This window comes from Pantherophis guttatus, chromosome 1 (genome assembly GCF_059756535.1).
Source record: "Pantherophis guttatus breed Tessera chromosome 1, ASM5975653v1, whole genome shotgun sequence".
In the NCBI taxonomy this organism is placed as follows: domain Eukaryota; kingdom Metazoa; phylum Chordata; class Lepidosauria; order Squamata; family Colubridae; genus Pantherophis; species Pantherophis guttatus.
Window position 1 is genome coordinate 201,804,202 of NC_142063.1, and position 288,358 is coordinate 202,092,559.

At 39.6% G+C, this 288,358-nt stretch overlaps 1 protein-coding gene and 1 long non-coding RNA gene across 3 annotated transcripts; one reads left to right on the top strand and one right to left on the bottom strand.

Moving 5' to 3' along the window:
- Positions 1–4,009: 4,009 nt before the first annotated feature.
- Positions 4,010–137,527, top strand: FGF18 (fibroblast growth factor 18). 2 transcript variants are annotated; one of them, XM_034432303.3, is made up of 5 exons: positions 4,010–5,044; positions 5,370–5,406; positions 71,408–71,588; positions 114,707–114,813; positions 137,215–137,527. In XM_034432303.3, exons 1-5 carry the CDS (start codon positions 5,010–5,012, stop codon positions 137,479–137,481), a joined length of 627 nt encoding a protein of 208 aa, XP_034288194.2. In that variant the 5' UTR covers positions 4,010–5,009; the 3' UTR covers positions 137,482–137,527. The 2 variants fall into 2 exon arrangements, 1 of the variants encoding a protein (XP_034288194.2); XR_015731283.1 differs by lacking the exons at positions 4,010–5,044; positions 5,370–5,406; positions 71,408–71,588; positions 114,707–114,813 and adding an exon at positions 134,073–134,787 and having other exon boundaries at positions 137,215–137,328.
- A 1,660-nt stretch (positions 137,528–139,187) lies between these two features.
- Positions 139,188–143,399, bottom strand: LOC117674333 (uncharacterized). The gene is made up of 3 exons (XR_004593801.2): positions 143,268–143,399; positions 141,138–141,209; positions 139,188–139,308 (listed from the first exon to the last, which is right to left on the bottom strand). It is a non-coding gene; the product is annotated as an uncharacterized LOC117674333 (long non-coding RNA).
- Between the last annotated feature and the right edge of the window lie 144,959 nt (positions 143,400–288,358).

The following is a 288,358-nucleotide window of genomic DNA, read 5'->3' on the forward strand; positions in this document are numbered from 1 at the left end:
ATGGGCATGGCCCAGTATTCAGCAAGGTGTTCAACGAATCCAAGGTATCTTTCGAAGAAATGCAGACTTTGCAGGTTAAAGTTTTTCTGAAACAAGGAAGTCATCCAATGTTTTCTCCTTGGCTTGACTTCTTCTTGAGATTAAAGTCTTTTTTGCTTATAGAGGGAGAGTGTTTCTTACATTGCTTCTCAGAGGTAAGTATGTGGCAGTCTCTGCAACTATTGCTAGATACTCCTTTCTTTCCCTTTCCCTTTCTCACACATTGCATTTGTCAACCTCTCTCTGAATTGTATCATCCAAACTGAGTAAGTTAACTCTCCCTTATTTGTCTATGGAGATTCTCAGTCATCCAGGTCATGGTTGTCCCAAAGGTGCTTTTTCAGGAGGCAACTGGATTTTCTGGGGTTTTTTTTGAAGATGTTTCACTTCTCATCCAAGAAGTTTCTTCAGCTCCTTCTTCTGGTTCTTCCTTACTTGACGTTTGAAGTAGTATTGCTTACACAGGTACAATGGACTTATTGAGACTGGATTGCAATTGCCCTTCAGACAGTCACCATGCCTAATTTTCTTTCCAACAATATTGCCTCTTCCCCCCCACATTATGTTCATATAGTTTTAAGGGAAGGCAGCACTACTGTAGGTCTCCTCCTCCCAGCTTAAGCTATTTCGCCCTATTGGTCATACCAATCTTTCCCAACTTGGTAGCTTTCAGATGTGTAGCATTTCAGTTCCCAGTTGTCCAATACTTAAGGAGCTGGAAGCCCAACACATGTGGAAGTGGTATGAATAGGGCAGCTTGATTTAGGCTATTTCCCTATTATATGTTGGCAGGACCAAACTAAAACTGTGGCACTTTTCATGTGTGCTAAAGGAGTCTAATGAATCTCCATACCTCACTCCATAAACAAAGGACCAGTTTTACAATCTCAGGTACTACCTTAAGCTTCTTACTCTTAACTTTTATTGCTCCTTATTGTGCTCTTCCTTCAACTGTGACCCTAGAGTAGATCATATACATCCTCTTCTTAAGTAGAGACTCAACCATACTTTCTTAACATGCCATGAAAGTTTTAATTCATGCCATAGTCACAACTTTTGAGACACATCCCATCTTTCCTGAGAGTGTTATATAAAAAAGCAGGTGAGCAGGTGTGTACAGCAGCTAGGAACATAACATCTGAAGCTTTATTAGATAAGAAGCTGTCTACCTTGGTTATCTGCTGAGACATCTGTATGTGTTTCCAAAAGATCAGAAATGAGATGCTCAAATGTGCCTAAAAGACACTAATGTATATCCCACACATATATTACACAAAGATATCTATACTTCCAATAGAGGGATGAAATTTGGTTTAAATACAACTAGTATGAGTGGTCAGTCATAGTTTACATTAAGACCTGCAGTGGATGAGAAGCCATGGGGAACTCTGTGTGTGTGTGTGTGTGTGTGTGTGTGTGTGTGTGTGTGTGTGTAGTGAGGATGTGATGGCCACAGTCGGGTTCATTTCTTGTGAAAAAGTGCATGTATTGCTCTAAACAAGCCTGTGTTTCAGTTCCCACTTTTTTTTTTACAAATAAAAATCTGAATTTAGTTCAAAAGACAGCAAGAAGCCCAAATCAGGGATTTGAATCTAGGTTTATCAAAATATTATCCACTCACTGTAAAACACCGAGTGTTAGTTGTATTATCAATTCTACTGGGATGCTTCCAAACAACAGTCATCATTTTGGTATATTGAATTGAATGTTGATTGAAAGTACAATGCACACTTTAAAATCTCCCTAATTTAGCTGAAAAAAAAATTAATAGGCCTTTTAACATTCAGGATGAGGTTGGGGATGGGAGGAGGGGCACAGGAGACAGAGATAAATAAATCTTAATATGCTCCTAAGGAGTTGCTCCCTTAAATAAGGGATGGATAACCTTTCCTGGCTGAGGACTGCACTTAATATTTTTTAGACAGCTGACACCCCCAGAGAATATGGTCACATCATACATAAGAGTGGGGCTTACGATACGCCTGTTAAAGTGTTAGGTACCTCAAAATGCTGCCTAACTCTGTCCTCAGCCATTTCAATGAGGGGATTTCCACAAAGGATTAGGGTCGCAGATTATCCAATGCTGTACAAGAGGCAAAACAACTTGTTTTTAAAATCTGCTGGTAGATGGCTATGCTTCCATAATGGGCAATGCCATTTCTGGTGAGGGGAGGGCAGTAGAGTGAAAAAGGCAGAAGGAAGGAGATTAGATAGAACTGGATTTCATCGGGGACCTGCACTTAAAGATGACCTGATCTGAAACTTTTAATTTCCAGGCCAGCTGAAAAAAAAATATAGGCAAATGTAAAGCTTTCTCTTGTGTTCAGCAAGCAAAAGGAGTTGGGATTGCCATCTGAAGCAGGGCCCCTCAGGATGGAACACCAAGAGTCCCTTCTGCTCAAATCTTCCTTTTTGACTCTGAGATTGTCTCCTCTCCAGTGACATAAACCAATTCTAATGGGCTCTCCATCCAAGAAGGGTTTCTGTTTCAGCCCAGGAGGTTCCCGGCTCTGCAGATTTTGACTTGGGCTCTAACATAGGTGAAGTAAGGAGTCCCTTCACACAGTCATACAACTTTCTTTGATTTAAGTTTCCTCTTAAACAGCGAAGTTGTTTTTTACTGCTCCTAGTTGTCCTTTGGAAAGATGGGTTGATTTCAGGACCCCGCTCAATAAAATGAGACGGTGGAATGTCCTCCCAACATAGCAGGGCTGGCTTACTATACCTAACCCCAGAAAGAACTCTTGTATCATGGTATTTATCAAGCTCTTTTCTTACTCACAATTTATATTCCTACCAGACCACACAGGCAATATCAGTGTTCTTCTCACGCTGGCCCCATCTTGTCTCCATCCTAGGATTTAAACCGGTCAATCCTTCTTGTTCCAGAACAACTAATTGTTCCTGCTTAAACTGATTGGGTCCTGCTAGGCAGAGTGGAACAATCATGGTTCTTTCCTATCCCTCTGGAGAAGGCAAGGCCAGATCCACATTATGTCTTGGGAAAATATTGAGCTTTCTCCCATAGATCACGGGAAGAGTGTGTGTGTACAAGTCACATTGATTGACCATTGGTCTGAAAGCATCAAGAGTAATGGCCAGGCATTTGGTTAGCATGGAGGATCACAGGATGGAAGCCACCACCCAGTCAACCTAATTTACGGTGGCCATTCTTTTTATTGAGTTGGAACCATCTATCCTTATCAAAACTATAGCAGCATGACATCTGCTCTTCTCATTGCTGATCCCTATTTCTGCCTTGACTGCCTCAGTTGTCAGGGCCATTGTAGTCAATTAACTTCCTCCTAAGGAAGTGACAAAGCCTAAGCAACACTGTCTTTGGACAGTGTTGGAATAAAGAAGAAAAAGTTATTTAATACCAGCGTAGCTAAGGACAACTTAAGCCCCTCTCACTTATGGACCAAGAATGAGATGAAGGGGACCACAGGAGACACAGCAAGAAATCTCAATATTGAAGGGCATGTTTGTGCTGTGGTTAGGGACAGGGGAGGACTCAGACGCTTCGATGAATGGTGCTTTAAGCCACTAGTAAGGAAAGATGTTCAAGATACATCAGCAGATTCCAAGAGGGCAGGGTGTAAAGAGGACAGACCTAGTGAGGAAACAACATCCTCTCCTCTCCAAGCCCCTGTTCTTCTCTTTTTGATTCTGGATTCCGAAGTGCGCTGCTACAGCAGACAGGGCCCGGGATAAGGGTAAATCAGACACAGCCAAAGTTTCCAGCTAGTCCAACATCACCTTTTCAGTTGGGCTGGCATATGTCTGGAAGGCTCGTAGGTCGCCACGATGCTAAGGCGCTTCGCCTGCACCGCCCGCCGCCCTCTCTTGCATTTAGAAGGATAGACTGCCTCTGAGCATGGCCGATCGATCCGGGCAAACAGCCCTCCCGGGAGAGCTCTCTCTCTCTCTCTCTTTCCAACCGCCCAGCCTCGGTTTCGCCTGTCAGCCGCCCGCTCCTCCGCATCAGAAGACGGGGCGCCTTGGCTACGCTCGCTTTGTCCCCGAATTGCTGCGGTCGCCGTTGGCTGCCCAGGTGGAGCTCCACACCCGCCACGGGACTGGAGGGAGGCGGGGGCCGGCAGCCAGCTGGCTTCTCGATTGTCCTTCGCCTCCAGCAAGTGCAAGCAGCAGCCAGCACCTCCCTTCACTGGCCGATGATGCGCGCTCTCTCGCGCGGTGGGGAGGATGTTGAGAGAAGACAAGAGGGAGGCTAAGGCGGAGAAGGCGCTGAAGCGGCGGCGGGGCAAGGCCGGTGGCCCCATTCGGGTTGTCCTTGGCCGAGCAAGCTCTCGGCCCTTCCTCTTCGATGCCCTCGTCAGGAACCTGTCCGACGTCGCCGGGAGGAGGGGGCAGTTTTGCGCCGGCCGGAGGCTGCGCTCGATCAAGAGGCGAAAAGGGTAGAAAGGCGGAGAGTCCGCCGGGATCCGAGAGCCATCCTTGAGCGCCAAAGCGCAGGCTGGGTCGCTCTTTTGGTCAGGGCAAGCAGCCGGATCTGAGAAAGAGACGGGAAGAATAGGCTGAGAAGAAGGGCGGGGGAGCGACCGGAGGGCAGGCTTGTTTGCTGACGATCGGAAGTTACTGACAATCAAGCAGGACCTTTGCCGCTCCAGAGATCGAGCACGAGAGAGAGAGAGAGGGAGTGAGACACACGCACACCCGCGCGCACGCACACACACACATCCATCCCCAGACCAGGAGGAGGAGGAGAGAGTGGTGGTGTGGGGGGGGGGGAGAAGAGGAGAGCTGATGTCTAAGGGAGTCACTCGGTGGAGGCAAAGCAGGCAGGCTTTCAACTTCTCCTCACCGCTGCTGAGCGCCAAGCGAGATCGCTGGAAAGCGGCGGAGCTTCCCGGAGCAGGACCCTTCCTATGGCCAGCCTGCGGCGGGGGATTTGACGCCGTTCCCTTGAAGCCACTTGACCAACCCCCGCCGCTCCACCTCACTCAGCGATGTCTTATTCCCCGCTCTCCGCCTGCACTTGCCTGTAAGGATAGTGGCATTCTCTCTGCCCCCCCCCCCCGCTCCCGTCGCGCGCGCTTGCCTGCCTGCCTTTTTTTTTTGCTTTCTCAAAAGTCTCGGTTTGGGTGGTTCGGATCTGTTGCGGCGGCTGGGTGTGTGTGTGGAAAAAAAGGGGGGGGAGCGGCGGTGGTTTTCCCCTGAGGAAAACAAAGCGGTCCGGCTCTGACGGTATTCCTCGCGACCGTTATAAACAAAGCCACCCCGCGTGGGTCGAAGTTTCACCGTTTCATCTCGTCCTCTAATCTTATCTTGTTTTTGTTTCTCTCTCTCTCTGACTCCTTTCTCCCCAGATGGTTACATTACCTGCTGCTCTGCATCCAAGTCCAGGTAAGCGCCTTGTTTCCCCCTCCTCTTCCCTGCTCTAACCAATTTCTCTCCCGCACCCCCCCCACCCCCGCTCTTTCTGTTCCTCTGAAGCGCCGGCGTGGATTTGAGTTATAACCGTGGAGGCACCTTTCATGAGAGAGCTTAACCGCTCCCGTGTTAAAAGGTCCCGGGCGTTTTGCATACTGTAGTCTGAGGTTTATTCTATCCGTTGCTCTGCAGTCAAATCGGCAGATAATCCTCGGCTCTGCAAAACGGCGCCTCTCGCTCCCCGAACTTTTTTTCTCCCCCAGCTGCAGCCGCAAGTGTAAATCAAAGCACCTTTTGCGTTGTTTCCCCCCCACAACCCCAGAGCCACTCCGCCCGGCCGCTCCTTCCCACACGGCTGCCGTCGCCTGGTGGACGGCAGGAGCCTCCTTTAGTAGCGAGTGCTTTTGCGGAGGGCCTGAGAGGCCGGCTAACGAGGTGAGAAGGAAAAGTTAGCCGCCGCAAACGTTGTGGAAAGTGCGGGCAGGAGCTTCTGTTCTGGGAGCCTCGGAGGAGGGAGGGAGGGGGGCAGAGGAGGGAGGGAGAAAGGGAGGCGGTGGGGCTTGTGTGCGGTTGCAGTTTTGGGTCAGGTCAGCGTTGAAAGCGTCGGAGTTTCTTCCTCAAAGCCGGACGGGAGTGGGGTGGGGGGAAGGAGGGCGACCGATCGACAATGGAATCGAATGGGCCAAGTTCCTCTCCGCCCCCCCTCCCCTCCCCACACCTTCGTTTCTTAAGAGAAAACCAGCCCGGATTGCGGGAAGGATTGGGGTGGGGGGGAAAGGAAGATAGATTGGAAAAGGAAGGAATTTAGAAACGCCGCATATACCTGTCGCTCGATGTGTGATACAGGGGAGGGACGTGAGGTGAGGAGAATTACAAAAAAAAAAAAAAGGACGGTGCAGGGTATTGTAGTTCGGTGGATCCTATTCTTTTTCAGGGTATTCCACGATTTCGGCCGTGGTTTTTTTGTTTGTTTTTTTGTTAACCGTGTGTGTGTGTGGGGCGGGGGGGTATCGCCCGAAGAGACTCCTTCTCGGTAGACGGCTGGACACGGAGGTAAATGCAACACGTGCGAGCAGCCCCGCCCCGCTCCGCGATCCAGAGCTTGGCAGAGCAGGTGCTTTGCGCCCCCCGGAGGCCTCCCCTGCAGCCTCGCGGGCGGCGCTGCTTCCCGCGCAAGTTGCTCCGGCGCAGCTCCACCGGCCGCACCTTTTCCAGTTCGCTTCCAGTCCGACCTCCTTCCTTCGCGCCCGGAATGCACCTGTTTGCCAGGCTTTCCTCTCTCTTTGCGGATTTTTTTTTTTTTTCCTTCCCAGCGTTGGGAAGGAGCTCAACCCCCGCGGATGGAGGGGGGGAAATCTTGAGTCATCCGGCGAGCCGGAAAGCGGCGCCGTAGCCTTTTACCTTCCTGGGGGGGGAAAAAAAACCCAAACCAAACAAACGACGATCCAGTTAGAGTAGGGGAAAAAATAAAAACCACCCAACAACCCGGGAACGGGACTCTGAAGGGAAAGTGAGAGCGAGAGAGGGAAAAAAGAAAAAAAGCGGCAGAAAGCGACTCTCCGAGCTTGGCTGGAAACGAGTTTGCGGTTGGAAGGAAAGGCGTTTGCGCGCGGCAAATGGGCGCACTTGGCAGGAGGAAGAAAAAAAAAAAAGGAGCCCCCCCCTTTCCCTCCTTCTCCTCTTTTTAATTTGTGCGGTAACTGAAGTTAATCCTCCCTCCTCCTTCGCCAACTTTTATCGGACCCCTCCCCCCTCTCGTCCACTCGTTGCTTTTAGTGAATCAGAAGGCTTTTGGCTGGTTGCCTGCAAAGCACTTGCTAAAATCTGATCTCTTACTTCAGCAGGAGCCTTAAAAAACTCGGGAAGTTATTGGCATTTATACAGTTGGAGCTCTCAAGCTTTCCAAAGTAATATAAAGTAATGAAGGGGAGGGGGGTGTGTGGAAGGGGGAGGAGGGAGAAACTCTCTGTACTTTCCTACTATTAGAACCATACTTTATTTAGTGCTGATTATGCAACATTCCGTGCACAGGAGATCTGACAGGCGGATTTACTCTGAAGAAATGAAAAGTCAGCCTCCGTGTCTTTTCTTTCTTTCTTTTCCTCAGATGGCAGAGCGCTGAAAGAGGATTGAGGTGGGGGTGGGTGGGGGAAGGCCCAGATTCAAATTCTCATTGGACTTCAATATCTCTCCTGGGTGGGACGGGCGGGCTTTGAACCAATCCCTGCCTCTCAGTTCAATCTACTTCGCAGGGCTACTAGGAAGCTTAAGAAGAAGAACAGAGTTGGAAGGGACTGTGGAGGTCTTCTAGCCCACCCCCCTGCTCAAGCAGGAAACCCTATATATAATTTCAGACAAATGGTTCTCCAGTCTCTTCTTAAAAACCACCAGTGTTGGAGCACCCACAACTTCTGGAGGCAAGCTTACTTTCCTGCCTAAGTAAAGTAAAAGTTACTTTTCTGAACTGCTCAAGTCTATCAAGATTATTCTGAATCTTGAGTCTTTCTTCCAAAGTGTTGGCAATTCTCCCCAGCTTGGTGTCATCTGCAAATTTAATGAGTTCCCTTTTTATACCCTTATGTAGTTCATTTATGAAGATCAATCATAATAGAGTTGGAAGGGACTTTGGAAGTCTTCTAGTCCAATTCCCTGCTCAAACAGGGGACCCTATACAATTTGAGACAAGTGGCTGCCTAATCTCTTCTTAAAAACCTCCAGTGTTGCAGCACTTACATCTTCTGGAGGCAAGTTGTTCCACTGATTAATTGTTCTAACTGTCAGGAAATTTCTCCTTAGTTCTAAATTGCTTCTCTCCTTGATTAGTTTCCATCCATTGCTTCTTGTCCTGCCTTCAGGTGCTTTGGAGAATAAGTTGACTCCCTCTTCTTTGTGGTAGCCCCTCAGATATTGGAACACAGCTATCATGTTACCCCTACTCCTTCATTTCATTAAATTAGACCTACCCAGTTCCTGCAACCATTCTTATATTGTCATTGGGTCCTGCAGAGTAGGTAGGATGTAAATACAGCAGAGAACCAGATGTTTCAAGAAATAAAAATGAAAAGAAAGCTAGGGTCCCAAAGCAGCAATGACAGCGATCAAGGTTCCAGCCTGAGGCTGTTCTGCACTTCAGCCTTAGCTTAAAGAGGTGGGGTGGGGGAGATAAGAGAGGATAAAATCAGGTTCCTTGTACAAAAGTTGAGTGTTGAGGCAGGACCTGGGAGGAACTGTATTGTCAGTCAGTTGATCAACAAAGAAATATGTGAGAAATGGGTTCCCTTCATTCGTTTTCTGATGATCTTGTCTTTCAGTAGAGGCAAAACATTCTATTATTTTGCTCAGAAGCTTTGACAGTGTGGACAGTCTTAGTGAGATGATGAAAGCACAGCCACACGGCTGCTAGTTGTGTTTTGTTTTTTCAGTTACCTGCTTTGCAGTCTGGCCTTTCTGGATTGATTTGAGTTGGATGACTAGATTGGAGGTTGAAGGAGAGATTGGGGTGGATTTTGAATACAAAGATTATCATGGGAAAAGGTTAGCATTTGGTGACCTGACATGAAGTCTATGTTTAGTTTAGATTTATGTCAGGGACATTAAATAATTGCTAAAAGGCCTATGTTGTATTAATACAGACAATTTGAGATTGTTTCCCAAAGTGTCTACATTAGTTTTATACTGGTTCCCATCAAACCATAGGAATTACGTTAGCAAAGCAAAGACGTTTAAGGAAAGGGTTTATATACTGATTGCATGTTACTTGGTAGTTTGCTGATCAGCAGTTAACCTAACTTCTCCAGCTTCTTAAATGCTTTTGCATCCATTATTTGATTCTCTCTTGATTATAGCTAGGATTTTTCTACTTACATCGAAACACAGTTCAGATAACTCCCAACATTTTACAATGGATCTAATCCACGGTAATTTTGTCACTGCCCTCCATCCACGTTGCTTGGAATGAATGAAAAATATAATATAGTGGATCAGCCCTAGTAATTGCTGCCTAAACTACCCAGAAAAAATTGAGAGATTTAGTTAATGGTGATGATGATGATTTTCTGAGTGGAAAATAGTCTTGACTGATATGTTCAAGCATCTGTATACTTAGGAACTAGATGTTGTTGGGAGGAAAGAGAAGAGAACAATTTCCAAAACAGGAAGGGAAAAAAAGGGGAGGTGAGATAGCTAGGCCAAATACAACTATGTCTGCTTGCAAAGAACGGGGATATTGTCCTTCTCACATGAACATTATGGCAGTCTACTATTGTCTTTGTAATAGCACCCAGCCCAATATTTGTAGAAGTTTCCAAAGACAGGCAGGATAGATACTGCCTGTATTCTTATATTACACTAGGCTATCATATGATTCTTTACTTAGAGCTTGATACATTGCATAAAGCCAACTATTTAAGTTTGTAAAGCATGGTTTCGGTTTTGTGAACTCAGCCAGTTGTGGTTTATTTATTGGCTGGCTTATGCAAACAGGTGTGCAAATAGCATAATTTGTGATACCCATCAATAGCTGGCAGCTGTTAAACTATGATGTCATCATGCACTAATCTTTAAGATGCCACCGAGTTTACATTTCCATTATCTGAAATGGCTCTCTGAATGATTTCATGATCAATAACCAGAGATGAGGGAGAATATTGTACATGCTGCACAGAGGCTTTAATTCATCTAGACTTTGGTAAAGCCAAGAAGTTTTAAAGTGTATAATTGTGTATTTTACACGATAAAAAAATAAGTGTGTATTTTAATAAGTGCTTGTCGCTCTCCGAGGAAAAACAAAAAGACCGAGAACCAGACTGTTTCATTGGTTAAGACCATACGATTGAGACTGGAAGTCCTTGGTTCAAAGGTCTTGCTCAGCCATAAAAAATAATTGAGTGATCATCAACTCTCAGTTTAATTTTCCTCCCTGATTCGTTGTCATAATAAAAGATGTGTGCATGTGTATGGGCATAAAACATCCCACAACAGGATGAGACAGGATGAATTTGTGTGGTTTAAGAGCTGGTGGCTCTTCATTGCTTCAAATAAGGGATGGCATTGAGCTAATAGCTTCATGCTGATGAAGATCTAAGGCATACACCTTACAGCATCTTTAGAAGGTCACCTATAAGAATAAGAAAGGCTAATCTTAGCCAAAAGTCTAATAATAAGCTAGGTCTTTTGATTTAGATTAATCTTTCTTATCCTGGTGTCTTTCAGATATTCACAGCATTCCCTGGGTGATGGGAGTCATAATCTTATCTAGCCTGGAAAGGATTGGTTTGACAAGAGCAAATTAAGTTGTGCATAAGAGGCAAAAGGATCTGCCTCTCAGGCATGGTTTTGGTATCTTTTTGTGAGATTTTCACCAGTATCCAATACTATTTTTGGCTCTGCTAATAGTCAGGTGTCAATCAGCTAGGTCTTACTGCAATCCTATGCTAGAAATTCATGATCAGACTTTTCCCTCCCCACATATGGCAGGCCTTTCAGCTTCAAGTGGGTGGGGGGGGGCACTTGTATAGTTTATATTGGAGAGTGGGGAGACATTTTTCTGCTTGCCACCTCGATGGATTGGGTCCAGCAGATCCTATCCAACAAAATGCATACAATCACTGGAATAGAATCCTCTTTATCTCTGAAGACTCTTCTGCATGCTGCCCCCCACCCCCCCACCCCTCAAGGAGAAGGCTGAGGAACCTTTGAAAACAAATTTGAAGGAGTTAGAAATAAGGGGTGTTTGATATACCCTGGTGCTCCTCCTTCTTTGGCATGTTGCAGAGTTGAAGAGTGCTGCAAAGTTTGGTGGTCAAGTGGCCAAGAAATTTAATTTGTTTCTGTTGGCTAAAATTACTCTAACATTTGGTGATCCAGCAGTAAAGCTTATGTTGCCAGTACTATTAATGATCTGCTGGATGGGAAATTTAAGCACCTAGCTTTTTCTTTTCTTCTTTAAATGAATGTTTCCATCAGTCCATGGAAGCTTGGAAGTAAATGCCAAATTTATGGAAATGTCTTTTGGGGCTAGTTTGAGAACAAACAGTAATACTTGACTTGGCAGTAGGGAGGCTCAGCTGAAATAAGGTGATGAGTGGGGTCACCACGTTTTATGAGTGTGGTGGAAAGATTAAAGAAGGCACAGAACCGAAGGAAAAAACAAAGCCTTCAATATGCAAGATAACAGCGAGGATGGAATAGGCATGTGCAGAGAATTATCTTGGAGCTGTTTCCCTTTCTTAATGCTTCGAGCATTAATGTGCTTGTGAGTTCCTATGTCTCTAATCCATAAGGGCACCTGTAGTAATAAGAGAATATAGTGATCCTGCTGCCATGGTTTTATGCAGACCGAGAGAAATTCTCATTTCTATTATGACTGTCTGGTGGACCCACTGTTGCTAAGGGGCAGGTTGTATCTGAACTTGCTGCTTTGCTGTTTGCTGTTTCCAAGAGTCAGGAGGGTTGCAGAATCGTGTGCTGTGTGAAGGCCTTGATTTGTCAATCCTCTGGATGCAGGTCTTGGGAAGGTATCACGAGCAACTTGAGTGTTTGGGCAATGGAGCAATTAAAAATAGTGCCTGCACATCCAAGCCCCTTTAATGACTTTGAACAGCTGCTGCATGCTGGACAGAGCTGAGTATGAGTGAGCACAGATCGGTTTGGCTTCGTGGACCCTTTGGGACTCCAGAATGTCAGGATTGGCCAAAGTTATCTTTTGTGAAGCCATTTGAACTGTTTACAAGAGCAAAGAGCTATTTCCAGATATACACAACAAGAAATTGTTCTGTAGGGAATAAAGTTATGCTGTTGTCCGAAAGAAAAGCAGAGGAACCCCAAATTTTGCAAAATAGGATTTGAGTGATAGGATGTATTGCCTTTGCTGGACATGTTTCTGGCCTAGTTGGATTTGATGCATGCCAAAATTTCCAGCCATTAGCAGCGGGGACTCTGTGGGTGTGCCTGTGTGTGGGCCATGGATGTGTAGCACCTGTGTGCTTATGATCTTGCACCTCATATTAGTACTTCTGAGAGGTTCGGATCCCCATTCAAGTAAATGTGGAGAACCTTCATTGTTTCCTTTGCAGTCACAGCAAGTAGAAGAGCATGAGGGTTCATAGGCACCATTTCATTACATTGGTAAAAAAAAACCACAGTAATTCTTCTGTTGCAGCCTCAGAATACCAGATATATTTCTTACACTTTATTTTGGGCAGCATTCCATTTTTATATCAGGAAAGATTCATTAGGAAGACAATTGAATGTGTTCAGCAGAACTACTTTTCTAGTTTTCCCTTGAGCTTGGAAAAGTAATTACATATTGGCAGAATTTAAAACACTAATGAGGAAATGCAGTGAGACAAACAAAAAGAAACCACAATCCATTACACAAATTAAATACTTTAGGTTACTGCAGTTAAGGTTACTGCAGGGTAATAATTGTTCTTTTTCCCCCTATTATTGCTTATCAGAGATTAACACATATCAGTGGTAACATTTTAGTGTTCTCTTATTATTGGGCATGTATTTAACCAAGGCAGTTCTATGCATGTCTACTTAAGAAGTGAACCTCATTGAATCCTAGACGTGCTATCATTGTTGGTATGGATGAAGTAGGTGCTGCAATAGATGCACAGCTGCTGAACCAGTGTAGGTGCCTGGCCTGATAGAGCTCCATAAGGACCAAGCATTGGAATGGAACAGAGTCTATTAATGTAATCTTAAATCTTCCCCTTGTGTATATCTTTGTACGGTGGCTGGTTTCTGAACATAATTCAAAATATTGCTGTTTACCTTTGAAACCCTTACATAGCTTGAGAACATCTGATTATTTAAAAGAACATCTTCTGGATGGAATTTCCTGAACCCCACTACAAAAAAAGCTCTGTTCTAGTGCCCATCTCAATTACTGTTGGATGAGATCAGAGTCCCTGCTTTGCATGCTCTGTGACTGCGCAAATAGGAATTAAGGTGAAATCAACATCACAGGAAAGAATTATGTAGCCTGTCCTGAGAACAGCAGTGAGTCTCACTCCCACAGGATTGGTCCCTAAATCATGAGAATAATGCTCAAATTGCAAGCTGGAAAATGAAAAAAGCACCAGATCCTAATAGGAATTTTTTTTAAAAAAAATATTTGTTTCTGAGAGTGAGATAAACATGTTATAAACAACAGCCTAAGCAATGGCATTTCATGTTGAATCAGTTGCCATCCACAGATGGATACAAATTCAGACTTGTACTTATTATTTCTTTCCTTTTCTCAATAATAACTTAAATGCTTTCATTTAGAGAATACCACAGCAATTTGGGGGTTTGGAAATGTTTGGAAGTTCAAAGATTTAAGGATTGAGTATTTAATAGGCCAACCATCTAAGAATAATAAGTAATACATCCAAGATAAATGGAATAGGAGCCCACTTCCCATTCATTTCAGTATTTAAAGATATAACAGCTTACTCCTGATCTCCTTCGAAGTACTGTATGTCTTCAGGTTGATTCAGTTCTGAAGGGAGATGATCAGCTGGAAGACATACTGACAAAATATATAAGGTCTTGTTGCATGATGTTCTTTAATAAAAGAAATTGGTTAATTTTTTAAAAAATTCCATTCTATTAGGAATTTTAGCTTGTATCAACAGATTTTGTCATGAGTTTTATATTTGTGCAGTATGTGACTGTAATAAAGAATGATTGGATAGGATTTACATAAACTGAGAGATAGGTGCTTCTGGTAAAGTTTTCAATGGGGATTTTTTATTTTTTATTTTTTGCTTTTTTCATGGAATCTTGTAATGCAATGATCCTCAACCTTTTGAGCACCAAGGACTAGTTCTGTGGACTGGAGGGAGCGTGGTTTCTCGTATGTTGCCTGCATCCCACAGATGGGGTTTGCTTGTTTGTGCAGCCCGGTTTCTGGCATGCTCTGGACTGGTACCGATCCATGGACCGGGGTCGAGATGTCTTCCAGGCGTAATTTTTTTCCTTCCTCACCCCCCCCACCTGTCTCTTTTCTTTTCTTGGTACTGCTGGGAGCCATTCATATGGAAGAACTGAAAGTTGTTTGGAAGCATTTATCCTTTAAGAAGTCCTTCCGAAAAAGGTTCTTAAAAACAATGGTACAGATTCAGTAAATTGTCCTGTTTGGCACAGCATACGATCAGTGCAACTGCATTAATATATTTAGACCAGTACTGAAATTAATGGAAAATAATAGAGATACATCATAGGAATAACTTATGAAATATTTTCCCCAATTTATAGCAAAGGTAAAGGTAGCTTTTCCACAAGTAGCACATAAAATCAGGAGGTTCATAAGCAACTGCTTCATTTCCTAACCGGCCTACAGGTGTTGGTCTTCTAATAATGGCAAATATTTTAGTGGTTCCAAACATCCCAGAAAATAGCCAAGGTAACAACCTTCCCTGGGAGCACCCAAATGCTCAGTAAATGCATGAGGTAAATAGAAAGCTACAAACATGGATAAGTCTGGTGTGGCTATGGGATGGAATCTAGCCCAGAACAAGTTTTGTTAGTAAATGGTCATTACCTTTGAATTGCTGAAAAGAAAAGGCATTGGGGCTGAAGGTTTTAATAACAGCAATTGCAGTAGAAAGGGGGTGCCTTTCAGTTCCTAAGGGTAAGCAGCTGAAGTCTAATGTAGCTGGTGGGATAGTCCTCAGACTTGCTTTGTTCTTGCTGTGTAGCCTGGACATTTCCCCCTCCCAGCCTTGCCCTTGTCTTCAGGAGACTCTGTCCTCTCTTGCCGTGAACTTCTCTTGCCGTGCCGCTCCTAAATCCCAATACCAGACTGCCACCACGTTGATTAGTGGCAGCAGCCATAAAGGCCCATTGTGTGCTCATTTGTTCCACCATAAGCCCATGTGTGATGAATATTGTCCTGGGTTCCTAGTTGGCCAGGTGCAATCACCCAAATTCACGGGGGTTGCTGTAGCCTACCTGATGGGCTCTCTCTCTCTCTCAACAGAGGCAGGAGATTGGACATCTAAAGAAATGGCCGGCTGTCTGAAGCTGCCCAACAATTTCCTTATTGGCATTCAAAGGCATCACCTTAGGATGGAGAGCAACATAAAAGGAAAGAGGAAGGGCCCAGCTTAGGCTGTCATGGTCTGAGTATTTTTCTTTGTGAGAGGGCCTTCCAGTGATCAGAGTCTGGGTGGAGGTGGGAGGTCTGGGAAAAGGCTGCCTACTTTTCTTCCTTGTTCAGGAAGGAGGGTCCCAATTTTCAGGACTCCAGAAGCAAATCCCACTTTGGCTTTTATTATCACAGCGGTTTCCCCCCACTTTCCCACACTTCCTCCCCCCATACATTAAAAATGTTCTTTTGTGGCTGGGCAAGACCTCTCCAGAGTTTTCACAATGAAAATCTCAGACAAGACTCTGTTCAGGAATATCAAACCAAAGGGAGAAAAAATTAGAGATCAAGGAAGTGAAACCAAATTATGGTTTATTGGTTCATTTGTCGAATGAATGAATGAATGAATAGATAAATACATAGACTTTTCACCTCTCAGTTTGGTTCAAAGATTTCAAAAGGAAAGCATTAGAGCTGTGTAAAAAAAAAAACACACACACAGACAAGAAGGAAAGAAAAATCTTTCAGAAGAACGGGATGTATTATCTTACATTAAGATTTCTGATGACTAAAATGAAAATACAAGGAAGCCATAGGATATTCAGTATTCCTTCATCATTCTTAAACAGTTACATTTGCTTCATTTGTTCACAGAAACAATTGATTAGAGAAACTCAAACTTGGCAAAAAAATAACAAACAGCTTTGTAGTTTCCTGAAAACCTAATGTATGGTTATGGCATAATACATTTTCCTGAACTCCAGTCCACTTCATCAAATATACTTAAAACAAATACTTTGACGATTTAGAATAACACAGTTTTGGGGGGGGGAAGGAAAAGAGCATTTGTTAGCATTATGATAAACAGCCTCCTGGCTTATATGGTAGAAAAAGCCAGATTCTGTGCCTACAAATAAACGTGCAGAAAGCAATCTTCTTCATTTATGCCAGTTTATTGGGGTTGAATAGGAATTTGTGAGACAGAGGTGAGGAGATCAGCCATGAAGTGAGCAGATACAAAAAAACGGAGCCAAAATTCCCTGTGTGCAACCGTGCATTCCTACTTGCATACAAAAAAGAGTGGAGGCCATGTCCCTCCCTTTCCCTCCTCCAGCGAGGTAAGACACTACACAAAATTCCCCAATGACCACAAATGGCTGTTCTGATAAAATGACCATGGGAGGAAAAAACCCAAACCCCTGTATGTTTAGAAGTCCCCAATCTCTCCTTTAGGATAAGTCATTGAACCATGGGGCTGCTGCTCCATAGAATCACCAAGGTCATCTTTCCTACTGCACCATTTGCCAATGAAGCAACAAGGTTGGTGTGACACTTCAGCAGGATCCATCCTTATGTACATGGTAAGGAAGGGGCTTCCTAATTAGTTAGAGCCATTGGCCAACCAGAAAAGGTAATCGATGGCTACTCTACTGGAACAGAAAAGTAGGAGTGGGGGTGGGCAGAAGTACAGCTCTTAACATCTCCTGATTCACTTTTTGAAGATTAATCTCACCTTTCTTCATTGTATTGCTGGTGACTTTAACTCTATGAGTTTTGCTTTGCAATTTTCTCTGTCCGCTCTCCGAACGCATTCTTCCCTGGACAATGGTGATGAGCAAGGATTCCCTTTCTAATGCCCAGACCTTGTTACTTTAAGAAAGGAAGGAGGCCTCTGAAAGGCAAGACCATGTCAAACTTGACCTTTACCTGCCATAAAGTAGACTTTGGAAATAAATGTCATGCCCTTTCACCCCGGGTGGGATTCCCAATTCATTTGAATAGAAGGGGACAGCCCTCTTTGGCATAATGAGTGTTATTCTCTGTGGTGGAAGCTGTGATAGTTCTACAAATAAAAAGGATCAGGGGATCTCATTACATCCTAAAATGATTTGTAGCATCTTGAATGAGGTGGGATCCTCCAATCTGTTGGCAGTGTGCTCTAAAGGACAGAAAATTATTTCAGTTAGTGGCACAAGCTGTAACAATATAAAAGTCTAAGATAACTGTTAACACTCATGTTTACAACATGCATTTATTAGATCTATATCCTGATTTTCTTCCAAGAGCTCAAAAGTGGCATAAATAACGTCAGTGCTTATATATTTCTCCAATACAACAACTATGAGGTAGACTGGATTGAGACAGAGTAAGTAACTCTAGTTTATTGTCTAGTAAGCTTCTATGTCTAAGGATGGACTAGAACTTGCCTCCCCGTAGGAATACTCCCAACACCCTAATCCAGTGTTTCTCAACCTTAGCAACTAGTGTGGATTTCAACTTTCAGAAACACTTAGCCAGAGCTTGCTGGTGAATTTTGGGACTGCCCTAATCACTATACCACATTAAGGAAACGATACAATCAACATCATTTAGCCCAGGGGTGTCAAACTCACGTCACGTTGTCACATTATGTATTGCGGCTTTTTCCCCTTTCACTAAACTGGTGGTGGGCTTGGCCAGTGCGTGACGCATCTGGCCCGTGGTGGGCTGTGAGTTTGACACCCCTAATTTAGCCCATAATAAGCCAGATCTCAATGTAGTTACAAAGAAACAAGTGTGGATACTTGGCATTGCAATGGCTAGAGATAGAAGGATTAATGGGAAAAACTAGAAAATGTAGGAAATATAAAGACCTTCAAACAGAGGTCAAGAGAATGTGGAAAAAGAAAGTGGTGCCAAGAGTGGTCGGTGCATTTGGTGTCATACCAAAAAATCTGAAAAACCACTTGGACACAATAGGAATGGACAGAATCTCAATTCAAGTCATCAATTACAAAAAGTTGTATGACTTGGAAGATTTGGAACAACAGGCAAATATTGTAGACTGGTGGTTGGCTAGCTCTAAGTAACTATTTGGAAGAGTTTCCACTTCATATTAACTACTTGGTCTATTTGGGATTTTGTAAATTTGGATGATTTAGGGTAAGCAAATCTGTTCCCTCAAGGAAGGGTTTCGTTAATTGACATGTCCTCCCCTTCATTATTATAGCTCATTGGTTTGGGAAGATTGGAAAAGTTTAGTATAGTTGTTTGTAAGTGAGGCAGCATTTTTAAAGAAGGAGCAGTGAATAGGCTGTGGTCTTCTGTGATCCTATAATCCAGGTGCAAAAGTTGTGGTCTGAACCAACATGTCCTCTTCTCCAGCATCAGTTCTGTACTCCCCTTCTTCTCCCTCCCGGTCTCCAAGTGGATGATGCCAAAGATCCCGCCGCTTTTTTTGCATTTTTGATGATTTCTGGATTGAATTCATGGGTGGGAGGGGGTGGTAGTTAAGAGATAATATCTTCCAAATAATGAAGACGCAGATTTCACCCCTTAAAACTTCTGAAAACCTTCCCCCAATGAACTCTACTTTCTTATTTTTTTGGACCACAGCTCCTCTATATGTTGAACAAAGCCCACCAAAGTAACCAAAATTAGGCACTATTATCCTAGTACCCTGTAGGAATTTCAAAAGAAATTTAATAGAAGCAGATGGATACATTGCTAGGAAAAAAGAAAAAGGGGATACAGGTTTCCATAAAATTTGCAAATGCAAATGTAATTGTACAGATGTATATTTAGAAGTCATGAATATATTTTACAAATGGTAATTTGTGTCAATTTTATTTCTGAATGTGCAGTTCCATGCATATTTATCTGGAAATATGCTTAATTAGACTTAATGGGACTGACTTGGTTTAGCATGAATAGATCAGGCTGTATTTTTCATTGTATTTTGTAGCCCATGATGCTGTGTCAAAATCTGTTAGAATTTTCTCTAGATAATCTTCACCTGTGAGAGAGGCTATTATTATACTTCCAATTCATTCTCAGGATAATTTAGAATTGGAAGAACGTAATTTGAATGTATTCTTCAGCTGACTTTATTATTGTTAGGTGTTGGAAAGTGCTGGTGTTGACTTACATTGTACACAGCTTCCCACTATCCTGAAGAGTTTCTGATCTGAATAAAACAAAAAACAAAGAAAGACTTCCCTCGTGGTCCCCTTGTGGTGTTCAGTGGAAATTTGCGAAGTCAGGGAGGTTGCAGACACCAGGAGAGATTACAGTGAAAGACAAGTCACAACCCCATCCCAACTTCCAACAAATGTCCCAACAATCTTATAACTCGAAGGTGAGAACATGAAAATTCTGAAATCATCTTTGAGATTTTGTTTTAAGAAAAAGAAGAAGTGAAATGATTTCTTTTTCAACAGACTGAATTAGAATAATCAGGCACTTTGGTTGAAGTCAACTTCAGAGGAGTTGTTCATTTATTGTTTTTATTCCTTCTGTTAGATTTTTTAAAACATAATTTATTAGTTTTTTTAATGTAATGTAATGTTATTTTTGTATTTTATACTTCTTACATTTTAAAACTCTTTGTACCTCGCCCTCCTTTTGTTAGTTTTTTGACCACAATAAAGGTGGATTTGATTTGATTTGAAGCTAGCTGCTTTGAAAAAATTTGCACGGTATTCAAACTCCTGTAAGCAAGAGTTTGATGAAATCCCTCAACATATTTCTTTCATGTTGGTCATTCATTTTTATATTTAGTCCATATTCATTTATCACTAATTCATTCTTGACCCTATCTCTTCTCACCTTTACCAAAGATACTTTCTGAGTATCCTAGTTCCACAGCATTGAGTTTACTTTTTATTTCTCCTGATGTATCCCAAACTCATTTTCATAACAAAATGAACATAAGTATGTTATACATAACTATTTTCGGTTCTTGGATGAACAATAATTCCTCATGACACGGCATTCATTTCCTTCCTACTGGTATTTACACAAGTTAACATTTGCCTAATATTCAGACTACTAAAGCAAGTGCTAATTTCTAATAAACTGTAAGTCTGTGAGGATATATTTAAAGTATAAGGTTTGCTGTAGTTGGGAGCAATAAGTGCCTGAAGTAGAATTGCCTTATTTTTCAAAAGCAGGATCTGAATCCGGTATTTGAAATAAACCCCTAACTAAATATTGAGCAATTTGCAGTGCTGCAGAATCTTTAATGTTTGTGTTAGCCTGTCAGTTATACTGTTGGGAAATGTTGCTGAAGACATACATATTTTGGAATAGATGAGGAAAACAGGTGATAATAGGATTCTTAATCAGCAAGGGCCATTCTTCTCAGATCCTTAATTTATGAAAGATCTTCAGCAAAGATATTTTCAATACAAGCTTATCACAATCGCCTGACTATTTAACTATTTATATCTGTTCATTTGCATAGTAAGGCTCACATGCGTAACATCAGTGGCCCGGGTAAGGTTTCCATTAATATCCACATACTATCAACCTGTATTGATTATACATGTATAAGTGCATTTAAACACCATCAATCAGGCATAGGAAGTTTCACAGGTAAAGGGCTTTTTGCACATTAAATTGTGTTTGTGTAAATCTAGTTTAATATGTTGATCTAAAAATGATTCAGTTAGATATCTGTATAAATTCAGCCTCATCAGTGAACTTAAAAGCAATTGGAAGCTGGATATATCTTTTTACTAAAGAAAAGTAATTTTTTCTAATGAATTAGAATAAAAAAGAAGGATTTTGTCTAATGATTCAAAGTTCTATTACTGTTCCCCTTTATAAAATAATATATGTCTCTGAGTATTTGTCCAAGTTTGCCTTTTAACTTAAATACTAAGTCACAACTTAAAAATACTCATCACGTAAACAATTGTATTCATTGAGAATTCTCATTGGTATTTCTAAAGTAAACACTGTATGAAAAGAATTCACGTAAAAAAAAAAGTATGCATCAAGTATTAACTCTGGTGCGATTTGAATTAACATCACTTTTTCTGTACTGTAAGTTATGAAGTTAGAACATAGCAATTATTTTTCCTTGATTACATTACAACTTCAAGTTCTGTCAACTGTTTAATAGGCTCATCAAATGCTGACTGGGCCTACAGCCATATCTGGTGAAATTGCTTGAGCTGTAATGCAGAAAACTTAGATCTTAAATCACTGGTGCAATCAAAGAGATAACAATATATGGAATTCCATTAGATCCAGTATCCCTCCTGTCAGCTGTCTGAGTAAATTTAATTATCTGCTGTAGGATTCTTATAAAATGAAACAGCTGCTAAAACAGAGATAGCTGTTAAATGGAAAAACAATGATAAGTATCTTTATATGACAGATATGCAAGAACACAGCAGAATAACATCAACAAACCAGTTAACAAATTTCATTAGGTGTTATGCTTGGATTATGATTTGCCATGTAAGATATAAAGGGACAGAGGTCTTTTTGCTTGGCCTTAATCACTGGGGGCCTTGTACTACAGCACTGTCTATTATACAGCACAAGTTAGTATTGATCATCTGCAAAATAAATTATGATTGATGTAATGCTGGTGCGTGACCCTGTGGTCACGACCTCTGTTCGATTGTTAGGACTCCCTTTTAGGTGAGATCAGAATAACAAACAGTCCCATTGCAATCAATAGATGGAGAAACCCAATATTCTAACAAAAATGCATTGGGTGTGTCCCAGTGACTCGTGCAGTGTTTAGGGTTTTACATGCTGGCTGTGGATTATAGGAATTGAGGTCCCTGGAGATCAACCCTAGATGGTTAAAATGAACTGTCAATAGAGACAATTTTGCTTAGATGTCCAACCCTTTGAGGCTGGTAAATTCAGGAAACAAGAACTACATAGGTTTGTGAAAAGCTTACGATGGCCGATGAAGTAGAGAACATTGAAAGCCCATTAAAGCATTTCTCCAGATTGGCTTGGAACCTCGCATAAATAAGGTGGGATTATTTCTGAGTTTCTTTCTCATGCTTTCCTCTTCCCTTGACCTGGATGTCTTGCAAGACATCCCACTGCCATAGAATTAAAATGTTGTGCGGGAAAAATAAATGACTTATTGTTAATACTGATTGAGTCCTCCAAGAAAAAGATCAGGAGGTTCTGAAGATCCTGAAAAAGCAACTTTATATGGCATTATATGGCAACGTCTCCCCCAAAACCACTTAGCCGATATAGTCACAGATTGATTGATTGATTGATTCTGCACCATCAAGACTGTTAGTGTCCACGCAGAAAGATTTTCTCTGTGATGATCTGTCCCAACCTGGTCCTTCAGTTCTTCCAACAACGCACTCATCACCTGAGATGATAGATGTAACTGAGTCCATCTATCTTGCTGCTGGTTGGCCTCTTCTTCTCTTCCCTCTCACCTTTCCCAGCATTAGAGCCTTCTCCAGAGAACTAGGTTTTTGCATATTGTATCTGAAGTAGGATAATTTCAGCCTGTTCATTTGTGGGCTTGGTACATCTGACCTGGACAATCCAACCTGCTTAAGAAAGAGACTTCTCTGATCTTTTGACTTGATATAATTGTAAAGGAGAACAGATAGAGCTAGACCTCATGACCACAATTTGGACAGCAACTTTCCTCACTGAGTGGCCATTAAGTGAGTTGTGCCCAATTTTACAACCATTTTTTGCTGTTTAAGCAAATCACTGTGGTTGGTAAATGAATCATGCAGTTGTTAAGTAAATCCAGCTCCCCCCACTGACTTCACTTGTCAGAAGCCAGCTGGGAAGGCTAAAGCAAAAGGTGATCACATGACCCTGGGATGCTGCAACCATTATCAATACAGGTAGTCCTTGACTTATGATCACAATTGAGCCCAAAATTTCTGTTGTTAAGTGAGACATTGGTTAAATGAATTTTGTCCCATTTTACGATCTTTCTTGCCACTGTTGTTAAGTCAATCATTGTAGTCAATAAGTTAGTAACCAAGTTGTTAAGTGAATCTGGCTTCCCCACTGACTGCTTGTCAGAAGGTCGTAAAAGGTGACCACATGACAGCGGGACACAGTAACGGTCGTAAGTATGAGTCAGTTGCCAAGCATCTGAATTTTGATCACGTGATCATGGGGATGCTACAAAGGTCTTAAGTGTGAAAAACGGTCATAAGTCACTGTTTTCAGTGCCGCTGTAACTTTGAACGGTCACTAAATGAACTGTTGTAATTTGAGGATTACCTGGTACATGTCCATTGCCAAGCACAAAAATTACCATCATGTGACCACAGGGATGCTGCAACCACCATAAGTGCAAGGATTGCTCATGTCACTTTTTTCAGCACCATCGTAACTTCAAAGGGTCATAAACCAAACAATCGTAAGTTGAGGACTATCTGTATTTTGCTGTTAAGGGAGGATAATTAACAGTTTTCCATAGCTAGTTATAGATATTCTGCCGCCCAAGTCAAAGAGTGAAATGGAGCTCCTTATCCATTCTGCCTAGAATGCTGGGGTGTCAAACTGGCGGCCCACGGGCCAGATGTTTCACACGCAGGCCATGCCCACCATAGCTCCGTGAATAGAAAAAAAAATCACAAAATGTCACGTGATGGCAACATGACGCTACAAGTTTGACACCCCTGGCCTAGAGGGTCCCAACAAAACAGTGTTTGAATTTCAGCACTAATGATTGGATAACACAGGTTTGACCATACGGGGCGACAATTGACTAATTTAAGAGAGGTGGCTGGGCAGACTGTTTTATTTTCCAATGGGGGGAATAGCCAGAGGATTGTCCCTATTTTTCTCCTCCCCGTTGTTCAGTATTTGCCTAATGCTAGGGCTGACTCTGTCTCTGAGATAGTTCTGCAGGAGACTGAAGTATGTGTGTATGTGGCATTCTATATGGTTTGATTTTTTTCCTGTTTAATTTGGATTAGGATTCAGTTTTTTTCCTCATGTAAATTGATCAGTTGCTGTGTGACTCTTTCACACATTACTATAAGCAATGGTTTTGTGTAACTGTGATTGACTGACCCAATCATCTCTGGCTGGGGTCATACAGCATGCTAAGACAAAAACAGGTGAACTTCATTATAGCAAGTAGCCTACGAGATCCCTTCCATGCGTATTTTAAAAAGGAAGTAATTGGGGGTGAAGTGTGCCCTTAACTACTGTTTAGCAGCAAGCAAATAGAAATTTTGGTGGTCTCTAGTGCCTACTGGTTCTAGGCAGAATTGGCCAATAGTCAGGGAATCCAACATTAACAATGATTCATGTCTCCGCTCCCTCTTGAAATAGTGATCTATTGCTGCAGCTGGAACAAGAGCTGGTGCTCTTAAATCCTTGTTAATTTTAACGGCTAATTAACCTCAGTGCTAACTGTGGGAAGAGTAAATGGATGCTTAGTATAAATGGTTGTATACTTTAATTTCAAAAAGGAAATATCCCTGCACTCACCCTTAATGAGAGGATAGGCCACAGGTTCTAAATTGATATTTAAATGATACTGTGATATTTGTCAATAATACCAAGATGGTGGTGGACTAGGATTGGAAGGTCCAGGTTTGCATTTACCCTCAACCACAGAAACTCACTGGTGATCTTTGGACCAATTATTTTATCTTAAGGGAAAAAATGGCAAGGAATTGCTGTGCATACTGCTTTGAGCTCCTGGAGGAAAGATAGAACATGCATCTAAATAATAAGAATATTACATTAAAAAAAATTTGCAGCAATGAAATCAAGCTCATGCAACTATTGGGAAGATAGACTGCCATGCAAGTTCTTCAGACTCTTTTAAGGGGAAAATACGTTGGGCATTTATTTATGTGTACCAATGGATGTCATGGAAGAGAAATTCAGTAAATACAAACACTGGGGATATCCACGAAGAATATCCACATTATTCAGTTTATTTAAACGAGATAGCTGAAGGGCCCAGTTCTCTGGCTTGCTGTGCGTGGAAAAAAAAAAGTGTGCGAAATGCAGAATTGAGATGTGATCGTTCTCTAATGGTGATCTCTTCCCTACTCAGTTCATCTACCCTCCCATCTATTTATTTCCCCCATCCACCCACATACAATTCATCCCTTTCTCAGTCTACTGGGGTAAAGATTTGTTTAGCTTGGGCCTTCTCTCTTCTTCACTTTAAAGACTTGGGTGAGAGCCTGGCCACACTTTGCCAACAGAAATTGGCCTGGGAAGAGAGCTCATTTTGTCTCCCAGCCAGTCTTGCCTCTGCAGTTTAACCTGTCCACTTCTGTAATCCAGCCCGGTTTATTCATGACCGATGCCTTTTGGCTGATGTACAGTATTAACAGTACCTGCTGAGCGATATATGGAAGCTCAGTCAGTCAATCAAATAATTAAATAAACATAATCAAATAATCAAATTAATAAAGTAAATAAAAGGAAACACTGATTGCACTCTACTTATTCTCACTCCTAATGAAAGCACTGATGAAAATGGCATTTTCTCAAAGAAAGGCAAAACCATGTGCTTGCTGGGTGTTCATTGTTGGTTCCAGACAATAGCATTTGGCACATGAGGTGAACGTTCACGGTAGAATTGGGATCACTTTCCCCGGTGGAGGTGCGAGAGCTGAATGGGATTAGCTCCTCAAAGTGAGTACCCACTTAAGTCTGACTCCCTCTCTTCTCATTGAGGCACCTTTGTCCAGATGGGTGCTGCTGCTACCCAAGTAGCCCTAAAGATGGAGTTGCTGACTCATTTTAGGGGTGACTGCTGGAGAAGAGCTAGTATGCCTATTAGCAAAATATCTGGTTTTCTATGTACTTTGATAAGAATGATAATAGTTACGTTTTTCAAGTGTTTTAATCTCTGCGGTTTGCAGCAGAATGAAACACATGCCAAGAATCTGAATAGCGCCAAAGTTAGGTAGCTGCTTTTCATAAAGTTCCAGCACAGCATCTCCATTGACTTTAGCTGGATCGCTTCACAGCCAGCCAGCCAGAAAAGCTGTGGGAATCCTAGTGCAGGCTCTGGCCAATTATTATTAATACTATTATTTTGTTCAATATTTGTTTTGCTGCTTTGTTTGTTTACAGAGCTTGTTGATAGGTTTCATTATAAAAAACCCCAATTTCTTCATACAGTATAGCTGCAACTTTTTGCTAGGATTGATCCTGGAAACTACAGACCAATCAGGCTGACATCAATACCTGGGAAAATCCTGGAAAAATTAATCAAACAGCAGATTTGTGAGCACCTATAAATGAACAAGGCAATCACTAGAAATCAGCATAGATTTGTTACAAAACAGATTGTGCCAGACAAACCTTATTGTCTTCTTTGATAAAGTGACTAAACCAGGGAAATTCTGTATATATAGTTTACTTATATACAGAATTTTGCTTGGTGGCATAATGGTTGGAATGCAGTACTGCAGGCTACTTCTGCTGACTGGTGGCTGCCTGCAGTTTAGCAGTACGATTCTCGCTGGCTCAAGGTTGACTCAGCCTTTCATCCTTCTGAGGTTGGTAAAATAAGAACCCAGATTGTTGGGGGCAATATGCTGACTCTGTAAACTGCTTAGAGCGGGCCTGTAAAGCACTGCGAAGTGGTATATAAGTCTGTCGGGTTGGCAACCTTAAACACTCAAAGAGCCATTTGGACTCGTTTCCCCACAGAAAAGAAAACACTGTGAGCCACAAAACCCCTTTGACATCTAAAATGAAGATAACACTGCATATATCACTTTTTACCTTTATGCTATGTATATAAAAAAAAACTATAGAGTGTTGCATTTATGAAATCAATGATCTGCTACAGAGAAAACACATTTTTATTTCTTTGCATGCAACAAAAACATTTTGAACTCCGAAAAAAAGATGGGCCGAAAAGCTCAATAAATCACGTGCCAGCGGGTGTCGCACATTGGTGGTTGTGACGCATATTTTGAGCGACAGGGAGCCACAGCAGAGGGATGAAAGAGCCACATGCAGCTCCAGAGCCGCGGGTTGCAGACCCCTGGTGTAAGTGCTATTGCTTTAGTGATAGGGACTTAAGTGAGGCATTTGACAAAGTAGATCACAACCTACTTCTTGGTAAGATAAAATAATGTGGGATAGACAGTACCACTACCAGATGAGTTTGCAAGTGGATGACCAACCACATTCAGCATGCAGTTCTCAATGGGATTAAATTTATGTGGAGGAAAGAATGCAGTGGGGTACCTCAAGGTTCTGTCTTGGGGCAGTGCTCTTCAATAACTACATAAATGAACTACATGAGGGGATAGAAAGGGAACTCACTAGATTTGTAGATGACACCAGGCTAGGGAGAATTACCAACACTTTGGAAGAGAGACTCAAGATTCAGAAGAATCTTTACAGATTTGAACATTGAGACCTGTCTAACAAGATGCAGTTCAGAAAAGTAAGGTTTACTTACTTTACTTAAGCAGGAAAACCAAATGCATAGGTGTACAAAAGATGACACCTGGCTCAACAGTAGAAACTGTGAAAGGGATCTAGGTGTCCTAGTGGACCACCGCTTAAGTATGAGCCAGCATGTGCTGCAGGTGGCTAAAAAGCCAATGCAATTATCCCTTACTAAATTTATCCCTTACTAAAGTTAACATCAAGATCACAAGTGATAGTACCATTCTAGTCCGCGCTACTGAGGCCACACTTGGAATACTAAACTCATGATATAAAATAGATATTGAGATTCTAGAATGAGAGCAGAGAAGAGTAACAAAGATGAGAAAGGGGTCTGGAGGTTAAACCATATGATGAACAGTTAAGGGAACTAGGTATGTCTAGCTAAGGAAGAAAAAGATTAGGGGTGACATGATAACAGTCTTCCAGGACTTGAGTAGCCATCATAGAAAAGAGGAGGTCCACTTATTCTCCAAAACACCTGTGAGCAGGACAACTGGCAATGGGTGGAAATTGGTTAAAGAGAGATCCAACATGGAATTAAGGAGAAATTTTCTGACAGTCAGAACAGTTAATCAGGGGAACTGCTTGCTCCTGGAGTTGTAGGTGCTGGAGGTTTTCACAAAAAAATTGGACAGCCGTATGTCTGGGATGGGATAAGGTTTCTCTCTTTGGGCTTGGAGGTTGAACTAAAAGACCTTCAAGATTTCCTACAGCCCTATGATTCCATGATTGCAAAGAACTGTCTGGTCTTGCAAACAACAACAACAACAACAACAACAAACCCCAACCCCCCAAAAAAAATTTCCCCAAAACCCAACCCTACAAATTCTCAGGAGCCTGATTAGTTAATAACACCTGGTCCTTTTACCCTGCAATTTGAGTATCTTGAAGAGGAGCTCAATCACTGAGAGGAAGGCCTGAAACCATGTGGGCTGAAATGATTCTTAGCCATTCATAAAAACAGGCTGTGGGCTGGTGCAAATATTTTAGTAAGGGATAACTTTATTTGACTTGCTAGGCTTGGTGTAAGAGTGTGGCTCCACCATCAAAACCACAGCTTTCATGTTTAGCAAGAAGCTTCTTTTGCATGGAGAATGCCATGCTTTTCTCCAGGAAGTTTATCCATACCTTTTTGCCACAACAGGCATGTTCATGTTGGAGATGCCATAAGATTCAGTGCTTCGGGTATGTATGGAACCAAACAGTTATTGCTGTGGCTGCCAAGGTTAAATATCTGCCTTCTCCAATTTTGTGCCCACCAGATGTCTGGGATTACGATTTCCAGAAAGTCTTACTTTTAGTTCTTATGGCAGTTTTCCAATCTTTTTATTGTAAGTGGCTCTGATCAGCATTCATGTCCTTCCTCCTAATGAGGGCATCCACAAGATTATTACACTTCTAAAGTAGCACCTACCAACCCATGTCTGTTACATTCATAGAGTGAAAAAAAAAAGGAAAGGCATTCCCAGAGTTTTGTCTTTTTTTTTTGAAATATGAGTTTTTGTACATTTTATTAGTTCATTTGTTGCACAGCATTTGCTTTTATTGTTAATATTGATTCAAGAAGATTAGAGCTGTAATCAAAACATCTAGAGGGCAGAACATCCTAATTGGAGAAGGCTGTTGGAGGGAAAAATAAAGAATAATTAAACAACGATGAAATGTGAAGCAGAAATATAATTTGGAAACAAAGAGTTATGAGACATGTTTATTTTTAAGTTTTTTTTTTAAGACTAAGAGATGTCCTGGTCCACTAATTAGTTTTCTAACCCTGCATTTCAAAAAGTAAACAATTTGATTTCCTAAATAATGTTAGACTTAATATGATTATCTACTATGCATTTCATTGCTTTTCTAATCAGATCAATTATTACAATAAAGTGAGAATATTTGGAAGAACATTGACAAGGAAGAATATATTTAAGTTTGAGGAAGGCCACATGTAATCATCGGTCTCAGATTGTATGCCTCTGATTTAAACTACTGGGTGAGGTTTATATGGATATATGAATGTAAAACTATGAGACCTCATTCCTAAGCATATGTAGAATGAGTAAGCTCCATGTAATTAGTGGACTTATTTCTGAGTTGATTTTAGCATGCATAGGACTGTAGCCATCATTGAAAAGTTTGCATTCCACATACTGGGTTCACCCATTGCAGTAAGGCATAACATGACTTGCTTTGCTTTGGCTTGGCTTGGCTTGTTCTGTGAGCCCAGCTACTGTGAGTCACGAAGTAGGCTATATGGCTTAGCACAGGAGTCTGCAACCCGCAGCTCTGGAGCCACATGTGGCTCTTTCATCCCTCTGCTGCGGCTCCCTGTCACTCGAAATATGCGTCACAACCACCAATGTGCGACACCCGCTGGCACGTGATTTATTGAGCTTTTCGGCCCATCTTTTTTTTCTGGATTTCAAAATGTTTTTGTTGCATGCAAAGAAATAAAAATGTGTTTTCTCTGTAGCAGGTCATTGATTTTATAAATGCAACACACTATAGTTTTTTTTTTTATACATAGCATAAAGGTAAAAAGTGATATATGCAGTGTTATCTTCATTTTAGATGTCAAAAGGGTTTTGTGGCTCCCGGTGTTTTCTTTTCTGTGGGGAAACGGGTCCAAATGGCTCTTTGAGTGTTTAAGGTTGCCGACCCCTGCACAAGGTGTAAAAAGGGTCTTGGCTAAGCGAACAAACCATATTATGCAGTGTCCAAACCTAGCTATAGAGATTCACTTCCACAAATCAAGAATTTATAGAGTGCTGGTGTTTCAGATTGGCTACCACCCCTGCCCCCTTGCCAACTACCTTGAGTAGTAATCTTTTAAATTTTTGATAATTGGGAAATCTTTCGGTCTCTCACATCTCTGCCTTGAATTCAGTAATGGCTTTAGGCAAACATAGCTCTTCCCATCCCTCTTCTTCCTAATCGATACTATTACTCTATTTTACAATATTGCAATAAATATTGATGATGGACAGAAATATTCTAAAAAGAGGAATTTACAATATATCATTATTTCAAACGTTTGCTTTTGCTAAAATGCAACCATTTTAAAATACAGTGCTTAATTCTGGGCACTACACTTTAAAAAGAGATAAATACAGGCAGTTCTTAAGACCATTTGTTTAGCATACTTGGCTTAGGATACACTACATAACTTAATTTTCTAGTCTCAATTGTGGTAGTAAATTGAAGACTTCATGTAGATTATATTTAGTGAAGCACAAGATAGTTAAGGATATTTTATAAAATGTCTTATGAAAAAAAAACTTTCTTTAATCTGCAAAATAGAACATTATAAAAGGGGACATGCTAGCTAGCTTCTCTAAACACTTGAAGTGCTATTAATTTATGGAAGGTGATGGCAAAAATGTCTTCTGTGTTGCCCTGAAAGACAGGGTAAGATGTAAAAAGTTTGTTACAAAACTAGAAATTCTGGCTGAAGAATCAGAACATGTTTGATGGGAGAGCAGTTAGCTATATATTCACAATTAGAGGAGAGGTTGGGAATTTGATGTCTTTAAAATGTTTTGGAGTCCTACATTCAGTAGTTCCAACCATTACGGCAAATGGCAATAGATTATGGGGATTGTAGTCACACAATCCATTGTCATTAATTGAAGTGAAGAAGACTGCAATTCAGGTTGCTCATTTCTTGATTATAAAGTTGGTGGATTCTTCTTTCCTTGAAATAGCCGTAATAAGCTAAGACAACTGTCTTTTAGGAATGTATTAGCTCTTGGTTTTCTACAAGTCTGTGATTCTATGAATCATAAATATTTGGATGCAGAGTCTGAGCGAGTAGGGCTGAATCAAAATAAAAGGCAGGATCTGGTGAACTGTTTTCATATAAATGTTGTTGTTGTTCTTGACAACCATGTCAACAGCATACAAAGGGCCTTCTAGAGATTCCTGAATAAAAATGAGCAAGGCCATGCCTCCATGGAATTTATCCTGTAAAACATTTCTACAGGAAAAAAAAGAAGGGAAGGGAAGGGAGAGACAAGATAGTAAGGTGGGAAGGATGAGTCACATACTAGCTATGTATGCCCGGACATCTCTGTTTGCTTGAGGTTTTTTTTGCAAAAATGATATTGGAAAACTTAAATGAGTGTCTAAGGGATGCCTCATCCAGGCTCTTGAACACCCCCATCAAAACATATTTGGATTCTACTCCCCCCCTCTTTGCTTCTCAAGAGTGAAGGCAAAACCAGACCCTGCAAATCACTGCCAGAAAGGGCTTTATTGACAGTAGAAAAATGGTCTACTCAGATGGATGGAAAACATCTAGTTGCATGGAACGAAAGAGAAAAAGTTAACAGGAAGAGAGGAGCTGGCAGTCCCTGACTGAATTTATGCTAAGCCATTATTTGCCCCACATGGTTTATTAAATGAACCACAGTAGACTGGGTTTATGCAATGTTTTATTTACAAGCCACAGATAAGGTGGATTTCCCCCAACATATTTAGCTAAAGCCAATCAAAAAGACTTAGGGCTAGCATCAGAGGTGAGTTGCCTCCGGTTCGGACTGGTTCACAAGAAGGCCCCGCCCACCACCCCGGATGTTGTCATTAGCGATCTGTGCACGCGCAGAAGCTTCTGCACATGTGCAGAAGCAAGACGCATGTGCAGAAGCAAGGCGCGCTTGCTTCGCTCGCATACATGTATGATCCCATTGCGAACTGGTAGTAAAAGTAAGTAGAACCCACCCCTGGCTAGCATGTTGTGTGAACTTTGCCTGTATGTAAAATGTATTCTCTCTCTTTTTACTTTATATGACTTAGCAGCTGGAATGCAGTTGGCTTTCGGCTTGTGCACTTCTCAATTTTACACTGCCATTCCCTGATTCAAAACTGTATATTCAAGTAAGAGCTGAATACATTAATGTATACATTAGAAGAAGCCATGTTCACATTGGCACATGTCATGGAAAATTGCATACCAAAATACATAGGGTTTTTCTGGTGGGGTTTTTAAAAATCTCAGAGTAATGAAGATATAGGTTTGACAAACATATCACCCTACCAAAAATAGGTAAATTCTTTATAACAAAACTGTAAAGAGTGCTTTATATCATGGTTAAAATGTTCATTTATTCTAGATGCAAGGTGGCCCATATTCTCAGCCCTGGGGGCAACATGAGGTATTAAATAGTGGGTTGGAAACTGCACAAGTGAACATGTGTACACTCGCATATACCAATAGCAATAGCAGTTAGACTTATATACCGCTTTACAGTCCTCTCTAAGTGGTTTACAGAATCAGCCTATTGCCCCCAACAATCTGGATCTTCATTTTACCTATTTTTCCAAGATGGGAGGCTGAGTCAACCTTGAGCCGGTCAACTACTGGCAGAGTTAGCCTGCAATACTGCATTCTAACCACAGTACCACCATGCCTCTTAATCTCACTCCACAACATAGGATGAAATCTCTCCTGCCTTATTTCTTCCCAGCACTCTTGATGCAACTGCCATTACAGGAAAGGAAGTGTCAAACTCTCCTCCCACGGATACCCCATTTCTGGGCTTCTGCTAAATGTGCTCAGCTGCAGTCGTTTACAGTGATTTTTCTTCTTCAAGACCCATCCGTATTCCAAAATTCTGTAAGGACCCATGATCTGATGCAGCTCAGCAATGCCTCTGAATAGGAAAGGGAGAAGAGAAAGAAAAAGTATACATTCAGGCTGTAAAATTATTCTTTTATGATTTGCATATCATGGATTTTGAACCTGTAGCATTCTATTTAACAAAGCAAGTGTTGCTGTTTTATTATTACAGCGCTCAGTGTAAAAGGTACAATATTAGAGACCACAGTACTGTAAATTTTTATTCAGTTGAAGGGACAATCTTTCTGTTACAATTGCTGGAACTAGCCTGCACAACTGGACTGTGCATTCTGAGGAAGTTAACGGTAGTAAAATATATATTTTGGAGGTGGAGCAAAAAAAATACACACTTTGAGGTCATTTTCACAAGTGAGCAGGGGAATCAGCAGAGGACGATGTCCTGCAGAAATATCCCCTGGGGAGTGAATGATCATTTGAAGCTATCCCTTTAACAAGGAATACAATGGAGGGAGTGTATGAAGATCAGCCTGTCATACCAACTAGCATTGTGAACTGAGTAAGTTTCACTCAAATGTGCTTCTCCCAGGCTAAACATTTGCTGATCTGAGATGTATTAAGCCATGATTTGTTCTAATCATGGTTTGTTGAATAAGTCACAATAGGCTCTATTCAGACAATACATGAGCCCAAACCAAATACAGGTAGTCCTCGACTTACAACAGTTCATTTAGTGACCTTTCAAAGTTACTTAACAACCATTGCAGCATCCCCATGGTCACACGATTAAGATTTAGACACTTGGCAACTGTGTTTGTGATGGTTGCAGTGTCTTGGGTGTGCGTGTGTGTGTTGTGATGCCCTTTTGCAACCTTCTGACAAGCAAAATCAATGGGGAAGCCAGATTCACTTAACAGCCATGTTACTAACTTAAGAACTGCAGTGATCCACTTAACAGCATGGCAAGAAAAGTTGTAAAATGGGGTAAAATTCACTTAACAAATATCTCAGCAACAGAAATTTTGGGCTCAATTTGTGATCACTAAGTTGAGGACTACCTGTAAACATCACAGTGGCTTAAATGTTGGAATATAACAATCTATGTTATCTCAAGACTGAAGAAAAAACAACAAGGGCCTAGTGGCTCAGCAGACTGATAGCATTGTGATTAACACCAGCTGTCTGCAATTACTGTAAGTTCGAATCTCGCCAGGCTCAAGGTTGACTCAGCCTTCCATCCTTTCTAAGATAGGTAAATTGAGGACCCAGTTTGTGGGGGCAATAAGCTGACTTTGTATAAATATACAAAAGTATGAAGGCTATTGCTTAATGCGTTGTAAACCACCCTGAGTCTCCGGAGAATGGCGGCATATAAATCAAATTTAAAAAAAAACAAAAAAAAACTACAGATACTCGAGAGGTTTTCCAGTGAAAACAGTGTTAATTTAAAATGTTACATTTGACTATTGTGAGATTCAAAGTTAATCTTTCTGCTGTGAAAAGATGTTGACCCAGATTATGGTCAGGCTGTGGCAAAAATCATCCAGGGTTTAGTTCTACTGAATTATTTGAAAATTCAACGCTGAGATTAATTATGCTAATAGTGGGCTAATTATGATTAATTTGTGTTCCTTCCTCCCTTCAAAGAAAGCAAGGCTGATATTGATTTCTTTGCTTAATCGCCCCTATCTGTTCAGAAATGATGACCTGTCCCACGTCTTTCCACCGCCTCACCCCCCCACAATTACCTTCGCCTAACTGGCGCACCATTAAGTCCTCTAATCATTTTGGTTGTTGTTAGTATTTATAGACCTGAAAGTTTATGATTTGTCAGCACAGCTGCCAAAAAGGCTTTGTTTATTTCCGTATCAGGCCACACAAGGAGCTACCTTCTTATAGCCTCATGCTTAGGATACTCTTCTGCCATTACAAGCATGTCAGCACTTACAGGTTCAAAGCTGACCTTTGTAGTTTTTTTTTTTTTTTTAATATAGCTATTAATAAAAATCATCTTCGTAGGTTTGGGAGTGGAATAAATTGGGCTTGAGGGGAAGAACTGCAGAACTTTTCTTTTTCAAATTATTTTTATTCCTTTAGAAAAAATATGCTTTCTTCTTAATGTTGTTCTTAAAGGTAGTTTCAAATACCTTTAGGAGGCATTAGATTTATAGAAAAAAAATTAGAGCACGTTGTTAAATTATTTGCTGTCACCGATCTTAAAATAAGAATGAGAATGTAGGTATTGATCATCTATGGCGGAGTTCACACCTAAATACTTAGCCTTGATCATTTATTTATTATTTTGGCCTACCCTTGTTGATCACAAATCCACCTATTATGGTTTAGCGCAGAAGGAGATAAAAGCCCTTTGATTTTTGTTTATGGAAATATCACTTCCAGAAGTGTTACTATACTTTTTGTATAGTTCCTATCCGGGGTAAAATGTTCCCGGTTTGAACCGGATCGCCCAATCCAGTAGCGATGGAGGCGGGTAGTTCGGAGAACCGGTAGCATTTTTTCTATAACCTCTTCGGACGAAAAAATGCTTTTAAAAGTAAAAAAAAAAAGCCTCTGATGATCGTGTGGCTAGGCTGGGATCGTCAGAGGCTTTTAAAAGCATTTTTCTACCCCTCTGAAGAGGTTGTAGAAAAAATGCTTTTAAAAGCCTCTGACGATCCCAGCTGAGTTGCATGATTGGCAGAAAAGGTTTTTTTCTTTTAAATGCCTCTGATGATCCAAGCTGTGTTGCCTGATCGGCAGAGGCTTTTAAAAGGAAAAAAGCCTCTGCTGATCAGGCAACTCAGCTGGGATCGTCAGAGCCTTTTGAAAGCATTTTTTTACAACCTCTTCGCCAAAGAAGTTGTAGAAAAAATGGTTTTAAAAGTAAAAAAAAAAAATTGGCCACGCCAACCCAGTCACATTACCTCCCCCCCACCAAGCCACACCCACAGAACCGGCAGTAACAAATTTTAGATTTCACCACTGTTCCTACCTCATGTTTGACAATCATATTTGTGAATTCTGGAGATTTCTCAGGACTGTTAAAGGAGGATTTGAGAACTCCATGTGACTTAGAATGATGTGTGAACCTGGCATGTATAGTATGTACAACAAATCATGGTTGAAAGTCTCGGGTTAGCATTTCCGGCGCACAATACTCACCTCATTCCCTGGGTTGTCCAGAGTCTCAGAGCCCCGGTCTTAGGCTGATGCTGTGCAACGCCAGGTCTGTGGTCAACAAAGCCCCCCTCATCTGTGAGCTGATTCAGGAGGGGGGAGCGGACCTGGCGGGTATTACAGAGACCTGGTTGGGCCAGGAGAGAGGGGTCCCCCTCGTTGAGATGTGCCCACCGGTTTTCCACGCATTTCATCAGCTGAGGGCCCAGGGTAGGGGTGGGGGAGTGGTGGTTATTGTAAAGGAAGGCCTCGATCCTAGGGAGGCCACTGTACCACAGATAGCTGGATGTGAGTCTCTCCTTGTGAAGTGGGGCCATGGGATGCAGGTGGGCTTGCTGATTGCATACTTGGCTCCCTGCTGCGTGGCAGCGGCCCTGCCCGAGCTCCTCAACATTATAGCCGGGGTGGCGGTTGATACCCCCAGTCTTTTGGTCATGGGGGATTTCAACCTGCCGTCCATCGGTGAAACCTCTGAGGTGGCTCGGGAGTTCATGGCTTCCATGACAGCCATGGACCTGACCCAGTTAATTCATGGCCCTACTCACACAGGAGGACACACTCTGGACTTGGTTTTTGTTTCTGGTCAATGGTTGAATGGCCTAGATACAGGGGATATAGTCATCGAACCCTTGTCATGGTCAGACCATTCTCTCCTTAGACTTGACTTCCTGACCGCTACACCCCACCGCAGGGAGGCGGAACCAACTAGGTGGTTCCGCCCCAGGCACCTGATGGATCCTGATAGGTTCCAAATGGAGCTTGGGCCATTCCCTGAGACTCTGGCCCACAACTCAACGGAAGACCTGGTGGCCGCCTGGGATAGGGCGGCCGCTGGTGCTTTAGCTCGAGTCGTGCCTTTGCGGCCTCTGACCCGGCGCCGAATTGGCCCAGCTCCTTGGTTCTCCGAGGAGCTGAGGGAGATGAAGTGCCGGAAAAGATGCCTAGAGAGTAGTTGGAGGGCTAGTCATTCCGGATCTGACTGAGCACTAGTGAGGTCTTATATCAAGACCTACTTAGTGGCGATGAAAGCGGCAAAGTGTAACTACTTTTCCGCTCTTATCGCATCGGCAGATAATCGCCCAGCTGCCCTGTTTAGGGTGATCCACTCCCTTCTTCACCTGGGAGCGCAGAAAGACCCCTTGCAAGGGCGTGCTGAGGATTTTGCGCATTATCTGCACGATAAAATAGCTCAAATTCGGGATGGCCTGGACTCTGACTGGGTGGGTTCAGGTGAGGTGTCCGAGGCGGGTCTTGAGAATGTTATCTGGGAGGAGTTTGATCCTGTGACTCCCGAGGACGTGGACAGGATGCTGGGGAGGTTGAATGCAACCACATGTTTATTGGACCCGTGTACCTCCTGGCTGGTGCTGGCTACCGGGAGGTTACACGAGGCTGGCTCCAGAGGATTATAAACGCTTCTTTGAGTGAGGGTTTCTTACCTCCCGCCTTGAAAGAGGCGGTGGTGAGGCCCCTCCTCAAGAAGCCCTCTCTGGATCCGGCTGTTTTGGCAAATTACTGTCCTGTCTCCAACCTTCGCTTTGTGGCAAAGGTTGTTGAGAGTGTAGTTGCGCGACAGGTCCCGCAGTACCTGGATGAAACTGTCTATCTGGATCAGTTCCAGTCCGGCTTCAGGCCTGGGTACAGCAAGGAAACGGCATTAGTCGCTTTGGTTGATGATCTCTGGAGGCCTCGGGACAGGGGATGTTCCTCTGTTCTGGTCCTATTAGATCTCTCAGTGGCTTTTGATACCATCGACCATGGTATCAGGCTGCGCCGGTGGAGGGGTTGGGAGTGGGAGGCACTGTGCTACGGTGGTTCTCCTCCTATCTCTCCGACCGGTCACAGTCCGTGTTGGCTGGGGGGCAGAAGTCGACCTCGAGGCACCTTGTTTGTGGGGTGCCGCAAGGGTCGGTCCTCTCGCCTCTCCTGTTCAACATTTATGGGTGAGATCGTCCGTGGATTTGGGGTGCGGTGCCATCTATCCGCAGATGACATTCAGCTATACATCTCTATCCCAGACCACCCCAATGATGCCCTTGAAGTGATGTCCCGGTGCCTGGAGGCCATGCAGGTCTGGATGGGGAGGAACAGGCTCCGACTCAACTCCTCCAAGACCGAGTGGCTGTGGCTGCCGGCGTCGTGATATAGCCAGCTGGTGCCATCGCTGGCTATTGGGGGCGAGTCATTGGCCCCCACGGAGAGGGCTCGGAGCTTGGGCGTCCTCCTGGATGCACGGCTGTCTTTAGAAGAGCATATGACGGCCGTGGCCAGGGGGACTTTTTGTCAGGTTCGCCTGATACACCAGTTGCGTCCCTTTCTGGATTGGGACTCCTTATGCATGGTCACTCACGCCCTCATCACCTCTCGCCTGGACTACTGCAATGCTCTCTACATGGGGCTCTCCTTGAGGAGTACCCGGAGGCTCCAGCTGGTCCAGAATGCAGCCGCGCAGGTAATTATGGGGGCGACATGGCGCTCCCATGTAACACCTCTCCTGCGCGAGCTGCACTGGCTTCCGGTGGTCTTCCGGGTACAGTGGGCTTCAAGGTATTGGTTCTCATCTTTAAAGCGCTCCATGGCTTAGGGCCCGGTATTTACGAGACTACCACCTCCCACCGGCCAATGTGCTCCCACAGAGAGGGTCTCCTCAGGGTGCCGTCGGTCAAGCAATGTTGAGTGATGACCCCCAGGGAGAGAGCCTTCTCTGTGGGGGCACCCGCCCTCTGGAACGAGCTACCCCCAGGAATACGACTGATCCCGGACCTCCGTACTTTCCGCCGAGCTTTGAGGACTTTCTTATTTCAGCAAGCCGGGCTGGCTTAAAATTTTAATGGGTTATTTTATGGGTAAAGGGTTTTAAAATTTGGGGAAGCCAAACTGATTTAATTCTGTTTTAACTTATTTTAATTTTTATATTGTATGTATTTTAATCTTGGCTGTTCACCGCCCTGAGTCCTTCGGGAGAAGGGTGGTATACAAATTTAATAAATAATAATAACAATAACTATAACAATAATAATAATAAAAATTAATAATAAATAATAAAAAATAATAAAAAATAAATAATAATAAAAAATCACAAAGTACCGGGATTTGCAAATTGAAGTTGAGCAACTGTGGAAAAAGAAATCGTGTGTTGTCCCAATTGTAATTGGAGCCCTTGGAGCAATACCCAAAGGGCTACCCCGCTATTTAGAAATTCTAAATTTGCCGGACTTGAACATTTTGACTCTACAAAAAACCACCTTACTTGGAACAGCTTACATTCACCGACGATACCTTAACAGTTCCTAGGTCCTTGGTTAGGACTCGAGCTGCTGAGCTATTAACCAGCCTCAAAGGCTGTGAATCTCACTAAAGATTAAATAATAATAATAATAATAATAATAATAATAATAATAATAATAAGTCTTAACTAAACCAATACAGCTATTATTAGTCTTCAAGCCTCTCTGAAAGATCCAAATCGCAGTAATTCTGGCAGAAGTTGCACAAATTTTTCTCTTGATCTTTTTTCGGATAGAAATAGCGTTTGATATGATACGTAGGAAATTCAAGCTTCCACGATTTCTTTCTTCTGCTACTGTAAAGAGATCAGAAATGTGCCCTTTCATTTTCAACTAACTATGGCTTGTTATAATGTCTGGACCAAGGGGTAGCATTAATTTTGGCTTATTGGAATAGGCTAGAACACGGGTATCAAACTCGATCAGGTCACGTGATGTAACATGATGTATGGTGACATTTTTTTGCCTTTGTGGAGCAGGGGAGGGCATGGCCTGCACCTAACACATCTGGCCCGCGGGCTGCCAGTTTGACAGGCCTGGGCTAGAATCTTTTACCATACCTCGCATTTGGCTTGTTACAATCAATTTTGATTAATCTTGATTGCAGTTTGTTCTAAACCAGACTTGAATTAGCATAGCATTAGCATATTAATTAAAGAAAGGGATCTTTGTTGCCTCTTACTATTCACAGGTTTTACTAATTTTGACTTAGCATTGTTGGTAATTTGTAAACCATAGTTTAAGGCAGAGTGCATAATCCAAAGGGCACAGTGAAACATGTAAACACAACAGTAATGACTTATTCAATAATCTATGATCCAAACAATTCATGACTTAGCACAAGATGTTAACCTAGTCATTCAGTATCACTTGAAATGGAAGCAACCAATTATTTCAGTCTCTAATTTGTAATTGAACTGATGAAGAATCCTAGAGTTGGAATAGTCATATAGGCTATTATAGTCAACACCCTACTCAGTATTAGAATCAAAATTAAGACAACATAGACAAATAGTTGTGGAGCAAGAAAGGGGAATTCATCACCTCTTAACATTCCTAACATTCAATAGTAATGGGCTTTCCTGGATATTAGGATTACTATTCTCTGTCCTGCATTCTGAGATGATAGAGAACAGGTCTGGATCCTCAGATGCTATCACATTCCCATTCAGCCAGCCTTTTTTCAAGCTAAACATACCCAGTTCTTTTTTTTTTTTTTTTTGGAACTACTTCCAAGCTTACGGTCAACCTAGTTATCCTTCTCAACATATTTTCCAGATTCTCTGAATTGGACAGCTTGAAGTTTGTGCCCAACATTATAAACCATAGCAAATATTTTTATAATTGGGAAGGACTTGATAGGTTGCTAAAAATGCCAAAATACAGCCTAAACATCTGGTTGATTATGCAATGAATCATAATAATAATAATGAAGACCAACACCAGCTAAAGAACTGGCAGCTGTGATTTCACAGTTGTGAATAGAGAATAATTGCATCCAGAATTCATCCAAAGAGGGAGAATATTGCTAAAGACAAAATTGAATGGTAGAAACACCATCAAGGCCATACCTGTGATATGAAGGTACACTGTTGGACTTATTAACTGGTCACAAGCTGAACTGGACAGTTTGGACTGAAAAACAAGAAAAAGAGTATTCACTATGCATTACATCCCCCATTACATAGTGATAATGATAGATTATATCTGCCTCTCAGAAACGGAGGCAGAAGTTTACTTCAGGTCAAATAAACTGTCAAAGAAGCAAAGCGTGCATTGGTTAATTATGTAAAGGACAGCCAAGAACAAGCATTGATGCAAATTAAAAATTGGAACTTACCAAATCTAGAGGAAACAAAAATTGAATATCAGAATAATGAAATAAAACCCAAATAGAATGTAGCAAGGAAAAGCATTACATGGTCAATTTCTACAAAAGATTGAAGGGAAAGTGGATAAAGATAAAACCTGGCAATGGCTGGAATATTAAAAAAAGAAATTGAAGAGTTGATTTTGGCAGTGAGCTGTTCGAATTAATGCAATCAAGGCCAGAAGTGAAAAATCATCAAATGATTCAAAGTACAGATTGTGCAAAGAAGCAGAAAAACAGTAAATCATGCAAGAAGACCGCACAAACTGATCATAAACAACACAGTTGCTAAAAATATTCACTGATCATGTACCAGTAATTAAAAATTGATGGGAACATATAGTTGAAAATATAGTAAAAAAATGAGCAGGTTAATTGGATTTCTGAATACAGACTGATAAAATCTTGAGTCATAATGTATCAGATATAACTGTTGCTGAAAAGAAAAAAAGTGGATAATTGTTGTTAGGGGATAGTATAATAGAATACGAAGAATTGGAAAAAACACAAAATATTAAGATCTGAAAATCAAAAGTTAAAGATTATGGCATAAACCTGCCTAGGTGGTCCCAGTGATTATCAGCACTCTGGGTGCCATATCAAAATAGGCAACCCTTAGAAAATCTGTGCATTGACAAAACTTCCATTTTTCAATTGCAAAAGATAACTCTGCTTGGATCTATACCAAGGGTGAAATGCTCCCGGTTTGGACCGGATCACCTGATCCGGTAGCGATGGTTGCGGGTGGTTCGGAGAAAAAATGCTTTTAAAAGTAAAAAAACCCAAAAAAGCCTCTGCTGATCGTGCGGCACAGCTGGGATCGTCAGAGGCTTTTAAAAGCATTTTTTCTACAACTTCTTCTGCTGAAGAGGTTGTAGAAAAAATGTTTTTGAAAGGAAAAAAAAAGCCTCTGACGATCAGGCAACTCAGCTGGGATCGTCAGAGGGTTTTAAAAGCATTTTTTTTGCAACTTCTTCGGCCGAAGAGGTTGTAGAAAAAATGGTTTTAAAAGTAAAAAAAAAAAAAAGTTGGCCACGCCCACTCAGTCACATTACCCCCACCACCACCAAGCCACACCCACAAAACCAGTAGTAACAAATTTTACATTTCACCACTGATCTATACATATACTATGCTGATACATTTCAGCCTCCTGGGTTCTTGGGAAGAATTTGATGCGTATGAAGGCCAGCATCAACTAAAGAACTAGGAGCTGTGACTTCACATGGTTGGTAACAGATACTATTACTACTACTACTATTACTACTACTAATAATAACAACAACAACATCAACAACAACAAAAATTCTGGATTATAGCTATAAAAATACCTGGAGACAGCAGAGTACCATGTTTTCCCGAAAATAAGACCCTGTCTTATATTTTTTGAACCCTGAAATAAGCACTTGGCCTTATTGCCAGGTGCTCAAAAGCCCGGTTGGGCTTATTATCAGGGGATGTCTTATTTTGGGGGAAACAGGTGAAAGAACTGGAGAAAAACCACAAAATGCAAAGTAGAATGTAAATATAACATAGCTTTTCTTTTATGTACACTGAGAACATATGCACCATGACAAATTCCTTGTGTGTCCAATCACAGTTGGCCAATAAAAAGTTATCTCTCTCAGTCTCTATAAGTAGTACAACTTATATATGACTATTGGCCAAGTCTGTGGCAAAATAGTGATAGGTTCTTTGGATACAGCCTCCAAACATCTGGACCACCACTTGAACACCATCAACATCAAAAAAAAAATCAGTCAATTGCACAAGGCAGTTTTACTTGGAACAGCTTACACTCTGTGACGATACCTTTAACACCATCAAACAACATCTGCCTACCCAAGGTTTCTTGGGAAGGACTTAGTAGGTAGACAAAAATGCCAAATTCAGTCTCAACGTCTTTCTGACTGTGCAACCAGTCAAAGTAATATATTACTATATTTTATGAATGTGTATAAAATTGGAAAAAGTTTAGGCCAAACTTTCTCAACCTGATGCCATGTTGGGAAATATGATAATTGAAGTCTAAGCATACAGAAGGTAGTAGGCTAGGAGAGGCTAAGGATGGGATGGACAGTGCTTAAAGGGTCAAAAGGCCACAATTTCTCCTGTTTAAGGAAGGCCCCAAGAGGCCTTCTAGTAATGAGATGAGATCATTGTAAGAGGCAGGCTTTCTTTGGCCTTTTAAATATTGTTTTCTGTGGTATATGGATGGGAATGGGAAGCTTGGAGAGACAAACAGTTCCTATCATTAATCCTTCCTAACATTAAGAGCTAATTCGGTATAGTGGTTAAGATACTGGCCTAGAAACCAGGAGACTGAGTTCTAGTCCTGCCTTGGGCATGAAAACCAGCTGGGTGACTTTGGGCCAATCACTCTCTCTCAGCCAGGGGTGAAATGCTCCTGGTTCGGACCAGCTCGGGCGAGTAGGTAGCGATGGCGGCGGGCAGTTTGGAGAACCGGTAGCAAAAATGCCTGCCCCTGCCCCCCATGCCCAGCTGAGCCCCGCGATCATCAGAGCCTTTTTTTCCTTTTAAATGGTTCTGACCAGCCAAGCTCTGACATCCCAGCTGAGTTGTCTGCTAATCAGGCAACTCAGCTGGGATCGCCAGAGCCATGTAAAAGAAAAAAGTTTCTTTTTTTTCTCCCCCCCTCACAGCCTCCAGCTTGCTTACCTTAGCTGCTGATCGCATGACGATCGCAATCCATGCATCAGCAAGCAACTGAATCTCCCTGCCTGCAATCAAGCTCATTGGTGAGCAGCTCTTTCTGCCTGCCTGCCTTCCTGCCTAGACTTATGGACTTCAACTCTCAGCAAAGCTGGCTGAGGAATTCTGGGAGTTGAAATCCACAAGTCTTGCCAAGGTTGGAGACCCCTGTTCTATTGGGTAAGTTTTTTCCCCCTTTGGGAGCTTTAAAAAAAATAGTTAATTGGGTTTTTTTTTTTAGTTGTTCTTTTTTTAGACCTAGCCATTTAAAGTTTAGGAAGTTTTAAATTTAGCTGCTTTTATATAAAAATAAATTAAAATAAAATAATATTTGTGCAGCTTTCTGAGATTTAGTGTGTTTCTGTAGTGTTTCACTCTAACTACACAAACACACAAAATCTCACTAAGCTGTATGTGGAATTTTGTGTGTGTAAAGTGTGAAAGTTGTTTTTTGGGGCTTTTTGTGGCTGTGTGAGGTTCCTGCTTGTTGCGGGGCCATTTTGAGTCTAGCACAGCTGCTTTTACATTGTGGGTGAGCCAATTGTGTTGTGTTGTGTTTTGTAGGTTAAAAAAGGGCAAAGAAGTGACATTGACTTGGCCATGCCCACCCAGTCACCTTACCACCAAGCCACGCCCACTAATTAAGCCACGCCCACAGAACCAGTAGCAAAATTTTTTAGATTTCACCCCTGCTCTCAGCCCAACTCAATTCACAGGGCTCTCTCTTGGGTAAAAAGAGGAGGAAGGAGTATTATGATTGTTTGTCACCTTGAGTTATCTATCTATCTATCTATCTATCTATCTATCTATCTATCTATCTATCTATCTATCAGCGAAAACCACTCACGCATTAATCACGAAATCTCAAAAACTGTAAAGTTTACAAACTTGAAATTTGCCACGTATGTTCCTCCTGGCTTTTAGGTGCTCACTAAGAAAGGATTTTTCGAAATGACCACCAGAGCATTAGTATTTCCTACATTATTATAACACGCTCTGATGCTAATTAGTTAGATGTTCTACTCCCACTCCCAACTTGAAAATAATTCTGGAGAGTATGGGATAGCATAGGACAGGCTTCTGTGGGGAAAGCCTCATGGAGAGAAGGGGCTAGAACAGTGGTGGGTTGTCCCCGGTTCGGACCGGTTCTCAAGAACCGGTAGTAAAAGCAGTGGGAGGTTCTGCCCACTGACCTGGACGTCATCAAAGTTGATCTGCGCATGCACAGAAGCTTCGCATGCGCACAAGAGCGCGCACGGGCACGATGCGAACTGGTAGTAAAGGTAAGTAGAACCCACCCCTGGTTAGAAAGCCTGAGGGAGAGAAGGGGATAGGATAGGGGAGGATTCAAGCTGTAAGTATCGATTTATCAAGCCTGTCCTGTCTGTTTGTCTGTCTGTCTCTCTCTCCCTATCTCTCTCTCTATATCTATCTATCAATCATACATATCGAAACAGCTTGAGTAGTTGCTGAGGTGCTATATTCATGTGACCTTGAATCCAAACACACCCACATTTTACTGGGCTGAACAATCTCCCACTTAATAAAATTGAAAGAAAGCAAAAGAACAACAACAACAAAAAAAGCTGTAATGAATTGTAAACTACTAAAATATGAGCTTCCTCGCCCTGTGTCATGAAACCAGATCCCCTCTTCCTTTCATGCTCCTGTTTTGCATTGCAAGAAGTTGTTCATGTGTAAGCCCATGAAACCACATAAGATCCTGTACCGCATGAACGAAGTGAAATGCAGCAATGACTGTTAAGTCTCCACCAAGTCGTTCCCAAGTGGATTCTGCTGTATTACAGCACCCTAATATTGTACTGTAAGCCACATTTTGTGGGTCCCTTCTACCCAGGACAGGTGGTGATGCTAGCTCTCTTCAATGGGAAGGAGAACACAGGAGGAAGATAACTTACCTTCCTGAGTTATTTGAGTGGTTTGGGGGAATGTGGAAATGAATCAAAACACAAAAGAGGCAGGAAGAGCCATTAGTTTTAGAGCATCTGACCATTTTTCCAAGTGAACCAACAAAAGGGGTTCTTGTGACATAGTCTCAGCAGTTGGCATTAGTTTGCCCAGAGGGTGCAAAACTAGAGAACCCCAGGTAATCAGGGATGCTAGCAGCAGGGTTGAGGTATTAGTAAGGTGATGTGCAGCCGTGCAATAGCATCTGGTGAGAAAGAACTACTTGAAGACACATAGGGACGCGCTATTAGCTATTAGGTATCAAGAACTTGCAAAACTGAACTCTGACCTTGAAAAGAAAATTGAGGTAAGTCTAAAACTATGTGCTGATTTCCCCAGTTAACATGCTTGTGGTGAAGAGGCGGGGTTACGTTCGGTACAGAAATCAATCATAAGTTACTCTTTCAGATTCTTTTCCCCCACTGAGAAATCCTCTAGGATTTCCTTACATAAAGAAACACAAAGCAGAAAGTATCAATCTTAGAGATCATTGGCTCCATCAGGCTCATGCAAGTAGTGATGTCATGAATTGCCTCTCCATAACTTCCAGCAACTTGTAGGACTGATGGGGGATGGCAGAAAAAAGACTGTAAAAGAGGCTGTGGAGCATTACATATTTTGTCTAAAGGAAACACAAGGAAAAGAATCTAAACACGAGCCTCCTAAGTTAAAAAGGTATCACTATGCCAATGTACTGTTTTCTCCAAATGCAATAATTGATGTGGGGCTGTCCATAGTTATACAATAGTGTATATCTGGTGTACTGTCTCTCCATCAACCCAAAACAGTCTAATTGTGGGAGGAGCTGATGATGCATGGCTCATGTGCTTGGTTTGATTTATAATTAGAGGCACATGGCACTGTGAGAAAAGTGGGAGGTTGAAGTTTGCTTTAAAAGAAAGAAAACAAATAATGCATGCACATTTGCACAGTTACATAAGAATGATGCTCTTGAAATAAAGATGGCATGTAGCAACAGAATCTACATATTAAAACACAGATTATAAGGAAAAAATAATGGGGAGTTTTCTGCTTGGAATGCCTTCTTCCCACTCGCTGCTTTAAGTAAGGGGGAAAATAGAATAACAAATTTTTCAGCTTTAATACAATTTTCAGTATTAACAGCTCTAGACTGGACCACACAAATTCAGTAGTGCATGGAAACCACAGTCCACTGGGGGAACAAAATATGAAAAGTGTCTGGGAATAAATGGTGTACTGAGGGAAAGATAATGTCAGGAAATGCTGTGTGTGATGCCGCGAACCAGATGCTGCAGACCACGATAAAACCCTAATGTACATTAGCACTCAGGGTTAATATCTTTTGCTGATACCAGTTGTTTTACTAACTATGGTTTTGCTGTTCCAATTGCTACTTTCTGAACACATTCAGTACAGTTTTGTGATTGTTACTTATCATTTCTTTTACAAGGCAGCTCCTATTTGTGACAACTTAAAGAGTTTGTATGTGGAGAAGAACATCTTCTGATTCTTATGGTGTCAGGATCACATTTTTTCAAAATGTTCAGGTTGGGCTATTTTTCTTTGTGGAATGAGGTGTCAGGCTCTAGGTTGTGAAATATTTGTTAAATTTATTTGCCACTTATAGTTGGTCAGGGTGGAGATTCTGAGCTTGATCTCTTTGGAACTTTGTTGATTGCTTATATAACAACATGAACATAGATTACCAAGTACTTTTCAGGAGAATAACAAAAACACAGGTATCCCCCCCACCCCCTGCCCACGGGACTTATAAACTACAATTCACAAGTAGAGAGAAAAGAGAAAGACACCTGCTCCTCCTTAAAGTACTTGCTTTCATGCTGGAAACCCAGGTTGAACCTTGGGCATTTCGGGTTAAAAGTAGAATCAGGCAGCAGGACACACAAAAAAGCTTTGGTTTGATAGTCTTAGAAACTGCTGCTTGCTAGGGCAGTCATTTTTATTTTAGATGGTATAATATGGTAAAACTCAGGTTCTTATGCAAGCAAAGGCATGATATTTCAGTTGAATTCAATTCAGTTGAACTGAAGAATTTATTTTCATGGTGCTGAGCAGGGACACCATAGCTACACATGAAGGAGTGGATTTGAAGGTATTTATGGAGGCAATGTCATTTAGAACAACAGTAGTAATGTATTAGTAGAGTTGCCTAATTCTAGGACAGGCTTCTTATTTGTTAGCACAATGTGCCATTTGTGTTGTAAAGCAGAGCTGTATAACAGAATCTCCTGGAAGGCTAGCATGAAAGCCAATTGGTTAAACCAAACCCAGGCTGCCTTCACTGGAGGCCTCTCAAGCCCGTGTGTTATACAAGACTTAATAGCATTTCGCTCTAGACTCTGAAAAAGAGTTCTGTTGGATTAGTCTAAAGATTTGTGTTCAATCTTTATTGAACACAAGTATTGTTCCCATCTCGGCCAAGTCAGAGCCCGTGGAAATCCCACAAATAGAAGGTAAGCATGGTGACGCTAATTAGTACTATGGTGCTCTCCCTGGTGCCACAGGAGTCTGGAGAGGGTAGCAAGCCATGCGTCACATTGTCTTCTCACCACCAAGCAGCACCAGGTAAGGCGTTGGTACCTGGAAAGCTTCCATTTTGACTCCCGGTCTAATGGGGTTACAGCTAGATAACAACATATGCTTGTGTTTTCCAGTAACTCATAATTATAGACAGTTGTTGAACTCTAACAATGTAAGGTCCAATGAATGTCTCTCCCTTGATGGTTTATCAATTAAGGAAATCATTGCTCTGTATCAATCTGTAACCATCTCCAACCTATTGAAGCATTGTGGTCTTTAGCTTCAATTCAATTCAAATTCAATTCAATTCTTTATTGTCAGTGCACAACATATGTACAATGAGATTGGTTGAGCTCCCTCAGTGCACCCCCCCCACACAATACAACTCACAGTGAAGACAGAAAATCCCTAACCCAATAAATCATATTAACAAAACACCCAATCCTATTGCACCGGTGTGAACATGTTACACATTGCGCCGGCCCTGCAGTCCATCATATTACATAGTTATGATGTTATTTCTCATTCAGAATATATCTTAGAACAATGGGGAAACACATAAGAGAGAGATAGTACTCATGAAGTCACCAAAATATCTGTGCCCGTCTCCCTCTGCTATTAATTTACTGGATGGCTACATCGGTTTATAAAATATCCACTCGACATTTGTCTTTCTCTTTTCTCCACTTTTGCTTTACAAAAGAACACAGAAGGGGGGGGTATGGAATTATGGGCCTGAGTTTCCTATGGATGTCTGCAACTCCTTCTCGGGGATTCTGGAGCCAGGTGTTTCTCTATACTGAGACTGTCATGGCCTTGTGTTTTTGCTGAGTCTGATTGACGGAAGACCCACATGTCAGAGTCCTGGTGGGAAGCACAGGCATCACCTCCTACTCTTTGAAAGTACTGCAAACCAGGAAACAGACTCCACAGGAAGGCTAGACTTCTGCTTTGTTGAGATAGGCTGCATTAATAGAACGTTACTGTCTTCTCTTCCATCTCTCTTGCACTTTAGAATAGAATAGAATAGAATTCTTTATTGGCCAAGTGTGATTGGACACACAAGGAATTTGTCTTGGTGCATATGCTCTCAGAGTACATAAAATAAAAGATACATTCGTCAAGAATCATAAGGTACATTATAGGGAGATGGGAGTGATGGGGAGGCTAACCTGAATCTCTTTGTAATACTCCCTTGACTGAAGGCATGTTTCTTCTGTTCCCAAACTTTCCCTAAAGATCTTTGGATTCCTTCCCCAAGGTTCGCTACCTGCTTTGCAACACCACCAGAGTGTGTAATGTAGATCAGCCTACTGAGGCAAAATCCCCAGGCGCATGATCAGGCCCCAGCAGCTTGTAGGGTTCTGATATTTAGTGTGAAATGTCCCCCCCCTCCACCTTTGCTTGCTTCCTTTCACTTCTCAAGTGGCGCAATGGCAGAGGCACTACTTCCCCCCCCTCTCATTTTCTTTAACTATATAGAGTGGTTAGACCTGCTAGAGAGTGATGTACATGCATCTCATATCTTGAGTTCCAAAAGGGCTCTTGGTGACTCTGTATGAGCTGTCAAGAGATCCAGGAAGGAAATGAAGAAGCTGGGTGTGAAGAGAGAGGGAGAGGGAGAGAGAAAGTGCTGCATAGTGAGGTGGTAAGCAAAAAGTGACCAGGGAGAAGGAAAAAGAGAGTGTTGGACCAGGAGTCCCTGGACAAAATATGGGGTGGGCCTGGGCCCATATAGATAGAGTGTCTTGTCCCTCATCTCTCTGGCCTTGCTATTAGTGATGAGGAGAGAGAGACTAACATGAATCAGCAGCAGTCTGATCAGAGTGTGGTTAGCAGGTGAAGAAAATAAAATTCTTCCTTCTGTTTCTCTTTTCTCAACTTTGAATACCACCCCCATTGATCTAATTTGGTTGGTTTCTAGAAAGACCCACTGCCAAGATCACATGCTCCTGGCTTTGTGCAAAACGCACAGGTTCAGAGCCCCGGGTGCCCAGCAGGAACTGAACAGATGTCCATATTTGGCTGCTCTGCCACCTGTGCCATACAGCCCGAATTATGTTTTCTTTAACTAAGATTGTGCTTTCAGCACAATCATCATTCATGTCTAAATCTACAAAATGTAGATCAGCAATTCTCCTTCCCTCTCCCATCTTTTCATTATCTCTTTCTCTGTTTCTCTCTTGAGTTGTTCATCTCCTGCACTTGTCCAAAGAATTTGGTCTCTGGCACATAATTTGGATTCCTAAGAACTCTAGCATTTTTTTTAAAAAGAGGAAGGTCATAGCCTTCATAGTTGTAACGATGAATTTAAAATTATATGTGAGGTTTGCTTCGTCTGTGCATTCTCCTCTATGTTTCCCTGTACTTTTTTGACAGCTTTCAACAACACAAATTTTGCTGCATGGAAGAATCTATTGGGAGAAACCATGCAAACTCTTGATTGTTGGTGTCTGTTTTCTAGTACATATGCACCATACCTCTTCTTATTTCCCTATACTTCTCATGATCCTGGGCATGTATCCCCCAAATCATCTGGCACAATCTTATCCCTTTCTGAAACTTATTTGGAGAGAATGCATAAAGAAAGCACTTTTGTGGCTTTTTTGCCCTACGTAGGAAATATGTATAAATGATTTGACTTTATCTCTCTTGCTATCACTACATGAATTTGAGGTGCAGCATTTTACCACCTCCCTGGCAATCTCTTTGCAGAAGCCCAAATACTTCTGCTTGCAAAAAATCGGGTTTGAAAACATCAGCAGGACTGAACTCCATTCTGTGGTGCCAAAGTTTAATTTTCAAAGAGCAACAGAGGGGAACTTGGGATTCTTGCTTGGCAGTGAAGTTATGGGTACATTGAATGCCTGGGGAACGAAGGCTAGAAGGGCAGAAGGTAAGGTAGGGAGGGGACTTTTGCCTTTCTCCTCCCAGAGTTACAAAAAATCCTTGGCCAAGAACAATCTCTGTTCCCTGTATATATATATATATTTTCCCTGTTTCTTTTTGTATATTACCAGATCAGGCATACACAATATTCAGTTTATGCGGGGACTTCCCCTTAGGCTTTCTTAACTCCCCTCACCCCTGGTGAAAGTGCGTTGCTCATAGATGCCTTTGCCAGTAATGCAAACCAGGTGCTTTCCCTTGTGTGAATTTAACAACCTCCAACTTGTACAGCTGGCTCTGAATACTGTCTATCCTGATGCGATGCTGTTGGTTGGGGTGGTCCAGAGGGATCAAGCTGTTTGATTAATGCACAGGGCTTGCCATTTGGCCCGTGTTTTGTTTAGCACCTTGCACAACCAGAGCAGTGTACCTTTCCAATATTAGATGGGCAGCTAATGAGTTTGATTTGCCAACCTTGTGCTACCCTTTGAGAAAGGGACACGTTCATCCTTCTAACCGACCCCTTTGGATTCCTGGCTCTGGGACATCTCCAAATAAGCTGCAGTGCTAAATGTACAAAAAGCCGATGGTTTCAGATTGCTAAAGGGAAGAAAAGAAGACTGGCATCTTTCACAAACACAAGTATTTGCTTGAGGAGTATGGGAGCTGCTTTCCTTAGATGATCTTGCAAGGTGCGAGCGGATCAAGTCAAAGGAAGAAAGCCAAAGCTAATATCATGGGGTGTTTCTCCATCCAATCAGAATTGATCCTGCTTTGCTAGAGTGAATGATGAGTTGGAGTAATCATTGGTTTCTGTAGCACGGCCAGGATGCTCAGAATACATGTGTCTCTGTGTGTAACCTTGTTAATTTCAGGATCTTTTGCGAGCTCTTTTTAACGATGTCATAAATGCAAGCTGGTTTTATTAGGCTAGAGGCACAGCTGACTTAATGTGCTTTATGCCAGGTGATGAGGCAGCACAAAAATATCCTGGAATAAGTTGAATTGCCCCAATATGGAGCCTCTGCACTGCCTTTGTAATGAGATTGTTGATTGGTGCTGATCTGATAGCTTACCCTGGATCAGATGAAGGTGCAGTGATTTGTGGATTTCTTGTCATAGAAGAAGTGGGTGGATAGAAATCTACCAATTTCTGTCCATCCACTGGTGTGAGGCTGTGAGAAGAGTAGAATTTAGATAGCTAGGTAGACCCAAGAGTTTAGTTATTTGTCAGAATCTGATATGCAGAGTGGATAGTGGCTTTTTATCCATTAAATCACGGGTGTCAAACTTGCCACGTCACATTGCAGTCTTGTGGTGTTTTTCCCATTCAAGGAGCTGGGGTGGGCGTGGCCTGCATGTGACACATCTGGCCTGCGGCTTGCCAGTTTGACACCCCTGCATTACCCAGAAGAGGGGATTGATTTATTCTCCAAAGCGCCAAAGGGTAGGACAAGAAGTAATGAGTGTAAGCTTGTTAAAGAGAGATCCAACCTAGAAGTAAGGAGAAGTAAGCATAATTAATTAATTAATGGAATAGCTTGCCTCCTGGAGTTGTGGAAGTTTTCAAAAATAGACTGGACAACCATTTGACCAAGTATTTTTCTCTCTGTGTGTCTTGCTGTTGTCTGACTTGCTCATCTGTTTCATTTGTACATCTATCTCCCTTAATTCTCATTCTTTCTCTCTCTCTCTCTCTCTCTCTCTCTCCTCTCCCTTTAGTGCACCCTCTCTCTTACTCTCACTGTGTCCTATGCTCTTTTGTTCTACTTTTTTAACACTATCCCTTCCTTATTTTTTTTAATTCATTCCTATCTCTTATGCTTCCTCTCACTCTGATGCTCATGCTCTTACTCATTATTTTGCTGTCTGTCTCATTTTGATGGGGAGCTGTTGACCAGCCTTGCACAGGGGAACTCTAACCTTCAACTGGTGTGGTCCACTGCATGAACCATTGGCCATTTGTGACCTTTTTTTTACACCTGTTTAAACTCATGTTGATAAGGTGCCTGTGTAATGCATGGCTGGTGGTTTATGAAGCTCGGATGAGTGCTTGATCACTCCAAAACAGCCATGGAGGGAAGTCCCACTTTCAGTCTTGTGGAGGAGAGGCAGAGTTGGAGAAGATGGAAATTTTTACATTAGATCAGATAAATATGAAACTGGACAGACTTGGCTATGTGACAGGTATGAGAGGAAAGATTCTTCATGTAGATGTTTCTTTCAAGCTAATATTAAGGAGCTGGCTAGAACAAATGGAGTTTGAGTACAGTTCATCCCAAGGCAAACTATTAAGCAGGATTTTAAGAAATGAAGCCTTGCCCTTACAACAGTCCATGTACTGTCAGTATCACGAATACACACATGCATATTTCAGCATCAGAAATCTTCCAAAAATGCCTTTGAAATGACCACCCTGTCTTAGCCTATAAGTCTGAATCAAATCTCAGCCCTGCCATTAATGGAAAATGTTGCTTTTTATGTATGTGTGGATTGGGTTAACTAAATTGGATTTCTCTGTGGACAAATGGTTAAGAATGTTCAGTCTGTGTTTTGAGTTTGTAACACAGGAATAAAAATGTCCAGACCGCAGACGATGGGTGTGCCACACATTCAGTGATGCCATTTAGGCAGTTCCCAGGATATGATAAAAAATTGGCAGCATTGAGGCAGGTTTGGAAATCACAATCAGTTAATGAATATCTCAGCTAACACTGTTTAAGGTTCAACAAGGAATGTGTTTGCTCATAAATGTACTAACTGTCAAAGACAGAAGTAAGTTGCAGGAGAACATTGCATCGAGCTCACATATTTTAACCTGCCAAGAATTGAGAAATAGTTCAGTTCTTCATGGATATCTATTGAATCCTTTAGGCCTTCTGTACCTTTTGCGCTCAAGAAATGATATTTGAGACTCTGGGATAGCTACATGGGAAAGCTCTGAAAATTCTGGGGGCAGGAAGCCCCATAGACCAAACCACTTGGTCATTTGTAGCTATGTGTGGGTTGGAGATCCCTTTCATAGGGATCTATTGGATGTTATACATAATGCATCCTCTTTTTTAAAAATGGAGACAGCATGAAAATGGTAGGTAGAAAAAATCGGTCTTAAAATAACCTGATGGAAAGGAAAGGTGCTCAAAGGTTGATTCAGGTCATCCCTTCCTAAAGCTCTGTACGACAGGTGTGTTGGAACAGACCTCTAATTATCTCTAGTCAATATGATTGGAAAAGGTTGAGGGACAGTTTGATGAAATCTGGGACCATGTGTACATCCAGCCATAATTAAAAAAGAAAAAGTGAGCAGCACCAAGGTTATATGTTAAATATCTCACTGTTTCTCTTTGTTATGGCTATAGAAGGACAATTCAATAGTGAGGCCATGCAGTATGGTGGTAAAAAAAAAATCAGACAAAAGCAACTAAGTTACAAGGTCCACACCTCATGTAATTAGGAAACTGGCTGTTCATAATTATGAGCAATGGGTGGAAACTAATCAAGTCTGAAATGGTACAGGGCAGTGATGGCGAACCTTTTCGGCACCAAGTGCCGAAAAGGTCATACAGAAACGTCACACGTGCACACGCGCCCTCGTCGGGACTGTGCTCTAGAAAAGCTGAGCTTCCGGGTTCTAGCGTGCATGCGCGGCCAGTGATCAGCTGGCCGGCGCGCATGTGCAGGCCGGTTTTCAGCTGTGCCATGCGCACAAATGGATCACGCTCCAGAAAACCTGAACTTCCAGGTTCTGGCGTGCATGTGCACCCAAAAATCAGCTGGCCAGCGTGCATGCGCGCACCAGTTTTTGGCACTGCCACACAGATGGACAGCTGAGTTTTGCATGTGCATGTGCGCCAGAAACCCGGAAGACAAACAGGTAAGGCCGCACATGCGGGGCGACATGGCTTGGCGTGCCACTTTGGGCACACGTGCCATAGGTTCGCCATCATGGGTATAGGGTTTCCTGCCTAAGCAGGGTTGGATTAGAAGACCTCCAAAGTCCCTTCCAACTATTCTATTCTATTCTATTCTATTCTATTCTATTCTATTCTATTCTATTCTATTCTATTCTATTCTATTCTATTCTATTCTATTCTATTCTCCAACCAATCATATGAATCAGTCATAATGGAAAACTGAACCACCTTGGCATTGGAATATTCCCTCTGTCACTTGTTTGAAGAATTAAGTCCCATTCTTCTGTCTGTTATTTTGGAAAGCCCCTTCCCTTGACCTCTCTATGCCAACTGTTTAGTTTTATTTGGACTCGTGGATATTGTAAAAGCCTTCTGTAAGCACATGAATGACCACTGGCTTTTTTCAAGGATAAGACCCCTTTGTCTAAATATGAGAAATGTACCCAAGGCAGGAGTGGGTTCTAAATTTTTTTTACTACCAGTTCTGTGGGCGTGGCTTATTTTGTGGGCATGGTTTGATGGTCATGTGACAATTCTTTAGGATTTATTAGAGGTACTGGTCTACCAGGCTTTTAACTGCTTGCAGAGCTGTACCGGTCTACTCATTTGTTTTTGGAGGCACTGGTCTACACATTTATTTTTGCAGGCACCGGTCTACCCATTTATTTTTGGAGGCACTGGTCTATTCATTTGTTTTTGGAGGCACCGGTCTACCACCACACTGCCTTTTAACACTGATCAGCTGTAGGGCGGCCCTTTGAAGCCCCGCAGCAAGAGTTAAACAGTTTTTTTCCTTCTAGCTGATCAGCTGGGACTCAGGAGGCAGTAATAGATTGGGGGTGGGGTCAAATAAAAGGGAAGAATAACGGGAGGCGGGTGGGCGGCGGGGGGGCAGAACTGGTTCGGTGACGTCATATCGTCACCGGTACCGGCTCGGTGGAACTGGGAGGAACTGGGAGGAACCCACCACTGACCCAGGGCCAGATAAGTGAAAGGCATCCTCAGATTTATTGTCTAAGTATGTGGAATGGAGAAATTACACTTACTTGGTGGAAATAACATCATACATGTGTTTGGAGCCAGGGAAGCAATATTGTTGTTTAATATTTTTTTCCGTTTAAGAACTTTGCACCATTAGTTCATTTCTTCATCCCTTGGACTGTGTCTTACCATTTGTCACTATAAGGTGGATCCAGCATTGCCTAACATCTAGCACTTACAACATCTAGCACGCCCTGTTAACAAGTGGTTAGATAACAGGAATTGCACTGCACTGAGATCTGGAAAACCATCAGGTCTCCATCTCTGATAACAGCCCCCAAGCAAGTGATTAAAAAGTGATCCAGCTGTACTTTTGGAAATAAGTTGCAGGAAAGTTACCACAACTTGAAGCATGATTGTAAAATTGTCTTGCTGTTTACGTTTGCAAATCACATCCGTCTACAAAAGGGTAGAAATCTATCCTGTTCATGAAGACAGAGAATGGGCAAATTAGTACCCAGGTACTAATCAGTACCTGGATACTAATTAGTAATCAGGTACTGGAAAAGAGGTATTTCCTATATGAGGGCATGTTTAAATATGTTGTGACAATGTTGGGTTTGTGTGCAGATAACCACTTTCCCTGTTGTGTTTCAAGTATGAAAGCCATTTGTGGTCATGACTAGCTCACAGAATTTCATGCCTTTGTGGTTAATAAGAAAAATTGCTATAAGGATTTTTTTTAAATAGTAAGCAGAGAGGATGACCTATATACCTTTATATATTGTTCTTCATATATTCTGTTCTATGTTCTATTTTGTTCCTCATATATACTAAAGAACAGAATATTGTTCTTCATAATTGGTGTTTCTGTGTCCTGGGATCCATCCCTGAATGAAAAGAAAATTCAGGGATGGGGAGGAACAGGCTCAAGCTCAACCGTTCCAAGACTGAGTGGCTGTGGCTCCTGGCATCCCGATATAGTCAGTTGACTCCATCACTGACTATTGGGCATGAGTCTTTGGCCCCCACAGAAAGGGCTCGCAATCTGGGAGTCCTCCTGGATATGCAGCTGTCCTTGGAGGAACATCTGACAGCTGTAACCAGGGGGACCTTTTATCAGGTTCGCCTGATTCGCCAGTTGCGGCCCTTTCTTGATCGGGATTCCCTGTGCACAGTCACTCACGCCCTCATCACCTCTCGCCTTGACTACTGCAACACTCTCTACATGGGGCTCCCCTTGAAGGGCACCCGGAGGCTCCAGCTGTCCAGAACGCAGCAAAACTTAATTCTGAACTTGTCTCTTTTGTCATGAAGTCTAGCATGTTCTGATTAGGCATGGTGGAACACATCCCTATTGTTAAAGGTACAATCTTGGTCAGCGGTGTCAAACTCAAGGTCCGCAAGCTGGATCAAGCCCGTGGGGGTGCTTAGATCTGGCCCATGGGGCTGCCCTGGAAACAGCAGAGGACCGGCCCGTGATGCCTCTGCCAGCAAAGACGGAGCTCAGTGGGGCTGTGCGCAGCCCTACCGGGCCCTGTTTTAGCCCACGATGGCCTCCTGCAGCCCTCTATTTTTGCTGGCAGAGGGCTAGAAAAACAAACTAAAAACAAAACCAAACAAAGGAAAAATAAGGAAAGGCGGGGAAGGAAGAAGAAAGAATGAAGAGGAAAGGAAAAAGAAGAAAAAAAGGGAAGAAAACAAAAGAAGAAAAGGAAGGAAGGAAGGAAGGAAGGAAGGAAGGAAGGCAGGAAGGAGGGAGGGAGGGAGGAAAGGAGATTATGAGAGTGAGTAAGGGTCTCAGGGAAGTCCTGCCTTAGCACTTGGTCACCATAGGTGCCCCAACACGAGTGACATTGAGCTGGCCATGCCCACCCTGGCCATGCACCTTGACCATGCCCCCTGGCCATGCCACCACCCCTTGAGGTCAAACAAAACCCTGATGTGGCCCTCAATGAAATCGAGTTTGACACCCCTGATCTAGGTCCTCAATTGATCACTCACTTCCCCCTCCAAAAGACTGCAGCTTCTCTTAGGGATGAATTTATAACCTGAATTTATGGGAGCGTTTATCAGAAACAATTCCTAATAGACACCTGGCTCTAGAACTTGGGAGGCTTGGCCTTCCATTAGACAGCATTGATGGTTGCTTCATGTACTAAAGAGGCTGGTACAATGTCAACAATGCCATATAGTTTGCTTTGTGCCCTTTAATTCTTAAAAGATTCCAACATTTTTGTTATCTAAATTGCAATTTTCTTACAAAGATAGGGGCTTTATTTTTTCTGGACTTCTAGTCTTAACACCGCCTATGTTATGATTTGCATTCTACTCTGTGATTTGCTTAAAAACTATTATGGGTACATCTAGAAAGATATTATTTGACCCCTTTAAGTTCTTGGCAGGATTGGCCGTATTATTGGCATGAATTTCCTATTGGAAATTCAGTTGTTTTTCCTCGTTGAAGGCATATTTGGAAAACCTTGGGATGGAAATTTAAACATGATCCTTATTCTCAGGGTCCCCATTCTCATGACACATGACACTTTTTGGATAATACTCAATTGAAAATTGAAAGAAAATCTTTTTTTTTTCCTGGAGTCCTTGGGCAAAAAGTGGTATTAATTCTTTAGGTTTGCTCATTGTAAACGAATCTTTTATATCATCTGCTGTTTTGCCAGAACAATTTAAACAATGGCATTATATTAAATTAACAGTCCTCTCAGCTTACAATTTCAACCTGATGCATTGGCAGTATCTGAATCCCTAAATATTACTATTGAAATGAGTTTTGGGAGATTCTAAATTTACAATTCATGTTTATATACAATTAAAGAATAATAAATCAGATATTGGTAATCTGTAAGAATTTGGGAATGTCCCATGTTAACAAATCAATGGAAGTGGGTTTTAAAGAATGTTAAATATGTTTCCTACAATATTAGAGTATGCAAAATTCTATGAAAGTTTCCCTTTTTAAAAATATTTATTGGACTCCTCAGAGGATGTTCAGAAAAAGGTTCATTGTCAAACCTCATTATACTCTAAGTGAAGGGGATTTTGACACAGGACTGGAGCATGTTCTGCAGTTTTCCTGTTTTGATTACCAGGAATTTAATAGCCCTAAGTTTGTAAATATGATTTGGCAGATGGAAATAAGTGGTGTAGAGATGTGAACATGGTGTTGAACTATATAATAACCATTTGGAATTTATCAATTTATAACAAGTTTATTGTGCTTGGAGTATATCAAAATAGTTTGTTTTGTTATGATGGAAATATATTGTTATCCTAGTTTTAAAATGTTGGCCTGAAGATATGTGTTCACCCTCTATCGGTGTGTGGACAATATCATCTGATTTGATTAAAGTTTAATCAGCAATTTAAAAATGGAGCTGTTTTCTTTCTTTAATATATTGCATAATGTAATACATGTATATTCTCCCCTTTATTTTTCATATTATTGTATTGTGTTCATCTTCTTTTTCATACATAAGCAACACAAGTAATTAAGTAGCAATTAATAATGTATCCCTGGGCTTCTGTATACTCTGTAAGGGGAACATCCCATTACCTTTTCTCTGAAAGAAGGGGTTCAGATCATGCTGAAGAACAGAATAAACTGTGCCACTTTTCCAGTCCAGTTTATTCTTACATGCTTTCCAGTTTTTTTTTTTAAAAAGAGACATGCAGAGAGAGAGAGAGAAATATTAACTCAGGAATAAATAGGTACTTTGTATATTAGGGAGAATTTCAGGTAGAATTTTGGAGCAGACTTGGAGCTCCTAACATTAGACTATTCACATTCTGCCTGGCCACTGTGTGAAGTTACACAATTAACTCTTTGCAGTTTTTTTTATTTAAAAAAAACAGGATTCCCTGGGACACACTCGGTCTTACACAGATGTACATACACGCACAATTGCACCACTAACCTTGTAAATCCTGAAATGACCTTAAGAAAATAATGTGACAATTTAATCCTCCTTCATGATTTCTATCTGTGAATTTTTTGAAGGTTGCCAATCTTTTTTTTTTTTTTGCTTTAGGTCAATTTGCTGCTGCTGAAGCATTGCAACATTGACTTGCTGCTCTCCTTGTATAGGGTAAAAGTTTGGTTAGTAGTTTCCACTCATTGCAACCAAAAAAATGTGTCTTCAAATTTATCTTGAAGCATCAGAAATAAATTCCTTTGTAAGTATAAATCTGCATCCACAGAGTAGGCAGCTGATACACACACACACACACACACACACTTCTGTTTTTAAGAGATGGTCTCTGAAAGAAGCAGCAACTGATATGAACTCTTTTTCTTTAGCAGTAAGCCAGTGAAAACACTCTGTGTTGCCAAAACAGTCTTGCTTTCTCCAGTTTTAAAGTTTTATTATAAGATAAAAATATAGAAGACTTTCTTTGGTGCAATAGATCAATGGGCCCCAACCTTTTGGGCTCCGGTTTCATGGAGAAAGGTTTTTCCGCAGACTGGAGGGGGCGTGGTTTCGCATGCTGCCCGTGGATGGGGCTTTGCTTGCTTGCGTGGCCCACTTGCTGGTATGCAGTGGCCCAGTGCCGGTCCATGGCCTGAGGGGGTTGGGGACCCCCGCAATAGATAACAAAAATAGTACACATCAACCTTTTGCTTTACATTTCACAACTTTTCAAGCCATTTTTTTAATTGCAAAATCATTCTAATCTTCAAAATCTAAAATCAAAGTTTCATTTTTTCCCCCAGTTTTGAGCAAAAGCCCAGAAACAATTTCCAAGGAGAGATAAAACTAGACAAAATCTTTTCTTTAATTAAAACAGTCCATTTTGCCATCTTCACTAACAACATCACCTGTTGCCTTCTCACCCTTACAAATGCCCTCAAAGTATAGCTATTTAACAAATCTTGTTTTAAAAAGCTATCAGGTAGCAGATGGCCTAAAATTTAAATTTAATTCAAGCAAATCTATCACAGTTTTTGTGAGTTGAATATGTTCAGCCATCCCATGATAGGGTGTGATGAGAATGTACAAAAACATATATTTCTGTTCATTTCTCCATTCTCCATTCATATACATACATACATTTTGGAAAGAATTTCCAATAATATTTTCCAAACTACATATTTGTGCATGTCCGTCCGTCCGTCCGTCTGTCCATCCATATCTATCTATCTATCTATCTATCTATCTATCTATCTATCTATCTATCTATCATCTATCTAATTAACTATCTATCTATCTATCTATCTATCTATCTATCTATCTATCTATCTATTATCTGTCTGTCTGTCTGTCTGTCTGTCTATCTATCTATCTATCTATCTATCTATCTATCTATCTATCTATCATGTCTGTCTGTCTGTCTGTCTGTCTGTATCTATCTATCTATCTATCTATCTATCTATCTATCTATCTATCCTCAATATAGAGTTTTCCTGTGGAGTATCCAACTGCACTGCAAAGCTCAGATAAGTGCTTATTTCAAAGTATTATGAATGTTTAGTTTTTCTGTGAATTTTAACATTTACATTCAAATAGAACAAAATGTTTTGTTCCTATTATACTGTACATTAACTAACAACTGTATTATTTTTTTAAAAAATCTCACTTTCTGGCTTTCAGCACTTTTTCCCTGGTTCAGTAGCTCTTAGTGTTAGCCTAAGCAAATTTTGCTTAATTTCTTATTGCTCTTTATAAAAAGTTGCTAAAGCCAATTGCTTTTTATGGGTAAGCACGAGATACATAAGTATCTTTTCCTGGTTCTGGCAATATCATGGGATTGTTCTCTTTATGATCTCAAAATTCTAGAATCTAGTGCTGCATTATACAGTATGCTGAATGTCAACACACACACATGGGGATACTAAATGCCCAAATAAATAACCTGATTGTACTCTTCTGATGAAAGGGAAAGTGCTTCTGAAACTTAAAATGCTATGACAAATTCTGTTGGACTGATGAAGTGTTAGGCTCAATGGCGCTTGGGTATTCACCTGACTTGTTCTGTTGTATTTTCAAGAAATGTGGGAAATCAAATATATCTATTTTACCAGGCAAATATTGGAAAGTGACCCACAGTGTGTGGCCTTCCCCTCCAATTTGACACCGTAATCTCAGCTGGCCATTGTGACATGAATTACTGGTTTCTGCTATGTCTCCTTTGACCTGTTCCATGCTGTGTCATGAATTACAGCACCTAACCTTAATCTGACATCCTCCAGAGTTGTCTTTTTTGAATCTCTAGACAGTATGGTCAACTCTCCAATCCGTTTTGACTGTGCCACAAAATAGCAATTCATTAAAAAAAAAAATACAAAATTTCAGGCCCTACAGTTTTCTAATAGTTTTCACATCCAAAGATAAATAAGCAACATTCAATTATCTGTAAAATGGATTGAGATAGGTGAAAGGCAGATATTTGCTTTGTGTTCCATTCTTTAATTCTATTTTTTGGAACCGTAATTATGCCTGCCTCTCTTCTTCTGCAACAGTAACTTTGATAGGATTATGGTGGGGTACAAATGTAATAAATAAACTCAATACATGCCTGTACTATGATATTACAGCCTTATGTGTTTACTTGGGATATAAGCATGTTGTGATGTTATTAGAAGACAAAGCGACATCAAGTATTTTCCTTTTTGAAAATTTTAATTCAGCCAAAACAGTAAAAGTTTGAAAGAAAAGAAGTTTAGTAAATGGACAGTTGGAATTAAAATCTAAGACTGAATCAATTTAATTAATCTGAAACAAAGATATTATATAATATATAGCTGGCTGAGAAGGGCATAAAAATGGGAAAGACAACTATAGTCGGCCTCTTGATTAAAGCCATTTATTGTGGCTGTTTTATTTTATTTTAGTTCTAATGGCTCTAATAACCGTAGTAACTGAACAACTGCAGTGATTCACTTAATAACTGTGGCAAGAACAGTCGTAAAATGGGGCAAAACTCATTTAACAACTGTCTCTCTTAGCAACAGAAATTTTGGGCTTACTTGTGGTCATAAATTGAGGAATACTAATACTAATAATATGCTTGATAGCTTCCCATATTCTCAGAGCTTATGCTCTATTAACTATGAGAATGACACAGATTGTTTTGTGAATAGGCATTTCTCCTGTAAAAATAGCTATGATGGTGGATGGGAAAAGAAGTTTGTTCATAAACCTAAAAACCTTGTTTTTTGTATTTTCTTTTACATATTTCCATTGCTGTTCACAGCTGTTGTTTGATGTTTTATCATTAAGCCTATTGTATACAACTAACTGAACTTTCCAGGATGGATCAAGTTTCAAAGTTTGTGTAGTAACACAATCCTGCTGTGGCTTGAATAGCATTCTGTTACAGAGTTAATTTATGAATGTATCAAGAGAATATGTGGAAGGAGCCTTTGTAAAAGGTATTTTGATGGGTTCAAAGTTTTAAAAGAAGTCAATTTAAAAAAAGAGTGTTAAAAAAGAATCGCTGGATCAATATTTTGATATGACTTCTACAGAAATTCAGGATTTTTCTTTTAATATGTAGAAAGTATTAATGGTTAAAAGTACAAGAGGGAGCATATTCCTGGTGTTTAATTCACAGTATGCTTAGTTCAATGTGATAAAATAACGCAAAGGTTAGAATAATTGTTTTGAATGTCATTCCAATTCAGAGAGGACCCATCCTCCAAAGGTGCCCTTGTATTTTTGTCCCATCTCATATTTCTAAATTCTGGCAACTGAAGGGAGGTTTGTCCCAACAGTCAGCTTCTTCTTCCTGTTCAATTTCAGTTTCATCTCCTAAGTGCTTTTTACTTAGATTGCATTAACAAAGACTTTTCAAGGGAACGTCATTGAATTTCACTTACCCAAAAGCACTCCAATCAATGATGTAGCAGAGCAACTCAAATTAGATTCCAAATTGGCTCCAAAGAGAAACAATCAACAGTGATGAGAAGTTTTCAAGTAGGATGATACTGTGTATCAGAATTCCAAACAATTGGTAAGGGGATGATGTTACTGCCAAAGACTAATTGATTCAGGAAAATGGAGTCTAGTTATTCTAGTATGTTGTCAGATACAATACTCCTTGAAATGTTCTCAAAGTTTACAATCAATTGGATCCTCATCATAATGTGCATTAGATTGCTATTATTGATGCTTACTGGAAGGATTTTTCAGAGTGCAATGATGAAAATTTGTATATGTTATAGTTATCTTTAGATATTATAAATATAAATGTAACTGTCCAAGACAAAACATGATGAAATGTGTGATGAGAATGTGGACGATTGATAACCTCGCAAAGGTAGTTGGTACAATTGATGTGATGTTAGCTATGTAGTTTGTTTAATGTGCATATGAATATAAAGTTCATGCATAATTATTAAAAGAATGCCATTATGATTCTCTTATAAAAAGGAAAAGGTAATAAGAAAGAATGTATAAACATGGGGATTTGCTTGTTCAGAATCCCTTGGAAAGCACTGCAGAATCTGACAGAAAACATATGAGATGTAACAATGAGTAAATATTTGAGAGCAAGGTATAGATTTTTGCTCTACAGCAGTTGACTGAGAAACATATGAATGAGCAAAGAGAAGTATATTGTTATTTAGAGAATGTATATCAGAAAGCGAATAAGCTTCTATTTTGGAATGCATTAGATAAATATAGAGTTGAGAGTTTGTGTTGAATTTGGTATATAATGGAAATAACGAATATATTAAAATAAAATGAATATTTAGCAAATGGTTGCTTAATGTATTTATCAATAAATGTGTAAGGAATGCTCCTAGTGTTAGAAGTATATTGATTGGGAATATTCATGCATTTTTATATGCAGATGATACCTTGTTGATGGAGAATCAATTTATTTGCAGGGAATGTTAGGTAACTTATACAGTGAAGTGTATGTATCAAAAAATTAATATATTGAAGATCAAGTTATTTCAGTTTGACAGGAAAACAGAATGAACAATTGCACATTTTACATAATTGCCCCCAAATTAAAGCAAGTGAGTGAATTAGTGTACAGTGGCAGAATAGTTACTAAATGTAGCAAAATGAATGGAGAAATGTTAAGATGAATATATGCTGGTAGAAAAGTGATCTGTTTTAGGGAATTAATGAATTCACTTCTTTGTCCAAAGACATGAAAATTATTATGACAAGAATGTGCTCCTACCTACTTTGCTATATGAAAAAGAGACTTGGGTATATCCAGAGAGTAATAAAAGTGAGTTTTACAGTGGAAGTGTATGGTGGAAGTGTCGGGTATTTGAGGAGTGATAAACTAAAAGAAATTGGATTAAGAATGAATGGATGATGCAAGAATGTTATTTAGCCAGGGTTTTTTCCCAGGCATCTCTCCACTTGGCTTTTAATAACACATGGTAGGCAGTGTGCTTAAAAATAGGCAATGGCACTGACCATCCAGTTGTGCCTAGTGATACAGCTCAGAAGTTCCAGCAAGGAAGGAAGGAAGGGAGGAAGGAAGGAAGGAAGGAAGGAAGGAAGGAAGGCAGGCAGGCAGGCATATGAAAATCATGACTAGATAGTGTTGCTGACATTCTGAAAAAGAGCTGAGAAGTTTAAAGACAAATGGAAATCGGTGAGGCAGGTGAAAACAAGGATGGTCTGCAATGAAAAGAAATGAATGGAAATATATTAGTGCACTGTGTTGATGTAAACTAGACTTTCGGTTGCCTGTCTTTAATTCCTGTCGTTCACTACTTTTCATTCTTTGCTAGCACTTTGCATAACAATGACTACCTTAAAAAGAAATAGTAAGATGCGTGTATAAGTATTGAATGAGGGCCTTACTTGGATGCTGATGGAGGCCTTTTCTAACTGGATCGTTTTAACTGAAGATACTGAAGTCTGAAGCAGTTATTTGCAAGGGAAGCATGCTATGTTTTAATGATCCCTGTATCTTTTCTTTGGAACAGAATGTAACATTCAATGCTATTTGCCCTTTTGTAGGAGCAAAGGCATGATGTGAAAACCTCAGTTCTCACATCACCCAACTCTGAAAAGATCACAAAATCTAACTCTGTTGCTAGACTTTCCTGCACCAATCATAGGTTGGCTGTCTGTGCCACATGTGCAGTTAAATTATAGAAGCTGATATAAAAGATTTGCAAAAAGGTTTCTTTTTTAGATTTAGTATTTTTTTGTATTGCAAAAAATTGTGTCCTTGTGTCATTACCATTTTCCAAGAAGATGTTCTATGCTTACAAAGGTCCTATTTCTTGTTTCTCGTTATTTCATTTCTCTGTCTCTCACAATTTGACATTTTCAGTGGTTGGGTCCTGAAACTTCTGATTCCCCAGGAAATCTGGCAGATTGAATTCTGTGATTTAAGGGTACCATCTAAGATGCGTGATTGCTGTGTCTGAGTATTGTCAAATAACTTCACAAATTGTGTTCACCTGATTATATGAACCACTGCCCCTCCCCCAAGATTTTATTCAATTTGAGCAAATTGCTTCGACTCTGTTTCTTTTATCCCATTTTTGCTTCTTGTCTTCACTCTTAACCACTGCTGGCTTGTGCCTAATTTATACCTGTGACTAATACGGTGCTGAAATCTCTCCTCTAATTCCCCATTATTTTCCTTTTCTGCAAAAGAAGATTCTGTTTTTATTACCTCATTCTCAGGGTAGAATGAACTTGTGGTTGGTTACTGAAGGCAGACTGCTATTTTCTGTTCCTCATTTGCCTGCCAAGCTGCAGATTCCCAGGATGCCCTGGCTTCCTGGTGTGAAAAAACACCGTAGAGGTGTTTCCTTGTGAGACCGTCCATCTGGATTTAACTGAAGTGTGGGAAATCGCTAAAGCTGCAGATCATTGGGGAAAAAATACCATACAATGGAAAAAAAGAACCTTTCATGATCTCATAACTATATTGTGCAAAAATTTCACACCTTCCCACCTCCTCCCTATTTTTCCCCATCACACTAAATAAAACAATACTAATCTGATCTTTCATTGTCAGGTGGTTGGCCTTTTAACTGCTTCTGGCTCTGCATTCTCCTCTGTGCTTCAACTCATGGTTTTGTCTTCTGCAAAAATTAACTTTACCTGTTTTGCACCATATTCCTTTCTGTGTTCTAAAAGCCAGAAACAGATGCCTGCTGACGGCTTCATCTCATTCTGTTAAATGAAAGTTAGCATAAGAGTAATTTCCCATGCCATTAGGAAGACATATAGATCAAGAAAACTGAAAGTCTCTGTCAACTTCCTAACTGTCTAGAAACTTACATGATGGATGGCGGGGGGTGGGGGGGAAGGGGAATCAAGTTAACAGATGGTAGATTGAACTGAAAAGGGAAACAACAGGAGAGAGGGGAAGGAGTAGAGAGAGAGGAAGGGAAAAGAGAGGAGAGAAGAGGAGAGGAGAAAGAAGAAAGGGAAAAGGAGAGGAAGAAGAGGGAGGGGAAAGGAGTAGAGGAGAAGGTTAGAAGGGGGGAAGAAGAGAGGAGTGGGGGAAGAGAAGGGGAAGTAGGAAAGAGAAGGAGAGGAAGAATGAAGGAAGTAGGAGGAGAAACAGGGGAAGAGTAGGGGAGGAGAAGAAGAAAGGTTGGAGTAAAGGAGAGCAGCCCCGAAAAAGTAAAAATGAAAGTTAAAAGAAAAGATGAATGAAAAATGATGGAAATGACTGTACATGTAAATGTGTTTTTGAAAAATAAAAATAAAAAACTTTATAAAAAAAAAACCAGGATGGTAGAGATGGGAAGATGAAATTGTTACTCAATCCAGTGAGAAACATTCTTATTTCCTTTGTTTTGTGTGCGTGCTTTCAATGAAAATAATGGAAAGTGGCAAGAGTAAGATGAATTGAAGTTCCAATAGCAACCTGATTTCCACATTTTGAGGAATTAATACTCTCAGACCGTGATGACAAAAAGTGACACATACATGTAGTCCCTGGCTTACAACAGTTCACTTAGTTTGAAATTACAAAGTCACTGAAAAAAGTGATTTATGATCCTTTTTCCACACTTACGAACATTGCACCACCTCCCATGGTCATGTGATCAAAATTCAGATGCTTGGCAATGGACTCATATTTGTGACGGTCGCAGTGTCCCGTGGGTCATGTGATCCCCTTTTGCTACCTACAAGCAAAGTCAATGGGGAAACCAGATTCAATTAACAACCATGTCACTAACTTATCAGCTGCAGTGATTCACTTAACAAATGTGACAAGAAAAGTTGTAAAATGGTGCAAAACTCACTTAACAAATGTTTCACTTAGCAACATAAATTTCAGGTTAATTGTAGTTGTAAGTTGAGGACTACCTGTATTCCTTGTTCCTCTCTGTCAGGTGCAACAGAGACACACAAACATACGTGTTACTATTTGTATGTATGAACCTATAGTAGTAATAAGGGATGTGGTGGCTCAGTAGCTAAGACGCTGAGCTTGTCGATCGAAAGGTTGGCAGTTCAGCGGTTCGAATCCCTAGTGCCGCGTAATAGGGTGAGCTCCTGTTACTTGTCCCATCTTCTGCCAACCTAGCAGTTCGAAAACATGTAAAAAATGCAAGTAGAAAAAATAGGGACCACCTTTGGTGGGAAGGTAACAGCGTTCCGTGTGCCTTTGGCCTTTAGTCATGATGGCCACATGACCACAGAGACGTCTTCGGACAGCGCTGGCTCTTCGGCTTTGAAACGGAGATGAGCACCACCCCCTAAAGTATGGAACAACTAGTACATATGTGTGAGGGGAACCTTTACCTTATAGTAGCTAACTTCATTAGAAACGTGTCATTGTTAAATAGGATCTCTCTATCCCATCTCTGATTCGATCAGCAACCTCAACCCAGCAGTTTGCTGATGAAAGTTGCTGCATTTAAGATTGGAAAAGAAAATGGTAGCAAATAATAAATCTGTTATTTTTCAAGACACACCTGAAAAAAAAAAAAAGAACTCAGGAAGCGGCTTTGCAGATTTTCTAATTGACAGAGTGGAAATCTGCCCAAACCATGAAAACAAAATAGTGATTACCCTACTTTCCAGACGATGGAAAGAGACATCTTAGATATTTCATGTTGACGTTGCTGAGATAATTTTATATGTTTGGAAGGTCATAAAGGAAATAATTGCTATTAGGCTGGTCTGGAACTTAAAAGAAGTGTTTTTGGAGTATTAAAGGGACACGATGCTTTACTTTTTGAAACCAGAAAGAGGCCTAAATGGAGAAATATTTAATTTTTAGAAATGAATCTCCTTTAAAAGCAGTGACAGCTGAACCCTTTTTATATACTTTACATTATTAAATGCTCTGGTAGAATAAGCCAAGCCAAATGGTTTGTGTGAAGGCCACACTCAGATTCCTATTCATTTGATGAAAGCATTGCTATCCTTTTGCAACTAATGAAAATAAAATATTCATTATATTCAAGGTTACCTAGCGTAGCCATTTTGACCACTTATGCATTCTTAAGAGAAAATGTGACATAAAAAAAAGGGGGCAGACGGATGGACAAATGAGGATAGAGCTTTGCATAGCACTCATGTATGTGTAGGTGCATTTGTTTCTTCTGTATAATTTTGGCAAGAATACCAAAAAATGTATGAGATTTCACTCCTTCTCAGATCTACCTAGGATTGTTGTGGGGAAAAAGGAGAAGAGGAAGTTATCTTGAGTCTGGAATAAAAGGTGGGATACAAATAAAAGTTTGATTGATTTTAAAAATCGGGGGAGAGGCACTCACGACTTTGCATGCTCTTTCTCCTGCACAATATCAGGCACATATTTCATCATAAATGAGTGGTGGTTCTTTCCCAAATTACCTGGAGTACATCAGGGATGAAATCCAGCAGGTTCTGACAGGTTCTGGAGAACCGGTAGCGGAAATTTTGAGCAGTTTGGAGAACCGGCAGCGGAAATTTTGAGTAGTTCGGAGAACCAGCAAATACCACCTCTGGCTGGCCCCAGAGTGGGGAGGGAATGGGGATTTTGCAGTATCCTTTCCCTGCCATGCCCACCAAGCCATGACCACAGAACAGGTAGTAAAAAAATTTGGATTTCACCACTGGAGTACATGTATCATTAGGCTCATCCAGAAATATAATTCTGTTTGCTTTCGTATTGAGTTGCTCTGTTTTTTTGTTTTTGTTTTGCTGGGCATATGGTAGGTATATAGTAGTCTGGATTTGCTTGATTTTGCAACATGGTGATGTCAAAAGGATCAGGAATAGACTTTCTGGGGGCCAAGGGAATGCACTGCTGGATGCTGGCATAAGGCTTGAGTTGGGCTACCTGTAGCTTCCTGGCACTGTCATTCAACACTGTGTGCTCTTAACTCCATGCTTTCAGATGGAATGAAAAGGAGCTTCAACCTAGTAACTTCTTCTCCAACATAGAACTTGATAGGGTTCTGGAGACTGAAGGCATGCCAACCTTTCAAGGTAGTCCAGAGAAGAAACCAAAACCATGACTACTAACACTACCTTTATTTAAGGTTATCATAACAAAATATTGCAAGTCTAAACACCTTTTTCCTCTTTCTTGCCTTTACTTTCCAGAGTACTTGGAAAATGCTTTCTCCACTCCCATTCCTTCTGTGGACCGAGATGTCTCTTATCTGACTGTTACCCTAGGTGCAGCTGTTCCTTCTCCCATTCCTCAAGAATATTCCCACAGTTGTAGCCAGTCCTTCTCGAAACAAGTCAAATCAGCTTTGGCTCTTAACATGTCATCTTGCAGATTCCAATGGCCAGCATCAGCCTTATGTCTACAAGCTTCTGAAAGTTGGTTAGACAAAATATCGACTGTGCTACTTGACATCTGTGCGTTGAAAGCGGCATCGTCATTTATGGTTTGTTTGTTTTTTGTTCTGAAAATTAGATGTTTGTTGCTGAAGAAAATGTGGATTTTCGGATACATGTGGAAAATCAGACACGAGCAAGAGACGATGTCAGCAGGAAGCAGCTCAGGCTTTATCAGCTCTACAGCCGAACCAGTGGGAAGCATATCCAGGTGCTGGGAAGGCGGATCAGTGCCAAAGGAGAAGATGGAGACAAATATGGTAAGAGAATTTACAGTACTTCCATCTGCTATTCTTGGGTGTGCCTAAAGCATGGAGCTTCTCTGATTGGTCAAACTTGAATAAAATAAGCCAAGACAATGGACATACAGTGATCCAGTACCAAAATGAGAGGACCATTAGATTGTTAAATATGAGGCAAATTACAAAAATAAAAGAAAATGATTTTGCCTTGTTCGTTGCTTAAATGGTCTAGGTAATTCCAATAATTGTTAGTATACTTATCACTAATTTCTTAGTTTTTTTTTTTACTGTAATTCCTTTCTGAAAAGAATTGTCTTTCCTTTTGTAAAAAAATTCCTCATGATAATACTAAGGGGTAAATGATAGCAAATGAGAGGCTCGTTGATTGAAACTCCTCTGGGGAACTTTGTGGCTAACTTAAAAGGGGTTAAACAACGGATCATCTTTTGGAAAACCAGCATCTAATCTGGAAGTGCTTCTTCCATGACTGTTCTGAGTAGATTGTAGTACTTGTTTCAACCTGTCTAAATTTGGGATGAATGGGAAAATCACAACTTGCTGGTCATTATCTTTGAACTTCTCAGATTCTCTATTGGAACAGCATGTCCTCAAAACTTCTAACATAGAAAAATGGTATGGTAAAAGAAGTTCATAGTGGAAGTCCATCTATTATTCATGATTGGTTGTGGAAAAATGCAGGGAAAAAAGAGAGACCAGATTCATCCCTTTAGTTTCAGTGGGATAAGAGGTGGAGATGAATAAAATACAGTAATATTTATTTTGATGTCTTGCCAGGTCCATCCATTATGAATATATTTTCAACTCAGAAAATTAGAACTCAAAAAGGTTAACCTATCCTTCCTATTCTACAGGTAGTCCTTGACTTACAACTACAATTGAGGCTGGAATACTGGTTGTTAAGTTGTTAAACAGGTATATGACCTGGCTTGATTTTACAACCATTTGTATTATGGTTGTTAAGTGAGTCACCATGGTTGCTACCATGGCGGAAAACGTCAAAAAAGTTTGCAAATTGTGATCATGAATTTTCAGGATGCTGCAACTGGCCATAAATACAAGCTGGTTGCCAAGAGCCCAAAATTCAGTCATGTGACCACAGGGGTGTGTGTAGTCATAACTTTGAGGATGGAATAATAAGTAGCTTTTTTGCAATCTTTCACAACTTCAAATGGTTGTTAAGTGACTAATCATTAAAGGGCCACCTGTATTGATTGCAAATTCCAGATAAGTGGACCAACTCCCAAGCTTGTTGCCCAGTGTCTTTCATTGCTCTCAGCTGAGTGATGTACATCAAGGCACTGAAGGAGTTTGGCTTGGTAAAAGAGGCACCTCTGGAATGGTACCGTAACGTTCTAGACTGCACACAAAGCCACTTCTCTGCTGCATGATAATTACTATGGTATCACGGATGTAAGATAGATTTGGGACCCAACTATATTTTGCGTTATACAAATTTTGTCTTATACATATGTGTATATAGTAGGGGTGTGGGCAATACTTTGCTTTACATATATTTTGTGTTATATAGGTAGTCCTTGACTTACAACAGTTCATTTAGTGACCGCTCCAAGTTACAACGGCACTGAAAAAAGGGACTTATGACTGTTTTTCACAGTTACGACCTTTGCAGCATCTCTGTGATCATGTGATCAAAATTTGGATGCTTGGCAACCGACTCCTATTTGTGACCGTTGCTGTGTCCCAAGGTTGTGTGATCACTTTTTATGACCTTCTTCTAAGCAAAGTCAATGGGGAAGCCAGATTCACTTAACAACCGAGTTACTAACTTATCAACTGCAGGGATTCACTTAACAACTGAGGCAGGAAAAGTCGTAAAATGGGGCAAAACCCACTTAACAAATGTTTCACTTAGCAACAGAGATTTTGGGCTCAATTGTGGATGTAAGTCGAGGACTACCTATACATATGTGTATATGGCAGGGGTGGGCAAGCTGCATCCCTATGCCCTTGTTTTATAGTCCAGTGTCCTGAGCCCATAAGATTATATAGTTGAAATATGATAGCATACTGCTGGTATAAGGTACTACTATTTTAGTTTTAAAAGACAAGAAGATATACAGGGTCCATATTGTACTTCACTGGGTCATTTTCAAACCCATTGGCTGCATTGGTACAGCATATTAGAGTTGGTTACCTTTTATCCTCAAGTTCAAGAGTTTTTCTGCGACTCTGCATTCTGTCAAAAGGGGTCTGAAAATTCTGGCCTGCAGAAAATTCTCTAGGTGATCCTGTAGCTCTCAGTGCTCAGGAAAATTTTTAGAAAATGTGAACTTGCTATGGAGCAGTTGCTCATTCTTAGTCTTTGGAAGAATGAACAAGTGAGAAAAGATTGAGGGTTTATGTTTGCTACTCTAACAAAACATTTATTTATTTATTTAGCATATGGCTTACAATATCAGGGCACATACTGGACACAATAAAGTCCTGACAGCAGGGGTGAAATGTAAAATTTGTTACTACCAGTTCTGTGGGCGTGGCTTGGTGGTGGTGGGGTAATGTGACCAGGTGGGTGTGGCCAACTTTTTAAAAAAAACTTTTCAAAGCATTTTTTCTATTGCTTTGAAAAGCCTCTGCCGATCAGGCAACTCAGCTGGGATCGTCAGAGATTTTTAAAGGCATTTTTTTTTCCTACAACCTCTTCGGCCAAGAGGTTGCAGAAAAAAATGCTTTGAAAAGCCTCTGACGATCCCAGCTGAACCGCGCGATCATCAGAAGCTTTTTAAAAAACTTTTAAAAGCATTTTTTCGACGGAAGAGGTTCTTCCTCCTCTCCGGTGGCTGGGAAATGTCAGACGGCCCTGGTTCTATCTCTGCGTCCAACATAGAGCATCCATCAGAGCCTTTCCCAGACTCCAGCACTGGCCCAAGTTCCTCCCCAACCTCCTTATCGTCCAAGTCTGCCCCCAGCTCTGCTGGCAGCTGACAGGCCACAACAGTACTCATAACTTTTGTAAGAGTTTGATCTGTCTCATCAGTGATCCCAGCAGTCAAGTAACTTCAACGTTTAAAAAATTATGCTACACTTAAATGATTAGGGTTTATATAGAAGAATAAAAAAAATATTTTGCCATCAGCCAGACATGGAACATTCTTGTAGTAGATTTGATTCTGAACTCTAACCAGAAAACATTACAACAATATATTGAACTGAGTGGTATAATCATTTTGATAGATAGCTTTTAAACTAGGATCCATTTAATTGGTTATTAATCAGGCTATGTCTAGACTGATAATGTGAAAGATTCTCCAAATATTTCATATTGATGCTGAGTGTTCCTGAAGTGCTTTTAGATCATGGAGAATGGAGAGGGGGGATTATGTCTGGACAGGTTACTTAAAAAGTAGCTGCCTATTCATCAACTAGATTTAAATCTTGCAATTCTGTACAATGCTTTTCCCATTTGACTATAACAATGTGAAGTGGTTGACTAATTCTCTTGCACACACTGACTTTTAAAAAGGAAAAGGGTGGGAAATGGAAGGTAAAAGATTCACATTACATGGTATCTCACACTGATGGAATAGATAGGAGAGACAGCCATATGTAAGATGAAACACTGGATTTTCAGCACACAAAAGCAAGAGGACATTCTATACTGTTTGTTCTCTCTTTGTGTGCAGTTCATTTACAGGGCTGGTCTTGCTTGGGGTAGAAAAAGGCTTTATTTGTGTTTCATGGCTGGGAGATTCTATTTCAAAGTATGGAACTTGCCTGTTAATGTTGAAAGGTAATGTTAATGTTTCCTGTGTGCCAGGCAGCATTGTGTTATGCACAGTCAAACTCTGGACCTGAATGGTTTCCTAAGAGCCAAAACAAGGGGCAAATTATAAATTATAGAGAGGTGACATGCACATAATATAGGACAGGATGCAGAGGTGAAATTGACTGATTTGGAATTCTGGATAATGAGTTTGATCAGATCCAAGCTGTAGATCAGGAGGGAGCACATGTTTTGCATGCAGGAGATTTCTGGTTTACTCTCAGCATATCTAGTTACAGTAAACAATACTGAAGCTGGTGGGCGAGTATACTAATGTAGCATAAGGCAATTTTCTATGAAGTACTTGTACTCAGATATTATAACTAATCGGCCTCTTAACTGAACACTTAGGTGCTAGATGGTGGTTTTTGCTGTTATGTGGAATAGAATAGAATAGAATTCTTTATTGGCTAAGTGTGATTGGACACACAAGGAATTTCTCTTGGTGCATAAGCTCTCGGAGTACATAAAAGAAAGATACATTTGTCAAGAATCATAAGGTACAACACTTAATGATAGTCATAGGGAAACAATCAATATAAATCTTAAGGATACCAGCAACAAGGTTACAGTCATATAGTCATAAGTGGGAGGAGATGGGTGATAGGAATGATGAGAAGATTAATACTAATAGTAATGTAGACATAGTGAATAGTTTGACAGTGTTGAGGGAATTATTTGTTTAGCAGAATGAAAAAACTGTTCTTGTGTCTAGTTGTTCTGGTGTGCAGTGCTCTATAGCATTGCTTTGAGGGTAGGTGTTGAAACAGTTTATGTCCAGGATGCGAGGGGTCTTTAAATATTTTCACATTTTTTGACTTGTGTAGTATACAGGTCCTCAATGGAAGGCATTAGAGAAGGATGAGCTTAACAGCAGCTAGTGGACAAAGAAGCCACAATACAGAAATGAGGATTCCTTCTTTCTTCTCTTGGAATAACTGGATGGGACATAGATAGATAGTCATCCCCAACAGAAAAAATTGCTATGAGTTCCTAGTCCATCTTTTTTTGAAGAAAGATAATTTCTATAGATACTATTTATGCCTCTTTCCCGACATTCTGAAGATAGCTAAGTGTGTACAAAACTTGTATATCCCAATGTATGTTAGAACACATTAATAATTCAATGTTTAAAAATAACATTGAGGAAATGACTGGCATTCAATTGCATTAGAGCCAGAAGAGTCTGTTCCCTGTATCAGATATTGACCTGATTGACCACTATGTCTTTCTGAGCCCTGGTTGCAGTATTTCTGCTTGTCAAATTTAAAGGTTATTTGCCTTTTATAACCTTGCATCATATTCAGTTTTAACTTCTGAATGTCTTTTAATAATCCTACCATTGGCTCAAGGTTGACTCAGCCTTCCATCCTTCCGAGGTTGGTAAAATGAGGACTGAGATTGTTGGGGGCAATATGCTCACTCTGTAAACCACTTAGAGAGAGGGCTATAAAGCATTATGAAGTGGTATATAAGTCTAAGTGCTATTGCTATCAAGCAGTTATTTTATATTTCTGTTTATTTTCTAATATCTATATACTGTTAGAATATATATATTAGAATATCAACTTGCAAAGCTATTGTACAGTGACTTTATATTTTTTGGAGTATTTATTCCTGGAGGAGATTCCTCTAATGCTCCATAACTATTTTTCTTGTTTTGTTTTGCCAGACAAATTGTTTCTGAAACTTCCCATTCTCAGTTTATGAGACAAAAGTGGATTTCAAAAGCTGAGTTATATGTTCAGCAGACTGTGGCTGGTTTGATAGAATCACGACAAGCTGCAGGTGGGGTGTTGCATGTGTTAACGCTCCCCCAGGAGCTTGATTCTGCTGATGCTGTGATTTTATATTGTGAGGCTAATCTCTGTGTTAGAAAAAGTAATTTAAGTAGGGGTTGCAATGAGAAAGGAAGAGTTCTGCTAGTAAGTTTCTTCAACCATGCATGCAAATAAGATTAGGTAAAGCTTTCTAAATCCTTCTATATAATGGAAATATTTCTCGACATATAAAGTTGCCTCGTAGTGAGCCAGTCCATTAGTTCATGTAACCCAGAAATATCTCCAGTGACTAACAGTAGCCCCTGAAGACAGGGATGGGCAACATTTTGGAGCATGGGTAGAAAGACAGAGGGCTGCAGTGAATAGCTGGTAACGTCATGTCCACATTTAAGTGGGCAATGCCTGGTTTTTCAAGGTAGGTTTGGAAGTTGGTGTTTATTTTCTTTATTATTTTAGACATGTAAAGGAAGTCTGAGGGATTATACTTTCTATTTTTCGAGGCGGGGGGGAATGCAGAAAATGGTAGTTATGAATTGGTCAGTGCATGATTCTGGGAGGCTCAGATAGTCATAAAAAAGATCCTAGAGATGTTGCGGACTGAATCAAGAAGTAAAATGGAGAGAAAGCTTGAGCTCTTTATTGAATGATCTTGTAGATTGTTACCAAGACGTAACATTTTGGAAGGCCAGTGACTGAGCAAACATGATTATTTTTTTTATTTTATTTGTCAAGAACGTATTAGGTAATATATATAAGTGTAAGCATGAATTGAATACATAAAATAGATACAAATAGGAAACATTAGGACAGGAACGGTAGGCATGCTGGTGCTCTTTTGCACGCCCCTTACAGACCTTTTAGGAATGGGGTGAGGTCAACAGTAGACAGTCTAAGGTTAAAGTTTTGGGGGTTTTGGGATGAAACCACAAAGTCAGGTAGTGCATCCCAGGCATTGACCACTCTGTTGCTCAATTTTCTGCAATTGAGTTTGGAGAGCTTCACTTTAAGTTTGTATCTATTGTGTGCTCGTGTATTGTTGTGGTTGAAGCTGAAGTAATCATTGACAGGTAGGACATTGTAGCAGATCATTTTATGAACTATGCTTAGGTCTAGAATTTCAAGTCCGGTAGCAAAGGTATTTTGTTGCAAGCAGAGGAGTGGAGAACACTTCTTTTGAAATATTTCTGGACACAGTCAATTGTATTAATGTCCGATATGTAGTGCGGGTTTCAGACAGATGAGCTGTATTCGAGAATTGGTCTAGCAAATGTTTTGTATGCTCTGATTAGTAGTGTGATATTACCAGAGAAGAAGCTACGCAAGATTAGGTTTAGGAGTTTGTGAGATTAATCCATGTCCTGGAAGGAAGACCATCAAGATGTCCTCCATGTTTGCCAATTTAGAAAGAATAAGGGATATAAAAGGAAGGGATAGTAGATTAGTTCTTCCTTCTATTCATAATGCATAAAATACGTAAGAAAAAGAAAGAAAGAAATTGCCATACTGAAGAGATCAACATGTGAAGGCAATACTGAGCTGAGCCTAAGAGATTGGTTAGCCAAAGACAAGCCTCCTTTTCTGTAAGCATCAGTTCAAATGAAAACTATTTAGAAATTAGTACTTCTTCCTAAGAGCTAGCTGTCCGCAAGCAGCCTGATGGTTCTGGATCACCAAACAGCTCTCTCTGAACTGCGACTCTGATCTATAATTTATTTAGTGGAACTAGAAGGGATGGCAGTTTTCTCTTTCAAGCCAAATATTTCTGCTTGTACTCGTCTTCCCTTCAGAGTCTCAGTAGGACAAAATAACTTTTAAAAGACCTTCTCTCCCCCCCCCTTTACCCTACCCTACATCTTCCCAACCATTTATTTTCATAAAGTTAACCTGGGGGCAGTGATGACCTCAACATAATAATGATCACTCATGGTGGCAGCTGTGCTTTCACAGGGGGGACCCAGAACTGAACAAGGACAAGCAGGGAAGTTTGCGTCTGGGCCGGTGTTCTCCCGGTGACAATCCTCACCCCCATCTCTCTGAGCACATTTCAGTGGTGTGGGTGTTTGGCAGGATTTTTCTTTGAAACTGGCTACAAAGAAGTCGGGAAGGAATAACTGGGCAGCAGCAGGAATTAGAAGCAGGGGTGAACAAGGCAGGCTGCTCCATTGAACCACAGAAAGCCAAGCAAGCAGGACCTCCCAGGATTCTCTGGGTTAGAGGGAAGGACTCAATTACCATCACCTTGGATCCTGTTCTGAAAGGTTCAGCAACCATTTAAAATGTGCCGTAATCATCTTATTTGAAACATCTGTGCTCCTAGGAGTTCATTCTTTATTTAAGTTGGTTTGTTTTGCATTTTTGCAGATACTTTCAAGAAACTAAGGGGTGGAGGGGAAAGGAGCACTTTCCTAGAAGAATTCTATTTTGAACATTGGCTTTTGGCCCATTGATGTTGAATGGTAATGTTTTTGTCCCCCCAGATGCAATGACACATATCTAAGAAATGGGCCAGCCTGAGAACCATTTCACACAAGACGAGAGGACGCCAAGATAGGTTTTTAAAGAGGCAGACACATCACAGAGCAGAGATTGCCAACTGGCTTGTCATATGCATCTGTGTCTTTAAAAATGGGTTAGGCTCCTGCCTGGATTACATTTGTTTTATCAGGCATTACATGTGCACAGTAAGAATGCAACATGTGAAAGAGCCCTCACCTGTCGCCCAAAATTGTCCTGGGTCAGTGTGACATGTGCTTTTGTACAATAAATGTGGCTGTTGTTTATTTCTTTATTGAATCTATTTAGTGGCAGCGCTAAAGTGAATTATGAGATCTTTAGATTGCCTAATTTTAGAGGCCAGCTTTGGAAAGAGGAACTGGATGTATGTGTCAGTCCCAGGAGGCATGTTGTGGCATGCAGCCAACAGGGAGGTGTGAAATGCCAAGTCCTACATGCAGCTTTGTTGCTGCAGCTGAGCCTAAAAACAGGCTTGGTATGGTCTGACAGGCACTTTTCATCTATCTTAGTGTGTTCATCAAAACATGAGATATCCCCAAATGAGAGATAGTTTCTTTCTGTCCTTTTATTGCCCACTATGTTTGTGACGTGTGGAGAACAGAGAAACTTTATCGATTCCATCCATTTCTGCTGATCAAAGGCAGATGTATTTTCTAATTCTTGTTTCTAATAAAATCACAAGCCCTTTTTTTTTTGCCTTTGGGAATTGTTTTCTTCAACCAAGTAAAACCAAGAGCTGCTAGAATTGTCATTCCTATATATTCAGTTCACTTCTCTCCAGAGTGTAACTAAACTGTACTTGCATATAATACATTACACAGAAATGCACCTTAGAGGGTGCTAGGATGCTAATTTTTTAAAGAAACAAATAGAAGTGACATGCCTCTGATTTTTGATGTAGTATTCATAGAAATGTGCAATTCTGGAATGTTGTCCTAACATAAGCAGAGTGGCACTTGTAACACTAATGTTCACCAGATATTTATTTATTCTAATAGATATTATTTTGTTCTTTATTAGGTAACAGAATAACCAGACAAAAAAATCATTTATTTATTTATTTTCAGTCATATTGCCTTATGGCCTGAATAGGGTTTTACATCTTATTAAAGTAACTGGTTAAGACTGATGCTGCAGACCCTCTATGGGTCACCAATAACTTTCTGGATGCAACTCACAGTGAACATTTTAACTTACAGAGTCAGATATGGCTTGGCTTCTAAGTACCTACAGGATTGCCTATTTGGCCTAGAATTGGCCTGTTTGGTGCATGTGTTTATTAAGGGTGAAAGAAGCAGGGACTGGCAGATAATGCTTTTCTTTCGTTGTTCTTATTTTAACAAATAGTTTCCCCCCCGCCTTTTTTGAGTCTAATTTAGCGTCCACTTTGATGACTTTCTTGAATTTATTAAAAACTGAATTGTTTTCACAGAATGTTTGGGAATGGATGAATGGGCAAACCCTTTTGTATCAAGAGGTTGTTTTTTTTTTTAATGCCTTCTAATCAATCTTGACTCCTGATGACTGCCTGGACAAGTTGTAACTCCAGGACTATCTGTATACCATTATCTTTAATGAGAACTCGCATTACCTCTGGTCTTTCAAATCAGGGGAGGACAAGTTATTTTATGATAACTAAATAAAGCAGATACTTTATGCATTTTTTTTCAGCAATGAAAAAAGGGATGATTTCGTGAATATTTGTGATTGGGGAGTGCAGGAAAATATATCCCTATTTTAATTTGTGAGAAAATTGGAAGAGTTGGTTGTTACCCAGCTACTATAGGTAGTTGTCCTTGACTGATTGGCTGATCTCAAAAAAGGCAGAATCAGACTTAAGTCAGTCACTTGGATTGGGTTAGACTGGGAAATAAATAAATTTTAAAAAACTCAGAAAAAGGCACTTCTGTGTTGTTGCCAAGAAAGCTACATGGATGTGTTTTTAAAGTCACCAGGAGTTGAGTTCAACTTGAAGGAGACTTTACTTTTATGATGTTGCTGGCATACAGGTCAGTCGTATTTTTTATGGCATCCCCTCCCTTCTGTTCAGTTTTGTGTTTGTCTTGCAACTTGCCAAATTTCTCCCCAAAGGCAGACAGATTACTCTATGAAATCCTGATCTGTTATTTTTGTATAATACATTTAGCAGAGGGGTTGCCAAAATATGCCTATCATTTTAAATCAGACTTCCCCAATCTGCAGCTACTCTGCTTATGTTAGGATGACAAGTCCCAGAATTCCAACACTGGCTTTGAATTCTGGGAGTTGTATTTCTAACGTATATGGAAGCAGCAAGTTTCAATAGTTTTAAAGAATTTACTCAGCCCTGAAGTTAAGAAAAATATGGCTCCAAATGTTTTAAGGATAATTAGTCTTTTTCAAGAGGAGCGCAATGGCTCAGTGGTTAAAGAGCTGGAAAACTGACAGTCTGGGTGTGAGACCCAAGAGCCTTGCACAAAGGCTCACAAAGAGGTGAGCTCCTGTTCCTTGCTCCAGCTCCTGCCAATCTAGCAGTTCGAAAGCATGCAAATGCGAGTAGATAAATAAATACCACTTTAGTGGGGAGGTAACAGCATTCGGGGTTCCTTGGCGCATAGTCATGCCGGCCACATGACCACAGAAATGTCTTCAGATAACATTGGCTTTCTCAGCTAATAAATGGAGATGAGCACCATCCCCTAGAGTCGGGCATGACTGAACAGGGGAAACTTTCACTTTTTAGTCATTTTCATTCACTATTTTTATATGTCTCTGTCTATAATGCTTTGTGTTGATTTAAGAGCCCCCTTCCAGAATTGTAAGCTAAAAAAATAGGACCCCATCTGTGACCCATTTAAGCGGAAGTGAGACAATGGAGCCAATAGCAGTTCCAGTTTAGATAGTCAGCACAAATATTGTTAGTGTAATGATTGATCTTGCAAAGAGCTTTATAACAATGTGAATGCCTATCCCCTGAAGACTAGTCAATATAATATTACAGCACCTTATTGTGGCTCAGTTATTTCTTTGCAACATCATCCCAGCTGCTCTTCTGAAAGCTGCTGGGACAGCTCTGAAAGTTATCAGAAGCTCGCATAAATGCAGTTGTAATTTTTGTTATAGTAGTGGGTTTTCTTTACTGTAGTATTTACTTCATTTTATCATGATAGGTGGGGACTTGACTTTACTGAATCCACCATGTGAAAGTGGAGGAGGCTTAAATATCCTCCAATCCCTTTCCATATGTACAGAGTCATAAAAGACAACAACACATCTATTGGTGCCAGCACAAGCTTTTTCATTTCTGTGTGTGTGTGGCTGGGGAAGAAGAGTGCTTGAGACTCTTTTTTGCTAGTGGCAATCACAAACAGAATTTGCATCTCCCCTAATACGAAGTGTCTTACTTTGGCCATGTCAGGCAGGGGAATTAATTAGAGAAAGCAATTATGTTTGGAAGAATTAGTGGTAAAAGGAAATCATGCCACCAAAAAACTCAGTGGCTGGATACCATCAAAGCTGACACCAGCCAGAGCCTAGAAAAACTCAAAAAAGTAGTGCAAGATCGAAAGATGTGGAGACACCTGGCCCATAGAATTGCCAAGAGTTGGACATGACTGAATGGATAACATCATCATCTGAAACTAGAGTGGAACAAATACAGAAAGTCACTGTATCTTAGAACCGTGGTGGCGCAGTGGTTAGAATGCAGTATTGCAAGCTAACTCACTGCTCACTGCCAGGGGTTCGATCTTGACCAGCTCAAGGTTGACTCAGCCTTCCATCCTTCTGAGGTTGGTAAAATGAGAATACAGATTGTTGGGGGCAATAGGCTGAGTCTATAAACCGCTTAGAGAGGGCTGTAAAGCACTGTGAAGCAGTATATAAGTCTAAGTGCTATTGCTATTACACAAATAGTATCTATTAACATTTAAGTCATCCATTATCATAGCTTTCCCGATTTTTCCACAGAAAGCTACTTTGTACAAAACTAATACCCACCTGGCAATGATAGTCACTACAGATGGATTAGCAATACTCATTTCAAGTGCAGAAATGTACAGGGAGTCTATTTTCTACACAGTGAACATGCAGTGCTATATCACCCAGTTGTAGAGGTTCAAAAAAAAAAGGGGGGGGGTCTTTGCATTCTCTTCCAATGAGGCTTTTAGGACCTGTAATTCATACACTTCACATTTTATGAGCAGTGGTTAGAGTGCAGTACTGCAGGCAACTTCTGCCGACTGTTGGCTGCCTGCAATTTGGCAGTTCGAATCTCACCAGGCTCAAGGTTGACTCAGACTTCCATCCTTCCAAGGTGGGTAAAATGAGGACCCAGATTGTTGGGGGAGCAATATGCTGACTGTAAAACAGCTTAGTGAGGGCTGTAAAGCACTGTGAAGCAGTATATCAGTCTAAGTGCTCTTGCTATTATCAGAAAGTGAATTTCGGATAAATTTGCAAGATGAATTTGCAAGTTTTCAGGTTGCTTTTCTGGGATTGTCAAGGAAAGTGAAAAGCGTTCATAGGAGAGGGGTAAAATTTCATGGGAGTAGTGAGTGTGGCAATCTGCCCACTTTAGATCATGGGTTAGAGTCATTTGTCTTCTGAAGAACATTTGTAGTTTAGCTGCAGCAGGAAATGATGTGGTCGCTTATTCAGCCCTGAATGCTGAATCAGAAAGAAACTGTAATGCTCTTGAGTAGCATAGCTGCCATGAAACTGCTGTGGTATCTGATTTAATACAGCATTGATAGAAGTTATAAAGCTTTTAGTAGACCACTCTTTATCTGGGCAGATGTTTAACCATAGCTGATAAACAAGTCAGGATTGAGTATGCATTCATTTTGGGATTACTAATTTCAGAGTTGAGAATCTTTGTCTAGCTATTCAGTCGCCTACGTGGTTATTTGGAAGTAGAAGCTACTGATCTAAGTGCAATTAACCTAAGCTTTGCTGTGTTTAGGACTGTTGTCTGAATGGTTGCAAAAATGTTAGTGAAGTGAGAACATTAGAAATAGCGATTTTTAAAATGTAGGCTGTGGTCCTAAAAATAATTCGGGTGTTCGGGTGTTCTAACCTAACCTAATTCAGGTAAGAATTAAGCGTTCTTACCTAATTCAGTAGGCTTTCCTTTTGAGTAAATTCATAAAGAATTGCAGTATGAGGCTAACATTCTATGTTCCATCACTTAACAGGAAATCACATTAACACTATTTCAAATTTGCAATGGGAACAACTTTTTGTTCGGGACGAATATGGATTAAACTAATCTCTTTTTGAATAAGTACGTGAACTAGATTGTAGTTAACTCTTGCTGTTTCTTAAAATTCTGTAATGGTGTTTCCTGGTTAAAAAGGAATAGAAAATACATGTACTGGTAGAGAAATGTTCAAAAAATTATCCTTCAAAAATGTATACATTGGACTAACTTGTAAGGAATAAACAACTGTGTATCAGAAAAAGGTCGACAGAATGTATACATATTTTTTAAGCTGGCTGTTTGGAAATTGCATGAGGAAACAGGGTGGAATGAAAAATGAGCAATTCAGAGAAACTAAATTTGACAGATTTGGCTACCCTTACTTCAGAGTAGAAAGTAATAGGATTGGAATGCTTGGCTGCAATCCTATGCATATTTATTTGGGAGGAAATGTCACAGAAACCTGGAGACTTTTTCCCCTTAATAAAGATTCATAAGACTGGGTTATGTATAATTTTTATTATTGCGCTCTTATTTCTGAACCTTTTAACTTTTTCTTGGTATTGCATTTTCTAGGCTATTCTTGTGGTCTAAGAAGATTTGAAAGCTAATGTAAGAGCTTTTTATTTATTTGTGTCCTGCCTTTGTTGTTTTTACTAATAAATTAAGGTGATGAACATATCCAATACACCAGGGCTGTCAAACTCAATGCTGGCCCATGGGGTGCTTCGATCTGACTCATGGGGCTGCCCTGGAAACAGCAAAGAACTGGCCTGTGGTGACTCTGCCAGTAAAAACAGCTCATGAGAGCTGCGTGCGGCCCTCCTGAGCTCCATTTTCGCTGGCAGAGGGTTGCAGGAGGCCGTTGCAGTCGAAAACGGACTGTGAGCGCCTGTTTAACTGGCAGAGTGGTCGGGCCACCACAGGCGCCCTTGACACGAGTGACATTGAGCTGGCCACGCCCACACTGGCCACACCCACCCCAGTCCCCCGAGGTCAAATAAAACCCTGATGCGGCCCTCAATGAAATCGAGTTTGACACCCCTGCAATACACCTTCCGCCTCCTAGTTTCCTCACATCAACTTGTGAAGTGAGTTGGACTGAAAGAGAGTGACTGAATAAATGAATAAGAGTGACTGAAGAAGAAAATTCCTTATTTTGATGAGGATAGAACAACTGGAAATACTTTGTATTATCTTCTGTGCATAATCTACCTTCCATTCTTTATGGATCATACTGTAGCTGACATATAGCAATAAGGTGCCATCAAGCTGGGTTTCTTTCCTGCACAAACTATTTTTTGATGCTTAAAAGTAAGGTTTTGTAAGCCACTATGCAAACCCATCCTAATTTGGGGGGAAGGGGAGATACATGGGGGATCCTGGATTGCAGAATTAATTAATTGCACCTGCTTTTCCTAATTGCTTTATTGAAATCTGTGAAGATTTAATAATATTAATTTGCTATTAGCTTCTATAAAAGGTGTTTGAGAAATTTAAACTGGGAATACTCAGTGTAAATTATTGTTATTTTTTCCTTCCCAATTTAGGGAAGAATCTGTTAAGCTTTGCTTTTATCTCAGAGTTCATTGGAGTATGATCTCTGTGTTTTTATGCAGTATATATATTAAGAGTAAGGATTAATTAACACATGTCTTATTCATAGTGCCTTTTCTGGTTTTTTTTTTTTTAAATTTCTGTTCAGTCATGTCCAATTTTTGGAGACTGCCTGGACAAGTCCCTGCAGTTTTCTTGGCAAGGTTTTTCAGAAGTGGTTTGCAATCCCCTCCTTGCTAGGGCTCAGAGAGTGTGACTAGCCTAAGGTCACCTCCTGGCTTTCTGCCTTAGGCAAGTCTAGGACTCCCAGTCCCCTGTTTCTACCCTAATGTCGTAACTACTACACCACACTAGCTCTTACCTTTTCTGTAATTCCAATATTATAAATGGTTTGTCTAAAGTTTATTTGAAATGTTTATGGCTGTGAAAAGCTATAATATCTCTATATCAGTGTTCTGTGCGAACAAGACACAAGACAGGGTAGCCCCCAACCCACGACTGTTCGTTTAGTCACTGTTCGAAATTACAGTGGTGCTTGCAGCATCACACTGCTTAGTACATCTTGTAGGGTTTTATATACCTCTGCTGGTAATCCATCCGGGCCTGGAGTCTTCTCATTTTTCTGTCTTTTAATTCTCTCCATTAATTCCATCATAGATATTCTTTCTTCTAATAGTTTTTTGAACTTTTCCAGGATTCTAGGCAGTTCCATTTTTTTCAAATATTGTTCTATCTTGTCTTCTTCTATTATTGTTGATACAATCCATTTTAGTATTTCTCAATTATCCTTTTCTTTTCCTCACTTTTATAACATACCGTATTTTTCAGAGTATAAGACGCACCGGAGTATAGGACGCACCTATCTTTTTTGTTTTTTTAAAAAAGGTTTTTTTTTTTTTTAGACAAACAGACATATAAACATACAATGTATTTTCTTTGAACAGAGTATTTGGCTGGTTCACAAATTTAAACAGTGTTTAGTCATTTCAATTAAATTTACAATTTCTATATTTCCTTTTCCCATATTTATTCCTCGTCTATTTTTTAAAAAAACCAATATTACCCTTCCTCCTCATCTCTAATCTTAATCAAATTCAATTTTTCCCTTCTATTCTATATTATACCCCTTCCCATTGTCATCTATTTTTATATCCATCCCTCACATTGGTTGATTATGTAATATTACAATTGTTTAATACAAATTCAACATTTTACTATAAATCAATTAGTTATATAACTATCTTTTTTTTATATTAATCAATATGAACATGAATATTCCAATTATTTCCATGCAATCCAATTTCTTACAAATCAATTAATTATATTTACCAATAATAATAAACCAAATAATTTCCCCCTCTTATGTTACTCATTTTCACATCTTAAACTCTCCCAATAACCCACATAGTTTTGCCCATATAATCCTCCAAATCACAATTTAATCATTTCTACTTTCATCACAATATATAATTAAAAATATTTCAATCATTACAATTTCCCTAATTAAATTTAAAAATGTTCTATCCAAGCTATAATTTAATCCTATTTACTTTCACCACCATATACCATTAAAGGTATTTCAATTGTTACAGTTTATATTTATTCATATTTCTAAAAAAAATAAAAAAAATAAAAATTTATCATTGTCTAGATTTCAAAAATACAAAGACAAATATTCCAATTATTATTCATTTCATTTTTACAATCATGATTTCCCATTTATTTCTTACTACTATTCATATTTCAATTCTAAATATGTATAACATTTTTCTCTTTCATTTCTTTTTCTCCCTTCCCATTTTTATTTTTGCCTTTTTCTTTCTCCTTTTTTTCTTTTGTGTTTAAAATCTTGAACTCTCTTCTTTTGCCCTAAATTTCCCATTGTTTGCACCTACCATTTTTGGTGAGGAAAAAGAAGAAAAAGAAATCTCCCTCTGCCTCTGCCTAATTTTGCCTTTGCAGCAAACAGCATGCTTTACTTTCAGTTTCGTTTTCAGCATAGCTTGATTAGCACAAGGAAAAAAAATCTGCTCCCAACAATTTACCTCATTGCAGCAAGTAGCAGAGGCCCGCGCAAAACAGCTGAAAGTCGTGAGGCCGATCTAATCAACTTGTGCTAATTAGTCTATGCTGAAGCTGAAAGGAGCTGTTTTTTCTTGCAGTTGCTTGCAAGGAGGTAACTGCTGCGAAGCACAGGCCAAAGGGTGGGGGCCAGTGGGTGGGCAGGGCTACATTCGGTGTATAAGATGCACCTAAATTTTCACCCCCTTTTAGGGGGGAAAAAGGTGCGTCTTATACTCTGAAAAATATGGTATCTTTCCATCTTGATCTATTAATTGACTTATTCATTTCTTTTCTTTCTCTTTTTTCATTTTATATGCTAACCATCGTCCTGGTTTATTTGTATTTTCAAAAAAAAATTTGCTTTGTAGCTTTTATTTTATTCGCCAATACTTCATTTTCCATTAAATTCATCTTATGTTTTTTCAAATCCAACAAATTTTTAATCTTTTTATTGTGCGGGTTTTTTTGTAATTCCATCTCTAATCTCTTATATTTTTCCTCTAAATTCTTTTCTATTTTTCTGTTCTGCTTATTTCGTTTTCCTAAATATGTCATTGCCAATCCTCTAATATATGCTTTACTGGTATCCCATACATTTTGTAAAGATGTATCTTATTCTCTTTAAAAAAGAAAGTCAATTCTTTTTCCATATATTGTTGGAATTTTTTTTCATTTAGTAATTTTTGATTTAATGTCCATCTCATTTTTCTTTTTTTTCCCCTTTCCATGTCATTATTATTGGATTGTGGTCTGCCCATACATTTGTTCCAATATCAATTTCTTGTATTTTAGCTATTAATTCTGTTGACATCCATATCATATTTATTCTTGACCACGACAGATGCCTATTTGAGTAGAATGTATACTGCTTTTCTTTTGGATGGCTTCGCCTCCAAGCATCTTGTAGGCTTAATATAGCTATCATTGTGAAAAAAGATTTTGGCAATGTTTTTCTTATCTTCTTATTTAATTTTGTAGGTTTATAGTCCAAGTCATTGTCTATTATTGCATTGAAATCCCTAATATACATATTCTATTATTTTTTAATGTAATTTCCCATGATATTCTTCTTTTTTTTAAAAAAAAATCTTTATTTACATTTTCCATTAAAAAAAAAGACAACACATCATATAAATAACAAACAAGATAACACAACAACAAAAAAAAAAACAAGCATACCTATATGTAGTACCTTAATAACCTAATATTCGGTACTGTATATCTATATTATATTCCGGAGAAGACAGAACAACTCATGTACCTTTACACATCAATTATGTCTTATCTGACCTCACTTTACTTGTATAGTATAAGTTTCTCAATAGATACAATTCCTCATCTAGTTTGGGTTATAATTTCGTCTTCTCTAACCACATATAAAATTTTTCCCAAGATAAACATGTTTGTGTTTGGTCTCTGTCTTTTAGTTTTTTAGTCAATTTATCTGCTTCCGCACATTCTAAAATCTTCTTTATAATTGCCTCCTCTGATGGGGTATTTTGATTTTTCCAAAGTTGAGTGTACGCCAATCTCGCCGCTGTGATAATGTGTAATGCAAGATACCATGAGTCTCTTTTAATATTTTCCGGCTTGGAGCCAAGCAGGTATGTCTCTGGTCGCCATTCGATCTTTTGATTTAAAATCTCATTAAGCCATTTATTTATTTTCCCAAAATTTTACTGCTTTTGGGCACGTCTACCACTGATGGTAATAGGTGCCATGCTCAAACCTACATTTCCAGCATTCAGCAGACTGTCCAGTGAACATTTTAGCTAGTCTATCAGGGGGAAGATGCCACCTGTATATCATCTTGTAGATGTTTTCTTTGTAAGCTGTAGATACTACTAATTTCATATTCCCCCACCAAATCTCTTGCCATTTTTCTAAATGGATTGAATACCCAAAATTTTTCCCCCAGGCAATCATTGTATCCTTAATTATCTCCTCACCTATCTCTATTCTCATCAGCAATTTATAAGTTTTCAAAATCATGCCTTTTTCTTGGCCCATCAGGATTTTGTCTAATTCTTGTAACTCACCGTTAATACCTTTCCTATCTCTATCTTTTTTATATTTAGATTGGATCTGTAGATAGGTCCACCAATCCACTTGCAACCCTTGGGAGTTTAATTCCTGTTTAGATTTTAATTTTCCTTGTATGTTCAGCAAATCCTTATATATTAATTTTTTCGCAGGGTTATAGAGTTTGCGGTATGTCAATGCTTCTAGGGGTGCTATCCAGCATGGTGTTTTAGTATAATATTTTTTACTAACTTTTTCCCAGTTTCGAATTAAGATATTTCTTATGTAATGTCGGGTGAACCATTTGCTTTGTGGGGTATTATCATGCCAAAGTGCCATATGTCAACCCTGTTGTAGGTCGAAACCTTCTATTTTAAGAAGACGGCTATTACCTAAAGTAATCCATTCTTTTACCCAGGCTAATAAAGCGGCTGAGTAGTAAATCTCCCAACATGGTAAACCTAGGCCTCCTCTTTCTTTTATCTCTTGCATTGTCTTTTTTTTAATCCGTGGCTTCTTCCCCTGCCAGATAAATTTGGTTATTATTTGGTTTAACTCCATGACAAAATTTTTTGGTAAATTCGCTGGGGCGGTTTGAAACAAAAAATTAAACTTCGGTAAAACGTAGGATTTTACTCGTCCTAGGAGTGAGAGTTGTATTTTACCCCGTTTGTCTAAATCTTTTCTTGTTTGAATTCATAGTTTATTATAATTGTCCTCCTGTATGCTCGAACATCTGCCAGTTAGCCAAATTCCCAAATATTTAACTTTGTTAACTTCTTTTAATCCAGTCATTTCCTGTAGGCCTTTCTTGACTTCTTCTAAAATGTTCTTAGTTAATATATTTGTTTTCTTTTTGTTAATTAAAAAACCTGCTACCGCCCCAAATTCCTCAATTGTCTCTAATAGATATAAACAAGATTCTATGGGCTTTTTCAAGATAAAAACCATATCATCTGCGAAGGCCTGTGTTTTATATACCTGTTGTCCAATTCTAAGTCCTTTTATTCTTTCTTCATTCCTTATTTTACGCAATAATGTTTCTAATGATAAGATAAAAAGTAAGGGGGATAAAGGACAGCCCTGTCTTGTGCCATTACCAATAGAAAATTCTTCTGTCAGGTCCCCATTTATCAGTAGTCTGGCCGTTTGTTTGGAATAGATAGCTTTGATTGCGTTTATAAATCTTTGTCCAAAGCCCATGTGTTCTAGCTGTAATAATATAAACTCCCAGTTGACTCTGTCAAATGCCTTCTGGGCATCTATAAAAACTAGTGGGACCTGTTTGCCTGGGTATTCTTCGTAATATTCCAATATGTTTAGCATGACTCTCATATTATCTCGTAATTGTCGTGATGGTAAAAATCCATTTTGGTCAATATGTATAAATTCATTCAGGAAGCCTTTTAATCTGTTTGCTAGAATTGTGGTAAAAAATTTGTAATCTGAATTCAGAAGGGATATTGGTCTATAATTTTATAATTTTTTTATATCTGTTGAGGGGGGATCCTCTTTAGGAATTAAACTGATATTGGCCTCCCTCCATGAGTGGGGGATTTCTGCTTTCCCCAGGATTTCATTAAATAGATCTTTCATATGTTCTTCCATAACCTCAAATGTTGTTTTATATAACTCCGCCGGAAGCCCATCTGTACCAGGCGTTTTCAAATTTCCCTGTTTCTTTACTGCTTTTTCAATCTCCGGTAAAGTAATTTCCTTTTCTAGTATTTCTTTCATTAAGTTGGGTATCTTGGATAAGTCCGAATTCTCTATATAATTTTTTATCGCACCTGTTGAAATCTCCTCTCTTTTATATAATTCTTTATAAAAGTCCACTGCAATTTTTTCTTTCTTTCTTTTTTTGTCTTTTATTAAGTTCCCTTCCCTATCTTCTAATTGATCAATTTGTCTAGTCTGTTTTTCTTTTTTTAATCTAAATGTGAGCCATCTTCCTAATTTATTAGTTGATTCGAAGTGTTTTTGTTTTGCTGCCGTAATATTCTTCTTGATTAACATTTGGAGCATATATTGCCACTAACCAAATTTTTTTTTAATTCATAGTTATTTCAACCATTAGTATTCTTCCTTCCTCATCTTCAAAGATCTGTTTGGATTGAATTGTTTTTTTTTTTTAATGTATAATGCTACCCTTCTTTTACTTTGACTGGCAAGTGTTGTGTATAGTCTTCCCAATTTCGTTTGCTCCAATACATATTTATGTTGTTTCTTAATATGAACTTCTTGTAAACATATAATCTCTAATTTTAATTTTTCTAATTTGTTGAATATTCTTCTTTTTATTACTGAATTTAGTCCATTTATATTCACTGATATTGCTTTTACTTCTTCTTCCATTTTTACTTGTTTATTTGTTTATTTGTTTCTAATCATAAAACGGAGCTAATCATAAAACAGAACACACTTAGGTACCACATTACTTGATGATGGAAATTCCATTCCCAATTGTGGTCATAAGTCGAGAACTACCTGTAGGGCAACACAGTCCTGATTATATCATAATTCAGATTGTCGTTGGATTATGACAGAAAGAATTATAAAGAAACAAACAAAAGCAGTTGAACTGCTGAAGGAGATAATTAGACTAATCCAGTGTAGAACTCCATATTTCTGAGGGAGAAAAAAAACAATACTTGCTACTGGAAGATCTTTATGAGAGTACTTTAAAAGTTGTCTGTTTTCTTTAACGTTTAAACTAAAGGGGCCTTCTTTGGCCATGAGATTAGTGGGCAATGGTTTCCCTTTAATTTTTGAAAAGATAAAAAGAAAATAACTTAAGAGTACAATCCTGGGATCTAAGGGGTTTTAGCATTTAGTGAAAATGCTTCTCTGCTGGTAGAATGAGGTTTCATATATATATATAAATGGTATCTGTCAACCAAAGTCTTTCCACACAGATTAATTTTCTGATGATGGGCTTGTTCCTTATATCTGCAAACCCATAGCACTTTCCTAGGAATAAATCACATGGAATAAGTTACATGTATTTTACTTTAAAGTATAATTTTATTTAGGCTAAACAGATCCAACTTTCTCAGCTGTTTTCATAAGATTTTTTTTTTTTAAAAGAAATATTTTCATCTGTAAGTGTAAATATTGTCTTGCTGGGCACAATCCAAGTAACTGCTTAGGATCATAGAGATAGCTTGCTCTGGCCCAGAAACTTTTGACCTTAACCAGCTATCCCTCAGGTTATTGCACAAAATGATTTTGAAACTCCTTTTATTTTCAAAAAGATGTTTGTAAATCTTCTTTGACACAGTGCACCTGATACACTCTAGAGTATTACACAAAGAAAGGGGGAATCCCTTTTTAAGTAATTTATAATAAGAGAAAAAAAATAACTGCAAAAGATTTAGGCTGATGTCCAATTGAAAATAGGAAGGTCACATGCATTGTTAAAGAAGGAAGGCAAAAATTATATATACAACCTGTTTTATAGAATAGAACAGAATAGAATTCTTTATTGACCAAGTGTGATTGGACACACAAAGAATTTGTCTTTGGTGCATATGTTCTCAGTGTACATAAAAAAACAAGATACATTTGTCAAGAATCATAAGGTACAACACTTAGTGATAGTCATAAGGTACAAATAAGCAATCAAATCATACTAGGAAACAATCAATATAAATATAAATCATAAGGATACAAGCAATAAAGTTACAGTCATGCAATCATAAGTGGGAGGAGATGGATGATAGGAACGATGAGAAGACTAATAGTAATAGTAATGCAGCCTAATGTGAATAGTTTGACAGTGTTGAGGTAATTATTTGTTTAGCAGAGTGATGGCGTTCGGGGAAAAACTGTTCTTGTGTTTAGTTGTTTTGGTGTGCAGTGCTCTATAGCATCGTTTTGAGGGTAGGAGTTGAAATAATTTATGTCTAGGATGTGAGGGGTCTGTAAATATTTTCACAGCCCTCTTTTTGACTTGTGCAGTATGCAGGTCCTCAATTTATGACAGTATCTTCAAGGCCTCACTTGCATTTTCTTTGAATAGCCTTTACCCATCCTTGTCAAGAAGACTAATAGCAGATGTTAATAAAGACATGGCCACAATCTTAGTCCATCTCCAGTCCAAGGTTCAAGATGCACCAAGTTTCTTACTGGAAACAAAAGTTCAATGGGGAGAATAGTCCTGTCAGGTGATGTACTGAGGTTTCTGGGAAAGCAGACATAACTTGATGTCAGAACAAAGATACCCAAAGTCAAATTCGTATGAATTTTCTCCAGTGTTTGGCTGCTTTCACATAGAGTTTTTTTTATCCAGGAAACTCCAGTATACACTCAAGGACAGTAGCCATTAGTAATTCCTGATTGCTTAAATTGTACTCATCAAGAGCAACGATTTATTCTTGAGTAGACAGTGGTTCCCAAAGTGCTTGTCCATGCAGTCCAATGCACCTCTTGGCCCTTTGGGTTTTTATGCAATAGTGATGACATCATCATAAATTAGATGACCAGGTTCAAAATTGCAGCAGCAAATAGGAGCAATGAGGCATGCTCCATCTCACTTCTAGTGCTAGGACCTGAATCTTTAGAGCCAGAACTGTTCTTTCTCTTCTCTTCCGCAGTGAGGATTCAGACAGCATAAAATTGAATAATTAGCAAATTCAAAATTGAGGAAAATGTTGCACTGTGTACATTTTGTAGATTTCTTTCAAAATCTACCATCCAATGTAAGGAATCTTAGACAAGTAATTTCATCAGTTTAAATTAAATTTAAATGAGATTATTCAGGAACAGATACAATGGTTAGCTAGTTGTATAAAAATAATGCAATACTTCTGAAGAAAAAAAAAATACAATTTTCCTGAAAGAAAGTGCACAACAGCAAGAACCATTTTAATTTAAGTATATTTTCTTGCTTGATCATGTAAAAAGGTATGGGGGTGGGGGCGGGTGGGGGATGGCTCTCCCTAAATGTTTACTTTTTGCAATTTTGTAGACACATCTGATATGTTTCAATATCTGCTCCCTTTTCAATTAATCCATTCATTTAACCTAGTTGGCTAAAAATGAGAATGACTAATAAGAGGGAATGCAGATTGTTGAGTATTATCAAATTATTCTAAAATGTGTGTTACTGTATTTCACATTTAGGAAACTCTACCTTGGAGTAAAAGAGAGTTAAGAAGTGCATAGGATTTTTTTTTAGCTGCTGAGACACACATCATTTAGTCTTTTACAATGCTTTGTAAGCTAACCTTACAACCTTACTTACAGTATTTTATAGCTTTGAACAAATATGTTTCTCAGCAGGGAAGTAACTGAGGAAGTGCAGAAAATTTCATCTCTTGGAGCTAAATTGATATGTCCTTTAAACTGTGAGTTGTGCTCAACTAATTGATGCCAGCTTTAAATATAATGATCCATTGGGGGTGTATTGATTTAAATTCTTGTCTCCTCCCAGTCCTGCTCCCCAAAATAAGGAAACAATTGCATTGTGCAACAAAAGGGGCAAGATGACTTTACAAGCTGTACTGCTGAGATCTGTTTGGATCTTTAGTGGTTAAAAAAGAACCTAGGCAGAAATGATCAAGGAAGGCCCCTCTTCCTCCTGATGCTGTTGGGAGAGGCTTAGCGTAAACCGTTTAAAAGAGAGCACTATTGATTTTATTTGACCTCCAAACATGCTGCAGCCAGGACTGTATTTTCCCTGTTGGGGGGTGATTCAGGGGCATGGAAGATAGAGCTTTTGCACTGAAATAATGTTAGGCTGCAGGGAAATGTTCTTACTGGAATCCCCTTCAAATTATTCTCTTTCTGATCATTGGGGCCTCTTTATTATCCTGTAAGAGAGGGGGAAGCTGTGTAACAAAAGTGCAGAAGGATTTTATAGACTGTCAGCAAAACTGTAGCACTGTTAAGCTAATGAGGGTATATGATGCTATTGTAACTTTTTTTGCTTTTTCCCAAACATGCCCCAGATCACCCAAACAAACTCTACAGACGCTTCTCTCTCTCTCTCTCCCTCTCCCTCTCTCTCCCTCTCTCTCTCCCTCCCTCCCTCCTTATTGTGAGAATTGCACCTGGCATGAGGCAAGATGTTCTGTACTGATCAACTGGATTGATGCAAAACCTTCTGTAATCACACCTTTTCTCTTTAGGGATAGATACACTAGGACTAGCCATATGGTAGACTCAAGATTCATCCCCCACCCTTATGATTATCCTTTTCCTGTTTACAAAAACCCTCCAAGGAGCAACTCCCAATCTTATTAAACTCCCTTTGAGACTTAGCCTTTAAGTGGGAAAGGTTTTGTAATTTGCACTTAGGATCATGCAATTAATCCTAGCATCTTCTTGTGTTTTATAAAAGTCTCTGCAGAAGACACATTAGCCACATGCTGAATAGAATTTCAAAATTAGATCTCTTCATATAATGACATTTTAAGAGTAGGTAGGCATCAATTAAAACTAAGGCTTTCCCCTCTATTTCTTCCCACTGCTTTAACTAAAGAGGTAAAATATAAATCAAGGCAAAATATAACATTTAGCTACCTCTTAGAAGGCTTTTTTGTTGACGAACAATCAGTTCTATATATTTTAGTTTTGGAACCACTGGTACTTAGATGACAACTTAGTCTAAGGCTGTGTACCTGTGTAGGTTATGTAACAAATTATTTGCTCATGATTTGCATGATCCTGTATTCCTACAGAATAATTGAATTGTACACTGCCATTTACTTTGATCCTGATGTTCGCATTGAGAGAGTCAGCTCTTCAGAAATTAAATTAGTATAACAAATAGTTTCTCTAAGTGGCAAGAAAGAACAATTTATATGGGCCTAGATGCATTAAGAAAATTAACAGGCTTGTACATTCTGCTGGATGGAAGATACCAAAACACTAGTCATCTGATAACATAACTTATAAGCAAATTGCTGTTAAATCTCTAATTCCTCTAGATTTACTTATTCTTAATGAAAACCAGATGATTTTAGACAATAGAACCAAGTGGATAAACTCCAAGGAGTTTTGACATATGAATGGAAATGTTTATGTTTATCCTACCCAATTTCTTTACACAATTCTCTGACTCCCAGGGTGCAAGTAACAAACCTGACTTATTTTTCCTTGCTTTCTTTGAGCATGCATGGTAAAACTGCTTAGAAAATCTAAGCCTACCAGATGCATGGAAAAGTTCAGATTGTCCCTGGAGTTTGAAGCCTTTAGAGCAGGGGTGTCCAATCTTGGCAATTGTAAGTAGTGGACTTCATCTCCCAGAATTGTGCAGCCAGCCATGCTGACTGGGGAACTCTGGGAATTAAAATTCACAAGTCTTAAAAGTTGCCAAGGCTGGACAGTTACTGTAGCCTAGAGTATCCCAGGTGGAAGCTTCTCCAGGCTCTGGGTTGCCCAGGCCCCATTTTCATTCCAATATGAAACAACAGCATTAAGTACATCTCAGTGATTGCATTACCCCCTTACTTCAGAAATAAAATAGTATAGTTAATGTCTCTTCCTACATTCTGATTCAGTTCAGGATGTTTAATTGAATCAGGGCAATTTCACAAAGAGATTTGTATTGAGAGAAGGCTGTTTAGGGAGTGTGATTTTTGCTGCAAGCTAAGCTTGTCTAAAAATGGGCTTTTCTACAGTAAAAGACCAGACAACATTGCTCCAGCAAGCTTGTAATTCAAATTAGAATACTTTGAACTAGTTTGCACATTGTGATTTGTTTAACCATTTTTATTGAATAAACCACATGTATGAATCTGTTCATACACCTATGAACAGTGTTATATCAAACCCCAACAAATCACATTTAATAGGTTCACATAGCATCCTTAACTCTCAATAAGTGCTTACATGTCACAGTCGCTTTATTGACATATTATGTTATGCTCAAATCAATAAATTTAGTTTTCAGAATATGCTAAGAGATATTGTGCTGAATCATAGATTACTAACCCCCAATTTAATCTACCCTAATCTGTTGTGTAACTCAGTCATTATGGATTAGTGCAGTATGTAAACACAGTCACTGAAAACAGAGGCAGAGAAAAAGGGAGTTGTGCAACGATTAATGCATATTTACAGAAAACTGGTTTTCAGATATCAGCAATTTCTCAAAGCAGTGTATTGAAACAACATACAATTTTTTAAAAAGAACTGCCAGACCATAGAGTTGTTATGCTAACTGGTCAGACTAAAGAACTAAATATCGAGAATGTTTTAATGTTGTTGATAATTTTAATTTATAACCTAATGTTCTAGGAAATTCAAAAGTGAGATGAGGCATCTAAAGCAGATTATGATTTTCTTCTCTGAATGTCTAAAAGTAATTACATTGTCAGAGAGGGGGGGGGGAGGGAGAGAAAAAATTCCAAGAAGTAGCACTTTTAACAATTTTATTCAAAGCCATAACATGTGGGCTGCAGTTCACCAGATAAGTAGAGGGAAGTAAGGTATAGTTCAGAAAAGTGTAGGCATTTTAAAAAAAATAGTTAGTTGGAAAAGGTGCTACAGACACCTCCTAGAATTCATTAGGTACGTGTGTGATGGTGGGTAAAACCCAGAAAGGGGGGACTGGAGTTGAAATTCAAAAACAATATTCAGTAATTCAAATATTTCCATGCTTAGTTGCCTGACAGTCCAATACAATTCAACTAAAAAAAAAAATCATCCTAATGGGAAATACACATGAGCATAGAAGGAAAACACAGAAAATGATAGATTGTTATTTTATTTTGAGTATTTGTATAGATTAGAAATTGCATACAATTATACATTTTATAAAAATTACAGTAACAACATTATTGCTTTGTTTTTGTCTAAAACCTTTTCTTGCCTTGAATTTTTGGGATCCATATTCAGCTTCAAATGGCCTTTACCAGATGGTGTTTCTTTAACTTGCTATAGAATTGAGCAGACCCTCAAAGGAACTGTGATTGCTGAGGAAAACCCTAAGTGCCTATTAGAAACCATCAGGACCCATAAGATGCGGAGCATAGACTTAATGGGTCTGTTCACACTGCGGAGACCCTGGGTAACTGTCAAGCTCATCTGGACCAGGAAGTGATCTGACAATGGCTAAGGACAGATGGAAATGCCTTCCATATCCAGATTACTACACATCTGTTACTGTCTTAATTTCATTTCAATTACTTAATTAAAATCTAAATCTAATCCCTTCAAATCAGTTTCTGTTATGCTCACATCTTTGCTTTGCTTTCATTTAATTTGAAAGGCAACATTTTGAACATCCCCCCCTCAAAAGCCAAATGGCCTGAAAATCTAGTTGATGGCAACAAAAATGGCGCAAGATCTGAGGGACAAAACGTGTCAGAAGAGTTTGGAGGAACTTAATATGTACAGCCTGAGAACAGAACAAAAAGGAAAGGTGGTGGGGACATGATTGAAACCTTTAAATATATTAAGGGTGGGATTGGAATAAGGTTCTAGAAGTCAGTGTTTCCAATATTAAGCAAAAATCAAGAACATGGGGCATAATCTTAAATCAACAGGAGGGAAGTTCATGAGTAATGTTAGAACATATTATATCACAGAAAGAGTAATGAAAGCTTGCACCAAATTTCCAGTCAGAGGTAGTGGTTCAGTCGTCAGAAATTGAGTTTAAGCATGCTTGGGCTTAATACACACCCATCATCCAACAAAAAAATTAAAAAAAGAATCTAAATAAATAAATTAATTAATTAAAAAAAAACCTCAAAGGACAGACTCAATGGACAATTAGATCTTTTTCTGCTGCTGTCAATTTTCTGTGCTTCTGTATTTCTGCTCTGAAGAGTATGGATTATATAAGAAACTGCTTTCCTCTTTTATTCCCACAACTATCTAATGACTGGCCTCAAATAACCAGCTTCATATTTAATGTGGATTTGAACCTAGTGTAGCCCAGCGTCAAATCCTGTTGTTATATGTTCGTAAGTTCATATTTTGAGGTGACTTCTTTCTAGGATGTATTAACTGATGCTTTGCATGTCTGGAGCTTCTAGACCAGTTGAACAGGAAGAGTTGTAAAAACACTGACAAAATCCTTGCTTTTGGTGAGGGTGAGTGAAGATCCCTTGGGTTGTGTGTGTGTGGTTTTTTTTTTTTTGTTCCTATCTGGGTGTTGTTGTTTTTTTGTCATCCTTGCATTTTTTTATTTTTCATTTTTGCCTGTTATTGTACTTTTTTTGTATTTAATGTTTTTGTTTATGAACTTTGGAGTCTTTGGGAATCAGGTAACATATACATTTAAATTTAAATAAATAAAATCAGTGCATGCCAGATGGTTTCCTAGAGCAGACAGATATATCCTAGGAAACGTTTGAAAATGTAATTGTATCTCTTGATTATGTCCAGGACAGTAAGTAGGAGGTGAAAAACACCAGAAAACTGCATCAGATATTTTATTCCTTCATTCCTTTATTCTTGGTTCTGATCTGCTCCATAATATTGTTATCTCAGTTTGCTCTCTGCATTCAAGGTGAAGTTTGAAGACCTCTTTATAATTTACTGCTTATAGTTTATCAATATGAAGCCTTGCCATCATCTGAGTAATCTACTTTTTTCTTATTTGGGCAAATATTTTGTTAAAGAAAAGCCAGGTAAAATATGTATGCCAGATTTGCTTGCAAAATGGGAGGGAAGGGGAAAAAATAAATGAGCCCACGACTTCTAAACTCTAACTGTCTGCTCCAGGGTTAGCATTTTTATATTTTGTTTCTTTAAGAGATTATGGAAAATCTTACCCTATCTTTACTACTGCTGTTATCAACTTCATTCTGAGTGCTTAAAGAAGTATTCTTCTATCTTTAATGTGATTCTTGCACAGAAACATCTTCCCCCCCTCCCCACCCCATGAAAGCCTGGATAATTATTATCGGCTTTCATGAACGGCACAGAGTTGTGCTCACTGTCACTCTGAAACATTTCTTCTGAATAATTTTGAAGCATGTGGAACCCCTTGAATAACAGTATGCTCTTCTGTAAGTATCTGTAGATATTTTCCTTTCACTTAACAAATCTTTAAATTCAAACCCTGGTAATGTTTCATAAATAAACACACACACACAAACAAAAATATCCCAAGAGGGTTTTTTTTAAAGATTTATAATACAATAGAAGTATATGTGTGGCCTATAAAGATGACCAACCTAAGCTCAATCTATGCCTCGTTGGTGTCGTTAGATATATGCTATTATATGTTCTATTAGCTAAATGACAGCTAAATATATATAATTTATTTTTGGTAGAGTTGGTAATATTGGTTTTACATGCCTGCAGAAAACTAATTTTCCTTCTATTCTGTTGGCAGATAAAAAAAAAAACCTTGTATGACATGTAAACAGCCAAGAAATCTTGGGGATTTCAGTGGTCTATAAATGTGACAAAAAGTAAATAATGATCTTTTCTCTTTTTTGCCATTAAAAATGCCAGAAAAAAATAATTCATTCTCTTTCCCAACTTTGTACACGGTTCTTTTTAATAAGCCAAATTATATGTGCAACATTTTCTAAAATAAGATTTTAAAGAAATGTACCAGTCCTAATATGTACTCTTTTGTTAGGCAGCTTTCCAAAACTTACCCTCTTTTTTTAATATGCCTGTTTATTTTACATGAATACTGGAGTGGAGAACGTTGGATTTTAGATTTTGTGAATTTGCACCAGGGTAGAATCTCTTGTGGCAAAGCATGTCAGTTTGGTCTGACTGAACTCAGGGTTGGATCTTTATTTTGAAATCCCAATATTTCTTCCTCCAACCGAAGGGTTTGGTTTTGAGGATGGAAAGTCTTTTTCTCATTAAACGAAAGGAACCTTTTGGCTTATCCAACATAGTTAATACTATGCAACTCTTAATCACGGGCAGTCTGGTAAGTTATCACTTGGCAACATGATAGCATCCAACTATAGCAGCATCAGAACTATAGATGAGAAACAATCCCACCAGCTTGAGATGCTGATGTACAATTGATCTTCTTGCCTGGGAAGTTGCAATTTCCGGCCCTTCAGCTCTCATAGGAAACACATTAGCAACCCTTTACCTCCACTCATGGGTTTCCTGTCAATTTCTTTCGTTTGCTATGAGGCAGTAAATGAACAGGAGACAAGCTGCTGACCTGGAAGAGCAATAGTGCCGATGAGCTTCTACCCTGGAGTAATAGACAAAATAATGAGAAGAAAAAATATTGTGTGTGTGTGTGTGTGTGTGTGTGTGTGTGTGTGTGTGGTGTGTGTGTGTAATACGTACTGTATATACATATATAGCGAGTGAGTGAGAGAACCTTTATTGCAGCAGTGAAATCCCCCTGGTTCTATCCGGCTCGCCAAATCAATAGTGCTGGCGGTGGGAGGCTCCGCCCACCCACCAGGACGTCATTACGTCCCATTTTTAACCATCTGCGCATGTGCAGAAAGTTCTGTGCATGCGCATAAGAGGCACATGCATGTGTAGCACCCACACACTCCCGCGCACTCCCAATCCTGAACCGCTAGCGAAGGTAAGTGGATTTCACTGCTGCTTTATTGTCACTTTTCTATATACATAATAGCATACATTAAAATTCTGATGCCCATCCTCAAAAGAATAAGATAGACAGACAGACAGAGACAGATAGAGATAAGTTAAGAAGGTTGATACTATTTGGTACAAAGCATTTACAGAATGTAGTTGTTCTGCTTCAAATACCTTGAAGCCTCCTTCCATAACAAAGAAAACTGGTTATGGAGGGGATGTGCAGCATCTTTGGCAATATTGCAGACCCTGATCAGTTATATATAAAATTATAATTAAAGGTTCTGGTTATCAGCTTTAAAGCCTTGCATACCTTGGGATCAAGTTATTTGAAAGACTACCTCTCTGCTATTGAATCTACTGGCCCACTAGGATGGGAAGGCAGAGCATGTAACAAGTTCTTCGATTCTCGATTGGTATGACCACAAAAAGGGCCTTCTCCGTAGTGGCCACCACCCTATGGAACATCATTATCCCCAAGTATGGGTGGCCCCACTCTGCTGTTTTTCCAAAAGGCCCTAAAAATGTGGCTTTGTCAGCGGGCTGACAATCAATTAGCCGATTAAGTGGCTAATCTGATATTAACATTGTTGCTGCCATGGGAAATGGGATAAAATAGTTTAATTATATGATGGATTTTTAAAAAATGTTGTTAGAAGTGTGAGCTCAGCAGCTATATAAATTTGTTAAATAAATACATGGGTAAATAAATAATACAACACTGAACTTCTGAAGTTGTTCCTCAAATTGAAGAAAAAAGAGACCGGCAAGGACCTTCTGGATAATATCTTTGGCTGAGGGGACTCACCTCCTGGAAGAGATAGCAGTGCCTAATCAAGGGAAATGCTATCTGCACTTTCTTGGAAGTCAGTGTCATCATACAAGTTAATGTTGCCTTCTAAGTACCTAAAACTGAGTTGTTAATGAGTTTTTTCAATCATGCTGCTTCATTAGCCAAGGTTTCTTATTTGCTGTGCAATGTCTTCAGCGGCTTTTTTCAATCCCTGCTCTTCAAATCGGTCGGGATTACAATATAATTCCCATAATTGCCACCTAGGATCCCTCTGTATCTATAAATTATGGGACCAACTCATCTGGAAGGCAACAGCTGGGGGAAGGCTGATATTAAGAAGTGAACACTTTGCTCAAATGATTCCTGTGAGTGACAGTTGTGGACAGGACTGGGCATGATAACGAAGCAATTTGATATCTCAAAACAGCAATCTCAGGAACAGCAATGGAAAAATAGGCCACATCATCTCTGGATGGAGATGAGTTGCGGGGGAGCGAGCAAGTAACTGAACAGAGAAGAAACTAAAAAGAAGCCCTGATTAAATGTTACAAAAATTGAGTTAGAATTCCACAAAGTGTCCCACCAACTAATGGTTAATCTTGAAAGGCATCCAGGTCTACAATTATTTGGCATCTCCACATCCCTTCTTTTGTCTTCAGTAGTACCTTCTTTTCTTCTCTCAGGGAATGTAAGATGATCCTTCCCATCATGTTCACAGGGAATTTAGGAAGAAATAAAAACCTGCCTTTCTCTGGGGTTAGGAAGTATGGACTGTTAGTATCTAACTCGCTAGAGAGCCATGAAGTCCCGATAAAATATTATTTCCACCCCAGGTTAGTTTTTGCATGTTTCTCAGTTCCCTGGTTATTTCTTGTATGTACCACACTATCACAAAGTTACCAGAACGTAATGACTGCACAGTTCAGTTGTTCAAATAGTGAATTTTAATAATGCTTTGGAAAATTGGCTTTCCATCAGTGCCTGTACTGTATATGATTAAATAGCTATTTTAAATGGCATTGCAAGTGATGTTTTCAGCTGAATTAGGTTATTTATGACTTGGCTTACTGAAGATGGATAATACAAAATTGTTACGGTGGATTTTAGTGTATAACTTAAATATGCTAAAGACCCCTAGGGAACATTGTTTTGTGTTTCTCAAACATGTTGTATAATCAGGCAGGAGAGAAAGCAAGACATCTTATTAAATAACAAACCCAAGTAGAAAATGCCATATAACTTGCAAAATTCAAAACTCTCACTAAGAACGCATTGTCTTTACACAGGAGCAGTAGGTGGCGATGCCCTAACACTAAAAGCTCAAGGCCCTATGTGTTCGACCTTGACTTGCATAAATGAGTTCTTTAGAGAGTGGAGATCTTTCAGTTCTGTCTTTCACAGGTAGTCCTCGAGTAACGACCATAATTGAGCCCAACATTTATGTTGCTAAGTGAAACATTTGTTAAGTGAGTTTTGCCCCATTTTACAACTTTTCTTGCCACAGTTGTTAAGTGAATTATTGCATTTGTTAAGTTAGTAGCACGGTTGTTAAGTAAATCTGGATTCCCCGTTGACTTTGCTTGTCAGAAGGTCGCAAAAGCTGATCACAGGACCCCAGGACACCACAACCGTCATAAATATGAACCAGTTGTCAAGTGTCTGGATTTTGATCATGTGACCATAGGGATGCTGCAAGGGTCATAAGTGTGAAAAACGGTCATAAGACACTTTCCCCCCGCTTTGTTGTAACTTCGAATGGTCACCAAATGAACTGTTGTAAGTCGGGGACTACCTGTATATCTTACGAAAGAATGGGAGCCCTACAGACACCTATAGCATGGGCTGCAGCAAAGCCTGTTTTTCTTCTGTGCCCATTTAGGGAAAACCTCTCTGAATTCAAACCTCAATATTTTACCTCAATTTGCCCGAGAATGTTTTGTTTGCTTTAGGAATGCATGAAATACAACTATTGTTCATTCTTTGTGATTACTGTTTCCCTTCTGTCCTTATTCCCTGAATTCTAGATCCACAAGAATCTTTCCTGCTGGGCAGAGTAGCAGAGAACAAACTTATTTTCAGGATATTTCTCACTTTGCTGGGAGAGAAAAGTTACAGTGAGTTCCTTTGAGTAAATATACAAACATAAGTATTCCCATTTGTAAAATGAATCATTTCCCCTCCAACTTTTATTAGTGGGCACAGAGTAATAAAACTTGCTCACCATATAGAGAAAATACCCTCCTACATTAGGCATAGCTTGTAATCTGAATTCGTGTGGCCCTTATAAATGTTCAGCACATTCCTCCGGATTAACTTGTGCTTGGAACATTTATAATCATAACAGCCCAGGACCTTGGAGACACTGGACAGGTTGCCTAGAAAGAGATTGATGTGGGAAGAGAAGATGGTGTGCTGTTATTTCTCCTCCTGTACAACAGGAATTGATTTCTGAGCTGCCCCAGATGGATTGATGATATAGTTCTAGTTAAACAGAAGATGGGGAGATGGGCGACATACCAATTTAATAAATAAATAAAAATAGAAATCAACTGAATCTCTGGCCAAAATTAGGACCACTTTGAAGATGATCACATAACTTGGTTTTCTCCTGCAATTTTATTTCCACCTGCCTGTCTGCCTATCTCTATCCATCCATCCATCCATCCATCCATCCATCCATCCATCCATCCATCCATCTCTATCTATCTATCTATCTATCTATCTATCTATCATCTATTTATTGGATTTATTGCTGTCCATTTTGTCCATATCAAGCTTCTTTTCTAGCTTTTATTTTGGCAGCAGAAATAAAAAGGATAGGTGATGAGCAGAGATTCTGCTGGACTCTAAACCTACATGACTTCCTGCCCAATCCTCTGAAGCACAGATTGACTGGCTGGCTGAGTATCCTTAATGTGGCTCAGACTGCTTCCTAAAGAGTCTGCCTCTCTAGTCAACATGTATCAGATGTTCAAATGACAGCCTAATGGAACATGGTTAAAGTCTGTGCTCTGCATGAACAAACTCCAGAACAAATGATAATCATAGAAACAGACACAAAATAGGCAGAGCCTCTGTTAGTTACTTACTTTGATTTATTCAAATCCGCTTACAACAATTTTGCCATCATGTTTTGAAATATATTGATGTAGTTATCACCTGCATTTTTATAAGCCAACAGGAAAATCTTTTTTGGGGATGGGGGGAAAATGGGTCTTCTTTAGGAATGAGTATATAAAATTGGTTATAAATAAAACCATGCAACTTCCTTCTGTCCCTTGTTCACTGCCAATTGTTTTGTTTTCTCCACACTTCATTCAAGCAGACATTAGATTTGGTTTCAAGTGCAAGCTGAAAGTTATTTTAGTAAATGGGACTTCCCCTCAAAATGGAAACTCATAAAAATCCATTGAATATGCACACTATTTAGCCATTTATAAAATAATAGAGGTTGGGACGCCCTGTTTTTTTAATAACCAGTGATCACATTGGAGAGAAAAGCAATATGAAAATAATGCTGGATTTTCTGTATAGGGACTTTTATAGAGGTCTTTGATTAACCATTTTATAAGGGGGAAATGCAATATATATATATTGGACAATTGTGCCTAATGAATGTTTGTGATCCCATTTATAAATCTGGAATAATTTTTGAGCCAATAAAACAATTTTATTATTTTTATTCAGCTTTAGTCCATAAAAGCCATTTAAAATCTACCCATGTGGATGTCTGATTCTAGTCATTAAACATACTTGGCAAAAGTACTTGCAGAGTGGTTTCATACAGATGTTATTAGGCGGGGGAAACTGCTTCCTAACTGATTCTGAATGATGATTTTTGTTAAGGGAGGGAGGATCTTTGTGTCTGTCTGTGTGTGTGTGTGTTGGTTCATCCTAACCCACAGGGTTGTTGTTGTGGGAGATATTGGAGAGGCGAGTATCATGTGCTTTACCTTGAACTCCTGGAGGAAAGGCAGAATGAAGTCACTATTGGACGGGAGCAGAATTAATTGCCATCAAGTTGGTATGGATTCTTAGGGAGAACCCTGGTGGCACAGTGGTTAAAGTACAATATTGCAGGCTAACTCTGACCCTAGCCTGGAGTTCAATCCTGACGGGGCTCAAGGTTGACTCAGCCTTCTATACTTCTGAGGTTAGTAAAATGAGGACTGAGATTGTTGGGGGCAATATGTAAATAATGTCACCCACCCAGAGAGCACTGCAAAGTGCTATGGGGCAATATAGAAGCCTAAATGCTATTGCTATTGCTAGCGGAAATATAGATAGATATTTTCCATGAGGATCTCTCTCCAACATCGTCCAATGGTGTAGGAAATAACAATAATGGTATAGGAAAGTTACACAACTGCTACAGCATATTTCATCTGCAAAGGACCATTCTTCTTGGACATGATCAAGGAAATCATTGTTTGATTTTGGCCCTCTCTATTTCTGTTCTTATCTCTTCTCCATGGTGGGCTGCTAGATTATTTTAATTCTTAAAGTAGATTCAAAAAGCAGAGAGAGAAACAGAAGCCAGCTGTAGTGTAAATGAGGATATTTTTACATGAGTGCCACTTCAGGGGTGGGTTCTACTTACCTCCACTACTGGTTCGCAACAGGAGCGCACGTGCAGAAGTTTCTGTGCATGCGCAAGATCGTTCATGATGACGTCTGGGTGGGTGGGCGGAGCCTCCCGCTGACGTTACTACCGGTTCGTAAGAACCGGACCAAACCGGGAGCAACCCACCACTGTGCCACTTTGTCAACCTTGATTTACCAGCTGAACCTATCCTCCTTACTCCTTTGAAAATATTAATTTCCCTTATTTTGAGCATATCTCAGTGCGGAATGTGGACTGTACCAATGACTTGAGGGCAAGACCCTCCTCTGAAAGAGAATATTAAGCCCTCTTTGAAAAAAATGAACAGAGTATTTATTTATGATTAAATATGGGAAAAGATTGGAAATATTAACCCCATATCCAAGATTTTTCTTACAGATCATTTTCATTGCTTTCTTTTTATTGCGTTATTCACAGCTTTGTAACTCAAGATGAGAAATTGTGGAGAAGATACTCGCTCCCCCTGCCCCATCCTTAGTAATTCCTGCTTCAACATCCCCTATGCACTAGAATAAGGGGAAAGGGAAAATGATGAATATGATTTATATAATCATACTATTTATAATATTTACTATTTATAGGCTCCTTCTATCATGTATGGCAGCTTTCAAATTGGGGTTCTAAATGTGAGCTGTGGCTGAAAATACTATTTCGGGTATTTTAAGAGTTGCTTCACACATTTTCATATATTATGCAGAGAAAGGATCCCTTTATAGAAATGTATGGCTTGTTTCCTAATGCACCAAAAATATCCGAAGTGGCTGAGTTTTTTACATTATTTTTGAGCAAGAAAATTCTATTGGGATTCAGTGATTTCTAAGCATCTGCATGAGGGGGGATCTTTCCTTAGTAGGGTGAGAGCTTACCTGGAAATTCAAGGACTTCTTGGATAAAATTAATTAATTAATTAATCCTGGAAGAGGGCAGTGTTAAAACCACATTTCTATTGTTCCCAAAAAGCCTAGGCGTCCATGTAATTGAGGGTGGGTTTTTTTTTATCTTGTAGTGAAATAAACTATTAATGAATGCCATCAAGACTAACCCAAAAGTATTATGTGATCAAAGCAAGATAATTTGTCCTTTCACCTACTTGTAAATATACTGCAGACAGTTTTATTTATAGGACAGGCATTTGAATTAAAAGAAAACAAGATCATATATTTATACTTGTTTTATAAAGCCAGCTAAAAATTCTGCAAAATCATTTTCAGAAAAGGAAATATTCAAGTTCCACAAGTTATGCTCACCTGATCCTCTGAATGGTACTGAGTGACAATTTCTCTTTGCAGGTAGAGTTGGTTTGTATCCCAAATGAAGAGAACAGAATTTTCATTCATAAAATAGACTATGTTGCCTTTCCATTCCTTCACATGCCCCCATGCTCCTCAGAAGAGATCCCTCCAGATACAGTTTGAGACGCTGCAGGAGAAGCAAATTAATAGATCCTTGTGGAAATTTCCAATAAGATTCAGCATACTTTAGGAAACTATTTATTTTGCCAGGGATTCTCAAATTGCTGCACCCAAATTTTTAGATATAAACTTTAAAAGGAGTCAGAAACAATAAGAGCAAAAAAGAGTAAATGCAGGAGACAAGAGAAGGAAATTTGGCTAAATCTTGTTTACACTAACACCATCCACTATTCCTCTCCATATCTTTCTATCCTTGGAAATCATCCTTGCTTCCGCCATATCCATATACTTCTGTTTTTTAGACTTCTCACCTCTGTCTTTCTAAGGACCTCTTAAATCCATCCAGCCACAACCATTTACGGTACATATGTACATTACACATGTGGTGATATATTATTTGTTTACAATAAACTCTTTTTGAATATTTTCACAGTTGAAAGATGTAGGGACTGTTTATCTGGACCTGCATCTGAAATTGTGGTTGCTTATGCCGTGTAGATAAAAAGAATTATACATTTGTTTGTTTCTCAGTGATTGAATTTGCTTACAAGTCTGTTGGCACTAATCTTGAATTAGCTAATGGAAGGAGTGCATTGCAGTTGGTTTTTTCCTCAAGAGACAAATCTCATGGTGGGCTATACATTACATTTGATTCAGAAGAGGTTGATTTGGGAGAAGGATATATGTGCATAATGTTTCCCTTGCCTGCTATTTTTTTCCTCTGAAATTCCTTCCTCTTGAGACTTTTATTCTTTTGAGTTCCAGCCTATGTTTATTTTGCAAATGTGGGCCCAGGTATCCTGGGGATTAAGTTTAGCTAGGATTGGAAGTTGTGCTGCAGTAGTTAAGTACTCTTTCCTTTTCACCCCTTCTCTCATGCAAATACCCCTCCCATTCTGCAAAGAAGTCAGATCTATAGATTTTCAGTAATATTTGTTTCTGTAGTATAATATGTAATTCTCACTCTTGTAGCGGTATTTATCTATTTCTCTGTGTCTTTCAATCAAGCAAATTTATATATCCATCTCACAAACATGCGTCATTTGGTAATTCATGGAAAATATGATGCTGCTTAAAGAAATATTACAGATAGTCCTTGACTTACAACAGTTCGTTTCGAGATAGTTCAAAGTTACCAACAGCGCTGAAAAAAGTGACTTATGACCATTTTTTACACTTACGATTGTTGCAGCATCCCCATGGTCACGTGTCCAAAATTCAGATGCTTGGTAATTGACTCATATTTATGACGGTTGCAGTGTCCCGGGGTTGTGTGATCGCCTTTTGTAACTTTCTGACAAGCAAAGTCAATGGGGAAGCCAGATTCACTTTACAACTATGTTACTAATTTAACAACTGCAGGGATTCACTTAACAACTGTGGCAAGAAAGGTCGTAAAATGGGGCAAAACTCACTTAACAAATGTCTCGCTTAGCAACAGAAATTTTGGGCTCAATTGTGGTCATAGAATGAGGACTACCTGTATTCTACCATAAAGACTTTTTTAAAAAGTTGAAAAACTGTAGGAGGGCACTAGCATGTACAGGCTTATTCATTTGTTTATGCAAATTTATACAAATTTAAGAAATTTGGCTGCAGTGCGCCAATTGGTGCTGGCACTCCAACAGGACAAAAAATATTCATGATTGGTATATGAACAGCAATGATAAATGAAATTTGGACTTCCTTCTTTAGTGTACCCCATTATCTAATTGGCTAATTTATCTGTCCCAGAACTGGATTCACAGCCTCTAAAATGGGCTAATTCCATTTGCCTCATTTCAAATTCACATTATGATCTTTGCATTAGAGGAGGGTAACCTTTTTTCAAGGCAAGGAGTCCCATTGGGGCTTTGACTAGGATACCAGCGGCCCTGTTGTAAAATGTTGTGAGTTTATAAAATAAATTTCATTTTGTTTTGTGGGGATAAAATCATCAACTGGTGTTAAGTTTAAAATGGGTATTTCATTCTGTCCCCCTGTGTCTCATTAAAAATGACAATACAGCGACAACTTCTGGAGATCTCTGAGAATAAGGCTTTCAAGAATCACTTGTGGTTGATTAAACTGAGATGAAGTTCTTTCGTAATAGGTGTGTTCTTGTCCATTCCAGTATGTTGTTTCTGAATTGTGTGCATTTCAAACCTGTTTCTTGGAGGCAACTGCTTCTTGTTTTGATACGTTTGGAAGTTGTTCCTTGTGCTTTTCCAGAAAGGTTACCTACTTCACTTTTGCCTTGTTTAATTCTTGCTAGCATAAAGCTTTATCTATATTATTCCTTGCCAAGTCAAAAAAGCAAAAAAGTGTATGTTTCATTTCTTCCAAAGTTATTCCCATTATTTTATTGGCGCTTTATTGTAATTGTAATTCAAATGTGGTACTTGGAAAAAAAACAGGGGGTATCATATTTTAATTAGTCACCGTGTCAAAGGAGAGCTACATTAATTATTGGAAATCACGCCATCCAGATGGTTTTGATTTTCACAGCAGGGAACTGACATCTTTTTAAGGTGATACTTTTCAAATTAAAATCAGCCTGGGTATTACTCATACTTGTTTTACTTTAAGAGTGAGGTGATGTATCTTGTAGTTTTGAAACTGCCCAGCTTTCCTTGGAGTATTTTGGAGTGGAGAGGTACACATGCATTTTAAAAGAGGCTGAGGCATTTGCTTTAACATGATTGAAATTGACAATTTGGCTCCAGAGAATGGAGGATGTGAGGTAGGCAATCTTTTTATCATTAGGATTTGTTATTGAATCTACAGGACAGAGTTTGCCAAAAATTGTTTTTATCTGACAGTCAACATTATACACAGCAAAAAAAAAAAAAAAAAAGTTGAAGGATTGAATTCCCTGAGCATTTGACCTATAACTGCAGCAACACTGGCAGACAGAAGCAGCAAAGTTAACGTACAGTTATGCTGGCCAACAGGCAAATTTTCCTCACACTGGGTTAATCCATTGGCTTTCCCTGCCCAGTGTTATCTGTTTTGACTGGCAGCAGCTCTCTTGGATCCCAGAAAGAGCTCTTTCTCACAACTCTTTGGCAAAGCTGTTTCCCTGTTCCTTATGGGTCTTTCTTACCATCTCTGCTAACATCTTCCTCGCAGGCATTTTTTTTTAAACCAAGGAACACCTGCTATCTCTTTTCCAAAGCATCTGTTCATGGCTCTCTGTGAAACTGCTGAGCCTGGTTCCTGGAACTTGGCTCACTACACTTCTCTGCAGTCAAGGTGGCCTGCTTTGGGCTTAGAACCATGATGTGAATAAATTGCCCTGTGTTTCGTCTTTGATCAACTTTAATTTAGGGTTTGAGTTTGGTTTGGTCAGACGAGGTTAACTTATTTATTCTAAATCTGCAGCATAGATTGACGGACTTAAATTAAGAACATACCTGGCAATTTTTATTACTTGCCCTTATTTGTTTCCACCACCACAAATGCTCTTTTGAAACTATAGAAAGATTATTCTAAAACGTCCAGAAAGATCTTCATGAGGTTAGCAGACTCGTTTTCCAAAGATGGATCTTCCCATTGCTAAAATTGTGTTCTGCATAAACAAGATGGAGTTATAAACAAGCTCAGAGACAAGTCAAGATTTGTAAAAAGTGTGTGTGTGTGTGAATCTTAAGGAAAAGTAGAACTCTTAAGGAAAAGTAGAAAACCTAAAAAGGCCTGAATCTTGCTCAGTGGCTTCAAAGGCTGCCTCATATTTTGGTGGGAAGAGGTGCAAAAAAGAGAAATTAATGGAATAAACTGAAAGAAGACAGGTTTGGGTGGCTGGAACATCGTACAATGTATTATTTTCCCATAGATGTCACATGCCACACTCTGTTTGGGCATGAGCTCTACTATTGTGAGCTGCAATTGGTATCATATTCCTTTTACTTTTGAGACCACAATGATGAGCTGCCCCCTGTTGTTTTAATGCATGAATTTCAGTGCATGATAAAACATGGACCCATTTGTTTTGAAAGAAATAATAAAATGGGTATTAAAGACACTCAAGGAATGTATGTTCCATCTTTGGTGTATTAGGATAATGTGTGGGCAGGGAAAACCTAATATGGAGAATTTTCAGAGTACATTAGTCAAGCAGACATCTTTTTTTCTAGTGCAGCTGGGAAGTAAGAAAATAATCTCAGGAACTTTCTTGGACAATATCTTTTGAGGAATCTCATCTTGGCTTTATTTGGTGATAGTGCCATTCTGAGACAGTTGACAAGGAGGGGAGTGATGGGAAGCCCTGACTTCCTTTCAAAAGATTTGCTGCACCATTTGAGATGCCAGTTCTTGCCAGCAGTTATTGTCCCATCTCACGATGCCATTTGAAACAGGTGACAGGACCATCTTCTTACTAATCTAATGCTTTATTTGCTCCCACACAAAGTAGCAGTAGAAAAGTAGTTGTAGTAACTCACCTCCCTGCACTCTCCCCCCCCACCCCCCGTTTTCTTGATTTACCTGGATTGGATTGAATGGGGGAGGGGGATTGGCTTTGTGATATAAAGTACAATCTGGAATCAGTAACATCCGGATGCCCCCTGAAATTTAAAAGAAAATGGGGTTGTTGTTTTTTTGTGTGAAACTAATGCTGTTCTCATTTCTATGGTATTCTTTTGATCAGAGTTGTCAGCCTGTCTTTTTGTCCAAAAAAACAACCCAATTATGTACCCCATGTGAGTTTTCCTTATGATATATAATGGATCATTTATGAAAGCTGGTGTGCTCGTTTTGTACTGCATGCCTCCAGTCATATAGCAATGATACTCTGTCTCTGAATTGGAGAACATATAAGAAGTCGTCTTCTTCATTCACTCTGTGACCAGTCTGGTAAATGCTTGTAATTTTTCCCCCTTTTTTCTTTTTTCCTTCTTCTTCCTCTTCCTTTACAAGCCCAGCTTCTAGTGGAAACAGACACATTTGGCAGTCAAGTCCGGATCAAAGGGAGAGAGACAGACTTTTACCTTTGCATGAACAGGAAAGGCAAGCTAGTAGGGAAGGTAAGTGTTTTCTATTAATTCATTTGTAATATGAGTGTTACCTTTAGCAGTGACTGTGAACTCCCATAATGATGTGTTCTGAACTTTGCCTGTCAGCCCCAAATGAAAAGCAGGATTTGAGGAATGTGGAATTCTTCAAGCATTCATGCTTTTACTTAAAAACAGAAAAAAAGAAGAAAAAAAATCCTAACTCATAAAATTAAGTACTGTGGCTAACCACTGGGGTTTTATTACTGATTTCTCTGCGTACATGCAGGTTTCCATTTTACAGATGCATAAATTGTTAAAAGATGTGCTTCTCTCGTTCTCTCTCCAAAACAATTGGGAGTTTGCATTACGTGATAGAAATTTCTCTTACCTTGGTGGTTTAAACAGGCAGGAACAGAAAGAGAAAACTGCAGAAACATGTTAAGATGTTAGACAATGGGGTATCCCTCTTAAAATAAGAACAGTTTAAAATGAAATGATATTGCAGTCTTTAGGTCATATTGGGGAGGGGTTTATGCTTCTTATATTACAAGAATATTTCATTACCTTTGATCTTCATATACAAACAGTGGAAGCATGCAATGAATTATATAACATTTGCCTGTGCCTCTTAGCTGCTAGCTTCAGATTAAAATGAATCCATTACTTTTGAGGGTCGGGGGTGGGGGTGGGGGTGGGTGTTAGTTCCCACCCATGTTTTGCTCTTGTTGGTTTGTTTGGGTCACATTTTTGGCACGTTTGGAGTTTGACAAGGTAGGCAACAGGCAAATCCAGACTCCAGATATTTAAAAAGGATCTTCCCTGCCTCCCTTCCAAAATTAATTCTTACACTGGCATCAGATTTTTTTTTCGGGGGGGGGGGGAGGAATCTAAATGTTTAGTGGTGGGAGACAGTGTGAATTAAGTTTAGAGAAAATAGAGTTGTACGTCTGGAAGCCAGGTGCAGAAAGTTAGTTTTAAGCAAACTTCTTTGTGTCTCAACTTGCAATAGTTCATTTAGTGACTGCTCAACGTTACAACGGCACTAGAAAAAGTGACATATGACCATTTTTTCACACTTACAACCATTGCAGCATCCCCATGGTCACATAATCAAAATTCCGGTGCTTGGCAACTGGTTCATATTTATGACAGGTGTAGTGTCCTAAGGTCATGTGATCACCTTTTCCAAACTTCGGACAAACAAGGTCAATGGGGAAGCCAGATTCACTTAACAACTGAGTTACTAACTTAACAACTGCAATGATTACCTTAACAACTGTGGCAAGAAATGTCGTAAAATTGGTCAAAACTCACTTAACAAATATCTTACAACATAAATTTTGGGCTCAATTGTGGTCATAAATTGAGGACTAGCTGTATGGGAACCCCCTACAATCTCTCCTGATGTCCTTTGAACTGATGGTGGGCTACCATGAAGAGGCAAGACCAACACAAAAATTGTTTTACAATTCTTATTTCTAGGTAACAATAGAAACAGTCAGAGAATAAAGTCTCTGGTTTGTTTAAGCCCTGAATAGATAACACTGCTTCCCTATTAACTAGGAAAAGTATCATTTTGTTTTTACTAACAACTGGCAAGGAACACTTTTATTCATAACAGCAAATTATTTAATCTGATAAAACAGGCATTACTAGATCAGGAGACCAGCATTAGCAACAGTGATAGTACAGTATAGTGATTACTCTCAGATTAGAGATCTAGCTTCAAATCAACATTTAGCCAAGTGGAAATCTTCCACTATTTACTGGCTCACAACCTGATCTACTTCGCAAGGATGCTGTAGGAATGGAGAGGAAAAGAAATAAATCTGTATACTGCCCAATTTTCTTGCACAAATGGAAGAGTATAAATTAATAAAAATAATAGTAATTATTTGAAAAATCATTTCTATCCTGTTATCCAAACTATTAATAGATTATTATTAATAAAGATTCATACTTCATATCATGTGTTTGATATGAAGTATGCATTATAATTCTTCCAACAGTCTTTAAAAATGGATCTTTATTGCTAGTTATTCCAGTATTTCAGATGGAACGGGGGAAGAATGCCACTAAGAGACTTGCCTAATGACATGCAACAAGATTACATGAGAGGTGAAACTCTACATGAGAGGGATTTCTAGAGTTGCAGTTTTATAAATCACTGAGCTGTATCAGATCTCCTCTGTCCCAACTGGTGCTATTATCTTATCCTCTCTTATTCTTTTATTTTCATATGTAAAATCAGAAAAGAAATATCCATCCTAGGCAAACAGCTGGGCTGCAATAATTGCCTAAAGTCATTGGGAGTCAGGCAGCAAATATATTAAATATATTATGGTTGGCACAGTCAGCCAGATGTTTAGACTGGATTTGGCATTGGTATCCACCTAATGAGTCCTTCTTAAGGATCAAGGATAGGCAGGTGTTGTTCTTTGATGGTATTAAATGTATCATCACAGGATGCAAGGTGTTCCAAGTGAACCTGCCTTTTGCAAATGACTGACGCTGATTTTGTCAATGCTGATGGTGTTCAAGTGGTGCTCCAGATATTTTTGGGATTGCACCCGAGGTGCCTGTTAATATTGATATTACCTCTGCTTTCTTTTGCCAGAGTTGTTCAAGTTTATTTGCAGATCTTTGTATTTTGTAATTTTTCTCCAGTTTTTGTCTGTTCTATTTTTCTGTCTTCAGGTCTACTATATATAGTAATCCCTCTCTCTCTCTCTCTCTCTCTCTGTATATATATGTATACATACATATATGTACATACATATGTATATGTATGTATGCACACGCACACACACATACACACACAGACAGAGTCGTGAAAAACTAAGTATAGTATACCCACTTTGAGTTCTATGGTTTTATGTATCAGGACATAGTAAAAATCATCTGGTCCTTAGCAGTTCTTAAAAATAGGTGAATACAACCTCATATGAACAACACATGACATATTACATCATGTTATCATTTTACAAAAAGAAAGCCAAAATGGAGAAGCCATGTGTGAAAGACTAACAGCAACAATGGCTTCTTCTAAGGCAGGGGTGTCAAACTCACAGCGTCACATTCAGTGGTGGGTTCCAACTGGTGTTACCACTGGTTCTCTTCACGCACGCGCTTCGCCACAGACATGCTCACTTTGCTCACGCACGCGCTGAACGTGCGCGCCGCACAAGTGCATTAGATTTCAGTCCAGCTGAGGTGCAGCAATCCACTCTGCTGCGCCTATCAGCTGGGCTAAAAAGCGACAAATAAAGATAGGTATAATGCGGGGGCAAGCGGGAGGGCCCAGCTCACAGTCATAGAGAACCGGTTCGCTGACGTCACATCATCACCACTACCGGCTCGCCTGAACCGGGCCAAACCAGGAGCAACCCACCACTAGTCACATTGTCATCATGTGACATATCACAACTTTTTCCCCTTCACTAAACCAGGAGTGAGCATGGCCAGCACGTGATGCATCCAGCCCATGGGCCACAAGTTTGACACCGCTGTTCTAAGATCATTGCTAATCTTATTGTGTTAACACACTACCCAAAGCTTTTAGTTTTGCTTGAGTCCAGTCCACTGTTCCAGCTGTGTGTCTAATGCCTGGATTTGCCCAAGTATTAATTGTCTTTTCTCCATTGACTCTGAAATTTATGATTTTTATTCACTTTAATGATGTTTTCATTTCTTACTTTCTTTTTGACTTCAGTGTGTTTGATGTTGTCAGCTTGATGGATGCCCAGGTATTTGTAGTGATTGTCTTCATTCAGACTCTTGATGTTATTTTATAAGGTATCTTGACTCCTTCAGTTTTCACCATTTCCCTCCTATTTATGGTGAGGGTGGCACATTTGTCCAGTCCAAACTCCATTGCAATATCTTGGCTGTATATTTGAACAGTGTGGAGCAGCAATTCTATTTCAGATGATGTTTTTCCAAACAGCTTTAGATTGTCTATGTAAATGAAGTACTGTTAACATATAACCTTACTCACTGGTCAGGATGGCAGGAGGAGATGTGAATTTTTATCCAGCCCATCAATGCTACTGGTTGGAAGATGTTGGTTCAGATGCCTCCATGATTTTTGGTAGCTTTTGACACGGAAATAAATTATTTTTCATTCAAACTTTATTTTAATCAAGTGAACAGACTGTATTTTTTCATAGATTTCTTCTATTTTTTTAAAAAATGGTGTTTGATCATCAATCTTGCATGTGTGTGTCTATAACCTCATTGTAAAATATCACATTTACATCTTATCCTGGCCTTCTTTTTCTTGTTCCAATTCCTAACAATTCCAACAAATAGATTAGCATGACAAATTGGGAAACTGTGCAGGTAGTCCTCAATTTATGACCACAGTTGGGACCTGGATTCCATTGCTAAGCAAGGCTAAGTTAGTTGTGCTCAATTTTACCTTTTTGCTACACTTGTTAAATGAATCACATAGTTACTAAGTGAATATGGCTTCTCCCATTTGGTTTGCTTGCCGGAAGCCAGCTGGGAATGTCACACATGACCCTGGGACACTGCATTCATAGGCCAGTTGTCAAGTGCCCGAATTTTGATCACATGTCTATGGGGATTCTGCCATTGTTGTAAGTGTGAAGACTGGTTTTAAGTCCCTTTTTTCAGTGTCATATCTTTGAATGGTCATGAAAATGAATGGTTGTAAGTCAAAGACTACCTGTATAAACATTCCGTTATAGAAACAAATCTTTCCAGTACAGCTGCATTGGCAATATCAATAACATCTTAAGGCAGGTGGGTTGGGGTCGGTGAGGGAGGATACAAAACGGGAAACAAATGTTAGTGATACTGAAGGTCGTGTTCATCATTAATATCTTAGCCTCAGCCCTTTTTCTGGCAATAACTTGAGCAACTGCATTTTTAATATATTCAACAGCCAATAAAACTCGCAATATGTATTTGTGCCTAGATCAAGATACAGATATTTAAGTCCACTCTAGGGGCAAGTATCCCTTTAAGTTCATTTGCCAATAATGAAACCGTCCACCATTCCTCCCCCCGCTTTCCTTTCCTATTAACCTACTTAGCATAAGTCTTTCCTAGCATGTGCCATCTGGCTTTCTTCTTTTTCCCAATGAACATCTTTGGATTCTTCCCCAGCTGAAAACCTGGTCTGAGTTTTAAACTCTTGGTTTCCTATTATCGCCTACAAAGGGCATTACAAATAAGAGCAGGGAAACCTGACCAGGGCTAGGTTTTTGAGAAACAGGATGAGTTCCCCGCCTTGTGATTTGTTAGGTGAGGTATCTTCACAAGTGGCATTCACCCCCAGACCTAACAGGAAGAGTTTCTCCATCATTTTTTCATTGAAGCTAAATTACATCTCTTCCAGTTTTCTTGTGCCAAGGTTTCCAGTAGAGTTTAAAAAAAAAAAAGATCTTGGAATGCAATCTTTCTGGCATTTGTTCTCACTCTCTCACTCTTTCTCTTTCCTTCATGCACACTTTTTCCCCTTGTTGATTATTGTTTGCCACTCAATTTGGTCATGATATTACGAGCAGGATTCTAAATCTGTTTATTGTATGTTTGCGTTCGGTGCATATACACAGCTGGTCTACATTAACAAAAAATGTAGCCAAATCAGCCAACTTAGCAAATGCTATGAGTGTAGACAAGGCTAATAATTTTAAACATGAGCAGGCTAGTCAAGGTCAAGTCTATATTTCATGTAGTTTATTCCAATTTCAGTGGAGGTGAGCCTGTCTTCACTATTCCCTCCCTTTGATACTAAAGCAGGGTCTCGTCCTTTGTTATGTTGAAATTTGCTCTTTTGAGCATTACATATGTAACATAAAATATGCAACAATAATTATGATGATGTATAATAATAGAGCCTGTATTTCTTTCGGCGCTCAGAGGCAGTTGTGCAAAATGCCTCAAGCTGTTTTTTTTTTTTAGCATCCAAATCTCTCTCTTTTTTAGCATCTCTATTATTCCCTGAATTTAACTTCTGAACTATATATCTATTTTTTTACTTGTCAGACGTACATCCAGCATTAGGCCTAATAGCCAATTCATTGCTGATTATATCATATAGCTATTTGCGTATTCATACTATCAGTTTTTCCTCTGCTGGATCTAATGTCTGTACAGCAAACTGATAACATAAGAGTGGCTGTCATTGTTTTTGTATAGGATAAAGGTTTTAGCAAGATCTATGTATCACAAAGGTTCTGATGGATCCCTCTGCCAGTTACATGTTTTAATATTCAATTTCTAGGTATTTAATTAACTTTATTAAAAAGCACTAATGATAGTAACATAACAGTGTTGTAAATAAAAAATACAAATATGGCACTCAATGTTAGGCAACTAATCTTTAGAGTTTTGGCTTCTTTGAGCTTTTAGAGTACAGTGGATTACAACTCTTAATCATTATTTGCATTGTAAATAACCCCTCAGTCACTGCACATAAATCAATGAGATCATTTCCAGTAAGTCTAAGATCTATACTGGCTTTATGTCCATCTTCATATTTGTCAAAGGAAATAGAGGTAAACTGTAATCCAAGCAGATGGTTTTGGATAGTCCTAATCTTAATGCATTGTTTGGCTCATGGAACATGATGTTTAAGTCCTGAAAATCCCAAGCCTGGGTCTTGGTTTCTTCAAAACCTTAGAATTGGGGAATGGCCCCTCTCTATTAGCATTTAAGAAAGGTGCTGCCAATCAGAACACTGGATTAAGGCTGGAAAGACCAATACAAGTCTTGGTTTGATCTATATAAGCAAAGCTTTTTCATGGAATGTTGGTGGCATCCTTATCTAAAACGTAGTCATTTTACAACATGGTGATCAGGAATTTCCTTCTGAAAGGACAGGAATTAACACACACACACACACACACACACCATGCAAACATTCTTATGGGTTTCCACTTTGGTGTAAAACAGTTTTCTTCAATAAGGATGACCTCCAGATTAATGTCCCAAAGTTGTATTGTTTTCAAAAGACAAAAAACCACCTTTGAAAAAACCACTTTAGGACAACTATGACCTGGATGACTGAGAATCTCTATAGACACCTCCAGACTGATGGGTTTCAGTTTCCAGAGTTCCCAAGCCACCATAACTATTAAGAGAATTCTGGACATTTATTCCTAGATTTGGAGAGCTCTCTGCTCTCTGGTATTTTTCTTGATGATCATAAATTAGCCGAGTGGAAGCTACATTGGAATAGGATCATTTAATCCAGCTTTCCTACAATCTACCATATTACATGAACAGAAGAGGAAAATGTTCATGTTTTGTACATGAAATTACTCTGGCTATCCACACAGAGTAGGACAATAGGACTGTTCTTTTAATAGCTTACATTACCTGTAATCTTACAGTAATTATATGACAGGTCATAAAAGTGGACAGGTCATCATTGTGTTGTCCTTGTTGTCAGCCATTCAGTTGTGTCCAACCCTCGGCCACTCTATGGAACAGCACACTCCATGCCCCTCTGCCTCGCATCGCTTCCATCATTGCACTGTCAAGTGAGTTGAGTCTGTCCACTTGTCTGAAATGGTATAGAGTCTCCTGCTTGAGCAAGAGAGTTGGACTACAAGACCTCCAAGGTCCCTTCCAGCTCTATTCTGAATTCTGAAGCTTAAGAAGCAGGGGACCCATAATTATGCTTTGAACATGTGATATTAGATTATGCCAGGTCTTCTCATTTCTTAATGACCAAATCCAATAGGAGTAGGGCAGGTATAGGATAGATCCAAGATCAGCAGCTTAATTCATTAGAAGTGGAACCATCTTGTTAGCAAGCACTGTGTCCTTTTTTCTTGATCTTTTTTCCAGCTTGTCTTCCAAGCAAACAGAAAAGTAGATTTCAAGGCAGAGTTTTCCCCAAGAGAGGCCTGGCTTGGTAATAAGTGATTTACCATTTGGCTCTCACAGTGGTTGGAGCAAGTTCTCTGCCTTGGAGCTGTCCATAGTCCTGCAGGTTGTTAATCCTCATTCTGATGCCTACTTTCTTATGATACCTTCACACGCACCCCAATTGTTTTTTTTTTTAATAGGTTCTCTCATTGCTTAGGTTTTTCCTCCTTGCTAGTAAGAGCTTTTTTCTTTTTTTATAGGCATCAGATCCCCAAGACAGGGCATTGGGATTTTGATTTTTTTAAATTTTATCTTTTATCATTTCATCAAAATGATAAAAAAAATTATTTATTTGTATCCTGCCTTTATTCTTTTTATAAATAACTCAAGGCGGCAAACATACCTAATATTCCTTCCTCCTCCTATTTCCCCCAAAACAACAACCCTGAAAGCAGGGTTTGACTGAGAGAGAGTGACAGGCCCAAAGTCACCTAGCTGGAGAAAATCTTCAATATCTCTATTGACAATAGTGAACTGTCAGCATACACTATAATAATATACTGTGATTGCTTTGGGGGGGGGGGTTCATCAGCTTTCAGTTCAAAACAGCAGTGTTGTGACCGTCTTGCAGATAACAGTCTAGAAATGTAACTCTGGATGGGAGATGGCTAGTGGTCCCAGAATCTTGTTTATTTTGGGATGAGGAGGACACCATAATTTCCCCAGAGTATCCTGGGTGATTTGTAGATATACTGAACTTAACTTACTTGATATGTGTTGCATTGATTTGGATTAGCATGCCCTTAATCCTCTTAAACTGCTGCATGTACAGATGAGAACAGTGGTTCCCCCCCACCCTCCAGGTAGTAAGTAGCATTGGAATGGAGGTAGAAAGGGGGCTCAGGGACATTTTAAAAAAAACTGTTCAAAATGCAAAAGAAGGTAGTGACAAGTGGTGTGAATGCTATCAAGATGGCTGCTCCTAATGAGCAGGGCATCCATTAGTTCCCTGGATTGTTATGATAGATAGATAGATAGATAGATAGATAGATAGATAGATAGATAGATAGATAGATAGATAGATAGATAGATAAATGAATTTCAGTGTGCCAGAAAGCATAGGAGAGCACATTACTTCAGCAATGAAGTAATATCTTTTATAAAAGTTTGGGGGATTTCCTATATGTTTGTTTCCTCATGTTAAAAATTAAAGCACAGGTAGTTCTCGACTTATCTCCACAATTGAGCCCAAAAGGTCTGTTGCTAAGTGAGATATTTGTTAAATGAGATTTGCCCCATTTTATGACCTTTTTTGCCACAGTTGTTAAGTGAATCACTGCAGTTGTAAAGTTAGTGACATGATTGTTAAGTGAATCTGGTTTCCCTGTTGAATTTGTTGTCAGAAGGTCACAAAAGATGATCACATGACCCCAAGATACTGCAAATATTAGTCAGTTGCCAAACATCCAGTTTGATCATGTGACTATGGGTATGCTGCAATGATTGTAAGTGTGAAAAATGGTCATAAGTCATGTTTTTCAGTGCCATTGTAACTTTGAACGGTCACTAAATGAACTGTTGTAAGTCGAGGACTACCTGTATAGGCTAGCGAACTGCAGAAATGATTTTGGAGAAGGAATGTGATGGCAGTTGGCAAAATATGAACTAAGCCCATGAAGGGAAGAAAATGTTAGAAAGAAACTCAAGATTCTGCTACCTTGATTTTCATTGGTATAAAAGGGAGAGGAAAAATGCTGTCAAGTTTTCAAGAATTTTTTATTGTAGTTTATATTAGTAGAGTTCCAGTATTTATTGTGGAGTCGGTTTCCTGACCTGGCCTAACTCAAAGGATTGACAGGGATGAGTTTCCAGTCTGTGTAAGCATGAAGATAGTAAGAATTCCTAGGGGATGGGGAGAACCCCCCCACCCCCAAGGTCGATTAATAGGTACAGAATAATTTTGTATGTTGAGTTGTGAGTTTATAAAAGACTTTCACTTATTTCAACAGAATATACAATCGATAGCCTTTTTTTTTTACAGTCCGCCAGTAGATATTGAATGGATATGGAAATATACATCAAATGTGCACTTCAATGCAGACAGTTTGTCTGATGCATTTGTTTCAATGGGCTGCAGGTTTACATGTGTCCTTAAATAAGGAAGCAGCCTCTCTCTACCACTGCTTTCAGTGAGGTGCATATTACTCTGTGCTTTTGAAGGCACTTTCCATATTGATATCACAGACACCAATTAATTTCCGTAAGAATTTTCTTTTCTGGATGCTGTTTATCCGCCAAACAATTTTGCATGCAATTTTCTGCAGTACTATTTCCAGTACAGACAGAGTAAATTTGATACAAGAGCCAGTTTGATTAGTGGTTGAGGCATCAGGCTAGAAAGCGGAAGACCATGAGTTGTAGTCCCACCTTAAGTGACCTTGGGCCAGTTTCTTTCTCAGCCCTAGGAAACAGGCAATGGCAAAGCACTTTTGAAAAAAAAAACTTCTTGTCCAGAAAACTGAAGGAAGTAGTCCAGGGGGTCACCAGAAGTCAACACTGACTTGAAGCCACAAAATGGATGCTAGATGATGGATGGATGGATGGATGGATGGATGGATGGATGGATGGGTGCGTGGATGGATGGATGGGTGGGTGGATGGGTGTATGGACGGACGGATGGACAGACAGACAGACAGACAGATTAGAACATCCAGAAAAGTCGATGTAATTTTCTATACTAGTGAAACTAGAATATCCAAATCAGAAACTGAACTTGTCAGGGTTTTTTTTCCATATGTATAAGAGAAACATTGCAGCAGTTTATAATAACTATAACAAATTCATTATAAAGGGAATATGATAGTTGGGTCTGACAGACTCTCCTCAGCTATCATTCATCCATGTGCAAATACTCTGTCAGTGGCTGTCAGAAGTATGTGGAAGAAGGTCATACGTTTTGGAGCGAGCTGCATTTCAGTCACATATTTCATAAATGGAAGCTATTAATATATATATAAACACTGAGCTTTCTATTGTGGTTAAATTCCAATTTGGTTATCCTGCCAGGTAGATAATGTTTAAAATGTTAGAAAATATCAACCTGACATCCAGTGGAACAAAAATGTAAATATTTAAGCTTTTTGCTAAGCTGTTTTATATTATCTTCAGTTCGGGCTGTCTACAGATTTTACCGATTGATATTGGTAGACTTTTAGAGAGTAAAAATTTAGCTACTTCAGCCAAACCATGGGCAACATTTTCTTCATGGTTCTGTATCTCTCACTCACATATCAGCTTCACCTTTGGTGAAAAGTAATTCTAATAGTGTTGGACAATGTATAAGATTATAAACAGTAGTTTAATAGGATGGGAAATAAAGGAATTGTAAAAATATATTTATGTGAAAGAGCTATTAAGGAGAGGTTTAAAAATTCAGGTTTTTTTTCTTGATCTGTGGCATCCTATTATGTTTCACCTTGACCCAGCAAAGATATTCTTAATGTCTTCTTAAATTATTCTTAGTTCTTAAGCTATTTTCTGGTTTGAAGTTGTTGATCCAACTGGTTAGAAAGAGACCAGAAGGCAACCTAATTATTCATTTGTGAAGACCTTTCTGTGAAAAATCATCTCAAAAATGCAGCAGAAAGTTAAGTCTTTTATAAGTCCTTGACTGAGAGTTGCCATTAAGTATGGCCAACTACTGAAGTGATCCAGCAAGTTGCTTGCAAACATTGGTTGATGTGTTTCAGATTTCAATGATTCCCAAAAGCCACATTAGGATTTTTTATATATATATATATAAATCTTTTAAAATTTCTTAGCTGAGTTTCTACAATATACAAACTACACTGACGTTAGTTCTGATGGAACGAGAGGGAGAATAGGAATACCAAACATTTAATTCATTCAAAAATCCCTTAATGGGATCAGCAGATACATTGGATGAAGTGATTAAGTAATGTTGGAGTTCTTAATTTTAAGGGGAACTAAAAGTTAATTATGAAATACAAATCTTGAACTTTTAAAAGTACCCTTAAATTTTTTATTTATTTTAAAACATATCAATATATACAATAATATATAATACAATACAATACAATATAATATATAAAAAGGTAAAGGTTCCCCTCGCACATATGTGCTAAGTTGTTCCTGACACTAGGGGGTCTCCATTTCAAAACCGAAGAGCCAGCGCTGTCCGAAGATGTCTCCATGGTCATGTGGCTGGCATGACTAAATGCCAAAGGCGCATGAAACACAATTACCTTCCCACCAAAAGTGGCCCCTATTTTTCTACTTGCATTTTTTACATGCTTTCAAACTGCTAGGTTGGCAGAAGCTGGAACAAGTAACAGGAGCTCACCCCATTACGCGACACTAGGGATTCAAACTGCTGAACTCCCAACCTTTCGATTGACAACCTCAGCTTCTTAGCCACTGAGCCACCACATCCTTTATACAATATATACAACAATTCAAAAAATAAGAATGAAGAGGAAAAAAGAAAAAGAAACTAATCTACCTTAAACTCATGATCACTTAAAATAAAATAAAAGAAAATATCATGTAATACTGTATAGTACAGTAATCAAATACAACATATTATTGTAAAACTTCATAAAATATTTGCCCTATTGCTTCATCCTTTGATTACTGGAAAATATTGTCTTTTCTAGGACAGGTAAGCAACACATTCCCAAAAGCCAGTCCTTACTACCTGGAATAATGCCAGTTTTCCAGTTTTTCATTCTTATTCTTTTAACCACCCTCCATGTCCAGTACCACAGACAATCAGATTTCAAAGTTTTGGCATATAAGTCAATATCACATTAACATATTTAACATTTTAAAATTGTCCTATAAGTCTACATACAGTATGTATATATGCATGTGTATGTTTTTGTGTGTGCGTGTGTATATTAAAATACTATTCTAGGAAAATGACAAAACTTTACAAGATAATATCATATAAAATTATTTGAAAATAAATCTATGAGATTCTGTTGGCTTCTGGTACGTTTGTAATTATGTTAAAAGAAATAAATATTTTGAAAATAGTATTTCTCTCTATATTGCTTTCGGATAAGAAATGAAAAAATAGGTTTTGGGACTAAGCATTTGAACAATAAATTAGAAGTTTAAACAGCAATAATGGGAAATGTCCTTAAGTTTAGGATGAATCTATGTGATGAACGATTCTATGTAATTGGATGAATATCTGTGGAGTATCAGGAATATTTTCAGTTAATTGTTTAAGATGTTAAAATGTTTTACTGTGCTGGGCCACAAGGAGCCTGTGTCTATCTGTACTTAGTTTTGAATTATAGCATCCCTGAAAGTGTATTCCCAGTGGGTTATTTCCTGGTCCCCCTTCTGTTCAATTTTGTCAGATTCCAGGAGATTGCTGAACAAGTCCCTGCAGGTTTCTTGGTAAGGGTTTTCAGAAGTGGTTTGCCATTGCCTCCTTCCTAGAGCTGAGAGAGGGTGATTGGTCCAAGATCACCCAGCTTGCTTTGTGATTAAGATGGAACTAAAACTCATGGACTCCTGGTTTCTAGCCTGGTGCCTCAACCATTATACCGAAATGGTTCTTGAGCGGGGCATTTTTCATGATGAGCATGGCATGCCATGTATTATAGTAAGGATTACCAGGGCTGTTATTTTGAAAAATAAAAAAACACTAACAGAATTAGGCATTTTCATACATTCATACATTCACATGATTAACAGGCATGTCTGTTTCAACAATGGGATGTGTTGAATACATAAAGTCGCTATATATTAATTCATACAATTACCCTTTGAATTCAAGTTCTTCTGAGCATAAGAAAAGCTGGCTGGATCTAAGCAATAGGCTAGCTAGTTTAGCATTTTATTTCCTTAGTGGCCAACTAGATCCCTCAAAACCTTGCAAGAAAACGTGATTCATTTCTGCAGTGGTTGGAGAACCATTGGATTTCTTCAGGATTTTGCTAAAACAGCACATGACCATTATAATGGATTCCTTCATATAGCCATATTCTTTCAAAAACCCATCTAGGTTCATCACCATGTTTTATGGAAATAAATTCCATAGCTTACTGATGTGAAGCAAGATTTTTTTTTCATGTTCTAACAATGAGTGGTGGCTCTTTCTTTTCCCAAGACATGATAGCCAATCTGAAGATGTTACTCTACTCGGCAGAACACAAATTTATGAAAATGGTGCCTACATGAACATATTTCCATCCTGTTTACCTCCCCCCTTGCTCCTTTCACTGGCAAAACTCATACCCTGGCAATACCTAGAAGTCACTTTCACAGTTGTAGTACACTTCTGATATCTTTGCTGAACTTTCTTACTAAGACTCCTGAGGATGTTTCTCAGAGTAATCTTGAAGTTCAGAGGTCAGCATGTTGGAGGGATTGCATGTAATGAGTAACACTTGGCCTTCATTTACTGTTAGGGATGGCCTGGCCTACAATATTATGAAGCAGCTGAAATGCATAGACTATGGGGAATCAATCTGGTCATATTTTCAGGATTTCTTGGCCTGAAGTCAGACAGCTGAGAACAGGAGAGTCTTATGACAATTCGATGCAATAGCTTCATTATGTAAAACTTGTAGCTCCAGCTCAATTGTCTTCCTTGATACCCACCACATTCTGCCATTTTTCCCTTAGATTTTCTTATTACTGTGATATTCCCCCCCACCACCAGTTTTTCTTTATTTTCCACATGCAAGCAGAAGATATGATACATTCCAAGGGTTATTTGGTGTTAGAGGGGAGCGTTGGCTGCAAGAGAATTTGGGGGTGAGAACTCGCTGGTTGGAACGAAATATTCTTTTCTGCACCCAGAAAGTAATTGCTCTCAAAGAAGGGTTCGTTTAACATCTTGCACTGGAGTATTTTCAAAGAAACCTTTAGTTGATCCAAATTCCTTGGGCAGAAGAAGAGATTCTCTTGGGAGACACTGGATTCTCTGTTAGCTATATTGAGAAGCAGACACTGTGACTGACCATCTGTTTGCGAGTCATATTTGCAAGATAGCTGGGCTGAGCACTGGATTGAGACTTTTAATTTCCAAATTGAAAAGATACCTATGGGTTTTTTTTGCATGAGCAAAAAAACCCCAAACCCCGTATGATTTTTCTTGCATGAGCAAAATCACAGAAACAGCTATAGAATCTATTACAATATAACATGAAGTTTTGCATGTGTGTTTCCAGAAGAGTGCTAGATACCAGTTCCTTTAGATGGAACTGATCTTTCATTTGCAGTTGGGTTTGTTCACAATCAGAGTCCTAACATTCTAACACTTATCTAATAGTGGACCAAACATTAGACTTGTGTCCAACTTGCTTAGCTTGGCTTACCTAATGAGTTTGCAGTCCTTTCAGCAATAATAAAAAATATAACCCATTCCTTCTTCCTTTTTAAAGTTTCTGAAATTCAGAAGCTGAATTAAGACAAAAATTGCTTTAATTTTTGCCATGAATACATAATCGGGAGCAAAATATCTTTTGAGTCCAATGCAAATCACTTGGAGATAGTTAGTAGACCTTGTCCTATTTTTGCTCTCCTCTGTCTTCAACTACTGACCATTACAGCCTTTCCAATCTGAATGTCCTCTGGATGGGTTGTCTTCAGTCACCTTTAAGGGAGCAGCTAAGACAACTCTTCTCTGGTGAACCTTTGGAGCATAGTACTATTACGGCTGCTGCTAGTTTGATTTCTGATTTTATTGTTTTATTATGATTATGATAGCAATAGCATGTAGACTTTTATACTGCTTCATAGTGCTTTACAGCCCTCTCTAAGCAGTTTATAGAGTCAGCATATTGCCCCCAACAATCTGGGTTCTCATTTTATAACCTTGGAAGGATGGAGCCTGAATCAACCTTGAGCCGATGAGGACCAAACTCCTGGCAGAGGGCAGAGTCAGCTGCAATACTGCATTCTAACCACTGTGTTAGAATGGCTCATGATATGTATATTTTAATGGTTATTTAATTGATTATATTTTACCTTTCTGTGACATTTCAGATTTAACATGGTTGTGAGCTATTCATTATTTTTGATTGGAACAGCTTATAAAGCGTTGGCTAGTTGATCGCTTATATGGTGTCAAGTTGGCATCATCTCTTAGCAGGCACTTAGCTAGAGAATCGCTTTCAGGAGGATTGCTTCTCAACCTGGCCCTTGAGGTCTTCCAACACATGTGCCCATCATCACTCTAGCTAGGTCCATCTACCTTACTGCTGATTAGCCTTTTCTCTTTCCTTCTTCTTTGACCTTCAAAGTCTTATCCAAAGAGCTAGGTCTTTGTATAATGTGTCTAAAATATCACAATTTGGGCTAACTAATCTTTGCCTTGAGTGAGAACTTTGTTCCGTGAACCATTTGTTTTCCTTGGCTATCTATATGTTCTCCAACATTAATGCTCACAAATGTCAGTATTCTTTCTATCATGCTTCTTAAAAATCAAACTTTCTCTTCACAGCATGTCACTAGGAAAATGGCTGTGTGCATAGGTCTGATCTTAGTAGAAATAGACACATTATGGAATCTGAGTATCTTTTTTCCCCCCAAGACCTTCATTGTTATCCTGCTAAATGCTGGTCTGCAGCACATTTCATGACTGCTGGTTTCTTTATTATTGGGGGTTAATCCTAAAAGGAAGAAGCTAACAACCACTTCAGTATCTTCACTGTCAATTCCAAGGCTGTTGTCATTAGTTTCATTTTATTTATATTTAAACTTAGTTTCATGTTTTCACTGTGCTCCTTGACTTTCTTTACTAGAATTTCCAGATTGTTTGCATTACCATTTTTCAGAAGTGTTATCAGATAGTACAGGTCATTGATGTTTCATCTCCAATTTTGGTGCTTTTTCACTCCAGCATCCCTCCAGCATATATTCAGAATATAAATTGATTAAATAAGGGAAGAGTATACCACCCAATCTCACTTCTTTTCTGTTCTGGAGTCAATCTGCTTTGCGATGTTCCATCTTTCTGGCTTTCTGTCCTGTGTATAGGCTTTGCATGAGGAGAATGAGATATTCTAGGGTTCCTGTTTTCCCAAGGACATCCCATCGTTTGACCTAGTCAACCCAATTGAAATCCTGTCTATAATCAATGGAACATATTGATAAAACAGGGATATTTTCTAAGGTATTTTGGATTTTGACATCTCTACTATACAGTATTTCAATATGTTGTTCCCATCTTCATGTCATTTGTCACTTTGTTAAATTTCCTCACTTTCATGCTTCTTACATTCCATGTTTACACTGTATTTCCATTTTTGCAGCTTTGGATTTTTGTTTCCTATGTGGCAACATCAGCATCTAGCGGTCTGAAGGCTTTAATCTAGCGGTATCATAAGTACCATGACTAATTTGAAAGATCCTCAATTCTTCCTCAGAAGCATACTGAGTGCCATCCAACCAATGGCGTTATATCATCTATCACTTTACCTTGTCTATCTATGGGTAAAATATAGGAGTGGTTTTCTATTGCCTTCTCCTGCAATGTCTGAAATGATACCTTAATCTGTTGTCACTAAAATGATCATCTGCCTCCAGCATCTTCCTATATTAGTGCTGCCCAATTTGGTCTAGCAGTGGTTAGGATTTAAGTATTGTCTTAGGCGTGAAAGCCGGATGGATGACTTGGGCCAATCATTCTCTCTCAGACCAACTCACCTCACAGGGTTAGTTGTTATTGTTGTTGAGAAAATAGAAAGTGGAAGGAGAGTATTGGGTATGTTTGCTACCAACATTATAAAAATAATAAAAGTGAATTTAAAAAATATTTTTAAAAATGTAGCTTACTTTAATTGGGCAACTAAGATCACTTTCACAACTTGGGTGACTCCACTGGGATTGTATATTTTTGGCATATATTTCCAACATTCTTTACTCGTCCTTCCTAGAAACATCTTTTTTTCCCCACAATAAAACAACCCTTGATGGGCTATAAAGCTTTAAAACTAAACTGGTTAATACTGAATCAGGGGTGAGATCCAGCAGGTTCTGACAGGTTCTGGAGAACCAGTAGCGGAAATTCTGAGTAGTTTGGAGAACCGGCAAAACAGCCTCTGGCTGGCCCCAGAGTGTGGTGGGAATGGAGATTTTACAATATCCTTCCCCCAGGAGTGGGGATTTTGCAGTATCCTTCCTCTGGAGTCGTGTGGGAATGGAGATTTTGCAATATCCTTCCCCTGCCACGCCCATCAAGCCATGCCCACCAAGCCACACCATGGCCACCAAGCCACGCCCACAGAACTGGTAGTAAAAAAAATTGAATTTCACCACTGTACTGAATATACATTTTGAGTATTTTTATTAAATGTTAAAAATTATAGTTTTTTTTTTAAAAAAAGAACATGCCCTATGCATAACTACATTAATGCAGGTATCATCTCATGGCTGGAGCCCTTAGAAATAATGGAGTAGGCTACATTCTGCTAGTATATTTTGAACCTGTTCAATGGAAAGTAAAGAAAAATGGTAGAAATATATGAGTATATATACCCCCTGTTGTGATTGGCAGTGAAATAATGTTCAGATTATTGTAATAAATCCCTAGCTAATGTTTTTAAATTTTTGGAACACATAAGTGGGAGGGCTTATGGATTTTGGCTTCCTCGCTTTCCCCATAATTCAGCTCCTGAGTGAAACAGCAGGATTTGCCAATGGCCAGCTTACAAGAGAGGGTAGGGACTGTCGCATCTAACATGTTTCACAGCAGCTGAGGACACATATTTTCTCACCAGCTCTCATCTCCTGGGCAAGTGATAACAAGTGATAACAAATGCAAGCACCAAGTTCTTAATTATCTATCTCTGAGCCTAATCAAACATTCCCTCAATACTTAGCAGGCAACTATACCTCCTGTTTTCTCTGGATTCATTACAAATGTGAAGGAAGGAAAAGAGGGACTCTTACAAGGAGGGGAAGTTTAACCCTCTCCTCCCCTAGCATAATTGTAATGGACTTCCTGCATGGCATGCCATGAACATTTATAACAAAAGTACAAGTGCTAACTAAGGTTGTGTGCGTGTTATATCAAAGAGTAGGAAAGTGAGTTGGCTCTGATCACAAGGGAGAAAAAAAGGTCCCTTCTCACCGCACTGCATTTTCTAGTAACACATGCTAGAAAGTTGTAATAAAGGGGAAAGCAGGACGTATAACATATGCTGCGTACTGAGGAATGTCTAGCTTAATTCTCAGGACCCAAATTTAGCCTGCTTGTAAAGAACTTGACAACATCATGAACTGAGTGACTTCCCCCCCCACTTTGCCTGCCATTCATTTCTGCTCAGGATTTAATCATAGCAGCCTCAGCTCTGCTATTCCAAGAACAGCATTCTCCATCCTGGAATTTCCCTTAAACAGAGAAATGTAATTCCTCGTAATGCGTTCAAGTGCTGTGGCTGCAAAGAGGTTACCCAAGTGCCTTGTGAGCATGGTGAGTGGTGCCTAGGCAAGTGTATGCTACATCTTCTGCTGGAGTAAATGTTATTTTCATTGCCTGAAAAAATGATCTACAACCTTCCCTCCTCTATCCCAAAAGTCAACTGAATGATTGCCAGGATTCTGGCTAGCCAGGAAGCAGGTTGAATCATTGTGAGCTAACAGCAACCCCCTCCAGCTGCCCAATAGCAGAACACCAAAGACATGACTCACCGCCAGCCTATCAGCTGCTGATCCAGTTGACCAATAGGCGAGTGAACGTTGTATTATTTAGCCCTCCCCCACCAACAAACACAGCCCCTGCCATAAGAATAAGCATCTTGCCAAAACAGAACAACAAAAGGCAATATGATGTATTTTATACATTATAGAACATAATGTCTAATGCCATAGACATTATGTCAGAGATTAGTTGCGTGCAGTTCTCTGTTAGGAGATGAAGCTGCCTTGGCCTGGTGCTCCATACTGCCTGGGCTTGCTCTCCTATGAAGATTGTGATTGATAAGAGAAGATGTCAGGAGAGAGGATGGAATGGGGGAGGTTTTCAAAGAAAAAGAGGTTGGGAGTGGGGGTAGGAAAGGCAGTGGCGACAGCAGGAATGGGTTGTCTCAGGCTGGAGCTGTTGCCAGTGCCAAGCTACCATCTGTGGCGTTGTGATCCCAGCAGGCATAGAGGAAGGAAGTGGCAGCCGAGAAGGTAAGGGTTAACGTGAAAATTGAAAATAAAGACACGAGAGAGCAATTAGCTTCTTAGAACGGAAGATAAGATCCCCCCCCTTCTTTTTCTGGGAATGGAGTAAAAAACAATCAAATCCACCAAATCCATAATGGTTGGGATTTTATGTTTCTTACCACCTGCATATTTGAGGTGTGGGGGTGATGATCTTCCATATCAGATCATTCTTGGATGTTGATTGCTACTTTAGAGGCAGGGAAATGCTGTTTCTTTGACTTATCAGTTGTATGCAAATTTGGTATCCTAAAACATCTATCCTGAGATGTTAAAGTGAAAGAAAGCTGGACCTTTGGGACAACAGCAACGTTCTACTAAATTCTATTTTAATAATAAGCTGTAGAGACATAATTTTGAACAAGCCTGATGTAGGACATGCTTCATTCTCAGTCAAGGCACTAAATATTTATTTTGGACCAGTATCTTTGTCACATCTTTGAATGACTAGGAATAGTTGAATCTGTCCACTTTTATCCACTTTTATGTTCACTTTATCCCATTTCTGCATCTGTTTATTATTTTTTTAAATTTGCATAAAATGAATTTGGGTTTTTTTTTCTTGCACATTTCACCAAACAGATGCAATTCTATAAACATTTTCTCATAACATACAATACACACTTTTGTATTTGCATAAAATATTACAATATATGTTTTCAATAAATATAATAAGTGTGCAATCATGTAGAATGTTTGAATGCACTTTTATTGGGGAAGCGTGCCATAAAATGTTGAGAAATGTAAATACTGAAATGTAACACTGTTTCATTTGTAAATTGCTTGGGGAACTATAAACTTAGTTTGTATTGTAATATGAATTGAAGATATTTTCCCCGTATTTTTAGATTGGTCTTAACTTTGGGTTTTTTCCCCGTTTTCCCTCCCGCCGCCTATTTTTAAAAATACATACTTTGCTTAAGTCTAGATGCAGAGAGCTAGAATCGTATCAGTAATGGCAGTGTTTTCATAGTTCTGAAAGTTGCTGATTTGGCAACAGTAACAGTTGCTTGAAAGAACCAAGTTTTTGGTGCAAAAAGACAACATACAGTATTACTTCAGATCTCTAGAATCATATCTCTGTGACTCCCCTGCGTGTTGGCAGGAAATCAATAGATCAGTTCCAAAGAGAAGCTAAAGAATTTTCTTTTTGCCTCCAACTTGGCAGAAACACATCCTCAAATATAGTCCATCTGTGTTATTTCAACACAAATTATAAGCATTACAATTATTACTTATCTCTGAAACAAGTCCAATATGTGTAGTTTAAATAAGTAAGTTACCTTTGATCTTTTTATTTAGCATAGATGAACATGGAGAATGATAATGGAGAAACTGAATGTGATTTCTCATCCCCTAACTTTGTCTGATTGGAGTGTTTCATTGATTTTGCTGAATTACTTGTATATACTTTTAAACTAGCTTTTAATACAAACTATATAGGTTTCTTAAAAAAAGGAAAGCAATATTACACCTTCTCTTCTAAGCGCACATGATTGCAACTCTGATGAAATTTATCTAGGAAAGAATTTAGCCAACCATGGAATTGAAAAAAATGTTTGACTGCATACAGCTATGGTGGCAGCAGTGAGACAGTTACAATTTCATGCACGATAGATCCTTTTTTATGTAGGGATAAGAAGGAAACTTTTTGCTTGAGCATGTTAAATTTATAGAATGTACTTCTGTACTCGGCTGTTTAAAATAATAACAACAAACAGCTAGGTAATAAAAATTAAATGTCAACAAGCTAGACTGCACAATTGGTATTTGCATTACATAATTTTTTTTTCTTTGCAACACTGCATAATTCTGGTTTTGTTATTGTTGGGCAGGTAAGTGAAAGAAACTCAGCCATCATTTCACAAATATTTCCTCAGTCCTATAAAATAGGAAGCTCCTTTTCTAACCAGAGGACAGCTGCATTCCTGAAGGAAACAGAGTCCAGTGAACATTGCAGGACTGCTGGCTTTTACTGTAGTCCTCCATCATTACGGCATACATGCTGTATATCTCTGGGCAGGGTATAATACTAGCCTGAGACTTCAGGCTCACTCAAGGCCCCTGAAGGACTGGGGCAAAGCCCCCAGAGTGCCTCCAATTGTTGTCATCAAATGGTACTTTTTTATCTGTTAGAAGGAAGAAGTCATTAAATATAATCCCATTTCCTCTTTGAGTTGAGTTGACTTGAATGATAATCATGTTTCAGAATGAAGATTTTCACTGGCCCACCCTGAGCTGCCTCCCCCACCCCATGGAGGGTGCAGGTGTAGTGATTTGGTGGCTTCTCTTCTGATAGATTGGGGGGGGGATTGTCTGCCCACATTTGTCCCCTTGCTTGAAAACCTTTGTCAACTTTTTTTTAAAAAAATCTTCTCTGTGTTTCCTTTGCAGCCAGATGGCACCAGCAAAGAATGTGTCTTCATTGAAAAAGTCTTGGAGAACAACTACACGGCTCTGATGTCAGCAAAGTACTCAGGCTGGTATGTTGGATTCACCAAAAAAGGGAGGCCCCGGAAAGGGCCCAAGACCCGGGAGAACCAGCAAGATGTCCACTTTATGAAACGATACCCAAAGGGACAAGTGGAGTTACAGAAACCTTTCAAATATACCACAGTGACGAAGAGGACTAGGAGAATACGACCAACCAACCCCAGTTAAAAGACCAAGGCAGTGTCTTGCAAATAAACTACAAGAATAGACTGTACCAGAGAAATATTTTTACACTAAAAATAAGGGAGAAGTTCTATTTTTGTACATTGTTTTTTAATTTTTTTTTTTTTTAAAGACTGGGTTAAAAATAGAAATCCACTGGGGAAGCTGTAAAAGATTTATTGTAACTTGAAGAAGAAAAAAAAAATGAATGGCTCTATTTAAATTGACTTTTTTGTGCTGTGGATTGACATACAGGTGCTTTATTTCTCACTGGGAATGGACAACGTTTGGAATGGACAACATATTCAAGCCAATCCCTAGAGGGGAAAAAGTTCATGTTATAATAATAATAATTATAATAATAATAATAATACTAAAAAACCAAAACCACAAAACCAAAGAAAGCCAAAGTTTCCCCCCCCCACCCCTCCCTCCCCCATCCAACCCCTGAAAATCCTTGGATAATTCTCTGGTGTTGCAGCCCTTGGTTACTTCGTCTCTGCAAGCTAGGCTGAGATGTGAAGATCTGCTGATCTGGCATGGGGCTTCCCTGGAGGGCTCAGTACCTCAATCCTTTGTAATGTTTCCAATGACATAAGGTGTCACGACTCTGTGATCCTGCATTGTTCTGCTCACTTCTGGAGAATGCTGCTAATGACCTTCAAGTGACTAAGTAAAATAACCTAATACACCAATGATAAGGGAGTATTTTAAAAACCAGCTCTATTATATATATATATGAATGCATGTATTATATTTATGCACATAAATATAATACATATATTTATATATATAAATATATATGTATTATATTATAAAGCTATTTATTTCATTTCTCTGTATATTGCAGTTCCATGAACCAGGTATTACTGCCTCAGCAATTAAAAATTATTTAAAACACATAGACGTATTACTGCTGTTCATACATTCCCCTCTCCCCCAGCTTTTCGCCAAACTACACTGAGACTCTTAAACTTGTTACCAGAGCTTGGGCTCGGTGAGAATTTAGAGATCAGTAATAGAATTTTATGTGCCAGGACGGGAAATAATTGTTTCTCCTTTGTTATGCTAGTCCTCCCATCTCTTCCCATTCCACTTTGTTGACTTCCTGCAAAATGCTCAGCCTTGTCCAAGCACAGGCAGAGTTTTGAAATGCGGTGTGCAAAGGATTTCTTCTTGCTGTGTTCTCTTGCCCATTGTGTTCTACTGGGACCAAGCTGACTAGGGGACCACCTGTTATTAAGTGCTTAGTGGGGATAATGGGGATATCCCATTACTGAATGCCCCCAGTGTGTCCTCTCCACAATGCAAGGTGATTTTCCTGCTCTTAGTCAGCCAAAGGCTTCTGGCTTTTCTAGCCAAACTGGAACCAATCAAGATCTGAAGACGCTGCTGGACCCCACTGGAAGTAGCCCTGTATCCAGGACAGGAGCAAGAGGACAGTGAGATGCAGTGGCAAGGCCTGGGGAGCTAGTATGCTTACCTTCAGAAGATTATGTACTTTTGTTTTTTTTTTAAATGCACTCTTAGTCAAAAGCCTTTTAAAATAAACTTTATTTTCCTTAAATAAGAAACCAAGATATGTTGTGATTGCTCAGAAAAATGTTTAATATGTGCATTGCTGTAGAAAATGCTCTCAATCAAGTGAATGGGAGAGAAAGCAAGAGAGGCTTTTGCATGTGGGAGACCCAGTCGTTAATTGTCCAATGAAAGGTTTCTTTCCTTCTTTTTCTCCCTTCTTCATTCAGTCTTCCTATCAAGGTGACTTGCAACAAGCTAAACCTTGCCCATGTTCGGATTTATATTTATTCAGCCTGATGTAGCCCTGCTACTCTGTAAAAAAGAAATAAAAGGATTAGCTATACTGCAGTGATGTCACAGCTATGACACACATGTCAAAGGTAACATTTCAGGTAACTTGCCAACGTTCACCAACACCTGACAACAACTATTCTCAAAACTATGCCCTATTCTCACACTTTTTTGGGGGGAGTGTGGAGGCCGTATGGGAAGTGTGTGTCCTCTGAACCCTCCAGTGGTCATGTGTGTGAGAGAGAGCCATGTTCTCATATGGTGTCTGCAGCTTCCAAAAATTGCATGAGAATGGGGTGTGCTTTTGCATGGTTTTTGTAGGCCACAGAAGAGCATTTGTAGGAGCTGTTTCAAGAACAAAGGTCTTTTGCCACCCAGAGCAGCCTCAGGTAGGCTGCAGGGCCTGCCAACAGAAAGAGAATGCCATTTGAAAGTAAGTAGTGCATGGCAGTTCCAGAATACTGGGCTGTGAGGGCAATGGCACCATTTTCCAAGGCTCGTGTGTCTTGGGGAATGGCAGAAGATGTTTTTTTGAGTGGCAGCAGTAGATTTAGGGCTGAAGTGGAGGCCTGGGACTCTGCTTTACTCCCAGACTCGGCACTGCTGGGTGCTGCTATTCAGGTTGGCCTAGATTTGGGGGGGGGGATTAGGTCTCTTTTATTTTGGTGCTGGGGGTGGAGTGACATGCCAGCAGAGTCAGGTTAGGCATTATCCAAATTGACATACCAAACCCAAAAAGTATGCTATCACTGTTATACTGCAACCAATAAATCTAGTGATAGGAGTGGAGCAGGAATGAGGAATGTTCCCCTCTCATGACTAGTTTGCACAATGCACCTGGACTAGTCTGACCATTGACCAGTGGCAATTTGGACTTTGCCCACCCCCTTCTTATAATTCTTCTAGTGCATGGAAAAAATGCCAAGCAAGATGCTGCCTGCTTCAGGGGTTTGGCCAGTCTCTGAGGAGAGCAGTGAGTACAACGATGTAGGGAAACATCAAAGATATGTGTACTCGTGGTTCTCCTTTCATATTATGATAACAGCTGTCGAGTGGAGAAAAGGCTAACGGATAACTGATCTGGTTTCCTAAAGTATTTGCTAGGCAAGCTCTTGAACCCCAAAATTTAGAATTGTGCTTTGGTCCTATTTCATGCACATGCATTTTATTTCAGGTTAACACAGGACAGACTGGGACCACTGCATATCCGGTAAACCTAGTGCTGGTACTTTGATTCTCATGCAGTTCTCTGTCTTGATGTTAGGCAATTCTGTTGAACAAGGCTTTCATAAGCATTATTCATTATAAGCTCACTGGTTCAGAAATGTATTGGAATCCTGTTACAATTGTGGGAAGTAATTTAAGTAACCCTGAGACCTTGATGAGTACATGTAAATATTTGAAAGGTTGGTATTCTTGGTGCTTACAAACAAAGGATGACTTGGATGTAAGTTTTCCTTGATTCATATATACCAAGACAACATTGCGGAATTAAAGATTTAGCTAACAGACCTTTTCTTTTGCTTCAATATTCAGTTAGGTGCTCATTACTATAAAAGAGGGGTATCCAATTAATAATTTTTCATGATTCAGTTATGACTTTTGGCTACATCAACATTTATATTCTGAATAATCATGAAACCAGAACCTATTGAGCAAATGTAATAGATAATTGGGGTTTCATAAAAGGGCAGAACATTACAATTTTAAAAAATTAATTGAAGTAACAACATCAGCCATTGGCAATCAGATTTTAGGGATGTAAATTTGTGATTGTCTCAGAGATCAAAACGTCTTAGACTAGCAAATAGTATAGGACAAAATAAAGGTGGCAAAGGGTTACTAATCACCTTCAGTTAATTCCCAGTGTGAATTGATCCTTCTTCCCAAGTGTTTGCTGACCAGGGATGGATGTGAAACTGCTGCCAAGAAAATCAGAAATCACATATAAAGTGATTGCCTTTACTTCAAATTTAAGATTTTAACCATTTGGTTTGCTTTACAAGAGAAATGGTTATTGAGAAAGAAAGATTTCTCACAGGAAAAGGGAGCCAGAAGAATCTCTGCAAAGACATTCAGAAAAGAGCTTTTTTGTTTGTTCAATAAATGACCCCTGCAGGTAAGTAGCAAGACTTGCTAATAAGGAACAAAAAGGAATGCCAGCCATAGGGATTTGCAAGGCGTTCATACTTTAAATTACATTCCCTCTTGTAATGACAACTGGGATCAAACCTTGGACACGAGATATATTATAATATATCTTATGACTAAGATAGGAACAAAAGTAATGTTTCACCACTTCTTCAAGCTTTCAGCAATAATGGGAGAGCATTAGGAGATGGGACTGGTTGTAAACTTAGAAGAATGTGAATGATGCTAAGAGTCAACAATTCCCATTACAAATCTACATTCCAACCCTGTATATAGTAATTTAAAACACTGAAGGAATGTGATTTTGCAGACCCATATTGTGATCATATATCTTTTTTGTTGTGTGGATAGGATGACAGGCAGCATTGTCTGCAATTTGTTTTCTGTTTTCTCTGGGAAGTCTTTGTGAAAGGAAACAAAAGACAGCAAATGTTACATTGATTTAAGAAAATAAGAAAAATGGCAAACCGATTCAAAGGCCTCTTTAGCTCAATATGATGTATAACGCAGTCCTCTATTCACCTGGAAAGATAAACAAGGATATTCCTCTTCCACTGTTGGTCGCTAGCAGATGATTCTGAGAACACTGCTGTAATTCTGGTTGGAAGTACAAACCTATTAAGACTGCAGCCTGGAAACCCTCTACCCCATTAATGTGTCTCATCTCTTTTCAAACAGCAAATTAATGGCCATCAAACAGCAACTTATCAAGAACTATAAACCCTCGGATCAGTTTGAAAAGGCTTCTGTGTCTTTGGACAGTAACTTCCAAAAGCAGCTTGACCTTCATGCCTCAGACCAGGGGTGTCAAAATCAAGGTCCGGGGGCCGGATCTGGCCCACGGGGTGCTTAGATCTGGCCCGCAGGGCCGCCCTGGAAACTGAAGGACTGGCCCGCGGTGCTTCTATTAACAAAAACAGAGCTCGGTTTTCATTGGCAGAGGGTTGCAGGAGGCCGTCACAGCTGAAATGGACCTCGGGAGCCCATTTTTGCTGGCAGAGTGCTCGGGCCACCACAGGCGCTCCCGACACGAGTGCTGTTGAGCCACATCCACCTCAGCCCCCCAAGATCAAACACAACCCTGATTGCAGCACTCAATGACATCGAGTTTGACACCACTGCCTCTGACCTTTAAATTCATAATTGTTATCCAAGATTACTAAAAAATATAGTTTTTAAATTTTATTTCTATAGAGACCCAACTCAACAAATGCCAGGTCTGGCGAAGTGGCACAACACATTGTATGTGTGTTTATTATTTGGAATTGCTAGGCAGGATTAAGGTGAAATCTTAACTGAATCTGCATTTTTACTCAAAATTGCCATCCTGGGCTATATGGATCATGATCTCCTTCAGTAGAAGATAGCTTTTTCTTTTCCGACAGGCTTAGTAAATGTAAACAATTCTTTATGTCAAAGTTGTAATACTATATGTGCTCATATAGAAATAAATTCAACTGTACCCAGTGGAACTTATAAAGAGGTGTAGCCTTAATAGATTTAAAAGGTACCTTTTAAATCTATTATCTTTTTTTTCCACAGCTCAGACAAGGAGAATATGACATTTTGTGGGGTATGTTATTTTTTGTCTATCTGGCTGCTGGTTTTGAGACAGTTATGGCCTAGGTGAGGAAAAATAAACAAAAAGGATCTTTTTCTGAAAATAAACCAGTGAGAGAATGAGGGAACAGGAGACCTGTCTATATACCATGGAACCAATAATCCATGTTTGGCCTCTCTCAGTTCTGAACCAGCTTCTAATTAGGCCTCTCTGCTCAGAACATTTTATATTCCTGGGAGACAGCCATTTTGACACACTTTGCACATACCTTTATGTGCTTTCCCTTCCTAATCCTCCTTTGCTTTACAGAAGCCAAAAGGTCTTCCAGCCAAAAGAGAAATCAAAATCTTTTGCTGACTGCTTCATGTATGAATTAAGTGGAGGGTTGTAGGTGGGATCTTAATTAGCCCTTGTAAATGGCAGGGCCTTGAAACCATACCACCTTGGGGTCTGATCGTGAGGACCACACAAAAGCTAAGCAACTGCTTCTCTGCACCCAACTGAGGTGAAATCCACTATTCACAAAGACAAGGCGCATACAATGCACTCCTTCAAAGGAACTGTATCTCCTTAAGAACGAAGGCGGTGGGAACATGGGGAAGGGGGGAGGACCACTTCAGCCAGTCATGGTGGTCGTATATAGAGAGATGAGGAAGAAGAGAATTTCAGCTGAGTTGAATGTGAAAGGCCAAGGATATAAAACACAGCAGGCTGAATTTAGGCCCAATGGCAAGAGAGATCTTGCAACCACCTTCACAGCATTAAGTGCCTGAGTTAAAAACGCTAATCTGTGAGCTCATGAAAGTTGTTCTAGTTAATAGCTGCCGTCATGGACTGTTTTCTCACACAGCCAAAGAGACGATCTTTAACTAGCAAAGTCCACCAGGAACATTTGTTTGTTTATTTGTCTAATTTCTATTGCCGCTCATCTCACAAAATCAGTGATTCTTTTTTACTTTCATGGATGGCTATTCATATCATGTTTGGAAATATACAGCATGTTTGGAAATATATGCACAACAAATTATGCATGAATGCAATAGTCACTGTCCTCCCCAGATGGTGTAGTTCCATCTGTGACCCAAGTCAAAATTTATGACTGGCATTATGACATCCTGAGCATCTTGGTTTTCAGTCCGTGGTTCAGTAAATTACTTTGCATTCATTGGGTGGAGCACCAAGATAATAGGAAAGTATAGTTGTTATAAAATCTTATTTATTATACTTACAATTTTTTCATATGCTTTTATTCCTTAGTGGTTATCTGTTTTCAGTGGGAGATCAGCTTCTCTGTTGCTGCCTGTAACATCTACGTATTCCATCTGATAGGCAATATCTTTTCACATTATTATTCTGTCACAAATTGATTTGGGACAAACTTTGAGCAAATAGGAGAAAGGGGATTGTTTTAAAGTCAGACTTCTTTAATCTGATATCCTAAAAATCTAGTGAATGTTCAAATTGGAGATCCGTTATAGGCAATTTTAAAAAGCACATAATAGACTCTCACAGAAACCAGACTAATTATTGACTGAAACAGTTGCAAATCTCACTTAATGTAGCTTAAACAGGACCTATAAAGTAGGAAAAAACAACACAGAACGGAGTGAAAATCCTTGAAGGTATTGACCAGATTACAGGAATAACCACAGGAAAAAGAAGAGTAGACTTGAATGTCAATCCATTTTGTACACAAAACACAGACCCCTCAACTTTGTAATGCAAGGTAAGAAACAGTCAATACTGGAGATGTATTCCTGGTAATATTAAATACTTGATGGATGGGAAAACAATTGGTGAATAACTGTACAATACCTAAGCTGAATCTATACTTGTTCTGGATTTTTTCCAGTCCATTGCAGTGGGTGGCATTGGGGAAAAAAGAAAGCTTTTGTTGAAATCTGACATTCACTGATAGTTCCGTGGGAATCTAAATAATAAAATAAAATAAAGAAAAATCCCACAACATTGACCAGAATACTAGTTTCTAAGCATTTGTAACAGAATAAATATAGAAAATATGCTCTACGTTCAGTTGTGCAGCTGAATAGGAGCCGAGGTGGCGCAGTGGTTAGAGTGCAGTACTGCAGCAGATCAAATCTCACTGGCTCAAGGTTGACTCAGCCTTCCATCCTTCCGAGGTGGGTAAAATTGTTGGGGGCAATATGCTATTTAGTATACTGTCTTTGGTATAAGCCGCCCAGAGTCCTCAGAGAGTGGGCGGCATAGAAATATGACAAGCAAACTGTCAGGGTGCTAATTAATCCCATTCTGCTTTTGGGTACCTTGATTTAGAGGATGAGGATGAATCGAGGCTTTTCCTTGAAGTATACTTAAGAAAATAAACCCGAAGATATGTTTTCTAAGAAAAACTCATTTATTTGTTATAAAGAAAATAAAACATCTTACTAGTCTAATTAGTTACATTTTGGCAACGTTCCTGCCGGCCACCTCTCTTGGCCGGACCTGTCCTGGCAGGAGAACAAAGAAAAGTTAGAAGAAAAGTGAAGGAATGTAGACATGCGCAGTTAGCTTACTGATAAGAAACTTGGCAAGCTACGGTAAGTCTTAGAGTCCAAAAATAAGAGCTCATCTGGTAAATACAAAAACGCAGTGACACAAACAAACAAACAAACAATAAATAAATAAATAAATAAATAAATATACTGGTCTAACTCCCTACAGCTCCATTTTCTTTTCTTTAACCCTGAAAAGGAACAGGTGGCGTTTTCCTGATCTCTCATTGGTACTGAGCTATTATGTGTTATTTTGAGCCGACTGCTTTACTGAAGGTGCCATACTTCTATTAGTACACTCTAAAAGAAATGTGAACATTACTTAGCTTTCATGCTTGATCTGCTCACTTGCTTTTCATCCACAAGCAGTTCAGAAGTACAATTGCTTTTGAGCCAGGCACCATCTTCCCCTTCATGCCTGGGATGGACTTGAGATAACTTCTGCCTGGGTCTCATAGCATTTTCTGCTTCCACATCAACAGGTCTAATGAGGACTTTTGTGCTGAAATGGGTGTGGTTACTGTTCCAGCCCAAGGAGAACCGAGGAGGTTCAATCAACAAGGGATGTTATGCTGGCTGATTTTGAGAAGAATAAACTTATAGTCATGGAGAAGAGAAGCTGGAATTAGCTGCATGTGAAAAGCTGGAAAAGCTGCATGTTTGGCTTGCAGGAACACAGATCAGAAGTACTCCAGACAATGGGATACTGTTTTGGAACCTCCATTTCCATGAATTATAATTAAGAATGTGGGGAGGGGGGAAGCGAGAGTGGATTTCCAATGCCCCATTGTGCTAGACTGGGACTACGCAGCCTTCTCCATGCCCATGTCTTCTTTGAACCTGAAAGACTACCATAAAGACCCCACCAGTACAACTTGCTGGCAGGCAAGTGGTATTTCTTGCTGATCTTCCAAGTCACCATTGTTCCTACTTTGTCATGCCGATGTTTGTAATCATTCTGTGCATATAGTTAACTAAGTGATCCAGTCTTTCTTCAGCTTCTTTGCAACAATGGCTGCAATGGCTGTCTGTTGTTCCAATAGCAAAGTGTTATTTGTTTTCTGTCTTTGTATACAGTATTTGTGACTATTGGGGGCGAATCATTGGCCCCCACGGAGAGGGCACGCAACTTGGGCGTCCTCCTGGATTCACGGCTGTCTTTAGAAGAGTACTTGACGGCCGTGACCGGGAGGATTTTTCATCAGGTTCACCTGATTCGCCAGTTGCGTCCCTTTCTGGATCGGGACTTGTTACTCATGCCCTTGTCACCTCCCGCCTGGACTATTGCAACGCTCTCTACATGGGGCTCCCCTTGAGGAGCACCCGGAGGCTCCAACTGGCGCAGAGTGCGGCCGCGTGGGTGGTAATGGGAGCGACATGGCGTTCCCATGTAACACCTCTCCTGCGCGAGCTGCACTGGCTCCCGGTGGTCTTCCGGGTGCGCTTCAAGGTTTTGGTTACCACCTTTAAAGCGCTCCATGGCTTAGGACCTGGGTACTTGCGGGACCGCCTACTACCACCAATAGCCTCCCACTGGCCGGTACGCTCCCATAGAGAGGGGCTCCTCCGGGTGCCGTCGGCCAAACAATGTCGACTGGCGGCCCCCAGGGGGAGAGCCTTCTCTGTGGGGGCACCTACTATCTGGAACGAGCTCCCCCCAGAGATACGGAGGATCCCGGATCTGCGCACCTTCCGCCGCGCTTTAAAGACCTTATTATTTCACCAGGCGGGCCTGGCCTAATTTTCTCTCTCTTTCATAAAAGATTTTTAATTTTTAAATATCTTTTAGTATTTTATACATTCAATTTTAAAATTGGTTTTAAATAGTTCGGGGTTTTAAATTTGTTGGAGCCAAAATTATTTAATTTGATTTTATTCTACTTTTAAATTTTGTATGGATGTGTTTTATTGTTTGGCTGTGCACCGCCCTGAGTCCTTCGGGAGTAGGGCGGTATAGAAATCGAATAAAATAAAATAAATAAAATAAAATAAATGCGGAAGCAATATTTCTTTGACTAGTTCAGCCAGCTGTTGAGACTAGATTTGGCATTTTTATCCACCTATTGAGTCCTTCTGAAGGACCTGGGATAGGCAGATGTTGTTCTTTGATGGTGTCAAAGGTATCATCCCAGGATGCAAGCTGTTCTGTTCTTGTAATTGATTGGTGGTGATTTTTGTCCATGCCAATGGCAAGGTTTCAGTTTCTTTGCCCTAGGTAGACCTTTGCAGTTATTTCAATTCTATTTCTGTGAATTCTTTATTTAATATTATACGTCACTTTTGATCTGCTAGCCTCTGTTATTTCTAATTCTGAATGTTGTTCATTCCAGAACCGGTATGTTGTTTTCAGGTATCCTCTTCTTGCTGGACTTGATTTGAATAACAAATACTTATTTCTCTGTTTCTATTTTTTTCATATTTGCAAATGGGTGAACTTTTCTTCCACTAGTCCTGCAGTTGCTGGCCCTGATTGCACAGCCAACATTCCTGTAGCTCATTTGTCACCAGATAGCCAAGAACTCCAACTCTAGTCCTTGTTGACTTAGGTGACAACTGAACTATTATGGGTTTCTGTTAATGAGAGATATATTCTTCATTTGGCTCCTTTGATAAGACCTGCCTAATATGGTTGAATCTGTGGAATAGCTATTATCTTCCTCAGAACACACAAGCCCCAAAACCACATCAAGGTAGTGCCTTGCTGGGGGTTTATTATTAATAATATTAATTAAGGCTTCTATTGATTATACGTTTTGTATTTTGGTCTAAGACTGCAATTTTATTCTATGTCTGTTCACCGCCCTGAGTCCTTCGGGAGTAGGGCGGTATACAAATTCAAATAAATAAATAAATAAATAAATAAATAAATAAATAAATAAATAAATAAATAAATAAATTGAAGTATCTGTCTGTCATCTATGTCTGTCTGTCTGTCTGTCTGTCTGTCATATACTCGATGTGTTGGCTTTGATACAAATGGCAAGCACAATGAACCCCAGGTCAGTAGTCTGCTTCAAAAATTAGACTAGGATATTGTAAACTCGCTGAGATCTGCAGCCCTGTTTTGAAATTCCCATCTCAGTGTTAATACTGAAATCAATGGAAACATTGGCTTTGTATGAAGGCAAATAAGGTCTCAACACATTCTTGGCACGATTTCATCAATAGGAAGCTTTCATCCACAGGATCCAGTTCCTTACAGGTTGCTTTGCCACTTTTGTATCTCTTAGGCTCCTGGGTAACCATGCATTGCAAAGGGAGTCAGAAGCAGGACTTTGTGACGGAGCACATACCTTTACGGTATGTGCTTCATTAAACACCTTTCCATGGAAGCCAAGAGCTTTGAAAACCAGAACGGAAATCAAAAGCTCTTTTTGGCTGCTCTGCAGCCAGACGAGAAAGGGCTAGGCTGTCTCTTAATATGCAGAAGAAAACAACTTGAAAAACTGCTGGCAACAACTTGGGCGAGTGTCAGTTAAACTCAGAGTACCTAGAATGGCTTATTTTAAGTGACAAATCTTCTGGTAAACAATTAAGAATTTACAGTCACCCAGGAGGAGGGAACTCATTTAAATGCCCTGCTTAATATTATTAATCTTTGATAGGAACCTGGGCCCGAAATGTAAGGTTGCAAAGAGGGTTATCTTTGAAAGCCACAGCATCAGAATCCTTGTCACTCAAAATAATGGAAAACTCCGTTGGGATGGTAACTAGGGAATGAGAGCCAAATTCTACTTAGAGTAAATGCTATATTCTGCCTCCTTGACGTTCCCTTGCAGTATCAACTGTTCCACTGTGTATCTCCAACTCTTCTTTTGGAACCTAATCCCTGCAAAAAGAGACTACATTTTATTAGCAAGGAGATGGATTTCTACAGAAAAACCACACAACCGCAAATGCATCAGTTAAGTAAAACTTCCACGTTGCTCTGGAAAACTTAGGGCCAAGAATCAAATAATGTAAAACTTGTGGGGAAATCTGTGGGCCATATAAGTGTTTGTTGCTAGACAAGTGGTTTAAACCAATATGTTTTATTTACTTCCCTATTATTCATTTTTTAAAGTTCAAGTTCATTTTCTTAAATGTAACTTGCTATCCATACCCATAAATGAACATGTCACATGTTATCTTGCTTGCAATGTTATGTGTCATGAAGAAAAATATCAGGGATGCATGGTGAGTCAGAAATAAACAGTTACTTTTCTATAGCTCCAAAAAGTAGGATCCAAGTCAATTAGTTAAAGGTACAGGAGCAGTGTTAGGTAATTAGGAATTAGTTAGTATAAGGAAAAACTTCCTGTTAGTATGAGCCATGGCATGTGAAAGTTTATTTAAAAAAAAATTCAAACTGAGATTGCATGGCAACCTATTAGGAATGCATCACCAAGGAGAACTGGGTGTCCTTTGAAGTCCCCTCCAATTCGTTCATTCTGCATTTTGTTCAAAAAGTGTTATATGTAGTGGATATCTTGACTACAACCAGGCTGCAAATTCTATAGACTCTAGAAGGATGTCTCAGGATTTGTAAGTTGTATTAGAATTTCCCCTCCAAGGCAGAAACATGCAGAAACAAGCTTCAAATTCAGGCAGGGAAATCCAATATCATATTTCTCCTTTTGCCCTCAGCAAAATACATCTGAACTCTTTCCCACCCAGATACTAAAACTTGGAGTGGGGAAAATGGGGTGGGTGGGTGGGTGGGTGGTGGTGGTACATGTGGATTGGGTTAGATATTGAAGAAACTGAACTGCTCCAGCTCCATTCCCATCCCAAGAAAATATTTAGACCAATTTTGTTATTGTTCTCAAGCATTTCCTTCCCATTCTTGCAACAAGGGGCATTTTTTAAAGTTGGCAGAGCAGATTTTAAAAATGCCATTTCTCCTCCCCTTCCCCTAGGGAAAATACTGGATCCATCAGACAACTAAGAAACTATTTCACCTTCAGAATTGGATTGTTGTCTTCTTCAAACTTTGTAGCCTGTAGTTTAAATATCCTGTATTTAATGAAGGAAGCGGAATGGTGCAGTTCGATCCCAGTGTGACAATGTTAATTGCAGGGGCTCAACTGCTGTCTGTAGAGTCTTCCTTAGATTGTTATAAATAAATAAGTTGATGATTGATGAGGATTATGCTGTTGCCATCCTTTCCCTTTAACTGTTATACTTCCTGGAAATATCCTAAAGAATAATTCAACTACGAAAAGGCACAATTTTCTCATGGAAAACATTCCCACATTAAATGATGCTCTTTCTGAATTTTTCCAAACTTTTATTATGATGCCTTAATTCATATTAGGCAAAGAGAGCTTTATTTGGGGGATATAGGAAATAAACCTTCAGGGTTCCAGAGAGTCAGCAAAGAAAGCAAGAGTGGAAAGCAGTAATTGCTTTGATAACACCTTTCTATCTCTGACGTATTAGCAAGATGCATCAATGATCATAACGGGAGAGAGCCAAAACCTCATTGACTTATTCTTCTTTGAATTATGTCCGTGTTCTTCCGTAACATATGGGATCATTTTGCAAGGTTTATTTGTTCTTTTTCTAACCTCTAACTTCGGAAGGCAGAACTCGAAACTCCAAGGCCATGTGTAGTTCTCCCAAAAATCTCTGAATAAAAATCATAATTTGATTAAATATTTTGTAGGATTTCTGGGTATGTAGAAATTATCAAATGTAGCGTATTCATTCACCATACTGCTGTTCCAGGATCTCTATAATATTTAATCCAATGTAATTTTAGATTTGGCCACAACTTTTTGGAATGCATGTCTCAAAGATCAATTAGCATGTCAATTAAAGATCAATTCTTTAGCCTAGGATAAATTGTGCATCCCTGCTCTTATATTTAATCTTGCTTTGCTCAAGCTGTTCCCTCTATTGATATCATGGTCTATTATATAATACCCACTGTTCACATTTCAGTAGGCTTGCAACAGAGAAGAATTTTGATGTTGCCCATCAAACAATTAGCTCCTGGATAATAATCTGAGTAGGCATTCAGGAAATCTTTCCAGTTATGATGAAGGAAATTGTATTTCTATTCAAACAGCCATCCCTGAAAATTATTATGCCAGTTCTGAAAACTGTAATAGCTGCATGCCATTACAATCAATGTATGGTATGGCATTTTCTCTGAAGTTTTTTTTAAAGTTCTTATTCAGACATACCATGAAAAGAGAAAAGACCAAATTGAAGTGCTTAGCAAAGGGATGCAAAGAATGGTCTATAAATCCAAGGCTTTTGTTGTACAACAATATGCTGAATTCATCAATATTTCTTATACAGGTAGTCCGTGATTTACAACAGTTCATTTAGTGACCATTTTAAAAAGTGAGTTATGACCATTTTTCACACTTACAACCGTTGTAGCATCCTCATGGACATGTGATGAAAATTCAGATGCTTGGCAATTGACTCATATTTATGCCTGTTGCAGTGTCCCAAGGTCATGGGATCACCTTTTACAATCTCCTGACAAGCAAAGTCAAATGGGGAAGCCAGATTCACTTAACAACCGTGTCACTAACCTAACAACTGCAGCGATTCACTTAACGGTGGCAAGAAAGGTCGTAAAATGGGGCAACACTCACTTAACAAATGTCTCACTTAGCAACAGAAATTTTGATCGTACGTCAAGGACTACTCGTACAGCTCATGTTCAGATGCAATGGAAAGAAAGTATTGGCTTGGTTTTATTAACTCCTTGAAATTACCATATTTACTATGTTTTCTAACTCTATATTTTACTTGCAACTACAGTATATCCCTTTATTCTCAGGTAGATAGGTTACCTTCAAAATGCATTCCAGCAACTTAGTTGACTTACTTTGGTAACTATTTAAGACTGCAGATCTACAATATAATCCTATGTGTGTTTACTGTGAAGAAGGACACACTATGTTCAATAGGAGCTATTTTCAGGAAAAATCCACCTTGTTCAAGTCAGCCAGTTAACTCTTTTCTAAATACTCGCAGAATTGTATCAGGTATTGTTTCCTTTGATCCCCCACCCTTTACACTGTCTCCTTTGTTCAATCCTTGACATTTTCCCGTGCCGCAAGACTTCCCTCTTGAGTGTTGCTGGTGTAAGAGCAATGGCATCTATGCCTGAATAACAGAAATAGTGCCGTGAATTAATGGACTCTTAAATCTGAATAGCCCGTGGGTGGAGTGGGGGGGGGGGCATTTATGCATTCTCAAAATAAAACTATCTACTATCTACTTCAACGAGAGGCAAGAGGTGAGATTCAGGGAGAGAAGAAGGACTCATTTTCTTAGTCTTCATTAGCCAATGATAGGAGGGAGCTTTTATTTCTGTTCAGTGCTGCTTGCTCAGTTTGGGACAATTTTTACTGCTGCTTCAGCTTACTCTTTTTCGACTTCTTTATCCGTTTGTTCAGACTATTTATAGTACATTGAGTTTACTTCAGTCTGCAAATCTCAGCTCATGTAATCTATTATATTGGCATACAAATAATTACTTAGTTGCCTTAGTTGTTGAATTACATCTTAATTTTTTAATGACATCTTTTTTCCCCCTTTGATTATTCTCAATGTTGTGTTTGCAATTTAACATGATGTACTCCAAAACTGCTTGAGCTTACCAGCGAAAAGAGATTTCCTGTTCCAACCTCACACAGATATTTAGTGAGGGGGAGATTCTAGAACAGGTTAGGCAGCATATTTATCTTCCTGGATAGAAATCATTCACCTGAGGAAACAATCACACTCAGTAGTGGATTTCAAATCCCGGCACTACCGGTTCACTATCAGTAGCGTGCAGGCACGCGCACTTGCTTTGCGAGCGTGAGGTGCTTCTGTGCATAGTGTTTTTGATGATGTCTGGGCGGTTCGCGCGGACCAGGAGCAACCCACTACTGACTCAAACAACCTGAAACTCAGGTTGAAAACTGAGATCCAAGGATGTGTCTAGCAGGTAGGCCTTTCTCCATTCAAACAGATTGAGTGCTTTCAAGGGGAAGATGAATCCAAGTTTTGGGGATCTAGAATATTTTGACAGACTAACAAAAAAAAAGAGGGAGCTGTTGGGCTTTTGATGATCTCTGCATTTGCAAACGTATCAATAGGCTAATAACATCATCAATGCACGAGAGAATGTAGTTTGGCTGTTCATATATGATAATTTGGGGGAATTGCTTTGTCCTTGATTTTTTTCTGCTTACAGTACTTGGGTGTTGGATGCATTGAGTTTCAATAGACTTCCTAGTACAATTTAAAGTGATGGTGTTCACTTATAAAACCTTTTATATATTGGCACCAAGTTCCCCACAGGACTGTATTTAGCCGCCATATTAGGCCCACCCAGTTCAAGTCTTGTCAGGAAAAGCAGCTAGAGTGGAAGGGCCCTTTGATTCCCACAATGGATGAATGGCATAAAAGTTGATGGAGTTAGCAGAGATGACTAAATTGACTGCTTTGATTAAAGGGGGAAAAAAAACACAATTACTTTTGTTTCTACTTGGAACTTTGTGTTTGAGGTGGGGAAAAATGAAACTTTGATTTTGGGTTCTACCGATTAGATAGGTTTATTGTTATAGAAATGGCTGTTTTATACTATTATATAAAAAGTAAAAAGTTGAGGTATGATGTTATTATCTTACTCTACTGCACCAAAGGGAGTCGGAAGTCAACACTTTTTCTTTCTATTTCCCCTTTTCCTCCCTATATTTTCCCCTCCCCTTCTCCCTCCCCTACTTTTTCTACTATTTTCTTTTGTATTTTTGTATTATAAACTAATTAAAAAATGGAAAAGCAGCTAGTGGTTTTGGGAGGTGTGTGTGTGGGGGGGGACTGAGTCATAGAGGCAATATTCTTCTGTAGTAGCACCAGCCAACTGGAAGATACCTTCTGAATAACAGCGCTCTAGGTATCAGGTTAGGTAGAACCTGAAGGCCAGACAATGAATAATGGATGGAAACTGACCAAGGAGAGATTCAACCTAGAAATGAGGAGGAACTTTCTGACAGGGAGAATAGTCAACCAATGGAACAGCTTGCCTTCGGAAGTTGTGGGAGCTTCATCACTTGAGACTTTCAAGAAAAGATTGGACTGTCATTTGTCAGAAATGGTATAGGGTCTCCTGCTTGAGCGGAGGGGGGTGGACTAGATGACCTATAAGGTCCCTTCCAACCCTGTTAATCCGTTTAATCTGTTTAAACCTTCCAGAAACAGTTGAAAATGGTGCTCTTCCAGAAGCATTTTAGGTGGGATGCCTGTTTTATTAAATTGTTTTGAATTGGTTTTGGATTATTCTGATTTCTGATTAGTTTGTTTTTTATATTTGAATTTTATTGATTGTGATTTTTAAATATTTGTTGTATTTTTGGGAAGATGCTAGCAATAACAATAGCAATAGCACTTAGACTTATATACTGCTTTACAGTGCTTTACAGCCCTCTCTAAGTGGTTTACAGAGTCAGCCTATTGCCCCCAACAATTTGGGTCCTCATTTTACCCACCTCAGAAGGATGGAAGACTGAGTCAAGCTTGAGCCTGACGAGATTTAAACTGCCAAATTGCAGGCAAGAAGTAGCCTACAGTACTGCACTCTAACCACTGCACCACCATGCTAAAATCCCAATAGTAGGATAAAAATGTAAAATAAATATTGAGTTATATTAAATACTTTGTTAAAGCAATGCATCACAGGGAAATTATAAATGTATTTGGAGAAATGTATGGAAAGCCATTTTTTTCTCAAAGCAGATGAGAAGATACAGTTTATAATAAGGTCAGGAATTGTACGCAGAGCAAGGGTGAAATGCTCCCAGTTTGGACCGGATTGCCTGAACCAGTAGCGACGACGGCAGGTGGTTCGGAGAACTGGTAGCAAAAATCCCTGCCACTCCCCATGCCCAGCTGAGCCGCATGATCATCAGAGGCTTTTTTTTTACTTTTAAAAGCATTTTTTCTTCTGCCAAAAAAATGCTTTTAAAAGTAAAAAAAAAGCCTCTGCTTTTTACTCAGCCGAAGAGGTTGTAGAAAAAATGCTTTTAAAAGGCTCTGACGAGCCCAGCTGAGTTGCCTGATCATCAAAGGCTTTTATTTTTTTGTTAAAAAGTTTTTTTTATTTTAAACACATTAAAAACAAAACATAGACATACAACATTTATAGAAAAATAAAAAAGAAAATATCACTTTTCTTTTCAGCTAAGTGCAGTGATCCATTCTTTCTATATATCAATATTTACAGATATTTTAGTATTAACTTATTTAACATTCATTTTCTACTTTCTATTATTCCTTCTATCCTATCAGTTGATCGAACACATTTCCCCCCTCCTTTCTTCATTCATTTATCTTATTTCCTTATTTTTCAACCATTCATACCATCTACTCCATACCTTATAGTATTCTGATTCTTCTTTTCCCTTAATTTCTTTAGTTAGTTTATCTAATTCTGCCATTCCAGAATTTTCTTAATTAAATCCTCTTCGGATGGTGAGTTTTTTTTCTTCCAATATTGCGCATATACAATACGTGCTGCAGTCAGTATATGCAATAAGAGGTACTGTATTTCTTTAGTATAATTTTCTATCAAGATTCCTAACAAAAACTGTTCCGGTTCTTCCTCTGTTGAATTCTGAATTATTTCTTCTATCCAAGTTTTAATTTTCATCCAGAATTCCTTTGCAATCGGGCATGTTCACCATTGATGGTAGTATGTTCCATAACTAGTCTTGCACTTCCAACACTTCGGGGAATTGCTAGGGAACATTTTCGCAATTCTGGCTGGGGGGACGTGCCATCTATGAAACATTTTCATCTGGTTTTCCTTGTATGCCTTCGCAATTGTCAATTTCATATTCGTTCGCCACATCTTCTCCCACTTCTCTAATTCTAATTCTAACTCTAATTTGGCCGAAGAGGTTGTAGAAAAAATGCTTTTAAAAGTAAAAAAAAAAAAAAAGAAAAGTTGGCCATGCCCACCCAGTCACATTACCTCCCCCCCACCAAGCCACGCCCACAGAACCAGTAGTAACAAATTTTACATTTCACCATGACGCAGAGAGCTAATAGAAATCTGTTTGGTTATATTCAGTTGTTTGGTTTGCCACCACCAGATTTTTCACCACCAGCCATTATGCTCCATCACAAGATCCCAGTCCCATATTGATTATGGCTTTCAGAGACCATCTGTCATTAGTCCCAAAGCATGAGCTAAGAGCACATATGGCAGCCATTTCACTGAAGCTAATCGGTGTCATTTTAAAACTTGTAAGTTGTTTTATGCATCCTTATTTTGTTTGATACCTGTTAACAAACTGACAAGAATTGGGTTCTGTTAAAAAATTTTTTAAAAGCAATCCTAATATTCAGAACATTTTATCCATCAAAATGATTTTTTCCCTATATTTCCTACATTTCTTCTAGCAATATAGTAAATTTCTGTTCTGTTTCTTTTCCTATTTTTTAATCTGCCAGAAAGTGTAGTGAAATTGCTTTCACTTTTTTTTTTTTTAGGTGAAATCATCATTTTGAAAAATCATGACTGGGTCAGACTGAGATTTTACGTTTTGTTTCGTTATAGTGTGAGGTGCTTGAGATATTTTGGGGTTGACTGCACAATCATTTCTATAGCTTTCCTGACTGCTACTAATTTTAAAAGGATGACATCAAAGAGAAAAAAAAAACCCCTTTCATTGGGTTTTTTGAGATCAGGAAGCAGGAGCAGCCATGGAAACTGCAGAGTAATGGAAAGATTTGTAAGGGAAATAAAACAGCACCTTAATGCAATGCCTCTAAATACTAATGTAACCTGAGATTGCAACCCCTTCGTCTCTTTGTAGGTGCACAATAGCAAGGCTGCACAAAACATTAGACAGAAGGGTCGCCATTAAATACAGTGGAAAAGTTAAAACAAAAATAAAACCAAATTAAAGTGAGCCAGAGAAAATAAAACTAGTTTTAACTGTTTCCCCCTTTTAGTTGCAAACTGTATCTTGAACAAATGGTACAAATTCTCTTGCAAAGTTTGATGCATTCAATTATTGTAATTATTATATCACATTTCTTTATTGTCTTTTCCTCCACAATAAAAAGCAATTTGGATGCTGGAGTACATCCAGCATCCAAATACTGTAGCTCTGCATCCAAAAGTTTATATTTGCTAGTGATCCATGGATGTGGAGCGGGGGAAGACAACTGGCAATAATGGTGGTTCTTAAATCTGAAAAGGTTGAAGATGACAGGCCTAGAAAAGTAGCCCTAAACAGATTAAGCCAATGCTAAATTGGCTGCGCTGAAGCCCCACCAAAATCAGTGTGGAAAGTTATTTATGGCTTGTTCCATTGATCTCTCCAGAGGAAACTGTGTGCAAACTGTGTTTGCCTAGAAGACTGTGTCCAATCCATAGCCCCTTTATAGCTCCTTCAAAGTCCCATGTGCTTTATGTTAGTATAAAAAGTACCTTCATTTCTGCCAATCTGTCCAGTTCATTTGCTCTTTTCTGGCCTAAAGGCAGCGTGATCATAGCCTTAGCTGACACCAGAATGAGAGTACTGGAAGGGAATAAAAACAGTATATTTCCTTGCTCCACCACCTCTCTCTCTCTCTCTCTCTCTCTTTCTCTCTTTTTGAACTTTCAGGCGGGGAAGAGAGGGGAGGGGCAGAGAAAGAAAAAAGAAGGAACCGTTTCCAGGGAAAAGAAAAAAACATCCCAGTAGCTTTCCGAATAGAATAGAATAGAATAGAATAGAATAGAATAGAATAGAATAGAATAGAATAGAATAGAATAGAATAGAATAGAATAGAATAGAATAGAATAGAATTCTTTATTGGCCAAGTGTGATCAGACACACAAGGAATTTGTCTTTGGTGTATATGCTCCCAGTGTACATAAGGAGAATAAAATACATTCTTCAAGAATAAAAAGATACAACACTTAGTGATAGTCAAGGTTACCAATAAGCTATCAAATTGTACTAGGAAACAAGTACAAACAATATAATTGAAAGATACAAGCAACATGGTTATAGTAATAAGTGGGAAGAGATAGATACTAGTAAGGAAGAGAAGAATAATAGTAATACAGTCTTAGTAAATTATTTGACAGTGTTGAGGGAATTATTTGTTTAGCAGAGTGATGGCATTTGGGAAAAAACTGTTCTTGTGTCTAGTTGTTCTGGTGTGTAGTGCTGTATAGTGTCTTTTTGAGGGTAGGAGTTGAAACAATTTATGTCCAGGATGTGAGAGGTCTGTAGATACTTTCACAGCCCTCTTTTTGACTTGTGCATATATCGAGGCTTGTTATTTTTAATTGAGTTGAGAGAAATGTGGGGTTAGGAGATGTGAATATAGTGAGGAGGAGAATGAGGAGGAACTAGAGGAAGTCAAAAGGAAAGAGTTGAGAGGATAAGGAGAAGGGATCAAATGACTGCCCAGGTTGTGTTGCAGGTGGGTAGTGTGAGGGGAAAGGAGGCAACGGAACCTGCCCGAACCTAGGGAAAGGATCCATGCCCCTCCTTGGCTGTCGGATATTGACGTCAATGGAGGAAAAGACTCCGTTTTGCGCTCTCCCTGGTCTCTGGGAGACAAGGTCTAGAGTTGGAAGACATTTCAACAAAGATTCAAAGTGTCAAACAACCCCTCGACACCCCCCCCAGGAAATATTTCAGCTTCCCTCCTTTACTTCAACAATAGCCTACTTAGGGCTGTTTACTCCAAAGATGTCCTTTGCAGAAAATTATGATTGTCAGCTCCTTCTTTCAGTATTGTTACAGTAGCCAGGAGACCACAATGCTATTGCAGAGCAGTAGTTTGGCTTGCCAAGGTACCAGCCCTCTTATATAGGTCGGTGTCTTGGAAAGATATTCCTGCAAGTACATTGAGTGTCCATTCAAAGTTACAACAGCACTGGAAAAAGTGATATGACCGTTTTTCGCACTTACAACCATTGCAGCATCTCCATGGTCATGTGATCAAAAATTCAGGTGCTTGGCAACTGATTCACATTTATAACAGTTGCGGTGTCCCAGGCTCATTTGATCAGCTTTTGCGATATTCTGACAAGCGAAGTCAATGGGGAAACCAGCTTCACTTAACAACCAAGTTACTAGCTTAACAACTGCAGTGATTTGTTTAACAACTGTGGCAAGAAAGGTTGTAAAATGGGGCAAAATTCACTCAACAAATGTCTCGCTTAGCAACATAAATTTTACTTGTGGTCATAAGTCAAGGACTACCTGTATAGTAAAGAACTCAGTGTGGCTGCCAATAGTATCTCTGCTGCTGCTTCTTTGAGACAAACAGTCTTCCTCAGTTCTCTAGAAAAATTAAGTGAAAATTTTACCCTTTCTGTGCATGCAAAGGGATTGGAGCAGTGGTGGGATTCAAGTAATTTAACAACCGGTTCTCTGCCCTAATAATTTCTTCCAACAACCAGTTTGCCAAACTGCTCAGAAAGTTAACAACCGGTCCTCCCGAAGTGGTGCGAACTGGCTGAATCCCACCACCGGATTGGAGAGGTCTGGAGGCCATTTGTGCATTGCTCTATAAATCCCATTGTTGTTGGTATTTATTTATATATATTTTTTGGAAGCCTAAAGGAAAAAAATTAGTGGGACCCAAGTTGGAGGTGGAAAAACCATGACCCTTCGCTAAGTAAGAAGCACAACATGTGAAGCATAAACCTTTGGCTGGTTCCACTCAGTTTATTTTCAGTCAGTCTTGACAACTCTCAATGTTAGGACAAAGCAAGTGTCTGAAACTTTTTCCAGAAGTGGAGACTGTTCTCCAATTTCACGTTATACTGGCAAAATTGGTGAGTAAATAAACAGTATTTACATAAAATCAAAACTCATCTGAGAACATGCGAAGATCAGCTATCTCATAGGATTTCAAACTTTTAAATTATAACGGTTATCGTGGTATTCCAAAGATGCAGTAGAGGGGGGGAGGGGGGAAAAGATAGGATCCCCATTTCTCAGAAATTACTTTGGCATTTGAGCTCGTGTGGGAGGGACAATTGCTAACTGTGTGTCAGCAATTCATTTTTGGCCCACAGCAGCTTATGTAATTTGAAAGAGCTGCAGCTGTTGGGCAGAGTTTTATCCTGAGTTTGTTCCTATTTGTGTGTGTGTGTGTGTGTGTGCGCGTGTGCATATGTGTGTATTCTTTATAGAAGACACATTGTTGTGCAGTTCCTCTATGAACACGGAGGTGGTTCTGCAGTCCCAGTCTGGAAGCATAGTGTCTAGCACAATGGGGAGCACTGGAAGTCCGTTATTGTAATAACTGTAGGTGTTATTCTGTGACGCCACTCACAGTTCTTTATCAGTTTTTGGCCGCACCTGTTTTCAAAGCCAGTGGAGGCTTCATAGCATGGGCCTCACCAGTGAGTTCTGTAAGCAGCCACAGCTTCTCCTTCTCTTGGCTGGATGTCATAGGGTTTCTTTTATAACATCTTTGCAGCATTTGCATGCAAAGTTGTTTGTTGACCCTGAGATCTCTCCTCAGACTCCAGTGCACCATAGAGCAACTGGTGAGGTATACAGTGGATGTCCATTCTGATAATGTCTTCCCTCCATCTCATCTGGGCTCTGATAATCGGGAATTCAATGTTGGTGGACTCGGAACGATCCATGACTGCCAGATTGGAAACATGATCTTGCCAATGAATGGATCTCCACTTGTCTGATGTTTCTTTGGTACATAATTCAGGACTCACATACATATAGGTGGGAAGGGATTACTTTCTTCCTACAATAATAAGGTAAAGGTAAAGATTCTCCTCGGACATATGTGCTAGTCGTTCCCAACTCTAGGGGGTAGTGCTCATCTCCGTTTCAAAGCCGAAGAGTCAGCGCTGTCCGAAGATGTCTCCGTGGTCATGTGGCCAGCATGACTAAATGCCAAAGGTGCACGGAACGCTGTTACCTTCCCACCAAAGGTGGTCCCTATTTTTCTACTTGCATTTTTTATGGGCTTTCGAATTGCTAGATTGGCAGAAGCTGGGACAAGTAACAGGAGCTCACCCCGTTACGCGGCACTAGGGATTCGAACCGCTGAACTGCCGACCTTTCGATCAACAAGCTCAGCATCTTAGCCACCGAGCCACCGCATCCCTCTTACAATAATAGGTTACTGATATTACAAGGATATCTGAGAACAGTTTACTTCTCTTCATAAGACAAGAATTCTTGGTTTAAATCATTGCTACTGTTTATTATGGGGAGCCACAATAAATTTGGCAACATGCTAGTGTCTCAAAGGTGCTTTTTCAAGAGAAAAGTCCAATTGCCTCTTGGAAAAAGCACATTTGGGACAGCCATGACCTGGATATCTGAGAATCTCTATAGACACATACTTTCCAGTGGTGGGTTGCTCCCGGTTCGGACCGGTTCTATAGAACTGGTAGTAAAACCAGCGGGAGGCTCCGCCCACTGATCCTGATGTCATCAGAAGCAATCTGCACATGTGCATGCGCAAAAGCTTCTGTGCATGCGCAGAAGGAAGGCGCGTACGAACTGGTAGTAAAGGTAAGTAGAACCAACCCCTGATGCTTTCCTATTGTTGGAACAAGAAGCATCATATAAAATGCAGACATTTAAGAACAATGAGACTGGACAGTTACTTGCCTGAAATGGTATATAAGATCTCCTGCTTGAGCTGCGGCTGGACTAGAAGACCTCCAGGGTCCCTTCCAGCTCTATTCTGATTCTGAAAGAAACCCTCCGTGCTACAAAGCTCCAACAACAAGAAAGCCACTTTAGCATACAGGTAGTCCTCAACTCACAACCATTTGTTTAGCGACTGTTCAAAGTTACAACAGCATTGAAAAAAGTAATTTATAACGGATCCTCACTTGTACAATTGTTGCAACTTCCCCACAGCCAAGTGATCAAAATTCAGGGGCTTGGCAACTCACATATATTTATGACAGTTGCAGCATCCTCGGGTCACAGGATCCCCATTTGAAGCCTTCCCAGCTTCCCACAAGCAAAGTCGGTTTTGCTTAACGACCGCAGGGATTCATTTAATAACTGTGACAAAAGCATCAGAAAATCTGGCTTGATTCACAACAACTGCTTTGCTTGGCAATATAAATTCTGGTCCCAATTGTGGTTGTAAGATGAGGACTACTGTAGTGATTAAGGCACTGGATTAAAAACTGGGTGTTTGTTAGTTCTCCCTTAGTCATGAAAGCTGGTTGGGTGAATTTCAGCCAGTTAGTTTTTCTCAACAAAACTACCTGGCAGGGATGTTGTTCTGGGGTAAATAGGAAGGAGCATTATGTAAGCTGCCTTGAGTTACACAAAATCAAGGTGAGGCATCAATCATCTGATTGATGATCAATCGTCTGTCAGTCTGTAAGATAATTTTCTGTCTACTTTTCTTTGTTGCCCCCCACAAACATTCCAAGCATAATCTATGACCAGTGGTGGGTTTCAAATTTTTTTACTACCGATTCTGTGGGTGTGGCTTGGTGGGCATGGCATGATTTGGTGGATGTGGCTTGGTGGGCGTGGCAGGGGAAGGATACTGTAAAATCTCCATTCCCTACCCAATCCAGGGGAAGGTTACTGCAAAATCCCCATTTCCCCCCAATCAGCTGGGACTCGGGAGGCAGAGAATAGATGGGGGCGGGGCCAGACAGAATTTTTACTACCGGTTCTCCGAACTACTCAAAATTTCCACTACCGGTTCTCCAGAACTGGTCAGAACCTGCTGAAACCCACCTCTGCCTATGACCTTTAAAACAATTCCTTATCCCAGTACATAGATAGAGTTGATTATGGTCACAGAGTTATTATCCTAGTATATAAGATCTCAGTCTGATTCATCTTTTCAGGGTTTGCAGAGCAAAGTCTGATTAGTACCTTTTATGAGTGAGAAGCTGTCAAAGTGAGCTCCTTTGTAATGCTTTGAATGTTAGGGTCTTGACTGTAACTCAGGACACATTAGTGATGGTCTTATAAGCATGGCTGTAACTTTTCTGGCTGGAGAAATGGAAAACAAGAAAGAGAGGTAAGGAACCACAGAAGGCAAAAACAATATTCTGAACTTCATGTTAGAAGTGGGGAAGGTGGATGAAGGGAGGCCTCTGTTTGGATTGAATTTCTGGAGCTAATTCTGTGATGGAGCAACATTAGCCATTTTTTCCCCTTGTACTTCCTGTATCTTCCATTTCCATTGTCTGGGGATTGGTTTTCCTGCTCAGCAAAGTTGGAGAGGAGGAATGAAATTAGTACTTTTTAAAGAAGTCATTAGCAATAGCAATAACATATATACTGCTTTACAGTTCTTTACAGCCCTGTCTAAATGGTTTTTACAGAGTCAGCCTATGTCCCCAACAATCTGAGTCCTCATTTTACTGACCTCAGAAGGATGGAAGGCTGAGTCAACCCTGAGCCAGTGAGATTCAAACTGCCAAACTGCTGGCAGCCGGCAGTCAGCAGAAGTAGCCTGCAGTATGGGTCTATGACAATTCGCCATGGCCAACTTGCCATGACCAACTTGCCTCAGCCAACTCACCACAGCTAACTTGTCACAGCCATCTCGCCATAGGACAACTCACTATAGGACAAGAGTTGCACTAATATCAAAGAAATGGTGGAATGGAATCATTAAAGAAAGGATGCAAAAGGAGCAACAGATTAAATGGGAATGGCAAAAATTGAAATATTTTTTATTTAGTTCAAATAATTAAATAGAATTGTTATGTTGTCCTGCAGTAAGTTGGCCGTGATGAATTGGCTGCGACGAGTTGGCCATGGCGAGTTGGCCATAGCAAGTTGGTTGTGGCAAGTTGTCCCATTCCCTGCAGTACTGCATTCTACCCATGTGCCGCCATGTTTACTCATTAGAAGAGTAAACAATTAAAATTCAATATATACTTACCTAATGCAAATATTGTTCAAATAGGTATATAGTTCTAATACATTATATGACTATCATTTTAACCTACAGTATTATGTATAATAATGAGCCCTATACAGGGGTGGATTCTACTTACCTTTACTACTTGTTCACAGAAGAAGCTTCCTGATGATGTTGGGGTCGGTGGGCGGAGCCTCCCGCTGGTTTTACTACCGGTTCTTGTGAACTGGTCCGAACCAGGGGCAACCCACCACTGGGCCTATATCTCTATATATTTGTCTATATAAAATCTACGTATATAGGCAATCCACTTGTAAGTGGCAAGGGCAATCTGGTCTTCAATCCATTTACAATCCATTTGTAATACAATACAATACAATACAATACAATACAATACAATACAATACAATACAATACAATACAATACAATACAATACATTTATCTTTTCAATGCTTCAAATAATTTTTTCCTTTTGTCATATTTTTTACTCTTTTTGTTAGACCTGCTTATGTGTTCTTTTTGTCCTCTTTTCTTTGACAATGTCTGTATCCCCATCATTATTATCTTTATATCCTGTTCTTTTTCTTTCTATTGTTATTATTAATTAAAAATCAATAAAAATACATTTTAAAAAAGATCCCACTTTTCCTGCCTCCATTTTTGTATTACTCCCAACAATCTAGAATCCCTTGATAGTAAAATGGGCAGCATATTAAATCAATCAATCAATCAATCAATCAATCAATCAATCAATCAATCAATCAATCCAAGACCACAAAAGGTGGTCCAATTGGCCAAAGCCCATATATCTTCTCAAGGAAGATGGGCAAAGTCACAAAGGTGTTCTTCATCCATATAAGAAAAGAGATGGCTACCATTTAGGAGATCACTGCAGGTAAAGGGGTAGAATGGGCTGCAGCATTGTTTGTATTCAAACTGAAGGACTTTTCTCAAGATATTAATAGCCTTTTAAAAAAGAGACGTCAAAGGCAATTTAGATCTTCTTAATTTCATATGTCAAGTCTTGTTCCTCTCTGCATTAATTTACATTACAATGAATCTCATTTACCATTTGCACTCTCTTTGCTCCTTTTGGTTTCACCATTCTGAATAATGTGATATGATCAGCAAAAGTGGTAGACGGACAGCTCACTTCTCATTCCAGGTCCAAATTTTATGAACTAATGTAATACTATTTTTGCACTCGACTATTTCCTTCCAACCAGTGAAAACTGTCCTCTGCAAAAACTCCCCTGCTTTTTGCTTCCTGCCATTTATCCAATTGCCAATCCATACAACAATCCATCTCTTATTGCATGATTGCTATGCTTCGTTACAAACCTAAGGGTTTGGGAATTTGTCAAATACTTTTTGGAAAGCTAAGTAAATAATATAATACCAGATCATTCTCACATACAAGGTTGTCAACACCCTTAAAACTCAATGAGCTAACTTAACAAGGGAGTAAATGATCCATTACACTGAGCTCTTGATCCCCATGGAGAAAAAGAACTCATTTCTGACATGCTTCATACGGTGCATAATTTTACTGGAACTAACAACCATGTTACCTTATATTCTGCAGCAGCAGGTTCTCTACTTTAAAGTGAGGTCACACATTTTTTACTTAAAAAACCAACTGTGAAATAACACGAGCCGAAAAAATGCCGTGTTTAGTTTTGGCAAACTCCTGGAGCTTTGTTTCCATGTCCATATTAACAGGTTGCGTGAGAAATATATCTAGAGCCTCCGAAGTAACCTTTATTCATCCAGTCATTCATTCATTTAATCATTCATTCATTTATCTGTTGGATTTTCAAAAGGCTGGTGGTTGACAATATAGACTGGCAGGGGAAACCTTTACCTTTTTAAAAAAATCAAATATATTAAAACAATATTGTGTAAATTAATAGTCTCTCGTCAATGTATTAAAAGCCAATAAAGTGGGAATTGATCAGATTTCTGGGAGGAGAGCATTCCAGAGTCTGGGGTCAATCACAGAAAAACAATACCTGGGAGCTTCCATCCTCCAGGCTTCAGAAAAACAGGGAAGCTAACTAACAGGTTTTCCTGAGATTCGTGGATGGATTAAAATTACTTGGCAGGGATGATGCTGGAAATTTGCTGAAGGCAAGACTTGTAAGGATTTAAAGATCAAAACTAGCATTTTGAATGACATTTGGAAGCTAATGCTTTGGAGCAGGGGTCTTCAACCTTGGCCACGTTAAGACTTGTGGACTTCAACTCCACAACTCAGCCAGAGTCCACAAGTCTTAATGTAGCCTAGGTTGGAGACCCCTACTTTGGAGTACTGGTGTCACATGCTTGTGCTGACACATACCCCCCCCCCCATTGTATACTGGACTAACTGAAATTTTGGGTAGTTTTCAAAGGCCACTCCATGTAGAGCAAGTTGCAGTAGTCCAGATGAGTGATGATGATAACCTGAGTTATTCTTGGAGATCCTCACATTCCAGATAAGTTGCAACTAATGAGCTTGAGGTTGGGTAAAGGCCCCACAGGAGACACAATTACCTGCCCTTTTAGCAATAGCCATGAGTCCAGGAAGACTGTCCTCAAATCTTTTCCTTCAGGACAGTGCCACCCCATCAGGAGACAACATTGGAGATTTGAGAAAACCATGATGGACAAACAGAAGATTCAACTTGCTTGGGCTCAGCTTGTTCATCCCATCAGACTCACAGATCTTCCAAGCAATGGGTTGACAGTATCTCTTGTATGGTCTGGAGAAGTAATATAGAGTTGAGTATCATCAGCATATTCATGATAGTATACTCCAAGCTGTACATTTTAAAGAGCAGGGGAAAGAAGACAGAGAAACTGCCTGGTTGATCTCATTGTTTTCCACCACTAACAACTAATCCTGCCCACTGAGAAAAAAACCAGAATCACTGCAGAATAAGGCCTCCAATCCCTAAACCCTAGAAGAGGTTCAAAGAGATACCTCTGGTGGTATTCCTTGGTGGTTTTTGATGGTGTTCATTGCCCCTGAACAAAACTGGGAGGGACATACTTCTGTCCCGCAGGTCACAATACATGACATCCATAAGAGTAACTAATGTTATCTCAGACTCATGTTAGGTCTGAACTCTGATTTGAAAGAGACCAGATAATTTGCTTCCTCTAGGGTATTCCATAGCTATTCTCTGACCACAGCCTCAGTAATCTTCTTCCAAAAGGAAGGTTAGAGGCAGATGGACAGGGAGAACTTTTTAAGGAGTTAGTGCAACACAGCCTCTTTGAAAACTGCTGGCATCACCCCTCATCCAAAAAGTTATTGACCACATCTCAGTTCCAGTCTAAGCTATAGAGTATAGCAGTAAAATGATTGGCAACAGGCATTCAAAGTACAGTAATACTAATAGTTGTTTGTTATAGAATTAACTATTCAAATGATTCACATACTGTATATTATCCTAGTAATCCTGTTAATATCCTTGGAAAATGATCTAGAATTACTGTTTCCAAGTGTTATGGAATAACACTCAATGGAATATCTCCCAAGGTATGGGAGATAATAGTTTATTTCATACGTTTCACATTTTATGATAGCTCACATGTTTTTATATAATGATATTTTAGGATCACTACATGTTAGCAGGATTTTACTGTCCTGTATTACAGAAGAGCAAGTTCTTTTGGTTGTCTCTTAATGTTGCAGGAATGCTATTGCATTGAATTAAATTGTGACTATCTGTTTCTATGTACTTTTATTGTTCAACTGTCTTCCATATTTTTAACATGGCAGATTACAAACTAGTCAGAGTTGTTTATTGTTACTATGTCACATTATTAAAATGGAAGTGGGCATTTCCTGGCCCCGTACTAGAGTTTTTGGGGCCATCTTCAGCAGTGGTGGGTTTCAATTTTTTTTACTATCGGTTCTGTAGGTGTGGCTTGCTGGGTGTGGCTTGGTGGGTGTGGCAGGGGAAGGATACTGTAAAATCTCCATTCCCTCCCCAATCCAGGGGAAGGTTACTGCAAAATCCCCATTTCCTCCTGATCAGCTGGGACTTGGGAGGCAGAGAATAGATGGAGGTGGGGCCAGTCAGAATTTTTACTACCGGTTCTCCAAACTACTCAAAATTTCCACTACCGATTCTCCAGAACTGGTCAGAACCTGCTGAAACCCACCTCTGATCTTCAAAGTATTTACTATGAATTTATTTATTTATTTAGCATATGGCTGGTCACACACAATATTAAAACACTTCATTTTTACAGGTTAAAACAATTAAAAATTAAAAAAGAGCAGTAAGAAAACCTAAGAGGAAAACAGAAATAACATTTCAGAGTTTAATGTCGAGTTTGGAGATCCAGTCAGTAGCTGTCGTTGTTACGCAGAGGAAGTCCCTAAAATCTCCTGGATACCTTCTGTTAGAGCATTCCCTCACTATATGTTGGATAGTCTGTCGGAGGGCCCCACAATTGCATTGTACTGAAGGTGTCTTTCCCCATTTATACAAGGAGTCGGCACACACCCCATGAGTCGTTCTAATTCTATTGTATGTCACCCATATGTGTCGGGGTAAATTAAATCCTGGAGGTATACTATTAGGATTAATATGCTCAGAAATATCTTGGGGGGAATAGCTACTCCACACTTCCATCCACTTTTGTGTGGTGTTCTGATGATCGGCCAGCAGCTTAAGCTCTGTCAAGAGTGGTGGGTTTCTTGACTTTAATCGGCATCTTAAGAGATCAGGAATGTAGCCATGAATGGGTAGAGAGGAATTTAACAGGATCTTACTATACTCCCGAATGAGAGCTTCTTGTCGTTGTAAGTGCGGGGGAAGTATGTGACTAAGAACTGGTAGCCAGTAACTAGGTGTAGATTTTATGCACCCAGTAATTAGCCTCATCGTATGGTTGAGTTGAACATCAATAAGTCCTATGAAAAATACTATGGATGAAGTTTGCCCTTTCATGGGAAGATGAATTACTGCGATTTCAGTCTAATTTGCTCAATTGTTTGAACAGCATGTGTGTTTTATGTTGTATTACAATATTAATGAAGTAAGAAGGATACTTCAGCACCCATTAACTCACTGGTTTACATCAATCCAATTCTGTAGAACAGTTGCTTAAGTCAATGAGAATGCTACCAGTACATTACACTGGAAGAGGAATACACTCAGACTCCATGCTTCTTAAACAAAACATGTAAATCAGGGAACAAAATTACAGGTAATCCTCAAATTACAACCATTTGTTAGTGACTGTTCAAAGTTACAATGACAGTGAAAAAAGTGACAACCAATCCTTGCATTTATGACCATTATGGCACTTTTTAACACATATCTGGAGGAGATTTGAAAGTTCTAAGCCAAGAATTTTATTGAAATTGGTATCTACTTGGTGATAGAATATTTGGCTCATTTACCAATGTTCTATTGTTATGCCGTAAGTGACTTAAGAACTGTATAATATGGCTATATTGTATTTTGTACCTTACAAAATATCAGGACTCTGATAGCACTTTTTCGAAGGGAAAAAAAAAAAGAAGCTGAGTTTTGGATCCGGGTTATATTTGAATTTATCTCAGTGCAAATGAGATGATTAACCAGAAAGCACCAACTAAACCATTGATTTTGTTCATTTGTTTTTTGTTTATGGAATGAGAAGCAATTTATACATAAAAACTGAGAAAATGTTTCATACCTAACCCAATTTAATTGCTTTCACAAGATGTTGTAATGGCCTTCAGTTTAGACGGCTTTAAAAGAGGTTCAGTCAATTTTCGGAGGACAAAACTATAATTGGTCATCATAGCTATATTTTATTTATATAGATGGGAGGATACAAGTCCATGAGATCCTGGATATAGTCTACCTAGAAACAGCTGACTGGTCACAGTGGAAACAAAATCCTGGACCCAAACAGCTTTTCTCACCTTCATATGAGCTTGAATGAATAATATACCTTAAGACAAACTCATATAAAGGTAAAAAAGGTGATTTTTTAAATACTACCTCATTAATTAAGTTCTGCACATTTGATTTCAAGTCACGCTGACACACTAATTATAATAATCAAAATAAGATATTGACTATCCTCTCATTTAAAGACTTCATGTTCTGAGCAAAAATCCATGAGGTAAATCTCACAATACTTTAGCATGGGATGTTTCTTAGAGCTGAACATTTTGAGAGAGCTTTGTCTATGTTTGAAAAATTGTCAATAGATCAGACTTTGACTCTATGGTAAATACCCAGTAAGAGTAAAGGGGAAGAGGGATAAGAATGTGAAGCAGAAGGGGAGATTGGAATAATCAAGTGCTATCCCATAAAAAGCTCTACAGTTCAAAAGGGTTAATGGCCTAATTGGCAGAGTCATGGGTCCTTCTTCAGCATGAAGAGAACAATCAATCAGGTCTGTGTTTTCCTTGGGCTAAATCTGAGAGGGGATTCTAACTAGACCTCAAGGATCCTTATGTACCATGCAAGACCCCCCATACAAAACACATAAAGGCTGCCATAAAACAGAAGGAGGGGCACCAAAGCCACAGGGAAGCCAAAGACTTGAAAAGAAACAATAGCAAATTAGGTGTGAAGGATAGAAAAGCCTGTTTCCTAACATTCAAATTGCTAGTATGTCTGTTTCGGACATTAAGGATTAGAACACCCCACTGTTCAGACAACTCTCCAAAGAGAAGGTAGAATTTAAAAAAGAGCCACCATATTCCTCATACTTAGTAATCAACTAGAAAATGTAAATCATTCTAGACATGATATTTTCCTCTTTCATAGTACTTTATTTGTTTAAAGGCTGCAAATAATTTTTGCAGATTACTTGTGTTTGAAGATGATGTAGTCCTTCTCCTTCCTGTCCTTTTAAAGAATCAAACTGTCCTTCCATGGATTTAAATTCTTCAGTTTGCTCAGACCAGAATCTACCCTCAGTGGTCAATGCACTACACATGTTGTTGTTGTTAGTCGTGAAGTTGTGTCCGACCCATCACGACCCCATGGACAACTTTTCTCTAGGCCTTCCTGTACTCTACCATCCTCTGGAGTCCATTTAAGCTCACGCCAATTGCTTCAGTGATTCCATCCAGCCACCTCATTCTCTGCCATTCTTTTCTTCTTTTGCCCTCAATCGTTCCCAGCATTAGGCTCTTTTCCAGTGAGTCGTTCCTTCTCATTAAATGGCTAAAGTATTTGAGTTTCATCTTCAGGATCTGGCTTTCTAAACAGCAGTCAGGGTTGATCTCCTCTAGGACTGACCAGTTTGATTGCCTTGCAGTCCAAGGGACTCTCAGAAGTCTTCTCCAACACCATAGTTCAAAGGCCTCAATTTTTTACCTCTCAGCCTTCCTTATGGTCCAACTTTCACAGCCATACATTGCAACTACACATGTACATTGACCCAAATCTGAAAGAAGAGAAAAGAAACAACTGAATACCATTTTTATAGAGTTCTGAGTTCATAATTTGTGCCACTTTTCTGAGCCGTTCTGAGTTCATTACTTTAATGAATATTTTAAAAGATGCTGGTACTAAAATGAGTTTTAAAAATGCTTTATAAATGTTTGCCTGAAGAAGGCTAAAGATACTATTATATGTGTGTCTGAATATACACACATGCACACAACATAACTATTATCATATCCTGCTGATTATTTATACATTATTATTCCATGAGAATAACAAGGCACAATATTTAGACATTTCCTATTCAAATTATGGGGTTCTTTAAATATTAGAAGAAAGAGAAATTATTTCCTACTTGTTATTTTTGGAACCTAGTCCTCGTGGAAACAATACACTGGTGCTTGATTCAGTTACTTCTTGAAACATAAGTAGATAGATTATTCATGAAGTGCTCATTCTGACTACAGTACCGTTACCATCAATGAACACATAAAATTGTTACCACAGAAGAAAGCTGTGTTAAAAATGATTTCTCCTTATGATATAGTGCAGAGGTGGGTTTCAGCAGGTTCTGACCAGTTCTGGAGAACCAGTAGCGGAACTTTTGAGTAGTTTGGAGAACCGGTAAATACCACCTGTGACTTGCCCCGCCCCATCTATTCTCTGCCTCCCAAGTCTCAGCTGATCGGGAGGAAATGGGGATTTTACAGTATCCTTCCCCTGCCACGCCCACCAAGCCACACCATGCCCACCAAGCCACACCCATAGAACTGGTAGTACAAATTTTTGAAACCCACCACTGATCTAGTGCTCTGTGTGGAGGAATATCTTTACATACATAGAAACAACCAAAAATTAACCAATAGGAGTTTAGTTTAAAATGCTTCAGCCCAAGAATAATTTTATGATTGTGTAAGGCTGTATGAATGACATAGAAGCTTATGTTTAGTTTTATTTCTGAGACATCAGAAAAAAAAAACCCAGTGGACTGATTAATTTTGGAGATCCATCAAGAGGCATCTTTAGGGGAATGACAAAAAATAGCACAAAGGTGATTGTGATTGTGTAATTGAACCTCAGCTCCTTTTTATGTGCATTGTTGACATGGTCACATGCATGTCCACATCCCAGATGCTATCTTGATCCCCTCCATGGATGGCCTGAATATGCAGCTCCTGAAATGGTACTGATGGAATTCAGTAGAAGAAATCCCAATTTGCAGTAGCATGATTTTCCTCTCAGAAATGTTACGATCAGAGTGGATAGATAACAACAAGGCCTTTGCAAGATAGATGGCTCTTATTCTCACCTAATCATCTGAACTATAAATTGGAAATGTTTGTCCCCAACAATTGTGATGTCATTGTCCTCCCTGACACCCCCCCTCAAATGTCATAAATAAAGTTTAGAAATAGTCAAATACCACTGAAATGGTACCCCTGTGTTGCAAGTACATATACAATAGTATGGAAATTAAAGCTATGGATGTTCTCATGCATGAAAGATCAGCAATTCAGGTACTATACCCCAGGTTACCAAGAAGAGCTGATAAATTGGAATGGACAATCTAACTGATTTTGGGGATCACTTTACTTTACATCAAATCATATTTTCAGTCAACAGCAGCCACTTTGGGAATGGCTAGGACATTATGACTAGGACTACCAGATCTGTGATGTAAAGATAGAAAGGACCACTAGGTGGCAGCAAATAGAGTTTTCTGAACTTCTTTACTGCCATCTAACAGCCTCTAGAGTTCTGCAACCTAGATCAGGTAGGCCTAATTATAGCCTCAAGGATAGAGTGGGGTAGGATGGAATTTTAACCAACCTTCCTTATGCCTTAGGCTGATCAGAACTCTGTTATATGCTCATTTTCTACTATAGCTGAAAAATTACACTGCTGAACTTCGGTAGTGAAATCTCAGAAACTGTAAAAGATGGTTTACAGGGCCCTACCCATCACCTCCAATCCCCAGTTTATAGAAAAGTACATACTGCATCATCTCTGGTATTTTTCAGAGATCCCCACCAAAGACAACTTTGCTCCCGCTCATGGTTATTTAATATGCTACTGTACACTGGAACATGTTTAGCTGCTGCTACCTTTAGATGGTGCTGGAGAAGACTCCTGTGAGTCCCTTGGTTTGCAAGGTGTCAAACCGGTCAGTCCTAGAGGAGATCAACCCTGACTGCTCTTTAGAAGGCCAGATCTTGAAGATGAAACTCAAATACTGTCAGATGTAAATGCCTTATTCTCCAATGTGTAAATAATGTATATATGGAACATCAGAGGTTAACTTATTCTTTGGACTTTAATGTATTCATAACTTACCACTCCCATTCCTAGCTCCACCCCTTGTATATATAAGGAGCCACCCTCACCATTCTCACTGCTTCTACTTTGAATATTCAGTGAATATAGAATGCCTATCATAATTAAAAAGAAATATATTTAAAGCTCTAACTCCTATTATCTTTATTGAGTCTGATCCTGAAAATATTGCGACAAGCTGGTAGCAGAGGATGGTTAATTGACTCAATAAGTAATTAAAAATGTCCAAGAAAGATAGGCCCAACACCAGGGCCTACAGCAAAGAAATAGAAACTGATCAAGAGATGATCAACGAATCCACCAATGCGATTTCGAGAGAATCCGAAGAATACACCACTGAAGAAGAAGAACTAATGAGTGAAAATAATGACCAAGAAGAAACCGAAATAGAAAATAACGAACTCAGGTCAGAGATATTAAAGATACTAAAAAGCCAAAAGAATGATGAAAGTCTCATCGCGGACCTCCAGGAGATGCTGAAGAACAGCGGAGCAGCGAGAGAGAAAAACGTCATTAAAGAAAAACTCAAAGATCAAAAAACCGTAAGTGAGATGACTACTGAGAAAATAGTTGTTAAAAAGAAAAGATGTGATCCCGCGCGAAATTTTGAATGGCAGCCATCTTGGTTTCAACGAACTTCAAAAGAGAATGGAGCAGAGCCAATCAAAACGCTCAGTTCAAAATTTCTGGCGCGAAAAACACTATCAGACGAAGAAAGTGAGAAAGAAGTCTCAAACTCTTCAGATGATCCAAAATCAGAAAGTGAAGACGATTTAACAAAATCTCAAGTAAAATCAGCAATAAAAACGCTTTTTGCTGCTTTTGGGCCAAGACTGAAAATTACCAAGACATCTACGAAGAAGCAAGAAATCAAACCGGCGACTCAAGACCTGCACGCTCCCATCCTGACTTCGAAAGCGACGACGCCCGAGCCCAGAGAGCCATGCCGATTTCGCCCTACACCGCAGACAAGATCGAATACCAACGCACACAAAAGGAAGAAAAGAACCGTCGCCACCACCAGAACCCCAAAAACCGAGCCAGAGACCGACTCATCTGAGGAGGAGCGGATCGAGAGAGCTGAAAGGGAGAGAACCTTCCACGACGCCACCAAAGAAGAAATGAGCAACGCGCATGTGCGAAACTACGTAGACGACCCAGAAGGACTTGAACTGGCCAGAGAACCGCGCAGACTCATTGCAAGCATCCCAATGCCGTTCTGTAATTTCCTGCACTTGAGAGATCACGGACTGCCCCAGGTTGTAAGTAATGGACAGAATAATGTAGGTAACTTACCCAGTGACTTCCCAAAACTTAGAATTGATGGCATTAATTTACAAGAGTGGTATCAACAGCTTCAGGTTATTTTCATGAAAGAAAATTTACTATTCTTTATAACTAGCCCTCCAAGAAGACCTTGGACTTTAAAAATAGATTGTTTACATCATAGAGCATTTTTCATAATAATATCTAGCGTGTCTCCTGCAATGTATCATAGCATCAAACCAAACCTAACTGTATCAGAAATAATTCAACGCATGTTTAATCTATTTCACAGCGATAGCGTAGCTACAACCACAAGAATGTCTAAGGATTTCTTTTCCTCTAGAGTAAAACCAGGGGTTTCTATAAGTGAGCATTTGATAAATCTAAACAAAATAAGAGCTGAGCTACAATTGAGGGGGGAAGTGATTTCAGATCAAACAATGAAAAGTGTTATTATCAATTCACTTGATCCATCATGGGATAGCTTTATGTCACACTTAGATACCATTAATTTGGGATATTTATCCATAGAAAGTCTATCTAACAAATTGATAGCAGAAGACAATTCAAGAAAAAATCGATCCAGTAACCAAACAGACCACAAACCTTTTAGGAAAGTAGTCTTTCAAGATAAACATAATGAGGCCTTTAGATGCTACAATTGTGGATCCAGGGAACATAGTAGAAGAGACTGCCCCAAAGTCTCAAGAGAGAGACATAGGCCAGAATATAGGAGCAAATATAATTACAGACAATCTTCCACAGATAGACACAAATATAGAAGCCCACCAAATTACAAAGAAGGTAGAGGGGGTAGAGAAAATTCAAAAGAGAGGAAATCTGGGTCACTGAATGGGCTAAATAAACAAGACAGCACCAGAACACAGCAGGATGAGAATAACAATTGGCTTATTGACTCTGGTGCAACAAATCACACCACCAACAACAAAAGTATATTATCTTCATTTATAGAAGATAAGTTTGTGATAAAGGTAGCTAATCAAGAAAAGGTTCAAGTACTAGGCAAAGGAAATGTGACCTTGCCTGGTCTAGGGAAAATAGAGGGGGTATTATTAATCCCAGAAATACCTCACAACATACTAAGTGCCATAAAATTAAGCAGAGAATCTGATATCAATATAGTTTTCTCAAAGGGGAAAGCAACTATAGAAAAGAACAAAACAAATGTAGGTACTGTAATGATAAAAGGAGGTCTACCCTATCTGATAACTAAAGAAAGATGTTTACATAACATTGATTCAAATATGGAAGATTGTATTGAAGCAGATGATGAAAATGTCAGTAACAGTGACAATGATGAGTGTAGAATAACTCATGATCACAAAAATACATACAAGGAAAAGAAACCAAAAATAGGTAAACCAATTCATGATGAGTGTGCTCACATCTTACACAGGAAGTTAGGACATGCAAGCTTTCCTGTAGTACAAAAAATGACTGAACACGCAGAAGGTGTCAAAATAAAAAATTGTGAAAATTATTTGGAATGCTCAGTATGTAAATCCACCAAACTAAAAACCAGTCCCAGACCAAAAAAATCTAACAGATCAACTAACAATATTTTTGATTTGGTACATATGGACTTAGTTGGTCCATTAAGTCCCTCAATTACCTATAGAAAACGTTACTTCCTAACAATAGTGGATGACTACAGCCGCTATGGTTTTGTTTACACATTAAAGCACAAGGATGAAACATTTCAGAAATTTAAGGAATTCTACAAACGTATAGAAACACAACATAATATCAGAATAAAGCAAATTATGACAGATAGGGGATGTGAGTTCATGTCTAAAGAATTCTCCCAATGGTTAAAGGATAGAGGAATGTTACACTTCACGTCCAATCCTTTTTCTGCATTTCAAAATGGAGTTGCAGAGAGGAAAAATTCCACACTACAAACCATGATTAGATGCACATTAGAGGATGCTGGTTTAGGCAAACAATTTTGGTCAGAGGCATTACATTATTCAAATTACACTCAAAATAGAACCTGGTCCAGTATTGTGAATAAGACACCATATGAGGTGATGTACAATAGAAAACCCAAATTATCACACATGCACATATTTGGAGTCACTGCAGACGTACACATACCTAAACAATTGAGGAGAAAGGGAGAAAACGTATCCAGGAGATTAAGATTCATGGGATACGAAACTGGAACCAAAGGGTACAGATTTATTGATAGTAATAACAAATTTATAGTATCCAGAACAGCTGTGTTCCATGAACAGGCCAATTGGTCAAAATTGCACCTTAATGAAATATTTCCTAACAAATGTAAAGATACGATATCTTGCGAGGAAGGAACAACAGAAAATCAAAATATTAACAAAAGTAAGAACAAAACCAAAACTTGGACTAATAGTCAGCATAAAATAAAGACAGACACATTAACAAAAAAGGAAGCTAGATATTTGCATGATAATTATAGCAAGCCTGAAAGAACTATTAGAAACAATAGAAACCAAATACCAAATAAATACAAAGATTACATAATGCATATGAATGGAGAACAAATAACACCTAATACATATGAAGAAGTATTGAAACTTCCACATGAGGAAAGAGAAAAATGGGAATTAGCTATGGAAAAAGAGATGGAAAGTTTACAAGGATTAAATGTATTCACACCTGCGATCGCCCCTAAGGATAAAACAATTATAGGTACCAGGTGGATTTATAAAATTAAGAACTTAGAAGGAGGCAATACCTTATACAAGGCTAGACTAGTTGCACAAGGCTATGCACAAAAATATCCAGAAGACTATACTGACACATATTCACCCACAGTGAGAACAGAGAGTGTCAAAACAGCCCTTGTAGTAGCATCTGCACTCAATCTGGACGTATTCCAATATGACATACAGACCGCATACTTACATGCAAAATTAGATAAGGAAATATATGTAAGAGCACCACACAGTCAATACACTAATAAGAATGAAATTTGGTTATTAAATAAGAGTCTGTACGGATTAAAGCAATCCGGCAAAAGATGGTACGATTGCTTGGTAAAAGTACTTAAGACCATGGATTTCAACGCCACCACTGCTGATAACTGTTTCTTTGTAAAAAAGAGTAATGATCATATTGAATTTATATTAATTTACGTGGACGATATTTTGTACATTGGAAAGCATAAAGAGAGCAGGGAAATCTTTGTAAATAAGTTAAATGAACACTTCTCACTGAAATCTCTGGGTAAAGTGAATAAATACCTTGGTGTGCAAATTAACAAAACAAAAAGGGGATTCAAACTTACACAGAAAGATAAAATCATCGAACTCCTAAACAAATGTAACTTAAATAATGCCAAAACCTGTGACACCCCTATGCAAACTGATTTTCTTAGAAACACTGATGAATCTTCCCCTGAGTTTAAAGACAACACATTTTACAGATCAGTTATAGGTTCACTCCTTTATATATCTAATTGGACTAGGCCAGATATTGCATTACCTCTCAATCTATTGTCAAGATATGTTAGTAAACCAACCTTGTATCATTGGGAAGCTGTCAAAAGAATTCTAAGATATCTGAAGGGTACATTAGATTTTTGTTTAATGTTGGAACCCAATAATGACAGAGAACCAAAAATTACTTGTTATGCTGATGCAGATTGGGCCGGTGATACATCATGCAGAAAGAGTACTTCTGGTTATGTTTTTCTATTGAATGATTGTCCAGTTTACTGGTATACTGGTAAACAAGAACTAGTAGCCACTTCTACTACAGAAGCGGAATATGTTTGTTTGTCCAAGGCTGCAAATAACCTTGTATGGTTCAATGATCTGATCACTGATGTTTGGAAGAAACCCACTTTACCATTTATTATGCATGAAGACAATAAAGCGGCCATTGAAATATCCAGATCCGATGCAATTGGACAAAGGTCCAGGCATATTGATATAAAGTTTAAGCATGTGAGACAACTGTCTCAAGACGGATTCATTAAAGCAATACATTGCGATACTTCTGAACAATTAGCTGACATATTAACAAAACCCTTACCTTCTAAACAACACAAATATTTAACTTCTAAATTATATGTATTATATTGTCCTGAATCAGAATGTAATTGGTGTTGTGTAACGAACCGGCATTTAGAGGGGGATTTGTCAGATGTAAATGCCTTATTCTCCAATGTGTAAATAATGTATATATGGAACATCAGAGGTTAACTTATTCTTTGGACTTTAATGTATTCATAACTTACCACTCCCATTCCTAGCTCCACCCCTTGTATATATAAGGAGCCACCCTCACCATTCTCACTGCTTCTACTTTGAATATTCAGTGAATATAGAATGCCTATCATAATTAAAAAGAAATATATTTAAAGCTCTAACTCCTATTATCTTTATTGAGTCTGATCCTGAAAATATTGCGACAAATACTTTGGCCACCTAATGAGAAGGAAGGACTCACTGGAGAAGAGCCTAATGCTGGGAACGATTGAGGGCAAAAGAAGAAGAGGACGACAGAGAACGTGGTGGCTGGATGGAGTCACCGAAGCAATAGGTGTGAGCTTAAATGGACTCCAGAGGATGGTAGAGGACAGGAAGGCCTGGAGGAACGTTGTCCATGGGGTCGCAATGTGTCCGACAGGACTTTGCAACTAACAACAACAACAACCTTTAGATTAATAGTTGACCTTGCAATATGCTCTGTAGCTTTAAAAAAGAAAACACCTCTTGAAGTCAGTTTAGCATTTTTTTTCTTGTTCCCTGCATTTCTGTAAGAACTGCCCCACTCTAGTCCAGCCTGGCCCAGGCTGGTATCTTCCATCTGATGCCCTGGGATTCCAGCTCTCAGAACAGTCAGCCAGCCAGCCAGCAAGAGGGTTATGACTTCTACTAGAGTGAAGGGGTGGTAGAACATGCCAGAGATGAAAGCTCTCCTTGCTGTACCTTTTGTTTATCAATTATCACCAGGTTAAGAAGGAGAAGAAGGTCTGGCTGGGTTCCCCACCCTGTTGTTTTTCCTCTTCCCAAGCCCCCACCACTGTTGTTGTTGTTGTTGTTGTTGTTGTTGTTGTTGTTGTTGATTTTAGTCCTTCTGTTTGTTTTTGCAGGGCTGAACCTTCACGCTGGCCACAGTGGTGTTGTACTGGACTTCTGCTCCAATTAAGGTTTCCAGAGACAGCTGCACAAATACACACACAATTTCAAACGAACAGAGTTAACGGGAATATTGACTCTCTTATTCCAAATGACCTTTAAATGTGAATGTGAGAGAACTGAAGACGGGAGCTTAACACTTCCCTGCTTGTCTTGATGAGAGAGAGAGAGGGGGGGAAAATGCATGTTTTTATACCGAGCCGTGTTGATTTAAAATCCTACTCAACTTTAAACTATGTTTAGTTAAATACACACACACACACACACTCACAACGCTTAAATATTTCCCCCTTCACAGCATGGCTGACCTAGGGATTCATTTATTCCTGGAAGTATTTTATCATTTGTTTATGACTGGAATGATAACCAGAAGTACCCCCACCATTAACTCCTGCATTGATGGGGAGGGGAGGGGAATGCCCACCGCCTCTCCTCGCTCCCACCATGCTGGACACCTGGTGTCGAGAGGGGAGGTCCTCTGGGCCAGTTGAACTGCATTCCACAGAGCGGAATCAGATGTGACTGAAAGCTAAGCCAGAGAAGAAAAAAGACAGTCCGTTGGGTCTTGTCCAAATGACTGACTTACTTTAGGCCAGTACTAGTTGAGGTTTGGTAGTTAATGACCTGGAGCTGCCATATCAAAGAGGTCTGGACCTACTTGACTCTTTATCCTGCTCGGAAGAAATGCCAATGTTCGTTCCTGTCAAAACCTCACGGACCAGGCCAGCCCATTTATATCTAGTTCTGGTGGTATTTTCTTGTAGCTTTCTGAAGCTGCACATTTCCATTTCAATGCCATACTGTCATTTCTGTAAACATATGCATAAAAAATGTTTTGGCACATTCCTGAATCACAAGAGATGATTTGGAAAGCAGGATCTGGCTTTTCTAAGAAAGCCCTAGCTTGATCCTCTGCTGAAATGTCTTTCTTATTAGAAGCACATATTGGCCTTTTTATTAAAAAAAAAAAAAAATCAAAAAGGAAAAATCAAAACAACTGGCCTTCCCCCCCGCCACCCACTCAGTCTAACTGAACTTAAGACTTCTGGTCCATTAAAGAGAGCAGAACCAACAGTTCTGATCCCTTTAATTCTAGATTTCTTCTGAAAAGTTTATCAAAAGCTTTGAAAATTTAACAGGACAGATGGCAGCTTCTAATAGCTTTCTGCAATGCAAATCCAACCATGAAACCTTTCTTCAAAATGGTAGCAATACGCAAGCCCCCTACAATTCACTGCTACTGGAACTGGAAATTCAAATGGTTTTTGTTAGGACTAGAAGTAGTCCTCAATTTACGATCACAATCAAGGCCAGCATTTCTGTTGCTAAGTGAGACATTTGTTAAGTGAGTTTTGCCCCATTTTATGACCTCTCTTGCCAGAGTTGTTAAGTGGATCACTGCAGTTATTAAGGTAGTAACATGGTTGTTAAGTGAATCCGGCTTCCCCATTGACTTTGCTTGTCAGAAGGTTACAAAGTGGGATCACATGACCCTGGGGACACTGCAACCATGATAAATATGAGCCAGTTGCCAAGCATCTGAATTTTGATCATGTGACCATGGGGATGCTGCAGTGGTTGTAAGTGTGAAAAATGGTCATAAGTCACTTTTTTCAGTGCATTGTAACTTTGAATGGTCAATAAACAAACTGTGATAAGTTGAGAACTATCTTTACTTTTGCACTATGACATGTAATGGTATCTCAGTGAAATGATCTAAAGTAAGAATTGCAAAAAAAGGTTTCCAAACCACAGAGAACTTAAGTGCTGCAGAAAGGTGATCATCGTCATCACCATCATTATCATCAATATCATGATTTTGTTTCTGTAGACGTCTTTAAAATAATGATTAACCTAAAGCCTTAGTTATATATGTGCATGACGCTAAATATATAATTAAAGTCAAATTGATAACCCAGTGTTTCAAATCTTTCTGAAGGCCAATGAGGAGAGTCTCTTCCTACTTCAAGGGTGGGGGTGGGGGACGACATCAGAGGTGGTATTCAGCAGGTTCTGACCAGTTCTGGAGAACCGGTAGCAGAAATTCTGAGTAGTTCAGAGAACCGGTAAATACCACCTCTGGCTGGCCCTGCCCCCATTTATTCTCTGCCTCCCGAGTCCCAGCTGATCTGGAGGAAATGGGGATTTTGCAGTAACCTTCCCCTGGAGTATGGTGGGAATGGAGATTTTACAGTATCCTTCCCCTGCCACGCCCACCAAGCCATGCCATGCCACGCCCACAGGACCGGTAGTAAAAAATTTTGAATCCCACCACTAGGTGACATGTCGGAATATGGAGGCACCTCAGAAAAAGCTCTGTTTCTGATATTGGCTAATCTCACAATTTTCACAGTTGGATCAGAGAGCAAGACCTCAGATGCTGATTTCAAAAGACAACTAGGTGTGATGCAGGCAGTGTTTTCGATAAAGTGGTCCCAAATTGTATCAGCGTCTTATATTCAGAATTTCCATCATGTCTGGTCAAAACAAAAGCCAAACAAGCTTACTAGGATCCCAATGCCTTGTTTCTATGAATGCTCAGTCTGTTTGCAGTCTGTACCAATTTTAATTTCCTACAGATCTTGAAGGGACACCCTAAATAAAACACATTATAATATTCAAAGCTGCATGTAATAGAACATGCTGAGAACGAGCTCTGCTTTTCCAAGAAAAGATTCCAAATTTGTCAAAAGTGTAATAATAGTAATAGAATAGAATAGAAAAATAGAGTTGGCAGGGACCTTGGAGGTCTTCTAGTCCAACCCTCTGCTCGAGCAGGAGACCCTATACCAGTGGTCCCCAACCTTTTTATCGCCGCGGACCAATCAGCCTTTGATAATTTTACCGTGGCCCGCTGAGCGCGTGCAGGGGCGGGGGCTTTGGGCCACACGTGCGTACCTGCGCGGGGCTCTCTTCCCTGGAGCCTTTGCGCACGGCCCAGGAGCTTTTGCGCACGGCCCAGGAGCCTTTGCGCTGCAGCGTTCATGTCCCCCGGCCGCTGCGCGGCCCGGTGCCAGGTACTCCACGGCCCGGCACCGGTCCGCGGACTAGGGGTTGGGGACCACTGCCCTATACCATTCTAGACAAGTGGCTGTCTAGTCTCTTCTTAAAAGCTTTCAGTTATGGAGCCCCCACAACTTCTGAAGGCAAGCTGTTCCATTGGTTGATTGCTCTCACCGTTAGGAAATTACTCCTTAGTTCTAGGTTGTTTCTCTCCTTGGTTAGTTTCCATCCATTGTTTCTCATCTTGCTTTTTGGTGCTTTGGAAAATAGTTTGACCCCCTCATCTTTGTAGGAGCCCCTCAACTACTGGAACACTGCTATCATGTCTTCCCTAGTCCTTTTCATTAGACTACCCATGTCCAATTCCTGCAACCATTCTTTTTATGTTTTAGCCTCCAGCCCCCCTTGTTGCTCTTCTCTGCACTCTTTCCAGAGACTCAACATCTTTTTAATATTGTGGTGACCAGAACTGGATGCAGTATTCCAAGTGTGGTCTTACTAAGGCTTTGTAAAACAGTGCTAGACCTTCACATGCTCTTGATTCGATCCCTCTATGAATGCAGCATAGGATGGCATTAGCTTCTTTTGGCTGCTGCTCCTGGTCGGGAACCTTCATGGTCTTAGTTCTATGGCAAACTGCATACTTGGGGAATGATAGACCTGTTGATGCTGCTGCATCTACCTCTACGGATTTGCAGGAATCCTGATGTTCAGAACATATATTGTACTTGGATTACACTTCTGTTTCCTGGCCCTTCTCTTAGTCTATCCTTATTGCTAATGGCCAAACCTAGGAATTTGTAGGGTTGTGCCAAACTACTAATGTGTTGCATTTGTGAAAAATGGAGAATTAAATGGGAGTGAACAGAAATGGGAGGTCCATGTGAATTTCTTTAAAAACTAACAGTAAAAAGAACAGGAGGGGCAGGTCATCTCAATTTCTGTTCTTTAGCTTTAAAAAAGCCAAATGCACACTACCTTTCTCTTCCTTACCGTGGCATGGGCCTCTCCTTCATCTCGCTTCTTACAACAGTTACACGAAAGAAGTTTACTTCTCTCAGATATATGAAAATTAAATTGCACTCGTGTCTGAACTACAAAATTTCTAACTTGAAAATTTGCTGAATTGTGTACCTTATGGGAAGGTACACAGACAGCCCTATTTGAGAACAATATGAACAAAAGAAACATTTGACATGACAAATTGCGTGCGTAAATATACAGACTAGCAAAAATGAATGTAAAATGCAGTGTGTATAATCTTTGCAGGCTATATATACAAATATTTATGCATACTCTCTTCAGCTGAGTTCCTAAATGCCAGAGGCTCAAAAGAATTTGGAGCCAGCTAAATACAATTTCAGAGTGGCATGCAACATATATATTTTTTCTTTTACTTCAGAAGGGCAAGAAAGGAGGTGGGAAACTATGAACATCAAGATACTGCCAAGCTGCAGCCCTTAAAATCTCCAATATTATAACCAATATTGAGAAAAATCTGGATGTTTAACTTCATCAATGTATAGAAGATCACAGATTTCCAGTCTTGCTTCAGATATGTGTTCTCTTTTACATGTTATTACATGTGACTACAACTGGATCAGACTCTTCGGAAGATAAAATATTTATTATAATTGGCAGTTTCTTTGATTTATGTACCAATAATTGAAAATTGTACTTCCAGTGAGCAAAGACAACATCCTATATTTCTGTGCAAGCTATGCTTTAATTCTAAATATATTGGATTTCTATAGCTTTATTCCCCTTTTTCTGACACTAAATCAGACATGAAATGGGAAATTTCTGATTAGAGTTCATAATTTTTATTTGGCCAATTGTAAGCTATGGGGGAAAATATTTTCAAAATAGACAAATTTGTTTCTGGGATTATATCCTATTCCTTTCTTCCCTTTCTTCTCCTTGATGTAACATCCTTGTATTGCAATTGCATTATCAAGATAGGAAGCACATCATAAAAGAAATTGTAAGTAGCTATGTTAATCTATTAGAAAAATGCACTGTGAGCTAATATATTTATCAATGAACTTTTTGTATCAGATATTGACATTTTGATGGACAGGAATAAAAGCATTATTTTCCTATTAAGACCTGCACAAACATACCAGTAACAGCATTTCTAGGCTGCATAGACACAAGGGAGAAAATAATTCAATTCCCAGCTTCAGAATATTATTTTTCTGATCTTCAAAGCAGCCACAAGGGCCAGATAATTAATTACCCAAACAAAAATTGTGGTTTGGCTCTCCAAATGTAACTGGAATATTTGCTGAAAACTGGATTCTCATTTTATGAACATTCTTATCCTTAGTGTTTAATGATCTATGCTTTTTCCACCATGCGTTGGTCTGAAAAAGACTAAATAATTAGAATTCTTGATTCTTTTTCAATCAGAATAAGAGCGTACCTTTATACCGAGAATCAATTAGATGGCATTATAAAATGTATACTTTGTGTTCTTCAAAAGGAAAAAAAAATATTTGAGTTTCATTATCTGGTAAAAAAGTTTCTCCTCCAAATTGTTATTTGAGGAGATAAAAGTTATCTTAAATTCTTCTTCTTCGCCCTACTTACAGACTTTGGAAAGATCTAAAGAGAATGGCATAGGTAAGAAAGAAGGACCTGATGATAGAAAAGCTGCTAAGGGCTTCTGGTCCTTCACTGTACTTATAAATCTACTAAAAATCCAGGGAGATCTAAATATATTCCCTGCTCTGCAGCCATCTTACAGGAACTGAAGGACACTGAATGACCTTATAATTAACCAGAAGTAAAAGCGCTACAGATAAAATATGTTTTAATATCGGTCAGGCATATCTTTAATCACAGGTCATTTTCAGTGGTGTGTTCAAAGTGGAAAAAAGGAGACAGCATTCTGCTCTGAGTGTGCTGCCCTTGTTAATTGTCATGGGTTGCTCCCATTCAGCAATATACAATACTAATATAATAACAGTATTGCGTCAGTATAAATCTGGCTCCTTTTCCTTTGTCATATCAGGACCAACTGTCTGACCTCTTCATCTGAGATTTGTTTATCAAAATTCATTGGGCTATTTATTCATAAGGCTACCCATAAATTGAAAATTGTAAGCCGCCTTGGGTTGCCTTTACATGAGATGGGAGACATATACATTTAATAAACAAATAAATAAAAAAACAAACAAACAAAGATGTCCTTCCTTCCTTCCTTCCTTCCTTCCTTCCTTCCTTCCTTCCTTCCTTCCTTCCTTCCTTCCTTCCTTCCTTCCTTCCTTCCTTCCTTCTCCTCCCTCCCTCCCTCCCTCCCTCTCTTTCTTTTTCTTTCTTTTTCTTTTCCTTCCTTCCTTCCTTCCTTCCTTCCTTCCTTCCTTCCTTCCTTCCTTCTTTCCTTCCTTCCTTCCTTCCTTCCTTCCTTCCTCTTTCTCTTTCTCCCTCCCTCCCTCTTTATTTGTTTCTCCCTTCCTTTCTCAATTTCATCCCTCATCCCTTAGTTTGGTCTGCATATTACTGCCTTCAGAATTAATAAGCACAGAATATTGATTTCCAAGCCTCCTGGTCAAATGAAATCAGAGGATAATAGCAGTGATGATGTTACCTAGTTTGGGTAATGAAACATCTGCAAGAAAACAAGCAAGCTCAGAGAGCACCAAGGACCCCTCAGATCAGAGGCAGTGGAAATTTACAAAGTTAAAGTGTATTCCACAAATGAGTTTATTTAGGCAACCATGCCTTAAAATGCCCTGTAATCTAAACTTTGCCACCGACACTATTCCCAGCCTGTATTTTGACAGATGTCATTCTCTCTCAGGAGGGAGAGCTCTTTCCTAGGTGTTTCCTTGGCCATCTGCTCTTATTACCAAAGTGCCACCTGACCACCAACTTAGGTGCCAACTTTATCATCTGAAACCTGTAAAACCAAGCAAATGGCAGATAAATACTGGGAATCAAGAGGAAAGTCATGAAAAATAGTTTTGGAGGCCAGACAGGTTTTTTTTTTTTGTTCTTGACTGTATCTCTCACCTCAAGTAAAAGACAAGGGTGTACAAATTGTCATCTCTTGGCTGAATTTCACTTTTATAGCTGAATGTAATCGGTGATCAGAAGAACAGCAAAGTTAATCAAGTTGGTTCCTCAAAAAGGATCCCCAAATTTAGGCATCCTGAATACTCTAGACCTTCTCACCAAACTTTTCACCCAGCTGGAGGAGGAAATGAAGGCCTGTGTGAGGGGAAATGACAAACTCAGTCATAAGAAGGAACTGGGGAGCGGGTGGGAGTAACTGCAAACAATCAGGTCTTGCCAAATGGTACACAAATTGAACTTTCAGCCCTGCGAAATCCCTCTAGAAATCCCTGCAAAAGCATAATTTCAATGTGAAGGAATGGAAAATTGTTAAAGCCTTGGTAGCAATAGCATTAACTTAGAATGACTTGATCTAATTTTATTGTAATTTAAAGACTAAAACTATTTGTAATTCATTCAAAGTAAGTCATAATGAACATTATTTAACAAAACAATTAGTTGGGGGTTTTGTTTTTTGTTTTGTCCTACCTAGTTACTTGGTTTAGGTTCATCCATTTTTTCAGATTACATTATATGATATTTCATTTAGAGTAGGCGTGTCCAACCCACAGCCCATGGCCATTGTCAGCTGCTAGTAATGCAGCTCCACAAAGCACAGGTGGGTTTCAGCAGGTTCTGACCAGTTCTGGAGAACCGGTAGCGGAAATTTTGAGTAGTTCGGAGAACCGATAAATACCACTTCTGTCTGGCCCTGCCCCCATCTATTCTCTGCCTCCCAAGTCCCAGCTGATCAGGAGGAAATGGAGATTTTGCAGTAACCTTCCCCGGAGTGTGGTGGGAATGGAGATTTTACAGTATCCTTCTCCTGGAGTGGGGTGGGAATGGAAACTTTACAGTATCCTTCCCCTGTCACGCCCACCAAGCCACGCCCACCAAGCCATTCCATGCCCACTAAGCCACACCCACAGAAACGGTAGTAAATATTTTTGAATCCCAGCACTGCCACAAAGTAACATAAATATAAAAAAATAAATGAAATTTGTTATTTATATACATTAATTATATATTATATATTTTATATGCATCCCAAGACCATTCCTCCTCACTCAGTGCGGCCCAGGCAAGCCAAAAGGTTGGACACCCATGATTTAGAGACTAATTACAAGCTTCAGATTGAAACAAACAATTGAACAAATACATACATACTCTGTGTGGCTCTGCTCTGTTATCAACTTGGATAATTTCTGTTGGCACCCAGGGCACTCCTAAAGGTTGTGGGGACGAGAGAGAAACTAAGAAAAATAAACAAAGAATATCCAATCCCAGATTAAAAAAAAAACATTGAAAGTCCATTGCCCTCTAGCCTCCTGGAAGAGCTACTCAGTTTGGCTCAGTGGTGAAATCCATTTTTTTTTTAATACCGGTTCTGTGGGCGTGGTTGGTGGGCATGGTGTGGCTTGGTGGGCATTGCTTGGTGGGTGTGGCAGGGGAAGGATACTGCAAAATCTCCATTCCACCCCACTCCTGCAGGGAAGGATATTGCAAAATCTCCATTCCCACCCCACTCTGGAGCCAGCCAGTGGTATTTGCTGGTTCTCTGAACTACTCAAAATTTCTGCTACCGGTTCTCCAGAACCTGTCAGAACCTGCTGGATTTCACCCCTGGTTTGGCTTCCTTTTTACCCTTCAAACATGATCTGCATCTCTCTTACTCTCTTTGTCTTCTGCTGATTTCCCCCTACCTGATTTCATTCAGAAGAGGACAGTAGAATAGAAGTCAAATAGGTAAATCTGTTTAGTGCCAAGGAACCCTGTACAATTTACCTAAGGATGAAGATGGGGCTAAATAACAGCTATTTTGTTTTTTTAAAAAAACCCAACACTATTTGGTTCCTTCTTCCTTCTGTTTTAAGGCAAAATTTATTTCTTTTGCCCTCTATAGTGAGGGTTTTTTTTTTTTAAATTAGAGTTAGGTTTCATTTTGCTATGTGCTTTTATAAGCATTAAGCATATGAGGTCACATCTGAAAGTCCTACAATTTAATAATTGGGGTTGTAATTTTACAAATCTGTTAGGGATCTCTTAAAAAGTTAGGGTTTTTTTAGAGCTGAATCAATTTAAATCAAGTTTAGATAGATTGAAATACACATTTCAGGGGAGGCGGGAATGGGGAAGTCTGATTTCTTTTAAGACCTGCAAAACTTTTGATGATCCTGCCGTGAGCCTGCAAACTTCTGCCTTATTAACATCTCCTCCACTTGGATACAGGCTAAAAAAATGTGAGAAGCCTTTCTTCTTCTTGCCAAAGTTGCTCCGTGGTCTCCATTGCTCCAGCGAGTTGCAAATTCAAGATGCCTCACTGGCTCATCAACCTTGCTTACCCAAGTTTGCTTCCAAGTGGTTAAAAAACACCAAGTAGCAACTTGGCAATGAGCAAAACCCAAGTCAATATCATATGATCCCACAGATCAGATCCATGTTGAATAACTCTCTTTTCGCTCCGACTTCAGCATGGCTAAATGTTATTTCTTGGCAGAGCCAACTCTGCAAGTATGCAGAGAGGAAAAGGGCAAACTCCTTAAAACTCCAGCAGCTGTGGTGTTACTAAACCAGAGACTGGAAAGTATTCTTCCCACATAGACCGAGTCTGGGCTAGGATTGAAAAAAGCACCAGAGGTGGAAGACACTACACTGATTTTAGCCTGGATGTCTAGTCTTCATAGAACCAGGGTGTGAAACCTACCCACTTCCCAGAGCAGGATTTCAGACCACATGAGATCCTGCCTCAGGGGCATCTATAGTGTCGTTTATTTAAATGAAACGGCTTCATAAAATTTGAATTTGGGAGGAGGTGGGGGAGGGTTCTGTTGGTTTGTTTTGAAAATATTCCAGCCAGATTGTTGTCTTTTGGTCCTCTTACAACTGTTAAAGAAGTGTAGAAAAGCCCTCCCCACATTCACTTTTTTTGTCTTCTGATGTGAAATCTATTCATCCAGCTGTTTCCCCAAATATAAATGCTTAACTGATCATTTTATTTGCATGCTTGTGTTTCGATACAGGTATTAATACCTTCCTTATATGTGGGGCTTTTGTAACAGGGCAGGGTTGTCAAATTCCTGACCCATGGGCTGGATGCGTCACACGCTGGCCATGTCCATGTCCGGTGTAGCAAAGGGGAAAAAAGTCCAGATATGTCATGTGATGCCACCGTAATGATGTGAGTTTGACACCCCTGTTATAGGGGATGATCCTGCATGTTCTGCCCCAGCTCCAGATTCCCAAGGATTGTGACACACACCAACGGTCCTTATCAAAGTTATAACGTACCAAGAATAAACAAAGTCCGGCAAAGGTTGGCAACCAGCCCAGAAAACAAGATATGATAAGACACTCACTCTCCAAAATGCTCTGTAATAATTACACGTTGTTTCCAGCAAGAAATTACTAACTGCATGCGACTTAAATAGGCTAAGGGAGTGGCCAATTATCTTCAAACCTTACTCTCGAGGAGACCTCCTCCTCCTGAGTAGCCACTCCTGCCTTTTGGCAGTCCTGTGTGCTCGAGCATTGAGGAGAGGCTCCTCCACTTCGCTCTCTCCACTTGAAGGAGCCTCTGGAGGTTCTGAAGGCCCTGGCTGAGTCTCTGCCTCTGGCATCACATCCTCTTCAGCCTCCTCGCTGTCCAACTCAAGCGCCGGCTGCACAGGCTGCTGGCGCGACCCCACACCAGCCTCCTTGTCGTCGGGATCAGCCACGATCCGCGCAGGCCTCTGGCGGGCCACAACACTGCATTTTCTGAACAGCTGGAGCTCTTTTCTAAGGCAACAGGAGAGGAAGAAGAGAGGGAATAAACCTGATATTTATTGTATATTGGTTGTTCCTTAGTTAATTAGCTAATTTTACTTATTGTTTTAGTATTTCTAATGTTTTATATTGTCATTGTTGTCTTGTAAACTGCTTGAGCCGCTTGATAATGAGATGGGCAGCTATAAGTTTAATAAATAAATAAAACAATAAATGAATATCTCTTGTAACAATATTAAAAAACAGGGTTATCAGATCTCAGCTTCAAGAATTCAGAATAGCAGGAAAGAGAGTTTTCTGTGGGTTTTTTTTTTTTTTAGTGCGAACAAGGAATTGTTTGGGGTTTTGCAAATTCAAGGCTGCAAATGGTCCCCCCCTCCACACCCCCCGTATGATTGATGTTGCTTTTAAGATTGTTTTAGTCTGGACTATCTGTGTGGTTTTGTGTTTTGTCTGATTCTGGGGTTTTGTACTCAGAGTTCACTGGAGTTGAGCGATTATAATACATAAATGATAATAAATAAAATTCTTTTAAAAAATCTTTCTGTTAGACAAGGAAAGGTACTTTTCCTCATGATTGAGCTGAAATCTCATGACTTTTAGTTGGGAAACATTATTTAATGTACTTCTCTACCTTGGAATAAAATGCATGAATTTAGCTGGAGTTACTGCATATTTTGGAAATTCAGTTTTATGCACATATATAGGAGAAGGGATGTGCTATTGAATTTACCAGGACTAATATGTAAGCAAGAGGTCTAATGTAAGGTAACTTGGCTTTGATGTAGGGAAGTGATTGGCATCACAATTCTCCCTGAGATGAGGCGACAACTCAGCACAATTTTCCTTGCTCAAGTGCTTCATGTTGCCTAGAAGCCAATCCACCAGTTCCAATATCTGGATGAGGGTTTCACTGCATAAACACAGGTGCTCCTCTACTGTTTCCAATAGCTCACCGGGAGCATTGTTTGAAGCTCCATTATCTGTTCACATCATTGAAGATCTTCAAGGGCCACACGTCCTAAATTGTCAGTCTGACAATAAACTCATTTTAACTTGATATTTATTTTAAAAAGGGATGATAAGGTTATAAGAGTGCTAAGTGTCTTTCAGAGTCAGGGCACTGGTCCATTCAAACTACTGTTGGTGATGCTGACTTACAGATGTCCCAGAATTAGTTTGAAAAATTCCTGGAGATAATAAGAATTGGACCTTTTCTTTACAAAGGTCTTACTGTCTACTGTGAATGTTGAGTTTATGCAGTATATCCTGAAACTGATTAGCACCAGAATAAAATAGACTGCTTATAAATACATTTTTCTATATGGATAGAAATCAAATATTTATCTAATTTTCCAAGTAGCCCCTTTTTAACATTTATTAACAATAATAAAAAGCTATACAGTGGAGACCTTGATATTAAGTATTAAGTTTAAACACAGAATATCCAGATTCTCTCTCTCTCTCTCTCCCTCTCCCCCTCCCTCCCTCTCCCCTCTCCCCCTCCCTCCCTCTCTCCCTCTCTCTCTCCCTCCCCTCCCTCCCTCCTTCTCCCTCCCTCCCTCCCCCCTCTCTCTCATATTTAATGAATTCTATCATTGTCTATCAATGATGGACATCAAAATTCAAACTTTGGAGAATATCAAGTGCTTATTTCTCATCTCAAGAGAAAGACTAATGTCTCTCTGATTAGGACTTTCTTATATCAAATTCTGATCCCATAGTGAAAATAATGCTCAGGACTACATCAATGCCATCTAATAGGTATGAGGGCTGAATAATTGTTGTGGATCTCTTAAACTTAAATTTCATATTTTATTTCCTGGAAACCAAATATTGCCTGTGATTAAAAACTGAAATCCAATGGAAACATAATTGTAAGCAAACAGCTATTGGGACCTCTTTCTTTTTGACATGGCTGATATTATTTGGACTTCTATTTTTTTATGGAGCTAGAGTTGGCTTTGAGTTTTGTTGCAATTTTTTGTTAGCAGCTATATTTCTATGTAATCTGCATCCATTCTTGTTCGTGGATGTATATTTCAGGAGGAGGATGTAGGAACCCATAGGGGTTAACAAGGAATGTAAACGAAATTGATCAGGTGAGATCCATGTAAAAGAAGTGTAAAATGTAAAAGAAATCGAATGTGTAAAACCGATGGCTCAAATGCAATGCTGGAGAAATTGCAGCACTGAATCGCATCTGCAAGCATCCTTCCTCCTCCTGGTGAAACCACATTTATTGCTGAAAGCTGCATACGAGAAAGGTGTATACTGGGGTTTTGTGTTTTTTTTAAAAAGGATAGCTTTCTTTTTTTTTTTCTTTCTTTTTTTTTTTGTAAAGAAGCTTGGAAAGAGCACTTTTTTTAAAATTAAAAAGTCTACATCGGGAAAACTTGTGGAAAAAATTGCATGCCAGGCATGGGCATCTGTAGCATTTTTTCAGAAAGTAGCAAAACTCTCTTTGTAAGTGAGATGAGCACATCTAGCATGCATCAACCCCAACTCCCCAAACACTTTTTCTTGTACGTGAATTTTGTTCCTGAATGTTATATAAATCCAAAAGACGGACGAGACTAGAGCACATATTTAAGATCTTTTGGAGAGACCATTACTCCAATCTTCCACCATTTGAGGCACGTGGAGTTGGATGCATAAAATGCCATCTCAATAGCTACTCCAAGGATTCTGCCAAGAAAGGACCAGTTTAGCTCTCCTCCCACTCTGGTTTTTACAGATCTTGATTTAAAAGCACTACCCACTCATTCGAGCCCACAAATAGTGCAGCTATCCGCATTGCCAATCCATCTTAGGCCTTTGCTGGTTTGTCTTGATTTATGAGCGCACCACTCCTAATAGGCAACATCATTGGTTTTCTTCTCCAGCTTTGCCACTTTCAACATATGACCAGCTCATGGGGAAAACATCTGGGCACTGCAGCAGGGATGGGGAAGGAATCACTCTGAAATTTCAAGATCCCAAGTCAAAAACAAAGAAATGTATGAGAAAACACCAAAGCAGAGGTAACCTCAGAAAAGAAGGATATAGGCCCGTGATGGCAAACCTATGGCACACGTGCCAGAAGTGGCACACAGACCCATCTCTCTGAGCACGTGAGCCGTTGCCCGTTGTTCTTCCGGATTCCAGCGCGCGGGCCAGCTGGTTTTCATGCGCGTGGGAGTGCTGGAAACCAGAAGAGCAGCCGCCTAGTGCGCATGTGCACGCCGGGCGACTGCTCTTCTGGTTTCCAGCATGTGCATGCACACTCGCCACCTGGTCTTCAGGTTTCTGGTGCACATGCGCATGCAAAGACCAGCTGACTGGTGCACATGCGTGCACCGGAAACCAGAAGATCATCTTCCTAATGCACGCATACACACCAGGTGGCTGCTTTTCCGGTTTCTGGCACACATATGTGCGCTCAGCACTCAGTGCCAAAAAGGTTTGCCAACACTGATATAGGCCCTCCAAGATTGTGAAACTAAGACCTGTAGAACAGGGATGGGTTCTACTTACTTTTACTACTGGTTCGCAATGGGGCTGCACGCGCGCACTTCTGCACATGCGCAGAAGCTTCCTAATGACATCGGGGTTGGTGGGCAGAGCCTCCCGCCAGTTTTACTACCGGTTCTATAGAACCGGCCGAACCGGGGGCAACCCACCACTGCTGTAGAACTAGAAAATCGAACCTGACTAATAGCAGGACGATCATTTTCTAATTTTGTGTTGGTGAGTGAAGGTAGAGTTAACTGATGCCAAATATAAGGAAAGTAGTAAATTAGCAACAAAAGACCAATTCAATATCCCTTATTTTTGGGGAGACTAGCAAAGAGGAAAAGCAGAGCTGCTCCATCTAAAAGTAAAGAAACTCACTGACACAATTTCAGGAAACCATTCAAGCAACTTAACACAAATATGCCCTTTCTTCTTTCCTAGTTAGTTTAGTTTTAGTTTATTTGATTTGTATACCGCCCTACTCCCGAAGGACTCAGGGCGGTGAACAGCCAACAATAAAATACATAAATACACAAAATTTAAAAACCCGATAAAATCAAATTAAATTATTTGGCCCAGACAAATTAAAATACCCCAATAATTTAAAAACAGATTAAAATTTACATATTTAAAAAGGGAAGAGGTTAGGCCAAGCCCGCTTGATGGAATAAAAAGGTCTTCACAGCACGGCAGAAGGAGCGCAGATCCGGGATCCTCCGTATCTCCGGGGGGAGCTCATTCCAGATGGTAGGTGCCCCCACAGAGAAGGCTCTCCCCCTAGGGGCCGCCAGTCGACACTGTTTGGCTGATGGCACCCGGAGGAGTCCCTCTCTATGAGAGCGTACTGGCCGGTGGGAAGCTATTGGTGGTAGTAGGCGGTCCCGTAAATAACCAGGCCCTAAGCCATGGAGCGCTTTAAAGGTGGTAACCAAAACCTTGAAGCGCACCCGGAAGACTACCGGGAGCTAGTGCAGCTCGCGCAGGAGAGGTGTTACATGGGAGCGCCATGTCGCTCCCATTACCACCCGCGCGCCCGCACTCTGCACCAGTTGGAGCCTCCGGGTGCTCCTCAAGGGGAGCCCCATGTAGAGAGCATTACAATAGTCCAGGCGGGAGGTGACGAGGGCATGAGTGACCGTACGTAACGAGTCCCGATCCAGAAAGGGATGCAACTGGCGAATCAGGCGGACCTGATAAAAAATCCTTCCGATCACGGCCGTCAAGTGCTCTTCTAAAGACAGCCGTGAATCCAGGAGGACGCCCAAGTTGCGAGCCCTCTCCGTGGGGGCCAATGATTCGCCCCCAATAGTCAGTGATGGCGTCAACTAGTAAAATAGAGGAATTTTGATTTCCTTTCTTTCCTTTGAAAGTGGGAAGATGGTGGGAAGATGTTTTTAAAAATTGGTGTGATGGGTATAAAAAGGACTTGAGAAACAAATATTAACAAGAAAGTCCATGTTGGAAGACAAAGAGGCTGGCTGGTGGCCAGAGGGTAGGGGACATTTAATTATTTGTCAAATTTTAAAACCACCCATCTTCCTCACAGAGTGAATATGTCTCCTAACACTCCCAAAATACACCTCTTCTCAAAGCCACAAAAAGTCCTCTCACCCTACCTCCAAACTAACAGGTGGCAACATGGTTAAGATTTTAATCAGAGGAAGAACACGACTTTTGCATTGGTACCAGTGGTGGGTTCCTCCTGGTTCTGCCCTGTTCCGCCAAGCTGGTAGCGGTGACTATATATGTCACTGAACCGATTCTGCGCGCCCCGCCCCCAATCTATTGCTGCCTCCTGAGTCCCAGCAATCATCAGCCCCTCTGATGGCTAGAGGGGAAAAAACTGTTTAAACTCTTACCACGGGGCTTCAATGGGCCGCCCTATAGCTGATCAGTGGTAAAAGGCAGTTTGGTGGTAGACTGGTGCCTCCAAAAACAAATGAGTAGACCGGTGCCTGCAAAAATACATGAATAGCTCAGTGCCTGCAAAAATAAATGGGTAGATCGGTTCAGCTCTGCAAGCAGTTAAAAGCCTGGTAGACCAGTACCTCTGCTAAATCCTAAATAATTGTCACATGACCATCAAGCCATGCCCACAAAATAAGCCACGCCCACAGAACCGGTAGTAAAAAAATTTAGAACCCACCCCTGATTGGTACCCTTAATGATGATTTTTAAGCTATTACACTCACAGCCTGGGAACAAGATAAGCATGGGAAAGAGTGGAGTCATGATTGTGCTGTGATACACTGACAGGACATTATTTCTTTTTTCAAACAGGTAGAGCATTCTTGTTCAGCCAAGTATTTGTCAATTAAACTGCTTTAATTAATTGGCTGTATGTAATGCATTTTGTTTCAATTAAATATCTCACACTAAATTTTAATTCTGTGATTAATACCATTGTCATTCATTTTGGAGGGATAAGCAGAATAACGTATCTTGAGAGCCATGGTAGCACAGTGGTTAAAATGCAGTGTTGCAGGCTAACTCTGCCAACTGCCAGGAGTTTGATCTTGACTGGCTCGAGATTGACTCAGCTTTCCATACTTCCAAGGTTGGTAAAATGAGGACCCAGATTGTTGGGGGAATATGCTGCTCTGAAAATCACTTAGAAAGTGCTGTACTGTCTACGTAAGTCTTAGTGCTATTGCTGTTGCTAAGTGCTATAACATCTCTGTCAACATTTCAGACTCTACAATAGAACAATAGCTATTTTAGGGGCCTACAAAGTACATTATGTAAACATGTTTTTGTTCTCCCAACTTCAGGCTATCACAGGTTCTCTCTCCAAAATCCTAAAGCAGAAGTGGGGAACAATGGCCCCTTTATGACTTGTGGACTTCAACTCCCAGAATTCCTGACCTAGCATGGAGTCCATAAATTATAAAAGAGCCATTGGTTCCCACCTCTGCGCTAAGGCATAATTTTCATATAGGCCCAACTTAAGCAAATGCTCCTGTAACGATTCCTTTACTTGTAATAGATATATCTGTAATCCTATTCAAAATTAGGCAGTAACATCCATGGATAAATCTGTATCTCTGTCTGCTGAAGTTCAGAGCAGTCAATTCAGGGAAAAATGTTTGTAAGATTGTAGCCTCTTTAAGAAGCTACCTTGACAGCAATTAATTAAATAAGCTTTCCACATCAGTGGTGGGTTTCAAATTTTTTTTACTACCATGGGCGTGGCTTGGTGGGCGTGGCATGGCTTGGTGGGCGTGGCTTGGTGGGCATGGCAGGGGATGGATACTGTAAAATCTCCATTCCCTCCCCACTCCAAGGGAAGGATACTGCAAAATCCCCATTTCCTCCCGATCAGCTGGGACTCGGGAGGTAGAGAATAGATGGGGGCAGGGCCAGTCAGAGGTGTTATTTACTGGTTCTCTGAACTACTCAAAATTTCCGCTACCGGTTCTCCAGAACTGGTCAGAACCTGCTGAATACCACCTCTGCTCCACACCAATAGGACAGCAACAGTTTGTTCTACCTCCTTTTTTCCTGGCTAATACAAAGTCAGCGAGGAAAGGCCTTCTTTTATGCCATATGTACATGGCAGAGTGCAATGCTATATATTTCTGTTCAGAGTGAGTCTCACTGAGTTCATTGAGGATTATTCTTAGGAAAGAGGGTTACAGGCTTTTCCAAACAGAATTAACCAATGCACGGAGATTCAAATGCCAATGGATGAATTGGCAACTTTGCAACACCCTCCGAAGAAAAAGTGCAAGTCTTCCTTCATCTCCACCCTAATATTTATAATTTATGCCTCTAATTGCATGCATCAGGAATTTACTAAAACAAGCCTGGCTCATGCACACATCCCTTTGCTTTGATCCTAGCCAAAGCTCAAACAAATCGTAAATAATCTCATGAGGGTTTTTTTTTAAAAAGATTTTTTTAAAATTAGGGTTTTTTTTGTTTTTTTAATGCATTTTTATTGCTTTTAAAATGATAAATAAAAAGGAAATGAACAATACACAAAGATAGTTATGAAAGAAATACATACATTTTCAAAGAGATCAGTTTATTCTTGGCATGTTAGACCACTATTGAACTAGCAACACTTCTCAAATGACATGCAACAAGATGAGCCAGGCATACAGATAGAAAAATCATCCATTTGTTTTCTATTACAGTATTAATATGTAGAGAATCCCAATCCCAGCACAATATCCCATCTCTTATTTCCGAATCATAATCTGTCCAGTTTTTTAAAAGCATTTTTATGCTGAACATTCAAGCACATGAAAATATGGACCTAATTTTAGAGTCAAAAGTTTGCTGTTCCTATGGACATTTCCTACTACTTTCTCAAAATATTTTTGACTAACCAAATTTAGAGGCACTTCAATCAAGTTTGCAATTTCAGAAAGCTGACAACAATTAAAATACAGGAGCCACCAAAATAAAAATAATGTATACAAAAGCTCACAACCGGGAAACAATAAAGCTGTGACAAATGCTGCAAACATACCAATGATTGGAACAGGAGTAGAACTTGCCCTAGCCACAGGTCTGCTGGAATTTTTTTTTAAACCAGTTTTTATTTTGTGTTTATTTATCCAGCTTTGAGGTCACACAATTCCTTAACAATTCTGGGCGCCTTATGAATAAAATTGGAAAACAATACATGTGAAGAAGGTTATGGCTGATATCAAGAATTGAACCAACTGTAACTATTTTACACAAAATAGTGTAAACTTTCACTATTGAGAACTTTACAATCACCTAAGGCTGAGGAGAGCAACTAATAATAATTTTTAATAATTTCCTGAACACCTTTAGGGCAGGAGCTGTGTGGATTTTTTTTTCAGTTTTCAAGAATAATAAACCAGTGCCATTCTCTAAGTACACCTACATTTGTAAATACACGATATAGACAGTATTCACTAGAGTTATTGGGAAAGTATTTCCGTATTATGTAGCTTCTGTCTGGTATTTAGATGCTATCTAATAATTATGTTCTCTAGGCAGTTTAAAATAACAATAAAGAAAACAATAAAGAAAAATTGGCATAGCACACAAACACACCCATTCTGTCTAGTAGTGGAAATAAAACCAATCACAAACTTTCTATTTCTTACTGGCCCATTTCTAGTATTTACTATGTGTCTCCCAATTATAAAATTAATCAAGGGGACCATTGAAATAAGAATCTGCATCACTTGGGTTAAAATATTTTTAAAAATGTGGAGAAAGTTATAATTTGCAAATGGAAAATGCCCTTTTAATCTTTAAGGGACATTTGGGAGAACGCTGGCAATAACATTTAGTGTTTAATTCATTTTGTGCGATAAGCATGATTGTGCAGTTGGCTGTCATTTCAAAACTGCTAATGGGAATTAAAAAGGAGACACTTCTGCCATCTTATACCACATCTCACAGTTTCAGACTTTCCACTTGGACTCCTGACTATTTTGATAATTTGCCATGCCACTAGCTGAGGGAGAAATATTTCTCTTACAATTCGCTTTATTAACTCACTGTGTTTACGTATTTAAATATTCTCTGCAGATGCACCATATGGCAAATGCTGGCAGACTTATTCTTAGCCGCCTCTAAACTCCAGATGCAAATATTATTTCATAACTTGGCTTCCCCAACTCGGATCTGTACCCGAAGCTTTCTGTTTTAAATTACTGTTATATTTGATATTAATGCTAAGCATACACACAGCTGCCCTAGATTGCTGTTTCATCCTCCCCAGGATTGAACTCTCTGACCGTGGACATGACAGTCCTCAAGACTCGCCTCACTCAAGTTTCCCGCATCGGCTGACTCATGAGGACACTGTCTCAGGACCTGGCTATACGGCACATGGAATTGCTTCTCATGAAGATCCAAGGGCTTTTTCAAAACTCTTGTTCTTCAGAGAAACCTCATGCTGGGAAATGCCATTGTAAACAGAGATGCTGCAGTGACAGAGTCAGCAATGTGGTATCTGGGGAAGGACCTCTTCTACAGGCTGGGCCCTGGAGAGCAGCAGAGGCAGTAGCTGTTATATTGTTCACAAATATTTTTTAAGGACTAGATGACTCCATTCCAGACTGCTAGTCTTGTCTGGGTTTTTTTTGGAAAGCATGTTGTAGGTACTTTCCTTGAATGTTCTTTGTGATTGGGCTCTAGTCAGCTCCTGTGATGGGTTTAGCCAATCATCAAACACATATTCATCATCGCAACTGACTTTTATTCCTTCTATAAGCCCTCCCCCAATGACATAAAAGGATGTCCTCAGTCACCCACCTCCCAGCTAACCTGCAGCAATCCATCATGGTTACCTTTGAAGAGAATTTCTAAGGGAATTACATGGGGATCAGAGACATCCTTCTAAATAAAGATGCAGCTATGGCTTTGCTGCTCTGGAAAAAAAAGGGGGAATCCCTGTGGATTTTACTCCACTAGTCCTTGCCGACTGTAGGGGGTGGTGCTCATCTCCATTTCAAGGCCTTTGAGCCAGCGCTGTCCGGAGACATTTCTGCAGTCATGCGACCAGCATGACATCATTGTTACCTTCCCGCTGAAATGGTACCTATTTATCTACTCACATATGCATGCTTTCGAACTGCTAGGTGGACAGGAGCTGAGGCAAGGACGGGAGCTCACTCTGTCGTGTGGTGCTCGGGTCTCAAATTTGCTGCCTGAAACTCCCCATTAATTTATTTATTCCCTTTTCCTATTCCTGCTCTAATACATTCTGGATAATTTCTGGATAATTAAAATGGCAGTGTATGTTGCTAAGTGGAATGCAGGTTGCTATGTAGTGGTGATGGTTGTAAAAATTTTTACAGCTAGGTGTCCCCTGTGGATCTTATCAAGAGCTAGAACTACAGCAAGGATCTGGAAATAAGGTATACTATTTTGCTATTGTAGAATGAGTGAAACGAAAGCCTTTTCTCGACCCTTGAATCGTGCCTGTTAAATGTTCTAGTCAACACTTTTGTATATTAAGCATGGGAATTCTGCAAGAGTTGCCATCCCAGTGTGAATGTGAGATGTGAAATGAATAAATGGTGGACATGACAAGGTTCTATTGTTCCTTTGTTCTAAAATATTCCCCTTGCAAAAGGTCTTTTCTGTGAAATACTGTCATGGTTAGGATTTCATAACATTCATTTCCTGATGATGTTGATGATAGTAATAATACAGGTAGTTCTTGATTTACAGTCATGCATTTAGCAACTTTTTGCAGTTGCTTACTTACTTTTTGAAGTAGCTTACCATTAATCCTCACATTTATGACCATCACAGAATTCCCCCTAATCATTTGATCAAAATTCAGTGCTTGGCAACTGGCATATATTTACCACAGTTGCATCATCCCAGAATAATTTGAGCCCCATTTGTGACCCTTTCAGCTGGCTTCTGACAAGCAAATCTGGGAGTAGGATTTGCTTAACAAATCCTCATTTAACACTCATTTAACAACTGCAGTGATTCACTTACCAACCATGGCAAAAAAGTCATAAATTCAAACACAACTCACTTAACAAATTCCTTGTTTAGCCACAAAAATTCTGGTTCCAATTTTGGTAATAAGTCAAAGACTACCTGTATTGTAATAATGTAATGTAATGTAATAATAATATAATATAATATAATATAATATAATATAATATAATATAATATAATATAATATAATATAATATAATACAATACAATACAATACAATACAATACAATACAATACAATACAATACAATAATAATATAATAAAATATAATATAATTAATATAATATAATAATACAACACAACTACACTACACTACACTACACTACACTACACTACACTACACTATTGAGATGAAATCCAGCAGGTTCTGACAGGTTCTGGAGAACCGGTAGCAGAAATGTTGAGCAGTTCAGAGAACTGGTAGCGGAAATTTTGAGTAGTTCTGAGAACCAGCAAATACCACCTCTGGCTGGCCCCAGAGTGGGGTGGGAATGGAGATTTTGCAATATCCTTCCCCCAGGAGTGGGGAGGGAATGGAGATTTGCAGTATCCTTCCCCTGCCACGCCCACCAAGCCACACCATTTATTTATTTATTTTTCAGATTTCTATACCGCCCTACTCCTATCGGACTCAGGGAGGTGAACAGCCAAAGTAAAACATTTGTACACAAAAGTTAAAATAGATTTAAAATAATTAAATAAAGTTTGGCCCATAATTTAAAACATTTCAATTCAAAACCAATTTCAAATTTTAAAAACCCACCATAAAATCAGAACAGCCCAGCTAACTGAAAAAAAATAGGTTTTAAGGGCTCGACGAAAAGTCCGGAGGTCTGGGATCACTCGTATCTCTGGGGGTAGATTGTTCCAGAGGGTAGGTGCCACCACAGAGAAGGCTCTCCCCCTGGGGGTCGCCAGCCGACATTGTCTGGCCGACGGCACCCTGAGGAGGCCCTCTCTGTGGGAGTGAACTGGCTGGTGGGAGGCAATTGGTGGCAGAAGATGGTCCTGTAAGTACCCCGGCCCTAAGCCATGGAGCGCTTTAAAGGTGATCACCAACACCTTGAAGCACACCTGAAAGTCCACCAGAAGCCAATGCAGCTCGCGCAGGAGAGGGGTCACATGGGAGCGCCCAGTCGCTCCCATAATCCCCCATGCGGCCGCATTCTGCACCAGTTGGAGCCTCTGGGTACACCCCAAGGGGAGCCCCATGTAGAGAGCGTTACAATAGTAACCATGCCCACCAAGCCACGCCCACAGAACCGGTATTAAAAAAAATTGGATTTCACCACTGTATACTATGCTATGCTATGCTATGCTATGCTATGCTATGCTATGCTATGCTATGCTATGCTATGCCATGCCATACCATACTTTACTATCCTATACTTAATATACCGTGTTTTCCTGGAAATAAGACCCTGTCTTATATTTTTTTGAACCCTGAAATAAGCGCTTGGCCTTATTGCCATGTGCTCAAAAGCCCGATTGGGTTTATTATCAGGGGATGTCTTATTTTGGGGGAAACAGGGTAATATGTGTCTAGCCATAACAGGATCTCTTTTCCAAATTACATCACAGTCACATTTTACAGCAAAAATTATCCAAATGGGACACAGCTAGAGATTTTTAAAGGAAAAAGCTAATCCTTTCTTCTTTCCTGGGTTGATTTTTTTTGGTAATTTCTTTTTTGACTCAGAAATTTGATTCTAGAAGTGGCTTCTTAATTTCAAGAGTGTGAGATTCATTCTAAAATTTGGGATATATTAAAGGCAACACAGTCAGAGGTGGGCGGCACATGAATTAACCACTGGATTGCCCTCACACCGAAAATGTGAGCATGCATGCGCGCACACTCACTTTGCTCGTGCGCACACCTTCCGCACATGTGCGGCCTTCTGCGCATTCTCTTTGCTCTCATGTGCGCTTGCACACATGCGCGCAGCTTAAAAAACGTGGCTAAATAGGATGGCATAGCGCCAGGGTGTCCACCCCCAAGTCACAACTGCCGGTTCGTCTGATCCGGTCCAAACTGGCAGCAGCCCACCAATGAACACAGTCTATCCCAGCAACATATGAGAGGTACAGAGAGTCTCAAACATTGATTATTATTTCTCAGGAAAAACAATTATTGAAAGACAAGTCAGTCTATAACCTTTCCTAGGGTCCAGTTAATTCCATGCTAATTTCTTAGTTTGTGATATTGTTGAAAAAATATACCCCAAAGCATTTTATCCTTGTATGCATTTTTTTCCTATATATACAATGCTGTTTTCCCCTATGTATCCTTTAGGTAGTGCAGACATTTTCTTACATGATGCATTATGTACAGTTTTTCAGCACACATTTTGCACAGAAACTTGAATTGCATTATTTGGTGAAGTGTTGCCTGCAGCATAATGATGTTCCAAAATGCACAGAAAAATGGGGTAGGGAAAAAAAATGCAGCTGAATGGACCTTTCCTTTCCTCTCTTTTAAAAACTGCAGGTATGTTACTCAGAAGTAAACCCTTTACTCAGTGGTGGGATTCAAGTAATTTAACAACCGGTTCTCTGCCCTAATGATTTCTTCCAACAACCAGTTTGCCAAACTGCTCAAAAAGTTAACAACCGGTTCTCCCGAAGGGGTGCGAACTGGCTGAATCCCACCACTGCCTTTACTCCCTTAGAAATATCTTTAAATTGCAGTCTAACTTTTCTAATTTCAAGAATACATTCAAAAACTGAGCAATTGTTTGGCTTTGATCAGTTAAAGAATCTGTTCTTTTGGAGCCCTAAATACATGAGTATTTCCTTTGGAAATTCCAAGCCGTAGTTAGGAATGAACACTGATGAAAATAAGTGCAAAGGAGATTATTTTATTGTGAAGGTTCGGTTCTAGAAAAGTTAAGTATAAATGTTAAGGTCTTCCAAAACGTAAACATATTAAGACTCCTATAATTTGGGGAGGTTCTGAGACAGAGAAAGGATATTTGACACTTAAGAGATTTCCCAACCAGTTTTGGAATTAACAAGCCCCATTTAGCAGAGAAATGTCACTCTACTTTTACACCTCCCATGTTTTTCTTTTCTCACATCCACAGCTTTTAAGGTAAGGAAAGGGAGGAGAATGACTTCGGGACTGAAAGCTAAAAAGGTTAGATTGATTTCCATTTGGTGACAGATCACTTGTGTTTTATCTAGAGCAAATAGTAAATACGATCCTTTAGCTTTCATCTGCTTGGCTGCTCAGATCTTTTTCCAAACTGTGCTGGGTGTGGACTTGTGTAATAAATAAGCAAGTGCAAAGCAGAAATATAACAGCAAGTCATCTGCCACATTCTCAGATTGTTGAGGTATGTGTAAACAAATTAATCCATGCTATAAATTCAAGCGGCTCAAAATATGTGGGTAGCTATTTCTTGGCAGGAATAAAGGATGTTATCTCATCAAAAACACATACAACATAACCATCTGGGACAAGTGGAGGGAACATGTGTCCTTATTGATGTTGCTGAGCTACATTTTCAGCACGGTCAACAGTAAAGGATGTCAGGAAGTCAAATTTTGTAATCTCTGGAGAATTGGGATGTGAAGGATTATGCAGATTCATCATTCCCCAGCAATGCCCAAATGGGGTGGAATGTAGACAGCAAATTGCCTATTGAGTCTAAGGCAGGGGTGACAAACTCATGTTATCACGGGGCTTCATGTGATGTATGGGGACTTTTTTCCCTTTTGCTAAACTGGGTGTGGGTGTGGGCAGTGCGTGACACATCCGGCCCATGGGCTGGAAATTTGACAGCCCTCGTCTAAGTGGTAAATGGTGCTAAGAATCACAAGAAGCACAATACTTTAGGCAATAAGGAGTTTCAAACTGGTAAGGAAAAAGGAGACATTTTAATTGATCATCTGACCTACACAACACTTCTTTGGGCTCACACTAGTGGTGGGTTGCTACTGGTTCACCCCGGCTCGGGTGAACCGGTAGCGGCAGCGGTGAGAGGCTCCGCCCACCTATCCAGACACTTCTGTGCATGTGCAGAAGCATCGCGCGCACGCACAAGCGCGCACATGCCGACGAGCAAACCAGTAGCAACGGGTTTTGAAACCGGCCCCTGGCTCACACTGTGTCATGGGGGGCACTTCCAGAACTACAATAGGATTAAACAAAGGAAAGTAAACAACTAATCTCTGTAATGAATTTAAGAGTTTAGCATAGTGACTCAAGAAATGAGTCCTACAGAATTCAATGGGACTTTGAATGGGACCCCATTTGGTTGCAATCTTTCTCTTCTCCTTCATGTTCTGAAAAAAAAATCAACATTACATTATATTACAAAATATAAGAAAGAAAAAAGGGAGAAAGCCGTGTGAATATGTATGAAAATGAGATTCAGTTTACAACAGCCTTTATTTCTAATATTAAAACTGCTTGGAGATATTGGTATGGTTTGCAAAAAATAGTTGAGTAGCCAATAAGACAGCATGGAGAAAGGTCTGGGACAGATGAATGTTTTGGAATACTTCTCAGTTGAACTACAAGTTGGTCTCACTAGCCAACTAAGTTGCTCATTACTTCCTCGGCTGCTACCATTTTAGACATATACTATCTTTAAATTATTACTATCAATCTGAAAATTAGGCAATGTGTAGAGTAATGTGCAGGTTGAAGGCCATCCAGTAAAATTAACTTAGTGACAGTTGATGTCTCCCCTAAAATAAACATAAATCTGCTTTTGACTAACCTGTTTTACCCAATTACTGTAAAGATTATAATACATGTGGATTAATTTGACCATACTCAAATGATATGATGAAGATGATGAGGATGATATGAACAACTTCGATATTTTGTACATTCAGATATTTGCAGCTATTCTGATGAAATAAGGCATTGGATTCATACTAATGAGTCAGTTAAGGGATAGTTTTGGTGATTTTTTTCCCCTGATAATAGTTTCTACTGATGGTTGTTAACAAGCCATTTCAAAACTGGTGGCCAAGGGTAGAGGATCAAGTAATGGGGAAAAAATTAAGCATGGGAAAAAAAGGAAAAGAACCAATTGAAAGAAGGAGGGGACATTTCATGTCTGTGGCTCAAGAACCTGTATCAGTTTTTCTTGCTGGTAAATATTTGCTAATGTATACTTCAATACATTATAAGCAAGGCTGTTTAAAAGGAAATAGCCCTCTGTTTCCCAGGATCTAGGGCAGGGGTCAGCAACCTTAAACACGCAAAGAGCCACAAAGGTCCTAAACGGAAGCCCCCAATTCAATTCTGGAGTGGACCGGAGCTCTAGTTCCCTACCATAGAGTCTCCTCCTAGCGCGGTGTCCTTTTTCCTCCGCTGACCAGAAGTCTGGTTCCTCCACCATAGAGTCTCCTCCTAGCGTGGTGTCCTTTTTCCTCTACCTATCCTAACTGAAAGCCCTATCAATTGTGGAGCCAACTGGTGACAGGGAACTGCAGCAGAGGGATGAAAGAGCCATATCTGGCTCCAGAGCCGCAGGTTGCCGATCCCTGATCTAGGGAAAGTCCAATTAACTAGCTTTTTTCTCAGCCTCTGAAACAGAAGCAGAACTCCGCTTCTAGCCTTCCACAAGCCCTTCTGAGCATGTTGTCTTCGGATTAAAAAATTTCCTTCACCCCACAAGAAAGGCTGAAAAAGACTAAAAGTGTTTTCTTTACTTGCTCAGGGAAACATGGTGACTTTATTTAGTTATTCAGAGCTTCCCAGCCAATCATCGGTCACATCATGATTTTCAGAATTGAATCCTGTAGCATTGTCTCTTAACTGGGATGACTATGTAGGGTACGGAGGGCAAACATAACAGTTATCTTACTAGATCCAGCAATTGGATGAGAAGGAACAAGAAGTTTTTGTGTCCCTATTTTGGGGTTAGTTTCCATGTGTACAGAAAGATGGATAAGTTTTGGCACATGTGTAAACTTGCTCATGGGTTGTGTTTTGTCATGAGTCAACCAGCATGTGGCAGCTGGGCTTCTGATTGTTTGAAATGGTTGGAATATTTTCTTACAATAGTGTCTAAAGTAGCACAAGAATTGGTGAGAAACCGAATGGTTGTAATGAGCCACAATGATGCCATTTTGCAGGGGGGAGCTAGGTCTGTCTTGAGTAAGTGAGCATGATGTAAATTGTGGGTATAGGGAAGATTAGATTTAGGCATTGTGGTTAACTGTAGGCACTGCCTCTGCAGCTGTTTTGGCTAGCCATAGATAAGAGGAGAAGGGAGCAGCGTGTGGGATAGCCATGCTCAGAAAGTATAAATAAGGGCAGGGAGAATGTGATATAGATCAATGTCTAACACTCACATTGTCAATGACTGGCTTAAATGTTTGAACTGGTAATCTATAAGATCAGTGGTAAGGACTGGCCTGGGATAGCCACTTGCTCATCTCTGTATTTTATTTATTTTAATTAAATCTAGAAGCTGTCTGAACCTGACTCTAAATAACTGTGGGCAGCTTACAATTATAAGTAACAAATAATCATAATATTGAGGAGAGAAAAAACAAAAACAAATCATACAATATCACCAAAAACAATTAATGGGGCTGAACACCCATCCTATATCAAGGCCTGGGAGAAGAGCTAGATCTTCAAAGAATAATTATTAAGATGGGAACCATACGAATCTTGGGGAAGAAGGGAATATACTATGCCCGAGGGCAGACGCCATAACAGGGAAGCCATACTTCCTTGGTCCTCATTGGCAGCATTGTTTAATTGAAGGGATTTTGAGCACACACCTCTACTTAATCACACTGGATAGCTAGAAACTATTGGAGGTAGGTGCTCACTCAAATCAATAGGTTGCATGCCATAAAGTGCTTTATAGGTGGTAACCAGCATGTTAAACTGCATCCAGAAACAAACTGGCAACCATTACAGTTTATGAAGCAGCAGGGTTTCCCAATCTAGGATCAGGTTCAGCTGATGCACAAATGGATCTCTGGAAAGTGTAGGAGAAGGATGAGCAAAGCCAGGGGGAGGAGTGCAAAGAGGGACCAGCCTAGAATCTGTACATAGCCACAAACAAACAAAGTCTAACCCCCTTGACTGCTGTTAAACCTTATCTAACTTGAATCAGATGCTTAGTTGAGAAGATTCCCATGCATAGGCTTTTAGCAATAAATCAGTTAAATTGATCCTTCACACGTGGACCTGATCTTTTGAGCCTGACAGAAGATTTTCCTGACCTCTGTTATCACCTGCCTCATGAGCAGGAACTGTGTCTCTAGGATGACCTCCAGATTGTATACCAGTCTTAAATATGAAAGTGCCACACCAACCGAGACAAAAGATGAAAATTCACCAGGTGATCAATCTTCATTTCCCTAGTAACCTGTCTTGGCTTTTAGCTCTGAATCTTCTTTGCAACTTGATCAGGATACAACTGGATTGTTTACTACTTTTGCCATGTCTTGATTTCTATAGAGAAATCAAATTAGCATTCGACTACGGATTACCTTAGTGGGGCTCAAAATGTCTGTTGCTAAGCAAGGCAGTTGTTCAATGAGACATACCCCATCTGACAATCTTCTTTTTACCACAGTGGTTAAATGAATCATTGCAGTTAAGTGAACCATGAGGTCGTTAACCGGATCTGGCTTCCCTTGCTGACTTCGCTTGTCAGAAACTCTCTAGGAACGACAATCCCAGGTCTTTGGGGTGCTGCAACCATCGTAAATACATGCTGTTTGCCGAGCACCTGAATTTTGATCATGTGACTGTAGGGATGTTGCAATGGTTGTTAAGTATGAGAATCGGTCATAAGTCACTTTCGTCAGTGCCACTTCAAATGGTCGCTAAACAAATGCTTATAAGTTGAGGACTGTAATATTCACCTTGCAATGCAGTGATTAAAATTCTAAGTTGAAATTGGAAATATGTTTCTTTTGAGCGAGTAGGCAGCTATATAAATTATCCAAATAAATAAATAAATAAATAAATAAATAAATAAATAAATAAATAAATAAATAAAGAAAGAAAGAAAGAAAGAAAGAAAGAAAGAAAGAAAGAAAGAAAGATAGTTCAAATTGTTATCTGCCACAAATTTTCCTCAGTGACCTTGGGATTATTACTGTACTTTTTGGACTATAAGACACACTTCCACCCCCCCCCCTAAAAGAGGGTGGAAATCTTAGTGCGTCTTATACACCAAATACAGCCATTTTTGGCCTCCTGAAGCCCCACCCCACGCCTCCTGTTTTTGCGAAAAACAGGCCAGTTTTTCGCAAAAACGAGACTGCAGAGGGTTTGGGAGGCCTGCAAAGTGCTCCTGGGGGTCTGGGAGGGCAAAAACTTTTTTTTCTTCTTTACCTCTTCAAAATCATGGTGCATCTTATACTCTGGTGCATCTTATAGTCCAAAAAATACGGTAAGTTTCATTAAGGGATATTGGGAGGAGAAAATGGGGTAAGATCCCCCAAATTCTCCACCACAGTTTAAGAATCCAACTGTTGGTTTCCTACTATGACTTTCTTGTAGCTTTCCACTTCTAATGTGACATCCATGAGCATTATTTTTTTCCCCTTTAAATATCTTCAAGTGCTTCCTGGCAAGGTTATAATAGAAATCTCCTTAGTCTCTCCCACCCCCCACTCTTTCTTTTAATTGTCTCACAATCTGTCTAAAGCAAAATGATTACAGCAGTAACATCTGGCACTAGATTCACCTGGCAGCTGGACCCATGGAGAACCACTATCCAGTGGCCAAGCTAAGGTTAGCCAGATGCTGTTCACTGGTAAAGTGCTGCTAGCTCTCCTTTTCCTGAACAGAAAAGCAATTTCTGTGAATTATTAATGGCTGTTGTTCACCTAAGCATCAGCTTTCCTTAGAGGCCTCCTATGCAAAATTTTATAGCTGTACTAGAAACTGTGCACCAAGGCCTGGCAAACTTCAGGCCACACAGCATTGGCTCTAAAGCTGACTTGGGATTTTATAATGGAGGAAAACCTTGATTCCATCCAGTACTGCACTTAGAAGACAAAATATGCAAAGGGATTACTGAGATTTAGTTTCCCCCCACAAACTTGGTTCTGGTTAGTTGATATTTAGTAGAACTGGTGGCAGATAAATGGTTGCAACCCATCCCAAAATGAAAGGCCTGTGTATTATCGCATCCCACCAGTGTCTTGATTGTTTTTGCGTGTGTGTGATTTTGTTAAATCACACTCTTAACGATTCACTCTGCCATACAATGTCTTTCTGATCATTTTTTCCCCTTCATTTACCCAGAGATCCTCCTTCAGGGCTCCTCCGTCCCACTCAATCCACCTCCTCCTCCTTATTTCCTTATTTATTAATTTCACTTGTCTGAATTTCATTGCAGGGGATTGTCATCCCCCATTGCTTCCTAGCACTTTTTGTAAATCTTTCTCTAAATTTAATCTCTGATATCAAAGCAGGAAAGAATGCCTGAGATGTTCCAACTTCTTATTTCGATGGCATCTTTTATTTGTAGATCCTACGATGTTTGGTCGTGGTTAGGGAACTCTTATCATGTTACATTCTAAGTAAGAAAAACACCTCACTTTTGAGAAGGTGAATCAGAACTCAAAGACATGGCAGTCTTTTTCCGCATGAGACTTTTCCTTAATACACACTCTTGACAAAACTACCCAATTAAATATCTGGATTCCATTTCCACAGCTCAAAAAAAGACACAGGAGTAACAGTTTAAAGCTGAACTGCCGTGACTGTATGATGACAAAGAAGTTACTGTACAAAGACGAATAGGATCTTCGACTGTTCATGCATGGAAGTAGCCAGTAGAGGGCGCCCGTTGTTTCCAATGAGCTAAAAGAAACAGGGTTGCATTGACAGGAGTTTGGTATAGGTGAGCCCTAGGTCAAGATTTTGCTATTACGAGAGATTTTGGTACCTTGACCTTTAGCAATGACTATTGTGGATATCAATGGTTGTTTCCAAAAATCAGTAATTTCATTTTAAAGACAGATTAGGTATGTACGAGCGTACATACAACATACTGAAGTTGTTACACTCCTTTTAAATGCCTAAATAAAGATTCCAGCTTCCAGTTCATTTTTAGCGCTACTCTATAACTGGGGGGGAAAGCAAAGCTCTGTTTTATGGAGATAGCAGGATTATCATCCCCAACCATTCTCAGTATCTTTTGCACGCTGCATTATTATTCTCTGACCCTGCCCCCCTCCCCCATCCAGGACCCTAATAAAGTTTACATGATTCTCTATCACATCATTTTTTTAAAAAAAATTGATTTATATGCCGCCCTTCTCCGGAGACTCAGGGCGGCTTACAAGGTGTTAAGCAATAGCCTTCATACTTTTATATATTTTTACAAAGTCAGCTTATTGCCCCCATAAACTGGGTCCTCAATTTACCTACCTTAGAAAGGATGGAAGGCTGAGTCAACCTTGAGCCTGGCAAGATTCGAACTTACTAATTGCAGACAGCTGGACTTAAATTACAATGCATTAGTCTGCTGAGCTATTCTTCCAGGATTGTGGGTAGCTGCTTCAACCACTCTATTTAACTTACATGGTTACACCAGGCTTTGGAAATTATTTAATTTTCCCACTCTGAACCTATATGCAAGCTTCTATTAGATCCTCCAGTTTAAGTGGAGACAACTTATTTAAGTTATATAGGTTGTCTTACTTACTATTTTTGATTCAATGCTGAGCAGCCCATAGTACAGTATTCTAAAAATCTTAAATGCATGTTGATCTACTTCCCATGGAAGGAGGGACTTTTTAAAAAAGTCTTCCTTTTGATTGATATGGTTAGTTACATTATATAACAACAAAGATCAACGTTTCCCCCTTGAAGTACATTAGAACTGTTTGCAAATATTTAGACTTAAGTGTTTTAATCTATTAAGTTTACTCAATAAGCTTTTAGTATATATTTCCTTTCAAAGGACCTTGCAGGATTTCATTTATTTGTATCCCCTGTTTTACAAATAATGTAAGGGGAACGAACGTATCCAGATTGGAGACCTGTGCAGATACAGATCTGTATCTTTAAAACAGATTTTGATTTTCCTCTACATTAAAGCCTTTCAAAATCTGGAATTTGAAGGAATTACCATATCTCCTCTTAGCATTCTCTTTTAAGGCAGAATATGTTCACTTTCATCTCTCTTCACTGATTTAGGATCTAATGCTCTTGTGATCTTCTTTGCCTTCTCTGAACTTGTTCTAATTTATCTAATTCTTTCTGAAGACGTGGCGCATATAACTGGACCAGTGGTGGGTTGCCCCCGGTTTGGACCGGTTCTCAAGAACCGGTAGTAAAACTGTTGGGAGGCTCCACCCACTGATCTGGATGTCATCAGAGGTGATCTACGCATGCGCAGAAGTGAAGCGGGCACAATGCGAACCGGTAGTAAAGATAAGTAGAACCCACCCCTAAACTGGACACAATACTTCAGAAGAGCCTAGCCAATGCTCAACAGAGTGACATTGTATTTCTTTTTATGATTTGGAAATGATACTTCTGTTGATGTAATTTAATGTTGCATTTGCCTTTATTTGCACCTAGTTGTTATTATTGTTCAGTCACTAACTTATGTCAGACTCTTCGTGACTCTATGGACCATAGCATAGCAGGTTCCCCATGTCCTCCACTGTCTCCCAGTTTTTCCTTTGATGCTGTCCATGGGGTTTCTTTTTTTGGCAAGGATGCTGGAGTGGGTTGCCATTTCCTTCTCCAGTGGACCATGTTTTGTCAGAACTCTCCACTATGATGTGTCCATCTTGGATGGCCCTGCACTCGATAGCTCATAACTTCATAACTGAGCTGTGCAAACCCCTTCATCATAATAAGGCAGTGATCCATGAAAAATTTTGAAGCTAGATCCCAGGAATAATTGATGCTAAGTTTGCAGTCAACTACTATTTCAATATCTTTTTGAAGTTCTATTTGATTTATGGTTTTTAGATGAAGAACCTCCTTCCCTCTTTTTTTAAAATTTACATTGACTTAGGTTTTCTTTTTATTTTCCTTTAAATCGTAAAAATATTGTAAAATTGTAATATACAATACAATTTTGGACTATGCAAGAATTTGGGATCTTTTAAGAAGAGGCTTCCTATTTATTCTTTTTCAGCCTACAGCATTTCTCTAGGCAGTCAAGATCACTTTGAATTGTATCTCTGACTTCTAGGGTATTAGCAATCCCACCCAGTTTTTCCTCTCCTTGCAGATTTGATAAACATGCCCTCCTTCTCTTCAACTGAGTTATAAACTTATACAAATAAATAGGAACCTGAACTAAATCTTTTGGCAACTCGTAGTACATCTCACTCCAATTTGATGAGGAACCATTGAGGTCTACACCTTGAGTAATTTGGTTAATTTGTAATAATCACTCTCCACATTTGAGTAATTTGCTCTCAAAATGGCAGGTATACTAGTGAAATGTTTTGCTGTAATCAAGATATTTGCAGATTTCCATAATCTACCAAGAAAGTTACTCAATCAGAAAAAAACGTTAATCTCAGGGGTTAATCTCAAGATTGTGAAGAGACAAAAATGACTGATCGCAATGACTCCATCTATTATTAGTTGCCTAGCTAATGGGAAAGAGTGATGTGATGAAGCTTTGCCAGGCAAGTACTATCCTCTTTTCAAGTGTTCATGAGACATGAGGTACTTCCTAAAGAAAATGTGGGGATTCTATATTCTCAAAATAATGCCTTTGACTAGTTATTTGATTGTGTGCTGCCAGAATCCTTGCTAAAATAATTTGGTTGGACAACACCAAACAAGTAATGTGTGCAATTCTTTATGCATTTATTTATGCATTTAGTGTGCATTTATTTATTTTTATTCCACTTTTATTATTTTTATATATACTCAGGATAGTAAATATTTCTTCTTTCTCCTATTTTTTCCCCACAACAACAATCCTGTGAGGTAGATTGGGCTGAGAAAGAGAGACTGGCCCAAAGTCACCAGGCTGACTTTCATGCCAAGGCAAGACTAGAACTCACAGTCTCCTGATTTTTAGTCTGATGTCTTAATCAATAAACCAAACTGACAATCTACTATCAACTCAGTTGTTCCAAGAATATAGGGGATTTATTTATTTCATTGCAAGTGCTTTGATGCCATCTCAATCAAAATTAAAACATATTTTCCATTGATAGCTTTAATGGTAGAAAATATCATTATAAGAGGGATGCGTTCAATTTATATCAGTATAAACTTTAACTATGAGCAATAAAGAAAGAAATAGTCCTAAAAAGGCAATAATGTTTTTTTTTCTAACCCCCCCCACAAAACTTAGCATTATAAAAACACACAACTTCATGTTAAACTTAGCATTATAAAAACACACACCTTCCTGTTACATGCAAAGTGTAATAATTTTTAATAGGTGGGAATGATAGCACAGCAAACTTAAGTATCGTAACATGATGTAGATCGAGCTGAACCTAAAGGACTTCTTTCCAAGTAAATTTATTTCCAATAAAGTAACATGGCTTCAATCTATTAAAAAACAAAACAAAAACAAAACTGTTTCAGTGAGTGGGATTTATTTCTAAGTAAACACATTTCTGGTTCAAACATAAGTTATACAGTAAATATATCTGTTTGCTTTATTCCTCGAAGCATCCAAGTTTACACTGCCTTATTTTCAGTCTTTATTCCATAACTGTGAGGGAATGCATTTCCAGGAGAGAAAATAAAGTTTCTTGAGACACAAGGAGAATCTACAGGCCTGCAGAGTTTCTGACGAAGTCTAGTGCCAGTGGCTGCTTGTAGTTCTTGGTGCTAATTTCAGGAGTACTAAACATTAGGATGTTACCGATTAGCAGTCATGGATTTTAGCCCAGTTAAACTTTCCACAGGCTGCAGTCCCCCTTTTAAACTCCCATCTGTCTTCCTTTCAACAGCTATTCTGAAGTGTTTCGGACAGGCATTCTGGTATCATAGCAAAACTATGGCAGATATAATCCTGATAGGCTCAAGGTTGACTGTCTTTCAGGCCAACCTACTTCTGATGGTTGATGTGGGGGAAAAAGGGAGGAGGAAACTTCGTGTATTCCAGCTTGCACTTGGAAGAAAAGGCTGGCTATATAATTCTAATAAATAAATACATGCACAACTGTGGAGTTTTGACACCTTACTCCAGGATTTTCTGTAGTTTTCCAGTGGCCCACACTGAGATATTCCCAGTGGTGCTATCCAGCATTTCATAAATAAGATATACCTTCATAGGCAACATGAGCATTTTTTAGTCACTGTCCTTTCCCTCAATGCAATGTAATCCAATCTGCTCGAATCCAAATCCTATCCAAAGGCATTAGGACCAGTTGTCCCACAACCATGAGCCAGAATCATCTTTCAGTTTACCTCCAGTGGCCAGTTGTCTCTCAAGAGGAAGCTCCCACTGACTCCTTACCCATTTAATGAAGCCAATTAAAAGAATGGATGATACAAAAGTTGTCTTTGATGTTTTGGTGAAATGACAACAATACTTCCAATGGGGGAGATCTGAGAAGCAAAGAACTTCCCCAAACTTTTATTACCATGTAAGGTCCACAGGACCCACAGATCAATCCAGACAACAGGATGGAGGGAAGCACAGAAGGAAAAGTTATGGTATTGGATACAGAGCTTGAGATTGCTAACACGTTTCTGTGTTGATTCAGGTCAGGGGTGAAATCCAAATTTTTTTCCCTACCGGTTCTGTGGGTGTGGCTTGGTGGGCGTGGCAGGGGAAGGATATTGCAAAACCTCCATTCCCACCCCACTCCAGGGGTAGGATACTGCAAAATCTCCATTCCTACACGACTCTGGGGCCAGCAGAGGTGGTATTTGCTGGTTCTCCGAACTACTCAAAATTTCCACTACCGGTTCTCCAGAACCTGTTAGAACCTGCTGGATTTCACCCCTGATTCAGGCGTTTTGTAATCATTTCCACCAAGAGTGCAGGCCCAAGTTGAGTTCCAGGGACAGCAAATCTCTCTTTACCACTTTAAAAAGTTTCTTGTGATTGTCTGTAGTAGGACTGTTAAACTCCCGGCCCGTGGGCCAGATATGTTACGTGCATGCCCGGTTTAGTGAAGGGGAAGTCCTGATATGTCAAGTGACGCCATCGTGATTGTCAGATATAAATGCCTTATTCCCTAATGTGTAAATAATGTATATATGGGATATCAGGGGTTAACTTATTCTTTGTCTCTTAATGTATTCTTAATTCACCACTCCCACTCTTGGCTCCACCCTTTGTATATATAAGGAGCCACCTTCACCATTTTCTTCGCTTCTATCTGTGAATATTCAGTGAATATAGAATGCCTATTATAATTAAAGAGAATTATATTTAAACCTCTAACTCTTATTATTAATATTGAGTCTGATCCTGAAAATATTGCAACAAGCTGGTAGCAGAGGATGGTTGATTGACTCAATAAATACCTAAAAATGTCTAAGAAAGATAGGCCCAACACCAGGGCCTACAGCAAAGAAATAGAAACTGAACAAGAAATAATCAACGAATCCACAAACGCGATTTCGAGAGAATCCGAAGAATATACCACTGGAGAAGAAGAATTAATAAATAAAAATGATGACCAGGAGGAAATCGAAATAGAAAATAACGAACTCAGGTCAGAGATATTGAAGCTATTAAAAAGCCAGAAGAATGATGAAAGCCTCGTCGCGAACCTCCAAGAAATGCTGAAGAACAGCGGAGCAGCGAGAGAGAAAAACATCGCTAAAGAGAAACCCAAAGACCAAAAAACTGTGAGTGATATGACTACAGAGAAAGTTGTTATGAAAAAGAAAAAATGTGATCCCGCGCGAAATCTTGAATGGCAGCCATCTTGGTTTCAACAAGCCTCCAAAGTGAACGAAGCAGAGCCAATCAAGATGCTCAGTTCAAAATTTCTGGCGCGAAAAACGTTATCAGACAACGAAAGTGAAAAGGAGGATTCAAACTCTTCGGAAGAGCCAGAATCAGAAAGTGAAGACGACTTAACGAAATTTCAAGTAAAGTCAGCAATGAAGACGCTTTTTGCTGCATTTGGGCCAAAATTAAAAATTTCCAAAGTGCCAACGAAGAAGCAAGCGAACAAGCCGATACCTCAAGACCTGCACGCTCCCATCCTGACTTCGAGAGCGACGACGCCCGAGCCCAGAGAGCCATGTCGATTCCGCCCTACACCGCAGACCGAAGCAAGTGCCAACGCACCCAAAAGAAAGAAAAGAGCAGTCGCCGCCATCAGAACTCCTAAGACCGAGCCAGAGACCGACTCGTCTGAAGAGGAGCGGAGCGAGCGAGCTACAATGGAGAGAACCTTCCACCACGACGCCAAAGAAGAAATGAACAACGCGCATGTGCGAAACTACGTAGACGGTCCGGAAAGACTTGAACTGACCAGAGAACCGCGCAGACTCGTTGCGAGCATCCCCATGCCGTTTTGCAATTTCCTACATTTGCGAGACCACGGACTACCTCAGGTTGTAAGTAATGGACAAAATAATGTGGGAAACTTACCCAGTGACTTCCCAAAACTTAGGGTTGATGGCATTAATTTGCAAGAATGGTATCAACAGCTCCAGGTTGTATTTATGAAAGAAAATTTACTATTCTTTATTACTAGTCCCCCAAGAAGACCTTGGACTTTAAAAATAGATTGTTTACACCATAGAGCATTTTTCTTAATAATATCTAGCGTGTCTCCTGCAATGTATCATAGCATCAAACCGAATCTAACTGTTTCAGAAATAATTCAATGCATGTTTAATTTGTTTCACAGCGATAGTGTAGCTACCACCACAAGAATGTCTAAGGACTTCTTTTCTTCCAGAGTAAAACCAGGGGTTTCCATAAGTGAGCATTTAATATCTTTAAACAAAATAAGAGCTGAGCTGCAATTGAGGGGGGAAGTGATTTCAGATCAAACAATGAAAAGTGTTATTATCAATTCACTTGATTCATCATGGGATAGTTTTATGTCACACTTAGACACCATCAATCTAGGATATTTAACCATAGAAAGTCTATCTAACAAATTGATAGCAGAAGACAATTCAAGAAAAAATCGTTCTAGCAATCACACAGAACACAAATCTTTTAGGAAGGTAGCTTTCCAAGAAAAATATAATGAAACTTTTAAATGCCACAATTGTGGGTCCAGGGAACACAATAGAAGAGATTGTCCCAAAATTTCAAAGGAAAGACATAGGTCAGAATATAGGAATGAATACAATTATAGACAATCTTCCACAGATAGACATAAATATAGAAGCCCACCAAATTACAGAGAAAGTAGAGGGGGCAGAGAAAATTCAAAAGAGAGGAAATCTGGTTCACTGAATGGACTAAATAAACAAGACAGCACTAAAACGCAACAAAATGAGAACAATAATTGGCTTATTGATTCTGGGGCAACTAATCACACCACTAATAACAAAAATATATTGTCTTCATTTACAGAAGATAAGTTTGTAATAAAGGTAGCTAATCAAGAAAAGGTTCAAGTATTAGGCAGAGGGAGTGTGACCTTGCCTGGTCTAGGAAAAATAGAGGGGGTATTGTTAATACCAGAAATACCCCATAACATACTAAGTGCCATAAAACTAAGCAGAGATTCTGACATCAATATAGTTTTCTCAAAGGGAAAAGCAACTTTAGAGAAGAATAAAACAAATGTAGGCACTGTGATGATTAAAGGAGGCCTACCCTATCTGATAACAAAAGAAAGATGGTTACATAACATTGATTCAAATATGGAAGATTGTATTGAGGCAGATAATGAAAATATTAGTAACAGTGACAATGATGAATGTAAAATGTCTCATGATCACGCAGATACACACAATGAAAAGAAACCAAAAATAGGTAAACCAATTCATGATGAGTGCGCTCACATCTTACATAGGAAGTTAGGACATGCAAGTTTTCCTGTAGTACAAAAAATGACTGAACACGCAGAAGGTGTCAAAATAAAAAATTGTGAAAATTATTTGGAATGCTCAGTATGTAAATCTACTAAACTAAAAACTAGTCCCAGACCAAAAAAATCCACCAGATCAACTAACAAAATTTTTGACTTAGTACACATGGACTTAGTTGGCCCATTAACTCCATCAATCACTTATAGAAAACGTTACTTCCTAACAATAGTAGACGATTACAGTCGCTATGGTTTTGTTTACACATTAAAACACAAGGATGAAACCTTTCAAAAATTTAAGGAATTTTACAAACGCATAGAAACACAACATAATATCAGAATAAAACAAATTATGACAGATAGGGGATGTGAATTCATGTCTAAAGAATTCTCCCAATGGTTAAAGGATAGAGGAATGTTACATTACACGTCTAGTCCATTTTCTGCGTTCCAGAACGGGATTGCAGAGAGAAAGAATTCCACATTACAAACCATGATTAGGTGCACATTAGAGGATGCTGGTTTAGGCAAACAATTTTGGTCGGAAGCCTTACATTATTCAAATTACACTCAAAATAGAACCTGGTCCAGTATTGTGAATAAGACACCATATGAGGTGATGTATAATAGGAAACCAAAATTAGCACACATGCACATATTTGGGGTCACTGCAGACGTACACATACCTAAACAGTTGAGAAGAAAGGGAGAAAACGTATCCAGAAGACTAAGATTTATGGGATATGAAACTGGCACCAAAGGGTACAGATTCATTGATAATAATAACAAATTTATAGTTTCCAGGACAGCTGTGTTCCATGAACAGGCCAACTGGTCTAAATTACACCTTAATGAAATATTTCCAAATAAATGCAAAGATACAAAATCTCGTGAGGAAGGGACAATAGAAAATCAAAATATCAACAAAAATAAAAACAAAACCAAAACATGGACAAATAGTCAACACAAAATAAAGACAGACACATTAACAAAAAAGGAAGCAAGATATTTGCATGACAACCATAGCAAACCTGAAAGAGCTATTAGGAACAACAGAAATCAAATGCCAAATAAATACAGAGATTACATAATGCATATGGATGGTGAACAAATAACACCTAATACATATGAGGAAGTATTAAAACTCCCTCGTGAAGAAAAGGAAAAATGGGAACTAGCTATGAAAAAAGAGATGGAAAGTTTGCAAGGATTAAATGTATTCACACCTGCGATTGCACCTAAAGATAAAACAATTATTGGTACCAGGTGGATTTATAAAATTAAGAACCTAGAAGGAGGCAATACTCTATACAAAGCTAGATTGGTTGCACAAGGTTATGCACAAAAATATCCGGAGGACTATACTGACACGTACTCTCCCACAGTAAGAACAGAGAGTGTTAAAACAGCTCTAGTAGTAGCATCTGCACTCAATCTTGATGTATTTCAATATGACATACAGACTGCGTATCTACACGCAAAACTAGATAAGGAAATATATGTAAGAGCACCTCACAGTCAATACACTAATAAAAATGAAATTTGGCTATTGAACAAGAGTTTATACGGATTAAAGCAATCTGGCAAAAGATGGTACGATTGCTTGGTAAAAGTACTTAAGACCATGGATTTCAACGCTACCACTGCTGATAACTGTTTCTTTGTCAAAAAGAGTGATGATTACGTTGAATTCGTATTGATTTATGTAGATGATATTTTATATATAGGAAAACACAAAGAGAGAAGAGAAATCTTTGTAAACAAGCTAAATGAGCATTTCTCGTTGAAATCTCTAGGTAAAGTAAACAAATACCTTGGTGTACAAATTAACAAAACTAGAAAGGGATTCAAACTTACTCAGAAAGATAAGATTATTGAACTTCTAAACAAATGCAATTTAAACAATGCCAAACCCTGTGACACTCCTATGCAAACTGATTTTCTTAGAAATACTGATGAATCTTCCCCTGAATTCAAGGATAATACATTTTATAGATCAGTCATAGGTTCACTTCTTTACATATCTAATTGGACTAGGCCAGATATTGCATTACCACTCAATTTATTATCAAGGCACGTTAGCAAACCAACAATGTATCACTGGGAAGCTGTCAAAAGAATTTTAAGATATCTGAAAAGTACATTAGACTTTTGCCTAGTATTAGAACCTAGTGATAATAAAGAACCAAAGCTTACATGTTACGCAGATGCAGATTGGGCTGGAGATATATCATGCAGAAAAAGTACTTCTGGTTATATTTTTCTATTAAATGACTGTCCAGTTTACTGGTACACTGGTAAACAAGAACTGGTAGCCACTTCAACCACAGAAGCGGAATATGTTTGTTTATCCAAAGCTGCAAATAACCTTATATGGTTTAATGATTTAATTTCAGATGTTTGGAATAAACCTGCTTTGCCTTTTGTTATGCATGAAGACAATAAAGCAGCCATTGAAATATCTAGATCCGATGCCATTGGACAAAGATCCAGGCATATAGATATAAAATTTAAGCATGTGAGACAATTGTCTCAAGATGGATTTATCAAAGCAGTACATTGTGATACATCTGAACAATTAGCTGACATATTAACGAAGCCTTTACCTTCTAAACAGCACAAGTATTTAACTTCTAAATTGTATGTCTTATATTGTCCTGAATCTGAATGTAATTGGTGTTGTATAGCGAACCGGCATTTAGAGGGGGATTTGTCAGATATAAATGCCTTATTCCCTAATGTGTAAATAATGTATATATGGGATATCAGGGGTTAACTTATTCTTTGTCTCTTAATGTATTCTTAATTCACCACTCCCACTCTTGGCTCCACCCTTTGTATATATAAGGAGCCACCTTCACCATTTTCTTCGCTTCTATCTGTGAATATTCAGTGAATATAGAATGCCTATTATAATTAAAGAGAATTATATTTAAACCTCTAACTCTTATTATTAATATTGAGTCTGATCCTGAAAATATTGCAACAGTGATGACATGATTTTGATACCCCTGGTTTACGGAGATTCTTGTGATTCTCCATAGACAATCTTGTGATTATAGTACTCATTAAATGTGTTATTAATAATATAACCCCCTGGAAAGGTCTTAAAGATTATATGGTTCTTTTTGCTGGGATGGCATTAACGTTTTTTTTTTTTAAATGAAGAATTCCGTATATCTCAGGGCCTGTACTATGTATTTCTCTCCAAAACATCAACTAAAAAAAACCATGATGTAAAAGCGTGGTAGGATTCCTCAGCGATGGCATGACTAAGAGAGACGTAATCCTTTCAAGGAGGAAAACTTCACTCACAGAGATTTTATTTATTTGTCCAATTTGTCCAAGAACAAATTACTCTGGGCAATGCACAGTGCAACAAGGCTAAAACAAAAAATATTTAAAAACTATAAAAAAACAAGGGCTCAAACTAAAAATTAACAAAGATATTTTGCTTTATGAGTTGAGAGTGTTTATATACCATCTCTCTATCATGTGCTCCAGAGGGCTATATTTGAAACAAAAATTTTAAAGATAAATGCAACTTGGGGGAGAAGAAATAACAAATTAGATCAGGAATCTTGGATATCATATACCTCAGAACTCAGGAATCTTGCACATCATGTACCTAATATAATGCTATCTTGAAGTAAGGAATTCCAGATAAACTTCTGGGTGGAGATGCCTGGGTGGAGCAAACTGTTGATTTGCTTTGGTTGTTCCACCATGCAATCCAAGATGGCAGCTGCCAATCTTGACGGATCCGCATTGGTTGTGCTATTGGCGTCCAAAAAACCAATCACAAGTGGGAAAAAGCTACTGAAACATAAACCTGCTTCAGAAATGTAACAGGGAAAATGCTGTTTTACCCAAATGCTGCTTCTGAGTTTCCTAAGGCATCTGGTTAGCTATTGTGAAAAATAAAATGTTGATCAAGACCAGTGGTTCTCAAATTGTTTGACCCAATTATCCCCTTTCCCAGTCATAAATATCATTACCCCCCACAAAAAAACCCACAGGCTCTGTTGATTTACCCAAACATCTCATCAGCAATAGTCCCAAAGTGGAATCTTGAAACACACACACACACACACACACACACACACACACACACACAGAGAGAGAGAGAGAGAGAGAGAGAGAGAGAGAGAGAGAGAGAGAGAGAGAGAGAGAGAGAGTAAACAAATAGCTTTGTTTTCCCCAGGGTATGCTCCCATTACTCCCAGGCTCAAAACTACTGGACTGGGCCGAAGAGCTGTGCAGCACTTGGATTCGAAAGAAAGAGTGCTTAGGACATGCAGTGATCATGGTATTTTAAACTCCTAGCGTCTTCTGGAGTGGATACCATTATCATTTCTTGAAGCTTCTCCTCAACTAAAAATTGAAGCTCTAATGGATGCCTCTCTTTTGCAGCAAATTATAGTTTCCACAACTGCAATTATTACTGGCATTCCTCGACTTATGATAGTTTTTTTAGCAGCCATTTGAAGTTCTGATGGTGCTGAAAAAAAACATAATTTCCAATCGGTCCAGGTACTTAGAACCATTGCAGCATCCCAGAATAGAGCTGGAAGGGACCTTGGAGGTCTTCTAGTCCAGCCCCCTCCTCAAAGCAGGAGATCCTACACCATTTCGGACAAGTGACTGCCCAGTCTCTTCTTAAAAACCTCCAGGGATGAAGCACCCACAACTTCTGAAGGCAAGCCAGGTTGATTGTCCCCACTGTTATGAATCACTGATTGTGATTCAGGTGCTAAGCAACTGACATGTTTTCACGTGATTGCTGTTTGTAATTTCCCCAGCTGGCTTCCAATAAGTGAAGACAATGGGGGAAGCTGCTTTACAACTATGTGATTCTCTATCAGTTCTCCTGGGTAAACCAGACAGGAGACATGACCAGATGAGCTAACTCTACTTTATCGTAAGACTACATTAACAGAAGCTCAGAAGTCCGAAGGCACAAACTGCCCATCCTCACTTTTAACCATCAGATCAAATTCTTCCTTTGATTCTTAAGCCCGTGGGGGCAGCTCCCCCTTTTTCTTGTCTGATTGTTTCCTAGGCAGCATCTCTCCCTCATCCCCCAGGGTCATTCACATATTCCATTCTTGCCTTTGCACCATTTTTCTTGAATTATGCTGCAGATTCTGTTTTAGCAATTCTGCCTCACCAGCATAAGGATTCTGATACCTGCCTCACATGCCAAAAGTCCCAGTGCTAAAACTTGATTTTTAAAAATTATTATTACTAGTCTACTTTCCTTGAACTATCTACCTTTTTTTTTTTTTTTAGTAACTTCACCTGGGAACTCTAACTTCCCTTTCAGACTGGAGCAGAAAAACACTCCTGGAGTTTGTGTTCACAATGGGTGGGGGGAACCTTCTTTCAGCACACAATAATACTGGTCTTTTCACACCCACTTGTGAGTAGTTTGGGGATTTTAAGAAACTGCCAATAGAAGGGAAGCTTCAGTGCTGCGTGTCCCTCTCAGACTGAGCTCATCTTTCTGGCTTTGGAGTGGAAATTAGTAGCATGCTAGGATCCCTTAGATATTTTCCTTAATTATATTTCCTCATATATCTTCTAATGCTGTACTCAGGAAATGATAACCAACTGTTAAATCTTTGAGATGTGCTAGACCTCTGATTGTGAATCTATGGCATGCATGCCACAGGTGGCAGGCAGAGCCCTCTCTGCGGGCACATGAGCCGTTGCCCCAGCTCAGCTCCGCTACACATGCGCACGCACTTCCCACTGGCCAGCTGGTTTTTGGGTCTCTGCCGCGCATGCACGGGGCGGGGGCATGCTGGAGATGTGCGCACATGCACGGGGGCGCATGTGTGCAGAGCGGGGTGCATACAGGGGTCGCACATGCATGCACAGGGGTCATGCTGGGGTCGCACATGCATTGCATTATGTGTGTGCGCATGTGTGCACGCGCATTTGCACGCTTGCACTTTGGGCACTCAGTGCCAAAAAGGTTAGCCATCACTGTGCTAGACCAAGCTTAGAGATGTTCACTCTTCAGCTGTTTTCATTCTAGAGTTGACTACCACCTGTATTATTCTGCATATCTGTAGTGTTTAGTGGTTCTTGCATGTCTTCCTTTCTAACACTGATCTATTAGGACAGTGATGGCTAACCTTTTTGCCATTGCGTGCCAAAAATGGGGGGAGCACAGTGGGGTCACACGCATGTGTGCCCACATCCATAATTCTAGGCACCTTGCCCCCCCATGCTTCCCCCGCTTTTGGCATGCGATGGCACGGTGGGCCCGGTAGGCCCTTTTTTTGCTCTCCCCAGGCTCCAGAGCCTTTCTAGGAGCCTGGGGAGGGCAAAAACGGCCTTCCCCACCACCCCAGAGGCCCTCCGGAGGCCGGAAACAGTGTGTTTCCTAACTTCTGGTGGGTCCAGAAGGCCCGAAAATCAGCTGGCTGGTGCATGCATGCGTGCTGGAGCTGAGCTCACGTGTCCACCGATATGGCTCCATGTGCCACCTGTGGCACCCATGCCATAGGTTCGCCATCACAGTATTAGGAGATGTCCCAAATCCTATTTAGGAAAGAAGCTTGTGGAAGTCTTTAAATTCCTGGTCTAGTCAGTGCAATTGATCTAAAGGTTGATTTAAAGCAATTTCACTTTACCTAAACCATAGCCTTCACTATGGCTATAATGAAGGCTATATGTTGCTGATTATTTGGTGTCGATCAATAAGTTCAAGTTCAAAGCCTTTATTGTCATTGTACATCATGTATACAATGAAATAGGTTTAGCCTCTACTGATGCAATCCATACAAGAATACAACACAACATGAATAATGTAAAGAATAATCCTTATACAAGTAGTTAGGAGAAGAAAAAAACTAGTCATACATTTCCATATGTTCGTCATGTTCTGTGCAACATGTATATTACTCTGGTGTATGATCTTATATCATGGTATATACATATTACACACTACACTAGCACCAGTGAAATTCGTCATATGAATCTGTGGTGCTAGATTGTGTTTAGGAGTCTGACAGCCCATGGGTAGAAGCTGTTTTTAAACCTGGCTGGCTATACTTCTATATCTTCTGCCCGATGGTAAAAGTGAAAAGAGACACTGGCCATGGTGTGAATCATCCCTAAGTATCTTCCTTATTTTGCTGAAACAGCGAGACCTGGCGATGTCATCCAGTGGTTTCTTATGCCGAATTGATCGCTCTCTGTAGTGCCTTCCTCTCCGCGGTTGTTAAACCAGTGTACCATACTGTTATACAGTATGTGAGAACACTTTCTATCATGGATTGATAGAAAGACATCATCAACCATTGTTCCACCAATAAGGACTGTTTGATCAGGATTAACCTCTGAAAATAACATCAAGAGTATCTTTCTAATTATATTTCTCTGGATTTGAACAAACACACTAGAATGACTGAGATGCTTCTTTTCCTGGATGGGGATGAGGCTTATGGATAAACAAGACAGTTGGTAGCCAGAGGAAACAAACAAATAAGCAAACTCTGAACTCGTACACCATAGATTTCCTTCTGATGGTCCTTGTTATCTAACTTTACAACTCAATCTTATCTGTCCATGCAGACTTTCCCAAAGAATACACTGACTTCTGCTAGTCTAATTTCAGTATGAAATTGCTGCCAGGGAAAAGAGCAAGTAAACTGAAACTGTATAATTCTGTTTTCCTATTTCTTGCTATATTATGATTGTTTGGCTCATATCATAAAAAAATACTTTACTTGTCTTTGCCCACATGCAAAGGTAACTCTGATTTGAGGTCAGATCTGTCAATCTCAAAAACAATATTTCCCAATCCCACCAAGGCATTAGACAAGCAAGCATAAACCTCCCTCCCAACCCAACCCAACCCAACCTAATCCAACCCAACCCAACCCAACCCAACCCAAACCGACCCAAACCGACCCCAACCGACCCAACACAACCCAACACAATCCAAAACTACTATTTTATAATCCTCCTTTTGGATGCATGGCGCCCTGCCCGATCTTTCCAGCAGAAGATTTTAAGTTAAAACTTCAAATTGCTGCACTATGCAGTGAGTTACGGTTTTTGCACCATATTGAAGCATAGACTACTATACCAAGGATGGCAGATCTTACACTGAATTACTGCAGTACTGTAACTATAAGGGTAAGAAAATAATTGGAACTGTAGTTCAGATGTTACAGGGTCATGTGTTCTTTTACCAACTTTGCATTAAAAGAGAATCACTACATGAATTTGATTGTTGCTCAGTAAGCCTATGAATCTGGCCACTGAACAAGTAGCACTTCTATGGACAAAAATGAAATAGAGTGAGAATTTTAAAAACTAAATAATATTGTCTACCATGCCAATTAGATAACTGTACTAAAACTTGCTAATTGTTCTCCATAGTTTATTCAGCAAGCAGTCCCAATTATCTTATTTGTTCTTACCTATTGGCATGCATATTTAAAAGTTCAGCCTTAAACTATTGTACTTTGGCTGGACTTTTCCAATAAGATGGAAATTCAGTTCCACTGAAATTGAGAGGACTTGATTTCTAAGCAATGGCAGTTCTGCTGCCAGACAAATTAATACAATACAAAATACCTCAAATGCAAGGCCAAGATATTGATGGTGTTGCTGGTGGAATACGTTCATGTGGTTGGCTGAAAGATGTCATGGCTGGCCAGGGAATGTATCCAAAGATCCTTCTAACAATTTTTTCATAAGATGCTTTCTTCCACTTTTCCATTCCGGGGGTGGGGGTGGGGGAGAGAGAAATCATACCTGGAATGTTTTATTAGAATTCACTGTCCTCTTTTCACCTTTATTGTTTTTTTTTTTTGGTAAACAAAAATAAATAAATAAAAAAGGTGTAGGAGAGCTTAAGCTAAGATATTCAAAGCTTCTATTCTTGTAAAAACAGCTCCAAGTATACACATTCTGGTCTGCAGTCAAGTCGGAGACTCTGCATGCCAAGTCAAGTATTTATTTTCATTACTTTTGAGACCACCAAAATTAATGTATCTTTCAGACAGGAAGAATTTTATTTATTATGGTGCACTTGGATCCAAGAGATGAAAGAGGAGTAACCCTCCTCTTGGAAAAAGAAATGAGGTTGGGAGCCCAAAGGAGACCACACGATTTGGGGCACGGCACTGCCTCTCCATCAACAGCAGAACCTCCAGACACATTTGCATACAGATTGACCACAGTTCCTCTACCCCATACACAAAATAACCACACTGTACCCACACCACAGTGTGGTTATAATTACATCAACAGGGACTTAAGATACAAGAGTTGGGTGGTTTCCCTTTAAAAGAAAAAAAAAAAAGAAAACACCAACATTTCTTATTTTGTCTACATTCCTTAATGTATGTGATCACTCCAGATAACTTTGGTCAGGATGGTTAGAGCTAGGTTTCTTCTTCTTCTTCTTCTTTAAAGAATTGGAAAATGTTTATTGTGTGGTGTCCAATCCATAGGTATAGCCTTAACTGATCTTCACCTAGTTATCTGGAGCATAGCAGCTGTACTACTTTGGTACATAATATATAGAGAAGGAAACATTTGTTACTATTGCATCCACAATCTTTATTTTAGGGAGAGAGGGGGTTAAGTTTTGTTTATGAATAAACTATGGAAATTCTGTTAATATGAGGAAACCAATATAAATGAAATACATACCCATCAGCACTATCCAAATTAAACTGTTATAGATATTCCCAAAAGGAGAGGACTGTGTTATATCTGCTTGCCAAGATTGCTATTAAAACAAAGGTGGCGATTCTGAGAAATTCTTATTACAAACTTAAAAATTACTAGCAAGCGAAGTATTACAAATCTGGGTTTGAACCCAGACTTTCAATGTGGTGTAGAAGTTCAGGTAATGAACATTTTTTAATATGGCTGTACACCGCCCTGAGCCCTTCAGGAGAAGGGCGGTATAGAAATCTAATAAACTTAATGGACTAGGAATGGGGAGGCCGAAGTTCTAATTCTCCCTTTAGTAGAGAAGTTGCCTGGATGATTTTGGAGAAGTAAGTGTTTTTCGGCTGGGAAATTTTTAAAATTTTTTTTTTTTTATCTATCTATCTATTGGCATAGTAGATTATAGGCCATAATCTTCAAACAAGAAGCCTTAATCCTGGAGTGGGTTGATTTGGGCTGATAGTAAATTAAACCATTTACTTATGAAGAAAGTTGTGATTTATACTTGCAGATACATACAGGAAGCAAGTTAGCACCAGAATGAATTCCTTTGAAAATGCAATGAGCAAACAAGTTTTTCATCTGTAAATGGATCTCTGGTCCCATACAACCCTCTATCCTCTGAATTCGTAGTGCATACTGGGCAAAGTTTTCCATGCGCTTTAAAAAGAAAGATCAAGGAAGTGGAAGAAAGGGGAAAGATCACAATAGATTCCCAACTTCTTTTCATTTCTAAGCTAATTTCTAATCATTCTTAGTAATTAGTAATAGTAAATAGTAAATGTTCTTTTAGTTTTGTGGTGACAGATGGACATCTGGTTCATCCACTATATAATTCTCAGAGTTTGCAATGTTATGAATTCATTGAAAACTATCAAAATGCTACGTTAATGTTGCAATTTGCTTTTATTACATGTTTTGTCTGATCTTAGCTTTTCTATACTTATGCACACAGCATTTATTGTGGCAGAATGTGCTAACCTATGAATGAAAGCAGACGACACATTATCACTGCATATCTGTTGTAAATCCACCAGTGGTGGTCATGTCTTTATTTTATTTACTTTAAAATGTATGTGCTGTTCCAACCATGCCTTTAGAATAGTAGATGTATGTGTTCAAACTTCCATCATATTTAAATATTTTATTTGCATTTGTCTTCTCCATTCATTGTTATTATTGTCTGATGTGACTTTGCTATCAGAACAATAAAGTTTTGGAAATGCAAAAATGTACATTCAATTTGCAGATCGTATTGCTGGCCTTTTATTTCTATGACCATTAGCATACTGCCTGTCTTTTCCCTCTCCTCTTGAAAAATAATAAACTTGTGGTGGGATCCATCCCCTCCAAAGAAAGCTACAGCTAAAGTTTCACAATACCCTTTCTGAAATGTGACTCAGGGCATATGAAGCCCTAAGCACAGTCCAATGATGGTGTTCTTGTTAAAAATGAAAGTCTTACTTCATGAGATGGAAACACATGTGTGTTTCAAGGGGCTACCCTTGAAAAGTGTTCGGAGACTACAGTTGGTCCAGAATGCAGCCGCGCGGGCTATTGTGGGTGCGCCTAGATACATCCACATTACACCAATTCTCCGTGAGCTGCACTGGCTCCCTATCGGTCTCCGGACACAATTCAAAGTGTTGGTTATTACCTTTAAAGCCCTACATAGCTTAGGGCCAGGCTATCTTCGAGACCGCCTTCTACTGTATAGCTCCCAACGACCGGTAAAATCGCATAGAGTTGGTCTCCTCTGGGTCCCATCAGCTAAACAATGTTGGCTGGCGGGCCCACAGGGGAGGGCCTTCTCTGTGACTGTCCCAGCTCTCTGGAACCAATTACCTCCTGAGGTCCAGACCTCCCCCACCCTACTGGCCTTCCGGAAAGCGGTGAAGACCTGGCTTTTCCGACAGGCCTGGGGCCATTGATCTCGCTGCTGCAATCTTGCGAGACCCGGCCGTGAATGGAGTGTATGGGTTTTTAATGTTTTTTTAAAACAACTTTTATGGCATATTGTTTGCATTATTTTTTGTTGTAAGCCACCCAGAGTCCCCGGGAAGTTGGATGGCATAGAAATGCGACAAATAAATAAATAAAATAAATAAATATGATATCTGACAGCATCTCAAATCCAGGTTTTAAACATTATTCTTAAAGTCTCAATCCAAAGGTGCATTTTTTTAAACAATGAAGTTTGAAGTTGAACATGGCAGATAAAGGCAGCTACAACATAATTCAGAACTGGCCTTAGATGGGATTGCATTACTTCAAAGAACTAAATACTGTACTATATACACAGTTCAGAAATTCCATGAATTCTCTGTGCTTTGATAAAAATCCAGTGATCTCTAATATGTCCCAGAAAGGGTACCTGCAACTTTCTTTGGAGGGAATGGATCCTGCCACAGTTATTCATGCACTTGTAACATCCAGGTTTGACTCTTGGCATATATTCTGTGCATCTTGACTCAAAATGCCCTGGAAGTTGCTTAAATGTTCAGGGGGACAAGGCCATATGGGCCACCAGCTGGCCAGCAGTATGTTTCTGAGCGTTGTATTATTTTTGAGTTTTAAATACTGAATTGGTTTGGGATCTAATCACTGGAAGGACTGGCTTTCTAAGAAGCTATCTGGCTGCACTTGTTGATCAGGAAAACTGTAGAAGAAAGTCCCACCATTTGAGTTAGGAGTTTGGTAGCATGTTTTTTCACGAACAAATCTTACTAAAAGACGTAAGCGTTTTTGAGCTGCACCTCACTTCATTAGATATATAAGGTAGTAATGTGAGTCAGGAAGGGTATTACCAGAATTCTTCTGATCAGAAACAAAATCTCTTTTTTTCCTGTTGTCCTTTGTGAAATGGATCTTGGTCAAAGAAGCATATTTTTCGACAAGATAATATGACCCCCATATTGATCATATATCTCACCATTGGAACTGTTGGCTTTTATGAAAACTCTTAAGACCTATTTATTTTCCCAAACTAACAAATCTAATAGTAAAGCATGGGGGAGGGTGAAGGTAGCATTTAGATCAGATATGTCCAGCCTGTGGGTCGGGCGCTGCATGCGGCCCTGGAGAGTTAGTAATGCAGGCCCACAAAATCGTAAATTCTTAACATTATTATTTGATTTGTATACATTAACTATATTATATATTTTATATGCAGTCCAAGACAATTCCTCTTCACTTAATGAGGCCTGGCAAGCAAAAAAAGTTGGACACCCATGGTTTAGATGGTGCAAAATGTCGAAGTATAGAAGAGTAGAGTTCTGGGACACTGGAATTATTTTCCTGACTTTATTGTTTTCTTTTATGTTTTTCATTGCAGTTTTTTGTGAGCGGCCTGGGGTTATTATATATCAGATTGGCTGCTACATACGTCCCTTGAATTACATAAAATAAAAATCTGGTCCATCAGTAGACTGCAGCAGTCGACATAGTTAACGTTTTTGGGTATCTTTATTGCAATTTTGTGGGAATTTTTGCAGCCTTGCAAAAATGTTCCACTATCCTTATTTGATCGCTCTGGGTACCTTCCAACCTGAGTTGACACTTTAATATTTTAGAGGTTCTCACTTTTACATTTTGCAGTGTTTTGAGTTTAATATTTTTTTTTTAAAAAAAATACGTTATTAGCTTTTAGTGTGATTTCACCTTTCGTAGTTGTTTACCAATAATTTAACTTTTTTTAAAAAAAGGAAACAGAAAAAGGCTGGAGAATCTTTTGATCTAAGTCAGGGGTAGGCAACCTTAAACACTCAAAGAGCCACAAAGGCCCTAACCAGAAGCCCTCCGTTCAATTCTGGAGCCAACTGGAAGTCCGGTTCCCCCCACCATAGTGTCTCCTAGCGTGGCATCCTTTTTCCTCTGCTGACCGGAAGTCCGGTTCCCCCACCATAGAGTCTCCTCCTAGCGCGGCATTCTTTTTCCTCTGCTGACCGGAAGTCCGGTTCCCCCACCATAGAGTCTCCTCCTAGCGCGGCATCCTTTTTCCTCTGCTGACCGGAAGTCCGGTTCCCCCACCATAGAGTCTCCTCCTAGCGCGGCATTCTTTTTCCTCTGCTGACCGGAAGTCCGGTTCCCCCACCATAGAGTCTCCTCCTAGCACGGTGTCCTTTTTCCTCTACCTATCCTAACTGAAAGCCCTATCAATTGTGGAGCTGACGGGCGACAGGGAGCCTCAGCAGGGGGATGAAAGAGCCACATGCGGCTCCAGAGCCACAGGTTGCTGATCCCTGATCTAAATGTTTCAGAAATGCCATTCTTGATTGTAATTTTTTTTTTAAAAGAGGTGCAGTTTGGGTGACAAACAAGAATATAGAAAATCAACAGGCCCCACTTTTCACTGGATCCAAATCAAGAAAGATCGTCCTTGTGCAAGCTCTGAAGCTCAACCTGATCACAGCAACTTTCTCACTCTGCTTCTGAACAAGACAGGAGCTATCTTGCAACATTCCCTGCTCCTTTCTTATTTTCCTGGCAAAGTTTAAAATAATAACAGAAATGCCCAAAGCCTAACAAGCTTGGCTGATTTGGTTTAAAAAAAAAAACAAAAACCTTTTTTTGGATTCAGCTAGAAGCTAAGTCAGTGTTTGCTTTCTTATGTTTTCCACTATAGCCAGCCAGAATGAAGAGAGCAAAAGTTATTAGATGTCATGGAACATAAATAAACAGTTATTGGTAAATAGAGTATGGTGGTCTTTGTGTTATCCTGCATGTTAGGAAAAGTATAGGGAGCTGGCATTAATTCAGACTTCTCTAAGCATGGAAAGAAATAGACATATTGTACTAATTATAGCTAGCACAAATACTCCGAGATTTCAGCTAAATTGCATTAAAACACAAACTCACTGGCATAGGCAGTCAGCAAAATGTGCATGCATGTTTTCTTCCAGCTTTCTGTGCAGTATTTGACATAGAGCTTGGCGTGATGTAGGAAAACTTGGGAAGAGGCTGCTCAATCCTTGCTTCAGGTCTTTTCAAAATTTGCCTAAGAATGCACTTGGGGTGGGGGTGGGGGAGTAGGAGAGGTAGCATCCATGCACTCTTTAATATCACAACGAATTGCATTGCTAATTTCTTCTATATACAAAGGCCTAATGGGCTTTAAGGACTTTTCAGGGAGACTAAGAGATGCTCACGTGTTTCTCTGATTCGAGAGCAGGGAATATGCTGAAGGGAACAGCTGCTCTCCAGCCAGTGGCTTCATAGTGAATGTGCCACAGCTCAGTCCAGCAAGAGGATCTGTTGCCAAGGAGTCATAAGAGAGATGTTTTCTCTGACCAAATTCTTGTCTGTAGGCTTATGGTAAGCAATATAAATTGGGAAGGACACTAACTCAGTGATGCACACAGGCTTTGCACAGGTAGTCCTCGATTTAGGGCCACAATTGAGCCCAAAACATCTGTTGCTAAGTGAAACATTCATTGAGTGAATTTGCTCTATTTCATGACCTTTCTTGCCACTGTTGTTAAGTGAATCACTACAATTATTGAGTTAGTAAGGTGATATTAAGTGAATCTGGCTTCCTCATTGACCTTGCTTGTCAAAATTACATGATCCCCACAACATTGCATGACCCCACAATTACATGACCCCCACAACACTGCAACCATCATAAATATGAGTCAGCGGTCAAGTGTCTGAATTTTGATCAGGTGACCAAGGAGAGCTGCAATGGTTGTAAGTATGAACAATGGTCATGCGTCATTCATAAGACTACTTGTGTACAGTACAGAAGGATGCAAAAGTAATACCTGGAAAATCCATGCAGAATTGGGAGAAACTCCTTTTTGAAACCTGTTTGCTACAGTATCATACTGAGCCATCTGAACCAATGGTCTGATCCACTAGACAGCAGCTATCTTTTTGGGGAGGGGGGGAAAACTGAAGCTTGTTTCTCTCAGCTATTTGTGTGAAGCAGCAAAGCTCCAGAATACAGACATGAAAGTGTTCCACTCTGAATCTGGCCGGAAGCAATTTTAAAGCATTTCCCTCCCTCTAGTTTGTGTGGCAAAGTTTGCTGGTGCTTGTGTTCTCACAGCCAAACAGTTAATCTAACAGTTGGGGGATATGCATAGGAAGCCTCCCTAGACTCATCTGTTAAATAATTATGACTTTTTGCATGGACTCACTCAACGTAAAAAAAACAAAAAACACAACTCCACAGAAAACATGGAAATCCATTCCCCACCATCCAGTCAGAGCTGAAGAAGCTTCTTGGATGAGAAGCGAAACGTCTTCAAAGAAAAACCAGAAAGTCCAGTTGCCCCTTGAAAAAACACCTTTGGGACAACCATGACCTGGATGACTGAGAATCTCCATAGACAAAAACATGGGAATTAAAAGGCTGACTTAATAAAGCTAATTGTATGATGAACTGGAGATATTTTTAAGTAATTCATACACCCTCTGTTCCAGATGTGGTATTCAGCAGGTTCTGACTAGTTCTGGAGAACCGGTAGAGGAATTTTTGAGTAGTTTGGAGAACTACCTATGAATGGCCCCGCCCCCTTCTATTCTCTGCCTCCCAAGTCCCAGCTGATCGGAAGGAAATGGGGATTTTGCAGTAACCTTCCCTGGAGTGGGGTGGGAATGGAGATTTTACAGTATCCTTACCCAGCCACACCCACCAAGCCACACCCACAGAACCAGTAATAAAAATTTTGAAACTAACCACTGCTCTGTTCCTAAGTGAAGGGAAAACTGGCCCACTTGCTCATCGGTGAATTTATTCCGAACATACCTTCCAGAAAACTCAATTCATTTCCATGTACTCTCTCTCCTTCCAAGCATGCATGTGCAAAGAATCGGAGAGAGCTTTCCCAGGGCAAGGAACAGAATTTGAGATGTGCTGGCCTTGGGCTCTGGCTTTCCTAAAACCTACCAATGATTTCTGAAGATTAACGCTGCAAAACCCTGCTGCAGGATGCTCTCCACAGCTGAGCATGTAATTGGAGCATTCTGCGTTCATGAGGCCAATTGCACACCAAATGCAAGCATTGCTTACAGGCACCCACGACAGAAACTAGATTCTTGCCGCCAAAACAAACACCTGACTAGCATGATACACGAAGGGCTTAATAATGTAAACACTTAATGAAGATATGCGTGATGGGTACTTCATGTACAGATCCCGGGCAGAGCAAGCGAAAGCTGACTTTAAGAGCCTGCCAATTAAAGGGCCTGTTCTCAATTTGCAGATTTGGCCTGTTGCATTGCAAGAATAGTTGAAAGCACTTGATGCCTGTTTGTGTTAATGTTTGTGATTGAAGTTTTTTTTTATTATTTGATGTTGTATTTGGCCCTTGAAATAGAATTTTGTTTGGATGGATTGAAATCTCTAATACAAGCAAAGCCAAAGAAGACTGTCTCTCTCACTCTGTGATGGCCTTCGGTTCCCTCCCGTTTTTCTTTCATGTAAGTATACTTGTAGATCTTGGAGATCTTCCGTGTTATGCCAAAAAAACTGTGAGCTCCTTCTATTTTTTGGTTTTTTGTTTTTTGTTTTTAAAAAAGCTCTTTTTAGGCAAATGAAATAAGGCGGCGTAATTGGAGAGCATATTGGAGAGCATGTAATTGGAGAGGCCTCCCACGGGACATGAAACAAAATGGAAAACCATGAAAGGGTCAAAGAGGATGGGAAATGTTTTGCCATAAACTTATGGTGGAATTCGCCCTTTGTTTTGGAAGTTAACCATTTTGGTACAGGGTGCTGCTGGACTCCACAGCCAATGTGGGTTTAGGTCAGAATTTTGAACAGAGCTTGTTTTGCGTTCCAAATGATCATTTCAAGCATTTTATGCCTGGAGCCAAACACACCTTGTTAAAAAAAAAAAGGCTGCTTTTGTGAGGCCTTCATGCTATGTCAGGTAATCTGATAGGGGTGTTGTTTTGACTCTTGCAACTGGAGTACAGTCTTGAGTCTGGACCAATTTAATAGTTAGGATTGGTCATCTTTTCCATGGGTGGAGTGAATTGAGGGAGTGAAGGAACAGCCCTTTAAGGAACAAGTAGGGTAGAGGTGACAAACTTACATTGTCACGGCGGCGTCACGGCATTGTCACGTGATGTATTGTGACTTCCCCCCCCTTTGAACTAGGCATGGGCGTGGCCAGCACGTGACGCATCTGCCCCATGGGCTGCAAGTTTGATGTCCCTGAAGTAGGCAATTGAAAGATCAGGGTGAGACACTGACAGAGCAAGACTTGGAAGAGCCAGTTTGATCTAAAGCAGTTATGGCAAACCTATGACACACATGTCAAAGGTGACAAGCTACACCAAGGTGACTCTCAAAAGAATGTCTGGTTCTCGCATGGTTTTTTGAAGAACCGGGTGTGCTCTCATGTGGCCATTGGACCCTCTGAAAATTGTGCAATAATGGGGCATGCTTTTGCATGGTTTTTAGAGGCCACAGAAGAACATTCTCTAAAGCTGCTTCAAGAACGAAGGCTTCCTGCAACCGAAAGCAGCCTTGGGTAGGCCGCATGGACCTGTCAACAGAAAAAACAGTGACCAGAGTGAATTCTCTTCCATAAAAATGATGGTTGAAGTGTTTCATCCCACCTCAATCAGAAATAAGTATTTTCTTGTTTATATGTGCATATTTTTTCTCTGCAACTGAGAGCAAGTATGAGGCAAAATCTATTGCATGCTTCTTACCAACATTCATCAAAATGTGACATAGTTGTGCTGATAACATATTAGGAGGCATTACAAATAAAAAATTTTTACTAGTAAGGGTCATAATATATGACAACTATATCTAAAACATCACTTTCTTTGCATCCATGAGAGTTAATTTGAACTGTTATCCAGTGCCACACCTTACCCACTTGGAGTTTAGGTAGTGAAGCATAGTGACTAAATTTGGCAAAGCTCACTACAGTAATTAATCATTCTTAATGAGGGTCATAGCGGTGCTGAGTCTACTGGTGTTGAGGGATACACAACTACTTGATTTTTTGGGGTAGATTTATATCAGCTTTGCAGACTAATGAAGTGACTGCAATATAAAATACTAGGTTTAATAAAACTCACATTCGTTGTGTCATCCTCTGAGGCCATAGTCTGCCAATATCTGTATCGCTGTCCTGAGGTTTTGCAGAGGCATTTCATCGTTTTCTCCGATGACACTGATGTCATCTAAATATCCTGGACAGTCTTGCAGTCCTTGGTCCATGGCTGTGTGTTACGGCACTGGTGCTGATGCTTTTCCAAAAACAAGTCTGCTATAACAATATAACCCTTTGTGTGTATTTATGGTGAGCAATGCCTTGGAATCTTTCTTCAGATCCATCTGTAAATAATCCGTGGCTAGGGCTATTTCGCTGAAATGTTGTTCCCCAGTGAGTTTAGCAAAAATGTCCCAAATTCTAGGCAAGGAATATTGGTAAATTTAAAATCATCCCAGACTTAGACAGTTCACTCTTTTTAGCTATGGAACCATAGCTGTATCTCATGGGCTTCAATAAACACTTTATTTGAAAGCAGTCTCTCAGCTTCAGTGTCTACCTTTCTTGCATTGGGGAATATAGAACTAGGAGTGCCTTGTGAAACTTGGATGTGACATTTTCCTGGAACATCCTTTTATCTTTGATGTGCTTGTGTGTGCCAGTGCCAATGCCATTTTTGAACGGAGGCATGACCTCATCCTATACCCTTTTCAGCTTATTTTTTGTGTGTTCACAAGAGGAATTATACATGCAGATAGTGGAAAAAATAGCAGCTTCCTCAACCAATCATGACCACAATGTATCGGTCCCCTTCTTTTCCTTTTTTAATTATAATTGTATTTAAGGATTTTAACTACAATAATAAAATCTAGTGGAAAGAGTAAGAAACAGAAAAAAAGAAAGCTATAAAGAAAAAATGTAGAAAAGAAAAAGAAAAGTAATAAAGAGAAAAGAAATATATAAAGAAGTCCAACCTTCAGCATTGCAAGTATCACTCTTCCCCCCCATCTTAGTTTTACCACTAATGATCTTTTCATTCCATATATTACCTCTTATCTTTAGAGAAATCCTTAAAGCATCACCTTTACAGTCCTAGTATTGGCAGAGAAGAACAGGAAGGCCTGGAGAAAAGTTGTCCATGGGGTTGCGATGGGTCAGACATGACTTCTCAACTACTAACAACAATCAGCAGAAAGTTATTTAAGGTTTATCAAAACTAACAACATAATTTACTTTGACATTGATAAAAAATACAAAAACTTTATAATTCTTCCTTCTAACAGTCTTAATTTTTAGTCCATTCAAACTATGTCATAGAATTTGTTTTCTTTTGTTTTCTTCTTTGTTCCCTCTCACAAGACTCTTCAAATTTTTAACAAGACTCTTTTGTAAATTCTGTATAAAATATTATCTCTGACACCCTCTAGGTTTATTATTTGTATTTCCCCTTTGACTTTTGAAACACCAACTACTTTTTGTTATATGTCCAGTGAGACATCCTTTCCATGTCATTCTCATTGCCTGTCATTTTTAGACATGCTTCCAATGCCATCCATGTCTTGTCAAATAAAACCTATTCCTCTTTGAGACACCAAAGTCCATCCATAGAAGCAAATATCATTATTAACATTGTTGATATTCATTTCTTATTTTATTTTTCAAAAATATGCTTCAGGATTTTCAGTGTTTTTGCATCATTTTAATGACTTCCAGTTAAATAGATATCAATCAGGTTTGTGTATTGTTCTTTAACGAAAATCATTAGTTCCCTCTGATTCCACTTTTTAAAATTGCTTATCTTTATTGTGCCAAAGTCCAAAGTCTTTATCTTGCCAAAGTCCAAAGAAATGTATTTCCCATAGGAAGGATTTTATAATTAATTCCAAAACTGGAATAAATCCTTAATTCATTTATAACGTTATAGGCTTTCATGGGTAACATTTATTACTCTGTAGGAAGTTAGCACCCACCCCTCTCCTATAAGAATGAAATATTCTAGGAAATATTAAAAAGGCAGAATATTATAGCTCACTAGATGAGAAAAGGAGAAACATGCTCTTGGAAAGCAGCCCCCACCTTTGTTAATAGCCCCAGAAATACTGGTGCCAACCTATCTACAAGACAAAAGGCTGGGCCAGCTTATCTACAAAACAAAAGACTTTCACCCTCAGGACATGATAGGATTAGCCCTCACTCAAAATCCAAACCAGGACAAAGCCATTAAGCCATAATAGGAATTGCCCAAAGCCCCTTCATGACATCACCCAGCAAGATTCAACCAAGCCTGGGACTCATGACAATCCCTGCATGGCCCCATGGGAGTCTGACAACCAATCAGAATACATTTCTTTCACAGGAACAGGAAGCAAGTTCAAAGCCCAAGAGAGGGTATAAATCTCTCTCTCTCTCCCTCCCTCCCTCCCTCCCCCTCCCCCCCATGTGCTCGATTGCCCAGGACCTCAAATCATGTGGTCCTGTCCACCATTAAACCATCTTTCCAATCAGCCTCCATGTTTCCAGTGTCTTTCTTCCCACTTGGAACTGAACCCAGATGGACATTTCTTCCAACAACTCTATAGCTTTTAAGTAATGTGGTTGTTTATTTTTAATAATAGAAAATGAAACTCTCTGTGAGGATGGTCATAAGCAGTACATCAATAAATACATTTCCCCCTCAGGAACAGGTTCTCTGAATATATCTGCAGATTTCAGATTAAATCTGTACTGAAATTTTATGTGTGAAGCTCTGCTACACTGATTGCACAGTTCATTTTGAACTGTTACTTTGAGTAAACTATGTCAAGTTTATTCACATTTGCATTTACTCCTGAAGGCAGCTGGATGAGTTTTTGACCAGCAGTTTCCATAAATATAAAAATTACAAATGATCTATTGAATGTTAAATCTCCTTCTGTTAAAAAGTTTTTCTGAGGACGTTTTCTCTCAGAATTCTGCAGACTGATTTTTAGTGCCTCATTTAGCCGTTCACCAAGGTTGCAACATTCAAACAAAATGTTGCGTTCAGCTACATACCATATTTTTCAGAGTATAAGACGCACCTTTTTCCCCCCTAAAAGGGAGTGAAATTGTAGGTGTGTCTTATACACCAAATGTAGCCCCGCCCACCCACTGGCCCCCACCCTTTGACCTCTGCCTTGCAGCAGTTACCTCCTTGCAAGCAAACAGCAAGAAAATACAGCTCCTTTCAGCTTTAGCACAGCCTAATTAGCACAAGTTGATTGGATCGGCTTCCCGACTCTCAGCTGATTTGCGCAGGGCTCTGCTGCTTGCTGCAAAGAGGTAAATTGCTGGAGCAGATTTTTTTTCCTTGTGCTAATCAAGCTATGCTGAAAATGAAAACGAAAGTAAAGCAGGATGTTTGCTGTTTGCTGCAAGGAGGCAAAATTGCTCAGAGGCAAAGGGAGATTTCTTTTTCTTCTTTTCCTCACCAAAAAAGGTAGATGACTCTTATACTCCGGTGCGTCTTATACTCCGAAAAATATGGTACATACTGCAGTAAATTCTTGTGGTTTGAACTTACCATATCTGAAATGTTCTGCAATCAATAATAGTTTTGGTGCTAAATATTACTGCATTACTTTGCGTTTTTTTTGACTAGATCAGTAGAGTGAAGGGGCGGAGGGGAGTTGGCGCAATGAAGATTCTTTTTTAAAAAAAATACTGTTTTTTTTCTTAAAAAATACAAACAAAAACAAAACAAGGACAAAAACAAAAGGAAAAAAGTTTCCATTTTACAACAATTCTGTATCAGTGTATAATCACAATTTGTATTTCCCCCCTTTCATATTCACATATTTGTAATTGTGGTCCTCTTATTTCTTACATATTTTCTATACTACTTCTTACTTATTTATACATCTCTATTATATCTATATATTACTTTACATACATTGTGTATTTCATACCATTTTCCTAATACTTCCTTATCTCCAGCTCATCTCTATTGTATATTTTCTTATTTATTATTCCTGTCCTCCAACCATTTATACCATTTATTCCATATTAAGTAGTATTCCATTTCATCTTTTTCTTTTATTTCTTTCGTCAATTTATCCATTTCCTCACAGTCCAAAATTTTCCTTATCACCTCTTCATCTTTTGGTATGACGTTATTTTTCCAATTTTGTGCATAGGTTATCCTAGCTGCAGTTATAATATGTAGAATTAGATATTGTATTTCTTTATTATAATTTCTTGTATGTATGCCCAATAAAAATAATTCAGGATTACAGTCTATATGATGTTTAGTTATCTCTTTGAGCCATTTTTTAATTTTAGTCCAATACCTTTTTGCTGTTGCACATGTCCACCATAAATGACAATATGTCCCGTATGATTTTTTTACATTTCCAACAAATCGGTGATGTGTTTGGGAACATCTTAGCGAGTCTCGCTGGTGGAAGGTGCCATCTATAAAACATCTTGTACTGGTTTTCCTTATAGGCCGCAGACATAAGTCAATTTCAAATTTATTTCCCAAAGTTTTTCCCATTTCTCCAAATCTATGCTATATCCAAAATTTTCAATTAAGATTCTTAATAAGCTGGTTTGTGTTCAGTAATTCCAGTAAGAGATCTTTTTTTAAGAACTACTGTACCTCATTTTCTTAAAAAAAATTGTATATTGTGGCCAGCCACTTGTCAAATACATTAATTTTTCCTCCAAAACCATCCACCCTATTGTGGTTTTTATCCCTTTATACAAACTCACTCTGCAGTATTTTTCCACTGTTTTATTTATTTATCTACAACCCTTTCTTTGTCATTATTGTTGTGTCTTTTCTAAAAGGCACTATTTTCTTCTGCTAAATCACAGTCAGGCTTAATCAACGACAACAATAACCCATATTTTACAATCACTATTCACTTCCTTTGGGGGACTTTAGGTGGTTATGAAATTCTAATTATGAAATTATTGATACAGATGTATAGATATATACACATATAGATATATATGTGCCAAAATGAACAAATTAACGTTAGAATTAAATAAGAAAGAAGACTCGGAATATTATACGGTGTGGGATGATTGGTACAGGTGGATTGATAATCGAATTAAGAATAGATAAAAGTTAATTCAAATTTTAAGATGCATATAGGAATTTAGAATGATGAAATGTAAAGGAAGAATCAATCTAACTTGTGTAGAAAAATAACACTGACTGATTGTATTGTATTATAATAAATTTCAATAAAAAAAAGAAATTATTGATATAGATTGTTATAAACCTAGGAAAAGTTAGGGATGGATAAACAACTTTAGATACTTGTTGTGATTCCAGCGTTTTAGGCATGCTATAAATAAATAAAAGCTAATTGTGATAAAAATGCTGCCTTCCATCTCCAAATAGTGGAGTCATCAGACGTTTGACAAGCCCAATTTTGACTAAATTAATGCAAGCTCATTCCCAGCCATTGGTGTGGGAAGTTAAAAGCCTAGCGTGTAAATATTTTCCCATGCCTTTTGGCTGTGCACAGATGCTTGCATGTGTACAGCATATGTGAATATGCCTAAGAACGTAATGAAAATGATGTGTGTGCGCGTGCATGTGTGTGCAAACATCTGCTTGTCTACAGCTGTGGACTTAATTTTATGTGAAAATTACTCACATAAAGGCTTTTGGAAGCCATGGGTATTTTTTATTCTCTTCTTTGAGGCTCAGTTTGATGAATATTAGCTAGCTAAGAAAAGATTTTCATATATATTTCAGGCTGTAAAAAAGAATAGCAAGGCAACAGGAATACAGGATTGCTCATCATAGGGAAAATGGTAAATCATGGATTTAGGACTACAGTATCTGCCAGTGCCAGTCTCAACTTAATTCCAAAGTCTTGCTTCAAACTTTGGGCAAGACCAACCTGTCCTCCCACCTTGGAAAGCTATAGAACAAAGGATGACCACAAGTGATAGTGAAGAGCAAAAGGATTTCCATCCCAAAGGTGCTTTTTCAAGAGGCAACTGGACTTTCTGGTTTTCCCTTCAAGACGTTTCACTTCTCATCCAAGTAATCTAGGAGATGGAATAGGTGTATATTGTCCATTTACTACCCTGACCTAATCTCTGACTGAGTCAGAGCTGAAGAAGCTTCTTGGATGAGAAGTGAAACATCTTCAAAGAAAAACCAGAAAGTCCAGTTGCCTCTTGAAAAAAGCACCTTTGAGACAATCATGACCTGGATGACTGAGAATCTCCATAGACAAGGATTTCCATCCTATCTATCTATCTATCTATCTATCTATCTATCTATCTATCTATCATCTATCTATCTATCTGGCTCTGGCTCTCTCTGGTATTGGCTTTGGCTTCACCATCTATGCATTCCCAGCAGATTAATCCAAAAAAAAACTATTGCCTTTCACAGGGCTGAGAGGCCTTGCCCCAAATTTAAATCACTATCCATATAAGTTTTGATATTTTTTTTAAAAATTGCAGCTCCTGTTGTATTTTCAAGTCTGCTGTTTTTCTCATCCTAGCATACATCCAGACATCTGTAGCATGGGCAAAGCACATTCTCTGGATTCTTGCTTACCTATCTTGTATTCTCTCGGGGACCGAGTGCAGGAGAAAGCCGTTCTGCTTTCTTTGGAATCCAAGCTGATTGCATGGGCCACCGATTGGCTGGCTTCAGATGATATCATGAGGCCCCTTTGAGCAATTTCCCAGTGCTGTTTTTCAATGTTCAGAAACTTAGGTGTGCTTTATTTTATTTCGAAAGGCCGAGGAGTCATTCCATGCGCTATGCTTAAAATAACAAAGTAGGCAACTTGCCTAAAACTAGACAATTGGCCGAATCATTATTCCAGACTGGATTCATTTTGGAAAAGAGTATTTATACTCTTAACTGAATGCAAGGGGAGGAATCGAACTAGTTCAACTGGCTCCTTGCTGGAGTCACTTTTCCCCTTTGGCCATACCTCTTGCTCACATGTTCAGGTTGATACTCATAGAAGGCAATCTGAAGAAGTATTTTTAAAAAATTAGTTTAATCTGTGGATGGCAAAATCCTAAAACATGGCATTTGCTGAGATATATAGTCCTGTTTCCTGCTTATGAACTCAATGAAATCTTGGTTAAGGAGATTTATCAAATTGTTGTTGATTTAGTTGCAAAGTCATGTCCGACCCATTGCAACCCCATGGACAACATTCCTCCAGGCCTTCCTGTCCTCTACCATCCCTTGGAGTCCATTTAAGCTAATGCCTACTGCTTCAGTGACTCCATCCAGCCACCTCATTCTCTGCTGTCCCATTCTTCTTTTGCCCTCAGTTGTTCCCAGCATTAGGCTCTTCTCCAATAAGTCCTTCCTTCTCATTAGGTGGCCAAAGTATTTGAGTTTCATCTTCAGGATCTGGCCTTCTAGAGAGCAGTCAGGGTTGATCTCCTCTAGAACTGACTGGTTTGATCACCTTGCAGTCCAAGGAACTCGCAGGAGTCTTCTCCAGCAGCATAGTTCACAGGCTTCAATTCTTCAGCGCTCAGCCTTGTTTATGGTCCAACTTTCACAGCCATACATTGCAACTGGGAAAATCATAGCCTTGACTATATGCACTTGGCAGGGTGATATCTCTGATTTTTAGTATGTAGTCTAGATTTGCCATAGCTTTCCTCCCCAGGAGCAAACGTCTTTTAATTTCTTGGCTGTGTAGTCCCCATCTGCGGTGATCTTGGAGCCCAAGAAAATAAAATCTGTCACTACCTCCATTTCTTCCCCATCTATTTGCCAGGAATTGAGAGGGCCGGTAGCCATGATCTTAGTTATTAATCAAATAAGAATATCTATTATTACTATTCCAAGCTTCAAAGACATTCTGTATGGAAGAGCCTAACCTCAGAGTGCAACTCCATTTTAATTCTGAACCCAGTCTTATTATTGACCTTATTCTCCATATTACACCAGAGAGAAACAGAGAGAGAGTCAATGTTATATTTACATTCATATGTAAGTTATTCCTTCGTACACTTTTTGTACATATCTTTTCCTGATGGTACCTTTTTGAGCTCAACATCCCTAAACAAATTTGTATGTCATTTATAAAATTATGAGCTGCATCACACACACACACAAAAAGGCAGAGCATATGACAATCTCTAACTTGAGCCCATCAAGGGGCTTGTTTGATTGCTTGTTGTCACTGGGGGGTTATGGGGCGGGTTATTGTTTTTACTGTTCTTGTACTGGGTTTTTATTTTTTGTAAGCCGCCTAGAATCACTGAAAGCGAATGGCTGGCCATATATGTTCTCTATATAAATAAATAAACTTCATTACATGAAAAGAAACAGAGTTGAATCATGCTGGATAAATTAGGGGCGCCAGAGTACATGCCTTGTAAAGATATTGGTGAACTGTAACTCTCAGCATCTCTCCCCACTGACCATCCTTCCCAGAGTGATGGGCATTGGTTTCAAAACATTTGGACACTGCCTTACTAGAAGTTCCACTTAGCACCCTGGAAGTCCCTACCAGACAAACTCAAACAGGATACAAGGCAGTGGTGGGTTGCTCCCAGTTCGGTCCGGTTCTTGTGAACCGGTAGTAAAAGCGGCGGGAGGCTCCGCCCAGACATCATAATGGATGATCTGCGCATGCGTGCGTGCTCCCGTTGCGAACTGGTAATAAAGGTAAGTAGAACCCACCCCTGATACAAGGCATATATAGCAGAGAGCGGATACAAGAAAATGCCTATGATCCTAGACAGCGGCTAGCAGAGAATATGAGGTCAGGTGAAGTGTATGGGATACAGCTTCACGTTGCTTATCCAGCCTAGTTTTACTCTATTATTTAAGAACTAAGAACATAGTATTCTGCTTAGTGTGCAGAAAACATATGTGATTTCATCGACTGTCTAATTCCTAAAGAATTAAGGTTTAAAGATTTTAATAACTGTTTGGATTTTCCCACTGCTTTCTCCGCTGCTGTGGTAACGTTACTATAGGCTACTACAGCCTTTCCTATTCTGCTGAAAGCGTTCATTTCTCCATTGTGTAAAAACAAAATCTGGATTGCTTTCAAATGACTTGTTCAATTTAAAACAATGTCCCTGGTCCTTTATTGGGTGAACATCAAAAAGAATATTCATCCTGCTGAGCCAGGAAAAAAAAATGGCATTGAGAAATCAAATGGGTAGTTTTATTAATCTTCTTAAGGATAAGTACGTATGAACTGGGGGACGATGCACATAGAAGGTACAAGTTGCAACTTGCCAGGTCTTTGCAGTTAGATCAGGTCTATTCACTTGCAATGATTTCTGGCAATTTTGTAATCTGCCAAAGACAGACTGGCAGTATGCAATGCAATGCAATGAAAAATATCAGACTGTGTAACAACGTTTGTCTTTATTTTTGGGTTTAAAGCTTTTACTTACAATGAATTACAATCAACACACTAGGTGAGATTCATGTTGAAAGTTCATTTGAGAGATCAAGTTTGGAAACAAGCAAGAGATACAGAAAGCCAGGCTATGTCTGCAAAGAAGCAGAAATTTAACAGAAAAAAAAAACCCCATGTTATAAAATGGAAACAATTTTAGCAAATAATCAAAGACATAGCTGAATTATGAAATGAATTAAACTCACTTTTTATTTAAATTATTCATCTAGTGGAACACAGCAAAAGAGAGTGTGTGGCCAACAAAACCATAGGAGGTGATAGTAGTTAGATAGTATGAGCACTAGCACTGAGAAAGCCAGGTTTTGGTAGCTTGTTCCCAATGCTAGCACTTAGGTAGAGTAAAATCCATCCATCCATCCATCCATCCATCCATCCATCCATCCATCCTAAAATATAGAGAAAATCTTCCTAAGTAGATTTAGCTGTGGCAGTTTTACCTGAGAGAAGATGGTCCAGGAAATAAAATGGATCATGACAGATATTTACAGAGGTGTTTAGATCTTTAAAATTAATTAGTTGTGGTGGTATTCAATTACAGATTTGTAATTGGTACAGCAGCCGCAAGGTGAGTTTGAAATGAAGCTAGTGTATATGAATGCTTAATAACATCCTTGTCATATACTAGACCAAGTGAAGTTTCTAAGCAAAGGCACTCCACTTAGTTGTATATTGCAATAACCAAACCCAATGTATATAAATGCCAAATAGCAAAATGAACACTTTTCAAAATGAAGCCTATTAACATTACCTTAAAAAATATTCTAACAACCCCAACTACTAAGTAGTTCAAAAAGGGATTGTTGTTAATGAATCAAATATTGGTAAGCCATCCAGCAAAACCAACAGAGACCTATTCCTAGTCTAGTTCCTGGCACAGAGAAATGATTGAAAGACCAAACAGTCTTGGTTCCAAAGTCTGAAGTCAGCCTCAGATGGGTCTAAAATATGTTACTTTAGCCAAGAATGTTGAAATGTCATTATATGCTTGATTAAATTACCCAGAAATGGCAAATTCTGGAAATTGCCTTCCCTTGACAGCCCTAACTAAATAGGAAGGGCAAAGATCAAGCAGATGACTAACTCATTTCATGTTATCAATTAATTCAAATTGAAATTAAAATCCCCCTATTATCACAAGAACCCCACAAAGGCACATCCATAGAAAGTGGAAGAAACCAATTTGGAGCAAGTGTGTCACCTTAACCACAAAAAGTTTAGCAAAAAATTCATAGTGATTCATCATTGCCATCAAAAACATCTTAGAACATAGAATAGTACCACTGTATGACTCTGGGCAGATGAGATAGTGATGGGAAGTACTGGTTTCTTTGCTGCTATTACAATCTGCTATTGGTTATAATTCAGGCTCCAGCCAGTGCTCAGTTATATTTTGCCCTATTTGTTTTCAATTCTCCTCTGCTCCAGGGGAACACAACTGTCTGAATCAGACCTACATGTGACTCCATAACCATGGTTATAGCAAAGAAACCCTAATAGGTGTTGCTGTTTATGATAGTTAAAAGGGCCAAAGAGGAAAATGATTGTGCATACAGGAAATAGTTATCTTCATGGTATATAATTTAACGTAAAGCACATTTAATATTTGTTTTGGCCTTGTCCACAGTTTTATATTGTCCTTGTCTTTTGGGAGTGTACCCTTTAGTAGGCCACTGATAAATCAAACTTAGTTTTCAGATTGAAAAAATTGCATCTCTTCTGCCAAATTATTCTTCTGATCTACTCTGAAAAGATTACCAGAGGTTTCATTTTCTTTCTTTTAACTCAGAGAACTGCTATGTCTTCCAGAGAGCTTTTAGCTGAGATGGCATAAAAGAATCAGAGTGATCAGAAAGCCATCTCGTACCATGAAGAACCAAGCATAGCCTTTTTGACAGATTGTCCTCGTGGGTGATGAATGCAGCCATCCATGCAGAGTCATTCCATGTACGCTATGTCTTGTAAACACATACTGTATCCTTTGATTTGCTGATTAAAACTTGGCAAATGTAAACCAGGGACCATAAACTTGCAGGCTCAGATTGCAGTCCTTTGCTCTTGGGACCAAGTCCCTCTGTGTTCATCTCTTCTTCCTTAATATCAGTGGTGGGTTGCCCCCGGTTCGGACTGGTTCACAAGAACCGGTAGTAAAACAGGTGGGAAGCCCCGCCCACTGCCCCGGATGTTGTCATCGGCGATCCCGTAGCAAAGGTAAGTAGAACCCACCCCTGCTTAATATGGTAATATAAATCTTTGAAGGGCGACTGTTTTTTAAAGATATTTGAACAAGTCATGTTTTGAAGCAACTCCGCAAAAGCAAAGCATTGCCTAGCTTCTAAACAGCATAGCCAAGACACTTTTTAGCAGGTGGATTGGCCAATTGGGGCAACTCAGCCATTTCTCAAAGTTGCACTGAAGCATTTTGTAACAACGAGATTAGCCTAAATATGGATGGAACCAAACTGTGCATGAGATCTCCTTCTAAATATAGTGTGCTAAATCGGACAAGTCAAACCAAAAGTGCATCAGAAGAGTTGCATTCCAAAAGAGCTTTCTGGGTTTCAAGTCCCAAAATTTGACACAGCCACTTGGCAACTGTCATCTTGTCACATCAGAGCAATGATTACTATGACAATCTGCAATATTCACTGAAGCTGTTCTTCTGTTTCTGTTTGGGGTTGTTTACACAATCAGGGATTCCCAAGAATGTTTCAGAGATGATGGATTCAAGATGTTTTTTTCCTGAACCAGTAACTTTCTTTCCATAGGAAAGTGAGTGCTAAGAGACTTTTAAACTGCATAATTTGTATGTAAAGCAGGGTGACTCTGCTGGGAATTCTGTATTGGAATCATGCTTGTGTATTGACCTAATAAACATTCTAATCTTACCTTTCCATAAATTGGATTGTGTCAAAATATTAGAAAATGTAAGCTGCCACGCAGTGGTGGGATTCAAATAATTTAACAACTGGTTCTCTGCCCTAATGACCGGCTGGGTGGGCGTGGCTGTGGTGGGCGTGGCCAGGGGTATGTGACAGACAGCACTCAGCCTCTTGCGCCCCCTGGGAGCAAAAATGGGCTGTGGGAGGGGGCACACACCCCCATGCCCCATTTTGGGCCTACGAAGCCTTCCTGCACTTACCTGGGAGCCAAAATGGGACACATGGGGACTCCTGGAAGGGGTGGGGAGGGGAGGGGCCAGCCAGCAATTTAACTACCGGTTTTCCCAAACCAGCTGAATCTCACCACTGCTGCCATGTGAGTTGAAGTGTGATAGCGAAGGCAAAGTCCACTAGCTTTGAATCCTAAAATGAGCTTATTTAAGAGCATTCAGGAGGTGAACTCTTCCCAATCTTTTTCTTTCACGGTAAACCACATTCATGAACATCCCTGACGTTCCCAAGTAGCATAGAAATGAAGGAGGAGAAAGGTGAATTATGCTTTTTGGGAACTCCCTGAAGTTATTTTATCTTAATATGCAAAGTAAGAAATACAGTATTAAATAACAGCAACATTCTGGAAAGAAGTCCCTATCAGCATTTATTTTGTCTAGTTTTATTTATTTTTGGAGACCATTGTTGGACTACCTACTTGAAGCAAAAATAAATGAATTTGGTGTGTGTGTGTGGATTTGATGATTATAACAGGTTATGATTATAGAAATATTGTGTACTATGGTTAATTTTAGAGCAGAACATTAATGTATTTTATATTTGTATCTGTACCCAAAAAACCTGGAGGTTACGCTTTCTATATTTTTCTTCCCTTTTCTTTATCTGTACCCCCAATATTGCTTTTTCCATTATCCCTCTTTTTTCTTTAATTTTTTTTCTGTTTTTTCTATTTTATCTTCTTTGAAACTTAGTAAAGTTTTATAAGAAAAAATAGTGACTGTGATCCCAGACAACTCTAACAAGCCACAATGATGTCATACAGGTTATAATATCATTGGACAAATGATGAGAGTTGTGTAATTGCATCAGGTGCATTATGATATCCCGAGCTTCAGCTAATATTAACAAGATACAAAAGAAAAGAGCTTTTCAATGGAAAGGCATAGAACTATGACTAAGTTGCAAGGAAGAAACCATATTGGGCAGTTTGTAGGCCTCTTTCATTATCAGGAATTAAGACTTGGTATTTACCATTTTTTGGGGAGATATGGAAGAACGATCATTAGACATTCCCAGGACTGTACAGCAAAAAGTCCTGGGAGAATGAGTTGGCAAATGACTGGCAAATAGTTGTCAAGAAAGCCACATGAATATATTGAACAGAAGTCAAGAAGATCAAGAAGAATTGAGCTTTTTAATTCTTCACTTGAGGTGAAGATTTGGCTCCAGAATTTCTACTGCTGATTATAAAGATTATAGAGAACATGTCCATTATCCATGTTAATGTTCTTTTTCATGTATAGGTTACAACTATGTAAGAAGGTCTTCATGGGGAATCTAGCCTACTCCTTCATATTTCCTATGCAGTTATAATCCCGTGTGGTCAGAACTCACATTGTATGGGAATGACAGTAAAGGTATATCTTTGAATGCACGCATGCATCTGTCTATGTGCAGCTAACATGTCTATTCCATTTCCCTCAACACAAGGGAGAACTGAGACTGCCTAAATCAGATAAATGAAAATAATTATATTTTATAATATAGACTGTGCATTTTGTTGAAACATGAAACCACCATACCTTCAGGCAAAGATATATCCACCAGAGGTGGTATTCAGCAGGTTCTGACCAGTTCTGGTAGAACTGGTAGCGGAAATTTTGAGTAGTTCAGAGAACCGCTAACTACCACCTCTGACTGGCTCCGCCCCACTGCCTCCTGAGTCCCAGTTGATCAGGAGGAAATGGGGATTTTGCAGTAATCTTCCCCTAGAGTGGGGTGGGAATGGAGATTTTACAGTATCCTTCCCCTGCTACGCCCACAAAGCCATGCCCACCAAGCCATGCCACACCCACCAAGCCACGCCCACAGAACCGGTAGTAAAAAATTTTTGAATCCCACCACTGGTGTCCACCACCTCTCAAAAAATACACAGCCACTCTTGGTTGATAACAAAATGGAGAAGAGTAGAAAAGTACAAATTACCCTGTGTTTTTTGTCTATATCTTCCTCCTTGGATTCCTAATGACCACAGCCATATGTTCATATCTTGAATTGAGAAAAGCCAAACTCTATGAACCAAGTAAAAAGACAGGTTGTTCTCTGTATGTTTTTGAGGGATGGTTCACCTAGCCAGGCAATTTTGACAGGGATTGACAAAAACAGACGAACATTAATCTCTGGAAGAAACATTACCTGTAATGAAAATATTTCTCTTACAGACATCAGAAGCCAGGATTACAACAACAATAATTAATAAGTCATATGGAGGGTGGGGGGGGGGGAAGCCTGGGAAAGTGGAAAGTTTGGAAATCAGAGACTGGTGAATGGGGACTCTCCCTTTCAATACTTACATACCCTTGAATGCCAGCCAAAAGCTCAAGTGAGGTAGAACCCTTTCTGACCAGGTTTTGTGCTCATAAACATGGGCAACTAGGAGAAGGACGTGTGTTTGTGGTTGAGTGAGGTATGTGAGCTATGTTCCAATCTGGACAGGACACACCTGGTGCTGAAAGCTGGAGCCTGGAAGAATGAAGGCGGCTGATTGAGACCAAGGAAGAGTGCTCACAACATTTGGTACCCTGAAATGCAGATTAGCTTGGACAAGGATGTAAGCTAGGAAAGATCTATATCCTGAACACCTGTTTCTACATCACTGTTTTTCCTTCACTGCAAAGCTACTGTGAGCTCCAGCTCTCTTGAGACCCTGCAGTGCAATGCAGTCCTTTTCCACTCTAAGCAAAACATCTGCATATCCAAATAGTGCTTCAGAAGTATGTTTGCATAGCATGCCTATGACAGCTACAGAAGTCATGAAGAGAACACTCTCCACATAGGATTTATTTCTCATCTTAGAGATGAGAGGCTGGACTTTACTAATACTATATCTTCTCACTTCGACCATCCTCAGAAGTGGAGAAGCGTTGAGGCAAATATCTCAGTCCACTTTAATAGATTAAGAAGCCAATGGCAGCAGAGGAATTTAGGAGCCTTGGCTGATGCAGTGCCTAAAGCCACAATGTGGTTGATTGAGCTTGAAGTGCACAAGCAGAGATCTCAGGGCTGCTTACAGCCTCCCCCAAAGTCTTGGGAAAACCCCCAGAGACCATTCAAAAGTTATCAGCAAATTGTAATCTTCAATACAATAGCAGGGGAAAGTTATTAACTACTGCATTTGAGGAGTAGGAGTTACATTTGATTTTTGTTTATATTTAAATGTAAACATGGTCAAATCAAATTTACTTTTTTGTTCTGTTGTGTCTACCACTTGTGGGATATAGTCTTAAATACTTCACTCAGAGATCAAGAACAGTGTTCAGTAAGATTGAATCTACTATGGAAATCTGACCAGGTGTGTTTCTTTAACAAATCTTAGGAATGAGAATTCTGAAGACAACGAGTGTACAGCTTATCAGTTTACAGCTGATAAGAAAAAGGCAAATTCTCATTGGAGATTGTGATGAAAGGAATCAAGATTAACACTTCCACCGTTATCGTGCCTATATACAATTCTGTGGTGAATACATTACAGATACGGTGTACTGGGCACAATTCCAAGATCTGAAATAATGATGGTGAGGGCTTTCAAAGTGTGTTAATCTTTCAAAATTGAACCTTAATACATCCAGGGAAGCTGATTCAGCCTAAAGGAGAAGCCAGTGCAAAGTGATTAACTGTGATGCCTACCAGGCTGGATGTCTTTAAAAGGCATTAAAAAAAGCAAATGAGTTTCAGGTGATTAGTGGTGACCAGTTGCCATGGTTCTAATTTTCTCCTGCTTACAAGAGGCAACATGCTAGGAGCAGTGGAAGAATGAATGCTAACATATTTGTGTCTTTCCTAGGGAGTTCCTCCTCATATCAGATTGGCGATCTGATGCTGGATTCAACAATATCTAATCTGATGCAGCATTTGTCTTTTATCATTCTTCTTTGTCGGTTTACTAAAATATTTATCACATTGCCCAATATGACTAGATGTCAAAATGGTGAAGTGATAAATAAGCAGAATCAATAGCACACAAGACAAAATGTCATTTGAGCTGGGATTTAAAAGCTTGGGGAAATAGCCAGGTCTTCCCACCCAATGCAAAAACAAAAAACAAAACAAAAAACAAAAAAAAAACAAACACAAAACACAAAACACAAAACAAAACAAAACAAACAGCGGTACCAGCTTGATCATAGAATGGAGTGAAAGTTTACATCCGAAAAAAGAATACTAAGACAGGAGGAGGAAGAGAGAGAAAAAAAGAACTGAGTTAGATGGGCAGAAGTTAGAATGCTGTTCTTGATCTCTGAGTGAAGTATTGCTTTCATATTTCTAGAATGTTTAACTAGAGAAGTTAGAACAATGTCCACAAGAAGGGACAAGATCTTGATCAGTTGCCTGATCTAGTTGGTTTAGCGCTGAATGTAATGGTAAGCTAAGAAAGGCAGTGAAATGTTTGGAAGCCACTGTAGTTCCTGACACACTGTTAGAGGAGGCCACAGTGGCAGATGAAAAGTGGGATGTGTTTCACTCTTTCTATTAGGCCATTATCCATCATCAGCAATGATACCATTGACTGCTCAATCCATGCTGAGGCCCCACCAGATACAATTTCTGTAATTTATTTCCTCTGACTAGCAGCATTTATCCTAGAGATAACAGAGGTGTCTTTCTCATGGGGATGTATTGACGAGTTGATTTCAATTTCATACGTATAACTATGTTATGTCAGTGTTCTGCCTATTTCTATAACCTTTTCCTTTAAAAAAAAAAACCTTGACATAGCGAGAGTGTTGGATGGATACAGTTTTCTCTAACATATTTATTTATTTATTTATTTATTTGTTTGTTTGTTTATTGAGTACGTATTAGATAATATATATAAGTATAAGCATGAATTGAATACATAAAATGACTGCATTATATATACAGGACTTTCCCATAATTGCAAAAATTGGAGAAATGTGCTATCTGAAAAATAACTGGGCTGTGCTCTAGATATGAATCTGAGAACAAAATATGAGCACTTTACTTGACTCCATGAAAATCTCCTCTTCTCTATTTTCCTTGGCGTGTTCTCAAAGCAGAAGCTTCTGGTGGGCGAAGCATGGCTCATTGCTCTACGGATGTTCCCTTCCCTGGGTCCATGAACAAGACAGGCCATTGTACCCAGCACTTTTCCCATCTAGAACTCGACCACCAAACAGTCCGCTCGGCTTTTAGAAAACAGTTATTGCACAGTAACAAAGAGAATAAGAGGAAATGGTCAGCAACATTCAAACTTTGGAGGCTGAATTCTTGCTTTGTGACATTGGAAAGCCAGGCTTGGTAACATATTATGGTTTTGGCCTCTATGGAGGCAGATATTTCATATGTATCTTCAGGAGCAGGTGAGTCGACATCACTGTAAAGCAATAATCTAAGGATGTTGCTTCCAGTGGTGGATTTCAATTTTTTTTTTACTATTGGTTCTGTGGGTGTGGCTTGGTGGGCATGGCATGGCATGGTGGGCGTGGCAGGGGAAGGATACTGTAAAATCCTTCCCCTGCCACGTAAATCCTAAATGAAGACCCGGATTGTGGGGGCAATAAGATGACTTTGTATAAAAAAGAACACCGCTTGGGGGGGGGGGGGCGAAAGCCCTATTAAGCAGGTATATACAAAAGTATGAAGGCTATTGCTTAACACATTGTAAGCCGCTCTGAGTCTCCGGAGAAGGGCGGCATATAAATCAAACCAATAAATAAATAAATAAATACAATAAATAAATAAAATCTCCATTCCTACCCCACTCCAGGGGAAGGATACTGCAAAATCCCCATTTCCTCCCAATCAGCTGGGCCTTGGGAGGCAGAGAATAGATGGGGGCGGGGCCAGGTGGTGGCATTTACTGGTTCTCCTAACTACTCAAAATTTCTGCTACTGGTTCTCCAGAACTGGTCAGAACTGATGTGCTCTAATGAGAGATGTAGAGTACATACTTAGATTGGAAAGGGCTGAAATAGTCAAATAGTCTATAATAATCACTTATTTCATGCTTCATTCTAGAAACATTTCCTCCTTGGTCTGCAAATAACTCTGCTTCTTTATTTATTCCCAAAGAAATTCAGAAACCCACTCGCTGTTTTATTAAAAAAAAAGAAACTCTCCCCATAAGCAACCAACCCCACAAGGTTAATTTATTTTCAGAAATAAAGGTGACCATTCCTCCTCCTGCCCCCCAAAGCTACTATACCTCGGGGTCTTTAAATGAGAGACATGAACTCCCAGCTTGGAGGTCACCAGTAGCAAATTTTGTTTTGACACATCTGATAAAAATCTGCTGAGCAATGTCCACCAGGGGCCAACAGCACTTGGCAGAATCGGTAGCCGTGGGAGATGAATCTGAACAGCAGGGTCACACACACACACACTCCTGACCCTGGCCAAGCATAATTCAGCTCAGCCAAGGGCCTCTGCAGAAGGATAGCTAATGTACTAGAAATGCTGAAGAGGTTTCAAAATGTCCAATTATGATATGGATGGCTGATAATCTGACGACTTATAGCAGCTAAGAAATTGAATTACATGTTTAGTGCTGAAGTGCAATAAAACTGTTCCAGCCTTTGCTATTTGGGGATTTCCATGCATATCCAAGGAGGTGTGTGCATACAAGAAGTACTTGAGAAGACAGCTACCAAAGACATCCCCAAAAAGGGAGAGAGAGAGAGAGAGAAAGAGAGAAATGCATAGCGGAAAAGAGGGCAAAAGAGGACACATTACCAAACATTTGCATAAGCTGGTTTATATTACAGACATGCTTCTAGAAAGAATTATTTACATAGACATTCAACACATCTAACCATAGTAAGAAGAAAGTGACTCAGTGATGCCAGCCTCCACAGTCTGTTGGGCAGATGCTGCCTCTTGATGGACAGCTTTAAGACTCGGCTTCTTCTTTTTATCTTTAAATTCGGCCTGAGCTTTACGGCCCTTCAAATAGAAAACACGTTCAAAGACCTACTTTTCCCACCATTGCCCAATATTGTGGTTTTTTTTTTAAAAAAAAAAAAAAGAGAGAGAGAGAGAGAGAAAAGAACCTAAATGTGAGTGAATGCCTGTGTTCTTAAAATAAATAAAACACTGATACTCTCAGGTCATCATGTGGGGTTTTTGAAAAGACATAAATGTGCAATGGTTAAAGGTAAATCAATTACAAAATATTTTAAAGTGAATATATCGTTCGTAGTCTTGGGAGACATGTACAAGGGTAAGTTGAAAAAAAAATTCATAAGAAGGGGGTGGCAAATCACTTCCGTCCCATCCAGTGGTGGGTTTCAAAATTCTTTACTACCGGTTCTGTGGGCGTGGCTTGATGGGCATGGCATGGCTTGGTGGGCGGGCTTGGTGGGCATGGCAGGGGAAGGATACTGTAAAATCTCCATTCCCTCCTCACTCCTGGGGGAAGGATATTGTAAAATCTCCATTTCCTCCCCAATCCAGGGGAAGGTTACTGCAAAATCCCCATTTCCTCCTGATCAGCTGGGACTTGGGAGACAGAGAATAGATGGGGGCGGGGCCAGTCAGAATTTTTACTACCGGTTCTCCGAACCACTCAAAATTTCCGCTACTAGTTCTCCAGAACTGGTCAGAACCTGCTGAAACCCACCTTTGGTCCCATCGTCCAGAAAACTGCATGGAAGTATCCATCGAGTCAGGTAGACTCAAACTTACCTTATAAAACTGATCCATAACTTTATGCTCTTAGTTGACATTCATTTCCAAATGATGTTCATGGTCAGAGGTGGCCTTCACATACTGTAGCAACCGGTTTGCCCAGCACCGGAAATGTGAGCATGCACAGTCAAATGCTCGCTTTACTTGTGTATGTGCCATCAGTGCATTTGTGTGTTGTCACAAAACTCAACAATTCACTCGTGCGCACTGTCCACACATGCGTGTGGCATCAAAAACACAGTACGGGATTGCGCATGGGCGGGTCGGCAGGCCCACTCGCAAATCGCCACTATCGGTTTGCCCGAACCGGTCTAAACCAGCTGAATACCACCTCTGTTCACGGTGTCCATGAAAGATGAGGTTGTTTTCAGAGTCACACAAAAGTTGTTATGGTTCTCTTCGAAGCTGATTAGAGACCAGCACAGAATCCGTCTGGCAAAACCTCCTCCTCTCCTGGTCCCCACTCTCTAAACAGAGCCATTGAGATCTAGAAGCGGGATTTATTTTGAATGGCTCTGGCCCATAAAGGCAGGAAGAATGTTTAATGATAAGGAAAGGCAGGTAAGTGATAAATAGCAAGAAGATGCCCTGGGTAATGGTGTTAGTAAAAAATTCAGTAATCTTGATTGTTATGCAATCAAGCTTTTCAAATATGTTGGGCCATGAAGAATAGTATAATTGTGGCTAAGACACTGAGCTTATTGATCGAAAGGTCGGCAGTTCAGCGGTTCTAATCCCTAGTGCCACATAACGGGGTGAGCTCCTGTTACTTGTCCCACCTTCTGCCAACCTAACAGTTCAAAAGCATGTAAAAAAAATGCAAGTAGAAAAATAGGGACCACCTTTGGTGGGAAGGTAACAGCGTTCCGTGCGCCTTTGGTGTTTAGTCATGCCGGCCACATGACCACGGAGACGTCTTTGGACAACGCTGGCTCTTCGGCTTTGAAACTGAGATGAGCACCACCCCCTAGAGTCAGGAATGACTAGCACATGACTAGCACATATTACCTTTAATATGCTATTAGAGGGCTAGCTGGAGAGAAAATATGAAGGAAGATTGCAAGAAAGTGTTAAAACTGTTGTCTTCTTGCTTAGGACTTGCTCAAAAAGTTGCCAGCTGTAGATTCGTTGAGCTCCATCTGGGGGTGGAAAAACAATATTAGCAACACACAACACAGCACTAAAGATACAGAATGTATGGGGAAGCCCAGACATTCTCTCATAACTCTGACAGGAAGCATTGGTCTCATCGTCTTTGGCTTTGGGATGGTAGCTGGCAGCCAAATTTGATTGAGTGATGACATCATTGTGATGGTGACATGATCCTGATGGGCTGTAATATGAAACCAACCAGGAGTAATGAAAAATTAATCATTGTCAAAGTAAGTCCTAAGAGGGACAGTGCATAATACTAGAGTAAAACTGGAGTTCTTTAAAAGTTCCTTCAAATCTGGTTCAACTCTCGTTGGCATCCAAAATGTTTCTCACAAACATTCAATAATCATAAAAACCTGTGGAGAAGTCGATTGAACAGGTTGACTGACATGCATGGCCTTAACAACACAACCACAAACACACAGCTCAGGAAAAGCATCACTGGATACAACCCTTCCAACTCTGTTATTCTGCATCCTGTATCTTCAAGCTAAGGGAACAATTACATAATAATAAAAATACAAAAGCCCAGAATTTTAGCTAGAAAATTGCCAGGGGTTTCTGTAAGTTAGAATCCAAAGAGCTCTAGAAGCTGGAGAAGTGAGTATCTTTCTCAGCAGAAAAACTACATTGGATCAGTGGTGGAATTCAATTTTTTTTTACTACCGGTTCTGTGGGTGTGGCTTGGTGGGCGTCAGGGGTGGGTTCTACTTACCTTTACTACCGGTTCGCATTGGGGCCATGCGCGCGCACTCACTTCACTTGCACAGAAGCTTCTGCGCATGTGCAGAAGCATTTTGATGACTGGGGGCAACCCACCACTGGTATTGGTGGGGGATGGGTCATTGAGTGTGTGTAAGTGATAATATGTCAGGTGCATACAGTAATTTTTCACAGAAGTGAATGTCATTTCCTCATTTATTCATTTCTGCAAATATTTGCACCAATCTATCTGAAGGTTTGAGGTTTCTTATGAGGGAAGTTTAGCATTTTCATAGAACTTCTATCCCCCACATCTCCCAAAAACACCATAGAGGAATACATTTTTTTTTATAATATTCCAAATTTATAAGGGCTGCTCTTGGAAAAGCAAAAAACCAAGGAAACAAAATAAGCCTTTATCAATATGCCTGACATCTTCAGTCCCTCATAATATACCCAAATACAACACTACCCCTGCCCCGATTTTGTCAAGCAACTAAAAAGTTTAAGAAATTCCCTTTTTATTGATTTCTTTATTTTTAATGAAAGCTGCTTGCTCCCAACTCAAAACCTTATTTATCTAAAACGTAGAAGCCTTCTTCTCCTCAGAAGAGACTGCTAGGCCTGAAAATTCCATCTGTTCTATCCAGAGGTGGGATTCAGCCGGTTTTGTCCGGTTAGGGCAAACTGGTAGTGACAATTGCGGGAGGCTCCGCCCACCTGCCCGGACGTAATACATCCCGTAAAACACCCACACTGCACATGTGCGGAAGGCCATGCGCATGCCCAGAGGGGCGCTCTCAGATTTGCAAACCAATAGGTAAGGTAAGTAAATCCCACCTCTGGTTCTGTCCTGAAATAAGAATAATGTAAAGCCATTTATTGATTTCCTCATTAGAGAAACACAAGTCTTCAGATTTTCTGAAATGATTTTCAGTTTTAAATTTCACGTCAAGGGGTTATCCTCCCAAGTGATCTGAACTGAAACAATTCAGTTTACAGAAGCAGGGCCAAAATTACACTTGGCCTTCCCTGTGGCATCACAAAGGAGTTGCATAGCTAGATTTTAATGCCACTCCTACATTCAGCAGTTCATACTATTGACTTCAGTGGAATTTACTTCTGAGTAATTATGTACAAAATTGTACTGTGTGTTTTATGCATCACTTTAAAATAAAAAGGAGCGCGGAATTATTACAGGTTTTAATTGAATGGGTATAAATTCACATAGTTGGATGGTGTTTATACAAATTATGGAAAATAACTTTTGGAAAGGATAGATCTCCCTTTTAGTTGACCAAAGTTATAGATTAGAGAAACTAATACAGAGCTTTGATCTATGGGAAATATTTCTGAGTAAACTTGCACAGCACTATTTTCTCCTCTCTTTCCTTCCTGTGTAAATCATAGGTCGTCTTCTGGGGGTAGCCCCAGTTTCCCCAGTACAGAACAAAACAGGCTGGCCTCAGATTGGTCTTTCTGCATTCAGTTTGTTCGCCACTTGAACAAACAGCTTACCTGCCCCAGTGCCAGTGGTGGGTTGCCCCTGGTTCGGACCGGTTCACAAGAACCGGTAGTAAAACTGGCAGGAGGCCCCGCCCACTGCCCTGGATGTCATCATCGGCGATCTGCACATGCGATCCCATTGTGAACCGGTAGTAAAAGGTAAGTAGAACCCACCCCTGACCAGTGCCAATGGCAAACCTCTTTGCCATTGGCATTGGGTCACTGCTGGTCGTGAATTGAGGGCCGGAGTTATTGGGAGGACATTCTCAAAGAGCAATGAAGCATTCCAGCCCCCGGGTGGGAAGCCAGGCGCAGCTCCAAATCAGCTAGGAGTAGGTTGCTTGTTTTTAATTCTGAACTAATTAAGGTTGAGCCTGAGACTATAAAGTTTGACAACAGAGGAAAAATTATTACAGAAATGCTCTTTTGAAAACTTTGGGCTGTGGGGGAAGGAAGAAATGAATGAATGGTGGATTCCAATGTCTGGGTAGGTTCCACTTGGCGGATTGCAACCACTGTAAACAAGGGGCTTTGTGCTGATGGTGTAATTGAGTAATTTAAGGCCCAAGATATAATGGTATCGCATCAGCCTTTCTTCTACATAGGAAAAGGCAAGTTGTTAAAATGCTGTAACCTGGCCCTTCTGTGCCAAGGGACCTTCATTCTGTGGATGAATGCTGGCTCACAGCCGTGAGAAACGGCGAGAGAAATAGAGACTAAATTAAAGTATGAGATACAAAAAAAAAAAAAAGGGAATTTACCAGGAATATAATTGGTATATAAATTGAGAAAGGAGGGGAAAAAATGACAATGATAAGATTCAGGAAGGCGAGACGATGCTAAGAGAATATTCAGAAATGATTCCCCCCACCCCCCAAATCTGTATAAAAGATGGGAAGGCTCTCTGGAAAAAAGATTGATGGATATTTGAAAAAGAAAAAAAAAAGGGGGGGGGGAACTTTACCGAAAAAAGTTTTCCAAAACTTTCACATCTTCGGAAACAAACTATGAATAGCCCCAATAACAACTTTTGAAACATCAGAAGCGGAGTGCTTTTCCTGTTCTGAAGATAAGCAATCTCTCTAATGGTCTTTATACTTTACAAGACTTTGCACTGGCCTTTTTTTCAAAATTGTGGGGAGGTTCAGTTAGTGATGTCATTTTCTCTTTCTTTTTGTGGCATCACGTGCCATGCTCTTTTTCAGAGCGATGGTTTGGATTAGACCTTTTCCTGGACCTTTTCCTTTCTTTTTCTTTTTACCTATCACACAGCTTTTTATCGTAACAATCACTATGACCGTGCATGTGTTTGGGAATAATAATTTCTTTGATTTCCTTTTTGTGTGTGCGTGGAACGAAGTAGAATAAATTTGGTTATCCGGGCCCTTGGCAACCTAGTGAGCACACCACTGCTGAAAGGATTATTATTTATTAATTTACTTGCATTCTTTTTGTCTGCTAGAGGAAAGCCTGATTGGCTCATTGTGATTTCAGATGATTGTATCCCAGGGTTGGCAGGTTGAAGATAACAATTGGCTGGTATCAAGGTATTTTGGAGAGATTGGGGTTGGGGTGGGTGGCAGTGGTGGGTTTCAATTTTTTTTACTACCGGTTCTGTAGGTGTGGCTGGTGGGCGTGGCATGGCTTGGTGGGCATGGCTTAGTGGCCGTGGCAGGGGAAGGATACTGTAAAATCTCCATTTCCACCCCACTCCAGGGGAAGGATACTGTAAAATCACCATTCCCTCCCCAATCCACGGGAAGGTTACTACAAAATCACCATTTCCTCCCGATCAGCTGTGACTTGGGAGGCAGAGAATAGATGGGGGCGGAACCAGTCAGAATTTTTACTACCGGTTCTCCAAACTACTCAAAATTTTCACTACTGGTTCTCCAGAACTGGTCAGAAGCTGCTGAAATCCACCTCTGGTGGGTGGGAATGGAACTGTCTTAAAACAAAAGTGCAATTGCCCTTAAACAAAACCAAGTTCGACTACAATAAATCCAGTGGTGAGTTTCAAATTTTTTTACTACCGGTCCTGTGGGTATGGTTCGGTGGGCGTGACATGGCTTGGTGGGCGGGACATGGCTTTGGTGGGCGTGGCAGAAGGATACTGCAAAATCCCCAATTCCTCCTGATCAGCTGAGGCTGAGGCAGAGAATAGATGGAGACAAGGCCAGTCAGAATTTATGCTACTGATTCTCCGAACTACTCAAAATTTCCACTACTGGTTCTCCGAACTACTCAAAATTTCCGCTACCGGATCTTCAGAACTGGTCATAACCTGCTGAAGCCTACCTCTGAATAAATCTCATTTCTATTTAAGTTCATCCAGAATTCCAGTTTTGGAGTGTTTTGCTACACTTCCAGGAGACGAGATTGCTGACCTCTTTAGGGAAAAAGGAATTCCTTAGTAGGTCTCACTACGCATATTTAAGACCCCATCATGTGGAGCACAAAAAGTAATTGCTCCTCGGGTTCTACCTGCCACTGTCAGAGGTTCCTTTTATGATGCAATGCTGCATTGGACTCTACATTATCAATAATGGACTGTAATGAGTGAAGTAAAATACAATGACCACGCAATCTATGATGGTGGGACTAGGCTTATAATATCTAGGCTGCAAAAATCCAGACGACTACTTGGGGGAAGCAAAGAATCAGAATGTTTTGTTTCTGTGCCCATGTGGTAAGTTTGTAGTAAGCATGCTTTATTTTGAGGAAAGTACTCCGATTGAGTGAAGTGACAAGGTTCATACATTTTTACTCCACAGTTTGTTTAATAAACCACAATTAGCTGTATTCACACATTGCACTAAGACATTATCCTTGATTTATAAACTAGAGTGACTGAGTTTACCTGAGATTAAATCAGCATCCAATAAACCAAGTTTTGGCTTAGCATGTGAACTTCCAAATAGCAACACTATTAGATTAAATGGATTGAAAATCTGATTCAGTGGCTGTGTTTGCACAATATGTTAAACCATAAAGTAGTTGACTTACACCAGTGCCTGAATCTAGGTATGATGGCTTGTAATTAAACTTTACAAATTATGAGCTGGACCACTATAGATTAAAAAAAAACATAATTACTCAAACCATGGCTTAGTATAAACCCAGCTTCCTACCGGTATGTATCTACTCTTCCCGTTAACAGAAAAGAATGCAGCCTGCAAAGGCAAATACATTGAACTTAATCCATTTGCAAGCTTATATTTATTTTCTTTTCAAGTTTTTTCTTTTCTTTTTTCCTTTTTATAAAAATGTCAAATCAATGCGTGAACAGTGTGGCACCTGGGCGCCATACATTCCAATACAAATAAAACTGATCAGATTAAACATTATTATGACATTCAATCTACTTATGTATTTCTAATAACAATACACATCTATATTAGGTTACAATCTATCATTATTCATGTATTCCACCTATTAAGGTTATATTTCTATATGGAATGATCTTTGCTTCACTGAAGAATATGGGAATATGCTATTAAAGTATCTCTTGCTGTGTTGGGGGCATATGAATCAGCAATTAATACAATCCTTCCTTCCTTCCTTCCTTCCTTCCTTCCTTCCTTCCTTCCTTCCTTCCTTCCCTCCCTCCCTCCCTCCCTCCCTCCCTCCTTCCTTCCTTCCTTCCTTCCTTCCTTCCTTCCTTCCTTCCTTCCCTCCCTCCCTCCCTCCCTCCCTTCTTTCCTTCCTTCTTCTTTTCATCTTTCTCAGCTATGTTTAGCAAAAACATTTTCCTTGAACTTCCAAAGGCTGTTCAGAAGGGCTGGACCTCTCTTGTCTCTGAATGCATATGTGTGTACTAGCACACATTCAGTACTAACCACACATTCAGCCACTCCATCCCTTGCCATTTGGATGGCAATCGCACAGTCTGGGTGCCAAATGGTGCAGATATTTCTTTTTTCCACCAGCTGCATCTGGCTTCTTGGCAGATGTCTCTTTCAGCGTGTTGGCAGCCTTAGGAGCTGCCTGAAGCTCTCATGTGTTTAGTCTCTCTTGAGAAAGAAAGCATGTTTGCGCAATCGTATTTGTTTCATTTGGACACAGCCATCTTCCTTTGGTTCTTTTAAATGAGGTCTTGGAGAAGCCTGCACTGATAAATAGATAATACACATTTAGGACATTACACCCCAAGTGGCTCTAAGTGCAGCTCTACTATTTTCTTAGGTCAATGGAGAAAAAAGTGTCATTCCTTCAGGTTACCTTTTCAACTTTTTAGTCCCAAACCAAAGGAGAACTTTTACTCTAGGATTTCTCAATGTCCTGAGTTGTCTTGAGCCAGTCACTTTCTCTGAACCCAACCCACCTCACAGGGTTATTGTTATGGGGAAAATGAATGTTCACCATCTTGAATTATTTATTAAAAAAAGAATGCCAGCAGGATAAAAAAAAAAACATACCGACTAAACAGCTCTAATGAATTTCAATTTTTTTTAAAAAAAGAGTTAATTGCCCCGCTCCCAAAAGAGGTAATTGCTTCAAGAATTATAATTCTATGAGCAATAATGATTGGTCATTCTTTCACTGAGAAAAAGAGCTATCATTTTAGGCCAGACAACAAAGTATTTCAGTTTAAAACAGAGATTAATACACTGCTCAAGATGTATTAAGTCTATGTGCTGCGAAAGGCTGTTTTGGTGTAACAAGTGATGGGAAAGAGGTATGCAGTCACCTGCTCCGAAAAAAGCGTCTAGAAAGGCTAAATTTAGAGAGTGATGCAAATAAAGGAGTTGTTTGTTTTACATAATTTCTCTTTTGCTAGGCATGACAAGGGACAAAGAGCTATCCAGAGTGCTGAAGTCCCAACCACAGCCATTTCAAGTCATCTTCTTTGCCTGTCTTCTTTAATTAATTACACAAGCCATTGATTCCTCCCTCTCTCAGTCACACATACATTTTCTGTCTACATCTGCAGTTATAAGGCCTAGGGAAACAGGGAAATGTCTAGATTCTGTAGAGTACTGTAGATTGTCATTTTAGATACTCAGGTCAATTAACCAGTGGCTGGACTGGCACTTCACATAGCGATGCCAATTTGAATTTATAGCCAGGTAGATTATGATGGGGGAGGTTTCTCCACTTTCTTGGAATAGAGTTCTGTTCAGCATCACATATTCAATTACAGTTATCATAAAGTAATTAAGAAGAATTCAGCATTTGAAATATATGCCTTTTTCCAAACCTTACAAGTTTGATTACTTCCCCTTCAAGCAGGGGTGAAATCCAGCAGGTTCTGACAGGTTCTGGAGAACTGGTAGCGGAAAATTTGAGCAGTTCAGCAAACTGGTAGCGGAAATTTTGAGTCGTTTGGAGTACCGGCTGGCCCCAGAGTGGGGTGGGAATGGAGATTTTGCAATGTCCTTCCCCTGTCATGCCCATCAAGCCACGCCCACCAAATCACACCACACCCACCAAGCCACACCCACAGAACTGGTAGTAAAAAAAATTGAATTTCACCACCGCCTTCAAGAGTGGTACAAAGGTATATTTAAGAATATTGTACCTAGCAATAGCACTTAGCAATAGCACTTAGACTTATATACCACTTCACAGTGCTTTCCAGCCCTCTCCAAGTGGTTTACAGAGTCAGCCTATTGCCCCCAACAATCTAGCTCCTCATTTTACCCACCTCGGAAGGATGGAAGGCTGAGTCAACCTTCAGCCTGGTGAGATTTGAGCTGCCAAAATGCAGTCAGCCAGCAGTCAGCAGAAGTAGCCTGAAGTACTGCACTCTAACCACTGCACCACCGTGGCTCATTAATAATTAATAACATAACATTAATAACATAAATAATTAATGCTTTTTAAAATTGTGCTACCTTTCTTAGACACCACTGAATTTAGCATTAAATCACATGCACGCTGGCAGTGACCTAGGAGAAGGAATTTCCTGCCCAGCATGGTTCAAGTTTCATTCATACATACAGTCTAAAATTAGATCCATGACTTTTATTGTGGTCCAAAAGCTCCTTGCCTAGCTTAATATTTTGTTAAAAGAGAAAAAGACTTTTCTCAAAAAGGACATGCTCAATCATCTTCAGCCTTTCCAGGTGTTTGTTGAGTAGTGCTGTTAATTGACACCAGATGAAGCAGTAGGGAATGGCCAAGTATTTGGGAGGGCTTTTTTTTTTAGGGAGTGTCACATATTCAAATAAGACAGGAAAACTCCCTGTCACTGAGCACCTCCAAGACAAGCAACAGAAAAAGAAAAAGATTAGGAGTCAAGGTGTCCTAAGCATGGAATGCAGAACCTGGACTTCTCCTATTATCATCTCTCTAAAACTCTCAATCGCTCCAGACAAGATAATCAGTGATGGTGGATACTAGGAGTAGTTAGTACCTTAGCAACTTCTTGAAGGCCACATTTCCCCATCTCTCCATATCCATACCAAAGAGGGCTGTGAAAGTATCTACAGACTCCTCACATCTTAGACATAAACTATTTCAACTTCTTCCCTCAAGATGAAGTTATAGGGACATAAGGGCAAACTTATGGCACACGTGCTGTCGTCCCAGGTCAGATCTCCATGGTGTTTCTTTCATGAGCTTCTGTTTTCCTGCAAATGACGAAGCAGAAGCTCACAAAAGAAAAAGATCTTACCATACATGCGCATGTTCATGCATTCTGCACATGCACAGTTGCACATGTCCACGCGTGCGTGCCTTTGCACGCACCTTTCAGTTTGGGCATGCGTGTGTGTGCAGTTTGGGCACTCGGTGTCTAAAAGGTTCGCCATCACTGCTTTAGGGCATTGCACATCAAAACAACTAGACACAAGGACAGTTTTCCCCATGCCATCACTCTGCTAAACAACTAATTCCCACAATACTGTCAAACTACCTAGTAGGGATGTATTACTATTATTCTTCTCATCTTTCCTATTACCTATTTCCTTATCTTCTTATGACTTTGTTGCTTGTTATCTTATGATTTATATGAATTGTTTTACTTAGTATCCTAGTATGATTTATGTTGATTGTATATTTAGTATCCCATGACTGTCACTGAATATTGTATCTTATTATTTATGATGAATGTATTTTATGATTATGATTATGATTATCACTTGTTGTTTGTATGTACACTGAGAGCTTATGCACCGGAGACAAATTCCTTGTGTGTCCAATTACATTTGGCCAATAAAGAATTCTATTCTATTCTATTCTATTCTATTCTATTCTATTCTATTCTATTCTATTCTATTCTATTCTATTCTATTCTATTCTATTCTATTCTATTCTACCCTACCCTATCCCTATCCCATTCCCATTCCCATTCCCATTCCCATTCCCATTCCCATTCCCATTCCCATTCCCATTCTATTATCTTGACTTGGGGCAAGGTTCCTGTATCTAAATGTAATGGATGGCACAGACTGGCACTTTTCAGGAAAGAAGAATGCCTTGTGTTGAGCTGGCCTTGTATTGAATAAGTTACTGGGAACCTACTCATAATTATTGCAACTCAGGTTGAGGAGGGAAAAAGCTAAAAAAGGCAAAGAGTCAATCCCATGTTGCAAAACAAAAGGAAAAGAAAGTTGTTGAAAAACTGAAGAAAAGAGGGAACAAGGAAGCTGGAGATAGAATTAGGGCTGTTCTGATCGGAATGTATCAAAAGAAAAAGGACCAGGCCTTTTGGTTCAAAGAGAAAAATGAGACCAAACATAAGGCTGCCGGCTTCTTCCCTCTTGAGTCTGGGTTACAAGGACCATACCTAAGGGCCAGATGCCAAGTAAATAAGTTGACTCTGTAAACCACTTAGAGAGGGCTGTAAAGCACTGTAAAGTGGTATATGAGTCTAAGTGCTATTGCTAAATCCAGGTGGCTGGGAGCTCTTACCCATGGGGACAACTCCAATCATCTCTAAAATTTGGTCCTAGGGAATTTTGAATTAAGACATTGTGAAAAGTAGATTCTAGCTGGGTTCAGATATCATATTAAGCTATTTTAAACATAGTTTGCTGAATAAGCCAAAAGAGTTGCATTTGGGTACATACATCATGCTAAAGAGAATAGAATAGAATAGAATAGATTAGAATAGAATAGAATAGAATAGAATAGAATAGAATAGAATAGAATAGAATAGAATAGAATAGAATAGAATAGAATTCTTTATTGGTGATTGGATACACAAGGAATTTGCCTTGATGCATACACTCTCGGAGTACATAAAAGAAAAGATAACATTCGTCAAGAATCAGAACCAAATCATAAACCATAAGATGTCTTATATAATGGCTTGGCGTGAGGTGGTAATCCAGTTTATTTATGCATTCTTGAATCCATTCTGTGATTTGTAAGAAGAAATTGCTTGCCCCTCTCTCCCTATTCACTGAAACAGTGTGATGAGTGTGGGCGGATGCTAACACAACCCCCCCCCCCAAACCAGGAGGATTTTGTAGGTCTCTTCCATACTGGAAGAACTTTCCTTTCCGCAAGATATAGTTGTTGCAATGACAAATGAAAGGAAAAGGAAAAATCCCACTAGGTGATCTTGGGCCAGTAATTCTCTCACTCAGCCCAACTTACCGCACAGGGTTATTTTTGTGGGGAAATCAGGAGGAAGAAGGTGTATTGGATATATTTGTTGCCTTGAGTTATTGGTATAAATAATAATAAAGACTGGATATAAATAAGTAAGTAAGTACTTGGGCAAAGGGCAGTTTTGGGGCGTGATTCTGCAGCTGGGAAAGAGTAAGAGGAGAAAGGGTTATGTGAATCTCCTTGCAGGAAACATCCAGGATTTATTTCTTTCTTTCTTTCTTTCTCTCTCTCTCTCTCTCTCTCTCTCTCTCTCTCTCTCTCTCTCTCTCTCTCTCTCTCTCTCTTTCTTTCTTTCTTTCTTTCTTTCTTATGTATGCATGTATGTACTGTATGTATGTATGTATGTATGTATGTATGTATGTATGTATGTATGTATGTTTAACAAGAGCCTCAGTGGCGCAGTGGATAGAGGGCAGTACTGCAGGCTACTTCTGCGGATCACTGGCTGACAGCAGTTTGGCAGATCGAATCTCACCAGGCTCAAGGTTGACTCAGCCTTCCATCCACCCAAGGTCCGTAAAATGAGGACCCAGATTGTTGAGGGCAACCTGCTGACTCTGTAAACTGCTTAGAGAGGGCTGTAAAAGCACTATGAAGAGGTATATAAGTCTAAGTGCTAGATTCATCCATCCATCCATCCATCCATCCATCCACCCACCCACCCATCTTGCTATCCAAGGTGATTCTGGGCAGCTTACAACACAATGCTTTTCAGGTTTTCATAGCCAGAGTGAGACCAAGGACAATTTTGGGTCAATGTGCTCCAAATTGTAGTTAAACCCTAAGGCGGGCCAATGCAGTCCTGAGGATGGTGAGAGCGGGAATAACTGGGCCCTTTTGCTGTGTTCTGCTGCCACCTGCAGGCCTGTCTGGAAAGAAAAACTAGTGAGTGGCAATTGTTGGGGCTAAGCTAGGCTATGCTTCCAAGGGAAACTGGGTTTTGATAATACTTCAAACGGAGCTCCCCTACAAGGCTGTTTTGCAAACTAACACAGCCTGCGGCTTTTCAACAGAACAGTGAAGCAAAGCAATGCGCTAGCGGGCAGATGCAGATGCCCATGGGAGCCTGTGGTGATACAGAACACCTTAGCCACCCGTACACTTTCACCATTGAACCACAATAATACAATCAGGGCTCTGATACAATAATAATACAAGGTTCTAGCAAATGACAGCGATATCGCTATTATGTTTTCATCTGTGATAATAGTACAATATATTCATACAGGATACATTGCTGAAAAGGGAGAACTTCACCTGCTCAAGTATTGATCTTTCCCAAGGCTCTGATTTTGTAAACTGAGCTATTTCTCAGGCAAAAATCTCACACCGAGCCATTGCTGATGTTAACAAATTCATCAATTCCTTACTATGCCTTAGATTTTTTGGAGCACTTTTTTCCAATTCCTCCTCCCCTGCTTATTAACTTGCTTTCAAGGAAGATTGACAGTTTGGAGACGAAAAGGTTATAGGGATGAATTAAAGACGATTTGGCCATCACCACATTGCTTGAGAGTTACGTAATTCAGGTGATCAGTTTATCCAGGTGGGTATTTCCTCCCTCCTTCACCGTTTGTGTGTGCCCATCCTAAAACTGTACCTTGGTGGAAGAGGACAACCATCCCAGATAGAAAGATTATGCCAATCTTTGGTCAAGGGGGTATAATATCTGAGCTCTCCTCCTAGAACCTCCCAGCAAAGTTTTAAGGAACAGTTCTGGTCTCCAGCCAAATTCTGACTAGGAATTTAAGACAGAAATACTACCTGTGGTTGAAAATGTGGGTTCCCATATTTTTCTTTTATGAACATGCCTGGTTGTTTACAGTCTGGTATAATAAATAAATTGTTTTAGCGTTATAGAATGCTGATGAGAAATTGAGATGTTATTTCAAGCACTGTTTCATAATGGCTACAGCATCTCTCCCAAATACTGCTTTCCTCCCTATCGCCTCTTATAAAACAGATTTAGGTGTGGGTTTGGTTTTTTTTTCCATGGTAAAAATATTGGAATTCATTCTTGAAATACTTTGATTATTAGACTGTAATAAATATAAACTAAATAAGTGTACTAAATACTTTGAAAAAGAATATACACACCTCTATAATGAGAAAAAAGAAGGGAGGGGGATGAAAGGAGAAGGGGAAACTACACAATAGGACGTGGTGGCTCAGTGGTTAAGATGCTGAGCTTGTCGATCAAAAGGTCGACAGTTCAGCGGTTCGAATCCCTAGTGCCACGTAACGGGATGAGCACCCATTACTTGTCCCAGCTTCTACCAACCTAGCAGTTCGAAAGCAAGTAGAATGCAAGTAGAAAAATAGGGACCATCTTTGGTGGGAAGGTAACAGCGTTCTGTGTGCCTTTGGCATTTAGTCATGCTGGCCACATGACCATGGAGACATCTTCGGACAGCGCTGGCTCTTGAGCTTTGAAACGGAGATGAGCACTGCCTCCTAGAGTCAGGAACGACTAGCACATATGTGTGAGGGGAACCTTTACCTTTACCTGTACCTGTGAATAAAAAAGACAAAAAGAAAATCCCTATCAAATGAAAAAAGGAAAAAAATCAAACAACTAAACCAAACTAAACAAAAACAAAAAACCATGATTTTCAATAAAATGAACTCACAGAGAAGCAAAAGCTCTGAGGTTAAGAATATGAACCTGCTTTTTAAAAAATGGTTTCAAGAAAATTGGAAGCCCCTCTGCAGCCATAGTACAATCCCAGAAAAATATGCCTTTAGTTTAATAAGTTGATATGTGCTCCATGTGTATCCATATGTTCTACAAAGACCATTTTTTCCCTTTAAATAAAAAATGCTGATAGCGCTAAAAATTATGAAAATATTTATCCATGCTGATAACTATATCAAATTCTGCATTAAATTCTGCATAAGACTGGACATTTCGACAGGCAAGGAAATACACGTATTTTCTGTGCAACTTTCCCTAAATGCACATATTTATATCACTTTGATTAAAATGATTAAAACCACAGTTCGATATTTATATGCGGTGGCCCTTTGCATGATACATCCGTTTGTGATGTGATGGCCTCCATTTGGAGGAATCACATTTTTACTGAAAAGAATTTGTGATGCATTTCTCTGCTATCCCCAGTTATAATGTATGCTAACTCTCAGGGAGGAGCTCCTATGTAAAATATACTCTCTGAGAACAGAAGATGATTTGTTGATGAGTCAGCTAGAACTGAACTTCAGCAGCAGCCAGCTACATGTTGATAATTAAATGCACATAGCTGTTTCATGAGGCACTTCTCATATTTCCATCTCATGAACTGAGCCATTGCTTCTTTCTAAAAAGCTAAATTTACCTCTGACCTTCCTTCATATGTCCAACCTCTACAAATTACTCCAGTGGTGCCTTTGGATGTCTGCCAGAACATTTAAAACTGTTTAATACACACAAATACTTCTAATGTTTGCCCTAAGACCCCCTATAAATTATTTGGAAGCATTCTTCTGTCATATCTGACTTCTCCAGTTGGGTCCTCCTGGAATTTTAAAGTTGCTGCTGTTTACTAATTTCTTCTACTAACTTTTAAGATTAAGAATGTCATAGTTTGGATTTGGGATGAACTAATTTACTACAGTCACAGACCAGCCCAAAATTTAAACATTAAAATAAAGCAGAACCAAACAGAATAAGGCATTGTAATATATTACAATTGATGATGAAATCAGTAAGTGACCAAGGTCTGGCTAATTTTACAGACAGAGTAACAAAACTTAGCTATGGTCAGAGAAACTTAATGTCAGCACTAGAGTAAATCATATTGATCTGATAATAGTAGTTGTACATAAAAGAGAATTTCTGGGATATTTAATTAGGTAAGATGTTATGCATTCATGAGTCCCTACAGAGGGGTCAGTAGAACAGGATATGGTTGTAGTTTCAATTGCCCCTCATCCACAGGGGCACAGTCTTAAAGAGATGAACTATTTATTGTATTTTTTATTTTATTTTATTTTATTTTATATTTTATTATTTTATTTTATTATACTTTACTATTATTTATTTTATTATTTTACTTTACTTTATTTACTTTATTTATTATTTTATTTTATTTTATTTTAATTATTTTATTTATTGTTTCAGCGGTTCTCTTTCCACAAAGCATCAGGTAAGTTGACCACTTATTAAAAAACTTAAAAGATGTATTTCCAGAAAGATTATCTCATGTAATAATTTGTATGTTGTTGTTGTTAGTTGCGAAGTCATGTCTGACCTATGATGACCCCATGGACAATGTTTCTCCAGGCCTTCCTGTCCTCAACCATCCCCCATTTAAGCTCACGCCTACTGCTTCAGTGACTCCATCCAGCCACCTCATTCTCTGCCGTCCCCTTCTTCTTTTGCCCTCAATCGTTCCCAGCATTAGGCTCTTCTCCAGTGAGTTTTCCTTCTCATTAGCTGGCCAAAGTATTTGAGTTTCATCTTCAGGATCTGGCCTTCTAAAGAGTATCTCCTCTAGGACTGATTGGTTTGATCGCCTTGCAGTCCAAGGGACTCGCAGGAGTCTTCACCAGCACCATAGTTCAAAGGCCACAATTCTTTGGTGCCCAGTTTTCCTTATGGTCCAATTTCCATAGCCTGTGCTGCTTACTTGATTGTTGGTCTGATGTTAACCTTGGAGTTAATCTATGCTGATTTGGGTGCTGATTGCTGGTGGAGAGGTGCTTGGGCCTTTTTGTTCCCTTTTCGGCTAGTTGATAGGGCCTATTTAAACATCCGAGCAGGAAGCCCAGATTCTCTCTCTCAAGTCATACCCTCTACAATGAGCTCTGGAGATATTCTGAAAACCAAGCAAATATATAGCAAATGAATTCTTAATCTAACTCTAACTATGTTTAAAGGGTCGCAGTGGCTCAGTGGCTAAGACGCTGAGCTTGTCAATTGAAAGGTCGGCAGTTCAGCAGTTCAAATCCCTAGTGCCACGTAACAGGGTGAGCTCCCGTTACTTGTCCCAGCTTCTGCCAACCCAGCAGTCCGAAAGCACATAAAAAATGCAAGTAGAAAAATAGGGACCACCTTTGGTGGGAAGGTAACAGTGTTCCATGAGCCTTTGGCGTTTAGTCATGCCGGCCACATGACCACGGAGACTTACAAAGCCACTGAGACGTCTTCGGACAGCGCTGGCTCTTCGGCTTTGAAACGGAGATGAGCACCGCCCCCTAGAGTCAGGAACGACTAACACATATGTGCAAGGGGAACCTTTACCTTTACTTTAACTATGTTTATTTATTAATTAAATTTATTGGCTACCTGTTTTACCATAGGGTAACTCTGGGCGACTTACAATATTTAAAAGGTGAAACTATACAAAGAAAACACTACAGAAATACAATAGAACTCTAGATAAAAGATGTGGGGAGAGAGAGAGAGTAGGATAACCACCATCACCACTCATTGGAGGTCCAAGCTAACTGGCAGAGCCAGATCTTGAGGAAGGTCAGGAGGGTAAGAGCTGACTTCACTCTGGAGGGCAAAATGATCCAAAGGGCAGGAGCGCTGGCAGAGAAGGCTCTTCTCCTGGACCCTGCCAGCGGGAATATCCTGCCTGATTGGGCCTGCAGCAACCCTCCACTGCTGGCACAGGTGGGGTGTCACAATCCTAGCAGGATGAGTTGGTCCCTCAGGCAGCCTAGTCTCATGCCGTGAAAGGCAGGGGTGGGTTCTAAATTTTTTTACTACCGGTTCTGTGGGTGTGGCTTATTTTGTAGGCATGGTTTGATGATCATGTGACAAACAATTCTTTAGGATTTAGCAGAGGTGCTGGTCTACCAGGATTTTAACTGCTTGCAGAGCTGTACCAGTCTACCCATTTGTTTTTGGAGCACACTGCTCTACCACCACACTGCCTTTTACCTCTGATCAGCTGTAGGGCGGCCCTTTGAAGCGCTGCGGCAAGAGTTTAAACAGTTTTTTGCCCCTGCCACAACCGAGAGCATTGGAAACTGCTTTCAGGCAGCTTGGCCTCAATTTGCCAATCTACCACCACCGAGTGGTTTACAAGGAGCGGATCAGTTCTAGCCAATCAGTTGGGAGGCTTCTTGGCTTCTCAATTAAGGTGTCTTGTTTTTTTGTTTTTTCTCTTCTTTGTCAAGTGAGCCCTGATTTTTTTCCTTCTAGCCGATCAACTGGGACTTGTGAGGCAGCGAATAGATTGGGGGCAGGGGCAGGCAGATGTGGCATTTACCGGTTCTCCAAACTACTCAAAATTTCCACTACCAGTTTGCAAGAACCGGGAAGAACCAGTAGCAACCCACCACTGGTGAAAGGGCTTTAAAAGTGATTACCTTCAATTCCATCCAGAAGCAAACCAGCAATGGAGCAGTGCCCGTGCCAATCTATGTTCTATTTAGAGAGATATTATTGATTTTATTTGGAATTCCTTATATGTGACTATTGACTTACTTTATTTTTCTTGCATTCCCCTTTTCCAATAAATTCCATTTTAGTTACCTTAGCTTCAGAAAGGAATTTCTTATTAAAATTATTTCAGTGTTTGTGGTCATATGGTTTTCTGTTTTCAAAATGTGCACATTTTTCTTAAATTCTGTATTTCTCCATTTTGGCCAGAAAATAAAGCATCTTCCTTTTCATTTTTTTTTCTCCCTAAAGCTGAGCTTAAGGGAAAAATATCTCATATAAAATCATGGTGTGTGTGTGTTTTGGGGATGGCAGGGTGGAGAATGCACCTACAAGAATGAAGAAATCCTAACAGGGATTAAGAATGTGAATTTTTAGAAAAATTATTAGTGTAAATCCCACCTTTAATATAAAATAGAGTGTACAGTATTTTCCACAGTACAGTTGTAAGAGACTAAGATAAAACTGAGGGGGTGGGTGGATGCATTAATCAGAGGAGGAAGAGAAGGTGCTGGGAAGATTAGTGGGTATATACAGGTAGTCCTCGACTTAAAACAGTTCATTTAGTGACCATTTGAAGTTACAATAGCGCTGGAAAAAGTCCTTTATGACTGTTTTTCAGCTTATAACCGTTGCAACATCCCCATGGTCACATGATCAAAATTCAGACACTTGGCAACTGATTCATATTTATGACGGTTCCAGTGTCCTGGTCATTTTCTGTGACCTTCTGTCAAGCAAAGTCAATGGGGAAGCCAGATTCACTTAACAACCAAGTTACTAACTGAACAGCTGCAGTGATTCTCTTAACATCTGTACCAAGAAAGGTCGTAAAAGGGGACAAAAGTCACTTAACAAATGTCTCACTTTCCAACAGGAATTTTGGGCTCAATTATAGTCATAACTGAGGACTACCTGTAGTGGATAAATCAGGGCTGGGTGGGCTGCTGGAAAGGAAAGCAGATTCATTTTAGTTCTGTTTTGTTTATGTTAAATTCTATTTTCATTAAAAAAAAATTACAGGAAAAATTGTTGTGGCCACTTCTTATTAAAAATTCAGTTTGACATATACTGATCTACCAAAATAGTATTTTGTTGGATAAATCTTGAAAAATAGGACCTGGCCACCACGTTTAAATTGGCACCCTTCAAACTTGGGCACTGTTGTGGCCCGCCAGCAGCCTGCACGGATCGTGGCTGATCCCGATGACGAGGAGGCTGGTGTGGTGTCGCGCCAGCAGCCGGAGCAGCCGGTGCTCGCGTCAGACAGCAAGGAGGCTGAAGAGGATGTGGTGCCAGAGGCAGAGACTCAGCCAGGGCCTTCAGAACCTCCAGAGGCTCCTTCAAGTGGAGAGAGCGAAGTGGAGGAGCCTCTTCTCAATGCTCGAGCACACAGGGATGCCAAAAGGCAGGAGTGGCTACTCAGGAGGAGGAGGTCTACTCGAGAGTAAGGCTTGAGGATAATTGGCCATTCCCTTAGCCTATTTAAGTCACACGCCGTTAGTAAATTTCTTGCTGGAAACAACTTGTAATTATCATCAGAGCATTTTTGGAAAAGTCTTATCGTATTTTGTTTTCTGGGCTGGTTGCCAATCTTTGCCGGACTTTGGTTTATTCTTGCTTATTAATAAATTTGATAAGGACCTTTGGTGTGTGTCAATATCCTTGGAAATCCGGAGCTGGGGCAGAACAGGCACTCAATTTTATTCCTAGCACTCACTTTCACTGCTGGACAACTTGAATTAATTGCAGTTACTTTTAATAAATGTGAATTCATGACACAGAGTGTTTCTTTGTTTGTTTATACTGTGCATATTTTTTACCTATCAGAGTAGATCATTCTAATAGCAAATGAAAGAGGAATTAATATTAAATATGCAGTTCTTCTGTAATGGTATCAAAATGATTTGTAGCTCCTTTGAAACTCCTCCAAAAACAACTTCTAACCCTCAACTTCTAAAGAGCTGAGTGAAACACTGCTAAGGATAAGTTTTGTGAAGTTTAATGAAAAGTTTTGTGCAGCCATATGATTGTATCTGTGTGTATTATACAAGTGTGTCTCTGTGTATAGCCGTTCTTTTCTTTACAAGATGTTATGTTTCTAAAGACATACATTAAATGTGTGTGTGTGTGTGTGTGTGAATATGTAGGTGATGTTAGAATAAAATACCAATGCCTCAAACATTATCAACATTTTATTCAGACATTTGTACTAAGTTATCTAGGCAATGTTAATATGTTTAAGAAATGGTGACAATGTTTAAATGATTTAATCCTTAATTGTACAGTATGTTGTATTGTATTATTCTGTTCTTTTTGCCTCCCCCCCAAACAATTCCCACACCTTTAAATTATAACTGATCAGATTCAAGATATACTTTTGTTTTCAACATTTTCTGAATAGTTTTTATCCCAGAGCTATAATTGCACTCAACAATGAACTAAAGGGCCACCATCAGTGAGCTGTTGGACAGCATTACTTGGTTTGTTGTGTGGATGTTTGGGTGGTTTAGGGGTGGGGAATTTGTGGTGAGTGGCGGTGTGTTTGTGGATTGTTATGTGTGTTGGACCTGGTCTTTGGGTGTTAAGTGAATTTTATTGTATGGGTATATTGTGTATACACGTACAATGACAATAAAGTTATTATATTATATTTTATGACCAAAAAAAAAAAAAAACCCAAGCAGCTGATGGTAAGAATTGAATTAACTTTTTTAGACTAACTACTAACTATTTTAGTTTTCTAAAGTAGTTTTAAAGTGGTGAACGGTGAAGTTCACTCGATTGTTTTATCAATGATCTGTCTATGCCATAACTCATTTTGCTTGGCTCTAATACTGTACCATTAGTTATAAGTGTTGTGTAATTTTTTTTAAGGATTGGGAATTATAATAGCACAATTAGATTTTTTTCACTGTGGATAAATTCCATTTCCCAATGCTAGAAAACACATATTTTTATTTATTTATTTGTTTGTTTGTTTGTTTGTTTGTTTGTTTACTTATTTCATCAAGCATGTATTAAATAACAGATATAAGTACAGACATAATTATGAATACATGAAATGGATATGAATAAAAAGAGACATTAGGACAGGGATGGTAGGCACGTTGGTGCGCTTATGCACGCCCCTTACAAACCTCTTAGGAATGGGGTGAGGTCGACAGTAGACAGTCTAAGGTTAAAGTTTGGGGGGTTTGGGGGAGAAACCACAGAGTCTGGTAGTGCATTCTAGGCATTGACCACTCTGTTGCTGAAGTCATATTTTCTACAATTGAGTTTGGAGTGGTTTACTTTGAGTTTGTATCTATTGTTTGCTCGTATATTGTTGTGGTTGAAACTGAAGTATATGAACCATCACATTATAGTATAGTATAGTACTAGTACATAAACAGAGACAGCCTTACTTTGATCAGGTGATGCGGTGGGAAGAAAGAATAACCCTGAAGGACAGAAGGTAGAGCCACAGCTAGGATAAGAGATAAAAGAAATTTAAGTCTGGGGCAAAAATGTAATTTGAGAAAGCATCTTAGATACAACCTTCCCTAGTTCTCATGAAGATAAAGGGAGAGAGAGGGGATGTGCATTCAGACCTGCAAGATTTTGTTGCTATACCCTTGTAGTAAAAGTAGTATTAGTTTGCATATCTTTGATTTCCATGTTTGGTCTACCTTAGAAGATAGACATACATATACTGGATGACTCTGGAGTCATTTGGGACTTTGTGCTTAGGTCATCACTAGGGCCACCTCCTCCCGATGGAGCTGGATAGTTCAGAGGACTTTGGCTATTACTCATGCTATGATCACTTGCCTCTAGTGTGAGGCAACATAGCCTTATGAGTGGGGAGGGGGACACTAGTGGTTGAATGAGGTCCCAGCCCCTCAGCATTAATCAGAGGGTGCCTAGGCATTGTGAAGATTCTCCAGATCAGTGGTCACCAACTGGTGGTCTGTGGACCACTGGTAGTCCGTGAGAAAATTTTGGTGGTCCGCAGAAAAATTATTTGCATTTTTTATATTGCACTAAATACTATTTATCTTTTAAAAAAAATCATATTAGTGGTCCACGGTATTTAAAATTATGAATTTAGTGGTCCCTGAGGTCTGAAAGGTTGGTGACCCCTGCTCCAGATGGTTTGGGGGGAGCTTATGTGTTGGTGGAGGGGTGTGGTACAGACTTAAGGGTGGTGTGGCTGGATTGGTATTGCCAATAAACAGACTACATGATGTGATTGCTCAGAAAAAAAAATGGGAGAAAACCTGAAGACTGGATTCTTAGGGAAAGAGAGATTTAGGATACAGAAGTGGGAAAGAGGAAGCTATATCCTAATTGTGTTAGGTTGAAAATATAATGGGAGATTCTGGATAGCCCTTTCAAGGAAAATATTTTCAATTTGGTGGTGATCTCTGTTTCTAATCCACTAGCCTCATTAACTTCAATTACTGATGATCTTGCTCTCAATGTACTGATAATAAATGTCAGGTTCATTGTAACAACCTTGATTCATCTATGAACTTGTAATGGATGAACTACAGGTCCTGTATGGACAAAGGTCACAATGTCACCATCTCAGGGATCCATCTACTTGGATTTCAGGTCCTTCAACAGCCAGGATGTATACATATGTGTGCTGAGATTTCAAGTTATCTTTCTTGTGATCAGTGAATTTACTCCTAAAGTAGCATGTTGTGAATGCCTCTGTATTAAATTCAGGTATGGGGATAAACTAGTGACCCTTCTGGCATGCCAGCTATTTTGCTTTTGGTAGGGTCTCTCCCTAGGCTTCTGGATTTGGTTACCAGGGTGGTGGTGAAGATGATTCACTTACTGGGGTTGGGAGTCTTTATCATCCATGCCTTGGAAGCCAAGTCTTGGAGGATCCAGGAATTAATAGTCTGTGTGACAATCATGGGGTTGTCCTAAGTAAACTTTGGCCCAACTCAATCATGCAAGCACACATTAGACTTGTTGAGAAAGGAATCCTTATTTTTCTGCTCTTTCATCGTATCTGCGGACTACTATCTCAGCAGCTGTGTTTAGGGAAGCTAATTCTCTGTTACAGCTCTGTCATCTGGCTTCTGTTGTGACCAGTTCGCATAGCACCTTGCTGATAAAATCCACTTGCTTTGTTCCCAGATCCTTGGTTCTAAAAGCAACTCAGCCTGTCTTGTATCAATCTGGGGCTAGCCCAGTTTGACATGTCTGAAACTAGGGTCTCCCATTATTTACAGGAAAGGATGAAGAAACAATTAAAACCTTCCTGTTTTTCAAAACTATGAACAGGAAGGAATATCTGAAAGCTGAAGCATTCAAATGTAGACACTATATCAAATTTCACAGAACTTGATGCAAACGTTTTTGAGCTATTTTTTCTTTAAATCTGTGGATTCTCACCACAATGTGATGAAACTTACAATAAAGATAAGAAATGAAGAAACAGAATGAAATTAAATGTGTTGCAAAAAAGAAAAGAAAAGAAAAGGATCCTATAGTATGAAATACAGTACATGTGAAAAGCTTCATATAGGCTGATGAATAAGGGAGGGATGCAAGGAATAATGGTGCTCCTTCCTAAATGAGTGTCAGAGATTGAGGTCAAAGAAGATTGCAAGATTAACTTAGTCATTCTTTTCGTGAAGAAGGTAGAACTTTAAGCAGGTAGGGAAATCACCATTTTCTTTTCTGGACTGGCGATAGGAAACGGAGATGGAAACCAATGGCTAAAGGCAGGATTCTCTCTTAGGTTGTCTCCATCTCAACTCCAAAATGCTAGGATGGAAAATTATCCAGATCACAAGGATTACGCTGAATCAGGGCAAACAGTGAATCTAACAACTCTCAGTCCTCTCTTTCCTTTTGATGCATGATCAATTTCTGAACTACATATTGGAGATGGAATTTTTGAACAATTATAATTCTCCATAAATTTGTACCTGCCTGTCTGCCTTAAGTGAGTTTGAAAACAACACTGCCAACAAACTGATCTGCTCTGGGTTTCGAGTTGGCATCGAGTTGGTTTGCATCCCAAGAATAAACCAGACCAGTGAGGAGATGTTGTATCTTTCTAAATTTAACACTGAAATGAGAACCTCCCAGTTTTTCTCTTTGAGTGTATGAGAAAGTAATGGGATGAGAATACTGGATACAATCCAGCACTATTAAAAGCTGAAACTCCAATGAATTGCCTAATGTCTGTTTTGAAATCCATATATCAAATGTTAAACTTTCAAGGCCTTGCCTATGTGTGTATGTGCTTTAATTGAAAAACTCGTTTGGTTGAGTTTTATTACCTTCCATGTGATGGGATCATAATTGGATGGGACAGCACCTGCCCTGCATGGAGAAGGTTGAAGCTTAATCCATAGCATTTTTAGCTTAAAAGATTGCATTGTCCTGTGATGGAGGCAAAAAATATATTGGTTATGTGCTGAAATGAACTCTCTGTACCTCCCAGCTAATTCAGCCTCTGCGATGATCTACATTTCATGAAGTTTGAAAATCTTGCTTTTCCACAATATTAGTAATGGATGAATGGTTTAAATTAAAATGTGAGCTAGTGCTTCATCCACATTTGGAAAACGGAGAAGGTGAAGGAGGGAGGGAATGAAATCTAGCTATCTGAGAGCATGGCTTGTTTCAGATTGCTGGATTGGAAATAAAGGGTTTGCAGGTGTCTCATGGGTGAAGTTATATACTGTGCTGCCTTACAAATTACAGGGATGTTGGTCAGACACACCCTGAGCCTTCTCAGGTTTAGTTGGGCTTGGCCATCATTTTATCTGTATTAAATAAAACCTCACTCCGACTTCTTTATTTCCCAGACTTGACTTAACCCTAGGGAAAGAACAAGGAACGATTCCTGTCTGCCTTATTTTAAAACATGTTCAATTAATTATTTTAACCAAATGAATTCTTGTGGCTGGGAAATGCAGAAAAAAATTATTTCATGAGGGAAAAAAAAGAATTTTTGGGACAAAGCAAACAACTTTCATCATTAAAAAAATAATTCACCCTTCCTCCCCATAAAATGAGGAAACTTCAGATTGGATACAATATTTTTTTATAAGTCTGCCTTTCTGGAGTACGGTATCTGCACCAAACGCTTTGAAATGTGTTTCTACTTGGTTGTTTTTTTGTTTCTCTGGTTTTTCCAGGCTTCTGAGCTGGAGAATATGCTTGCTTCATGTCCACCTTGACTCATTAATTATCTGTGTAGCCGAGTGGTTAGCAGTCTTGATATGAAATCAGGAAATCCATGTTCAAATTTCCACTCAGTAATGAAACTCTGGGTCCTGAGCCCAGTCACAGATCCAATTTACCTGTTAGCCTGGGGAAAGCACATAATATTCTCTTCTCCTGAAGTTAATTAGAGAAGAAGCTATCTTGATGTTCGTGTTTTCACTTCAATTTTCATTTGCCATTAACCAACCATTCTTTGTGAAGTTGAAACTTATCATCTCAAAAAGGGGAAAAAAGGCAATAGTTCAGAGTTAAAGCATATGCTTACTTGGCAAAATACATGTAATAAAGGTTCTAAATTTCATTCTAGGCTCAAACACCCGAACATTTCTCTCACTGTCAGGTTTTAATGATTAAGGTTGCTGGTGCTGGCAGACTATTCACAAAGGTATAATTAGGTCTTGAAAAAAAACTGTTTTCATTTGTTTAACTGAAAGCCCGACTGCAAAGACAAAGCAGGCTAGTTTAGAGATCTATGGCCCTATTGAAGGGGAAGATGAGCTCCCCAGAAATGCTGGCTGAGGAATTCTGGGAGTTGGAGTCCACAAAACATAACATTGCCAAAGTTGGAGACCCCTGTGCTGCATAAGCAAGCTGTTTTGTGCTACCAAATAGGGACAGGCAATATTGTTTGAAAGCCAGATGTACTCGTGATGTAGAGCTGCTCCCATAGATTCGTATGCATCGGAGGTGGGTTTCAGCAGGTTCTGACCAGTTCTGGAGAACTGGTAGTGGAAATTTTGAGTAGTTTGAAGCACCAGTAGTAAAAATTCTGACTGGCACCACCCCCATCTATTCTCTGCCTCCCAAGTCCCAGCTGATCAGGAGGAAATGGGGATTTTGCAGTAACCTTCCCCTGCCACACCCACTAAGCCATGCCCACTAAGCCAAGCCATGCCCACCAAGCCACACCCACAGAACCGGTAGTAAAAAATTTTGAAACCCACCACTGGTATGCATAGATTACACGGCAATCTGATATCCACTTCCCCAGGAATACACTTCAATGCAGAGCTGACACATATAGGTTCACACTGTTGATGTCAATATATATGTTGATGATTTGCAGATCCAAAAAGAAATCAAAGATTAAAAGTGAAAATAAACATTCTTTTCTAGAGCTCCTTTAAATCCCCTGGTTTATACTGAAAGCCATTTGTCAAAAGTTTTCAAGGTTCCCCCCCCACTCTTTTCTTATATTTAATTTGAATAGTAGATTGTGAAGGAAATTTGTTTTTTCTAGGTTTTGAAACAAAAATCCTTAGAACGCTATGCAGGAGATTCCTCAGCACCTTAATTGCCGCGATGTAAATATTTTGTCTCCCTATTGGCTGTGGTTAAAATCAATTTAAAAGGCTTACATTGTATTGTTTATGGGGATTAATCCTCCCTGACTGGATGTTTTAATCCTGATGTATTCCATTCAGTATGTTTATCAAAAATAGCTTTTCATGTTTTGCAATTATAGTCAGTAAAATCTCTGAACATTAATAACAGGATAAAATAAAATAATCTTCCAAAAAGTTTTGGAATGCAAAGACCATCCTGCAATTACAAAGCTTCCTTCCTTCCTTCCTTCCTTCCTTCCTTCCTTCCTTCCTTCCTTCCTTCCTTCCTTCCTTCCTTCCTTCCTCAAACACACTGATCCCCATTCTCCCATTCCCTTCATTTGTTATTCTTACAGACTGGGGATCATGAAGAAATATAACACTATCATGCATGTACAGTGGTCTGGACCAGTAATACGCATATCCTTTGCTAATGACTTCCACTTCTCACTTGTTGCTCTTTCAACACAAAGGTCAGAAAGATTTCACTCTGCAATTTGGAATCTGATATCATTAGGACCATGGAGAGCTCTAAGTGAGCAGCTTCTTTCAACAAAGACTGTCAGGATTAACAGCTACTCTCTACAGTCCAGTCTGCTATACTTCTTGTTTAAAGAAGAAAGGCTCTTAAAGGGACAGGCAACTGGATAGGCATTTTTTTGTTTTGTTCTGACTACTCTTACCTGGGGCGCTCCCTGCTCACTCTGCTGAGTTGGCATGTTAAGTAGGATGCATTTATCTCCTGGCTCAGAGCCAGCTTCTTATAAGCATCTAGAATTTGATTGGGAAGACATAGTAGTTGGATTAAATGTCTGCAAATTCCATCAGTCTAGTCTCTCACTCTCTGATTCCAAACCTGAGGCAGGGATATACCACTTCAAGGGAAGAGTGTGGGGAAATGACTACTTCCGTGCTCTTGGTGTGGGCATCTGACATCATTGTTGGCCCTTCGATAGTCCTATTTTGGACTTCATAGTGCAGTTTGACTCTTGGTGGTGAATGCCTTTGTGTAACTTAACAGCTCATACCCAGGACCACTTATGTTCCCATTCCTTCAGGTTCTGCATTTTTGGGTACATATGCCTTCCTGTGAGATTGCAACATGGAAGCTTTCAAATGAAGATTAATTTGTCATGTGATCCTGAGCCAGATTGCTCTGCTATACATTACAACAGATGGACTTGAGTGTAAAATATTTTCCTCTTGTTACTATAGAAACATCCCGACATAATTCAAACGACTTAAGTGGCTTTCTGGAAAGTTGTTTGTTGTGTTGCCAGTGCTGACGAATGAATCATTTTCAATGTTAAGTCAAGATGGATTAAAACGGGTCTCTGAGAATCTGAGTTGATTGCTACTTATGGAAGGGCCTTGCTGGTAAAGTTATTATGTTTGAGATAGTTTAATCAGGGGTTGAAACAAACCAGGCAGGTGGGCTACAATTACTTCCCAGAAATATGATCAACAGAAGACAAAAAGAAGGTGACAGAGAAGGGATTTAGACAACACACTGTGTGATCTGGTTGCGGTAAAATAAATTAATGGTTTATCCAGCAAGAACAAAAGGATTTAACATTTGTCCAAAATTGCCTGTCTAACCATTAGACCTTGGGAGATGTTTGCTCTGAGTAGTGTTAGAGTTAGTGCAAAGGTTAGGCTTTGTAAGCATGTTTACATTTCATGAGAAATAGTAAGAAATAAAGATTGCAGACCTGGTCTGTGGGATAAGTAGGGGGAAGTTAAATCAAGTAAGGCTTATAATACAACAGTCAAGCAGCCGATGTGGTCATATATTTGGCCTAAGAGAAAATGAAGAATTTAGAAGACTTTCCCAAACAGCCTTCTCCAACCTGGTGCTCTCCAGATCTTTTAGAATCGCAGGGCCTAGAATTCCCAGACAGCCAAAGTTGCTAAGAATTCTGGGAGTTGTCATGTTGAGATATATGGAAAGCAGCAGTGGGGGAAATCCTTTCGGTGCCAAATCAAAAGTCTTTTGAAAGCCTCTTCACTGTCAGAGAGATTTGATTTACAGTAGAGAAGTCTGCAGTTAAAAAAGCAACACGCCATGCTCCTGGATCTCACTTAGATCTCCAGATGCCTCCTCTGAGAATAAAATAAGACCAGATCTCATCCTGAATTGATTAATATATTTTAAGGGGCATATGCCCCTTCCCTGGATTATTTATTTACTTATATTTTATGTAAGGTAAACATCTGCCTTATTCGGATAAAACTTGTTTAGTTTCCTATCATTTTTTCTGAAGGCACACAAAGTGATGAATAATTAGATTCAAACTATATCAAATCAAAATTAATTTTAATCCTCGCCTTGTTTATTTATTTATTTTTCACTTGCCTTATCCACTCCTTGACCTACTACTCTATAGGGCAGTGAGGGC

What these genes read in the sequence shown, in the direction of transcription:
- FGF18 (XM_034432303.3), top strand. Translation starts at nt 5,010, where the DNA reads ATGTCTTATTCCCCGCTCTCCGCCTGCACTTGCCT. An exon ending in CTCTCCGCCTGCACTTGCCT is followed by an intron (nt 5,045 to 5,369) that starts GTAAGGATAGTG and finishes CTTTCTCCCCAG; the next exon opens with ATGGTTACATTACCTGCTGC. An exon ending in AAGGCAAGCTAGTAGGGAAG is followed by an intron (nt 114,814 to 137,214) that starts GTAAGTGTTTTC and finishes TTTCCTTTGCAG; the next exon opens with CCAGATGGCACCAGCAAAGA.